The 260,987-nt window shown below is 43.7% G+C and overlaps 1 protein-coding gene across 12 annotated transcripts; it reads left to right on the top strand.

Annotated features, from left to right (window-relative positions):
• Positions 1–6,173: 6,173 nt before the first annotated feature.
• Positions 6,174–227,244, top strand: NCAM1 (neural cell adhesion molecule 1). Of its 12 annotated transcripts, XM_053367495.1 has the most exons (21): positions 6,174–6,566; positions 148,103–148,177; positions 149,236–149,448; positions 150,815–150,958; positions 151,406–151,543; positions 153,003–153,120; positions 153,405–153,574; positions 156,589–156,731; positions 164,836–164,865; positions 169,202–169,352; positions 170,147–170,331; positions 171,436–171,532; positions 172,054–172,224; positions 174,018–174,149; positions 176,031–176,045; positions 200,622–200,746; positions 203,336–203,516; positions 219,218–219,425; positions 219,680–219,796; positions 220,937–221,710; positions 223,255–227,244. In XM_053367495.1, exons 1-21 carry the CDS (start codon positions 6,479–6,481, stop codon positions 223,376–223,378), a joined length of 3,399 nt encoding a protein of 1,132 aa, XP_053223470.1. In that variant the 5' UTR covers positions 6,174–6,478; the 3' UTR covers positions 223,379–227,244. The 12 variants fall into 12 exon arrangements, with proteins under 12 accessions (XP_053223470.1, XP_053223471.1, XP_053223472.1 ...); XM_053367496.1 differs by lacking the exon at positions 176,031–176,045 and having other exon boundaries at positions 6,175–6,566; XM_053367497.1 differs by lacking the exon at positions 164,836–164,865 and having other exon boundaries at positions 6,175–6,566.
• Positions 227,245–260,987: the final 33,743 nt, after the last annotated feature.

The following is a 260,987-nucleotide window of genomic DNA, read 5'->3' on the forward strand; positions in this document are numbered from 1 at the left end:
GTCCTCTGCCTCCGGAACGAATTAAGTACTTAACCCAAGGTACCACTGTACTTCTAGGATCAGAGCAGAATGCCTCTGTGTATAAGGTCCTGGGGGGACATAACAAGGTCATTGCTGTTGTGTTCAAGTCCTGCTTTTGGGTTCCCCAAGAGAGGCATCTGATGGGCTATTGGGTCTGATTCAACTGCTCTCTTCTTATGGTGTGATGTACCTATCAGCTCATGCATAAGTGCATCTTCCAAAAGGCACAGCCAGAAACCAGTGTTAGGCTCTCCTTTCACATGCAGCAGAAAGGAAAGAGCAGAGGATGTGCACCACTTAAAAAGTGCAGGGCATTTGCTGTCTGGGTGGCAAGACTGCCACTGCTAATGTATCTGCATCTTCTACGTTCCAGCCACTAAGCAAGCACCAGGCTTCAGCCCTTGTGACATGCATAACTAATAGGGAGGGGTATCATGCACAATTCTCCTGTGCCGCTGCTGGAATGCACATGTGTCAAAGCATTATAAGCCAATGTAGTAATAACAATTTGTGCCTCCTTCCCCCCCAAAAAGAAGTTTGTAGGAGAAGCTTGTAATCAGTAGTCCAAATATGGCCCAATCAGAGTGGACTTTTACGCTTCACTATAAAACGTATTTGCTTGCTTTTTGCTCTCTTGCCTGTGGATCTTACCCCATGAACTTTTCCAAATGTGTTTTAGAACAGAATGATCAGGATTCTGAAATTCAGAATTCACATCCACACCCTTTAAATCTTTCTGGAGAGGGAAAGAAGATAAGTGTTTATTCAAAATGCAAGAATATTATGCTGTGCCTAACTATGCAATTCCCTTTCCATTTTTTTAAAAAAAATATTTAATAAGATGTGTAAATTGGTTTACACTTGTTAGTTCCCTTTCTCACACATGCCATATTGCAGTTCCAGCGATTCCTTTGGCAGTCAGAGAGCAAACAATTACTTGCTTTTTAAGTCTCCTTTTAAACAGAAGGAAGAGTTAATCATCTCAGTCAAATTATGTTGCAAGTTGCAACAAAGAGTGTTTTTCATCTGAAGTACTTTCTAGTAATTTAAACAAAATGAGGTTAGAGTGAGGCATTTACCTGTGGAAAACAATTGCTTTTTTTCTTCCAATTAATTCAGCTTCAAATGCCTTTCCTTCCCTTCTTTATATAAAAAAAGTTTCCTATTATGAAGGAGCTTCCACAACAAATCTCACAGATCTTCTCTCTGGGTGGCTCTCCAAATAAGGAAAAGATTTTCAAGAACAGATGAGAAAGACTTTTTAGGACTAGGATTTCTGCAATGGTTCCTGCAGTATTTGTAAGTAAAATATTGTTGCTCTTGCAAATATACAGTATTTACTCGAGTCTAATGCGCCATCGCATCTAATGCGCACATCAATTTTCAGAACCTTGAAACCAAAAAAAGTATTTGCAGGGAAATGTAAATGTGCCATCGAATCTAATGCGCACCTTAATTTTCGCAATGTAATTTGGCCAAAAAAGCGTTAGATTTGAATAAATATGGTAGATCATTCAGACTCTCCTTTTGTCGTTACATATTCTCCACCCCAAAGGACACCTTTCCTGGGCCAATAGAATATGCCACCAAACAGAGCTGCATCATACATTACCAAACACCAGAAATTGCTTCTCTGGGTGCTGCTTCAGACAGAAGCTGTAGCATTTTGAAAAACATTTTCCATGTGATTAGTTGAACCATGTGGGAGTTGGCTTTCAAAGAACCGGATTATATGCCACAGGGAGTGAAGTGTAGAAGTGGGAACTAAGGTGTGCTGATTTCCCATTATTCTGTTGTTGGAGGACTGATGTCATAATGGAAATTACTGTTGGCTGCAACCAGGTACAGCCCAGTTCATGCTTTTGTTTCATGGGTACACACATGGTTGTGAATAGTCATTTTGCCTACTCATGTGAAAAAGGAAGTAACTTCCAATGGACCCTTTTTTAAAAAAATGAAGGGTGGATTTCCTAGTGTATTCCTAGTGTTCCTAGCACTGACCACTATTTAAAATATTTCAGTTCCATTTCCGTTTCTGGCATTTTGGAACACAAGCATCTTGCTATCTCATAATTTCCATGCCCTAGATACCGGGTTGGTTCTGTGCTGCCAGGCTAGCCATTGGCTTTCTTCAACAGGAAGTGGCTTCTTCTTCAGGCTGGAACTTTGTCATTGGTAACCTAGAATGGATGCAAAGTGGCAGAGTGGTTTTCCATGCGATGCATAGGTTTTAAGTAGAATTCTTGTTGCCTGCATGTGTGCGCACGCAGATATTTTATCTCACTGCTGCTTTTTTACATTGAATTACTTTTTTATTATGACATTTGCATTTTGTTTGTGTTTGTTTTATGATGTTGTATTTTATTTCTATATTGTATTTTATACTGTATGTTGCCTCTAGACTATTTTATAGCTAGGTGCCCCATAAATTGAGTGAATGAATAATACCCGCAATGACATCCAACGAAGCTGAATTTTGGAAGACATTCAGGAAAGATAAAAGAGAGTACCTCTTCATGCGGTGCATAGTTAAACTATGGAACTCTCTGCCACAGGAGGCAGTGATGGTCACCAACTTGGATGGCTTTAAAAGGGGATTAGACAAATTAATGGAGGAAAAGGGTATCAATGGCTTGTAGCCACAATGGCAATGAGGTGATCGTGGGTGGTCAGAGGAATCTGACCATGGTGGGAAGAGGATGCTGGACTAGATAGACCATTGGCCTGATCCAGCAGGCTCATTTTATGTTAATCTTTACCTTAAAATTCAGCATTATTGTTGGCCATCACAACCCTCCTGTGACTGTGAGTTCCAAATATCTATTTGTGCACTGTATATGGCGGGAAACCCCTGTTTTCTAAAGCACCATTACCAAAACAATTATTTTAATGTCATTGTATCCCTTCTAGTATATGCCAAATGGCAAACAAACACACTTCTATTAATCTCCCAACATACATTATTTCTACTAAATCAGCAAGGCTTAGTTCCTATCACTGAGTCATCTCTCTCTTAACTGGAAGTCTTTTGCTTTTATTCCCCATATTTTGTGTGGGAGACATTGCAGCTCGCTTAATTGTTTCCCTCCCATCGTTATGTTTTCCTAAAGACTGCAACAGGGGTTTCACACATTTGTCAGATAATGGGTTCAATGGGAGATAAAGAGCCCCTGTTTATTCATGGGCTATTTCTCTTGCATTTACCTCGTTCCTACCTTGAGGAATATACCTGAACAAATTAATGGGGTTGTGTTTTCTGCCTTGCTCAGACTTGGAACTTGGGATCTCCTTGGAAAAGTAGGAGGTTGCCAGGCTCCAGAATGTCCAGCAACCTCGGTATTTTGAGAAAAGTCACAGGGACTCACTTCTTTCTTCCCACGCTTGTAAAAGGGTAAAGGTAAAGGACCCCTGACAGTTAAGTCCAGTCGCAGACGACTCTGGGGTTGCGGTGCTCATCTCGCGTTTGTCCGCAGTTTTTCCAGGTCATGTGGCCAGCATGACTAAGCTGCTTCTGGCACAACGGAACACCGAAACAAAGCAGTGCATGGAAACACCGCTTACCTTCCCATCAGAGCGGTATCTATTTATCTACTTGCGCTTATGTGCTTTCAAACTGCTAGGTTGGCAGGAGCTGGGACCGAGTAATGGGAGCTCACCCCGTCATGGGGATTTGAACCGCCAACCTTCTGATCAGCAAGCCCAAGTGGCTCAGTGGTTTAGAGCACAGCGCCACCCTCTTGTACCTCCTAGCTAGACTCCCCACCTTAATAGGTAGCATGGCATTGGTGGACATGCTGTGGAGCAAATCTCAATACAGTTGGGCTGCCATCTTCATTTCTAGAGTCTCATATTGATTGATTGATTGATTGATTGATTGATTACAACTTTATCTCACCTTGTCCTCCAAGTAGGTCAAGGTGGCATATCTCCCTTCACAACAACTCTGTGAGGTATGTTAGGCTGAGAGACAGTGACTGGCCCAAGGTCACCCAGTGAGCTTCATGACTGAGTGGGGATTAAAACCCCCTGTCTTGCAGGTCTCTGTCCCACACTCCAGCTGTTAATACCATGTTGGTGTAGAAGCACAGCATTCTGGGAGGCAAAAGTGGTGGACGCAACTGTTGCCAATGGGTGGTGTTGTTTGGTGTCTCCTCAGACTGTGGGCCCCCAAAACTGTGCCCTGCCCAGCACTAACAACACCACTGCTTCCTAACCCAGGGGGAAACAGAGAGGCTCTTGTCTCAGGATGACTGAGGATTTGCACACAGAACTTGAAGAGCCTCATTTGGGCAGGAGAGTGCCCAAAACACAACACAGCGGCCTTCATTACATTTTGAAGTCATACACATTACCATCTAAAGAGGTGTTCCTCCCCCTAAGAACATTAAGCCTGGAGTCTAAAATCACTTAGCTGCACCACCGCACACACTCAAACCCGAGTGTGCAGTTTTTTCTCTGACACATGGAGGTGCTTTGAAATGTGCCTTAGTTCGTCAGGGTATTTCTTCTTCTGGGTGTTTAATGAATGCCAGAGATTGTAATAGATCAACAGTAAGTGGTTCCCAGGCCCAAGAATTAGGGGTTCTGCCAGTTCTAGATGGAGTTGCAGTTCCTCTGAAAGAAGAGGTTAGGAAGTTCAGGGGTGCTCTCTGAACCGTCTTTGTTCATGGAGGACCAGGTAGCCTGTGATGAAGAGTGCCTATCATCAGCTTCAGATGGTGTACCAACTGGATTGCTGGTGCACCTGGACAGTAATATCTTGGTCCCTGTGGCATAGGTAATCTCAGGTCTGGACTACCGTATGTGGGGATTCCTTTGCAGTTAGTCTGGAAGCTGCATCTAGTGCAGAACACCACCGCTTGGGTGATGAGTGGTGCTCCTCACTGGGCACATATCATGCCAGTGCTGGGGGGGGGCGGGTCTGCACTGGCCGCCTATTAGCCACTGAGCCACACTTATTACCCTAAATACCCTGGACCAGGTTGCCTGAAAATCTGTCTTCCCCTCCACTGTTAAGTTAGGGGCACTAAGGTCAGCTAATGGAACCCAGTTAGTTTTGCAACAGCCTGAAGATGATCGACTTGTGGTAACACGGAGACAGGCTTTTTAAATGGTGGCGCTGTTGCTTAGATATGAGAGACCCCATCAATACTGGCATTCCGCCGACTCTTGAAGACACACCTATTTAGGCAAGCCTTCCTCTGAGCAGAATTTTATTCTATTTATGAAAAAGCTCTTGTTATGCTTTTTAATTGCTTTTTTACACTGCATACTTTAATGTTTTCGTTTCCAATGGAATTGTTATTGAATATTTTACTTACGTATTGATTTCATAGTTGTAAACAGCTTAGAAAACATTTTGGCATATAATTGGCTTATTTATTTCATAACTTTTATATACCATCTGAGTATAAAAAAGTAAAAGTAAAAGCAGATCCAGTTTCACTTTCCATGTCATAACCATGTCATATTCAGGATTACAGTTCACCACAGAGTTCCTGGGAGACCTCCTGAGCAAGTTTAGTGATCAGATCAAACCTTTCCACTGCTGAGAGCTGAAAGCTGGATTCTGGTACAATTGTCCCTCCCTGTTGTTTAAAACATAGTAGCACTTTAAAATATAAACAGGATAAACACTTGATTCTCGAGACACAACGGAAGCTGTGCCTTGGTTTAGGTAGGAAAGCTTTTGTTTATTATTGTGTTTATTTATTATGTTAGTGGGCTGATTTATTTGATTTCTGCTTTGGCTTCATGGCTGTAATAAGTTTAAACAAATATAAAGGATCAATTTCATGGCTAGCCTCCAGGAGATATTGGAGACTAATCTGTCAGATCAGAAGAAAAACGCATCCCGAGTTTTTGCAAGAAGAACTCACTGAAAGTCTCCCCCTATTATTTAAAGAAATAATGCCAGTGTTGCCCTAAGCACTATAAAACCACACGTCTGAATTGCCGTCACGTTCTTCTGCAAATGAGAATTTTAGAGAGAGAAAAGAAGAGGCAAAAATGCCACTAGTCCTTCTTGGAAAGGAATCCAGATCCCCGAAGACCCAGTCCACCTTTTCTAGGCGGTTGCATCTGCTTCTCCTCTCCAGTACTCCTTGATGCTTATTGCACTGTACTATTTCGGTGGCCAGTCTGGGTGGAAGAACACGGTGAGGTGCCACGCCCCTCCTCCCTTCCCAACAATCCCACCAAAGCAAATCCAGGACGGCGCAGGGATCTCTTGTTGTGCCTGTGTGCTGAGGCTGGGACTGTCACTCATTCTCTGATCAGCTCATGAAAGCAGCTAGATAGCAGCTGGACAAAAATAATAGATATATATATATATATTAAAATATTACACCGTTCCGGGGGGATTTTTTTCCCACGTCTCCCCCCACCCTTCTTCGCTTTGCACCTGAATCTCTCGTCTTAACCGGCCCAGGTTCCTATTTGAAAGAGGAAAATATATATGCAAGAAAACTTCGTCTCCATTCGGCAGATGACAATGCTTCAAAGCAAGGATCTCATCTGGACTTTGCTATTCATCGGGACTGCAGGTACACCTTTTGGCATTTTTTAAAAAAGCAAACCTTAAAGTGATGGTTATTTGCATGTAATTTCCCCTGGATTGGATGCTGGTGTCTTACACTCCCCACCCCGCGTCCCCGGCTTCAGTTTGCAGCAAGGGATGGAATCCGGTTTGTTTGCTCGGATGGCAGACCGGGGGGCTTTGCAATTTGCCTTCTCGGCTGGCTTCTTCCTCCAAATGTTTGTCGCGTGGAATTTGTACGCGTGAGGTTTTTCTTATTTTTTTGTGACCGTTGCTTTTGCTCTCCCCCCGTCCCAAATCCTCCATCCTTGTTGCATGCCTACATTTTTTCTGAAGGAAACATTTTTTGGTGACTCTTGATGGTGCTAGGAGACATTTGGTTTATATGGGAGGTGCTGCTCCAACAATCCGGAATGCTAAACATGAGCCCCCCCTCCTATTCCCCACCCCAAGATCCAACTCGAGCATCTTCAGAATAAACCAGGAGGAGGGGGGATGTCCTCTCAATTTTTATTTGTCTTTAAAAAATAAAATAAAATAAAAATGGCAGGGACCACCTTCTGCTTCGGAGGATTGTCAGACCCTGCACTATTCTGTTAACGGTTTGCAAATTTGAGATCTAGAGGGGGGCACGAAGGAAAGAAAATCCGGGAGTGGAATTGGTCCGGGGGTTGCGGCGGCGGCGGGGGGGAGAGAGGGAGTTTAGGAACCCTGTGGAGCTGGGGGGGGGCAGAGAGAGCGTCTCGTTTTTTGGAATTTGTTCGGAGTCCTTGCTCGCACCCCCCCCCCCCAGGGCTGAGTGCATGGTGTCTTTGCTTCTCGAGCAACATTGTTCTCATTCAAAAGAGCATACAGAATTGAGGGATTGGCTGGAACCGGGGGCGGGCGAGGCGGAGGGTTGGGGGGGTTGGCAAGAGAAGGGAAGATCCAGGGACCGAGCGGTTTGACAGCAGAAAGTGGAAAAGCAAAATAGAAACGGGGGGGGGGGGGTTTGGATGGAGAGGGCGTGAACCAAGGGCATGCGGGGGGGGGAGGGAGGGCTCGGATGCGTTTGATGACTCTATTTTTTTGGGGGGAGGATTGGGAGGAGATGCAAATAGTGGCGAGATCAGCCCTCCTGTCTCTCTCCCCCCCCTGTGTGATCCTCAGGCTTGTGTCTATTGCCAATTGCAGACAATGGAGGGAGGAGAGAAGGGGGGGGGGGTTGAGGATGCTGCGTGCGATGTGTTAATGGTGCCGCCGTGTGAGCAGCTGAAGCGCGTGGGGGGGGGAGCGAGGCGGCGATTGGGGCTGTTTATTTCTTCAGCGCACCAGCGAAAGGCTGCTGCAAATTCCCCACAGGCAATTTCTTCTTATCATTATTATTTGCAGCCGGGAGTGGTGGTGGTGGAGGAGGGAAATCGACGCTTTGCATTTTTGCAAATAAAATCCCTGCTTTGGGCCGGGAGTGGGGGGGGGGGAGAAGAGAGAAAGGGGGGGGGGAGAGACAGGATCGCTCGCTAGCTAAATAAATAAATAGATAAACAAACGGATCAGGGAGGCGACGTCGTCGTTGCAAAGGGGCCAGGTGGGGCTGCGTGTGAATTTATGGCGGCGCAAATGGGGAAATTGCTTTTTTAATTTTTTAAAAAATCAAATCAAATCTGGGTACGGAGTGGGGGGGGGAGGAAGCTCCCGAAAGTGCAAACGCGTCCCCCCCCCCCCGCTTTCCATCCCCAGCGGCTTGTACGCGCCGTGTGTGTGTCTGTGCGCGCGCATTGCAATAGATGGAGAGCGCGCGCGCGCTGCTGCTTCTGCTTCTGCTTGCGATGGAGCGACGGGCGAGCGCGAGCCACCCTGCCCGGGCTGAGGTGTGTGCGCGTGAGTGGGGGTTGTTGATTGAGGCCTCGGCCAATCAGAACCTAGCAGAGGCCGAGCGGGAAATGCCGTTAGGGTCTCTCTCTTTTTTGGATAGCCCAACGTTCGGAGCAACCCCGCCCCTCGGGAGCGCCCCCTCCCCTCCAGTTCCTAACGGGCATCATTACCTCAGAGGGGCAGCCCGCCAATGTCGCCAAATGTCTCTTCTTCTCCTCTCCTCCCCGCAAAAAATAAAATAAAAATCCTCGACGCTTCACAGCTTCCGACTGTTAGGCGTATTATAAAGCAGATTCTTACTCCACCTCCTCACCAATTATTTTATTACACTGAAAAGCTCTTCCACACGTACCAAGAATGCCACATTTGTGGGCTTCACACAGTGGTAGTTGTTTCTCAAAGGCTTACTCCTCCTCTCAGTACAGTTTTTCCCCTCCCAAAGACCCCACATGGAGATACAGCCGAAGAGGAGGCAGACTAGAATCCCACAGCCCCACCTGGCACCGCGCTTGCCTGGTGCCAGGCGTCTCTCGCTTGTTGTTGTCGGAAATCCCCACAGAACTGCGACAAATGTTAAAAATACCTCAGCCGTGCCACCCCCGTGGAAACGCAGCCTCACCTGAAGAAGCTTCCCACTTTCATGGCTGCTAGTAGAGCTTGTGTTATTGTCATGGGGCCAGCCGGATCCCTCACAAATGCCACCCTCACATTCTGGGCTTGATGCTGTGGAACGGGGGTCGTTGGGGAGGAGCTGTTGGCAACAGGATATTTTTAACTTATCAGTTCTGCTTCTCCACCAGTAAATATTAAATGGGTGGGAATGCAGGCTGGCATTTTGCTTACAGTGACGTTATTTGGTTGGTGCGAAAAAAATCTTGCGTGCATGAAGAGCACCGATTCCAAGTAAGCATCCGATGCCTAGAAGAAGCACCTTCTGTCACTGCTCTCCATCATTACAAAAGCCTCACAAAAGCCCTTGTCCCATCAAGGCAAAGGGTCAGCCTTCCTCATGGAAAATGGGAGTTCCTAAGACTGTTATCAAGTACTGTAGTACTGCAGCCACTGTCATGGTAAGCACCCCTTGTTGGGCTTAAGGTTGGAGACTTTGGTATGATTCCCTCCTCTGATAACGGTGCTCTGTGCTATTGAAACTCTGCACCAGGATAGGGAATGTCAGGGGCCAGATGTTGCCCTCCAGCTTCTCTGTCTGTCCCTTGGGATTTTCCCCAGGCCACACCCTTCACTGGCCTTTATTCACACCCTCCATGAATGCTTTTGCCTGGCTGGAATGTGTCCTTGAATTCTGATAATGCTTATTGCTTGCCTGGATGGAGGCAATGTGTGTGTGTATGTAGAAACTTGCTTGCTGTACAAAGGTAAAAAATTGCATTTGTTGCTCCAGCCCCTTTTGTCTCTGACCCCACCCACCACTGATATATGGCCCTTGGAAGGTTGTCTAGAAGGGAATGTGGCCCTCGGACTGAAAAGGTTCCTCACACAGCTCTAAAAAGATAGTATTGCCTCACCAGATTTCAGAAAGAGGCCTCCCAGGTTTGTACCCATTGTTGCGATAGCTCATCCTGCGTTAGAATCCTATGCCGTGTACACCAAATTATATACTCTTTATGCTCTGCGTGAATAGGGCTGGCATAAGCTACCATCTCTAGTTCTGTATGCATTTAAGTGGGTTAAAAATACCCACTTCACCCATAAGTATGTAGTGACCGTGTGAAGCTCCAGGAAAGGTGAGTCTATAGTTTGTGTGGACAATCTACTATTTATTTATTTATTTATTTATTTATTAAATTAATATACTGCTTGATTGTAAAACAAAAACAAAAACCCAAAACGTTTTACAAAAGGAATACTGTAAACAATAAACACTACTGCTTGCAAGTTGAATCTGTTGCTTCTTGTCCAACCTGCAACAGCTCTTTGCTGAGGTTTACCTTGCCCAGTATTGCTGAGATACCACATCCGGTCAGTGCAAATAACAGTTGCTGTCACATCAGAGGTGGATTTAGGAAAGTGCAACTGGTTCTCTCACATTGGGCACCAAGCCAAGAGAGGACGCTGCAGGGGGTGCTGCAACAATGACAGGCAATGGAAGATGGGGGGGGGATTTTGGCTTTGCACAATTTTCTTGTGAAAGCTCGAAATCTGCCACTGGTCACATAGTCTGCAAACAACCACTGTTGAGATTCCAATAAATGAACTAATCATGTAAAATTGTACCTCTATATTTTGTATTTGAGTGAAAGAAAGATGTAGAAGTTACAGTCTTTGTTACAGATCATAGAAACTAGAGAAACCTGTTGTCCTCCAAATGTTCCATTCCCATCAGCCCCAGCCAACGTGCCCAGTGATCAGGAATGTTGGGAGTTGTAGTCCAGTGCCGCAGGTTGCCCCTCCCTGATCTATTGCAAGAGAGTATTTTGCATACATATTCTTCCTACCTATTTAGTTCCATCTTTTCTCACTGTTAATAGTCTATGCCACTAATTCTAATAGAACTGATCCAGAATTGGCCTCCACAGTCACTTACGGACCCTCTGTTAAGACGGTGTTCATAGAAGACAATCTTACTTGGCTACGAGTGATCACCAATGAAAAGATAGAAGTCTATGCCACTTCTCTGAGCAGAGTAATAAGGATCTGGTTTGGTTTCCTTTGGAATGAGGCAAATGAAAGCTTATTGGTATTTTGTGTAATATTTGTCTTTATTTACAAACATATGGGTGGTGGCACAGGTTAAAGACTCCACAGGACAAAGTGAGCTGCTGGCATATCAGCTCTCTGGGAGAAGCCCAGCACCCTAAGATGCATACAGAGCCAAACCCCAGCTCTCTGTGTCTCTCTCAATTCAGACTGCAGCCTGTTGTTATTTTTGACACACAACCTTGCTTGCCCCCTCTTCCTGACTAGAGGTGGTGCTGGAGAATTCAGATGAGTCTTGGCAAACTACACCACTTGGTTTGTTGTTTAGTCGTGTCTGACTCTTTGTTATCCCATGGCCCAGAGCACGCCTGTCTTCCACCGCCTCCCGCAGCTTGGTCAAACTCATGTTCGTAGCTTCGAGAACACTGTCCAACCATCTCGTCTTCTGTCGTCCCCTTCTTGTGCCCTCAATTTTTCCCAACATCAGGGTCTGTTACAGGGAGTCTTCTCATCTCATGAGGTGGCCAAAGTATTGGAGTCTCAGCTTCAGGATCTGATGCTGTTAAGGTGCTGCACTCAATATGCCAGCAAGTTTGGAAAACTCAGCAGTGGCCAGAGGATTGGAGAAGATCAGTCTACATCCCAACCCCAAAGAAGGGCAGTGCCAAAGAATGCTCCAACTACCACACACCACTTGGTATTCTCACAGAAATCTGATGGGAAACCCACAACACCTCATATAGAATTAGTTCTTCTACATCCACTGTAGCTTCAAATATATTTGTTTTTTAAAATGTATACAACACACAGCTTTTCACATGTGTTTCAAAATGGCTTACAAAGAAAAAAACCATATAATATACAAAATTTAAATCTAGATTAAAGCATCAGAAAACAAGAGTATTGGAGCAGCATTCATAGTACATTGGTCATTGATCTTGGAGAAACTAACGCATCCAGTAGATTGTCACCTGCCACCATTAGCATAATTACTGTTTGGTCCTCATCTGTGCTGGACAGAACATTTAAAACTCTGGTGCTAATGTTGTTAGGGATTGTTTTCCAAGTAAAATCACATCCCAACCAACTTTATTTCTGTCGGTTGGCACATTCTGAGGGGATGTGTCTTGTCCTAGAACATACATTCCAACCACACAACACCTGTTGTGTAGGAATGATGGATACAACCTCCTTTTAACTGCTCCTTGTTCTTAAGATTTCTCTCAACAAACCGCAATAGGGTGTTATTGCCTCTTACATAACTGTGGTTAGCAATTGTCTTATGGAAACTGCTAAACTAGCCTTCCATGTCAGATGTGTGGTTTTCACCTATTCTTGCTCTGTCCTTGCCCTTTCTGCTCAACCTTCAGTTAATCAACTGCTTATGCATTTCATCTTATACATTTCCCAGCTGTCATATACAGTACATACTAACATATTGTCCTACCACAATACACTGCTATCACCAAATACCGGCCTTGTTTTTGGATACATGGTATGAATTGTACTTCAGATGACAAGGAAACAGTGTAGGGTTGTGAAACCATTTTCAGCTTGAGGACTGCATTCCCTTCTAGACAAGCTTCTGGGGGCAAATTGCTAATGGTGGGCTGGTCCAGAGGCAAAAGTGCGCAGAGCAACAAATATGAATTTTACCTTTGTGTGGTAGGCTAGATTATTTACCACTCCACCCAGGCAAGCAAGAAGCATTAGCAGAGTTCAAGGACATTTTCTAGATAGGCAAAAAGACTTTAAAATGGCATGAAGAACAGCTACTGAGGAGCATCGCCAGTCTTGAGGGCCACATAGAAACCTGGAGACTGCATTTAGCCCATAGGCTTGAGGCTCTCTATCCCTGAAATGGGGGAGGCAATTTATTTTCCCCAGAAGTGAGCACCCAAATGTTCATTTGTCACTTGTTTTAAAGGATGTTTTATGCAGTAGTGTTACAAAAGATTACAATAACGGTCCAGGGTTCTTGAGGAGCTGCATGAGCTGCATGCAGGAATCGTTTCAACATACATAAAATGGAGAAGCCAATTACAAATCGGAAAAAGAGAAATCCATATTTTGGTGTCACAAGCAACATTTTCCTTTCATAGAACAACGGAGCTGTTTTAATGTGCTAAGCCTTTCCTCTTGGGGGAAACATGGCTGCAAACAAAAGACATACAAAATGGTGGCTAGAGGGTTCCATCAACCATATTATACCAATTAAAAACAAAACTGTCTCCTATTTACAGTAGCTTAAATGAAAGCAGAAAAAGGAGATAGCTGCAGGGGTGTAGTGAAGAAGCCTTCAATAAACCCTCAGCTGTGATCACCCGGTGGGGTAGGAATAAAGGCTTATTTTCTGCCCACCCCAACAAATCTTTCAAAATCACCTTTCCTTTTGTTTACATTTTCTGTGACCAGGGATAGCGACACCCTAATTTACTTTTCAGATTAAAACAATATTCCTTTTATAATGCAGGCCTTCATTTATAGATACAGCAGATGGCTCCTCTTCTTGTGTGCTCATGCTGAGTACTATACGATTTCTTAAATAATAGAGAGTTTTCTATATATAATCCTTCCACATATTGACATGCAGACTTGAAGATCTTGGTCTTGACCAGTTGATTTTTTTAAAGGGACAGTTAATTTTAATTTAATGAATTTCAATAATTTAATTCTTTCAAGGATTATGGCTGTGTTCCAGGTTGCAAAGTGCCTTGATGTTTTCCTGGCTGAGCTCCAGATATATATATTACAGATACTGTATCATGTATTTTGCTATAAGGAGAAAATAAAAATTGGCACTTTACTCTTAAAAGAAGATATAGACTACAATGGGTCGGGTGGCACGAGACCAGAAACAATTGATGTGGGGGGAGGAGGAGAAAATGCACCTGCTACCATCAAGTCTGGAGGGAACAACAAACAGCAGCCAAATGAGACAAAAAGCACACTTTATGTTTCTTGATGTAAAAAGAACACCACCCCTCATTTTATTGATCCCTGAAGGAGTTTGAGGTATATGCAGGTTTCCTGCCCCCTGGTTTTATTAGTGTGTGTGCAGTTTTTGAAGTATTATAACATTTTTATAGGGAGTTCAAATGTGAGCAGCAAATTTCTGGTCTACCTTGTGCTCCTTTGGGGCAGATGTTACAGGATGACTGGGATGTATACATACATGAAGTCAGAGCCCAAGGAACCCCAGGAGTCTGTTCACCTCAACACTTTTTGTTTTTACATTAAAAAAAAATGTTCTTGCCTAAAAATTCAGTACTGGCTCCTAAGAATTCAAAATACTTTCCCAATCTTGAACAGCACGTTTTTGGGAAAGCAGATTTTGGTATGTATACTACACATACAATCTATTACCTGGGAGAATTAATGGGGCCATATAGCTTTGCATGCAATACCAGGAGTTGTCAAAGTTTGCCACAATGAGGGGTCTCTTCTGAGTGCAATGATACTGGCATTTTTTTTGGCAGCGCTTATTGTTTATTGCAGGAGAGAATAAAGTGGGTATCTGGAATCATTCCTTCCCCTCCAAGGAAAAGTGATCATTGTTGATCAAGAACAATGGAAGCAGCCTCAGATGTGGCTTTGGTAGGCATGAACTGCTAGGGTCAGAAGGATGATCTGTATAGAATCTTTTTTACATGTGTGAATCACCCCTGATGGATTATGTTTAAATGAGTAGATTATAGAATTTAGGTTTGGTTCATATTCTATAGTAGATATGGATTTTCTGAGTGGCCTCAGCTAAAATGTATATTCTCTTTCTTGATTTCCAACTGGGAAATCAAAGGTCTGTCAGAATAAATGAGGTAATGAATATAAAGCACTTTTTATATCTATACTTTTCTGTATACATTTATTGTTACAGTATTATCATGACTTGTATTGGCCTCCTGCAGTTTGATGTTTGCACTTTTACAAAGCAGACAATAAGACTGGAGCTACCTCCCTCCAAATTGAGATTGATGCCTAGGCATTTGAAATGTATTTTGATCATTGCTTATTAATAAAAATAATATATGAAGACCAGTATAGTTGAGAGAGGTGCATTTTCACAGTGTATTGATTTGAACATGGTGGACACAAGTGAACACAGATTAGTACTTTTGATTAGGCCACTTGCAAGGTGTTCTTCTGTTAAACATGTCATTTTCTCTTTATTAGTGTCAGGAAAAGATGGAAACTGAGGGAAAAGTAAAATAATAATGCTTTGAAGATTAGTGCTTTGTATGTGTGTGGCGGAAGAGAAGTAACACAAAATATTGAATGTGTTTGGATCATCCTGGATGTGGTTTAGAAAGTAACCACATCTCCCAGGCATCTCTTCAATCTCCCTTGAGACTTTTTTTCAATGTGTGGAGCAGCATCTTCATTTTTGGGAGTGAGGTTTGTTGTCCAGAAGTTTCCATTGGATTGTACCTGATATCTTGGAAAGAGGGAAATCCTTGCTCAGATAGGCATGATGGTATAGGTGGGTGGGTGGGGCAAGACCTCCCAAACCCATAGAGTCAGTAAGGGGTTAGAATCTGAGCAAACTAATAAAATCCTGAAAGGGAATGTTGGCCTCGTCTGTCTTGAAAAACAATGGAGTAGATCTTGAGGGGTGAAGTCAAAAAGCTGCATTAGCAGCACCGAAGTGACTTCCTTGGGGTGCAGGTCTGGACAGTGTGTATGGAGGTCCTACACTCCGCAGACAAGACTCCTCTCTCAGCCTTGCTGATGTGGTCCAAAGGAAAACCGGGCAATACAATTTGCATCAGGAGTTACCGGAAGGAGGCATACAAAGTGCCATTCAACCATCCTAGGGATTCCACTTTGGATTTCTGTAGGGTTTACTTAGCCTTTTCTTCTCCTGAAGAAATCCCATAAAGCAGTGGAGGTTTAGGATCAGACTATTCCTTCTCCTAGATGGGCTATCTTCCCAGGTTGATGAGTCCCATCTGTGCCTCACTTCTGTCTACAGCACATGCAGAAACTGCCTTCTTGACTGTTGGACCTACTATTAGTTTTGTCCGCTCAATCTGCCAGAGCTCGTCTTTGCATGCAGGGCAAATCCCTAACTCACGGAGGATTTGAGACCCATCAGCTACCCTCTCCTGGTTTAGTTGCCAGTCAAAGCCATTTCCCAGGGTGTGGCTGCTGTCGCATGGTGACAGCTTCTAGGCACCACAGGTGAGAGCTGAGTGCAGGGTAGTGACTAAAGTTGGATAAATTACCCCAAAAGAGGCACATGTCCCCTACAAGAGGTACCACCCCTCCCCTAACCCCCTTACACCCAAGGGCTGGAAATAACACCAGTTAATTTCCTCATGAGGCCAACCTGGTGATGGCTCATTGTGGGTGGGTTGTTGAAGAAACAATGGTGCTGATGGCCAATCATTAGCCCCTCAGTGGAAGCCATCAACCAGGCAGGAGTCTCTGCCAGGCACAGAGGGAAAAGTTGCCAGGGTTATGGTGGGTGTTGATGTAACAGGAAGGGGGAGTTGTGTTTTGTAAGGCTTTGGGGGAAGAAGGGAGGGCCAGAACTCCATGCAGGGCTGGCTGGGATAGGCTTTACACAAAGATTGGTTTCTGCTCTGGACCCAAGCTTGCTCAAGCTATGATGAGAGCAACAAGAGACAGCCTTGGGGTGTAATGTTCTGCATTCCCTCCATCAACACTCAAGTGTAAATATGTGTAAATAAACCATATTTCTTAAAGACACTGCTGACTCTGCCATGCCTCATTCCAAAGAAAACAAACCCTGGTGCCAAGACCCCTGGAATCTCTTGCACCACTTGGCAGAGATTGGGGTGGCTGGTAACAATATCTTTTGTTAGGCGTTAAATTCATAGCAGTAAATTTTGAAGGTCAGATTTGCACTGTTTGTGGTCCCTTTGTTTGGAAAAGCACAGTGCCAAACCTTAAAGCTATTGCTGATGCAAAGTGATGTAAATGAGTTGGGGTTGGTGGTGCTGCTATTATGCCCTTTCCTGTTTGTAGTGTTGAAACACTGCTTCTCTCTTGCAGCTGCTCATTAGTAGCTTTGCCTTTTGATGTTACCCTGAATGCCAAATGGCAGGTTTTCAAACGCTTTTAATACACTGTATTTATAACTGTCTTACAGAACCACTGCTAAGTGCGGGAATATCTATCTGTTACTGCCTTCCTCAGCTTGGTGTATTCCAGGTGTTCTGGACTATAACATCAACTATGTTAGCTGGTAGAAGTTGTAGTTCAAAACATCTGGAGGGCATCCCTTTGGGGAAAGCTGATCTATAAGTATTTGTTTTTCAGTTTACAGTACAGCGACCAGATTGTGCACCCAAATAAAGAATATATAAGAAATCAGAGGATGATATTTCAGACTGAAATAATGCTCTTGGTTTTATGGCTCAGACTGTGAGTGTAGCAATTCAAAGATTAGAAGGGAGAGATTAAGGTTGGGGTCAAAGCTAATGATTCTTGTGTTATGGTTGCAGTCAGACAGCAGTTGTCTCTCCCCCACTCCCCCAAATAACTTAGGAAGTAGTAGAAAATTGAAAAGATAGAGCCAAGAGCCAAGAGTTGGCAGGATCGTACCTGCTTCCCATACACCACATATTTTTGTCAGCATGCTCTGCTGTTCCATGGTGTATTTACATGAATTTACATTTTGCAACAGTACTGGAAGAATTATAATGGGTGCACCATGACACAGATTAAGCTGTAGACTAGCCTTTCCCAACCTGGTTCCCTCTAGAAGTTTTGGATTAGGAATCCCATCAGCCCCAGTTAGCAGGGCCAATGGTTGGAATGATGGAAGTTGTCATCTAAAACATTTGGAGGGTTAGAGAAACCTGCTGTATACTTTCCTACACCCTTAATGTACCCTTAAACCCCTGATTCTACTTGCAGAAGGGAAAGGTCTCCTCAACAAGAGAAGCCTCTGCTTTTGGGTTTTTAATTTTAAATGCTACCTGTGCAATGCCTCTGGGCTAGAGTTGATTAAAAGAAAAAAAATGCAGATTACTGTACTAAAGGATTAGCTATGAAAGTATTCCCTTTTAACTTACCTACTAGCATTGCAGCCAGCACATGGCTGATAAGCTACTCACATATAAACCTAACTCTCACTCTGTGTTGGATTTGTCATACTTTTTATTCCTGAATATATTATAGAGACAGAGAAGGGATCAGGTTTCCCATGAGGAATTTTGGAGATCTACTGCTACATCTATAGATAAATTTTAAAGACTTGTTGATGGTCTTTCTTGCATCTTTCTCCATGGTGCTAGATTTATTCTGTGAAATAGGAGGTGATGTCTGTGGAGAGTTATCAAGATAATAGTGGCTTGAGAAGGTTCGACTCACACAGAATACTATTGAGAATGACTCAGCTTTACCTCGGTGGTTTTCAGTGCCATTCCTGTCTGCTGAATTCCATTTCCCCTCTTAACCAGCAACTGAAAAAACTGCTTGCTTTTCTTGAGTGAGTTTTGCTAGTGGTTGTTTGAGTGCTGAGACCAAAAAGGAAAAGGCAGGGATACATCCAGCCAGCCCAGCCCTTGTTGCTAGCCCATCTCATATTCCCATCTACACTGGCACATGTCAGTGAAATTAATAATAAGTGAGTGAAAGTGCAGCAAACATGCATTATGAATTTGTGGTGGGGGGCAGACTCCCCATAATCTCTACGTTCAGTGAAGGGTTAGAACAGGGGTCAGCAAACTTACTGCGCCTCTGGCTGGTGTCTCCAGCGCTGATTGCGTGCCGTGCCGGAGGGCAGGGGAGCACGTGCCCACATGCTATTTCTGGTGCACTTCTGGGTTGGAGGAGCACCAGAAAAAGCTTGTGCGCATGTGCACAGGGCTCCTCCAACCCGGATGTGCAAGGGAAATAATGCTTGTGCATTCGCAAATAACGCTTGTGCATGAACACAAGCTATTTCTAGTGCTCCTCCAACCTGGAAGTGGGCAGTCGCACAGTGCAGCGCCGGTAAGAGTGGGCAGCGGGGGTTGCTGTGGGCCGGATAAACGAGTCCCTCGGGCCTTATGCGGCCCACGGGCCTTAGTTTGGGGACCCCTGGGTTACAACAAAGGTTTCCAAACTTATTTGGCCTACTTCCCCCTTTTCAGAAAAAACAACAACTCAGTGCCCCCTTGAAATCTACCTTCTTTAAGTGAAGGGACAGAGCTGGCACAGCCAGCCTGCCCTTGGCGAAATAGGCAGGCAAGCTGTGATCCTCTTCCCAGGCTTTGGTGAAGCCTGGAAAAATCCCTCGCCTCCAGCACAACCACCAGATGCAGGAGAGGGGTTGTCAAGATCCTGCAGCAGTGCCCGACCTGGCGGTAAGCAACATTACACAACAGATGAAACATGTACGAATGTCCCCCCCCAATTTTCTTCTTTCTTTATGTTTCCACCACCCCCTTATTGTTATTCAATGCCCCCAAACTTCACCTGAGGCTACTACTGCCCCCTGGATCGTTCCAGCGCCCCCAGGGGTGTTATTGCCCACTTTGGGAAACCCTGGGTTAGAATTTGAGAAAATTCATAAACTCATAAATTTAGCAAGAGTTGGAAATACCAGGGAAGATAGCAACTTGGAGAAGGATGGAAATGGTAGGCACGCTATGGAAAAGGGAGTTAGAGGTTCATGTGATTGTAGGACGGGAGCACCTGTGGACTACCGAATCAGTGCCGTAGGAAAAGGCAGCAGTTCCTTGTGTGCTTGCTGAATGTACTGAGCTTGCTGAATTGGTGCCTGCAGAGGTACCAGAAAAATGGGTGGAGCAGAAGGAAAAGCACAAGGCTTGTGTGCCTGTTGAATTTGGTGACGTCAAAATGTCACTGATTTTATTCCTGGGAAGTGGACCCAACAGCCAGGATCACCCAGAGTTCCATAGGTTTGGGGGGACAAAAATCGCTGTGGAGGTTGCATGCTTTTGTTTAGCTCCATGAACCACTCCAGAGGTGCTGGGAGCAAGCAAAGAGGATGATTTTTGGCTACCGATGTGAGGGTGTGGACCAGGGGATTTTTCAGAAAGTTCCCCAAGATAAAGCCTGGTGGCAAGATTTTGGTTTGGCGTATGGGGTAGTGGATGACACAGATTTGCTGAGGGGTAGTACAAGGAAGAGAAGTGGAGGATATTCCCCATGTGCCAGAGAGAAAGCAGCTGGAATCCTGAAATTGTGTCCTGGAATGGCTGCAGAAGCTGTTTTGGAGCTGGGGGGTTGGTTTGGTGGTTCACAACCAGAGGGAAGACCAAGATGGAATAGGAGAGCCCCAGAAACACTGAGCCTTTGGTTTTGAGCCTCAGAGTGATTGTTTGAGGTACTGGAAGTGAGAACTGTGCAAAAGGCAAAATCCCAGTAGCTAAACCTCTGAAGTTGCTGTGAACCAGGAATCTTGTGTAGCTGTGTAAGCTACTGGAACTCTGTGATGACCCCAGGAGCTCTGTGATTACCCTGGTGGACTACTGCAAGGGGTGGAAGCTTTTGCTCTTGGGATTGTGAACTGATTTGGCCTTGAGAAACAGAGGTTGCCAGGGTGACCTGGGTGCAGTGGGGGAAGCTGGAAGCAGAAGTAGAGAAATGATTTTCTGCAAGTGCTGCTAGGAAGGAGGAGGAGGAAGTGGGCAGAATTCTATGCAGAGACTCAAGGGCAGCAGCCATGCTGGCTGGCTGGTTGAGGCTGTTACAGAGAGACATGGGGATGGTGCTTAGGATGCCTCTGAATCCAATGCTGTGGTGCTGGGAAGGACAAGCCCCTCTTGAGATGGAAAACTGTCTCTCCATAAAACTCAAGTGTACAGTATGTGTGATTAAGCCATGTTTCATAAAGACACTAGTCTCTGCCGTGCCTCATTCCAAAGGAACACAAACCTTGGTTAAGTGCCAAGACTCCTGGAATCTTGCTACTGCTTTCCAGAGATTGGGGTGGCCTGTAACACATGTATGGCCCTTTCATGTGAACCCCAAACAATGAACAACATATTAAAATATATGCAGTAAAAGTTCAACAAATACAAGGGAAACAATATAAAATAGCAAGTTCATTAAACAAATTTTATAATAGGAACACCAGTTAACCCTGAAACAAAGAAATATACCAAAACATAACAAACCATTCTGCAAGTCTTTCACAGTTCCAACTTGAAAGGTGACTGTGCATTTATTGAGTAAATGAAAGAAAGAAAGAAAGAAAGAGAGAGAGGGAGAGAGGGAGAGAGGGAGAGAGAGAGAAAGTATGGGCATGACAACATGGCAGAGTGGATGGGGATTATATCCATGATGGCACTATGCCATATTCTGCCTGACTCCACCCCCCCCCCGTAAAAAACAAACAAACCCTCTCTTCTATTTTAAGCGACTTAAGCTATTCATGATGGCCTTTTCTAGGAGTTGCTATGCTTGTGTGTTTCTTAAACCTGCCTTAGGGAACTAAAAACTTTACAGGTACAAGTGTATTCTGCTTTCAGATTGCTCATATTAACAGGAAACTGCAAACTAGAAACCATTTAATTCATCAGCTTCCTTCTTTTAGATATTGTGCGAAAGTTTTTTACTTCACTGCTGGTGAAGTAGAGCTCATAGAGCTATGTCTACTCTGCAGTTAAATTTGTTAATTAATTACTGCTTCAGCCTTTATCTGTTTACTGTCTTGCATAACAGTGCTAACGATTAGGGCTGTGCATCAGATTTGGCCAATACCCAAGCCAAATTGGGCATATTTGAAGGGTCTTGGATGAGTCAGGTACATATGCAACCACAGATCACAGCAAGTTAAACTGGATTGGCACAGAGTAGGGCATTAGGCAGGAAGGGTGGGAAAACTGAAAAGGTTGAGACCTACCTGACTGGTGGTTGCATCTTCCCAGGAGAAGGTAGGCCCCATGCCACAGTTCTCTTTCCTGCCTGACAATCTACAGGATCAGTACTGTTGAACGGAGGCATCAGTCCTTTGGGATATGGGGAATTGGATCCTCCTGCTTAACAGCTGTTAAATGGGAGGATCTGATCCTGCACAGTGCAATCAATGCTCCTTTGAGAATTGCTTGCTTCTCTTGGGTGCAGGGAAACTGCTCACAAAGGAGCAGCAACCAGCATTATGTAGGATCAGATTTTCTAGATCCTGCACTTTGCTGGCATACCCCTCAAACTTTAAAAACCCTGTTTAAACTGTATTTTAACATGGAGTTTGAAAACCATAGGCCAACCTCCTAATGGTTTTGGGGGTAGATCTGGGGCAGTGTGACTGGCTTCCATGGCGGAGCAGGGTAAATCCAGGAGTCAGGGCCCCACGGCAGATCAGGGGTGTGTGTCAGTGCACAGCCCTGCTAACAATAAGAAGAGCCTACTGGACCAGGCAAATGGCCCATCTAGTTCAGCATCCTATTATCACAGTGGCCAACCAGATGCCTGTGGGAAACCCGCAAGCAGGACCTGAGCACAAGATCACTCTCCCTTTGGTTTCCAGCAACTCCTAATAGATCTTGTGCCAGAAGATAGTGGTAGCTACTCCTCTTCAAAAGAAAACAACATGTCCCACACTTCTTTACCATGATGCTACGATGATTAAGCTTGGATGAAGCTTTGTATAGTTACTAGTAGGCTTGTGTTCTGTTAGCACCTCAGGCTGTAGTCTTAGAACAGTAATTATTTAAGAAAGAGGTGGATCTTCCTTGGGAGAGTGATGAAGGCACATACTTTTTCTTGGCTCTGCCCAGTTTTTTGTTTTGCTTCAGTGGTAACTTGCCACTCTCCATCCAGTGATTAAAAGAATGAGTGTCCCATTGCAATAAATGCGGAGTATATCATGGAGAGGATTGATCAAATTATTTCTTCACATAGTTAGGCCCAGCTGTGACACTTAACAACTTCTGGTTTAAAATAACCTCTGATCTTGGATTTAGAGCAAGAATTCCAGCCTAGCCAGAAGCCTAAAAAGAAAGAAAGTGCTAGCTTGAAAGAGCAATCCAGCTGGCTTTTATTTTTCAGCCCCAGTCAGAGGTTTAGCTGTTGTGTTTTGCCCATGCTCTGGGCTTTCAGTAACAGAGTATCAAGGATATATAATAAACTCATTCCAAACTAATGGGAATAAATTCAGATTTTAAATATTAAAACTTCAGTAGAAGATAGTTCCAGTTTATCCTCTTCCACCACATAAATTGATCCATTAAAATTTGATCCATCCCATTGTTTACACCTGCGGTGGAGATCTGGAGGATGGTGTAATAATCTGATACAAAAAGAGACTTGAAAATATCAGGGGCTGTTTGTAATGGAGCACCTGGCAGAGCTTGGATTTCCTGCTGGTTCCACTCTGGACCTCATGAAGAAATGAAGCAGCTGGAGGAATCTGTAAAAATGTAATGTGAGAAGAAATGTATGGGGGTGGTGTCCTGGCTCTGTTAGTCACCAGCTTGAGCAGTCTGAGCAGCAGTCCATAGGCGTAGCCCCTCCCCAAATTCTGCATGTAGTTTTTTTCATAGATCATTGAATGAACTATGTGAAAGGCCAATTGCTCCTCTGCTACTCATTCCACAGGGCTGTTTGATTTTTAAAGGCCTTTGGGATGAGAGCCAGTTTGCTGACACATGAGCCTTCAAAACACAATTGAAATAAAATCTTTGGAAGACAGAGCAACTGGCAAGCAGTGATTCTCTTATTAAGTGGTGGTTTGAAAATAGTGTCTTCTGTAGTGGTGTTCTATTGAAAAGGATTGGATAAGAATATTTTTACACAGTGCTTAAGAAAAAGGAGAAAAAAGAATTACATCTTGCAGTTGTGGGTTTTAATTCTTCATAAAAGAATGAGCCAAGAAAAGTCTCATTGGGATTTCACTGCTATTAATCTGGGTGAATACAATGTGTTTGTTTTATATTGTTGTGCTAAAATGTGCTGATGTTAAAGGTTTTGTGTATATTTTTGCATTTTTATTTTGCTGGCATGGGGAAAAATGAAAATTGACAGTGCAGCGAGTTTTATTAGCACATGAGCAATTTACATCCCCTTGGATAAGATAAACAGAACAAAAGCATTACATATATGTAGAAAATGGTGCTCTCAAACTGTGGTGAGGGTCCTTGACAGTTGCCAAGAGAGACTGAAGAACATCCCTTGATATCTTCCTAGAATGTATCTTCATTGGCCAGGAGGCAGAGAGCCAAATCTTTTAATGTTGATTTTCAGTGCAAGTGATCAGTGGAGTCACCCCCCTCCGTGAAGCCTTTTGATCTGGTACATTAAAGCATTTGAACCTACTTGTATATTCCCTGGGCAGAGAGGTTAGACTGGTGGGCAAGAGATATAGAGCCAGCCATTTCTGTGGTTGCACCATGGTTGGGTGAATCACTTTACCGATAAATACAATCAACCCCCATCTTGCTGTTATTTAGGTGTGATCTAAAAATGTTTTTATTCATGATTGCTTTTAGTGAGGGTGTAGAAGAGCTAAAGGGATTTTATTTTTATTGAGATAAGTGGCTGATAGAACTGGAGTAGAAGATGTGAAATGTTCTACTTCTGCTATTATTGCTTGACATTTTATATGGTTTTGAATTGTTTTATATACTGTAAGCAGCCATGGGAAGATAGTCTATTTTGAACAGTGACATACAGTATAAATTCATACATGTGGTATCTATCTATCTATCTATCTATCTATATCACACACACACACACACACACACACACACACACACACCCATTCCCACAACAGGCATGAGAATCATTGTTGCAAGCTGAACCTCTTGTTTACTTCTGTCTTGAATTTAAAGAGACGTGAACAATTGCTTCCTTGACCCGGAGAGGCTTTCCATGGCTAGTGGATGTTCATACTTCTTTTTGATATCCCTTTGCTAATTTCACAGACAACAGGTTTCTTTGCAATTTTTAGTGATAATGGTGAGGCTAAAAACCTCCGCTAAGAGATGATCAAAGTTTTTCATGGCAAGGAACAAATCGACTCTCGAACGTCGCAAACCTGGAAGTGAGTGTTCGGTTTGTGAACATTTTTCGGAAGCTGAACGTCCGACGTGGCTTTCACGGCTTCTGATTGAGTGCAGGAAGCTCCTGCAGCCAATTGGAAGCCATGCCTTCGTTTTCAAACTGTTTTGGGAGTCGAATGGACCCCTGGAACGGACTAAGTTTGAGAACCAAGATACCACTGTAGTGTGAACCAGTGCAGCACAGGCCAGATACATGACTAGGTGAAGTATCCCCCCTATCCAAATGGACTGGCATAAGGTAATCAAACCCCTGCTTTTTCAAGACCATAAACTCTTGTAAAATGTATCTTCAGGTTCCTTAACAGTTTTTCAGGGCTTCTGATCTTCATGGGTCTTGGGTTGATCTGGGATTATAGTTCTCATATGTTTACTATGCCACTGGAAGACTGTTTGCTTTTTGTAGATGGCGCACAACCAGTTTCATATTTACTGGCTTTTGCTTTTCAGGTAAAGATAAAATTCTGACACATACAGGTACCTGGATTCCCCCCCCCTTCAGAGTTTGAGCAATTTAAGTAGTTATTATTTACCTGAAACGTAAGTTGCTTCTCAAATTGTCAGGAATGTTGGATGTTGTATTGTCCATCCTTAAAATGCCACTGAAAATTTCACACGAATCCTTTGACATCTGGGATTAGATGATTGACATACAGCTTTGAGTTCTCACCTCTAAAAGTGGTACATTTTAGAAAATGGGTACAAATTTTCAGAAGGGTTTACAATCGGCAGGCAACAAACAGATTCACACTCCAATATAGGGTTGCCCAAGGGCAAAGTTTGAGTTCCTGAAATACAAAGTTAATGACATTAAGAAGCTGGGCCTGTATGCCAAGACGATACTATCGTGAGAAGGTGACAAGAGAAAAAACCAAGAAGACAGAAATGGAAATTTATTCATGAAATAATAAAAAAGCCCTTGATTCTGAATAGGTTTTCTCATCTTTCACATCTGTTGTTGAAAGCCTGCGCTATCATTCTAAACAATCATTTTCTGAAATTCCATCACTTGTGTGGTGTGTGGTATTAAAATCACTCCTATTGTCCTGCTTTTTGCAACCATAAAACACTTTGAGGAAAACATCAGACTTTTTAATGAACAACCCCCATTAACATTTTGTTTTTTAAATGTGTTTTCTTCCAGTTCGCAAATATTACGGATTGCATTTGGGTGGATTATTTATGACACCATTTCTGTTGTAGGATGGAGAAAAAAGACTAAATTTAAACATAATAAGCTAATTTGGATTTGTTTACAAATATTGGCAAATTGTCTCAGATGTTTGGCATTATTGAATGGTCTTCTGCTTGAAAAGAAAGAGTGGGAATAATTGATGAAACCTTTGATTTTTTTTTAAAAAAGAAATGCTTGTTGATGGTTCTTCACATGCTACTAAAAAGCAGTCTGTCTTTGCATATTAATCATCCCTTGAAAGGCTTTTGCATGCATGGAGAAATCCCATGGTGTGCCGAAAGAGGGTGTGGGGAACAGGGAGGGGGGCGGATTGTAATTGTTTTCTGAAAAGGGTTTTTATTTCATTCAAGTGAAAAAAGCTGAAAGCGAGAGAATTACTTCAGTGTTTTGTGGATGGAAGAGCCCTCAATTGGTCACTGTGTTTTTTACGTGGAGCTTGTATGCACCCTGAATGCTGGGGGTGTAGGGTTAAGAGGGGAGTGGCAATGATGTAATGTAGAGCACTAAGGATACTCTTCTAGCAGGCATGTGGAGGCCTCTACCTTAGCATTTCTTCTCTGGCACAGAAATGTTAAAAGACCTGCAGCAAGATGTAAATTGAAGGACGTTGACAATACAAATCTTTAGATATAAAATGGATAATCAGTTGGATAATTATGGTTGTGAAATTCTCTTGATTTTTTAAATAATTTTGTAAGGCTTTAAAAGTGTTTTTTTTTTAACAATCAAGAGGTGTATAAATTTTATTAAATAAATAAACAATCTCCCTACATTACATGTTAAGCATATTGTGGTGGTTCCCAACACCAGCTTTCAGTCACTGTTTCATTTATTTGTAAGATGTGTACCTTGAATTTTTATCAGATGATCCTCAAGTAGCTTATGACACATTAAAATGGAGGAGGGGAACACACAAGTCTTTGGCCCTGCGTTTGTGGTTGGACTACCATCAGCGTCAACCAGCATGGCCACTGGTCAGTGGTGATGGGTGTTCTTGTCCAACAACATCTAGAGATCCAAAGGTTCTCCACTCCTCCATTAAGACAACCATAAAACTAACCAGTGTCCTCTTTCCTCTCATGTCTGCTGTCCCAGGGCCAGTGGAGCATGCATATATACACACACACATATACCATATTTTCCCGTCTATAGGACACACCCGTGTATAAGACCCCCCCCATTTCAGGGGACTCAATTTTAGGAAAATGAGGGGAGATGGCCCACTTCCTAGATTGTTTCCCGTGCGGAGCGGCATCGGGGGAATTTGCGCCCCTGCCATCCATTGCGCTCTGATGCTGCTGCGCTTGGGAAGCAATCCAGGGAGCTCCTGCTGCACGCAGCGGCATTGGGGGGAAGTTGCGCTCCTGCCAACGAGCTGGCTGACGGTGTGCTGCTTCTCCCCCCCCCCCCCCATGCCACTATCCGTGTATTGGACGACCCCAGTTTTTTGACGTGATTTTTGAGTCAAAAAACCTCATCCAATACACGGAAAAATACGGTATATATTTTGGTCACAATATGTAAGCCTCCTGTAGCTGCTTGGGGCCAGTACTGATCTGCCTCTTAACATGGTAGTGTGATTGGTAGGGAGAAGTTGCAACCTACTGTCAGTGATCCTTGTTCCAGTGGCCTCACTTGGACTTAGTATTGATTTATATGGTCGCCTGGAGGCTGCTAACATAGATTTTTTTGAATGTTCAAAAGGTTGATCAGGTTCAGTAGAATGTTTTCAGTCCAGCCCCTACCCCATTTTCACTAGCACTGATGAGTGCGTTGCTGCCCTTTGGTGAGTGTGACAGGCTCCAACCTCTCCCTCTCAACATTAGAGCTGCAGAGAAATAGGAGAGGATCATCATAGCAGTTGCAAAAAATGGCTCCAAAATGGGAAGGTTAGGGGTTTTTTTGAGAGCTGAGATGCCTGCAGCACCTTTGCTCTCCAGGGCCAAAGTGGCAAGCTGCTTGCTACCCTTTCCTGTTTTGGGGGGTCTCTGGCTACTGTGTGGCTGAGGTGCCTGGAGTACATTGGCTGTGCAGTGGCCAAACCAGTGATGCCCACACCTCCCTTTTTTGTAGAAAAGGGTAGCAGCGGGTAAGGTTCTTTGGTTGCTTTGCAGCCATGTAACAAGGGGAAGAGATAGGGTTCTGGAGATCAGAATTTTTGGCTTGGCTACCAAGGCCACCCCAAATTTATGGATCACCTTCCCCCTTCCACCTCCCAGCAAACTATTTCTGAGAGTTCCCTCTGTTTCAAAAGCAGTGCACCATGGATTTCAATGCCCTGTACACATTTTAACATTTTTCCTTTTAGTAAAACTTAATTGGTTTGGCCAAGCTCCAAGTTATTAAACAGCTCTGACTTGTGTGGATTTTGCAAGGTTGCAGATGAAATAATGTAAAGATGTTAGAGTTTTTTAAAAAGTAATTATCTGTTTTTGAATAATTATAGACTGCAGAGAGGAAAAAAGAAAGAGCTTTGATATTCTGATTTTGGGTGAAGCTGCTTGAACTCTTGAAAAATCTTTGCAGAAATTAGTCAAAGGAACTGAACCACTGATGCTTTTGTTGTCTTTGATTATGAGGCTGGTACATTTGGCTTGTTTTTCAGCTATGCTGTTACTATGAGTGCTGGGGATCTCATTTTAACGTTGCTGTTGGTCTCTAAGAAAAGGAAAGAAAAAAACAACACTTACTTTATTGACTTTCTATTTCTGTGCTTGATACTGTGCAGTGTTACGCTATTCTTGTGGCATCTTGAATGAACTAATGTATCTTCCCAAGGTGGGCTTGTTCTCAGTTTGGATTTGTCTGATGAAATATATTTTGAAGTATGCTGCAAGTGAAGTTTACTTAATACACTTTGTATAAAAGCAATTATTATTTTGGGGGCAAAGATTTATAATTCGTTGCGGCATAGCACTGGTGAACTAGGGTTCAGTTATGAGAGTGAGCAAAATGATTGGGGGGAATCTACTATCCCCACCCCTACCATTATAGTTTTAAAAGCTACTGGCTTTGCAGTGGCTTCAGCAGCCTAGGAATAGCAGTAGAGCTTTGCTGCAAGTTTTCCTTCCCAGGGCACCTCAGGAAGGACACTGTCAGTGGTGGACTTCGGACTTTCAAATTCCAGCGGCACCCTGTGCAACACCAAAATTTGTCACACACATACCTGCCTCTCATCTTCCATTCTAAGTCACTGTTGTGCCGCCCCCTGCGGTGTCCTCTTGGTTTGGCACCCAGTATGATCAAACTGGTCGCACTCCCCTAAATCCGCTTCTCAAAGTGTAGTCCTTTCCAGAGGTGATTTGGAAAGGAAGAATGACAATGTCAATGAGCTGAACTCTGTTGTGCTCCTGAGATTTCTTTGTTGATGATAATAAAAATGGGGTTGGAGAGAAACAATAAATTAACACCCTCAAACCCAGAAATAGTTGCCCCCAATTCTGCAAATAGGATGATGAATTAGTGGCGGCTGTTTTCAGAGCATTGTATGTGCAAAGGGAAGGAAAGAGAAAGCCAGTTTGCAAAATTCGGTTGCATTATACAGTGACCCAAAGCAACCCACAAAATAGGTATGCAGAGGAAGGTTGCTATGCAAATAGGAACAATCTTGATTTTCACTGTCTGCTATTTAGTTCAGTGGAAGAAATTCAACTGATTGCAGTCTGGGACACTGCTGAGAGAGCTAAATTTGCCTCTTACCTCAGATCCTGAGGTCATAGTGGTGGATCCTGGTGTCTCAAATTTCAGTGGTGCCCTGTGCAATGCCAAAATCCATCCCCCTCCCCCTGTTGTCTTCCATTAGATGTCATAGTTGTGGCACCTGCTGGGGTGGCCTAGAAACTGGTCGCGTTCACCTAGATCCACTTTTTATAGAATAATAGAATTGTAGAGTTGGAAGAGACCCCGGAGGTTATCTCGTTCAACCTCCTGCAACACAGGAATCTTAGCTAGGTTATACAAGACACGTGACCATCCATCCTCTGCTTAAAAACCTCCAAGGAAGGAGAGTCCACCACCTTGTGGGAGACTGTTTCACTGTTGAACAGCTCTTACTGTCAGAGAGTTCTTGCTGATGTTTAGTTGGAATCTCCTTTCTTGAAACTAGAATCTATTGGTTCATGTTCTAACCTCCAAAGCGTGAGAAAACAAGCTTGCTCCTTCCTCCATGTGACAGCTCTTTTGATATTTGAAGATGGCTATCACATCCCCTCTTTACCAGGCTTTACATACCCAATTCCCTCAACCGTTCCTCATAATCCTTGGTTTCCAGACCTCTGCACACATTCCAGCCTGTCAATATCCTTCTTAAATTGTGGTGCACAGAATTGGACACAATATTCCAAGTGTGGTTTGACCCAGGCAGAATAGAGTGGTACTATTACCTCCTTTGATTGGGAAACTATACTTCTGTTGATGCAGCCTAGAATAGCATTAGCTTTTTTTTTTTGCTGCTGCATCACACTGTCGACTCATGTTAAGCTTGTGGCTTCTCCATTTTATATTTGTTGAGATGACTCCTGCATGCAGCTCCTGTAGCTCCTCAAGAACCCTGGACCATCATAATCTTTTGTGATTCTGCTGCATAAAACATCATTAAAACAAGGAAGTGACAAATGGACATTTGGGTGCTTAATGCAGCCTCCAGGTTTATCACCAGGAACTGGTTGCCATTCACTCCTTTGGAAGAAGTTATTTTATTTATTAAATTTGTATACCGCTCTTCATCCATAGCTAAAGGAAGATACGTAGGAACAAGAAAGGGTTTTAGGCTTAGATGGGAGAGATATATTGAATATGTTCAAGAAACAATCTTTCCAATCCTATGCTGGAGTTGTGTTTAAAAATCTTTTGTTGCATCCTTAAATGTGAATTTGGATCCTGGGAATTTGAAAGAATGGTTTTTATTGTCATTCAATATACTTTTAGGATGTGGGAGTCTGAAATGGGGAAGATACAGTAGGTATATGATAATGATGGTACTTTTAAACTTCTACATAGCTAAAAGCTTTTAAGCTTGGCAATAGAACCCACCATTATTTAGTCCATTTGAGGTGATTCTGTGTTACTTTGCTTTGATTCTTCTGTTAAGGTCCCTGGTACATCTGCTTAAGTGAACCCTTCAGTGCTTTGGGGCACCATTCACCCATGTGCTTGAACCACTGGGATGGAGTTGTGGCAGTGAATCATCAGTGTTTTTTTTTTTGGCAATGTCTAATTGTTTGTGCAGTTTGTAAGTTAAATATGGTGGACAAGACAGATATATCAGTAGCCATGGCAAGCTGCAGAAAAAAAGAGTTAAATGGATGAATTGGAGAGGAGGGGATAAAGCAGAAGCTTTATGGACTAGGTATGTCCTGTGGGCATTTAAGGAAATGCTCATACCTTTGTTCGAACCATGGTTCAGCATTCCAAGAATGATCTGCAGTGAACTTCACCCTCAGACTCTAGCTCTTCTTTCCGCTATGCACATAGTGGGAGGAGATTAGCAGCTTTCATTGCTACTTAGCAGCTAGCCATCCTCTGCTGTTTCACCTTAAAGCAGGGGACATTGTTTGTTTCATTTGAAAAAAATGGCAAATGATGGTTTGCTACAAATTAGATCTGAAAATGTTTAATCTCCTCTCCTCACAGAGCGGGAGGAGGGAATGCACGAGTCTGAGACGTACTGCTGTTTATTGTTAAAATGACAATCTGTCAGTTCACCCTTCTACTTCTTTCTTGCACTATGTCTTTCGTCAGTCGTTAATGTTGGCTTTTGTAGTGCAGGGAAAGCACATTTCCAAACAAAGATCCTGACCCGTTCCTTGTTGTTATTGTGGGATGCTTCCCTTTTTTCATTCTCAGAGTCACACCCTCCTGTTCTCCTTGTCAACCAATTTACTATGATATGTGAAGAATATCTGTAAAGGAGAGCAAAGGGGCACATAAATCTGCACATAGTTCACAGGCTTTGTTGCTCATATGGATAACCATACTTGTGAATTGTAACTAGATCTCGCCTCCCAAAGGAAGATTTCAGGAAATAGTGCTAGCAATAGGATGGGGGCAAATGGGGGATGGGTGGGAAGCCTGCTTTCTGATAGTTGACAGTGCTTTTTCACTTTACTGTTAGCGTTCATTAAAATGATTATCATGCCCATTATATTGTTGTTCTTATAATTTGGAATGGAGCTATAACAAGAATTACTTAGAGCTGTCCACATTGCAAAAGGATTTCCGTCATTAACTGCATTGTACTGAGTAGATGCATCAATTAATTAGCAAATGAAAGAAAACATTCATTTCTCAATGCAGCTGGTACTTTGAAGATATTTAATCCAGATAATAGTTCAGATTACCAAACAAATAAGAAATGTGGTGTTCTATAAAGCTATCTTAAATAGCAGGCTTGAACCATGATCATGTGACTGGAGAGTGAGTCTCCATCTGGATAGTCTTTATCCTGAGGTGCCCTCATGGTGTAATAGGGGAGTAAGTCTACTTTGAGCAAATGCTTATGTTGGTAGTAAAGGACACCTGCTTTTTAGTTGGGCTGTTTGAAGAGGCACATATACCATAGACTGCTCTGTTGCTAAACATAACTCGTTATCAGGCTGGCAGTTAGTACTCTTTCATGAAGCTTTTGCACATGGCACTGTTGACACGGCATCATGATTCCGGATGGGGGTGGTCATTCTTCGCTATCTGTGGTTGGTCAGATACCATCCAGCAGGTGCCAGTTTGGCCTTCCCCTTTGCCATCGGATAGGTCTCTCTTTGGGCCTGCTCTCAGGACTTTCCACTCCCTGCTTGCCAGCTCTGACATCCATGTAGATGAGCAGAATCAATCTGTAAGCTGTGCAAGTTCACTGCATCCCTGCATCACTATGGATACGTGTTGTAGTGCTGTTATTGTGGGTGATGCACCTCTCACAGTAGCAAAGGCTTCAGTGGGGTCTGGCAGTGCAGCAGGTGACATTGCAGCCAATGGGCACGGGGCTGCTGGAATTTTTCTAGCTTGGATAGGTCTTTGCAGAGGAGTAAGTGCATTTTGGAAATCCAGCTGAATGCACCTTTCTATGTAAATGTGCATAGAATACTATTCATCAATTTGTCTCTAAGGATGGAAATCTTTGTTTTCTTCCAGAAATGAGTAGCCTGCCATTTTGTCCATTATCGGACATGGAAGATAAAAGAAAATTGCCTTGCTTTCTGTCTGCTTGTATCCTGCTTTTTGACAGGAGTCTCCAAACTGGCTCATGACATTCATAGAATACAACAGTTCCATTTAAAAATCCTACACTTGAAAAAAATTAATACCATGAATACCATGGAAGAAATAGATTCACTAGGAAAGGCATTTTGAAAGTGGGTGGTGGTGGAGGTAAGAGGCCATCAGGTTGAAAAAAGCGATTTTTAATACACTGAGGTCAAAAGCAAAATGCTGTGCCACAAATTCACCAAAAAATGAGTTCCTTTGAACGTGGGCAAGGGAAGTAGCAGAAGAAATTACTCTGAACTGATTCAGGAGCAGGTGTAAAGGGTGTCTTCACCTTCTTCTTTTAGTTCTCTCAAAGGGAAGTTGATCTTTAATGGTTGCCTAAGTGTGGTGGGGCAGACCACCTGACCTAGGACAAAGTCCATGATTGTGTCTTTACCTGCCATCATTTTTCTCCTCTGTTGGAAATGCCAGTTCATTACTAGTTGGTACAAGCATCTGTCTTGATTAGATAGGAACATGTCAGTATACTTAGAGCCACCCTTGAAAATCATCAATAGTGCTTCTGAGAGGTTTAAACCATCTTCTATACTCTTTCGTCCACAAATGGTATGGTATTTGTTAGTTCTACCCGAGCCATGCTGTGACATCACATTACCCCATGTGAGCAGAGCTTGTGGCTGAATTTAGACTGATCAATGGCAGAAATTATATACACGAAGTTCTTCTTGAGCTTGTTGTGCAGTGATAATGGCCTCAAATGTTGTAGAGAGCAGACTACATGCAGTCTGCTATAGCCTCCAGATCCAGTGTGAGTAGCAAAAGTCATTTTTTGAGTTTGGCAGGAATGCCCTGATTATTGTAGTGTACTTAACACATTAAAATGATAATGTCAAAGCCTGTCATTTGACCTGCAAGCATTGTAAGATTCCCAGTGGAAGTTACCTTTGTATTACTTAGAATTACTTGTGGTTCAAATGAATTATGCATGGTATGAATAAAGTGGATAGAAGTAAGTTTTTCTACCTTTCTCGTAAAACTAGAACAGAATGGGGCTATTGAATCAAGAATGAAGACAGGCAAATGGAAATACTTCTTCGCATAACACGTAGTGACATTGTGGAATTTGCTACAGCAAATAGAGGGAAAACATGGAAGAGAGAATAGGAACTTTTATGAAAGGTTGATAGCACTCATTTATGTGGAAAGTACTGTAGGAGTAAAGTTAGGAACACAATTGCCTGAGTGAAGTTGATCAACTAGACTGAACTGTAAGCCAGTTGGTTGGGAAACTGGTATTATAGGAAAGTTCATTTGTAAGTGGCCATTTCTAAGTGGCCAGTGACAACAAGAGCTTCAGAGCCATTACTTGATCAGACACACAGTATGATTAATGTCTCCCATAGCAGCCTATGTGGATGCATGACAGTTGCTTCCAGGGGCCATAATCAAATTAGTAAATGGAAACAAGTCTTGAGATTAAAGTGGCATATCTCATCGCAAGCAGACATGTTGTGTGTTTGCATAATGCAGTACTGTATTTGTTTATCTTTGTGATGCCCACACTATGCACATGTTGTGATTTATTGTGTATATAAGGAGAAACAATTGGGGTGGTGGGATATGGGAAGAGTAAACATACTGGAACAAGAAAGCTTCCTTATATGAAAAAAAAGTTTTATCTTATCCTCTGACTGTTCAAGCTTGGAGCTGAGCGCAGGGGCCATACGGATACTGCTGGAGTGATGAGTGAAGCATCACAGTTGATTCCCTGGGAATTTAGCACTTTAAATGGATTAGGACTAAAAATACCTCTTGCCTGGCATTGCCCGACATCAGTGAACATTTGAAATTGCTGGTGTTGTTTTGTGTGTGCATATAATAGCAATATATTAACAGTACGATTGAATTTTTTAAAGGTATAAAATAGCATAATAGATTTTTAAAAAAGGTATACTTGCTTTTAACTTCTGATTTGTATTGACAAATTTTATTTTTTATTTTATGTAAATTAATTAGAGGTATTTGCAGTTAAGGGGTACACAAATTCTGTGAAATAAAAATAAAATAGAGCTCTTATTTGAGCTTGTCATAGGAATTTACATAACTGAGAATTTTGAAGGGGTTCAAGTGGGGAAGGAGGACTGAAAAAAATCTCAGGTGTCTAAAGTATTGGTGCTTGCTCTAGGAATTCAAATCTGCTCAAGACGAGTTCCATATCTGGTTTTTGGCTGCTATAAATATGCCAGCAGCCATTTAGGACCTAGTCTGCATAGGTATTGACTAAATAAAGGGTACAAACCAGCCATGATTAAGCATTTTTAATTCCTGTTGATTTAAGTATAATAGCTAATACAAGGAGGATAACAGGTTATTTTAATACAGTGGTACCTCGGGTTACATATGCTTCAGGTTACATACGCTTCAGGTTACAGACTCCGCTAACCCAGAAATAGCACCTCGGGTTAAGAACTTTGCTTCAGGATGAGAACAGAAATTGTGCTCCGGCGGCGTGGCAGCAGCGGGAGGCCCCATTAGCTAAAGTGGTGCTTCAGGTTAAGAACAGTTTCAGGTTAAGAACGGACCTCCGGAACGAATTAAGTACTTAACCTGAGGTACCACTGTACTGCTTTGGCATTTTAAAACTTAAAGTGGAAGTGTCAGAGCCCTGGTGTAAAGCTTGATGGAGTGAAAGGATAGGATCCTATTAATTTCGGTTCTTTTATTGGTCTGGTTATGGTGGATTGTTCTTATATATTGCATTTTAAAATGTTTGTTAAATTTGCGGGCCTGACCTGTTTCCTCCTTTTGGAGTATTGGAATTTGATAAAGATCTGGAGCCCTTTTTTATTACTATGGAGGGGACCCTTAAGGTCACCAAACTGAGGGCTCATCTACACTACTGCTTTCCCCACTGCTTTCCCCTGGGAAAACCCACTGCTTATAGCTGAATTGAAACAAGTGTCAATCGGTTTTTCTGTGCATTAACATTTGTTCCGCTTTAGAAGTAAACAGAGGGGTTTCCTGGAGAAAGTGGGAGAAAGCAACAAAAAACGGCTTGGACTCGTGTTTAAAAAGTACATGACAAGTGGCAAACCTCTCAGACTCATCCTTTCTAGGCTTGGGACAAACAGAAGTGTGAACGAGCCCTCAGTTGAAAATTGTAATAGTGTTTGGGCCGTACATTGTGGAAATATGTGCTTGAAAGATTACTTGGATCTTCTGGCATTTTTAAACATGCAGAGATGTCAGGCTCCCTGTGCAAAACACAACAGAGACCCTTGAAAATAAGGAAGAGATCTTTACTCAGGCTTATAGTGGCACAGGCTCAGCAGCAACCACAATGCCCAGAAGTCCAGATGCCAAGGTACACGAGCAAGGCAAGAGGTTCATAAATCAGTGGAAGCTGTGAAGATATTCCAACAATTGACACACCTCTCCCACCAAGCTTTAAAAGATGAGGCAGAGTAAGCTTACAAGACTTTCTCTCCCAATAGTTCTGCTGTGTGTGCGCATGCAAGTTCCTTCTGGGCGGGAGCATCTGATCACATCTATGAAGCTGGTACCTGGTTCTCTGTGACGAGACTGTGTACTGCCTCTCTTCTGCCACCTCCTCTTGTTCAACCTATCCATCTGGCTGGTTAAAGTCCTCCCTGAACCAGCTCTGTTGGGAGAGAGAGCTGGCAGATTTGCTTCCTCCTCTGTGACATCTAGGATCACCCTCAATCCCAGGGTGCCCTCCTTTAATTCCAATCTCCTCTTCCTCGGGGCTGCCAAGCCATGCCAGATTCTAATGAAGCTCATGCTCCCATGACAAAAGGAATACATGACTAGTTAGTTAGTTACTTTTTACCTTTACAACTTGGGTTTGTAACAGCCTTCATCCATTATTTTCAGGTAGCTTCTCTAATGTTTTGCCTTAATCAGAGCTAGATATTAGATTTCAGAAACATCAGACAGTCTTCAAAGCCTTGTTGGAAAGAACTCAGTGATTTTCTCCCCCTTCTGTCCAGTGATTGATATATTGCATTGGAACTCTTTACAGAGACATTTCCTTACATCCAATTACTTTTCTGCCGGCCTCATCATTCTCTTGCATTACCTTTCCTCGTTAAGGATCACTAGTCTTCAGAGACCACAATGGGTCTGTTCAGCTGCCTGTTTCACAAGTTGCAGTTAATACTATGAAGTTTTTTTGCCCTTGTAGTTGAAAAGATATTGTCTCCATTTCTTGTCGGAATTGGCTCACTGCCATTTCAAATGGTGGAATGGAAATAAAATAGGGTCAAAAACCTGTCTTTTTTACCGTGTAACCTGTAGTTATCAAAGTCAAATATTTATTTTTTATTAGAACAAAAGGTTCTGAATTTCATATATTGATTCTAAGAATGGTGTCCAAACTAAATATATGTATCTATAGAAGGAATTCAGAGTTTACCTTTATATCCTGCTGCGCACTGAGATGAACCACAGGTTGATATCTAAACTTCCAGTTCCCCAAATACTGGAAGACTCTTGTATTTTTAAAGACCTCCTCTGAATGCAGGAGAATTTGCCCCATGTAGTGATATTTCCTTCTTGAATCTTCAAGCGTAGGATATTAACCAGCACCTCAGGCCCTGTGAAAATATGGTTTGCTTTTATAAGACATGGGAAAAGACCATCTCTTTCTATATCATGTCTTTTATAGTCAGAAACAGATCCAAAACCTCACTTCTTACAAAGAGCAAATATTTAGTTTAGTTCTTATTGCAGTTGAGTCTTTCTTAGCAAATAACTTTGAAGTGCTAAGAGACTATACTTGTAGCCCATTGGATTCTGTAATAAGTGCTACATGTTGACCAATAGGGATTTCTTGGATATGGTTTCTGTGGGGAAATCGTTTGAAAGGATTTTCCTCTGTGTTTCCCTCTCATAACATTTAAGATGCTATATCATAAATATAAATATATACATAAATATTCATGGATTGTTAGGGAGGTGAAAATGCATCTGATAATAGCAGCAGTGCAAGAATGTTGCTGTCTTCAAGAACTGGGAGATAGGTCACCAGTCACTGAATCAGAAACTGGAAATCATGAACCGGGGGAGATAAGTTAAAGCCAGTTTCCCAGCCTGAACAGGAAGCCTTCATAGTTATACCTGGTGCATGGAGTCACTTAGAAACTTATGAACCCTTAGCTGCCAGAGAATGTTCTTGTGTGTGTGTTTGATGGCAGATTATGGCTGTGGGTTCTTAGTTCTAGCCCATCTGATGCTTCTGTTAATAAGGTGGGATCATGTTAACCCACTAGGGTAAGAGGCAGAGGCAGTCTTTACTACTTCCTGGATTCTTAAGTGTTTCTCATCAGAGAATAGGTATTGTCTGCATTGTGACCTTGAGACACAAACCTTTCATGGAAGGTCACTATCTAGTGAGGGTGTTTTTTGTTTTGCAAGCACATTGAACTAAGCTATGCTGTCATGTCTATTCTGGGTTGTGGATGGTCATATTTGAATCTAGGCTGGGAGGGTATGTTCCTGAACACAGGCTCTGTGAATTCAACTGCTGAACTTAGGAGCTAGAAAAGCAAAATAGCTTTTGATTTCCTTGTGCTTTAAAGGAATGTGAAATTTTCTAAGTTTTTAGAAGGGGGGTGGATTTTGGAAATGACGCATCTTTTTTGTGACAGTTCTGTTGTTTCTGACACCCACAATTCTTGGGCATTTCCGAAGTCTTCTACAGGAACACTTCCTCTGATTTCGGTTTATTTTTAAACTGAAACTCCCCCGTTGTTATATTTGCTGCTTGCTATCCTCCACTGTCTTCTCGCCTCCACGGGAAAGATGTGAAGTTTTCCTTTTCTGAACTTCTTGAAAATGGGTTTTAGTCTTATGCAGTCCTTTTCTTTCCAGAGCTGGGAGACTGGAAGTACCTTAATGATGGAAATTCCAAACTCATCAACCAAACCCATTCTTAGGCATAGTTGTCACAAGCAGTAGCTTATCAACATATCAGAAATTTGATGGTAGCAGGCAATGTGTTTTGTCTGTGGGCATGAGGGCTCCTACTAACATGGAGCTTTCATGCTTGCAACAGCTTATACTGTATTCTACATCTGGGGTACCCATGAGTACTGAAAAACTCACAGACAAATTTCTTGGTGCCTGCCAAGCCTCCTCCTAATGCTATTTAGATGTCAGCATTTTGGAAGGCTTTTTTTGGTAAAGGTTTGCCTGGTTTTGGAACGGGGGACGGGGTTTGCTTGCTGTTTAGTCTGTCTTATTTGTTTTCAGACATGTTTTGGTGTTTTACCGTTGCAGGGGACACCACCAGTTTTTCTTATGTGAAATTGGTATTTTGTGGCACCCATGACAGTTACTTGGATTTTCAGATGTGCACCCAGGGCTATACCAGTAGAGGGTAGCTTCTTCTGCACCTGTAAGGAGATCTTGCATTGGCGAGACTGATCACAATTCAGAATTCTCCTGTACTTGCATGTGTGGTCTTCCTTTACCTTTACGAGTCTTGAGTGGCTTGCAATGAGTAGGGAGAAGCATCTAAGTTGCTGCGGCTGCTGCTTTGAGCACATCTGGGACACTTGTAACTCCGAGGAGTGGTTCCCTGTTTGGAGAAGTCTGGGTGGGGCTTGCCTCTAAGGAGCCAGGAGAGGAAAGGGGCATTTCTTGAATTTCTGGGTAGGCTGTGCTGGGAACTCTGTCATAGAAGTCACATACATTGCACTAGCATATTCAGTAATGAGATTAACGTGTTACCCAGAATTCCTTTATGAAAAGGGGTATCATTACCCTTCTCATTTCCACACAAATAGTGAACAGTCAATCCGTGTTCTTGAAGCTTTTTGCTTATTTTCATGTCTTTATGCTTTTCAGTTACATCCATTAGGACTAGAAACATGTTTTGATTTATTAAAACCAAGGACTGTGGGAATCAGATGGCATAAACAGAATGCTTGAAGACAGGTCCCAAAGCAGTGCCTGGTTACTCTTGGAGCCATGGCTGACAACAAGCATTTGCTTCATTCATATGGCAGTTCTCCTTTAAGTGTATCAATTGATACTTTTTTGTTGTTTTAGGGGTCTTGAAACAGCACATTTACATCAGGTTCACAATAGTTCCTCTGCCTCTGTGTGCAAATGCAATTTCTCCTCTAGCTACCTGGACAACATGAAGTCAGTCCAGGAAGCACAGCCAAGTCTATTGTCTCTCTTTTGTTTTGATCTTTAATGCTGTTAATCTTTTTATATAAGTGCTTGAAGAATGTGATTATTTAAAGGACTGACAATTGCCAGCATTATTGCTTTGAATTATCACGGTTGCTAGAAAAAGGCTACAGGAATTGCCTGCAGTGTGCATGTTGTTTTCTTCCTCTTAAAAGTAACAGTCACAAACCCAATGTTGTTCTACAGCGGTGTAATAAGTGAGAAATAGGAAGAGGTTTGGTGAACAGAAAACTTCTGCGTTAGTGAAGTAATCTGCATCTCCTGAACCTGGCTGAACTGTGTGCTCCCAAGAAACAGATTCTAAGGGATGTGTAAATATTCCAGTATTTATCTGGAGAAAGCCTCATGTTTCCTAAGGCTTGCATTCCTATTAAGTTTGCACAATCCTTTTTGTTTGGCGGCTCTTTTTCTTGGTGATACACTCTTTAAAAAAAAGTCCAGTGCCTCAATACATTTGGGCTAAATGTTTGGCCGATCTTCAATTGCGACTGTGGTTTCAGAATAGCATAATACTCTGGGGATGTTTGGAGACCAAATGACTACTGCTTTAAATTTCTGGGCCTCTCACACACCCAAATGTATATGGGTCTCAAGAGGAAAAATTTAGTGGAGCGTATCTGGGTCTATTTGGTTTGTTGTATTGAGATCATCAATCAGGATTGATGGCTCCAGTAGGCGGAGACATGCTGGGGGCAAATGGATGGCTTGTTTTCTAGAAGGTAGGTGGGGGGGGGGAGGATGGGTGAATGAACCAGATGGAAATCCCTTTCTTCTTGAATACTTTTATCTATAACCTGAACGTTCTTTCTCTCTCCCTCTCCATCCCCCCTCCCTTCCCTGCCCCACATTTCTAATTTAAAAACAAAACAAAAATGTTCTGTTCTTAAAACTTGTTACAAGCCTGGCTTTAAAAACATTTTAGTGGCATCTGAAACAGCTGCATGTGCCGAATTGAAGACAAAAACAGAGCGAGAGTACAGAATGCATGGGTTAAAAAAAAAATCCCCATCATTGCCAACTGAAATGAACATTTGAGTTAATGGCGTCTGACTCAGTAGGAACCACCATTAATTGTTTAATGCATGCAGCCATTTACAATAAAGAGAGATTTGTGCACAGCATTCCAACTTGATGTGTTATGTCTTCAGAGGGAGGGGGTTGTTGGGTGTGATTGTTGTTTTTTTAAAGAAGTTTAGTTATGAATTAAAAGATTTATATGTGGAGATTTGTATGGTCCTTGTGCTTGTATTTCCAGGGTGCCATATTCAACTTGACTAAACTATGCTCGGTTGGGGTAATCTCTTGTTTACGTATTCCATTAATGTATTTTATTTATTAAGTACTGCATAATAGACCTTGAGGCTAAATGCCTCTAAGCCCCCCTTCACACCACCTTGGAAGTCTAACGGTGCTTCACAGTGAGTTGTAGAATAATATTTATACATAGTTTACTAAAAGTAACGGAGAGGCTACGGAGAAGTGTGTGAATGATCGATGCCATTGGTTTTTATTCCATGGGTTATTCAACCGTCTGTGTTTCTTGGGTAGAATAAAAAGTGCTCTGATTTCCTTTATGCTGTGCATATTACAACTGGCCTCCTAATCCTGTTTCAATTCTTTTAAAGTTGGCACAGGGGCTCCAGTTTTCTAGGAGTGGTTATCCTATTGTGTGGGTTAGGGCTCCATGCTCCCTAAAAATGTGTTCAACCAGCAACTGGAAACTCAAATAAGGACCAGATTCAGAGTTGTTGCTTGCCTTCCATTACAAGGGACTGTTCATATTTGGGTATTACAAAAATATTTTGTTTAGAGTCCCATCACCAGCTTGTCATTCATTCCTGGTCTCTTGAATTGGTCCTTGTCCTCCAGTTGAGGAAGTTGTGCTCCACATTTCCAAGTCTGAAAGATGAGGGTCATAGCCGAATATTTCCAGGGCTTCCCCAATTGAAGCCTTTCCCCAGGAAACTGAGGATGGTGATGAAATGAGAGGCAAGTTACAGGTTTGGAGCTTATCAGCATTTGTTGGATGTTAAGAGGATAACAGTACATTATATCTATGCTATTTCCTTTAGGCTTCCTACCTTTTGCTGAATTCATGACTAGTAAGGTTCGTTGATACTGTTGTTAGCTAAAGTTAGAATTTGATCATTGAGAATTGCTGCACAAACTTTCTGCAGAAGCTCTCATTTAAAAAATTGAGTACACAGATTAGAAGAGGAAGTAGAGTGGGGGACAAGGGATTTGACCAAGGTCAGCCAACAAATGTGTGACAAAGTCAGGCATAATATCCAAATAGTATATACTTTTCTGTCTGTATCCTCCCTTTCACTTCACCAGTGGAGGAAGATCAAAGTGCAGAGATTGTAGTCTTCAATTTTCAGTTCTTTTGGCATTGGTGCTTTTGGTGTTATTCTGATTTGCATGAAAAGTGCAGAATCTACATGTTAACAATGGACTAAAGGGAAATATTCCTGTCCTCTCCTGTTTATAATAAATACCTGCTGTGCGTGCACACACATACATATTGTGTGAAGGAGTTGGCTAAGCCACTTATTCTTCATCGTTCTTTATTACATATTTTTCCTTGTCTGATAGCTATTAATTTTTAATTTCCACCATTATGATTTACTTTTCTCATTTTACTGTGGGATGGAGAAATCACATTCTTCTTCACCCCCCTCCCTTTCTCCTGTCTTCCTTTTGTTTTCTTGTTTTCGTTCAACAAAAAATTGAAGAGGAGTAAAGGGGGGGGGGGTGAAGACCCAACAAGATAATGCAGTTATTTCCAGTTCAAAGCTAAGCAGGTCCTGTATGAGCCTTGTCTAATTCATTATAGATTACTGCTTTAGAATTAGAAAACTGTGTTATAAATCATGATGTCATTTCCAGCTAATCAAATTCAGGCAAAGAGCTTTCAAATTCCCGTGAGAGCTGATCCATCGCAAGCAGCTGTGTCTTCTGCATCCAAGCCTGGAAGGGAGGTGCAGTTAGCCTTGTAACCTGAAGAAAGGTCTCCCTTGCAGCCTGCCTTATTTTTCACACAAGGGCAACAGAAAAATAAGAGGAACTAATAACAATAATGTTAAAAACCTTGTAACTTGAGAGGAAGCAGAAGGCACAATACCTTGAAGGTATAAATCCCTTAAAATTGGTTCTCGCTTGTCAGTGATTCACTGCAGGGGGTACCATGTCTCTTGCAATGGAATATTAACCCCACCAACCCACCCCCAAAAGATAAAGGGAATTAAGGAAAATAACAAAGTGTTTTCCTCTTAAAGAAAGAATGGCCGGTTCAACCTGATAGGAGATGGTGTTTTAAAGGGGGTATTTTGTTATGTGCTAGAACAGTCCCCCCCCCCCGACAGAAAAAAGGGGGAAACTCTAACAATATAATTCAGAATGTACCAGTAGGGTGGTGTAGAATTTGTTGGAGCGCTGAATCACATCTCTGATGTACAATTAAAGAAAAAGAGGAAACAGAATAGAAAATGGGTCTGTTGAGATGGCCAATTGTAAGATGTCCTTTGCAATAAACATGCAGATTATAAAAGATCTCTCTTTCTTTGTGGAGTATTTGTTACCTTGAAAACATGAAAAATATTTTACAAAGTATTCTCTTTCTCTGGACGACAATTATCTATTTGTTCCTTTTGTACAGCATGCTTCCGCTCGTGTGTTTCACAAATTGTATGATTAAAAAATAAAATAAGATAAAATGGATGTCTCCAAGGAATTTATTATTTAAATTAAGGTGATGCAATGTAGAGGAAACAAGATGGCAGGTTTAAGCTTGGTGGAGAGAAGATGGCAAACAGCATGAATAATAATGCTGAGCTCTCCCTGTAGAATTAGAGCGTTGCTGGTTGATGTAATAAAAACATTGGGTTGTCTGATTTAAAGTGGCTCTGTATGTCTAATTCCCTGAAAAAAACGTTGGAATGGCTGACTTGGTTTTCAGCACTGAAAGGGTTGGCTTATTGTGTTTCCAAAAGGCAGAAAATAGAAGATAATTTTTTAAACTGGCTACCTTATCTTTTAAAACGGTTTGCATGGACAGTTGTCCTTTTTCTGTGCTGTTGCATGGCTTATTTTCCTCCCCATCCCTTGCTAATTAAGGGGAGGAGAGACAACGTTATTAAACATCACTGCTATTGTTGCGCTGTTTCCACAGCTGAGTATTGCGACTCCTGCCAGTATAAGCTTGTTTGCTCTCTCTCGCTCTTTCTGCCCCCACCCTTACAGCCTGTGTTGCTCTATGCTTCTTTAGCAGAGCAAATTCAGCACAGCTCTATGGCAGATGTTGGTTGTGTTTTCAGAGTGCTGCAGTGGCTAGTGTTGTTTCCAACAGTCAATGACCTGAGCCCGTTGAGCATTCTCTTTCATCATTGAGTTGTCTTGGGATCTCACATCCCCCTTTGAGTTTTTTTGGGGGAGGGGGACTAGCGCCACCTCGGACTAGCGTCACTCAGCCTAACCTTCCTCACAGGGTTGTGAGGCTAAAGTGGAGAGGACAGACATATACACTTTGATCTCTTGGGTGGTAAAACAGTATACAAATACAATTAATTAGCAAAAAAACAAAACAAAAACCTATTTATTTGATGCTATAACTTTGCCAGTTATTTTGGATGCTTGGCCCTTTCTAAGATGATTGTCTAAGTGAGTATCAGGAGGATGTGAAGCCACTTCTAAAATACAATGTGTGTGAGGACTATTCCAGCCTACACTTCTTGAAATCTGAGAGAAAGAAAACCTTGTGTACTAGACAGTGTTTTTTCTTGTCAAGGCAGGGCAAAATCCCAAGTATTCCCAAGTCCACTCTTCCAAGAATTTCAGTGTGTACTTTTAAAAAGTCTTATTCAGGCAAGGCTCCTAAAAATGTTAACCTGTCACTTCAGTATTTGAAAAATTTTCTGGCTCCATGTAGGAATTTGATACTCCCTCCTGCAAACTCTTTTGTGGAGCTGCTGTTTAAGTAAAATATTTGCACCTTTAGTTCCCCTCCCTCCAGGACATTAAGCAATCTCATGGTCCTGATTTATTGCCTTCCATGGCTCCAAATGCTGAATGGACCTCAGTGACCAAATCACCTCTCTGTCTTTTGGCCTTAGTTTTGTCTTACAAGGCTCAAATTACAGTTCATTTCCTTTGCCCCCTTCTTTTTCTTGGCCTTTGACTGCCTCTGACATTTAGACCCAGGAAACATTAGGGCAGAAGTTTTCAACCTTTTTGAGTCCACGGCTCCCTTGACCAACTGCATTCTTTGTACAGCACCCGTGTGGGGCTCAGGAGCCCAGTTATGTCACCCCTTGCCTGCAGAGCAGGCAGCCTCTCACCCTTTTTTGAACACCCTCCCTTGTGGAATGTTCCCTCAGCCTCCTCTCCCCTCTCCTTGGAAGTCCCTTGGGCAGCCGGTGCTGCCGCCCCTGGTCTCTGAGCTGCCCCCACTACCCCAAAGAGAGGTGCTTTCCCACACTGTCCCACAAGCACCTGGGAAGAGGATGCCCCCAGCCTTAGTGGTCCAACTGAGACTGACGAAAAGTGAACATGAGAGCAGCACCTTACCTTGGGAGACAGCAGTGGCAGCAGCCGGCGCTACTGGGCCAGCATGGCGGAAAGGCTCCCCTTCAGCATCAGGCACTCTGCTCCCAAGCAGGCCTTGCACACAGCAAGCACAAGAAAGGCCAGTGCAGTACCTGCCTGCCTGCCTGGCCTCCCACTTGTTTGTCCATTCCCAACAACAAGTGCTGGCTGGGCTCCCTCACCCACTTGCTTGCTTACTCCGAGGCCACCTCAGCTCCTGGCAACCAGCACCCCCTGGCCAACTCCAGAGGCACCATTCGCCTACAGAGCTTGTAGCCAGGGCTGCTGCAACTAACACCTGTGCAAGCCTTTGGGAGGCAGAGAAGTAAGAGAGCATCAGAGGCGGGAGGGAAGGAAAGAGGAACAGGCCGCTGTTGCCTACGGCAGCAGCCCTGACCATCCTTCAAGGCACCCCAGGGCGACATGTCACCCTGGTTGAAAACCACTGCATTAGGGCCTATCTTCTCTCATATTAGCCACGCAGCACCCTAAGATCTGGGGAAGAGGCCTTTCTTTGTGTCCCACATATGGAGGCAGCTTGGCTTATGAACTCTACGGAAAGGACCTTCTATGTGGCTTTGACTAAATTATGCTTGGTCTCTTCCCTTACGGTGTGTTACTGTATGACTTTTGTCTTCAATCCACTGCACGCTTTTTATTTTTATTGTTGGTTACCCTCAGTGATGAATCCGCAACAGAAGGGCACACTATAATTTTTTTAATACTTCTAAAGCTGAGCTGAGTATTCTTACTTGGAGTTCTCAGAGAGTTGGGGAAGTGGCTGCAGGGAGAGAAGGGGAAAGGTTCCCCAAAATTAGCTCCCCAGCTTACATTTGTTTGTTGCAGCCACTTGTTTTTTTAACCCTGGCGGTGATTGCAACAATTGGGGTCTCTACAGTGAATATTCACCATGCTTCCCCTTTCCTAGGATTCCTTAATGTGAGGTAGGAAGCCTCACCTTTTACTCAGATTGACTTCATGAAGATTCAGGTGCCATTGCGCTGGCAGTAAGTTTGCCCCTGCCTTCACTTCTTTTTGCAGCCTCTTCCCAATTTTGCTGAAATTCTACCCCCAAATATTTGCACTATGATACAGGGGCAGCAAAAACGAAGAAGGTGTTTTGGCTCTGCTTGATGATAATATTCCTCTAAAGGCCTGCTCCATTTCACTAACTGCCAGGAAGCATTTACTCCACAATGAGCCTCCTCACATCTTAAAACAGGGATGAGGAACCTGTAGACCTCCAGATATTGTTGGACCACAGCTCCCATCATCCCCTGCATGCTGGTTGGGGAATGTGCATGCTGCATGAGAATTAGATTCCAATAACAGCTGGAGGGCAACAAGTTCCCCATCTATGCCCTGATATGAGCGAAGAAGACCCTGCTGCAGATATCATGGTGTTCAGGAGTCAGGTTGGTCTCTGCAAGAAGCAGAGTATTCTTGAGACCTGTGGATCTTTATCCATGAGCTGTACATTTGGCTATATTTCTGCTGTGATCTGTAAGTATCATTTGGTTGCCCATCATCTCTATGTTAGGAATGCTACTGCTATTTGGTGGGTGTGTGTGTGTGATTATTTTTTTTGTTCTCTGTGGATTTATACTTCCCTATTTTTGAAATGTGTTGTTTTATTATCAATCTGATTTTTATTTTAGTACATATCCCTTTTTTGCTGTGGAAAGTGGTATGTAAGTTAGTAAATAAACACAATGTCTTTCCTTCAACAACCATCCTTATTTGAGACCTCCCTGACTTGTACTCTTTTCTCCACTGGGCTCCTCTCTCCCAATCACCATCCTCTCCATCTCCTTAAGCATGACAGGCACCTGGCCTTTGTTAGTCTCTTGCCTGCAGCCAAGGTTCATTTCTAGGATATTCTAACAGTTCTGTTGTCATTTGTTTATTCAGTTATCTGATGATTAAACAAATAGACTTAATATACAAAGCCCACTGATAGTATATTATTGAGTGTTATTCTGTCATTAGTGAGAACTTATTTTTTTTTTTGTAGGGAAAAAAGATTTATTGTCCTAATTGCAGTTCATTATCTCCATGCTGATGAGGTAAAGGTTTAAGATTGTCCCAGGAGATGGTGGCTGATAACAAAAATCACCCGCATGTTATTTTGAAGTCTGTGGCTTCTCTCCTGGGTCTATCCTATTTAATGAACTTACGTAAGCCATACTCACTCACTCTCTCTCTCTCTCTCTCTCTCTCTCTCTCTTTCTCTTTCTCCGTTCTGTCTGTCTGTCTGTCTATCTATCTATCTATCTATCTATCTCTGTATCTCTCTGGGTGAACAAACTACTGTTCTTAAAGCAACATAATTACTGGGTTGTATCATCTTCGAGAAGTTACCCCTTTTTTCATCTTGGAAAAATCTTCATTTTCAGTTTCTTTTGTCCTTTGGCTGTTTTTATTTTTAATGTAGAGAAGGAAGAGTGAAAAATGGGGGAAGGGCACTAGCTAAATTATTCAAATTTTAATGATGCTCACTTGGGACTGAAGATGAAAGGTACAGTTATGTATGCCCTCAATTTGCTGCCTGAGACCAACTAAGAGACCAGCTTTTGCATCTTGCAGTACATTGAACTTAAAGCTAATGTATAAATAAATAGTGCTGTTGGGAATGAAATTAAATCAAAATGAAGTAGAAAACATATCCCCTCCAGGAGTAAAAAAGCAAATTGAAGTTATTGCTGGTTCTTAATATGTTGAGGGTACATCTTAAATCTCAATAAAATTGTATAGTAGATTGAAGAAGGTGTGTGGATGGGTCATTACAGATATACCACAGTAGCACATCACCTCATGCACAGTGCATTTCAGTTTGTACTATAAAAGATGGTTCAAGGCATGTGTGCAAGGTGGATCTACATGAGGATGCCAATTGCTAACTATGGCCCTGGTTGGGGTTAAGCTATCTGGCAATTTCTTTTCATCCTTTTAGTAGTTTTGATGCTTTTGAATTATGGTGTTGGAGGAGACTCTTGAGAGTCCCATGGACTGCAGGAAGATCAAACGTATCCATTCTTAAGGAAATCAGCCCTGAGTGCTCATTGGAAGGACAGATTGTGAAGCTGAGGCTCCAGTACTTTGGCCACCTCATGAGAAGAGAAGAGTCCCTGGAAAAGACCCTGATGTTGGGAAAGATGGAGGGCACAAGGAGAAGGGGACAACAGAGGATGAGATGGTTGGACAGTGTTCTCAAAGCTACAAACATGAGTCTGACCAAACTGCAGGAGGCAGTGGAAGACAGGAGTGCCTGGCGTGCTCTGGTCCATGGGGTCACGAAGAGTCGGACACGACTAAACGACTAAACAACAAAAAATGGCTACTTGAAGTGCTTTTTTTCCCCTGGGGGGGGGGACGCAGTGGTACGCATACCCCTAAACATTTTGTGAATCTAAGTTTCGCCTCATTGAGGAGCAGTGTTTCAATATGAGTAGAAAAATGAGAGTACCCCTAAACATTTTTTTAAAGAAAAAAAGCACTGGCTTTTTGTGTGTGTATGTGCTACCTCCAGATAAAGACACCATGCCTCTCACTACCAGTTGCTGGGAATAAATCTAGACATTTTGCCTCCCACACAGAATGGATTGCATTGGTGAAACCAGTTTGTGTAACATCTGAGGATAAGTAATGTAATACAGTATACTTGAGCAGTTGACAGACAGGATGGCGAGATAAACTTGTCCCTCTGCAGCACATTGAATATTGCTTTTGCATAGGGACTGCAAGCCACTGTATATTTACATATGAATTTATTTTATCCCATGCCTTTCTTGCATTAATTCAAGGTGGTGTCTATTGAGTTCCCAGATGATGTGCCATCCATGTACTGCTTAAATCCTGTAAAGGTGTTGCATCAGGTGAAAAGATGTGCATCTTTTATCATATCAAGGTGTAACAACTTTCTTGGGGTGGCTACCTTTTAGAATCTTCCCACAGTCTCAGCCACGTTAAGAGCCGCTGGAGGTGATCCTGGTTTGTATGCGTCTGGAGTGGAACAGCAAGTCACTGGGGAGAGGGAGTTGATTGGCTAGGGCCGGGGCCATTCAGGCGAGAGAGAATAATCTACTGCCATGAGAATTGGCTCATGTTTCATATTGTGCCTTGTGGGAACAAGGGATTTAGTTTTGAGGGCAGAGCTGGAGTCGAAAGGCAGCTCTGCCAGACGGCATCCATGCCTTCATTCAGGGGCTTGCTTCTGCGACAAGTAGGCTGGCAGAACTAGGATCCTTGTATATGAAGAGTCATAAATTCAAGAGCTCTGTAATATCTGAAATGCAGCTCTCCCTCTGTCTCTGAAACATGTTCATTCTGTTTCCATGGTTATACTCCTCGCCATCTTGTTTTTGCAAATCTATTTGAGCTGTAATTTTTGGAATTGCAAGACATACATATGAAACACAGAAATCTTCTCTTTGTGTCTTGGGGCTCTTTCCACTAGACATTCAGTACAAGTTGTATGGTTAAATGCGTGATCTGCAAGGAGCGAGGGGGGGGAGTCTTGCATATAGAGAATAAACATAGAAGCTACATTAGAATCTCCATTATGTCTAGCTTTCTATGCAGAGGAAGAAATGATGCCTCCAAGGGGAAGTGGGTGCTCCCCAATAACATTTCCTATCAATTTTTGGGTTACAGTATGCTTTTATTTAATGTGTGTGGCAAAATCACTGTTTCCATAATAGTCTTTCCCTCCCTTTGCTTCCTCACTCTGTTTTTCTGGAGTCGCTCCTGGCAAGGAGAGGGTTGGGTTTTTTTGTAGGTAAGAACATTTAAACAAATGATCACACCTGGCCTGAAATGTACTTCCTGGTACTGTCCATGAAGAGTCACACGCAGACTGTTTGGACTCCCTGGTCACAATTGGGCCTTGTTTCCCATGTTAAAGCAGTGCCCAACTTTCTTCAGTGTCTGACCCCATTTTCATAATGCATTTGCATGGGAAGCATTTCTTTTGACCAAGCCAATATGACAAGACCTGATATTTATCATGGGGTGTAAAAGAAGACTACATTTGAATTGAAGTTTTTTTGCATTCATTGGTGACTAGCTTTCCCCTCTCCTGTTTATGCAGGGTTGGGATTCATTATATTGTTCTGCTGTTTTTAAAGTTGCCATAAAAAGCACATCTGCTTTTGTCTATAAAGCTCTCAAAGGTTTCATATCATAGATGATAAACAACTCCAACCACCCGTTGCTTTTAAGGTAAAATATCTCCAAACGATTTTAAAGGCACTTGGAAATTGCACCTGATTTACTACTCAATGGGAAAAAAGGGGGAGGGAAGCTCCTAACACCAATTCCCAAAGTTTCAGTGCTTTTTATTGACTGAGCTGTTGTAAAATGAGATGTATCTTTCTTAAATTATTCTGTCTTAAGATAGTCTACAATGATAGATGTGGCTTCATAGCAAACTGAAAGTTTGATGAACAAATCTGAGTTCTGGTTGCATCGTGAATATATCAGGAAGTTAAACTGAATAGAGAATCCAACCAATTGGTGTTCAGTTTTCATTCTGCATCCCGGTAGACTATTCCTGCAAAGCAGAATCCTAATATTCTGTCATTCTGCATAGGACAAACAGGTAGTCTCTTGTGCAAAAGAATAAGTGGACATAAATATGATGCTGAAAATGGATATATATATATAGAGGGAGAGGGAGAGGGAGAGAGAAAGAAACATTTCAACCTCACAGGACACTCCGTAGCCCAATGTAAGGTGGCCATCTTCAGATAAAGGAAGTTCAAAGGGAGACTGCAATGTGAAACCTCTGAATGACAATTCATCAAGGGGTTTAATGCTATCACTTACGGATTGAAACCACACAATGAATTTTTATCATGCTATGTGTATTAATTGTCTTACCAGTGTCAGAATGTCTGTGTTATCAGCACAACTTTTCTGTATTTTCTTTTCTTCTGATCTCACTCTTTACAATGTCCCCCTTCCTCTTGTGTGTGTCTCAGGATAACACTTATTGCATCAGATAAAGTGGACTGTTGTGCATGAAAACCTATGCCACAATAAACATATTAGTCTTTAAGGTGCCATGGGATTCATTGTTTTTGCTACCAGACACTAGCATGGCTACCCCTCAGGAAAAATAGATAAGAGTTTTTTAATTCCCAGCTGGATATAAGATTGTCCGTTTGAGTAGAAATCCCACCACAGGTAAATTTCTTAATCTCAGCCCCACTTGCATGAACGGAGCCCTACATTTGATCCTAAAATGCATGAGCCAACTCACTTCGCACCTCTCTTTTTTGAAGCTATAGCAAAACAAATGTGGCTTGCTTTATAAAATGCTGGTGCAATGTGCTGAAGGATTCAAGGCTGTTCATCCTGCTCCCTGGAACTTGCAGTTCTGGTCTGCTGCCAATCTTTTGGTGATTGTCTTCCCTGGCTGAGAGGATGTCTACCCTACATTGGGGGGCAAAAAGAGCTTAGCTGATGAATTGTGAGCTGTGAAGAGAATAGCATGAGCTAGAAGAATACAGACAAGGGTGAATCCAGGACAGCGTTGTGTTTCTAGGCCTGAAGCTTCTTGCCTTTGGTGTCATTACTCGAAACCTTTCAGAGTACATTTATTCCTCAGAATATTTGTGTGTGTGTGCCTTCGCTGACACAGTTTTGAAAGACAAGGAAGCATCACTTTGAGCTGAGAGAATATACAGAAATAAATCATCTTGCTCCTACTGGAGCTGTAGCTCAGCCTGCAAAAGATAAACCGGGCTTCACTGCCACCCTCATTGGAGAAGAGGGGACGTGACCTAGCTGAGTCTCGGAAGCACACATCTATTATCTTAAGCACTTCATGCACTAACTAGCCCTATGTTTGCAAGCTGTATTTGACTGCAATCTGCAACAGAGATGTTGTGTGTTCCCCACAACCGGGGCTGACAGTGATGAAAGGAGGGAAAGAGGACATAACAGATGATGGGTCCTTCACCAGCAACAGGGGTACAACGGGTACTCATCATCTTGGAATGCTGAGGTGCGATGTGTGGACTAGAATAGTACAGTGGTACCTCAGGTTACATACGCTTCAGGTTACAGACTCCACTAACCCAGAAATAGTACCTCAGGTTAAGAACTTTGCTTCAGGATGAGAACAGAAATCGTGCTCTGGTGGCACGGCGGCAGCAGGAGGCCCCATTAGCTAAAGTGGTGCTTCAGGTTAAGAACAGTTTCAGGTTAAGAACGGACCTCCGGAACGAATTAAGTACTTAACCCGAGGTACCACCGTAATAAAAAAAATCAATACCTAGCCTGCCTTTCCACCAATATATTCAAGACAACTCACTACAGAAATTAAAAAGAACAAAATACAAATATACTATTGCTTGTTTCACATATTATACTATAGCCCATTTCACATCAAGTAGATGTCACCCACTGAGGTGCGAAGCAATTCATTCAGACTAAGTTTAAGGTCTGACTCTGAGGAACACTTGAACCTGGGAATAGTTGTGATTGTGCATTCTGTCTCCCTCTGCTCAGGTGCTTTGGTGAGGAAACAGTTCAGTGCAGACTTAAAGCACAATCTTGTACAGTGGTACCTCGGTTCTGAAACAGCTTCTGAAATGTTCGAAAACCAAGGCGTGGCTTCCCATTGGTTGCAGGAGCTTCTTGCACTCAGCAGAAGCCGCGTCGCACATTTGGGTTCCGAAAAACATTCGAAAACGGAAGCATTTACTTCCTGGTTTTCGGCGTTCGAGAACCGAAACGTATGACAACGGAGGCGTTTGGGAACCAAGGTACCACTGTACTTGTTTCCTGAGACTCATTGCAACCCACCAACAGCCATGTGTGATAACTTTCCAAGAGCTTGGGAAACTTCCTAGTTTTGCTCTCTGCCTGCATAGGGAAGAACACAGCACATCAAGCAAATGTGAGGCCACAATTTGTAGCCACTGAACTCAATGGATTGAACATGGATTGGTGATGGTTTCCTTTCAGTGCTGTGTTTAGTTGCACAGTATAATAATTCATCCCTTGCTTGGAATCTAATGGCTAACTTCAGTTACATCTTGTAGCAATACATTCCATAGCCTCCAGAGTGGGGTGGTTAGAAAACCTTCCCTAAACTGGTGCCTTCCAAATGCCTTTGATTCCCAACTCACACCAGCCCCAGCCACTATGGCCCAATGGGGAGGGATGATGGGAGTTGTAGTTCAAAACAGAAAAGAAAAAGAGAGAGAGAAAATAATATAAAGTCAGAGAATCAAAACAAAGTCAATGAGACAGTAACGAAAACAGCAGCAATATCTCAAATCCAAAATGCACAGCAGGAAGATGCTGATAGTATACCATATAAAACCCCATAACAGCATTAGGTTCAGATCCACTCCAAAGGCTTCCATCCACATGTTCTCTCATTGGTCAAACTTATGGGGTTTCCTGTCCCCCCCCCATTTCTGGAAGCCTAACTAGAGTTGAAGGAGTCTTTTTGTCTGCTCAAAGGGTCTAGTTGAATGGTGGACCATCCACTGGTTGTGTTTTGCTAAAGACTTAATCAGCTACCCGTGTGTTAGTGGAATGATGCCCGTAACTCCTAAATCAACTGCCACTTCAAAAATGCATCCCTGAGGGATGGAGCCAGAAACATATTTCAGCTTTGCCTGGGCTTCTTCATAGCTGGAAGTCAACCATGTTAAGATAGAACTGTCAGAGGTATGGCTAAGAAGAACTGTGAGAAAGTCCTGAAAAGTTGGTATCTGGTTGGGAAAATTTCCTGAGGAAATTGCAAAGAATGTTGATGAAGAGGGTAGTTGAGTTCAGAGCCCACTATTGTTTTGGTCTCAGTTATTCCCTTGAGTTGGCTATCTTAGCCTCCTGATTGATTTAAAAATGTGGTGGGCCGAAGTTGCATCTCTGAAAGAAGCTCCAGTTAATGCTTTTGCTCAGATAAAAGCTATTGCCTCTCTATCTCACAAATCTCACCTTCTTCAGATGATAAATTCTTTGTGCCTGTGACCTTAAAAACCAAGAAACCCTCTAAATCGCTAAGTACTTGTCTGAGCCTCAAGTCGTGTGTCTGACCAAGGTTGGGGAGATGAATTATTGTCACCTTTATTCTTTTGCTTTCAGATTACACTTCACCCGCTAGATCATTCAGTGTAAGCAAAAGAACATCCCACAGTCAGTTCTTCAGATTTTTGACAGAAGATGGCAGTTTCTTTTTGTACAAACTGGAATTATTGTGGTACAAGCTTAAAACCACCAGTGACATTGGAGTCATGTCTACTAGGACTGGGCTGTTGTGTTCTGTAACCAGTTTCCCTGTAAAGCCTGTTAGCTGGTTCTGCATATACTAGACCATTCCTGCTGTTCTTAGACATTCTTGACAAATGAGGGTCTCATCCTTTTCTGAGTCATCTTTGCACCATTTCCAAGTTTTCCTGGTCTTGTCAGCCAAACAGATAAGACTGATCCATGTTGGCAAGACAATGTTTGTAACCTCTGTAATGGTGTAGAAAAACTATAGTTTCTGTCATCACTAAGGTGAACTGGAATTTGATCAGCAGGGTTTGAAAAGCCTTTTGTATGTAGCCAAAAGCTCAATGGAAGCGCTTTGGGAAATGGGTGAGCCACTTTGGACTTAATGGCCAAACCAAAGTATGGCTGTTAAGTTGGAACTTCTTTTTCTAGCAATCTCTTCCTCCAATTTCTTATTCCTTCCTTAAATTTCTGGTTTGTAGACTAAGTATATATTGAAAGGCGAATCTACCAAATTTGCACTTTACCAAATAATATGCAAACTGAAACACAGGCGTCTTTCAAAATTTGCATTCTCTAAATTTTGTAGTGTGGTTTTCCAGCAAAGTAATATGTACAAAAATGTGAATACTAGGATGAAATACGTATAGAAATGCATATATATATATATATATATATATATATATATATATACACACACACACACACACACACACACACATACATTTTTTTATTCAATCTTTATTATTTTTAAAAATGTACATTTATACAACATTTATACAACACTCTGTTTTTGTTTGTAACAAAAAAGAAAATGATGGCAACTGAAGCAAAGATACTTTGTATACCTCACAATACACATGGCACTACAATTTATGAAAAAATAATAAATAAATAAATAAAATAAAATAAAGAAGAAGAAAAAGTAGTTGAGGATTTAAAAAAGACTTCCAAACATTCTCATTGTATGTTATCTGTTAAGTACACTTTTACCACACAGAAATGCATATATTAGTGAAAAATAGCATACAAAAATGTAGTCTGCTTGTAATTCTGTTTTCTTCAGAAATTTTTGCATTTACTACTTGGGACAGACTTGGAAACACATCCTGGTTTGGCGTGGCACAAAGCTATTTTCAGTCCTTATTTCCCCAAGCTCTTGCAAGATGACCTTGGGTGTTTTGTCCAGCAGGGAACCTTTCTTGCCATCTTCCATTTTTTACATCTCTCCCCCCCCCCCAAACAAGTTTGGATGTTTTATGAAATGGAGAGTCATAGATACACGTTTAAGGGGATGAGATAAAAGAATAAAAGCCAAACTGTTCCTTTTATTGAACTTTTTTTGGTGTGTGCCAGGAGAACTGTAACACACAGCCAAAGAATAGAAGGGAAGGAGGGAAAAAAATCCGGAAATAATTAAATGCCAGGGCTGCTGGTTGTATAGTGCTCTATTCAGCTGTCTGCCCACAAAGTGCTTCCAGAGAAATTTGGAGCCAGTTCCTTACTTGGCAAACATTGTTTGCCTTTTTTACATTTTTCTTTAAAATCATTTTCAGTGACCATCTCCAGCTGAAAATACCCTCTTCAGACAAGGAAGTCTATTTAAGGCCCTGTCAATCATAGAACGATGACTTGTGATAATAACCTACATTGTTAAGTCACATTAAAAAGAAAAGCTGTGAAATAAGCAGCACATCTTTTGTACTTGGGATTGTGGAGGTGGGCCAGTGTCCCGAGTGCACAGCTCCTCCTGGAAGAAAGGAAGAGTTTTTGGCCTTTGGGTGTGAGTGTAAACCACACTACTTGCTCACACAGTGGCTGCGCTACGTACAGTGGTGCCCCACAAGACGAATGCCTCGCAAGACGGAAAACTCGCTAGACGAAAGGGTTTTCCGTTTTTTGAGCTGCTTCGCAAGACGAATTTCCCTATGGGCTTGCTTCGCAAGACGAAAACGTCTTCCAAGTTTGTTTCCTTTTTCTTAACACCGTTAATACAGTTGCGACTTGACTTCGAGGAGCAACTCATAGAACGCAGTGTACATAGTAGCCTTTTTTGAGGTTTTTAAAGACTTTGGTGATTTTTGAAGCTTTTCCAAAACTTCTTTTGCAGCCATTTGGTAAGTTAAGCTTTTAAAACTTTTTTGGGGGGTTTTGGATTTTGGGTTGGGGTGTTTGCAATTCAAGGACTTGGTGTTGGGGAGGGGTTTGCAAGAATCTGGAAGCTTGTGTGGTTTTTTTCTGCATTTTTATGATTTTTTGTGACCATTGGGCCACTCTGCTGTTTAAAAAAAAATTTCTGGGTTTGAATTTTGAAATGCTCTTTACAGTATGTGTGACTTTAAAGAGCACTGAATAAACTCTTGTTGTACCAAATTTGGCTTTGTTTGGACTTTTTTTAACCATAGGAACGCATTAATTGATTTTCAGTGCATTCCTATGGGATTTCGTGCTTCGCAAGACGAAAAATTCGCTAGACGAAAAAATTCGCGGAACGAATTAATTTCATCTTGCGAGGCACCACTGTATTGTCTATGAGTTTGGGAGTGAAATAGCTGGAGAAGCAACTTACCTGTTCGTTAACACAGTCAGATTCTTACAGAGTTGCCTGTCATTGGTAGCATTAATGCAGGCTCAATGCACATTCTTATGCTTCCGCTTTATGTCGCTGTAATTAGTTCCATCCCTTTCTCTAGTATCCATTTTGGGACAAAAGGTGGGGTTTGAGAATGGGGGCAATTCTGAGTGATTCTGAGATGTTTACATCTGAATGACAAGCATGTCTCTATGAGCTAGGAGCCTCAGTTGTTGTTGTTGATGATTTATTTTAAAGGAACTCTTTACTTCTATATACATTTTCCCCCCACTGTGAGGCTTTTTGAACCATGTGGTATTTCTATTCTGTCAATTCCATGTTTTTGTGGAGGAAGGGAAACTACTTTTTGTATTTTGGTTGGCATATGGCGAAGGTGAAGTTGACTGCTTTTAACAGGCTGGATGGTGCTTTTCAGTTCAGTGACTGGGACTTACTTTCTTTTAAAGATGCCATAAGATAGGGATACTTAGGGAAATTGGATTTTTGCAAATCCTGAGTCCCCTGGGAACATTTCCCCCAATTTATCTAACACCCCCACCCCCATTGTGCAGCTTGGAACTTAGTGATCCACTGGGTTTTACACTTCCCAAATATTTTGATGTAAGTCTCAGCTCAAAAATGTATTAAAATGTGTGTATGTGTATTTACTTATTTATATGTGTATTCAGATGCACATTTTTTGTGGATTAAAAGAATGATTGGTGGAGTAATGTGGAAATGAGACAGAAAAGAATTTTGAATTGAGAAATATGAAATTACATCAAATCAAATCAGCACACTAATTTGTGAATTTCTACCCTCATGTTTACTAGAAATGGACTGATTTGTTAATCCTTACCATGAAGGCAAGAACCACGAACTAACTACATAAAGCTAGAGCCACATCATCTGTTATTTTGTGTGATGTGTCTTTTTCTCATATTACCCAAAGGTAGTTAGGGTGAGAGAGAGGACTTGCCCAAGTCTACCTATTGAGTTTCTTGTCTTGGGTGGAAATTGAAGCCAAGTTCTACTGATAAAGCCCAACATTTGGCAGCATATTACACTGTTTCCAATAACTGTAACTCTAAACCAAAATGGAAAGGAAAATGCCTTACTTTTGGCAGCGGTGGTTTTGTTAAAACCAGCCTCTTACCACCTACCCACCTTATTGTTTCCAAAGGGGAAAAGACTTATTCATAATTAATTAATAGAGTTTGTTGCCACACGAAGCAGTGAAGGCCACTAGGTTAGAATATTTTAAAAGTGGACTGGAGAAATCCATGGAAGAGGAATATCAATATCTATTAGCAATTGTAGATACTAAGGGCTCTTCCACATTTCCACTTCTCCCATGCCTAGAAAACATGGGTCTGAGGTGTTCTGGACTTGTCCCGTGCTTCCTAGGTACAGGTCTGAGTGCTTTTGCCCTTGCCCCACTGCTTTCCCCAGAAAACCTGGTCTTTAGCACTAAATCGGAACAAACAACAATCCACTTCATTGCCATTTGTTTCAATTCAGCACTAGGGGTTTTCCTAGGGGAAAGCAGAGGGGCAAATGGAAGTGTGGATGAGCCCATGTTCAAAAGCTGTATGCTAGAGGGTCTAGATGCAGTGAAACCCAGGGTGGAAGAGGGCAGAATACATATGGTAATGATAAGGGCTTATCCATACCTACCTTCACATTTCTGGGTACAGGTCTGGGCTTTCCAGGTCTGTGTCTGAGAGGTTTCCAACCCCCTCCACCGACACTTTCTGCTCAAAAACTCACATTTTAACTCTGAATCAAAGCAAACAGCAATTCATGGAAAACCTGAATTGCCGTTTGCTCCAGTTCAGTGGTAAAGATTGGGTGTTCCTGGGAAAGTGGCGTGGCAAAACAAAAAGCGCAGATACATGGACTGCAAAAGCGTGGACCTGTGTCTAGAAAGGGCGGGACAAAATGTAAGTATGGATGAGCCCTAAGTTGTAGTAGTATGGGATTACAGTCCACAATTTTATTGATTACAGATGTCAGTGGTTATGGTGTAGGCACTGGGCATATATAATGTAACCAAGCAGCCTGCCTGCTTGTTGATGATTGGCAGGATTGACCACGGTTAAGGATCACCCTATGATGTGCATCAGTTCTGGGCAACCCCCATGATCACCATTCAGGAAGGCTATGGTCTGTCAACCCCAAGCTCCTCCCCCAGGCTCCCTTTAAGGGGATAGCTTGCTACTGCAGTGTGTCCCACCCCCACCCCCACTTAGAACTAAGGAGCCACCACAATGCCTTATCCACCATTAAGTTGTGACTTTTGTTATGGGGCAGGCAAAAGCCTCCAGGCTGGCCAAATGGCCTGAAAGGAAAATTCCTCACTGACCCCTAAAACTGTGACTTAAGCACTTTGATAGCAAGGCACACAGAAGCTAACCCTCTTGCACCTGGGCAGCTGCCAGACATCAAATAAAGGGGAGAACTGAGGCTATGGCTCGCATCCAGCTGGTTTTTATCTATAGGGAGCAGATGAGAGAGAAGACCATGAGACCAAAGTCTCCTCTCTAGCCCACTCCCCAAGTCACGCCCTGGATTCCACCACAGTTGGCTGCTCCACATGTGGGAGAGTCCCAGCAATCAGTATAACCAGTGGCGGAGGAAGGGAATCTCCTCCCTGCCCTGCTACTGGCGCATATTGCAGGAGGGAGGCCTATCTGCCATGGCTGAGCTGCAACCGCTGCTTCCCCAAATTCAGGTAAGTGGGCTTTCTGGATACTATGCACTAGGGAACAACAGCTAGTGAAGGCAGTTGTCTTCATGTCCTACCTGTGGGCCTTTACATTCTTACACATTTGACTTCTTAGTCCTCAAGTTCCCACATCTACATCCCATGTTGGTCCCTTGTGATGCTTGTCTAATGAAGCCTGTGCAACTCACTATATTGTGTATTGCTACAATAAAATTTGGCCCACTGAATCATCTGGAAACACTTGATACTGTTGAATTTTTACAACTAACCAGATATGGACTTTGTGACTAGAGGGAAGATTTCTGGGAGTCCCACATCAACCACCCTGGATTTTCTCGGAACAAATACAACACAATAAATGGACACAGATAAAACCAGGTCTGAAATAAGGGATCAGTCCCCCCCTTTCTATCCCTTTCTGAGAAAAGACATTTAGATACTCCTGTCGTATGTTGTGCAATCTGAAATCCTGCCTGGTTTTTGCGTATCTGTTTTTGGCCAGCAAAATGGCTGCTGGTTTTCTTTGTTTTAAAAATGTGCCCTTACACAGTCTGGCGTGTCTCAGCAGGCTGCGTCGTTCTGTGTAGGAGTGGAGATTGCAGTACAGTATACACTTTAGACAACAGTCACCACTTGGACAGCTCCAATAACATCCTATGAAACTTTGTAACAAGCAGCAGTGCGAGGCTGGTGTATAGAGGGACTTGTTTCTCCACCCTCCTCCCGTCAACATTTTTTGCCTGAACTCTCTCCTTTGCATATCGACCCTGAACAGAAGGAATCCTTGATTTTTCTTTTGATGGAGTTCATAAACTTGCAATTAAGGACAGTGCTGTTAAATGCTGATTGTGGCAGAGGGGGCTATGGAGCACAAAGGCAGGCCTTGTTTGGGCCATTGTTTCTGTCCTCAATGTCAGTTTCCTTAGCTTTGTGGAGGACTTGGCTTACAGCTTGTGCTTCGTGATGTACCGAACACACAAGAGGCCCATTCTTTCCACCCAAACATTAATTACGGAGGCAAAATATGGAGGAGAGAGACATACTGATATCACGGCCTTGGAACATTGCAGGCTCAATTTTGTTCCACCCCCTTTTTCTTCTGGTGACACAGAAAGCAAATTTCCAAATTTTCTGGGTCATGTTCTGGGATGCATATAGATTCAGTGTGATGTAAAATCATGATATACACATTGGTAACAAGCAGAGGTCTACATCCCTAGCATAGTTGAGGCCCTTGTTTGACCTAACCAGGTTTCTGTGGGAAGTTGTGCTTCCTGTAGAGGAATTTGCTATGGAACAGATAATGAGACACTCAATATAGATATAGGAATTGAGCTACAAAGACACTTGGGGGTTGCACTGGTTATGAGGCATAGTGAAGCTCCATGGCTCAGTGTTAGGAATTACTGGAAAAAGAAAGCAGCATGTTATATTTTGGTATCATTCATAAGTGTATCATACATGCTAAAATATAATATGCAGGACTTAAATATATATGAATTGCTGATTGCTCTAGCTCCACCTCCTCTCCTACTACCTCAGAGCTGTATTCTTTTGAGCATTCCAGAAGTACAGTCTAGTGATACAAGCAGCTCATTCCCAGCTGTTGCATTTCTGCACATGTGAACATGTGCAATTGAGTAATGATATGTAGCATGTTTGAAGCGTTCAGAACACATTTACATTATCTCAGTTATCTTTATAACAGAAGGCATGACAGTGTTATTATCACTACCACATTGTAGACTGAAAGAGAACTGGTGTGGAGGAGGGCTGAGAAAACTTACTTATGACTACTTACGACAACATAATGCCAGATGTTTTGGACTGAATCTCCCATCAGCCCTTGTCAGCATGGCCAATGAACAGAGATGATGGAAGTTCAAGTCTAGAGAGAACCCTATTGGCTGCTCAAACCTGAAAAAGTATATAGTTCTGTTATCTATCTAGCCCAATATAGCTTGTTTTGACTGGCAACAGCTCTCCAGGAGCTCAGAAGTCTTTGTGACCATGGTAAAATTTGAACTAGGGATTCCCTAGCTAGCCCATTCTCCTAGCTAGTATTCTGCCATACCAGCAAACCAGCGCAAGAAGGGAACATGGAGGTTAGGGTGTCATTGACCACCCAAAACAGCAGATAACGTGTATGTATGTGTCAGTGGTGGGGGAAGGTGAAAGAGCAGTGCAGTTGTCGATAGTTTTAGGCCCATTCAGTGGTAAGACCTTCTCAAGAAGTTGCATCCATGGAGAGGGAGCCATAGCTGTTAGAATCCTGCAGCAAAAGGTTCCAAGTTCTATCTCCAGGGTTTCAGGCAGTACGGCAGAGAAAGGCTCTAGGATGCCACCACCAGCCAAAAAAGCCACATGAGACCATGTGTACCAGTGGTCTGAATTGACATAAGAAAATGTTACATTTACTTATTTACTTTTTAAAAAAACACACCCCACTGTTCACTACATCCTTGTATTTAGGCTCCAACCTAGTCATTGGTGAGAGGGACGTACATGTAGGTGTATGAGTGGGCTGGCAGAAGAGGGACAGTAGTAACTTTGGTGGCCTTATTTACATGGCTGCATCTGTATTCTGTTCTCTGTGGAAGCCACTCAAGCCTTCCTGCCTCATCTAGGGATGAGGCACCACAGCTGAAAAGGCCTTCAAGGGTCATGATCTGCCTCTTCAGAGGTGGGAAGCTTGGAGAAGAGCCTCTGACAATGACTTGAGGACACAGGCAGGTTAGTATCTGTGTTCAGAGAAGAATATGTTTATGCCTTACATGGTGTGGAAGTTGTCATCCAAGACCTCTGTCCTCAACCATAAAACACCAGGAGTCTCAAGCGAGCACCTTGCTTGTTTTACCTACTGGGAATTTTCTCACAGCGCCAAGCCCTGCATCTCACAGCGTCCATGCCCTGCAGACCTACTGGGGCTGTCACTCCTGCCACAAAAAACAACAAAACAACAAAAACAACACATTGTGGCTAGTGGGTGCCATGGGTTGGTGAATAGCAGCCTTGTACTGCAGGGGAAACAAGCCCTTTGTCTGGCATTGTTGAGATCATTCAGGCCTCTGCGGCTTGATTTGTGTGTTTTATATTCAGCATAAGTGACAGGGAGCTTGTGACAGTTGCACGGTGTCTAGGGCTGTCTGTTGAATATCAAATTGCTTGACATCAGCTGGAGCACCGCTGTGAAAATTGTCTGGCAGATATAGGCCCTTTTGACCATGAAGGGTTTGGAGAGGGGTCATAGGTTAGAGGCATAAAGCAGTAAGAGACCTCCATTAAGGAATATGTCTGACCCGACATTAGGAAATCAGCCAGTGTTTGCTAATTATATCACTTCTTTAATAGAAGAAGGGATGAAAATCAGAGCATCTTCTTTGCCCTTTTTAAATTTTAAAATGTTCATCATGCTAAACTGAAAATCTGCTTTCCATGGTTTGGCTTCCAGGATGCATCCAGACTGAACACCAAATCCTGTTTTGGTGTTACGAGAATGATCCTGAGATGTACCTAGGAAGCTGTCTTATACAGAGTCAAACCATTGATTCATCTGTCTTGGCATTTTCATCACCAGACTGGATTTGTCTCTCCAGGATTTCAGACCAGAGTCTTTTTCAGCTTTTCCTGGGGATGCTGAAGGTTAAATCCGGGAGCTTCAGTATGCAAAGCATCAACTCTGGCTGTGTCTTGAGGGTTGTTTTTCCTTCTTTGGGGGCCTCTTTAGTTTGCAAGACAGTGCTGTACTGGTATAGTACACATCAATTTCCACTCACAGAGCACACTGTACCTACATATCCCTTGCTTATAACACCATTCCATGCTACATGCCACTGGAATAGAATAAAAACCTTAAGTAATTGTTTCTCTTTTTTCATACAATTCTGCAGTTAATGAAAGTGAATTGAAACTACCAGTTCTCATTAACTTGCACAGGGGGGAAGTAGAGTTGGGATCCAGAAATGAGGAATATTTGAAAGGTGTATTTCAACAAAGAAAATGTGCATTTAAAATACGTACAGCAAGCTTCATATCTCTTTATGTGCTGGGTCTGCTTGGGTTGCCCAGCTTGTAGAGACCTTTTAAGCTCTCTGTCTTGCTCTGGCTCTCCTTGCTTTTTGCTCTTTTTTAAAGAACAGCTGATGCCCTATCACTTTTCTTTGTTGTTTCTCCTGGTACCCAAGTAGTTTGTTTGCTTTTGTTTTGTTTTTCATAGAAATTGAATCTAATGTATTCAGTTAATAAAAACCGCAGTCTATAGTTTTTAAAAATAGCAATAATAACCTACATCAAAGATTCGCCTGGTGTTTCTTGAACTTTGGGGAATAAGACAGTAACTTTCTGCTTTTCAAAAATAAATATGTATGTCTCATTCCATATATTGTCAAAACAGAATCCTCTTTTCTCTCTGATTGAAAATTACAGGAATGATAGCAGCCTGTGTTTGATTTCGTAGATCTTTGCTTCTGCTACTATATGTTATGTAAAACAGCAGTGTGCTAAGGTGCAAATAAAATTAGTCAGATCCTTCAGCGAATACAACATGAAATAAGAGTTACCATTGTCCAGTGCAAAGCAAATGCACTTTTCTTCCAACCCAGCATCCCTGGTCAAATGTAGCAGCAAGTAGACTTCTTCATGCTCTCAGATTTGGAGAGCTGCTAGTAGGCAGAGTAGGTAACATTGGCCTAGATGGAGCAATGGTCTGATTTGTTATGGTAGCATTATGTGCATAAAAGGAAAAGTAGAAAGTATGGAAAGGGTGTCTTGAATGGATTATAAATGTGGAAGGGAGCCAAGTCCTCACCAGTCATTGTTGTGCATCATTTATGTGTGTCCCACAATCAGTTCCTAGAGACTGTCTTGTGTTAAGGGACTATCAAAGCAAATACAGTGGTACCTCGGGTTAAGTACTTAATTCGTTCTGGAGGTCCGTTCTTAACCTGAAACTGTTCTTAACCTGAAGCACCACTTTAGCTAATGGGGCCTCCCGCTGCCGCTGCGCTGCTGGAGCACAATTTCTGTTCTCATCCTGAAGCAAAATTCTTAACCTGAAGCACTATTTCTGGGTTAGCGGAGTCTGTAACCTGAAGTGTATGTAACCTGAAGCATATGTAACCCGAGGTACCACTGTAAATAATGATGAGTTCTGGAGAACACGGAAGTATGTTGCCCTTTTGTGACATTTTGGTTGGTCCCAATCAGGGTATTGCCTAGTTGTGGATTTTGAAGGTCCCCCCCCCTTTAACAGTAAAGTGGCGTTGAGAGGGCTCACCTTGAGAGTAGTGGAATGGTATGATTAAAAACAAGTGACTTGTGCTTCTTCCATTGTAACCATAACCATAACCATAACCATAACCATAACCATAACCATAACAATATTTATACCCCACCCATCTGGCTGGGTTTCCCCAGCCACTTTACATAGCTATTTAATAATAATGTGTCTGTTAATGGTAAGAAATTGGAATAATTGCCTCAAAAAGTATTGGGCTGTGTATTTCACCTGTGAACATACCATGCCCTTACTCAAAGTAACTTTAGGTTCTCCTTCTGGTGATATTCTAGAAAGAGGTTGCTGCATTTTGAGAACCCTCATGGGAAATTTTTCTTCTGCTTCCAACAAGTGCCTCTGGTGGATTAGTTGCTGAAACAATTTAAAGAGCTAAAAATGGAATGCTGCTTAAGATAACCCATTTTCTTTTGCATCTTTATTGCAAGTAGCAGAGGATGTTTATTTTGAAGTAGCAAAATTTAACTGACGATGAATGGCAAACTTTGTTCAATGCTTCCATTCTGTGGAAATGTGTATCATGTTGGATGTGCTGATATGGTTGAATTATTGTGACCGTTTATTCCATTTACAGTATCTTTGCATCAACACCAGCTTATATCTTCTCTCCCTCACCCCCCCCCCCGGTAATACTTAGTCAGATGGAAAAAATATTACTTGGTGTGATGCCATGTTCCTATCCCCAGAGCGAATTTTTAACACTAAGAATTTCCATTTGTTCAAATTCTAATGCACAGTTTGTTTGACCTTCATTGGTTAAATAAAAATGGCTGTTTCAGTTGTTGCCAATGCTCAGACATATATCTGTCCTGTCCTATTTTGTGCAGAGTTTTTGAAAAAAAGTGAAAATTCTGCATTTAAATTTTGCAGATTTTGTACAGTTTTCATATGAATTACACAAATTTTTAATGCAGCTTTTTACATGAAATAAATATTTTTGTGTGAAAGTTTTGTGCTCTAAAACATGGATTACAAAATCTAGAGAAGTGTGTGATCTGACTATGAGTTGCATTCTGGTCCACAAACAATTTTGGGAGCAGTGGGTTGGGTTGGTTTGCTGCAAAAAGTGGACTGAATCAATTACTTTTTGAACCCTTCCTTGAGTAGTGTCACTACTTTCACCAAAGCTTCTCTTTGTATTCCGCTGATGCATCATTGTGTATTTTTTTATTTACGTTTTGCCCAAGCCCAAAGCTTTGGATTTCTGTTGAAAATTCATTGCAGGCATTATTCAGTTTCCATACTAGGTGCGCCTGATGTGCTGCATAAGCCTTTCTGTTGAGGATCCAAGCTAAGAAATTTGCCTTGGACTTCCTACTGCTCAGAGAAATAAAGCAACATAATTCCCTGCTTGCTGCTGTATGGTTAAACCCGCAAGGAAGCTGATAATGTGCTTGAAGGAAGGCTGCAACCAGTCTCTGCCATCAGAAACTGCTTATGAATAAGGAGAAAGAGAGCCTCATTGTTTGAGGGGAGTCCCCCTGTTTCATTACAATATCATTACTGATCTTGCAAACTACATAGACCAGTCTTTAATTGGCCATTGTTGGTAATTGTTTAGGAAGTTTCAATGGTAGCCCAACTCGAGGCAAACTTGGGGCAGCCCCCACCTGCCTCCAGTAATTTCAAGGCTGGGCTCCTTCAGTGCATTCTGCATGGGTTGCTCTTGAAGACCATTTGCACATTTCAGAATGGTTCAAAATGAGTACTGAAACAGCTGCACCAGCTGCCACATTGTTTGTAGACTCTACTCAAGGTACTGGTGTTGACGATGAATGTCTTAGGTTGCTTTTGATCAGATTTCTTAGGTAAAGTCTTGTTCCAAATGAACCAAACCTCCTTGCGCATTGAATAGGGCACCACAGGGCTCTGTAGATGCCCCTCTTGCCTCAGCACATGGGCAAAGCCTTTTCGGCATTGGCACCTCACTAGTAAATGCTTTTTTTTCTTTTGAGAATTGCACTGTTGACACCCTTCTAAGATTCAGAAAACACATGGAAAAGTTCTTTTAAGCCTTCAATATAGAGTTGTGAGGGTGGTTTTTTAAAAATAATAATTACACACACACACACACACAAATCCTAAAGAGCCTGCTGTGTTTTAGAGTGTCATATTACTTTAAGTGTCTGGTGATTTTAATGTGATTGTTTATTATATTTCATGGCTGTTAGCTGCCTTGCAGGTGTAGAAGTGGGTGGAAAAGCTGGTTGTGAAAGTATTAAATAAATCAAAATAATATCTAGCTCATGATGGAATGCTTGAGGAATTTGATCATGACAAATTCTGTTATGAACTGACTTGACCCTGTATCTCCCATGCTTATGTGTGGATTCACTTTCATAGTTTCTGAATGTTCCAGCACAAGTTCTCAGCTCAAAAAACCTTATCAAAACATGTTTATAAATTTAAATACTTAGGTTAGTGTGAATTTTTGAACAGATTAAAAATATTTAGAATCACAGATGAATGTGGAAATGGGATGGAATGGATTTGTGAACAAACAGAAAGTGACATGGACAGCAAATTGACTGGTTTATTCGTCCCTAAATTCATGCAGGTCTCCTGCTCTGCTGATACTTACAGGAAAATTGGTAGTGATTACCAGAGCCTCTTATACATCAACCTTAGCCCTGCAGGTCGAACTATGGAATATCTTGTCTCATTCAAAGACCAGAGTCCTCTGAAGGCTGACAGGACCTTCTCAGGTTCTCCCCTCCCTCCCAGTTGCTGTCCACAGTCCTGAAAGGGTTCCTTAGATGATCCCACAGTTGCATGTTAAGCAGGAAAGCATACAGGGGAATAATCCCCCAAGTCTGGCTGATCAGAGGGCGATGTCCTCAGCTGTAATGGTAAAGAACAGGGTACTAAAGACTCCCACCACACTGAGTGAGGTGATCTGTGAGTCTACCTAATCTGAGTCTTTGGAATGGCATGGGAACCCTGGTGTAAGGGATATGACAGCGAAGCTGATAAACCCATTAATTGTCTGTGTTCCTTGTGTTATGGAGAGGAGAGGTGCCTTATGTAATGTTGTTCTGTTAGTTTCAGAATAAAGAATTCTGGGGAGCCTTGACCTTCACCTGAGGAAGGGTTTTGACTCTGTGGTGGAGCATCTGCCATACACCCCTGGTTCCATCTCCTGGCATCTCTAGATAGGGCTGCAAATGACTCCTGCCTGAAACCCTGGAGAGCTGTGGCCACTCCATGTAGTTAATACTGAGCTAGATGGACCATTTAGCTCAGTATAAGGAGTTCGAAAGCATGTCAAAGTGCAAGTAGATAAATACTCCGGTGGGAAGGTAAACGGCGTTTCCGTGCGCTGCTCTGGTTCGCCAGAAGCGGCTTAGTCATGCTGCCCACATGACCCGGAAGCTGTACGCCGGCTCCCTCAGCCAATAAAGCGAGATGAGTGCCGCAACCCCAGAGTCGGTCACGACTGGTCCTAATGGTCAGGTGTCCCTTTACCTTTACCTAAGGCAGCTTCTTATGTTCCATCTTGGATATGTTCCTGAACATTGTAGGAAGTCCAGAACAAATCTGAGGCATCAAAATTGGGATGGATTTAAATGTGCAAATACTTTCTTTTTGAAGGTTCTGCAGAGCTCTCAATCTTTCCTTCCATTCAAGATTATTGCATCTTACTTTCCTTGTTTCTGTGCCATGCAGATGCTTATTATGGCAGCTTGTTGTTGTTCGCTGTTGTAAATGAATACAAAATTAGGAAGCATATGGCACACTGTTACATTCCCTTAAAAAAAGAAAAAGAAAACCCAATGCAGCAATATTTTTCCAAAATTATTTATGAAGTGCCTGTGGGCATTTCTGTAAAATGGTAAGTAAATACCACTGAATTCGCTGGTTTGACAGTTGTTGTGATGCTCCATACCTTTGACAGTAAAATGAACAATATGGCAGAGTTAACAAAAGACTAATCAGATTTCTGTTTTCTCTTCCCTCCCTGCCCTTACTTTTCCTGCTGCAATCTTTGGTGGACAAAACAATGTATCTTGGGATGGTTTCCACAATGACATTTCGTTGTACGATTTTTCTGTTTCATCAGGTAAAGTGCCTTATTTCTTCTTCTTTTTCCTTGTAAATTCACTTTTTTGAATAATGCTGGTGTACTTGTGAACATAAAACATCTGGCCCGGCTGGCTGTTACCTTAAAATGATAGAAGCTTTGCTACATCATGCTTGTTTGTATGTGAGTGTGCAAATGCACATACTCATTTTCAGCACCCTATAAGCTAGTGTTAAAATGCGTATTATATTTTGGCTGCTGATAAGAAAGGCAATATACATTGGGCGTAAGAGTAATGAATAAGAAAAATAAATTGTAAGGGGGAAAACAGAACAGTAATCTATCATTCTGTTGCATAGAGTCATTAATTCTTTATGCACATTGTGTGTATGTGTGTAAAACAACAAACAGTGGGTCTAAACCCAGTGCACTGATTTTAGTAGGCTTAAGCGTGTTTTAAAACTCTTGGATTGTGGCCAGAGAATGCATTCAAGGCAGACTACATTTGCTTTTGGAGAAAATGGAATCACCTTATATAGTAATAGTGAAGCCATTTTGCTTGTGTAGAACTTTATGTAGCAAAATGGGGGTTTATTAGGAATGTCAGAGGTTTGCAGAAGTACAAAAAATATTTTGGGGGGAATAGCCCAATGAGGTCTTAGAGTCCTCCATGGCTGGCATAAATGCTGGCTCACTTGGGGTACTCTTGATTTAGTAAAGCTATTCTTGAGATGTTATGGGGTATTTTGTGTGTATGTGTTCATGTGCACCCAAACATATGTGTTTAAGTGAATATGTTTGTAGGACAGCTTTTTTGGATGAAGAGCCAGCATTCCAAAAGCCACTCTCTTTCCAGAAACCACTGCAAATGAGATGCAGCCCTACAGTGCATTCTGTAAGCAGGGAATCCATGGCTATTGTGCACTGCTTGAAATGAAAATAATTGTGTGTCTTTGGAAGCAACATAAATCTACGTAAACGGGCTTAATTGCCTTCCTAGACCTCCTAATCAAAGAGACTAGATGAATGTGAACTGACATCTAAAAATCCATAAATTTATTATTTGTTCTTCTTGCTGTGTCCAGGTTTAAATGTCTTGAAATGTATCACTTTCTCTGCCACAGGTAACTTTTTTCACTAACCCCTGCTATACAGTGGAACGTCAGTTGTCGAATGCTTCGGAAGTCAAATGTTTTGGCTTCCGAACGCCGACAACCTGGAAGTGAATGCTTTCGTTTTTGAATGCGCCTCGGAAGTCAAATGGATTTTGCCGACTGGCAATTGCACCGCGGTTGTCGAACATCTCAGAAGTTGAACAGTCTTCCAGATTACGTTCGACAACCGAGGTTCCGCTGTACTTCTTCCCCATCCCAGTTAGCTGCCCCTGTTACCGCTCTTCAGATTAAATTCAGTTTCCTCTTCATGACTGGGATCACTCTTCCCCAGACAGGTTTTCCTGGCACCTACTGGACATGGATGCCTTTTAGGTGCCAAGTGAATACTCTCTTCCCTTCTCTCAACCATTTCTGGATTTCTTTTTGTATCTTGCGTTACAGTTGCTTCTTTGGGCTTTGTGCTGGTGGAAATAGCTTAGCTGCTGTTCCATAGCTGGTTTAAGTGTTGCGTATTATTAGGATTTTATTGATTCACATTGGGCTTTTTGGGTGGGATTCTGTGATTTTTGTTGTTGTGGCGGTGGGGTTAACATGCTGTGAAATGCAAAGTTGGATAAGTGGTATAACACAAACAAACAAACAAACAAACAAATATTCCCACCCCCCACCCTGCCAGAGCTACAGCTCTGTGTCACATAGGGTCTGGATTATAAAAGCTCCAATTTCAAAGTAGATATGGAGTGAACGTTGGAAGGAAGGAGCTTGCTCAAATAGGCCAACTCCATTTAGAATCTCAATCTGACCACTAACCCCTCTGGCTTGTGGGTTTATCTCATGCAAATGTTCTCTCATATTTGGGAAGAGTGACCAGAGGTCAGTCATATGAGTACAAGCTCAGCATGCCAAATGTCCCAGGATCAATCCCCAGCATGTCAAGTGATGTTAAAGTATCTTCTTGTCTTGTAGAGCAAGAAAGAACACAAATCAGAGGCTGCTCTCAGACAGAGTCAATATTGTTTGATTTTATAGATGGTTGAGGTATCTTAGGCTGTTGTTACTATTTTTTCCCAGTGTGGAGCTCCCATTATGAGTGCATTTCTCCCTGCCCCTGCATTCAGGCAAATCTTGAAATTTTTTTTTGGGGGGGGGGTTGTGAGGAGCGAATAATTGTTTTTGCCAGAACTCTGGTTCTCTAAAAGCTTCAGATGAAGAGATATTATAGCAGAAGGCAAGAGGGAGTTGGCCAGCTAGCATTGTTCTCACCAGCTCTGCCTCATCTGCCATTCTGAAACAGCCGTTCTTTGAATAAAGGTCTGCCCAGGGACAATCAGTTTAATTCTTTGCTTTTGGCTGGCAATGTTAGTTTTGAGGTGATGCTCTGAGCAAGATACGTTGCTTGTCTGCATATGGGAGTTTGCTGTTGGCTTTAATGCCTGCAAGCTGCATTGCTTGTCGTTCTGACTCTTGGGAATGAAGTTTTTGCTACATGGAAGACTTTGTATGCTGTATTATTTGTCTCCACCTGGTGGGAGAGAAACAACATTTGGATTTTCCAGTTTGCACAAATTTCAGATAATCATTTCTGCAGGTAAGGAATTCATTGGGATAACGTAACACACATTTCAGTGCAAAGTATCATTTCTAGAAATCTTTAACACATTCATTAGCAGTTTTGAAAACTCTGGCTTGCATTATTTATAGCACTCAATTAATTTTCTTTCTTTTAAATCAATCTATTTCTGAGGAATGGAAATGTCAGAGAAAAATATTCTCTCTCTCCCCCTCCTCTGGTGGCAGAAGCTAGTTGCTGGCTTGTTCCTCCCCTCCCCTCTGGGCTTTCTTTTTGATACTTGCATTTAAGTTTTGTGAAACACATTTCTTTTTGCTGTAGCTTGGGGCTTATCCACACTTAACTTTCCAACATTCTTTCCAGGCACAGTCCGATCACTATTTTTTTTTTTTTGAGCTTTCCCTCCCTGCAACAACCTGTTCTTTACTGCTGATTTGGAGCAAATGGCAATCCACAGGAAACTTGAATTGCTGTTTGTTGCATTTCGGCTTTAAAGAGCAATTTTTCATGGGGAAAGCTCTGGAGTGAAAGAAGAGTGCTGAGGCTCAGAGCTTTAAAGCATGGACCTATGTCTGGAAAGCGGGGCAGAAGGTAAATGTGAATAAGCCCTTGGTGCCAAGGTGACCTGTTTAAAGAGAACCTGTTGCCTAGTGAAAGAAACTTAAGTCAATTAATCATATGAGGTTTATCAGTTAATAATAAATAGTAAAGAGCATACACCTTTTATCTTTAGATGATGCTCCAACAGGTGCCATTTTAGAAGAGGCTTTCCTTATGTGAGAGAAGGGAGGGGAATGCCTCTTCCAAGAGGGTTCACTCTTAATTAACTATTCTGATTAATCAGTGAAATACTGCAGCACTAGAAACTAGACAAAGGAGGGTTAGGAGAGTCTCAATGGGCTTTCTCAGCATATCTGCCAATCTGGCCTTCCAAATAACTGAACAAAGATCACTAGTCCTCTCACAGAAGGAACATGAACATTTCATATGTGGCATATTGATTGTGCGATTGAAGCCAAGTCCAGCATTACCGCTTTGCAAAAGCAAAAGCAAAAATTTGTTCCTGGTCACTTGGAGGCAGTTTTTACTTTTCACCAACAAGAATGACCCGATGGTGTATTCTACTCTATAAGCTCATTCTGCTACATGTAGAGACCTGGCCCAAATATTGCATAATTGGGGCCTTTTTTGCTGGTTGCCCCTTAATTTTAGCAAAAGATTTTTAACAAAGGATATATTTTCAGCTGAACATCATACCTTCTCACTGGTCCAGCTCTCAGACAAGCCCCAAAATGAACTACACTGATTCCCTTCCATAAATGATTGCTACCTGAGAAGGCCCTTTATGGCAAAGAGCTCACAGTGATGGGGCAGAGCACCCATGTCACAGCCTAGGAAAAGGTGGCTGAGTTGGATAGTGGGGCAGAGACTATTACTGTAGTTATGCATTTTACTTAACACTGTGAGAGAGAAGGCATTTGCCTGTGTCTCAGCTAAGGTTGTGGTAATAACGTATATATGTGTGGGTGGCTTTCTTTAGGATCGGGCTATTTGGGGCAGCAGATGGGAAGCCTTTGGGATTGGATAGCCCCCTAGATCCTAGCTGCTTTTCATTACCTTACTGTCTTTCCCTAGAGGTGGGGTTTTTTTTGGGGTGGTGGTGGTGGTGTCTCAGCTTGCAAGATGAAATGAGGTTTTGTCATCTGGCAGCTAGACCTGCTCCCCTTCAGTGTATTGTGTGTCCTTGTCGGAATAATAGAAAATCAAGTCTTATTTTGGTTCGAATTTGATGCAGTATTGATTTCCCCTTGTTAGGCAAGCTGTAAATCAGGACATTGAATTCCTTAATCTCTTTTCACAGAATGAATCTCCAGTCAAAAGGTTATTCTCTTTTTTTGACATTTATTATCATTAACATGGTTAAGGTGCTGGTGATTCGGTTCTTGCAATGCTGCCTTCTCCTTGTTATTTTGTGGTTTTAAAAATTCAACTCCTAAACCAAGAAGCCATGAAATGCAACCTTATTAGCACAGAAAGCTGCCTTTCACTGAGTCATACCATTGGCGCATCTAGCTTAGTATCAGCTACACCAGGATGGGGAAACTGCTCTGGGACATTGATTCTTGGGGTCCCCTTCCACTCCTTGATTGTTCAGCAGGAAGCAGTTAAGAGGAACAAATGCTTTGATGTAGTGCAAAGTTTGCAATTACAGCACCTTCCTGTGCACAGAGATCTGCTCTAAGACAATCAAAGCAGAATGTAAAATGTCCCAGCAAAGAGGTGGACTTGCATTCTTTGCAAATATTCAGAAAGCGTCCATTTTGCAATTGTATGCATGCATTTTTCAGGATGCAATTGCATGTTGAAGTTTGAGGCTTTGAATAACATAAGGCAGGGCTTACATAGTTTAGCTGTACATTGACCTTACTTGCAATCTTCTGGGATTACTGAGTTCTTTATTTGCTTTTTTTTGCAGTCAGAACACATAAAAGGAGGTGAAGAACTTCTTTTTACAATTTTGTAAAAAAAATGTATGGATAAAATGGAAGGTACGCGGGTGGCGCTGTGGGTTAAACCACAGAGACTAGGACTTGCCGATCAGAAGGTCGGCAGTTCGAATCCCTGCGACGGGGTGAGCTCCTGTTGCTCGGTCCCTGCTCCAGCCAACCTAGCAGTTTGAAAGCACCTCAAAAGTGCAAGTAGATAAATAGGTACCGCTCTGGCGGGAAGGTAAACGGTGTTTCTGTGTGCTGCTTTGGTTCGCCAGAAGCGGCTTAGTCATGCTGGCCACATGACCTGGAAGCTGTACGCCGGCTCCCTCAGCCAATAAAGCGAGATGAGCGCCGCAACCCCAGAGTCGGCCACGACTGGACCTAATGGTCAGGGGTCTCTTTACCTTTACCTTAAAAATTATACTAAGAATTAGATATATGTCTCTGTTTCCATAAGAAGTAGCATGATGTGGGTCTGACTCTGCCCACTGGAATGTAGTCCCCGACAGCTTTCTACTTGAGTAATGTGGCCCTCACTGCAGTGGACCTTTAGTATTTCAGACATCAGACATTTCCAGCCCTGCCTGAAGACAACAGGGATTGAACTCTGGATGTTTGAAGCAAAGCATGTGTGTTATCATTATGCCCTTGACATTTAAAGAATTATGGTCTGGAATTCCATTAAATGTTGGTCAAATTGCTTTGCACTATATATGCTGATTTTTAGTTACTGCCGTACTTGGAGACCAGTTTACCTCCATTTTGAAAATAAATATGCTTGAGTTCCAATCCTTGAAAGCCAAAAGCCAAAGCAAGCCATGTTTATTTTCAAAAAGCATCAGAAAAAGAAGTCATGCTGGATTGGACTAAAAGTTCCTCTGGTTTGGCATTTTGCTGTGAATTCTGAATAGATTTTAATGTGGGGGGTAAGCAATAGCTAGGAAGGGGCTGCTGCCTTCATGCTCTCTTCATAGGCTTTCCAGAGGCATCTTTTTGGCCACTATAGGAAGCCTGTTGATGGAATAGTAGGTGCTATGGACATTACGGTGTGCTAGAACCTCCAATCCTGGCAGCAGTAGAGAATAATCGTCCTTTGAGTTGGCCAAAGTGTGACATATTTTTCAAGGACCTGCTTCCCATGCACTTCTGATTTTAGGATTACAATGTAAATATTGTGTTGGTAGTTTTCTTTTGAACTGACAATTTGGAATATTCATAGATGTTCCGCAGTGCTTCAATGACTATTCCAATGATTATCATACATCTCATTTAGGTTATACTGAAGTTAGAGATCTGGTAGACAGTAGCTTTGGATGTTACAAAGTGCATTCAACTCAGTTGTCAAATTCAACTTATTTTAGGGTAAAGTTGGTGAAACCATTATTTATCTACAAATCTACATGGTCTGTCCTATAATGTTATATTATCGTTTGCCTCTGACATAGTAAGACTCAGAAAAACATTCAGTATTGGATTTCACATTGCAAATAGATTGACAGTTACAGCAAATGAGAAGAATCTAAAGAAAACAGCTCCTTTTATTTTGGCTGATGCCATAATTTCCATAGATGTCCCAGATAATAGAAGAAATACATTTTCAAGGAATACTGCTAATAAGAATGAAGATTTGTCAAGCCCAAAATTTACCAGTATGGTGCTCTCTGGATCATTTGGACCACAACTCATAGTCCAAAACATCTGGAGGGCACCAGGTTGGTGAAGGCTGATTGAATGGATTGAAAGTCAATTCTTACTTCCACAGAAAACCCAACCCAACTCTTTGGGACATCATTGCTTCTTCCTCTTAGTGTGTAGTGTGGTACTTTTAAAACTGAAATGCCACACGCTCCCAGCATTTGTAAGGTGAATTGTGCATATGTAACCTGGCAGACATCTGGATTGTATTACCTCATGTGTCCTATCTCTGCCTGCACAGGCGATTGTAGCCTTAATCCCTTCTGGTGCTTCAACATTACAGTGCATTTTCAAAACATCAAATAGTGTGGAATCCATAATCTACTTCCCCTTATCTCAATTTGTAAACCTTTAAAGTACTTGGAATTTAAACTGTGCAATGATTTTTGATTTTCAGTAGTTCAAACGCCAACTAAACCCAAAGCGAATATCAAAATAAATCCTGCACAGGATTTCAGCTGACAGAAATGGAAAGCTGAAGAAGAGAGGATGGACCTTGGTCTGACCAGCAAGACTATTCCTTTATTCTTAAACCCCACGGCAGACAAATATATCCCAGGGCAGTGGTTCCCAATTAGCTAAGTACTGCGGACCCCCCATTTTTCATAAGTCAAGCCATGGGCCCCCTACTTTTGAAAATGTTGCTCTCTCTGTGGTACTTTCTGTTTTGGGAATGGTGCCACCATACCCTCCAACATGTTCCAGCACAAAAACAGGATGCATGTTTTCTGGGCTGTGCTCCTACACATGGTACCAAAAAACGGGGCGTCCTGGACAGTTGACAGGTATGTTCTGCGGACCACCTGGGTTTCATGGACCACCAACTGGGAACCACTGCTCTAGGGTAAACCACATGTTTCTCTTATGCATTGGAGGATTGTATGAAGGAGGGAGGGCAGGGCTATGCTGACCAACCCCATCCTGGTGCCACATGCCACAGCTAGTCCCTCCCCATGGTGTGCATGGATACGGGGGTTCCAGGGTGCACACAAGCCTTCATTCATATAGTTGTAAGTTTTAAGTCTGCCCTCCTACAGCTGCTTTGCCTGATAGATGCTACAATCTCTTTTTTTCTGCTGTAGTGCAGAAATCTGAGTGCAACAGATGAGGAGATCAATGTGTTCTGGTCCTTCTTAACGTATCCAGGGCGACTACATTCACTTCATTATTCATACACATGCATAACAGTTTGACAGCACAGAAGGTTCCAGGTTCAATCCCTTCCATTCTCAGTTTAAAAACATACAGTTCAGGTGGAAAGGATGAGAGCTTGGAGCTGGTGTCCGTGTTAGTAGGCAGCACTGCCATAAATGGCCCAGTGTTCTGACTCTGTATAAGACAGTTTCATAAAGCTTCTTATACTTTTTCTAGTAGATCTGAAGATATGTGAAGCAGCAACCATCAGTTGCTTCATATGACTTTTAAAGACACATCTTTCTGCCCAGGCCTTACCTGACTCATATAAATCAAACCTTGTTTTCAGTTTGTTTTAATTTACTGAATTTCTATTTTTATCTGCTTTTATAATATTGTTTTACTGGTTTTATATTGCATTTTTGTTTTAATCGTATTGTTAGTTTTTTCTATGTTGCAGGTTTAAAAATACTAAGCCATTTATAAATGCTTTAAAACCAACCTACCAACCATCAAGGGTGATTGCTGTTCCTTTTGTTATTCCCTGGAGGTACAGTATACTGCCCCTGAACAGGGAGGTTCCATTTTTCTCTCATTCTAACAGTTGTCCTGTAGAACTTGCTGCCTCACTGTCTGTCGCCCCCAGCCCTCTCTGCTTTCTAAGTTGCGGCGCTCTCAATTTCTTTATTATGTAATGTGCATTCCCATGCCTTTTAATTGGTAGCCATCTGCAAGCACTGTGTAGCAAAATCTATTTTTGCATCTGGGTGAATTTCTCTTCCCTGCCAGAATGCAGCTCACTGAGCAGCTGGTTCCACATGTTCATAAATGCCGTGTGACTTTAATACAGGCACATTTGATTTTTATTGACAGCCCGTCAGGCTCGCGCCAGTGCACTGAGGCTCTTTGCTGACACGAGGCAAGCAGCAGCCAGCCAGAGAGGGGCCCTATTAGCGTGGCGAGTGCAGAAATCTCCAGGCAGGCTGCGTTCCTTCAGAGGCCGGCTGTTCTCATCCTCCTCTCTGCCATTGCCCCAAAGAATTTTGCTGTCTTCCTAAACCAGTATCAAATGACATAGCAAAGACTTTCTAAAGCTAAGGATTAAAACAGTTGCATCCTCCTTGTAACCTTTCCTTCTGCTGGCTCTCTTCTTCCAGTCATTGTGGAATTATGATGCCAAATATTGTATTTCTTTGCCATTGCTGTAGTCACTTCCCTGTTGAAGTCTCTGTGTTAGATATCTGGCATTAAGTTCTGTCCTTTAAAGTTTAGAGAATGCGTTGTTCCACCTCTGATATGGGTCTGTTTGCTTGGCCATTTCTGCTGGTCCATTTGTCCCACCCCCTAAATATAAAACACAGCTTCTTCCATGTAGCTTTATATAAAGGTAAAGGGACTCCTGACCATTAGGTCCAGTCGTGGCCGACTCTGGGGTTGCGGCACTCATCTTGCTTCATTGGCCGAGGGAGCCAGCGTACAGCTACCGGGTCATGTGCAAGCATGACTAAGCGGCTTCTGGCGAACCAGAGCATCGCATGGATACGCCGTTTACCTTCCCACCGGAGCGGTATCTATTTATCTACTTGCACTGATGTGCTTTCGAACTGCTAGGTTGGCAGGAGCAGGGATCGAGCAACGGGAGCTCACCCCGTCACGAGGATTCGAACCGCCGACCTTCTGATCGGCAAGTCCTAGGCTCTGTGGTTTAACCCACAGCGCCACCCACGTCCCTGTAGCTGTATGTAGAATGTTGTAATTTCAGTCCTCATTATCTCCAGGTAGGGTTAGGAAAATCCCTTTACTGAGATCCTGGGAAGCCACTGCTAGTCAGTGCAGGCAGTGTTATGATTACGACTTTTTAATTTATATACCACTTCATATATTAAAAATATATATCCAAGCAGCGTACACAAAACTGAAGCAACAACAGACAACTTAAACAAAAATATTGCAAAAATACACAATTAGGTACATATAAAAATGGTACATTAATACAAAGTTACCAGTATATATAAATGATAAATCAATATCATTTCATTTTCCTTCTGACATGCCCTCCCTCTCAGCCTCCGGGTTCTCACTTAGAGTCCAAGCAAAATCTCAGCTCCCCCATGAAAGTCTCACAGCAAGAAGAGATCCTGGAAACAGTGGACATCAATCACCCTAGACTCTCACTCTAGACTTGCTTTTCATGGGCCGCCCCAAGGTGGATGGGACGTCCTTAGGCTGCCCACAGCTGTGTCCCATTCAGCCACACTCTTTATACTCTGTTCCAGGTGCAGCAGTTTTTTTGAGTTTCCCAGGGGGGTCAATAGGAGGGGAAAGCTCCCCCCCTCCACTCACAGCTCTTTCTTCACCCTCTGTCCTCTCCTCCTCCAGTTGAATTAGTCAACAAATAGTCTGACTTGTTATCCAGCTGTGTGTGCCAGGCATATGTTCTGTTCTTTGGCATCCTACCCATTAAAGTGTGCAATGAAGTGCATGCTTGCCCATCAGAATAATCTCTGCCTTTGTTCATGGAATATATTGCTCTGTTGCTGTGCTCACCGCCACTCTCCCTCCACATCGTCCTCTCTCCATCTGTACTGATTCCCTTGACATATCCTCCTGACTCCTTTTCTCTGTTGGTGAATAAAAAATGTGTGTGTAAGGGGATGGGCGGGCACTGGTGTGTGTTACTAGCAGGGATGGAAGAGAATTTGATTTGTCCATATTTTTACACGAGCTGCCCTAATTTGCAGCTCCTGGGTTAATTATACGGATTGGAACATAATTAACCTTCAGATCTGGCAATGCTCCACATGTTTTTGGCTCAAGAAACGTACCAAAATGTGCAGAACAGTGTATTTTAGAATGAAGTACATTCAGAAATGTGCACGCTGGGATAAAATAAATAATTAACTTTGTATTTAAATAAGAATTTTAGTACAATATTTTTTAGACAATAACCTACAGATTAATGTGGAAGGACAGAAATGATTTATAAATAAACATATGTGATAGTGACACGGGCCCAAAATAGATTGAACTGTTCATCCTTAGTTGCTGGTTCTCTTTCGTTAATGTATTCCATTGTTACAAAGGCAAGCTTTCATTGGAAGTATCTCTCTCAAGAGCGCCTGTGCTTGCCTCACTATTTATGCACTTAAAGTCACTTAGCAGCAACAACTTTCCTTGCCTGAGGCACTAATAGTATTACATTGTCAACTGTTGCCAGTTACCCAGGAAAATGAATGAGTAATAAAGAGAGCTGGGTGAGTGCGGTTTGGGTAGGACTGATAATGTGTGAATTGTAAGTTGCAGTATTTCCAAAAGTAAAAAACCAGGACACCCTGGGTTGTTTTTTTTTGGGCTGGGGGGCGGGGACTACTGAAATTGTTGAGCTGGAAAATCAGGACACATGGCAGCCTTTCTCTCCTCACTTTCTGGTTTGTTTCTGTATTCTGTATTAATAAAAAATTGATATCCCACATCAGGCCAGCATATTGAAACTCTTATCAGAAATCTATGAACAGTGGAAAAAAGCCAGACTGAAACAGAGCAGCAACAGCATTAAGAAATCAACCAAACATCAAGCTAGAAAAGAGCTACAGTGCATCACTAAACAGTATGTTGTTACCTGACACCTAATATTACAAAGAGAAGAGGAAGTCAGGCAAATCTTCTAGGTCATAGCTGGGAGCCACTACCAAGAAGGTAATAAACGAGGGGTGAGCAGTGAGGTTGCCAAGTTGATTGATGGTTCTGACTTCTTTGGGGTGATTAAAATGAAAAATAAAAGGATTGTGAAGATCTCCAAAAGTACACCTCCAAACTTAGGGAATATGTGGGCAAGTGGAAAATGAAATTCAATGTACATAAGTATAAATATATGCATGTCAGTGTATACATTCATCTGCAAGTTCTGTTTTGGCTTGTGAGAAAATGTATGTGAAAATTAACCTAAATTATATATGTCATATAGGGACTTGGGTGGCACTGTGGGTTAAACCACAGAGCCTAGGACTTGCTGATGAGAAGGTCGGCGGTTCGAATCCCTGCAGCGGGGTGAGCTCCCGGTTCTTGGGCCCTGCTCCTGCCAACCTAGCAGTTCAAAAGCACGTCAAAGTGCAAGTAGATAAATAGGTACTGCTCTGGCGGGAAGGTAAACGGCATTTGCGTGCGCTGCTCTGGCTCGCCAGAAGCGGCTTAGTCATGCAGGCCACATGACCTGGAAGCTGTACACCAGCTCCCTCGGCCAATAAAGTGAGATGAGCGCTGCAACCCTAGAGTCGGCCACGACTGGACCTAATGATCAGGGGTCCTTTATATATGTCATATAAATGCCAAAAATTACATAAGTTGATGGTCATGACATTCCCACCCCCCAAGTGTGCTCTTCCTTCTCATATCTGTTTATTGTAGGCCTGCAGACTTCTGCCTATAAATGCATAACTGCACATAAATAAGATTAGTGACAGGTGCTAATGGGTTTCCTGGAGTTTGTGATTCATGTCCGTTTGGGAAATTGCGTTGTGCTCTTCTTGTGGAGGGTGGCAGGATATCTTGGATGGGCAATTTACTGCCCCAATACTGGAATATCTCCTGCTGCTGATGTGACATTCTATTGATGTCCCCGAATTAATTTCCCCCTCTACCAACACGATGACTCTTTGATTCTGCTCTGCATGGCTAATCCAATAATGAAGCTCTTATTTGCAGTTCTACTGCAAAATTCACCTGTTCTTAATTCCACACCTATCTCATGATTCATACTATTTATTGCACTTTATGCTCCCTTGCTTTGATTAATTTGGTACTTAGCTTATCATAAGAAAGCTAAAGAATGAAATGCTGATCGTTACTCAGGGATGAAAAGGACATCACAGTATGCTTTAGACTTTCATCAGTGAAATACGCTCTCCTAACACATCAAAAATTGGGACAATGAAAGATATGAAATTACTGAGCTTGTATGTTTGTTAACAACATGTATAAATTAAAGAGCCCAGAAAGAACGAGATGGTGCATGGTGTCCTTTTTCACATCCGGAGGACAACCACCTAATTATGGAGATAAGAGCGCTGAATGCGGATGCTGCTGATGGATTCTGCAATGGGGGCATCTCACTTTAGCTCACTGGCTTATCTGATGAAAAGGGAGACTCAAGACAGATTGAAAGACACCCGTAATTAATTTATTTCTCTCTGTCAGGGGTGTTTTATCTTGCAAACAGAATTAGCATATTGATTTTGATTCATTGCTCTACACGAATCCTTTTGTAAATAAACAAAATATTGTGCATCACTTTCATCTGCAGTAGGGCTGGGCAATATCAGCTTTTCAACACTGTGGTATACCACCAGCCAAATATCACGGTCTGGCGATATACTGCGATGTTGAAAAAACAAGCTGCGATGGCCTCAGCCTGCGAGGCGCTGCGTGAAATTGCCTCAGTTCTCAGAGCTGGAGCTGAGGCGGTTTCACCCCAGCACCTAGCGGGCTGGGTCAAGGCAGCTTGTTGGTAAGGACGAGCGAGGAGGCCAGGGTGAATCCTTGATGCGGCTCTGCCAGGGATGGGGAGGGCTCCCGATCCCCTGCAATCACTGCCACCATATGTAGTGAGGCCCACTAGCGTTGGCTGCCAGGGAATTAGACAGATTCATGAGATGTGATGGCTAATGGAACCTACATACAGTGGTACCTCGGGTTACATACACTTCAGGTTACAGATGCTTCAGGTTACAGACTCCGCTAACCCAGAAATATTACCTTGGGTTAAGAACTTTGTTTCAGGATGAGAACAGAAATCATGCTCCGGCGGCGTGGCAGCAGCGGGAGGCCCCATTAGCTAAAGTGGTGCTTCAGGTTAAGAACAGTTTCAGGTTAAGAACTGACCTCCAGAACGAATTAAGTTCTTAACCCGAGGTACCACTGTATTCAGAGTCTGTTACAATGCTGTTTTTGGATGAAACAGTTGAAGAGGACTGGTGTCTTCATGCTCAGCTTGTGGGCTTCCTGGAAATAGGATGCCAAGGTAGATGGACCTTTGACCTGAAACGAGAGCTGTTCTTTTGTTCTTAGGGCAAAGAGGGATTCTCCAACTCAGCTAGGTTTTTTCCACATGGACTAGTGCTTTTTTCAATACAGACTGAAAACTACCAGTTGCCTACTTGTATATATGAGCCTTCGTATACCCATGGACTGATACTCTTATGTTGTGAAATGTCCATCAGTATTCTAACTGTTCAGTGGGCAGCTGCAGTCAACAGTGCTGCTTCTGTTAGGGAAATGAGTGATCACTTTGATCAAAGCCTCATACTAGGACAGGAGGGTGATTGTGCTGCTGTCAGGGAAACAGGGCAGAACTATTTTAGGAGTTAGGGAGTTGTTGGCTAAGGAGTCTATGAGATAGCCTGATACACAAGGTCTTGGTAGCAGTGGATGCCCTGAATGTCCAATGTTTATTATTTATTAAATTTGTAAGCTGCCCTTTGTGCGGTTCACAGCATAAAAATGCAAAATAAGAAGACAAAACACATAATAAAACAAAAGCCAGAACAAACCATTTTAAACCCCCCCCCCCATTTAAAAGGCTGTAGAATGTAAATCAGCCAAAGGCCTGGTTATAAAGAAATGTTTTTGCCTGGTGCCTAAAGATATGTAATGAAGGCCCACCTGGGGAGAACATTTCACAAACAGAGAGTCATCTTAGCCTCACCTTGTAATTCAAATTACACAGCCAGATGTTTGCCTAAAGAAGTTTGGTTATAATTTTGAATCTTCAGGCTCCAGGAAGAATGCTTGGGGCTCTGAAAGAACCTCTGACAATAGCACAGAACATGACAGGAGGTTAGAAAAACTTTCCACTCTTCCAGATTCTCATCCCGGCAACTGATTTTCTGGTCAGCTGTCTGACCAAAATAATTCGTTTTATGCTAATGCAATGCCGTTGGAAGAGGTGCTCACAATCATCCCTGCAGTTTGCTTATTGGGGCGGGGTGGGGGTAGGGGGAGAGAACTACCACACAACCCATCAAATCATGCAGTAGATTAGATTCAGCAGTGGAAGGATTCCCTACTTGAGTAAATCTAACATGAGAAATTATTCCATTGTGGTTTTTTGCCATTTGGCTAGGCAATTTCTTTCATTTCTGCACAATTTTTTAGGGTCTGCAAGACCTTTCTTGTTTTTATCCTAGAACAAATTTACATTTGGGTTAATGTAACACAGTGGTTTTAGGATGACTGCTTCACTGGGGGAAATTGGTACTTACTTCTTCTTTTTAGGGGGTGTCAGTTGTGTCCTTTGGATTTTAGCCATAAGAAACTATTGGTGAAGTGTGCCACAAGTTTTAGTAGCTGAATGGGAAGACATCAAGATATGGATTGTAAAAGAAGTTTTTTGTTTTTTTAAAATCTTCTAAACTAAGCACCGTTTATTTTTAGCTTCTGCCACTTTGTGCCTTCCTCAGCAGGATCAGAAAGCAATTTAATCACAGTTATTAACCCTAATAAATGCTTTGCAGAGCAATTGGAGAGAGGAACTATTCTCATCATCAACTTTTCCTCCTCCCTCTTTGAAAAATGAGGCCATTAACTTGCTGTTGTATATATTGGGAGCAGCATCAGAACAGTATCCTTTCCCGGCCATTCACGACTAGATAGTTGTTGAAATTCATTGAGTTTCTGAAATCTACCTGTAGATTTCAATCACCCTGGTGATTGGCATGGGAATGTGTGTGGCTGAGACCTTGGAACCCTCTTCAGATAGAGAAGGGAAAAGGGTGGGGTGTGTGATATTGGCTCCCATGATTGTCAGAATGTAGAGACCCTAGGCTTGATATAGAGATGCTAAGGATGCCCGGCCTTCTGGCCTTCCTTGGTTAACACAGCAGAGTCTCCTGGATTGGCTGGGGAAACCCAGCCAGATGGGCGGAGTATAAATAATAATTATTATTATTATCCTGGATTCCAACCTCTGCCGCAAGCCTGGTTTTCCTGCTTCAATTTCAGCATTGGGCAGTTAGGGAGTTAGAGACTTGCAGTCCATCTTGCTGAAACCCTTAAGGGGCGCAGTGGATATTTGTAATGAACAGGAATAATTTTGTGTTGCTGTTCCCCACACGAGGAAGTAGTACATACTTTCCAACCACTTAAGAATGCGGCCCTCCAGAGGGACTACAATTCCCACCCATCAACTCTGACCATTGGCCACTATTGCAGACGCTGGTGCAAACAGCAGTCTAGCAGCATCTTGGTGGCCACCTCTGAGTTAGATCTTTGCAGCCAGACCATTCTGAAGTCTAAACAATAGAACAATCACATTCTTAAGTGCTTGATTTCTTCCAGCTGGAAGTTGGCAGGTGCTAGTGTGGAAAATGACATCATTCAGGAGAACTGAGCTATAGCCCCATTCAGACTTTCTCCATGTTTACACTGAATGCGTGGAGAAGTTGGGACAGGCAGTGTTCGTGCTGGCTTTGCCCCAATCTCAATGCATGGAGCCAAATTTATGAAAAGGAGCTGCATGCAATTGGAAAGTTTTAGTCCTGCTTCCTCCTCTAAATGTTGGCTTTTCTGAGTACCCTTTATTGCTGTGCATGGTTATAGACACTTACACCTTCACGGAGAATAAATCTCTGATAGTCAGAGACAGAGTGGCACAATTACAGATGTTGGGATGGGTGGAGGTTAAAATAGGCTGTTGCCTACATGTCTTGCTTTGCGGCTTCCTGGAAACATATGTCTGGACACTGGGAACTGGGATACTGCATTAGATGAACCTTTGATCTGATCCAGCAGGATTCCTCCTACGTTTCTGAGGTAGCATAAGCACAAGTCATTCTGAACTTAGGCACAGGTGCGCCCATAGCTTCAGCTTGGCCCTGGCAGAATCCTGACTAGCCTCTGCTATTCTCTCTACAGCTGTGATTGTGCTATATTGAGATGAACTGGTCTGTGATGCAAGGTAATGAAAGAAAGAAAAACAGGCAGGTGGGGTTTGAGATAACTCATCTTCGGTGTCAGGCACAGAACACAGTGATTACTTTGTGCCTTGTACACCTGCATGGGTGTTCCTGGCAAGTAACCTGAGGAGGTGGATTGCATTCTGCGTATGGAATATATAATAGACCACCATATAAGCCAGGGAAGGGGGCAAATTCCAGGCCTCTATCCACATGCCCTCCCCAAACTATAGCCTGCACCGCCACTTTGGCACTATCCTCAAATTCTTCTGTCTGGATACAGTGCAGCCTTGAACTGGGATAATATCTCCTGCATGCCTGGATGGAGGTATGTAAATATAAAAACCACTCACTTTTCCGTGGCTGGAATGCAGTTTTCTGTACAAAGATAAGAGTCACATCTGTTGCTGTACTCACTTTTTCCTCTGGTCCCACACACCAGCAGCCCCCAGAAAGCTTTTTAGGAGGTAATGCAGCTGCCAGGCTGGAAAAAAAAATCTCCACCTATCATACAAACAACCTGTTTGATGTCTGAAAGTTCTTGGACAATTACATTATAATTTTTTTTGGGGGGGTGGTCAAGGACAATAAATTATTTCATCAACAGTTACTATTTCAATTGTGATGTTTTGAGCAATTAAGGCTCAGAAGAAAATACTTTGAAAAATGAAAAACGCTTTATATAACAGAATTTCAGTCCAAAGGATAGGGCTTATGTTGATGATAAGCCAAAACCTACAAAATGCATAATGAATGAATATTGATGATTATGAGATCCAGTTAATTTAAGCAGACCAATAAGATTTCCTGTCACATTGTAGACTTTCTTGGAATTGTTTGTGCCTGAGGTTTATTGGTGTGATGCCAGCTTAAGTATTTCTTGATTTCACTCCAACTAAAGACAGTGAAACTGTCCTAAGTCATATTTTTTTAGTTGGAAGGGTGGGAAGTGGCCTTCATTGCAACTTGTGGTGAATGCCAGATCAGGAAATCTACACAGGTGGTTACCTGCGTGGGAGGGCATTGGGCTGAAAATGGTGGAGCCTTAAGGGGGCTGGTACCCCTTTTCCTGGTTTAGAGCTTGGGAGGGAGGGAGGGTTGGAGTCTCAAACTTGTTGGCTGTTCTCCACCCCCACATCAACTCCACCGAAGAATAATAATCAGTTGAAGTAAAATTCATCTGTCATCTTTTATGGATGGGCTCCTCGTAACCTGCTATCAGCTTGGTATTTTTCATCAGCGGGCGGCAAGGTTGCTGATTGATCTGGTTGCGAGCCAGAGAATGCTTTGAAAGAGAACATTTTTATATAAAAGCATTTAAATAAACCATTTTGGGGGAGTGAAGTAGTGATATTACGTGAGGGTGTCATGGGTGGAAAATAGCACATTGTTGAAATAAACATTGAACAAAGTGAGATCATGTTCTCTGGAATGTACATTGCCAAGGTCAAGTAAAAATAGTTTCAACGTATTCTGCTGTTCGGCAAGCTGCTGTTCTGCTCAGCGGTCCTGTAGAAAGCAACCCTGTCTCCTGTACGCATCTTGCAAGACTCAAAATGGGGCAAGGCTTGAAACACCATTGTCCTTCCTGTTTCTAGATGGTCTCCAGCCCACTGAGGCATCAGCCGACTTGGGGGCTAGATTGCAGGAGATCCTTTACTGGACAGTTCATACTTAAAGTACTCAGTACTTCTATGCTCTTTCACTTTCTGTGTTGGAGTGAAGTCAGTGCTAGCTGCTGACAGAGTAAATAGGCCTTACCTGTGCTGAGGCTGAAGTTATTAAAGTTGCAAGCTTCATCAACATGTTTGGTGAAACCACAAAGAGCTGAAGAGATGTTTGCAAGGTCATCATACAAGTGCAGCTGTGAGAAGAGAAGACATGTTCTCTCTGTTTGAGATTAATCCCTACTGGATTCCTGGCAATCCACCTTCTCTTCTGCCACAGGGCCATATGGCTGATGCAAGCCAGGTAGATTGATGAAGATGAAGATGAAGATGCAGTGCGAGTTTGAATTTTTGCACAGATGTTGCTAGGCCCCAGTAGGATTGTGGGTATTGCAGTTGGTAAGACTTACAGAGTCCTCTATGGCCAAACCTGCTCCACCACAGTTAAGTGAAATTCCAAGAGGGAGTCTAAGTAGCTTTTTCAGGGTTCCACCAGAAAGATAAGGCAGAGCCATTTTTCTTCATTCATGCATATGCCACACTCGCCCATTAAGCAGGTCTTTCCCTCTAATTTTTGCAACATGATCAGATTATCTGAAACATAACCCCCTCCTCCAGCATATCTCTATTCTGCATCTCCCCAGTATGGCTTATTTCCAATATCTCAGAGTGTGGGTCATGAGTAGGAATGGACAGATTAGACTGTTTCCATTTCTTGTTACTTTTACGTATGCTCAATCATAAGTCCCTTCTGTCCCATTTTCTGCAGATTTTTTTTTTAAGTTTGGAGGAGTGAAAATCACGTTTAAACGGTACTCATTTATAGACATTGTCCCCACAAAATTTGCATTTTTGTGTAAAATTCTCATTTTTGTATGCATTTTTGAATCAAAAGTGCATCACAAAATCCACAGAAGTGGGAAGTTCAATTTGTAAAATACGTTTACAGCTGTGTATAAATCTGGAAACTGCAAATTAAAATGCTTTGCTTTAAAACATAGTCCAATGAAATTTTATTTCATCCCTAGTCATGATAGTACTTGAGATCTCTTCAGCTGGAAGGAGAGGCTGGGGATTTAATTTCTGCATTCAGAACATATGCTTTATCCAGTGAGCTGTTGGCCCTCACTGAAGTCTTTGCTTTCTGACTCAGGGGATAGAAGCAGCAGCAGACTGCTTCTAAACAGAGCCGGTTGTTGCCCCTTAGGAAAAAAAAAAGTTTTCCAATTCTCATCTTCCCATGCTTTTATCATGCTTTTACCATAAAAATGGTGTGGTCTTGAGATTCTGGTACCTTTTCAATGTCTGTTTAAAATTCTGGGCCAAGCAATTTCCTCAAACCACTCTTCATTTTGTAGCCTCTCTGCTGAAAGAGCAGTTCCCTCTTGATTTTAATAATCCATAAGTGGGCTCTTCCTTTGGTAGCTTTTGAGATACAGAAAAGCTTAAACATTTTCTTCCCCTGTCTCTCTCTTTTCCTTTCCTTTGGTACTTGATTCTTAAGCTTTGAATTTTGGATAAACAGCTCATGTAGTGATAGCGAGAAGAATTTCTTCCACCTGTCTCCACTGCAGCCCCTTGTGTTATTACGCCATTTCCCTTGCAATACTGTAATAATATCAATTTGCTATTGTAATTAATAGATTTTTTTCTTTTTTTAAAAAAGGGTTTAAATGCCCTTTCTTGCCTAGTTGAAGAATTAGGCTAATTCTGCTTTGATACCATTCGGTGCTCCAGTAAGGGCATTAAGATCTCAGAAGTACATCAACATTTTGCATCCATATCTAAGATATTTTGGTGAAATGGATGAAGGAGATGTATTGATTCAGGACTGAGGTGAACTGGTGGGAATGTGTGTCATTACCTTTAAATTAAGCAGGACTAACAGCTAAGCTTAGGACTTGTAGCTTGTGAGTGAGGCTCTTTATATCAGAGTGAATCAAGAGAGCTCTACATTGATTGTTGTATTGTACTATTCTTGAGGATCCTCGGAAGTGTGAAAGCACTGCATTTGGGCTATGGAATGTGAATTTACAGGCACGTTACACACATCTATACGTAATAACTTAGCCAGTAGAGCTTGAGATTCTTAATCTCAGGGTTGAGGGTTCGAGCCCCATGTTGGACAAGAATATTCCTGCATTGCAGGGGGTTGGACTAAATGACCCTTGTGGAGCTTTCCAACTCTACAATTCTGTAATTCTAATAAGTCAATGCATCACATTTGTTGCATGCATTTTTCTTCTTTGATGCAGCCTTGTAGTCTTTAAGCGCACTGAAATCATCAGCACTTGCCACTTTTCCAAAAAATTGTGTCCAGAGTTGCTCACAAAGTATAAAACGTGGGGCTGCCCTTGAAGACAGCTCAGAAACTTCAACTGGTTCAAAATAATGAGGCCTGATTCCTAGGTGAAGTGTCATTTGCAACTGAAACAAACCCTGTTCTTTAATAGCTGCACTGATTGCCACGTTTTATTTTTACATCATTTAAACAACTTAGGTCCCAAATATGTGAGAGACCGCTTCCTTTCCTATAGACGTTCATGAGTGTTAAGATCAGCAGAGGAGACCCTCTTGCTAATTTCACCACCCTCAGAGGTGTGGGGAATTAAAAAAAAACCTTTCTGATTTTTTTCTAATAGGTTTTAGTTGTTTTTATATTTGTTTTTATAATTGTATCATATTGCCATAATCTGTTTATGGTAAAGGGTGCATAAGAAAACTTCTAACTCAATTAAGTGAATAATAAGTATAACAATTCAATTACCAAATCATGGACATTTGCCTGATATCACTCTTGCACTTGATGTGAGAAAATATAAGGCTAAGAAGAAGATGTTAGAGTTCTTAAGAGTCCCGCAAGACTAGAGACATTTTTCATTGACTGAATTGGAATCTGGTTTTTTATCAGTCCTTGTAGGTCACTTAATCATCAATTTCTTTATTTTTTTAAAAAATCCAACCCATAATTATTCTATCAAAATAATGTTGAACCTCTTTCTCTGACCCATTAACATTATAGATTGCATACGGACTATTACTTTATGAAACTGAGTGCCCGGGAATTGAAGATATATGATGTTAGTTATTGGCAGTAAGTTAGAGTTAGCATTCACAGTGACTTTGCAGTGCATAGATTATTACTTATGCTATTACTGACCCATAATAATGGGATGGGGAGCAATACATCTTCTCCAGAGGAGCAGCTATGCATTCTGGGCCAATAATGTAAGGCAATGTGGTCTGGCAGGAGAAACATTTTATTGGTTTACTATCGTCTGGTGCAAGGATCCTCTACTGTCTCATTGGTATACTATAGAATTTTCACAGCTGGATCAAAGCAACATTTGTGAAGAAATGAAGCCCAGAAATGAGAGAGGGTTCTGCCTGTTGGACTTTCTTTAGAATCAGATTCTGGGTTTTATTTTTGCCTGACTCCCTGCCACTATGTAATCTTCCCCAAATTTAATTGGGTGTGATGGAGGAAGGAAGGGTTCATAGCAGGTGTATCGGGGCCACAGTTAGGCCCCTGATGCTGTTGTGAGTGTGTGTACCAACATCTAGGTCACCGGGAACAATGGGAAATGTAGTACCCTTGTCTCCCAGTGCCCCACTTCAACATTGTGGTGTGTTCTTATAGTAGTGTCTAGGAGCCAATGGAAGCATTGCCATGAATATCCCGTGCTGCCATATCTAGGTAAGCTAGGGAAAGTGTAAAGGGGGTGCGAAGGGTGTGGAGGACTCTTGAGGGAGGAGGCCCCCCAATCTGCATTGAGTCCAATTTGGGATTTGGATTATGTTGCTGCTGAACATCTAAGGGTTATACAAAAAAGCTGTCGACAACCCAAATTATTTTTGGTGCAGACCACAGAGGTCCGGCCATCTTACGCAACGTTCCTTTGGAAGATTCTATCTGTGACAGTGTTTATAAAACTGCAACATAAGTAGCATAAGATTCTTAACAGTGATAGAGATCCCAGCATGTAACTGCTGTGAAAAAGCAGTGTTGTCTGTTTTTTATGAAGTTGGTGACAAAGACTAACTTGGGGACCTTTTCATGGTGGGCTTGTTCTGATGCAGTTGTAGTTTGTGACCCTAGATGTATTGGGGCTCTTATCTCACAGCCCACAGTCATAGGTGCTGGAAGTTGTATTCCCCCACCATTGGGGGGGCCAGGTTTCCCCTTCTTTTCTTTAAGGGAGGGTGAGACTCTGTTGCTGGGGCTGCTTTGTATGTGGTACAGAATCTGCCTCTTTTATGGGGTTCAGAGGGCAGTGAGACTGCCTTAGCTTCCGGGGTGCGTGTGTGCATTTTCAGAGGGGAGGAATACACAGGAAGGGAGGGAGGGAGGATATTGACTTCTGTAAGCTTATTTACTTGGTATTGTAACATTAACAACAACAACAACGTTTCACTAAACTTTAAACTTTAAAAAAAGGGATGTTAGTCATGTAGAATTCTCCATTATTGTGCTGTGCTGTAGCATCCTAAACAATGTACCTAAACCAGCCTCAAGAACATTAGAGGAACCTGCTGGATTAGACTAACAAGACCAGAATCCTGTTTCTCAAAGCTGCCAGGCAGGAAATTATGGAAATATTCCTCTCAGGTTGTTTATCCTCAGCATCTGGTCAAAATACCTCTGAAAATGGAGTTCCCATCCAGCTGTTAGTTCCTCTGTTTCTCACTCAAGCTGTGAGTGCTGTTGCTTGTGTAGTCAAAATGTCATTGCCCACGGACAAGAGGGTGGCTTTGGCAGGCTGCTGTGCAGAAGTACAAGGTGTTTTTTTTGGGGGGGGATCTTCAAAGGGGGAACCACACAAAACAGCCCACCAAGGACTGAGTGTACACAGTGAACATTAAAAGATGACCTTCTCTGGGTAGGAGGAGAAACTGAAGACTGGATGGAGGAGGGGGACTGTAGTAGAGTGGCTGATTTTCTGAGCAGGGAGCACCCTCCAAACATGGCCAGCATCTTGTTTCCAGCCCTGCTTGTCCCGGCCAAATGGCATTAATGGACCCATGCGCTGTGAATTTGTCTGATCCTCTTTTAAAGCCATCTAAGCCTGTACCCATCAGCACATTTGCGGCAGTGAATTTCATCCGTTAATTTCACTCCGTGTCGTTCTTGTTTTGAGAATAGCTCCTTGCAATGATCAGCGGCTTCCTTGCTTACCCAAGTGGCGTGAATGCGCCAGGGATTTTTACAGTCTCCAGTGTCTTTTCACGGTTCCTTTCCAACTTATTTATGTGCTGGCCTCTCTCCCCACCCCCACCCCGGCAACAACAACAAAAAACCCTTTGAGGCCTGCCCTGCTTTGGCAGGCTCTCCTTTCAGAAGAAACCGAAGACTGTGATTTACTGCCATGGCCCTGGTTGGCGCTGCCTTCGCCTCGCCCCTTATCAGGGTGTTCTCTCCTTTCTGCTAACATGCCACTGTGTCTACATGACTGATGGGGAGAGAAGTTCAGTTGGGTCAGCAAGGTGGCCGATGGAGTGCATGAGAGGAGGGAGTCAGGAAGGGGATTTCTTTGTCAGTAATTGAAGTGTTTCAGTTTTCAGTGTGAGGAGGCACCTCTCTTTGGGCGGGGGGGGGGCAGCTCAGAGACCAGGGGTGGCAACAGCAGCTGCTCGGAGGACTCCCAAGGAGAGAGGAGGGTGTTCGAAAAAGGGTGAGAGGCTGCCAGCTCTGCAAGCAAGGGGTGATATAACTGGGCTCCTGAGCCCCAGAGGAGTGCTGCAGAAAGAACTCAGTTGGTCAAAGGAGCCGTGGACTCAAAAAGGTTGAAAACCTCTGAATTACTAAATTGGCTTCTCTTGACTTTCGCTGTTTAAAAATCAGCGTAGTTCTGATTCTAGCTGACAGTCTTGCAGGGGAAAGTTTTTCAAACTTATTTGTAAAATGAAAATTGCTAAAACAAGAAAAGGCCATTAAAATGTCTTTCAAATGAGAAAGTACTGCAGGAATTCAGAAGAGAGGCAGATTTTGCAAATCTCTCCAGGGAAGGTGGTATGGCAAGATTTCCGCCATAGCAATTTACATGTGGGATGGAGAGAAAGGGATTCATGTCCCTTCCCCCACACTTCTTTTTTTCACTACTGCCATCTGTTTTGTTGCTTAAGTGCTCCTCCCTTGAATCCACCATGGAACAACACTGTGTGATGGTGTTCCAAGTGGGTTTCTATATGTGTATGGGGGGAAGCTGCCAGTTGATGGCTGCTAAGAAGATCGGTATTCTTTTTACTACCACCCCCCCCCCGAAATGGCCCTTCCCAGTTTCACTACTTGCAAATATGTATGTGCATGTGGTGGACTTCAGATCAGCCTTAATTTTTTACAGTCTTGCGAGTAGTGTAACATGCATTCTGAGCAAATAATAATAATAATTTTATAATTTATACCCCGCCCATCTGACTGGGTTTCCCCAGCCACTCTGGGCGGCTCCCAACAGAACACTAAAACAGAATAAAACTTCAAACATAATAATAATAATTTTATCATTTATAAATAATAAATAATTTCAGGATGCTTCCAGACAGATGCTTATTTTGGAATTGGGATTCCTCACATACGCAGCTTTTTTTTTTTGCAGCATTAGCACAATGTCCTTCGCTCCTTTCAATCTGGGTTTTCCTTTCTCGGTAAAATCTGCTACATATAAAAACCACTGCCCTGTTTGTGATACCTCAATAACCTGCTTGCAAATTAAGCCCCATTAGGAAGCTTCCCAGGTTGGGACTGGGGTTGACACAGCCTTCACTGTATGCTAAAAGAAAAACAAATAATTCGCTTTAAAACTAAAAGCAACTTCAGCTTGAAAACTTTTTTCTTTCCCATATATATTTTGGGAATTGTTCTCATTTCTGCCACTCAGAAAGGCAACTCCTTCAGTCATAAAAATGCTTTATGTTAATTGCACACATACGAAATAGAGAATTGATTTGTTTTTTGTTGTTGTTCTGCAGGGCATGGCTATGAATCAAAATGCACCACTGCAAGGCAGAAGGGGCTGTTTGAATGTCTGTTTCTTGGCTTTTTTTAAAAAAAAGTAATCAGTGGTAATGAGTTATCTTGCCATTGTGTGCACGGATTGCTATGGTGTTGCTGCTGCTATGGAGTTAAAACTTTATTTGGCATGAACACTGTGACCTTTGAATCACTATTGTGGCAGCCCAACACCACAGGTGTTTGTGGTATGTAAGGACCCATTAGGTGACTCTTATTATCAACGTGTTTTCACAGGTGTTGCATAGATACACCTGTGCATATTTGAAGTGATGTGATGTTTGCCAGCATTTCTGTTTTGAGTTCGGTCTGTTAACTGGGCGGCAATGGAAGCGCAGAGAAGGAGAAGGTACTCTGGCTGGGCTCTTGCCTTTGTTTTCGCTTTTACAAAGTGGGAGAAGTGGAAACTTGCAAGAGTTATAGGTTATGCTTTAACATAGCCTTTTGTTCCATTCCTCCCTTTCTTTGCTTCCGCTCGGATTTCTTTCTTAGCACATCTGCCTTGTGTAACTCAGCTTCCAGATGGTAACTTACCCTCAACTGTCATAGTGGCATGGTGGGTGATTGACAGCATATTGCCCTGATCTGCTCCTGAGATGGAACCCGTGGGGCTCAGAGAGCTCCTAGTCAGCAACACGCTCTGACAACTTCTGGGACCAGACTGAAGCCTTTCACGCCTTGACGTCCAGTACCCCCTCTCATGCTTTGCCCTCTCCTTGCAAACTGGAAAGCCAGCAGGATATAACTTGGAAAAGGAATACAGGGAAGTGAAATGTACCGAAAAATGGTGGTGTTTTCGTGCAGTAACACCTGCAAAAATCTGCAGTGTGGTGGCTGGGAAATTGAAGAAGCTGCTGACCTTCTTGTCTCGAATCATTATGTTAAGCATCTCTGGCTTGGTTCAACTATGCTGATAGTCTGCTTAATTCACAGCTGGCAATTTAGTGTTAATGGTGCTATATCAATCAGCATCCTCAAATCATTAGGGACTAATGGAACCTGTATTTTTTTTTTTTCATGCCTTTCCTCCTGCTACGACTCATCTGGTTACCAATTTCCAAAATGTGGCTGCCTTCCATAATTGGCTCTCCCCTTATCTCTTGATGGTTATACTGTCTTTGCTTTGCATCTTAAAGGTAAGACCCTTTCCCAGAAATGTTTTAAATAATTTAGTTTTGCAACACAATAATGAGAGCTGCACTTGACTTGCTGATTTAATCAGCTGATTAGTCAACTATATAGCTTCACTTGATAAATTGACCAGGACACCATTTTAATCTGCAAGAACAAAATCTGAGGCCTTTCTTTTTCTCACTTAGTGCCATAATAAGGAATGTTTTAAAGAGTATAGTAAAGATGGCTTCTAGTATAATGGCCCCCCTGTTAACATGAGAAACATCTATCTCAAAAAAGCCTTGTCCACCTTTCCTCTGGGGGAAAACTCTCTTTAGTGCTCCATCAGCGCAAACAGCAATTTGGGTTGACTTTCGCTCCGATTTAGCGCTAAAGAGCAAGCTTTCTTTGGGAAAGGAGCTGCACAAGTGAAAAACTGCCTAGACCTGTGCTTTCTAGGCACAGGACAAGTAGAAAAGTGCATGAGCCTTAAGCAACCTAGGTTTCTACCCCCACTATTGTTCCCTTTGTGATAAGCTAGGAGCTGACTATGCGTGGCAGACAGTGCTCTGATGCATTGTGGTTTGTCAAGTTGTGTTAATGAAGAGGATGTATTGGGACACGAGGATCTTCTCTGTAATTCATCAGCAGTGGTGGTAGCCTTGTAAATTCAAATGAAGTAGGGTATACAGGGAATAAGCTGTTGGGCAAGTGGGTCTATTGGGATCTCTGATTTGCCTGTGTGTTCCACCAAGGGAGATGAGATGAGCCTCCTTGATTGCCAGTATTGCCATCTAGGTTGACAGCAACTTGCAAATGCAGCCTGCATAGCAGCTCTTGAAACTGTTTAATGTGTAATAAATCTATCTTCAAAGACAGTAACTATTCACATGTAAAGGTCTCATTTAACCAGAGGGTACAATAAGGAACTGAGGTCTCCAAGCCATAGACAAGATTGTCTGAGATTGTCCAGAAACATTTTCCTATTCTCCCATGCAATGAGGAATTGTATGTGAAAAGGAAGTGGTGCTTCATTAATGCAGAGGCACAAAGGAAGCAGATGGATAATTTGCTGAGGAAATTCTCTCTTCTAGTTTGCTTTATGCCTCTCTGCTCTCCTTAAGCTATCTGTAGTGGGCAACGTTTTTGCCCCTGTGGACCAAATGCTGACAGTGGGAGAACCTATGCTCATTCTCTTCCTGTCCTCTCTCCTCTGACACACACAGCCTTCTCCCCCCATTCTCTCTCACACATAGCCACCTTCTCCACTTTCACTCTCACCCTAAGCACTTCCCGGTCTCAGGATGTAGGGGACCCCATGTTGGGACCCCATCACGCCTCCCCACCTCATGTTGTCTACACTTCTGTGGTGTAGTGTTCACATTTCTTCATTTTTGACTGCTTCCAGTGGCAGAGACTTAATGGATAGTTGGAATTTTTTGGTGCTGCTGGAGTTTCCTTTTTTTACCCCAATATTTTTTTCTGAATTCCTGTCGCATTCAATTGTCTCCAGGTAAAACTGATTACGTTAATCTTTTTCACACTTTCCCTTCACCAGAGGCAGAGCTAACTGCTCCGGCATTAGGAGCGGCGCACATGCCGTGCACCTGGGAGTAGCGAGTGTCCCAGGGGGGCAGCGCAGCGATGTCACCCCCCCCCATGAATGACACCTGGGGCAGGCCACACCTACCACACCCCTTTCCTCTGCCAGTGTCCTTCACACATTCAGTGAAAGCATGAGATTGCACACACTGCCTCCAGTCCCTCAGCTTCAGTGTGTTCAGCAAGGCATCTGAAAGAGACTGCTCTGTACATAGAAGCCCCTTTCAGACCTTTGGTTGGTGGAGACAGTATATGTGCAGAGGTCAAGGTTCAGGGTGCCACCCTGCTCTCCCACTTCATGTAGTCACAGTGGAAGATGGAATGAGCAAAAGGCTTTGCTGAGTTTGCTGGCGAGAAATGTTTCTTTGCAGGTAGATATGGTAAAAGGAGACACAGATTTCCCCCTGATATCTTTGATGGGTCATGTGACATCTGGCTGGTCATTTAGGATAGTTGCCCACTGCCTAATCCTATTGATGCATTCATAGATCTGCTACAATATCCTATTGCTAGGCCAGCAACCTGTCATCTGTTTGGCACATATGACGAGCTGATAATTGGTGCTTCATGTTTTTTGGTTTTGTGCTTGCAACATTGTCATTGTACATCCTTGCTGAGGTGCAGAGGGTGGCACTTGGAACTGACCTACCATGCCCTCACCCCCAACTTCTATCTACATCCAAGCAGTGCAAAGCCTTGTACAGTGTGACTTCAATGCGGCTTTCTTCAGCACTTTTCAGAGCTCATAAATCAGCACCACAACTTGTTTGCCTGACTTGAGGGCTTTGCACTTAACCATTTTCTCCTTTCTACCTCAGAAGGGAAAGCATAAAATTGGGGCCCAAGACTCCTCTCGCTCTGTCTGTTTATATGCATCTTGAGATATAAGGGGCAGAGAGCGCTGGGAGAAAAACGATCTGCTAGCAGTAATCACAGTGAACCCTGGAAGCCAACAAAGGGTCCAGAGAGTTCTCCTTGAATCATCTGGAAATGATATTCTGCCCAGTGCATCTCCCAGCAGGCTGCCAGGAGTCACCTCTGTCTAGCTGATACTTGTAAGATGGTCGTGTTACATCTGTATGTAGAATTCTACCCATTTAGGAAATGAAATAGACTTTCAGCTTATTTCCTTGGCCAAGAATGCTGAGGACTGAACCATCATTAGCTAAATTAAACATGGTGAAGAAGCTTGAATCTCAGGCAGCCCAACATACTCTCAAAAGTTGCTTTAGGAATAAAAAGTGCAAGGAGAGAGGAATTTCTTCCAGCTACGCTTGAAGAATATACTTGCAATGAGAGTGAGAGAAAGAGATTAGAAAAAAGTTTATTCTGCATCCATTATGTCCAGGATTCACTCTGGCACTTCTTCCCAATATTGCACAGGGTCAGGGCTTGTGATCTGGAGATGCTGCCAAAATGAAATTGGGCAAGGAGAAGGCTAATCAGACTAGATGAAGCATGGCAAGGATGTTCAAGCTACCAGAAGCTTCATCTGCTCCCTAGAGACAAGTCTCTGTGACTACAGTAGAAAGTCAAGCCAGAGTCTGTTTGAGGCTTTATAGGGCAGGTAAAATCCCATTGGCCATTTGTATCACCTGACAGCTGATGAGTAAGGACCTTTTTCCTGCCAGCTGCACTGACAACACACAACTACATAATATGCCAGGAGAACAACTCCCTCTTCTGGAAAGTGCAGTGGCTAAAGGTGTTAAGAATCTCAGTTCAAGACATCTGGGCACTATTCATACAACTTTTCTAAATTGTCTTTTTAAAAAAAATACATATGGGTATGTATTAACTTTTATGAGCCACCATAGGGGCCTTTTTTTGCTGAAAGTTAGCACCGTAGTGAACATAATCCCCTTCTCTCCCTGCCCCCCTTTGTAGTGACAGTTCTATCCTTGAGAAGTCAGGATTGTAAGTCCTTGCTCTGTGGATTATTTCCATCTCTGCGCCATTGAACAGTAGAAGGTTGATGCTTGTTTCTTGTAGCTAAGTTGAGCAGTGGTGATGAACAGATTAGATGCCCAAGATTGCAGAATGGAGATCAAAGCACAGCATGCAGTTAATAAGCCTACATCACTCACAAATATGAGCGTTAGCATATATGATTACATGTTATGAGTGTTTTGCTGCCCATTTTCATTCCCCCTGCAAAAAAACCCCAAGATAGCTAATTGTTGCAGTTATCGTATTATATTCTCAAAGTGCCCTGCCAAACAGATTGCAATTCCATCTGATGGGACTTGTGCTGTCGCTTCTGTAACACTTTAAAATGCTCCATCACAGGCTTGTTCTGTACACTCCTGTACACACCGTATGTGCATGGCATCTTTTACCAGAACACAATCCAGGGAAGTCTTGTCCAACTCCTATTAGCTGGGAGAACACAGCAAATGATTGCATGCAACAGATGGATCCTCTGTAGGAAAATGGCCACGCTGAATCTGAAAATAAGCAAGCAGTGGTACTCAGTGGCACTAAGTCACATTGTGATTCACTCACCTGCCCTTGAGGAATATCTGTCCAAGGTTATCCTCACAGGTATTTAGGAGGCAAGTGAAACATTTGCTGTTTATGCCATCTCTTTCCTTTGCTGTGTGAATTGAAACTGAACCCCTTAGGGTTTTGTGTGTTGCTCTTTGTGTTTTATCCCTTGCCATGTTTTCCTGGAGCCAGAGTTTGATCTGGAAAGGTGGATGATGAATTTAACAATAATGATGATATGTCCACAAGGCACACGTATCAGCTGTTGTGTCTTGGTGCTGGGAGACAGCCTGCACATGGAGCAGGGCTATGCTGCTGCCTCGTTTGGTGTATTTGCAGGTGCCATTAAGGGCATTAGAGCAGGAGATGGCCAGATCTGTTTCATGCAATGCATCCACACTGAGAGAGCTCATCCAGACTTCATTTCCTACCACATTTCTAGAAACAGGTCTGTACTTTAAAGTGCCATGTCCGAGCCCCCCCCCCCTTTGCCCAGTTACTTTCCTTGCCATAACCTGCTCTTTACCGCTGAATCAGAGCAAACAGCAGTCTGCAGAAAACCTGAATTGCCATTTGTTCTGATACAGCGTTAAAGAGTGGGTTTTCTCAGGGAAAGTGTTGGGGCCTATACCTAGAAAGCATGGGGCAAAATGCACATGTGGATGAGCCATTACTTCTCCTGCACATGCCTCATTTAAATGAATAGGAGCTGTGCTAGAATAGAGAACCGTAGCGAAAAGCCTTATTCCAAAATGCACAATCTATGTAACACCATAGCCCCAACTAGCTCAGTGTTGTCTGCAAGAACTAGCAGTGGGTTCTCCAAGGTTTCAGATGGGACGGGGTTTTTCCAGCCCTACCTGGAAATGTTGGGGATTAAATTTGTGCCTTTCCACTTGTGTGCCTTGCCACTGAGCTACATGCTGCACCTCCTAAATGCCTGTTGAAATGAAACTTGCCCAGGAGGACTTCCTGATGGATTGTGCCCCATGCCAGTTAAGGGTATGAACCTTTTAGATTTTCTGTCTCATTTTCCAAAACGTTGGCCAACTCCAAACCTGACACCAGTTCTGTAAGCATTGGTTAAATGTTTGTGGCAGTAAATTGCGGGAAGAGTGGGTGAGGATTGACAGTTTATCCTGTTGTCTTGTTGCTTGCCACAAAAGAAGATCAGCTCCTCAGCAACTCTCACATTGATTTTCTTTCTAAAATAAAGGCAGAAGCAGATCTTTGAGGATGTGTGATGAGGTCCAGGAGCTTCAGAATAACTGTTCTTTTGGGAATGAGTTCTTGGAATCAGGTTGGGTTCTCTGAGTTATTGTCTGGTTGAAAAAAAAGCTTCTGAATTCCACAAAGGAATTGTGTCGGCGCCTCTCCATTTCACAGAATCTGATTGATGAATAGTTAAAAATCCCTGCAGAACAGAGACTAGTCAGTGGATTTAGTTTTGTTGCATCTACTAACCCTGCTGGGAAATGCTTTGCTGCTATCTCATGTGTCCGCTTTATTTCAGTGTTGCACCTTGCATTTCCCCTTATTTCTTATTTCCGAAGATGTACATTTTCAGTACTCAGCAGCTACCGTTCAGGGAGTATGAAATGTGTTTCCGTGTCAACGAAAACAACTTAGAAATTGCTCATGGAAATGTTGGGTTAAGCAGGGGCAGTCAGCTAAACTGATGAATGTATCATCACCACCAACACTTGATTATTTGCCCCTGGAAAGTTTCTTCATCCTTATCCCTGGCTGTCCAGTCCGAACCTGTGTATTTTCCCTTTACGCTACCACACATGCAGTTCCTGACAGTAAGTCCTTTGGTATTGGTGTTGCAGATCTAGGAGGTCTGCCTCTGATACCACTTCGGACAAACATATCTTTGAGACTGACCATTCAGATGCTGGCACTATTACTCTTGTGTCACTAGTCTCTCAGTCTAGTAGACTTAGTTTGGTGCTTTTAGCAACTGCAGTACCAGTTGGCCTGAACCCCATAGCCAGTTGAACCCCCAACAGCCAGCCTGGGCCAATTAGTCCCTATATAAAGCCCTAGTTCAAGAGCTTCTTCAGGCCAAGCGAGTTGTTTCTCGCAGGTGGATGCTGCCTGAACTTTTTCTCTTATTCCCTGAATGCCTTTGGTTGTGAATCTGCTTGTATTCATGTTTACTCCCATGGAACTCGGCCTCTGCCTGCTTTGGACCACCACCTTATTTCTGACAAAGCCGTGTGCAGTTGGCCTACTTACGTAGTTATGGATCTTTAACCAGTGCCATGTGCAGAATCTACAGGAAAAAATGGCTTCTGTGGCACTTCTGTAATGTATAAAGGAAGGACACTCTAGAAGCAGCTGCTACCCTCATGTTGCTGGAACAGGGACAATATTGACCCACCTGGACAAATTGGTTATCCATCATGTAGTTTTCTCACAGTATAACGAACACATTGCAGGCAGCAGTTTTGTGTCTCTCATTCCCCATCCCCACTGAGTGCTCTCTCTTTGTCTGTCTGTCTCTGTCTCTGCCCCTCAGCCTTCCTTCATCTGAAGAGAATGCAAATATTGGATTTAGTAAGATTGACTAGTGTCAACCTGTGATTAATCTCTGGATGAATTATTTGCATAGCTGTGGATCCAGGCAGCAAGGGGAGATGGTGTGCTAGAGAAGGAGCCCCTCCCCTAACCAAAAGAAGAAGCAAATATTGGTTCATTGGTGCTGGAGCTGAAAAGCAAGAAATTGTGGAAGAGGAATTTGAGCTTGTTGCATGTACTCATAGTAGCATCCCCCAGGGAGTGTTTAGAGTAAAGAGTGATTAATAACAATAACAGGGAATCTAAAAGGCTTTTTAGTGGTAAGTTATGTGCTGTGTTTTTCAATTGTGGTGGTAAAATAATACAGTGACTATCATATTAGGCATTGATTATCATGCCATATATATGTGCATTTTTCAGCTTGAATATTGCTTCGCTGTTCTTCCATTCTGAGAGGATATTTCTCTTCAAACTTTCATCATTCTTTCTTTTCTTTTATCATTAAAGTAAAATCCAATGTTTTCTTTTTTACAAATTGTTCTGTCTTATGACATGGAGGATTCTATAGTGCTTGTGAGTAACCCAGTCTTTCTTCCTACTAACAGGCCATAATGTAGGCCTGTAAGGGACAATGGTTTCTTCCAAACATAGGTTAGGGTGCATAACATGGCATAACCCAACTCATCTGAGCTCCCTTTATTGTGCACACATGCTGGGGTGAGGCAGGACAGGGGGCTATGGATATGGAAGGCTTTCACATAGACTTTCCCAGGACCTACTGCAGTGTATACATTTATTATTTGTACAGTGGTACCTCAGGTTACATACGCTTCAGGTTACATACGCTTCAGGTTACAGACTGCGTTAACCCAAAAATAGTACCTCAGGTTAAGAACTTTGTTTCAGGGTGAGAACAGAAATCATGCTCTGGTGGCGCAGCGGCAGCAGGAAGCCCCATTAGCTGATGTGGTGCTTCAGGTTAAGAACAGTTTCAGGTTAAGAACGGACCTCCGGAACGAATTAAGTACTTAACCCGAAGTACCACTGTATTTGTATTTCTCATGGCCCACCTTAGCAATTCAGATAGTGGTCATGGTCACATGTCTTGGTAACCCATTAACCATGGCCTGTGGTGCACAAACCAGTTCAGCCCTTTTCATTCATCTGCTCAACCCAGTTGTTTCACTACCAACATGCCACAGTCTGTAGCCAAGGTTTGTTTTTGGCTAACTGATTGTGCTGCAGTCAAGTGAAACAAACCATGACCTTGGTTCACATGTAACACTGGTGGAGAGGAAACCAATGACCCAGATAGGCATATTCATGGTAAAGCTTCAGCTGTGGCTTACTGTGGCATGTGAATTGCTTCTGTGTCATCAACGCATATGGATGATTTTTCTGCCTGAGCTGTATTCTGAAAATGAGTATGAAGCCATATTAGGACAAATACCAGGGAACCTGGGTTGGAGGTGAAATATTTAATATCATATAAATCAGAATAGATCCATTGCTGGAGACCCATCAGGCTTGGCATTTTCTTCACATTCTCCTTACCGAGCCAAGTTTCCATTCTATTAAAAAACTCTCCTTGCTAAAATGTCAATGGGTTCAACATAACATCTTCCTCACTCCGTGCCACATGGCAAGTTTCCTGTAAAATACTATCCTAATACATTAGACGGGGGAGAGATTTTTTTTTATTAATGTCACCTTCTAAGATTTATGGCTCCCCAGACCACATCTCCTCGTTTCAGCCTGTGAAATGTCTTTTGGAGCAGTTGTGTAATATTTAATATACTTTCACAATTTTGGTGATAAAATGTTTAGTGATGAGGCAGAAGGAAAGAAGCAGGGAAATGGTTTCCGTTGCTTCATAAAATTGGCAAAGGAAGAAGGACGGCATTAGCGCCCCCCCCCCCGGCAACCACTGCCTTGAAAATTTAATTTCAACATACTGGTTAGCTAGTAAATGGGGATACACTGGATAGAGGGAAGAAATAAACAGGGAACACTTATCACTTACTGATTCTGCAAGCTCTATACATTCAGGAAACAATGGGGTGGACTTTGAGGCACTCTCCCCCCCCCCTTTCATCCTAAGGTAGCCACTTATTACAGGGCTCAATGTAACACACACACAACACACACACAACACACAACTCCAGACTTGTGACCAAGGAGGATCCCATCATATCCAATAGCTAAGCAAAGTCTCAGCTTTTCTGTGAGGCTCCTCGTTCAAGGGTGTTTGAGTCTTCTGAATGGCTGTTATGGCTTTACCAGCTAAAAAAGGCTATTTTGAAAGCCTCTCATTCTTCCAGTCTGGTTACATTTTGGGGGTTGATGTAGCTTATAGCCTTGTACCATCTTATTCCTGTTTTGATTTCCAGCACCCTCTTTTATAGCATTTCAAGTAGAGGATTATTTTTGCCTATGAGCCATGCATAGATGTGGCATTAATTAAGCATGCCGTCTTCCTTTGTATGTCTTTTTGTGCTTGATTTTCAATAAAGAGGTTGGGTTTTTTCATGCTTGTGTAGTTTGGATTGTTGGTGGTATTGGAAAGGATCATTAGTAGTTGTCCTGGAAGTCCACTAAGTTGGGGCAGAAGGGGAACCAGTCTTCGTTTATTTTGCCGAAGGAAGACACAAAGCTTTAAAAGCTGGAATATGCGACTTCCGGAGGCGGCGCAAAACCGTGATGGCGGACCTCTTCGAGCTCTGAAGAGGGGCACCGCAGAAAAGGGTTGCTCGCGACGGCGCAGCGGCAACCCATTAAGATAAACCACGGGCAGAGTGAGTCCGTGGCCGTGGGACCCGGCGGGCACCTGGAGCGACCCCGAAATCACAAAAGGAACCCCGTAAGGGGCTCCGGAGTGAAGGAGGGGGAGCGGTGCTGTGGGTTCATCGCTCTTTCTGCGGAGGCGAAGCCGCGCGGCTGTCACGGATGAGCGCTGACCTTTCTTCCAAGAAACATCGGGCTGAAACATCAAACCCGTGAGTAAGGACCTAAGACTTTACAAATTAAATCGGAAAATTTGGCTAAAAACGGGAGACGAGAAAGAGGAAGTCCGTCTTCCGACACTGCTTTCAAGATCAAAGCAGACGGTCTAAAGAGCGGAAAGCGCTGTGAACAGGGAAGCTTTGAAGCTTTAAATTGGGACTTTCGTGCACATTTGAATTTTACTTTTAAAGAATAAATACAGCATAAAATTGACCTGGAGCGGACACCCCAAGGGCAAGGGAAGACTCTAACCCCAAATTCCCGGGTGGCCGGGTAAAGTTGTTTAAACTGCGGAACTGTTGCAAGCTTCCAGATACTTTTGTAACTTTTGAGCTCATCTAGCTGAAGTGGATACAATTGCAGGCACCTTGCTGGAACTTTGTTATATGTTGAAAAGGGCTCTGCAGGACTTTTTTTTTTAGCGTGCTGGAACTAATTTGTTTTTAAAATTGTTTTTAAAGTTGGAACAAAGAGACTTTAATTGTGGAAAGTTACCTTCTTCTTACTAAAACTTTGGTGGCACTCCCCCTAGAGGACATTGGGAATACAGAGGCCTGGGAAAGTTTTTTTTGTTTACCTTCTCTCAATAGACTGTTTTTAATTCTGGACTTGCCTTTCCCATGGGATTACAACACTTGACCTTGAACGTTGACTGATGAGTGGCACAGGAAAGACAAGAGCAGCCAAAGCTAAGGAAGCTAAGGAGAAAGAGAAAGCAAAAAAGCAAGCACAGCTTTTGCAAACAACTTTAACTCAGGGACGTAGATTATCAGTTCCAGCTGTGCTTGCGACACAAAAAGTAGAAACCGAAAAGCCTGAAAAATCTGAAGAGGAAGATATGGCAGCAGGAGGAGCTGAGGCAGTACTGAAACAAGTTTTGGAACAACTGTCAGCAATAAATCAAAAAATTGATAACCAATCAACAAAAATTGACCAAGCAACATCCTCGATTCAGAAATTGACAGACCAGGTTTCCCAACATACTCAAGCAATTGAAAAATTGCAAGGAGCAACAGAAGAGAATCGTAAACTGGCAGGGGAAGCCGTTCAAATTGCAACATCAGCTAAAAAAGAAGTCGAGGAAGTTAAAGCGGAAGTCAAGCCTCTTCATAAACAGATAGGGGACCAACAAACCTATCTCTCGTTGGTGGAATTGAAAAATCGCGAGACCAACCTTAGACTAAGGGCAGTCCCAGAAATTGAACAAGAAGATTTGAAAGGATTTTTGACAACAGAGTTTACAAAGTTCTGGGACTTAAAAGAAGAAATTGATTTTAAAATTGTATCGGCTTTTCGGTTGGGAAGATTAGTAAGAAAAGATAGATCCAGAGACTGCTTAATAGCTTTGAGATCAAGGGAGGAGAGAGACAAAATACTAGGCCTACACTTCAAAAACTCAATTGTGATACAAGAGAAAAGGGTGGAAATTTATCGAGATATTCCTAAACAGTTATTGGACTTGAGAGCCACCTACTCAGATTTGGCTAAGTTACTGAGACTCAACACAATTCCTTATAGGTGGGAGTTCCCACAAGGGCTATCATTCACTTACAAACAGAAGAAGGTTAAAATAAGATCACCAGAGGACTTACAAAAGTTCCAGCACGACCACGGAGAAGACCTCCAAAAAGAAGCAGCAGCTAATTGGCCTATACCCAACCCAGGTGGAGCAATACCTGCACCTTCGGAACCAGAGGAGAAAGAAGATACACCGCTCTAGGTGTAGCAGAATAGTTCAGGATGTCTTTGCGGCTACTCAGTTGGAATATAAATGGCGGAAATTCCCCGGAGAAAAGAAGGAGGTTATTTCACATATTGAAGAAAGAACAATTGGACATTATTTGCCTACAAGAAACCCATGTGACCAGGCTCCACAGGAAGGTTTTGGTAAATAAAAGATTAGGCCAAGAATTTATTTCGTCTGACAAAGTAAAGAAAAGAGGAGTGGTGATCTATGCTAAGGAGAGCCTGATACCCAAATTTCTATTTAAGGATGAACAAGGAAGAATTTTGGCAATTGAAATTCAAACCCAAGGAGAAAAAATATTGATATTAGGAATTTATGCCCCAAATGACGGGAAATCAGAATTTTTCAAGAAGCTGCATGAGACGTTGCTGGACTATCTGGACTATGCTAACATCATAATGATGGGAGATATGAATGGAGTGGTGTCTACACATATGGATAAGTCTTACAACCAAAACTTAATATCTGATGGCAGACTGCCCAAAACTTTTTTCGAACTGACTGACAATCTGGATTTGATCGACATATGGAGGACAAAGAACCCCCTAGGTAAAGAAGGAACTTTTTTCTCTGAGGCCCACCTGTCTTGGTCAAGGATCGACCAAATCTGGACCTCCAGGGGGCTGGCACCCAAGACTAAAAAGGTGGAAATCTGCCCAAAAACATGCTCCGACCACAACGCCTTGAAAATAGAACTTAGATTAACTCAACCCGGTTCCTTCAGATGGAGAATGAATGACACACTACTAAGAGATCAAGAGATTGTGAAAAAGGCCCAAAAAACATTAAAGGACTATTTTGAGATAAATCTGAATACTACAGTTGAAAAAAGAACGATCTGGGACGCAAGTAAAGCTGTTATGAGAGGGTTTCTGATACAACAGAATTCAATCAAGAAAAAACTCTGGAACGGAAAGAAGGACAAAATATTGGAGAAAATACACCAAGGAGAAAAAAAACTGAGAACCAAACCAAAGTCCAAGGAGGTGCTGAGAGAAATTAAATTCCACCAAGCAGAATACTCAAAATTGATCAATCAGGAGATTGAATGGAAAATAAAACAGATGAAGCAAAGATCTTTTGAATCAGCAAATAAATGTGGAAAGCTGCTAGCTTGGCAACTGAAAAAAAGACAAAAGCTAAATACGATAACAAATCTAGAGATTGATGGAAGGACCGTACAGAAACCAGAAGAAATTAGGAGGTGCTTCCACAGATACTTCAAAGAACTGTATGCACAGGGGCCCCAGAAAGAATCAGAGATAGATCAATTTTTAAAGATAAATGGACTATCAAAAATAACTCAAGATAAAAGATCAATCTTGAACTCTATAATAACCACACAGGAAATTGAAGGTGCCATTCAGAATATGCAACTAGGCAAATCTCCAGGCCCGGATGGACTTACCTCCAAATATTACAAGGTTTTGAAGGACTATTTGATACAACCTTTGTTGGAGGTATGTAACCAGATTATGGATGGGAAGAGGGCACCAGAAACGTGGAAAGAAGCCTTCATCACATTGATACCTAAGTCAGAATCTGAAAAGACTCAGCTTAAAAACTACCGTCCCATCTCACTCCTAAATGTGGATTACAAAATATTTGCAGACATTTTGGCAAATAGACTTAAAAAAGTCTTAAATGAAGTAATTCATAAAGACCAAGCTGGCTTTCTCCCTGGTAGACATTTATATGAGAACACTAGAAACATCATTGACATTTTAGAACTTTTGCAGACTAACAGGAACACAAGGGCGGTGTTAATCTTTATTGATGCGGAGAAAGCATTTGACAATATATCTTGGATGTTTATGAAGAAGAACCTGGAGGGGATGGGAGTGGGACGGGGGTTTGAGAATGGATTACATGCAATCTATTCAGAACAAAAAGCTAAATTAATAGTGAACAATGTGGTGACGGAGGAATTTAAAATTGAAAAAGGGACACGACAAGGGTGCCCTCTATCCCCTCTGTTATTTATTTCAGTCCTGGAGGTGCTATTGAATATGATCAGAGAGGACCGGTTGGTACAAGGGATAGAGGTCGGAGTGAAACAATATAAACTGAAAGCTTTTGCAGATGACCTAGTTTTGACACTGCAGGAGCCAGAATCCAGTACAAAAAGAGTTCTCGAACTTATATCTGAATTTGGTCGGGTGGCGGGATTTAGGTTGAATAAACAAAAAACTAAGGTTCTGACCAAAAATTTAACAATTACAGAAACAGAGGGGTTTCAGAGAGAAACAGAACTGAATGTGGTTAAAAAAGTGAAATACCTTGGGATCTATTTGTCCTCCAAGAATTTGAATTTATTTAAGGATAATTATGAGAAATGTTGGTTGGAAGTTAAAAAGGATTTAGAAATTTGGTCAAGATTGAAACTTTCCTTGTTGGGAAGAATTGCAGCTATAAAAATGAATGTGTTGCCGAAAATGTTATTTTTGTTTCAAACCTTACAGATCGTGGACAGAGTGGATTGTTTTGGAAAATGGCAGAAGGATATATCTAGATTTATCTGGCAGGGCAAAAAGCCCCGAATAAAGTTTAAAATATTAACAGATTCGAAAGAAAGAGGGGGGTTTGCCCTGCCGGACTTGAGGTTGTATTATGAAGCTGCAGCCTTCTGCTGGCTGAAAGATTGGTTTTTGTTGGAAAACACCGATGTCCTAGATCTGGAAGGTTTTAATAATGCTTTTGGATGGCACGCATACCTATGGTATGACAAGGTTAAAGCACATAAATTGTTTAAAAGCCACATTGTCAGAAAAGCAATCTTTGCAGTCTGGATGAAATATAAAGACTTATTAGAGAGTAAAACTCCGAGGTGGCTATCACCAGTGGAGGCCAAGGCCCGAAAAAGACCCAATATGGAGGCCTATTGGCCGAAATATTGGGAATTGACTGAAAAAATTGGAGACAATTGGAAGTTGCAGAGCCAGGACAAACTAAAAAATAAGGTGCGAGACTGGCTACATTATGCTCAAATTCAAGAGGTTTTCAAAATGGACAAAAAAGTTGGTTTCCAGGTGGAAAAGTCGAAACTAGAGACAGAATTGTTAGAACCAAAGACAAAGCTGTTATCTAGAATGTATAACTTGCTGCTTATGTGGAATTTACAGGATGAGACAGTTAAATCTGCTATGATTAAATGGGCACAGGATGTTGGACACAACATTATGTTTGAAGACTGGGAAAGGTTATGGAACACCGGAATGAAATTTACGGCCAGTACGGCCTTGAAGGAAAACATTATGAAAATGATATACCGGTGGTACATGACCCCAGTCAAGTTAGCTAAGATACATCACCTGTCTGACAATAAATGTTGGAAGTGTAAGGAAGCAGAGGGGACTTTCTTTCACCTCTGGTGGACATGCCCAAAGGTTAAGGCTTTCTGGGAAATGATTTACAATGAGTTGAAAAAGGTATTTAGGTATACCTTTCCCAAGAAACCAGAGGCCTTCCTGTTGGGCATGGTAGACCAGAAAGTGTTAAAGAAGGACAGAACTTTGTTTATGTATGCTAGTACAGCAGCAAGAATACTCATCGCAAAGAACTGGAAGACACAAGATTTACCCACGCTGGAGGAATGGCAGACGCAGTTGATGGGCTACATGGAGATAGCTGAACTGACCGGCAGAATCCGAGATTTGGATGTAGAAACAATTGAGGTGGACTGGAAAAAGTTTAAAGACTACTTGCAAAAGTATTACAAACTGTATGAATCTTAAGACGGTGCATGATTTGAAAACGATACGCTTTAGCAATTATGATTAAGTAAATAGTAAACTAAGTGATAAAAGAGAAAAGGAGATAATATGAAATTGAACATGTTACGTTTATTTTAAAGGTATAAAAATTCTGACATAATACATTGAATATAGATACATAACATGTAAAAGTTACAATAAGGTATGACATAAGGTAACAAATTGCTGACATTGTTAATATAAAGAACGCAGAATCGGAAGGGGTGGGGAAGTCCAATTTGGGATTTTTGTTAAAAAAAAACAAAAAAAAGGTTTCTTGTAAACCCCTTGTTTGTAATGTATAAAATTTGGAAAGAAACGTAATAAAAAATATTTAAAAAAAAAAATAAAAGCTGGAATATGATTATACATGTAGTAAAAGATTAGAATGTCCCAGCCTCCTTTAGGAGGAAGGGCGGTTTACAAATTAAATACATAAAAATATATAAGAAGACCTGAATGTGACAATGCTTGAAAACCCATCCAGCACATTTGAAATGATATACCTTCTTTATTTGGGTTAACGGTAAAAAGTAAATAGTTTTGACTTTAAAACAGAATAAAAATGTGAAGCAAATCATGCTGTAATCAAATATGCTAATTAAATATGTGACCTTTCAGGCTCCATTTAATGCCCCATTGGCACTGCTTGTGGGGGTAAGCTAGCTTTCGTTGTGTCATTGATGTCTGTAGACTTGTCCTCAGGTGGGTAGAGCTCTGTCTAGTGATGAAAAGCAAAACTTCTGCTCCAAATAAAACATTAGCAGGTTATCCAGTAGAACTCAGTTTTCAGTGATTTTCCTTCACCCAAATGATGTGCTTAATTGACTGAGGTTAGAGACTCATGGTTCACACTTCTTTGTTCCTTTCTTCTTTATTATAGTATCTTGTCTTGTGCTTTTCTTTTAAAAAATATTGTTTCATTTTTTCCCTATGTGTACTTGTGAATCAATATTTCAGTTGCCTTCCATTTTGTGTTAAGTCCAATTTTCCTGTATAATTTACCCCCCCTCCCTTTGCCTCCCCTCTCGCTTAACTAGGAATGGGTCCACAAAGTGGTGGCCCTAGCTGTTAGGGCTAGATATACAGTTTCAACTACTGCAAGAACTACCCTGCCATGTCTGGAAGGTCTCTTGGGTAATACTTCCCAGAAGCCAACTCTTCTTTGGAAGCCACTAATGAAGGTCTCCCATGCGGCTTCCTTTTTAGTTCATGCTTCCCTCGATATGGTTCCATTCTAGACTCATTCCTTGGTGACTAGTGTATTTGTATGATGGTCTCTGTGGTTAAAGCATCATGCTCTACAGGTTCAGTTTGGCAATGGAACCATTAGTTGGCAGCCAGCTTTTTGGAGATGCCACCTTGAAGGATGTCCTTGTAGAGTCTAATGACAAGAAGAAAGCTATGCTGAAGAAAGAAGAGAAGACATGCACTTGTAGGAGACCTTTCCACCCCCTATCACTCAGCTCAGTCTTTTCGTTCTTCCAAGAGTTCTTTCAGAGGCAGAGATTTTTCAGACCTCCAATCTCCCCTGGGCTTGCCAGTGCAGAGGAACAAGGCCCCAGTATCAATTAATTTTTATAGACTTTTACTATATCAAAGATATTGATGGATCTTAAACTGAGACTTATACAACAGCAAATAATATTTATAATCTATTGGACTCCACTATGTTTGTCATATCCACATTCAACTGACAGAAGAGGTTTGCCATTCGTTTCTTTACTGGGCAGAGAGTCACCTGGATTTGATTTCAGTGAAGTACATGTAGGTCCTGCAATTGTGAACTTAATCCATTTCTGAGAAACGGTTTGTAAAGTGAGTATTTGCATTGCAAGACAATGATTTCCATTGTTTCGCATGGGAAAATTGGGGAAAATTCCAAAGTGTTCTCAACCAAGAAGAAATTAACTGATTGCCTTTTTTCAACATCAGTCTTCTATGAATTAGTTTTGTTTGAAACAGTTGCTTCAAGGGCTTGGTCTTGCTCACAGATTCAGAGGCATCAGCATTATTAGTTCATTATTCTAAAAGTGTAGAGGATTGAACATGGCTAGAACAGACCCCTGCCCCTTCCATCTATGCACTTGCACCTTCATAATTTGACCTCCAATGCAGCAGCTCTTCAGCCAATCTGTATCCCCCAACCTTATATTTTTTGGTAAAGAATGTTAGAGTTCCAGGATGCTTCTGTAGACAGAAATAGATTTATTGCAGCTTCAACTGCGTTGATGGTTTTGCTCTCAGAAATATCCTGTCAACTGCAGCTGTGCCGAAGTCTCGTTTAGATGGTTTAAATGGAATTTGTCTTTTCGTTCTCTCTCACTCTCTCTTGGGGACCCATTTTGGAGCTGTTGAGACAGAAAGCAGCTTCTCAAAACGATTCATCTTGCACTGACCCTTCTTTTGAAATCTCTGTAGCCTGCATAGTCTGAGCTAGGAGAAAGCAGCCATTTATTGGCGTAGATTTAGCAATTCTCTGCCCTGCCCCCCAGTGACATCCTGCTGCAACAGGCAAGGATGGTGAGCAGGGAAGATGCACCCGGGTGAAGGAAGCGGTAAACAAACATTTTATTTCTGCCTTGGTTCTCTCTGCAGTCCCAGTGTTGTTAAGCAAAGAGGCCACCACATTAGCATATTATTTTATTCAGGCTAACGTCCCTCTCTTTCCATTATATCATTGCCTTGCCTTTTGTTCAAGCTAAGACTTGTGGTTTGTTGTTGTTATAGTGCTGAATTTTGGAGAATTAAAGCTGTGGCAATAAATAATGTTCCTCTAGATAATAAATGGCTGAATCGGAATCTTAGAGTTGGAGGGGTCTTTGTAGGCCATCTAATCCAATTTCTGTTTAATAAAGCTAATCCGGAGCTAGAACACCTCAAAAGGGATGTTACTTAAAATGGGAAGACCTCTCCCACTCTATGGGCCCAGTTCATGTCTGCATTGTGCTGTGAAGGGGCACCACTCTCCTAGTACAGACTTGACACTGATGCTTGAACAAGATTCATTTGAATACTTGGATAGCAATGCCATCGCCCTTGACAGGCTACTCTGTTATCCAAACAGACCTGCAAATGTTTGGACAATATAGATTTTTGTAACAGTAACATTATTGCTCTTCTGAACTGCAGGGATGGGAGTCAGTTTTGGCTTGGAAACAGTTGCACCGTCATCTCTCTCTCTCTCTCTCTCTCTCTCTCTCTCTCTTTCTTTCTTTCTTTCTTTCTTTCTTTTGTAGTATGCCTTTGCAAAACCATAGAGTGAAGTCAGGCCTAACATGTCCCAGAACCATCCCCCTTAATTATGCAAAGGATAGCTTCAGCCAAAACCCTTATAACTCTATGGTCTTCTTTCCATGTAATAAAACATTATGAATGATCTCTGGGTACATGTAGTCTAATATGAGTAATAATTAGATATTTGACCTGCTCACCTATGATGAGTAGGAACCACACCCTGTTGAGATGATTATGGCAAAATGTACTTACACTTCATTAACCCACTAGCTAATGAGCGCCACTGTGCTACCCAAGGAGCCTTCTCAAAACATATAGAGCCAGTACTGAGAATATGCATGCTTCTTCCTTCAAACACACCCCACCCCACTCCCATTTCCAAGCCCTAAATGAAGCACAAAGCTCATGCTGGCTTGCCTTCTTTCTTTAAATTAACGATTAAAAGCTGGATTATTTTTTTTTAAAAAAACTAACTTTATCAAATTCTTGTTTCTTCACAAAAGCAAAGTTGCGTGGCTTGTGTACTGTGATAGCAGCTGGCCCTGACATTTTGCTTGCGATAAGTGCCAGATACCAGAATTACAACTTGATGTTTTGAGGAGAGAGACAAGTGCCAAAATCTAGAACCAATGATTAAATGATCGGTTGAGAGGGTCATTGTTCATGCGACATGACATCGTCTTCGCTCTTCATGAACCACTCCAGTATACACATTTCATCCTCCGTAATGAGAACTTCAAAACTAATCACAGTAGGGAGATTAAATAACTATTTTTAAACAAAATAGAACAAAACGATTCCTTCATTTGAAAAGCTCTTCAGATGAAAGTTGGTTTTACACTTGAAAAATAAATATAATCAAATTAATGGACTAGAGCCAAGCTGTTTGTGAATTGTGCCATTCATGCATTCTGCAGATGTTATAAGAGAAAGTGAGGTGAAACAGCAGTAGAGGGTTCCCCACACCTATTGTACTCATTAGCTGAAAGAGTATATTTACATAGCCAATTATTTTTTTTGGGGGGGTGGAGAATAGAATAAGCCCAGAGCTTAAACAGCCCCAGTTATGCAGGGGCTCTGTTCCTTGCTGTTAGCTTGCTTGCTTCTACGCTTTATTCATGCTATCTCTCTTGTTGAGGCCCAGAGTTGAAGAAAGCCAAATAATTCATTCATGATTACTGATGGCATAAGCAAGCAAATCACTCTTTTTGCAGATGGCTTTTGATTTATGGATTTGCATCATGATTCAAACTAGAAGTGATGGAGGCAGCCCCATCTACATGTATTAAGTCAGACCACTTAACTGTCTTCTGAGCTTTCAGGGTTTCAGGCAGAGGTCTTCCAAATCTCAGCTCAGGTGGAGATGCCAGGGATTAAATCTGGGACCTTCTGCATGCAAAGCATGTTCTCTGTTACTGAGTTCTGGGTGTGTGAGTAGGAGGTGTTAAGCCCTCTGTCACCCACCTTATCCTCCTATCACACTCTAACTCATGTTCCCCTCCAACCTGGAATAGACTGGAAGAATGAGCTGAGCTTGTATAAGTGTCTGGAACAATAGTCCTTGAGAACGGACCACTAGGCACCGTTTGTAGTGAAAACTGGACCTTGCAAATTTCCTTGCTTTGTATACGAATGGAGCAGATTTGTGAATAGCAGAAATGGCTGCCCACGTCATTTCCCCATTTGCTTCATATAGATATTGATGTAAGGTAACCTTTTCCATCCTGGTGCTTTGGCCTACAACTCAACCCCAACCAGTATGGGGTGGGTGAGAATTTCTAAGGGGAAATTCTCTCCAAACGGCCAATGTATGTGTGAGCATGTGCCAGCTGAATAATAGGTAATGGAAAACCTGTGTGTGTGTGTGTGCAGACACATATTGCAAGATACTTCTTTAGCCTGTAACAGCTTATAGAATCCTGGGGGAGGTCATGACTGGATTACAGGAACCCTGAACAGGGACAGTTCTGTTAGAGGTGGTACATTGCAACATTTCATTGTAGGTCCTAACTCAAAGGCATCCCATCTGAATGAGATATTTTGAAATTCTTGCTGAAGTTTTTTCTTCTTAATGCACCTTGAGTTTTTCTCACTCCTGTTGCTGCTGCTGCTGCTGTCATATGAAGGCTTACATGCCACTAAATATGAAAGATTAATTTGAAACTTAAATAGAATATTGATTATTGGGCCCTTTTGCTGTTGGCAGGAAGCAGCCCTGGTTACAAAGTGAGTCTATTAAAAGCTATAAAACTCAGTGCAAATGAGTGCGCTGCAAATCTCAGCATGTGGGAGGTGTTGGAATATCCACAAAATACCTAAGTCCTCTTGACACCGGAGGTGCAGAAAATGCTTCTAAAGACCAACAATAAAGTGTTTGGGAAGAGCGCAGAAACTGAAGTGATATGAAATATGATCAATGATCTGGGAGGGCGGTTGCTGCTAAGTAAGTAATTGATTCCTGTGCATAGTTAAATGCAGCAGGCTGGGTTGTTCTGTCAGAGTCAGGCTTCCAATATGCTGCATTGGGGGGGGGGGTTAGGTTTCTTTTTCGCATGCCCCACCACACATCCTGTTAATTAAGGATACCTATAAAAAGGAGTTGCATATCATCCATAAAGAAAGAAACAAGTGAAGGAGGAAATGTTATTGGTGGGCATTTTAAAAAAAATGTTAATCGTGGCAGTTTAACGGAACAGCCCTTCCACAAGAAGTAACAAAGCCAGTTGCCAGGGACTTGGAATGTCAGTTTCAGATAGGACTGTTTTGGTTATCCGTTTCAGAGGATTGATTATTTGGTCTGGAGAAATGTATTTGCACCCAGTAGACTTCCTTGGATGAGGCTGATTTTCCTGAGTCCATTTCATTTGGGATGTAGGTCCATTTCTGGCACTGAAACCGCATTGGTTGCCCTGTGAAATAAGCTTTGGCAGGAGAATGGCAGAGCGCAGTTCTATCAACTCTCTTCTACCTCTCACTGGCTTTCAATATCAATAGCCAGTAGGGCTGGGCGATAACTATTTTCCAACATCATAACATACTGCCAGCTCAATACTGCGATATATCACAGTGTCGGAAAGGAGTCCATGTCAAAGCAGTGGCGGGTGAGGCAGGTGTGCCAACACTGTTTGTATGCTGCTTCACCCACTGCCTTGGCATGGGCCAGGTGGGGGAGTGAGCAGGCAGCCTCACCCTCCCTGGATGAAGAAGCAGACCGTTGGCACCTCCCGCCCACCTGTCCCAAGGCGTCGGAGACAGCTGAGGCAGCATTGGCAGCTTTCTCCACCACCTTGGGACGGGCAAGAGGCGTGGGTGGACTGCCTCTCCATCAGAGAGTGCTTCTTTTCACACACACACACACCCGGCTGAGCAAGCCCCATGTCCCTCCAGCGTGCTCAAGCCGGAGGGACACGGGGCTTGTTGAAACAGAGGGAGGAACAAGCTGTATTGCGCCTTGGTGGGCAAGATGTGCGGACAGGCTGTTTCTCCCTCTGCAGCAGTATGAGGGCATACCACAATGGCGACTTCACTCAGTGGTATATCGCTGGTGAAACTGCCACTGCTCCCGAGTCCCTTTGCCTCCAGTGCCCGGCTGCAGCTTGTTTCTCCATCAGCGTGCTGGGCGCTGGTATTAGAGGGACTCAGGAGGCGGTGGTTTCACCAGCGGTATACCGGTGAATGAAGCTGTCATCACAGTCCACCTCTAATACAGGTCCTGGGCGATACATGGGTATATTGCTCAGGCCTAATAGCCAGGGTATGCTTCTGGAGAGCATGTCTGAGTTGGGTATGGGTAGGCCTGTCTTGTAGTGGTTCTACTCTTAGCCGTAGGCTGTTTCCAGAAGGCAGTGATGAGAGATTTTTGCTTGACCCTGTGGTACATATCTCCTCTTTGTAGGCTCATAAGATTTCATTACCCTTCATCCAATGATAATTCAGTTTCATTGGATGACATAGCACATCTGCCCCCTGCTCAGAGGTTTAACTTCGAGAAGAAGGAGCTGAACTATGAAGAACAATAACTCCCACTCAAAGGAGATATATCTCTTTTGTCATGTGTGGACAGGTTGATAACTGAATGGTGAAGAATTACACAGAATTTACAGCATTTGTTCTAGGAAAAACCACTCTCCCCTGTAATCATTGTTGAGCTCTAAATAACCATGAAGGATAACAACAGGCTGATTATGGATCTGCGTTGCCATTTTGATACCCTTAAAGGGGCTGCTCCTCACACTGACAAAATTTCAAAATTTTCCAGTGTGAGTGATTTAACAGGGGCAGGGACCAGGAAAATAGGAACTAAATGGGCAAATAATGGGAGCAGAAGAGTGGTGGATGTCAAGGCTGAAGTTCTACTTGAGGAAGTGTCACTTCCAGAGGTACCTTCTGGTCCAAAGCAGCTGTGCAGGTTGTTGAGAGGAGGGAATTTTAGTAGCAAATAACATTAAAAACAACAACACCTTAGCAAACAGATGACCGATGATCAAAAGGAACTGAATGCAATCATGTCTGGTCAGCTCTGCAAGAAGGCCCGGTCCTTGCTTCTAAATTGAGGGCCAACAAGTCACACATGTTTTTGTCATGCAGAGGACCTCATTCTCTCAGAAGCTGATCAAATGTCAGAGCATATGGGGAAGGGCAGCTGTTTGGTTATTTTTTGTAGATGGAGTTAGTGAACAAGATAAGAATTGTCTTACTGGATCAGATGAAAAGTATATCAAGTTCAGCATTCTCTGTCCATTCATGGCTATCCAGATACCTTCAGCAGTGTTTGAAAGTACTTCCAGGAGAGGAGCAGTCTCAGTCACAGAGGATAACTGTAGTGATGGCTGCCGACGTACATGGCTATAAATGAGGAACAACAACAGCAGCAACAACAAATGTATTCTTCTCATCTGACTGGGTTGTCCCAGCCACTCTTGACGGTGATTAGACAAATTCATGGAAGAGGATCAGGTTATCAATGGCTACTATTCATGATGGCTGTGTACTACTGTACTTCCATTATCAGAAGGTATATGCCTCAGAATGTCAGTTGCTGAGAAACGCAAGTGAGAAGCTGCTGTTGCGCTCAAGTCCTGCTTATATATAGACATCTGCTTGGTCACCATGAAAACAAGATGCTGGACTAAATGGGTGACTGGGCTGATTTGGTTTGCTGCACCTGGCTCTTCTTACAGCCTTAATATAGGTGAATAAAGAATGAAAACTGAAAACTGGGACTTGAAAACTGGAACTTGAATAGGATATCTGTATCGATATAAAATCTGCCCAGAAATCTGGAGTTTCTTTTATCAGCAGGAGACTGTACTTGATGACACAAGTTCTCTTTCAACTCTGATTATGTAGCTATGCAGCTGTGAACTTTTGGTTTTCTTTTTATAAAAATAAATGCCACACTTTAAAAAAAAATCCCTTCATTAAAGGCAACTGGGATATTTATCATCATCATCATCATCATCATCATCATCATCATCAATAAAGATTTCTTCCCTTTTTAAAATGGCAAAAACTAAGAGTGTGTGTTAAAAACATCTCCCTGCAAGGAAGTACACTTGTGCCCTTATATAACAGACTTCAATATTTTTATAATTTTATTATCTCTCCCTACCCCACTCCCGGGAAACTAGAGATTTTTACTTTTTTTTAGTATTGTTGTTTTATATGTAAGAGGAGTACATGCAAAATCTTTGATTATGTATTGAAGGCAAATGAAATAGAATCCAAGGGGTATTTCAGTGGTGAACGAATCATGGAGCTGAACTAGGGCACCTCCCTCATTATAAGCTGTCACAAGCTTGACAGAATGGCATATGGATTGAAGAAAATGAACTAAAATCCATGTGCATGTGGGTGCATGTTGGCAGTTCCTAACTGTCTTGGAAGATTCTGACATTGTGGATGCTTGTGGTCAGTTGCAGAAAATGAAGAGTGATCTTTAGGTGAGTGTTTCAGAGTAGGCGTTTCATATTTCTTTAACAACATTTGCCTTTTCACCAGCTTCCACCAGCCACATGGACCTCCCCACCCATACATCTCTCCTCTTTGTCGGGAAATGTAGGTTTCTTAATATATTTTGTTAAAGTTTTTAATTAATTTTGCCTACGCTCTGATTTTAATGGCTTCATAAAGTGTCTTGGCTTAGTCCACTGTGGGTGAATGAAAATATTTGCTCTGAAAAATAGCAAGGCTATTAGTTTTATGATCCCCCACACTACACCCCCAAGCTTTAAAGAGCTTCTATCAAGAACATAATCAGGACAGCCATAAAACAGAGTCTCTTGCAAATTTATTGATACCTTTCCACAACATTTTAACTACAGTTGCTGCAATGATTCCGCTGGCCAGAATGTTTTCTAGCTACAATGAGACATCCTTCATTCTTATTAGTAGTGCAGGCCATGCTTATGAATGTTTATACTCCAGTGTAGCCCCATGGAATTCAGTGGGACCTAGTCACTGGTTACTTACAGATTATGGAATTGCATCTTTTTTATTAGTGGTGTTGTTATTTCAGCTCAACTAAGTATAAAAGTGAATTTGCAAAAATGTTTAGGAAGATACAGGGGAAAGTGGCAGCCCATGCCAACCATTCGCAATGTTCCTGTTTAGAAGATTGGACTTCATGCCTTCTCGCTGAGTTCTATTTTGGCCACCACAGTGACAGCATTAAGAAGAATGTTCTCTTGTTTCTTAATCCAGGCTATCAGGCCTATGCTCTTTCTTTTTAGCTCTCTTCTTTCTGCTTTTCATATGCTAGTCTCTCTATTTCTCATCTTCACCCCTTTTCTATTGTGATATTTGGTCCTGTGTTTGTTACTGAGCACAGTGGAGATTTGAACCCAGAACTCTCCAACACTCTTGCAACAGGCACTTGCTTGGGGTATCTGTTCCATCTCCATCCTATTAAGAATGCTCTCCGGGTCAGTCAGCAACTTCTGTTTCCAAATACTAAAATACCCAATTTTTGGACCCGGTGAGTGTGCCCCTTCTTAGTTTCCCCAGCCTCTTCCTTCTTTCAGAACTGACACCACATTTGCCTTCCTTGCATCTTCTTCCTCTGATATCTCCAGAGCCATCAAAGCACACTCCTCCTTTCCAATCCAATTCCTGGGGAATTACCGGATAGGTTGCCATGGCAACTGGCTCTGCAGACTAGCTGAGATCAATTCATTTTTCCTTTCCCCCAGAAACAGTCATCCCTTTAAAAAGAAAAGGAAAAGGGGTAAGGGGTAAGGGTGTGATCAGGCTTCTTCCTGTATGCTTGATCTCATTTGCAAATGTTTTTCAATATAACACAAGCTGATATGAGGAGCTGCTGCTTTAAGAGTATCTAAATGGCAATGCAAACCCATTATTGGCCTCTTGTTACATTTTAAAGCTGTTTAGATCTCGCACTGACTATGGGGGCAAGTTGTTTTTCTTAGAACAAATACTGTAAATTCTGTGTAATTCTCCACCGTTTCCTTATTAACATGTCCAGACACGATGAGAGTCATAACAGGTTTGGAATGGGATCACTACCATTGTAACTTTTTTTGGTGGTTGAATCTTTGCTTTACCACGTAGGTTACAGAAAGGGGTGTTTTTATAGGTGCAGGTATCAGTGCAGAATTAACATTGATATCTCACTTTGTGGTGACATTTTCCTGCACATTTGCTTGAAGCATTAAGATGGGCTGCCAGATCTGAAGTTAGCAGTGCCAAAATATGGTCCAAGCCAGTTTCTCCATGCTCAGGAAATCACCTGGGAGAAGAGCTATCATGGGTCACGGTCTTGTAAATGCTTTCACAAGCATTGCCATCATAATAAACATTACGGTGATTAGAGTTCTTGATCTATGACTGAATATATATGATACATAGCAGGACCAGTTCAGCATGCCCAGTTTGCCAGATGCTGCTAGAGGACATTCCTGATAGGGTTGATGCTTCCTACTAGAAGGACCAGGCAGGATCTTCTGAAGCCATGTTGGAGTCATTAGGAAAGGCATTGAAAATAATGCAGCTTATATCGTAACACCTTTATACAAATCTATGGTACAATCACACTTGGAAAACTGTGTGGAGTTCTGGTTACTTTACTCTATGCAGAAAGGCTGTAATATTTGGAGCTTTTCAGTTTAGAGGAAAGGTCTGTAATGGAGAAAAGGCAGAGCTGTTTGCAATTATGCAAGCTGTGGAGAAAGTGGTTAGAGCCCTCTCATAAAACTAGAGCCCAGAGTCATCCAGCAAACAGGCTGGTGGGAGATTCTGGGCGGACAAAAGGAAGTACTTATTTACATAGCACATAGTTAAACTATAGAATTCTCTACCACAAGATGTAGTGATGACCACCAACTTTAAAGGGGAATTAGACAAATTCATGGAGGTTAAGGCAATCAGAGGCTACTAGTCATCATGCCCGTATACTGTGTTCAGGATGAGGGGCCATATATGAGGCTAAGAAGAACTCACTGGATCAAGCCAATGAACCCTGTAGTGCAGCATACTGTTTTCAAGGAGGCTAACCAGATGCTTGGGGGAAAACTGACAAGCAGGGCCTAATCATAAGAGCACCCTCCCCTCCTTTATTCTTTATTATTCCAAGTTATTCTTGGCTGACAGCTCTATTTCCTGAGCAGGTGGAATGTTTGTGGACATTCCATGAACTGCTATTCAGAAGCATTTCTGCCTCCAACCCTGAAGACAGATCATAGATATCATGGCTAGGAGCCATTGGTAGACAATTGGTCTAATCCTCTTTTAAAGCCGTTCAAGTTGATCACAGTCCATGCTTCATTTAATGTCTGATGTTTTGTTGTGATATCTATTTTCTCTATGCCATGCAGAATATGTTTCTGAATGCTAAGCTGCTGATGATCACAAGTGCAAGGGAACGACTGAGCTCATACTGGTGGTCTTCATATAAGCATCTAGTCGACTATTGTGAGAACAGAATGCTGGACTAGACAAGTCCTTGGTGTGATACAGCAGCCAGGCTATTTTCTTGCATTTTCATGTAGATGTGTGCATTGTAAGGTTCACCTCCAGCTGTTATGTTTGAGTCTAAATGTGGTCTCGATAGAAGGATTAGGTAGGGTTAATAGGTTAACTCAAATCCAGCAAGTTTTGTTTTTTTTTAAAAGACTTTTAGACTCATGTTGCACGTTACATCACAAGCTGGTTGCAGGGAATCACTCTAGAGTGAAAAACAGCTGAGGACACTTCAGATATGTGCAGGCCTTTTTTTCAGCCAGAATTCACCAGAACTGAGTTCCAGCACCTCTTAGGTTGTCTTCCGGCAGTTCTTAGGTGTGTTTGGGCATCTCTTTAGGTTGGGGTTGTGTGCTGGTGAGCAGCAATCGCATTGGTGTGGCGATTGTTGCTGCACAATGGAGCTCAACAACTTTGTCCGCTCCCCCTAAAAAAAGCCCTGGGTGTCTGTATCTGAGAGTGAAGTTATGTACCAGCCACACTTATCATTTTCTTTTCTTTTTCTAAATCTCAAAGAAAATCAAGCTCAAGCTTTTGAGTCTTCTTCTTTTGCTCCCTTCTCATTAAACTTCTCCTTCCACAGGGCATTTGTAAGGTGTTAAGCTCAGCCCAACTGACAGTTATTCTTGGCTGACAGCTCTATTTCCTGAGCAGGTGGAATGTTTGTGGACATTCCATGCCATGGCGCCAGCTCAATCAACCAGCGTCAGAGGCTTCACTGTGACAAGAGCAAAACTTTGTAGATGTAATTAGACACTTCTACATGAATGAGCAGCCATCTTGCCTGGGATCTACCCACTGAAAGGCAAGGATAGTGTCTAAATCTGCCTGCTTTTTCGTGGGTGTCACATCTCTATATTTAGGTTACGATGGCAACCTTAGTAATCCTAAGAAACCGTGTCTTCTCCTAGCTCAGAGCTAATTTTGCAGCGTGGGGATTCTGTGAGACTAGGAGGAGAATTACAGTGTAGAGTGAATTTTTATTGCCGGGGCTGCAGAGGTGTAACATGAAAGTCGTCACCTGGCAGGCGGTTCTCTCTTTCAGGGAGAATGTGGCTAAGAAAGAGGCATCTCATGAATATTCACAAGCTTTCCCTTAGAGCTGTTCTTTGTCTTTCAAGAAAAGAGAAAGCCAAGAACAATGCAGAGAGAGAGAGCTGCAATCTGTACTCCTTGACTCTCTGAAGGAAACTGTAAAAATTCCAGGGCTCTGAGCAGCTCCTCAGGCAGTTATGCAGGCTACTTAACCTGCTTAGGGTGCTGTTGGGAATGTGTGCAGAGTTCTTTGGGGCTGGATCCAGTTCCCTTGCTAACTCATTTCCTTCTGGAGTAGAGGAATGATGGTTTGCCAAAGAAATGGAGGCTGGTGTCCCTCTTCTTTTTTACAAGCCTTAGATGCTCTCTATTGATTGAAGAGCGACGTGCCACTCTAAGAAATCCACTACTCATAGTAGAATACCCACCCCAAATAAAAACTATTTAGGGCTGATTCCCAGCCTAAAGCTACTTTGGTTGACTGCCTTGTTATGGCGGTGGCGGCGGCTTGCTGTGATGTATTGTTGTTTCTATAAAATGTGCTGCGTCTGCCTTGTTTGGAGAGCTGTGGCGAACACATTAAATGACAGACGAGGGAAATGATAGCTTTCTCTCTTCCTTACTCGCCCCAGGCTAGAAGAAGGAAAAACAGTGGGCAAGATTCACTGAGCACTTTCCCTTATTCAAATCCCATTTGAAATAGTTGTGTGTTGCACATGGAAACGTGCAGCTTGTGTTAATTGCAAATGAGCAAATTCAGTGCAAATTCCCGGTGGATCAGGCCTTGCATTGTGTCAGTGTGCTGTGAGGCTTCTGAAAACTAATCCCAGACTTCTGTACGTAGGATTAGCTGGTACTGTCAGTGGTAGACCACTGGAATTTTAATGGGTTGAAATGACCCGGCAGGGTGCTTTGCTGTCTTTCATTCTGCGCCTGGCTAAAAATGTATTTCTGGAGTCAGCAAACCTCGAAAAGAAAAGTTGATGCCACATTCTCTTGAGATAGGACTAAATTAGCTTTCTTATTAAAGAATCTGTTCTTAGAGGGCAGCGTGCCCAGGGGTAATTGGGCCGTTGTCATCAGCAGGATGTCGCTGTGGGATAAATGATGCTTCCATAGCAGAAATTTGCTATTTTTCTCTGAGGCCAGTTGCTCTTGTGCATCAGGAATGTACTGGAGCATTTCTTCCATATCATTCACATAAATAAATGGATTGTGCCAGCATACCCAGCACTTTGGGTGGAGTCGTGATGCTGATGTCATCTTGCACCAAGTACAGTGATACTTGAACAGCTTGAAAAAGAGAATAACCAATGTCTGTGTTTAATGCGTAGGAAAGGCATCTCCCTCATTAGACCTCACAGTAGCTTATGAGAACTGGAGTCAAACCCAAGAAACAGAGACTTCTGTATCTTTCGTATCCTGGGGTTTTCTTCTCTGAGAGGGCAGGCTAACTGGAGAGAAAACAGATTGAGGTTTTTGAGTGGCTGGCACTGCTTCCCCCTGTACTGAGTCATCATCATTAAGATGTCTTAGACCAGGTCATACTCTTTTGCCTTGTGCCACCCTGGCTAACCAATATTGTTTGACCACAGCTCCCATCATCCCTGGCAATTGGCTTTGTTAGCTGTGGTTGATGGGAGATAGAGGTCAACAACACCTGGAAGGATTAAAGATGGCTGGTTTGGTCAGAATGGCTTAACTGGCAGCAGCTCTCCAAGGTTCCAGGCATCCCTTTAAGTGGAGACACTGCCAGGGGTCAAACCTGGGGCTGTAGTTTTATTTAAGTCAGTTTTATGCACATCCACTGAGTTCAACACAGTGTACAAGGGCCTCATCCCATCTACTTTTCTCCTCGCAACAAGCCTGTGATGAGGAAAGGCTGAGAGGTAGTGGCTGGCCCCATGGTCAACAGCGAGGTTCATGGTTTAGTGGGGATCTGAAAAGGGACTCTACAGTTGCACTAACCTTAGTACATGAAGCATGCAAACTGCCACTGAGCTGTATGCATACCCAATGTACATTAAGCTTGGAGGACTGTAGTATGGCTTCTCCAGAAGGCATTAGCAAATGGCCCCTCAGCCATGTGGCACTACTTTTGCTATTCACTGGAGACCATCTGGCATAGCTCTCCAAAACCATTCTTTCTGGGCAGGCAGGTAGTGGTGTCATGGATACCAAGTGTAATATAAATGGGTAATAGTAGAAGTTGGCTTTTAGTGCTTTCTCCATTATGTTTTAGTTGCTTTTTATGGGGCCAGCAATAAAGGCTCCTCCCCACGTTTGCTCCATATTTAAAATGCCTTAAAGCACAGGGTTGAGGAACCTGATCTTCCAGGTGTTTTTAGACTTTAGATTCCATTATCTCCAGCCAGCAGGGCTCATGGCCAGAGATGATGGGAGTTGTAGTCTAGCAGCATTTGGAGGGCCATCTGCTCCCCAATTCAGCCATAAAGCAAACCTGTGTTATAGTAGTAAATCCTCAATTTTCAAGGCATCTGGAATGTAGGAGAAAATGTTCCTTCCTATGACAATATGTGAGACATTTGCCAATTTGAACTTTTAATTCCTAGCTGGCGAACTTGCATTCCCTTCTATCATGATGCCAGGCAGCATGAAATGATGCACAGGTGGGGAACATAAGCAGCTTAGACTGGTTTGGGAATTCAAAGTTTTGTTTCCTGTTGATCCAAAGACTTCAATGAGATCTGAACAGGAGTTGCAGAGAACCTGTTTATAAAGCCGTATCCTTGGTGCCTTTCTTGGTCATGCTGCATTGTGACAAAAAGATGGGGGGCCTGGGATCTTGCTTGTATTATATATGATGCTCTGAGGAGGCTGGAAGCCCCTCGAGAGGTTAGCAAAAAACTAAAAACATGCACTCTCTTTTTATTAAGGCTGCAAGAGTTCTATCCCCGCCCCTTGCCACCCCCCAATATTTACCTCAGCTTCCTTGTATAGCCCTTCCTCATTGCTGATCTTTAAACTTTTCACAGGCTACCACAACCTTGGAACTAGCACATTCCGCACCGCCAGCACAAGGAGGGGAGAAGCCTGCTGCTATCTGTACAGCCTGTTCTAGTGGTGACAGGGTCAGCTCTGATAGATAATAACACATCACATGTCTGCTTTTGGCCTTCCCTCTCACTTGAAATAAATAAAAGCAAGCAGTTGAGAGGAGCATCTTCTATTTGGGAAGGGTTGTGATGAGGGGGTAACAGCCTCATTCCATGTAATATATGGAAGAGAGAGAACATTTGTCCAGCCTAATTAGGACAAGAAGTAATTGGTTGATGCTGAATAGGAAAGTAGGTGAGTGAACCACAGATCCCAAGGAAGTATCAGCCTTTACAAGCCTAGAGGGGATAACATCTGAGAATCCTGCCCTTGAATTTCTGTTTGCATGCTTAGAAATCATGACTGAATCATTTGTTGAGCTGTTGCTTTGGTTGGTTTGTCCAAAGGGGCCCACTCATGCACCCACAGCCCTTTCAAGCCTCATGGGCAAACAATGCCATGCCTTGGTCTCTCTGTGCCCTCTAGTGTCTGACCCAGGATTGGCATAGCTCAGCCTTCATTCCAAATAATGGTGACACCCCTGCGATTTTTTTTGTGTCACCCCATTTTGGGTATTAGTGCTCACAGCCAAGGTTTCCCTCTTTCTCCATCACACTGCGTTTGCATTCAGTATTCCTATGTACCACATCTGTTATTCAGCCTGTTTTAAACATGCTTTTCTTCTGGTATGCTGTTGGCTGTTACTAACCAAGCATTGTAGAGCCTGTCTTAGCAGGGGAGGGAGAGTAAACATTCTCCAAATCACAGAGTAGCTTTAGTGGGTGAAGTGGTTGAGATGCTAACCTAAATATGTTTTAACCACTGGTCAGGAAAGGCTGGATTTGTCTTCTGAATTGGTGGGAATTGTCCAGGGAGAAGCTTTGGTTCAAAAGAAGAACATCACTTTAGAATAGCCCTGTTGGATCAGATCCAACAATCTGCTTCCAACAGAAGAACCAGCGCGTAAATTCAATAGCCTTTTCCTGTTGTTGCTTCCCAATGACTTTGAATCTGAACTTGGAGGGTGCATATAGCCATCATAACCAGGAGCAATTAATAGACAAATCCATGGAGTCGGAGGCCTAATCCCCCTTTAAAGTCTTCTAAGATAGAGACCATCTCTGGAACTCGTGGCAGAGAGTTCCGCCAGTTTATTGTTTGCTTTGTGAAGAGCCCTTCCTTTTGCCTTTTCTCAATATCCAGCCAACCAGGGATCCCTAGTAGGTTTCTAGTATTATGAGAAAGCAAGAAAACTCTCCCCATCTTCTCCACGCCACAGATAATTTTAGAAACCTCTATTGTGTCCTTCCTTAGGTAAGGGGGTACTAAAGTAGGAACATGCATAATGTTGTGTCCAATCTGTTGCATTCTCCCTCCTTAAGAAAAGAAACCACAACCCCACATAGAAATTAATGGGAGCTGTTCCAGGATACTCTTGTACAAATCCTGTTGGGCTTGCATTGGAAAGGAGCATTTGTGTCCATAGAAGAAATAGCTTTTCTAAGCTATTGTCATTTGTTGCTAAAAGGGGCTTTTGCATCATGTGGGCATGGCAGCTTTCCTCGCTGAAGCAAGAGAGAGGGCCTCTCTTGAAAAACATACAGATAGGAGAAAGGGAATTAATAATAATTAGCTGATGATTGAAATCCAAGGTAGGGGTGTTTTAATGAGAACTCTCATGCCAAACAGCATTTCAGCAGTGGGGGAAGATTGTTTATAGACCGCCAGGCGCCTCTCAGGCAAACCTGTTTACCCAGGACGCCGTACCGGTAGACCGTTTCAACCTGGCTTTATTGGTATAACAATTAAGGCTGAGCTCTCTCTGGTGGAAAATTGCTGGCGTAGGTTAGCATTAATAATTCAAGGTAAAGCGGCTGCCTTGCAAATGAATGGCTGACTTTCCCCACCCAGGTTTGGCTCACGTGCTGCAGAGGGGCTCAGCTTTTAGAGTGGGGGAGGTTGCAAGGGGGTTCTTTCAGGTGGAAGCTTACTGCAAATGAAAAATGACAGTATTGCGTGTGTGTGTGATGTGAACATCTAACAACACATGCTTTTTCAATGGGATGGTCATTTCTAGTGGATTGAGGGTTGAATGGGCCAGGAGTGGCTGTGGGCTGAATGTGTTCCCACCCTTATACATGCAGCAAAAATGAATAGTTGCAGAAATGTTTTCAAGTCGTAAGAGAGAGAATGAATCCACACTGAATTATTGCTTGAGTCTGTGGTGTTACATGATGGGAGTATATGTTTGTGCTCTAGAACTGTGGGATTCTGTGAAACTGCTGGATGTTGCTGACTTTCTGCATTGTGTGGCGAGTTCCCGCCTCCCCCAAGTAGAAATAAAGACACATTGTTTTAGGTTAATGGGCTAAAATTGGCCACAACTTTATTGGTTACAGGTAAAGAGCGGTATTGGCTTAGGCATTGGTCCTATCCGACTATCCGGCTTTAGCCTGTTTGCTTGAAGACCGGGAAGGGTTAACACCAGCAGGGGGAGCCCTGCTGATGCACATCAACTAGGGACTCCCCCTGGGTCATCACTTGGGGGCGCGCTTTAGGCCTTGACCTCCATAAGCTTTGGATGAGGCCACGCCCCCCGGAATTCTTTACTGGACTACCCTTCAATATTTGGGGGAGGTGATGGCGCTCCTCCCCCCCAACACATAACAATATCCCTCCCCCCTACATAGCAATACCCCTACCAATGCCTAACCGCCAAAACCAAAGGAGTTGTGACGACTTGCTACAAGGTAGGCGAAAATCCAAATGGCCGGTGCCAATTTGCCAAGTGGAAAAAATTCCTACCAGGCCCCTTAACGGTGATCAACCGAGGTCCATAGCAAGGTCAGAAGGGGAACCTTAAAGGGCAGGTGGGTGGGAAACAACAGCAGCTGTGCAGACCAAAGAGGGAGATCCTGGGGCCGCGCTTGCCTTAAATGAGGCAAGCCAAACACCCCGCGCCAGCCGATTGGCTGGCTCAGGGGATGACGCGGCCCGAGGATTCCCCTGATCGCGTGGGGGCTGGAATCCAGCCTCTGCACGTGTGTTGGGGGCGTGAAGCCCGCAACACCACCTCCTCCTGATGTCAGAATTGGCTTTACGACACTGACCACTCCTGGGTCTCCGCAGGACCAACATCAGACTTGTGGGGTGGGAATTGGCACTGTGCCAACAATGGGCCCCCAACACACACACACACCTCCCCCTGCCCCTGCTATTAACATCATACTGGTGGTGAAAGCAGCACCTCCTTGCCATGGTTTCAGGCATGGGGCGTTCCCAGCCCTGCCTGGAGATCCTGGGGATTGAACCTGGGACACAAGTAAAAGCCCCTATCATTTTTCTGTGTGGGTGGTATTGGTTACCAGTTGGGTTGGGTACTTGGAATGTGGAAAAGCCACCCCAGCTCATGAGTTGAAACCCTATGGAAGAAAAGCACACACTGCATATCAACATTTCACTCATTCAAAATGAACCAGTTTGTATTCTTTTTATGCCAAATGTAGCGTGGGCCATCCTCACATGTTTCTCTCCTACACTGACAAGCTTCAAATCAATCTATAGACTCTACTGACCCTTCCACATTATAAAAGCATAATGAGATACAGCTTGCTCAAAGGGTCACAACCGTGACCTAATACTATAGTACTAATCCATTCCTATTACTAACCTTTTATGGAGAAAGCAAAATTTTTCTAAGCAAAACAGCGAAGACCATGTCATGGAAATATATATTCCTCTCCAAAAAAAAAAAAAAGGAGAGGGAGACACACGTATGGGAAAGAAAATGTTCAGAGTGCTTTAATGTTAGACTTCATGGACCGCTGCACTATGCAATATAAAAGTGAGCACCTTGCTAGTGGAAGTATGAATCAAAAGAAGAAATAAATTATGACATTTGCTGTTTGGGAAAGGTTATTGTGTTGAAATGGTAGCAGGCTGCTTTTTCCGAGTAAGAATTATGTGACTTTTTGAAATGGACAGCAGGGTCTTCAAAGGACATTTCCACTTTACCCTTACTTTCCAACAGTTGTTTTATTTCTGGTCATCAGGTACAAGATATTGACCAGCTGATGTCAGTTGGTGTTTCATATTTGACTTCCAGCAGAGTGAAGGTTTCACTCTTAGGTAGATTTAGCAAAGCTGAGCAGGTATTATTTCTGGAGGAAGAAAAGATAACATGAAGCTCTTTCTTAGTAAGAAATGGGCTTACTGAGTTCACCCTTTTGATTTGTTGAGCCTGGTCCATTGTGAACAAAGGTTTGCTTAGGGATTTGTTTTTCAGTTGCATAGCTTGGCAGAACTTCAAACTTGAAAGAGGCTAGAAAAACCCCCATTCACGTATGCAGTGCAGGTTCTATCTGTCTTGGTTTCTATTGCCTACTCAGGTGGGTCATAGTTCATAGAAGTGATAACAGAATCGGTCTACTTCCAGTCAATATCACTTTTGCCTATGTTCACCCAAAAGGCTGTTCTGCTTCCTTTCTGCATAAACCTGCAATTTGAAAAAAATTCACAATTAAAGTAGCTTCTCTAAGCATGTTTTCTATTGAAATAAGCATTTCTAAATTTATTTTTCTGCTTTAAAATGCATCGAAACATTTGAGAAAAAGAGAAAACCTGTAGATGACTAAGTTTTGATCTATAATTTATTAGGTCCAGGATGGGTCAGTTTGTGTAAGAATTCACAAAGTTCAAATTCCTCAGTCATCTCTGTTTCCAGCCTAGCTTTCTGATACGCTTTTACCTGGATATGCTGGGAACTGAACTTGGGATCTTCCGTGAGTAAAATGGAAGTATAGATTTTACATTAGATCTTTCAGTCTGTTATATAACACCTTAAATGTACACTGTGTTTCGCTAAGTATAAGAGGATCAGTTGCTACCCCAAGGAGCTTGTAATGGATAAAGACAACAAAGGAAGAGGAGGGAGATGGAGGCAGGTGCAGACAGTAAAACAATATGCCTCTATTTGAGTTGGAAGTACTTGGGCTTTGGTAGGGTATGTTAAACAAGGGATGGGGAATAATGCTAGCTGCTGCCCCACTATGGTCCTCTCCACCCCTTTCCCTCCAAGGGTGTGCGGGCAAATGTCTGATAGTTGTTTCAATCCAGAGGGTCCAGCGATGGTTTCTTTGGGAGCGGTCTCACTACTGCCTGTTTCAATGTAGCAGGGACCACCTCCTCACACAGTGAAGGGTTAGCTACACTCTGGACCCAAACATTCAGCCCTCCTTTGTTAGATTTAATAACCAGGAGGGACGGGTTGGGGGTGCTGATTATATAAGGTAAATCAAAATCCCACAAAACATCTTAAATAATGATACTGAGTCCTTTAGCTTGAGCTGGAAAAAGAATGCAGAATCAAGATCACACCAAAGTCATGCAACTTCATTCTCACAGTGTGAAGCCAGTTGGTTGCAGCAGATATTCGAGTGCTCCAGAAGTTCCTTTCCCCACATTAGGAGTCAGAAACCTCTGGACTATCAGGAATAACTCTGCTGGCCAGCTATTAGAGGACACAATGTGAGCTGCAAAATGAGTCCTTTTGCAGTCCACACTGCCACACTTTGCCTGGCCTGTTTCATAGCCCAGAGCTCCTCAGAATACCAAATTGCTCCTTGGGCTCCAGAACGACAGAGAGGACTATCAAGAACGATTGTGTCAACCACCTGTTTCACCACTCCATACCTTTAGCACCCACCCCCCTCCCCCAAAAAACCCCCCCACAACCCTGCAGAATCACTGAGTAGGATATTATTAGAGATCTGCTTGCAGAATTCAATTTCATGCTTAAAAAATCACTGCAGCTCCACATTGAGCTTTAGAAATGGGTCTGAAAGTGCACCCCAGTAAATGCGGCTTGGTTCTCGCTGAGATCTGGTTTGCACTGCTACATGCATAGCTAAGTTTCCCTGCTCCAAGAAAGCTGGTATGTCAATGAGAGGGCTAAGGCAAAATCCTTTTCTTTGATATCTAGTTGTCTTGGTGTTCACCAGATGTCCCCCCCCCCCCCCCCGGTAGCCTGACATGGTAGAGCCCAGAAACAGGTTGACTCACCTTGGCAAGAACTAGGTTGAAGGCTATTGGGGGGGGGGCTCCTGTCTTTAGCTGGGTCACTGGGTCATTTGGCAGTATCTCCGGTGCCCTGTTGCATTTTGTCGAAGGATTACCTTTTGGAGTGATCATTTTTTAAATGGCTTGAGAGTTTAAGCCTCTTGTATGGAGACAGCCTGGCCCCGCTAAGCCCGGAGACCTGATGCTGTTAATGAGGAAATGGAAATGAACAAGGCTCCGTGGTTCCCTGGTTTAGCTCCGATTTTGTTTTGATACAAACCCATTAATTCGTCCTCCTTGCCCTTTCACGTCCGGGATGGGGGTGGGGATTAGATGGATTAGGAAGCTTGGGCAGAGGAGGTTATTTAATATGCAAAATGCTTTCTTCCGATTCTTGCGCGGGGGGAGATAGAAGTATTCTTTTATCCTTCTTTACATATCTGGGACACTGCATGATTAAATCGCTCTCTGGGACCCAAGATAAGGGATGCAGGAAGATCTGCATCACTTAACGATCTCCAGTTCTTAAATAAGGACACACACCCGTGCATTTGTCTAGACACTAGACTGCCGCAGCATACAGGGTCGGCTAAGGTAGCTGTCATACCGAGAGCCGAATTGTGTCTCTTTATGACAAAGGCAATTGTGTGTCCCTGGACAAGGAGAGCGCCTCTGCTTCGTTTGGCTTGCTGTTTTCCTAGGCGAGGAAAGGGCTGCTCTTGCTGCAATTGTGTCCACCAGCGGGGGATAAAATTTTGCCCACTGATTACTGTCTCTGGCTTTGTGCAGAAAACAGTCAAGCAGATGGTGAGTGCCCAGCCCAGTGTTCCGGTCTAATAATTGCCTAGAGATGATGAAGAGTTTTAGCCATGTCAAAACTGCCCGCCTGCCCCTCTCAACATAATGACTTTGACTTTTTTTGGATCTTGTTTTTGTGATGTGTGCAAGGGGCCACAGTAAAGGCTGAGCTGATGGCACAATGCTGGCTGTGGGTGATTTTCCTCCTGGTTTTGTTTGATTGAAAATTATGCTGTTTTTCAGTTGGCAAGCAACTTTCATGGCTTGTAGCTTGGAGGATATGTCTGCCCTAGAAATGTAAGATGGCTTATGCCTGCTTCTTTTTTCCTTCAGTTGATCATTTTCCCCTGACAAATTTTGGCGAGGGTTCCAGAAAATACCTGTGACTTTTACCTCTCTAAAGGGAAAATGAGTGGCTCTATAGCCACTTAATCTAGGCACCTTTCTATCTATGTTCAAGAGTTTGGTAAAACAAACACAGGGGGCTACCCCGATCCTCATCTCTATGACACATATCAGCCACATTCCCCATGTTTGGCTTAGTCTAAGGGCTTATCCACACTTTCTCCTGTCCTTAACCACCACACTGAGAGTGGCCCACAGCAGTTTAAATTTCACAATTGCATCGTATTAAAAGCAATTGTTTTTACAATTATTTTACAATGTTTATACATTCCCTCCCCCCAATGCAAGTAAAATAATAGGACAGAAACAATGACAACAATTAAACCTGAGCTAGTTGAAGCAGATAAAGATAATTTTAAAGTGGGCCTAACAATCTCCTGAGATGTAAGGAATTCTGCAAGATAGGCACAGCTATAGAAAAGGCCTTCCCTATGTCCTAGTTTCAAATATTTCCAGGACTGTTTACAATCTATTTATTAATGACTCTGCATATGAGTCACTGGAAGAGAGCAAACACTCCTTGCAAGCTCCTACAGTGGTACCTTGGTTCTTGAACTTAATCCGTTCCAGGAGTCTGTTTGACTCCCAAAACCATTTGAAAACCACGGCGTGGCTTCTGATTGGCTGCAGCAGCTTCCTGCACTTAAGCAGAAGCCATGCCAGATGTTCGGCTTCCGAAAAATGTTCGCAAACTAGAACACTTACTTCTGGGTTTGCAGCATTCGGGAGCCAATTTGTTCGGGAGCGAAGCCATTCAAGAACCAAGGTACCACTGTACAGGAATCTAGTTGGCCACTATGGGAAATTTGATGGTCTTTGTGTCTGATCCAGCAGGGCTCTTCTTATACAGTGGAAGCTCGGTTGTCGAACGTAATCCATTCCAGAAGACTGTTCAAGTTCCAAAACATTCAATAACTGAGGCGCAATTGCCGGTTGGCAATTGCAATGGAGAAACGCGCCTTGGAAGCTGTTTGACTTCCAAGGCACGTTCGAAAATGGAAGCATTCACTTCCAGGTTGTTGGCATTCGAAAGCCGAAACAATTGACTTCTGAAGTGTTCGACAACTGAGGTTTCACTGTACTCTTGTGCATGTTTAGTCAGAAGTATGCTCCAGTGTATTCTGTGGTTCTTGAACTGTGGGGCAAGTATGCAAGTATTGCAGCCTTAAGCTGCAGTGCAGATATAGCCATTCATGAGCAATGCATTACCCTCTACCTCACCTAGCTTCCCTTCTCTGCAACTTTTATAGGACTGCTATAGCACTTGTTTTAATAGGAACAAATATATGCCAATAACTCCTGGTGGCCCAGGTTGTATCAAAAATGGTTCAGCAGCTCCAGCAAGGTGCATAAATCTGGCTTGTCCTAAAAATAGTTTTGTTACTCGCTATAGAGACCAGTCCTTGTTGATTTACATGTATGTGATTGCCAGTCTGAAGTGTTGGAAGTATGTGATGATTGGGGGGGTGGGGATCCTGGTGGATCATTTCCAGAATATCTTTCTTCCCAGAACTTGTAAGACTATATCAAAATTGGATTAAAAATAGATTCCTCCCCTGCAAATTAAAGATCAGAAACATAACACAATTTGAAGGTTATCTGCAGAGAAGCTGAGAAAAGTAACAACAAAATTTCAGCCAAAACTATCCAGAAACACCTAGTAATATTTCCCTATGAAAAGCATGGTGGGTTTTTTGGTTTTTTTAGTTGTTACAGTTTAACTGGCAAATATAGTAAATGTGATTTCTAATGCAGGAGGCAGCCATTTTGAATTCCAACCAATGGTCCCTGGAAATGCAGTTATTCAACTGGAATGATCCAGTAGGTGTGCTTCTTTCCATACCGATGAACCAATGTCATCCGCGAGATTCACAGAATCTGCCACAAGCTTCCGCACTTTTGTTTCAAATGCAGTGCTTTGTTTCCTTATGCTTTGACTTCTGTGGGCGATCTTTTCTTCCCCATGTACGCGTGTGCTAAGAGGCTGCATTAGCAAATATTTAAAAGGAAACAGAAGAACTGCACTTAGCCGTTCTCCCCTGGGAAGAGGATGAGACACAGAATTAGCTTTGAGCAAGAGATTAATGGTTGCTATTTAAACAAGCGGGGATGGGAGCGGGTGGCATTCTGTAGAGAGCAGGGTTTCTGGAATTTCTGGTCCAGGACTCTGCATTGAGAGGAGTCTTCATTCTGCATGTTGGAACTTCTGCTGGAAATCAGACAGTTTTTGCAAATATTTACTTACATTTCCCATTTTCTGAAATGTTTTTGTTTGGGTTTGCCTTGACAGTAGTTAATTTTGTCACAGGCCAGCAGGTGCGGTAGACAACCATGGTTGGGATGCATGTTGTTGTTTGATGCAATGTGACTGCTTCTTCCATTTCCTTATAGAAGGAGCACTCAGTCTGCGTCCCATAGAGAACAACTCCATACCTTCCAAGTGCCATGGAAAAAATGGGACATCTTGTGTTTTTGGCGAGATCTCGGCAGCCATTTTGGGTGCTGCACTTTTGCGTGCTCTCATGCTGTGCTCTCGCCCTGAAAAGGTGCTTTTTTGGAGGGGGGGGGCCACGATCTTGCACGGCACCCAAAAAGCACATGGGGGGGCCACCAGGGGACGCGTTGGAAGATGGCCGACAATAACATCTCTCTGACCCACATGAGGTAGTTTAGGGGCTGCTATGGGAAGTAGGCAGCCTTCCCTCCCCACCAGGATGTGGTGGGGTGCTGCCTGGCCAGCGGTGTTCACAATGCACCCCCTGATCCGAGAGATGGGGGTGCAGAACACTTGGCACGAGCCCTCGGTGAGGTCAGCTCTTCCTGACGCCAATTCCGATTAGCGCGTGCTGGTTGCTTCAGCCCGGAATTATAATTGGAAACAGATGATTGGAAATGAAGCTGAAGCACATATACCAAGCAAAGCTCGACAGATAAGGCTGCTGAATAATGGATCTCTGCGACTGAAAGCGACGGATGGATAAGTAAATCTTTTGATATGTCATCACCAAGAGACTGTATGTTTGGAACGAAGGGGGGGTGGAGGGAAAACTCTTTTTTTTTCTTTATATGATGTGACAAAAATAACTCTCCACTCCAGAAAGAAACAAGATCGTTGTGTCTTTTTTAAGAAGCATAAGCAGAAGTTTAAGACTGTGTGGGAGGTGGAAAATAAGATCGGTGGACGCTGAGGAATTTTTAGGACGCAGTAAAAAAATGGCGTCTCGCCATGACAGGCTGCCGGAGAAAAGAAAAGAGAGATGGGGGAGGAGAATCAGGAATGCTGGAAAGAGAAGGAGTACGAAACTGAAGTTTGATCTGACAGAGCCCCTTGATCTATTTGATTTATTCGGCTAGCCTGGAAAAATAAAAGACAATGAAGATTAATTTTGTTTACGGAGGTGTTGAACAGGGCTGTCCTGGACTAATCCCATACAGAGAAACCAGTTTTCAGTCTGCTTATGAGAATCATCAGAGATCGCAAAGAAAGGAATGTACGACAACAACAAGATGAAGAAAATATATAAAGAACTATCTGGACTGAACTGGATAGGACTGATTAATTAATGCAGTAAAATAAGTGAAGTCTGGACTTAGCCGGAATTTTGGACTCGTGTGGAGCTTGATATATGGGTACCCCCCCCAAAATTTAAAATTTGGCTGTATAATTTGGAACTAATGTGATTTGAACAATATGATGTGATTGGCCTGTTAATAAAAATTATTTTTAAAAAAAAAGCACATTGGGGGGAGCAGGAGTGAGGCGCAAGTCTCATGACTCACCCAGGAGTGTGTCCCAGAAGACACACATCCCGGTTTAGGGCTTGAAAAAGTTGGACAGCATGCAGCTCCTGCCCTGCCACTTCTTCTGTGCAGCCAACTTGGCTTTCCATTCCTACTTACAAGGCAGTTGGATTCCTAGATTGCAGCCCGGGGTTCCTCTTTAGCTTTAAATTTGCTGCTGAGAGATGAGACAGCCCACAGTTTCATCTACTTGCTTTCCCCAACCACCTCTCTTTTGAGATCCTTTTAACTAAAGATGGCAAGGACTGAAACGTGAACCTTCTGCATGCAAAGCGTGTGCTTTGTCACTGAACTCAAGCGTCTGCAGAGGAGGAGCTCCAGAGAACTGATCCAACTACACACAAGAGGGTCCCCATTCTCATTAGCCAATCTCACCTGAAAAGGGACTGGGGAGGAATCTTCCTTTCTATCCGTCCGTGTGATGTAGTGACCATCATGAGAGTGAAATGTACCCACCAGGTTGTCGCAATGGGAGATGTTCCTGGATGCAGCACTGTTCAGTCAAACAGCAGGAGAAAACATTAAAAGAAGGGAAGAAGGCAGGTCATTTGGAAGTGAATAATGGTTTCACAGCTACTCAAACGGTGCTGGGAAATTCTGCTTAGTTTGTGACAGTGAATGCTTGGGGACTGCAAACATACTTGCTGACTCAAAGTATTTTGGCGCTTGAGGCAGAAAGTCCAGTTGACACAGGCTGATTAATGCAGGGTGCAATCCAGTGGGTAAATTCTCACGTGCAAGCCTTGTGGGAAAGAATGACTCCGTTTGTCTCCTCTGCCTGCCCCCCTCTGCCTCTCCAAGTTGGACTCCTAGTGTGCGACTCTGCAGATGGGAAAAGCAGCTGATTTGAAGGGCTATGGGGAACTCAAACAAGAGAAGTCCTGGGCACCTCCTCTACTAATTCAGATGCAGATTTTAAAAGTACCATATTGGCCTGAATATAAGCCTCACTTTCACCCAAATTCCAACCGTGAAAAGTTAAAGTGTGGCTTATATTCGTGACCTTACGGTATGCAGCCAGGTGCGCGGGGAAACAGCACCAGGAGCGTGGCAAAGCGACGCCTGCCCCGTGCCCTCTCACCCAAGGCTCGGAAGGGGAACGGCCACCAGCAACACAGCACGCCCCACCCCCAGTATGCAGCCAGGAGCAGTGAGGAATGGAGTGGCTTATATTCGGGTGTTAAAAAAAAAATTCTCCCCCCCATCAATTTTAAAGGTGCTGCTTATATTCATGTGCAGCTTATATTCAGGCCAATACGGTAAATGGGGGAGGGATGGAAGATTCCTGGTTTGAAGCCAGCAGCCTATGACCAGGTGATGTTACTTGCCACACCAGTAGCCTTGCACTAGTGCTGATGACTTTCCTTGTCCTTTGAATTGCCCTCTGCGATACTAGGCTGCTGCGAGAGTCCTTACCTCCGGTTCCCACCTGCCTTGTTTATTTATTTATTTATTGCCTCGCAATGTAGACTGTGAGATTGGGCCAGGCAATGAATTTGAGCAATGGATTGCCTTGGACTGCTGCTATGCTGTCAGGAGACGGCGCAAGGCCCTTTCCGTGGCACGCCACAGCTGAGTCACTTCAGATAGCAAAAGCCATCCATTTCCCCAGGAGACGCTTTCCAAATGTAAGGCTGATTTTATGAATTGGGAAATTGAATCTCTAATGAATTAATATGGGTAGCAAAGCTTGGACAAATGTGATTGGAAGAAGAATGGGGGAGGCCTGCCAAGTGGCCTTATGGGAGCTTAATGCCTTAAATGACAGGGAGTTTATCGCAAATGGATGGGTTCAGTGGACAGATCAGACGGGGCTTGCTTCCAGGCTGTTGTTTCTGATGTGCTGTGCATGCTGCTCCCAGTTGGAGAATGCTTCCTATCCTCATATATTACCCATTCCCCCCAGACCTGGAACTCAGGCTGAAGGATCATCTTTTGTATTCTGTAAGCCACCCATGCCTGACATAGTGCCCGCCAGCTGCTTTGGACTACAACTTGCATCAGCCCACCACCAGCCCCCATAAGGGGGCATTAGGTTAGGAAAGACTGCTATAAGCTTAGCATTTACAGTGTCTCCTGCATAACCGCTATTATGATAAAGAGCAGTGAGGAGGATTGTACAGTTTTATAGCCAGGGTTGGGGAGAAAACTAAATAACGTTTCCTGAGAGTGCTGGCTCTTTTGGTCAGGATTTAAATTCCTGACTCTCTAGGTTTCAAACTATCCTGGCATCAGCTTGCCACTGACACCTTCGAAATGGGTCCTGGCAAGTCTAGGAACAAGAAGTACCTGTCTGCCATAGAATTTGGTTGTTCGCTGCCCTATAACCCTAAATGGTGTGAGGGTTGGCATGCAAAGGTTCCAATTAAGGAAATAAAGTAAGTAGACTATACACACATATTCTCAATTTCAGTCTGCAGCATCTCCTGTTAAAAGGATTGTACAGCTAACCTTGGGAAAGACCCGTGTTTAGAACCCAGAATCGTTGGTGCCAGTCAGAATATACAGAATTGGACTACATAGACCAGTGGACTGACTTGGACCTCATCCATACTTCCGCTTGTCCTTGCCTAGAAAACACAAGGTCTGTGTGGTCTCCCCCTTGCTCTGCTCCTTTCCCAGGGAACACCCATTTAGCTTTAAACTGGAACAAACAACAACCCATGGAAAACCCCTTGCTGCTTGCTCTGATTGAGCACTAAAGACCGGTTTTCCCTTTGGGGTGGAGGGAAGCAGCAGGGCAAGGTGAAGTATGGATAAGCCTTTGGTATAAGCTGCTTTTATATTCTCACTCCTTAGGCCCATTTTGTTTAGACTTGCCTTCCTTCACCCCCTAAATGGCTTCATCACTGAAGATATTTAGCATGCCCTTTCCTTCTAACTGGAGATTATGATAAGCTCGTGGCTTCTGCCAAAAACAAGGTGTGTCTACCTCCTCCTTCCATAGTGCTTGACTTCCCTTACACCACAATATTCTGTATTCATTCCACTCGCTGCTGCCACCAGCCGATGCAGGGGAAAGCAGAACAAAACACAGGAATGTTCTAGCCAGTATTACCACACAAGGGGAAAACCGTATGTGTGGCAGCTGTTTGTGGCAATTTACATTTACCTCAATATTTATCCTGCGGGTGGTAGCTTTTGATTATGAAGCCATCTAGGGTGCCACACTTCAAAAAAGACTATCTCCTTTTGTTAGTAGTAGTAGTAGTAGTAGTAGTAGTAGTAGTAGTAGTTGTTATTATTATTATTAACCTATATTAAATCTGTTGACAGTTCTTGTAACAACTAAATTGCAGTATTTTGGAGGCCCCAAGATTTGAAAGCTCAGAATTTGCCCATCTGAACAGCTGATACCCAGCATTTTCCCATCCTGCTGGTATCCAAGTCTCGCTACTTCCTTTCTCTCCAGAAACATGGGCCAAAGCCCCACCAAATCATACCCCTTGTTTTCTCCCTCCCCTCAGTTGATCCAGCTGTGCAATCAGTCCCATTGTCAACCTGTTGTCCTTTAGCAGCATCTTTCAAACAAGACACTGAAATTTTTAAAGGCTGGCTCAGTGACTGTCAGCAGAGGCTTATTTATAGGAGCACACAATGTCCGTCTTGATGTGGGAGAAAGTAAATCAAGTGTAAAGGAAACAGGTTTCTTCTTGTCAGCACTTTGAAGAAAAACCATCTGAGTTTTAGGTGGCGCATCTCAACTCTGTCCCCCCCTCCCCCCTTTTTTTAAGCAGAAGGAACCTAAAAAGAACCAGGAAAGGCAAAAGAAAGTAGCTATAGTTACTTTATGGAACTCCTTGCCACAATAACTTGCATGGCTTTGGGAAAATATTAGACAAATTTGTGGAGGATAGCTGGGTTATCAACAGGTGAATAGAACCTCCAGATTCAGAGACTTGGGGTAAGGGACAGGTGCTGCTCTCATATCCTGCTTGGAAGCATCTGGTTGGCCTCTGGGAATGTAGGCTACAATCTATGACCAGTTGTCAGGGATATTTGGATTAGTAGTCCAACAACAACTTGCAGGTTCCAGTTTGGAGAAGGTTGATCTAGACTGGGACCATTGGGCTGATACGTACCTTTCAATATCAAGAGTGGCATAATGTAGACTCGTGCAATGAATACCAGCCCTGCAACAACATTAGATGTTGAAGCAGCAATTACATCTCTGAATGAGACAATCTTCTCATTCCCGTGCGCAATGTTGGTTTTGGAGAGAACCAAGCTACTGGAGACCTTCTTTAAGTAGAGATGTCAGGAATTGAACCTGGGACCTTTCAAAGTTATTTTAGCTTTTTTTTTTTGGAAGGGAAGCCATGGTGGCTTACAGCCTAAAAGCTTAGAAAACGTAAGCTGACAATCAATAAGACACATCAAAAATTCATCAGCCTAAAAAGAAAGCAGGAAGGCAAAGTCTTAAATTTTATGCATTAAAAAAAAAAAAAGCAGGCAAGGTATGGCCCTTTTGCAAGGGTAATGTTCCGGGATGCGGTTTGCACACCTTAACCTCTGTGTGACCTCTGTCAGCGGGGCTCTGGTTGTCTGCTGGTTTGGAATATTTATATATCTCACAGTTGCAAGTTTTCTGGACACAAATAAAAGAGACTTGAAGCTAACAAAAGTTACTAGTCTGCCTTCCCCCGCAGTAGCCTGCTGGGGCTAGAAGAAGCAGGGGGCAGAGAAGTCCTGTTTTTTCCTATAGCAGCCTGCTACATTCCTGCACTGGGTACAATGGAGTGTGGAAGGCACTCTGGCCTTTATCCACCAGCCCACTCCCTTGCCTGCACTCAGTTCCTTCTTGCCTGTGGCTACGAGACTGAAGTAAAAATTTAAAGCCATTAAGTTGTAAAAATCGGATGTAAAACATAAAATGTAGAACAAAATAAAAGCAATAGTGGAATAAAATGAAAACCAGTGACAGTACAAAAGATCACTGAAACACCAAAAAGAAAAACCTGAAAAGCCTGAGGAAAGGAAGAAGACGTCTTCACTTAGTGCTGAAAGAACCACCACATAGACAACAGGCAAAATTCAAGCAGGTTTCCATTTTTTAAATGCCAGTGTATGCATTTTTGCACACATTTGTTCTGATGACATATTTTTGTATGCAATTTTGCCTAATATAAACCATAAGCATTTTTGTACATTCCTTTTTTTTCTTTCAAATGTCCACATTTCGGTCCACACTTTTCCTTGATATGTGCACTTTTTGACTGGAGAAGTGCAGGGAAGAGTGAATTTCACATGGCAGCTGCATTTCAGCTCACATGTTCTCTGACCTGGGCTTGGGAAATGCAAATTAGTTGGGCTCACAATAAAATAAGAAGTAACTGAGGGTTCATCCACATTTCTGATTGTCCAGTGCCTGGAAAGCACAGGTCGGAGTGTTCTTTCTCTTGCCCTGCTCCTTTCCCAGGGGAAACCCACTCTTTAATGCTAAATCAGAGCAAATGTCAATCTTGAGAAAATCTAAATGGCTGTTTGCTCTGATTGAGCTCTGATTTCTTGGGTTTGGGTGGGGAGACAACAGTGGGACAACAGGAAGTGTGAACAAGTCCTGAGTTTCTCCACTGTCCTTGTGTGCTGCTAAGGAGGAATACTGCTGCTGCTATCTTAAGGAGACTGATTCCTTTCCGCAGGATCATTGTGGTTTTAAAATTCTCTATGTGGGGGCAGATAGGCACATGCATCAAACAGCTTTGTGGTCCAGCCACCCCTGAAAGGAAGCCAGTTTTGTTATGCTGGACCACTAAAGAGTTTTAACAAATTAAGCATTTGCAGGAGTAGAGGTATGGAGGAATGTTTTGGCTATGCTGGACTGAGCAGTTGTTCTATTATGGTGATTGTTTTCTCTCCAACTAATGGCTGCAATTTGGAAATTGCACACATTAGGTCAAACCTCTTGAAATCCTTCTCTGACCTGGACTTGTTAGGCCAGGAAGCTCCGGCAAGCTTGTCCGTGGAAGTGAGCCAGCATCCAATTATGCCTTCCCTAATGGCTCATTACTTATCACGAAAGACCACAATGCTCACAGATTCTGGAGTCCAAGAGAGAATGTGTAGTTGTGATGGAGAGGCATTTATAGTATGGAACAAAAAGATCCCCAGCTAGCAAGGCACAGAGGAAGGTGTGCTCTGATGAATCCCAGCATTGCAGGGCAGACGTCTGAGACAAATCCAAGGGCCAACTTGAGTTTGGCATAGAACCAGCTGATGTCTCCTCCAATTGTTTTGGGATCCTTCAGCTTTAAATTTCACTCACAAGTGGTTTGAGGGCCAGGGAACCCCCATACAATGGAAGGCAAGAATTGGGTCAGAAGATAAACCCCTGAAACAGCCTTTTCCATCCTGGTTGCACTCCAGATCACATCATCCCTGACCATTGGCCATGACAGCTGTTGTGGCTGATGAGAGTTGGAGCCACACAACATCTGGAGGGAAGCATGTTTGAGAAGGCTGGCCAAAAGCTCCGTCGATGTAAGCCTGAGTAGACCTTTCGAGGTTAATAGACATGACTTGGGCTTGTCCACACTTCTGCTTATCCTGTACCTAGGCACAGGTCTGAGTGGTTTTGCCTTTGCCCCACTGCTTCTCCCCTCCCCCCCAAAAGCCTGCCCTTTAGCGCTAAATCAGACCAATCGGCTGAAATCCAGATTGCTATTTGTTCCGATTCAGCACTAAACTGTGGGTTTTCTCAGGGGGAAGCAATGGGGCAAACAGAAGTGGGAATGAGCCCTAACTCAGTAGGTCCATTGTGGGTCCATTTCAGTGGTCCATTGTGATTATAACCTAGTTGGATACAGCAGAATCAAAAGCCCTACAGTGTAACAGAGACCTGTGAGCAAAACCTCTTGAAGTCGATTTTCCTTCTAGATATGTGTTTTGTTTTGGGATGACCACTTCTGAATCTCAGCTTCGAGACTACAGCTGTGTGCATTCAAATTGCTCATGTGTGCCTGGGTTCTTGTGCCCCATAGCTGAAACCCCACCCTTGGTGATGGGCACTGCCCAGTGTACAAGAGTGGATGACAGGGCAATAAATTGAAGGAAGACACCACATCTCTTTGGTCCTGGGCTATTTAGGTCTCACCACACTGAATCTAATAAACATTTCACATTCTATTACTGTGTGTGGCTCTTCCATTCTGTCTGGGAGTGAATTATGTTAAAGTAATATGGATGAGCAAAATTAGATTACATAGAAATAAAGTAGAGTAAAAGGGCAACCAGCATATTGGAAAAGAGAGATAGTCACCTCCAGTGCCGTCACAAGAGCGTACAAAGACTTTCAAGGGGGAAGTGTACTGGAGAGACGGGAGTTCAAAAGGCACTTTGCTCATGGACTAATATTAAGGGACTGACTGACCATGGACTAATTCTCCTTGCCTATGTAGAGCCAATTCAGAATAGTTGGCATGACTCTCAATTATTTTCTCATAGGCGCGCGCATACACACACATGCGGGGGGGGGGGGGAGAGACCGACCCCTACACTTGGAGCTGCTAACAAGCCCCAGATGCTATCAGACTGTTCCTGTTGCTCCAAACCAGGTTATAAGCTGGTGATACCGTATTTATTCAAGTTTAATGAACTATTGAATCTAATGTATACCTCAATTTCCAGAACCTTGAAACCAAAAAAAAAAGTATTTGCTGTCGAATGTAAATGTGCCATCAAATCTAGGTAAAAGTAAAAGTACCCCTGCCCGTACGGGCCAGTCGTGTCCGACTCTAGGGTTGTGCGCCCATCTCACTTAAGAGGCCGGGGGCCAGCGTTGTCCAGAGACATTTCCAGGTCACATGGCCAGCGTGACAAAGCTGCTCTGGCGAGCCAGCACCAGCGCAGCACACGGAAACGTCGTTTACCTTCCCGCTATAAAGCGCTACCTATTTATCTACTTGCACTTAAGAGTGCTTTCGAACTGCTAGGTGGGCAGGAGCTGGGACCGAAAGACAGGAGCTCACCCCACCGCGGGGATTCGAACCGCCGACCATGCGATCGGCAAGCCCTAGGCACTGAGGTTTTACCCACAGCGCCACCCGCGTCCCAGCCATCAAATCTAATGTGCACCTAAATTGTTGCACTGTAATTTGGCCAAAAAAGGTGAGCATTAGATTTGAGTAAATACAGTAACTAATTTTACAAAATAGTGGCATCCCTGCAGAAGGACAATTGCTCCTTAATTTCTGTGACAGGATGTATTCTAACCTTCCTCTCAACTATAGGTCTACTGGAGACAAAAATAGGTAAAGGTAAAGGGACCCCTGACCATTAGGTCCAGTCGTGGCCGACTCTAGGGTTGCGGCACTCATCTCGCTTTATTGGCCGAGGGAGCCGGCGTACAGCTTCTGGGTCATGTGGCCAGCATGACTAAGCCGCTTCTGGTGAACCAGAGCAGCGCATGGAAATGCCGTTTACCTTCCTGCAGGAGCGGTACCTATTTATCTACTTGCACTTTGACATGCTTTTGAACTGCTAGAGCTGGGACCGAGCAACGGGAGCTCACCCCGTCGTGGGGATTCGAACCGCCGACCTTCTGATCGGCAAGTCCTAGGCTCTGTGGTTTAACCCACAGCGCCACCCGCATCCCAAAATCCATATTAATGGCCCCTTAAAATACAGGTATAGGCATGAACAGCTAGCCTTCACCGTGGAGCAATTTTAGCATAACCAAACATCCTACAGTTTTACATGACAAAAGAGCAGATTTGTATTTTGCTAAGTACAAATGCTGTCACATCATAGCATTTCTCTCTGATCTGCTTCTTCTTGTTTTTTGCAGTCTCTCTCCAGGTGAACATTGCTCCAAATAAAGTGGAGGTGCCTGTTGGAGAGTCCAAATTCTTCTTGTGTCAAGGTGAGTAATGCCTTCCCACTTTGGCTGTTCATAGCTGCTTGGGGTGAAACATTATTGGTTAGTCAGCATATTGCTTGTGGAAAGGCAGAATCCCTTGTCTTAAGATCCCATTACGAGGTCCCTTTACAATGTTTGTCCCTTAACAAATTTGGAGACCATCTTGAGTGTGCTCTCATTCTCCCAGCTTTGCACAAAGATTACTGATCCAAAGATGTTGTAAGCATTTACAATAGAATGGTGGAATCACCCTTTCCTCTAACATAAGCCAGCAATTCCATGCATATCCAAGTCCCACTGAATACAGTGGGGGCTGTTTCCTTTAAACATGCATACAATTGTGACAGATGAAGGAGAATCTTCAGGAAGTTGTCTTGAGATGTGATTTTGGCCGCTGGGTGTAAAAGCGTACTGAGAGTACGCAGAGACTTCCGTTTTGGTGGGACATGTTCAGAAAGCTTCTGTTGCTTGTCTAGATTCTAGAGTTTCTTTTTTGTGTGTGCTTGGATTCCAATGTATTGTAATCTGTGTCTAGACCTTTGGTTATAAATTGAAACTAACTGTAAAGAGTCTGGCACCTTCTATATTGCGGATGACAGAGACCCAAAGGGTTTAGGAAACATCTTCGGTGTCCTCTTTTTAATATATTTCAAGCCCTTTCTTGGGGAATTCTAGAACTGCTGTGAGAAAGCTAACTCGCCCCACCACCACTTTAAGCCTTGTGAATGCTTTTCTAATTTTCCCTGGGACCTGAGCTGCAAGCGGTCAGTAATGAATGCATAGCAAATCCTTAGAATCACAGTGCCTATCATCTGCAGTGCAAGGGCTCCCATGAACAGCAGGATGTTAATACATCACAGATTTGAACCTTCACCCACCCATGACTTTATTCCTTGGTGTTCAGTAAAGCTTTATCACCTGTATGGTGGGCCCCAAGAGCAGTGATTCTAAGAGGCCGCCCCACACCTGCCCAGATTCTAGGGGGTTGTCTGAATGATTCCAAAGGAAGAGGGAACATCCAATGATTTTTATCCTTGAACATCTTACCCTTTTTGATTTAGTGACTGGAGATGCCAAATCCAAAGACATCTCCTGGTTTGCCCCCAACGGTGAGAAGCTGACGACAAACCAACAGCACATCTCAGTGGTGCGGACGGAGGATTCATCTACTCTCACCATCTACAATGTCAACATAGACGATGCTGGCATTTACAAATGTGTTGTCTCCAGTGAAGAAGGCGATGTGGAGGCCACACTCAACGTGAAGATTTTCCGTAAGATACCTGACCTATTTCCTTTCAAAGGGTGGGAGAGCTAGGTGGGAGGGCAATTTTACAATGTGTGTCAGGAACATTGTATGCTTACATTTATATGTCCCAGTGTCTTCCAGTTTTTGGAAGAATGTTGATGAGTTTCAGCCCTTCAGACTAGGTGTCATTCCAGCTACCAGGGCTTTCTACTGAGGACACCCCAGTAATGGTGCCCCACCCCAAAACCTTTATTGCCACCCCAATAAAGGTTTTGGGGTGGGGCACCATTACTGGGGTGTCCTCAGTAGAAAGCCCATCTCTCATAGTTTAAGAAGTGGGCCTCACTGAGTTTTATGTCAAAGGGACCCCAGATACTGTTCTTGTCTTAGGTTTCTTTGTGTTCTAAATATTTTTGGCTCATGTTTTATTGTTGTTCTGTTAAGCATTATGTATTTTCCTTGTGACTGGTCATTTTGTGGGTAAAGGGAGGATATAAATATTTTCAGCCAACCGATGAACTAATTAAAATCCTAGAGTCAGCATGGCTCACTGCAATCTGGTGATCAGAGCCTATTGAACCCTGCAAAACAAGCAAATGATCCCTGTGTGGTTTTGTTTTCCCTTGTCTCGCTTGAGTTTCCTAGAGCCACCTGCACTGTCAGAGCCTCTTGTAGTCAGAGGTGTACATAGGGGTTGGCGAAACCAGCCCCCTCCAGGGGTGCAGCCCCCTGCAAAAATCTATTGAGTGTATGATGTATATGTGTGAGGAGACACAGCACTGCTGTCGTGTTGAGAGCGAAGGAGAAGCTTCCCGTCCTTCTCACACCACAACACGAAAGCATGTGAACTTTTTTGTCCTTCCTCCTCGCCTCGCTCTCACTCCAGACACTGAATACTTGGGTCACATAAAGTGTAGTAATTTCTAATGTGGCTACTGCAGTACAGTGATTTTTTTTCAGGCAGGGGGTGCCAGTACTGCTCCTTGCTGTGGGTGCTGAAACAGCTCCTTGCCAAGGGCACAAGGGACCCTAGGTACGCCTCTGCTTGCAATGCTAGTGGCTTCAGCAAACTCAAAAGAGCCAAGATAGTGACATGAGCAGCAGCTTCTGCCTTTGCTTTGCTGTTCTTTACATTTCAACTTTTGCTGCTGACCTTATTTTTCTGGATTGCATAGGCTGATAAGTGCAGTGGGGTACTGAGCCTTTGTTGGGACTTCAGGCAGACTGTTGGGTGGTTACTCCAGCTTTGGCTTTCCTGCACGGAGAAGGGGCTGGACTGGATGGCCTTACAAGGACCCCTCCAACTCTATGCTTCTGTACTTAGTATGTGTCATGCTGCCTCTTGGGTGTATGAGGTCAGATGTGGTTAACTCTCTCTGCTTGCTTTCCAGAGAAGCTGACTTTCAGGAATGCTCCCAGTCCACAAGAGTTCAAAGAAGGAGAGGATGCAGTCATTGTGTGTGATGTTGTCTCCTCGCTGCCTCCCGCAGTCATATGGAAGCACACTGGCAGAGATGTTGTTCTTAAAAAAGATGGTAAGGTGGTGGTGAGGAAAGAACTTTGAAAATCTTTATTGCAGGGCCAGAACCTAGTTGTTGTGAAAGATGAAAGGGAGCACCAGGCATCAGCAAGCAGAATGAAGCACTGAGGCTGCCAAACAGACCCTGTGGGGCTTAGTGCAGGTGCATAAGAGGTGGGGAACTTGAGAGCCCAGGACTAGATTTAGGATACATTTTTATGTCACCTACTAAACCTCCTTGCTGCAGCAACTGGGCTTCTTGTGTTTATCAGCTCTTATTGCTGGTTTAATTGGACCCAACTTCTTCCAGGCCCTGGTAAGCTTGATTATGGAAACTAGGAGAGAGGGAGAGAAATGCTGTTCAGATTAAGCTTATTGTCCAAGATGAACATATCAGGGATAGCTGTACAAAAGAATCCTAGGTGGCCACTATCAAGCTTTCTGTTTCAATTTTTTCTTGCAGTGCGGTTTGTTGTGCTGCCCAACAACTACCTACAGATCAGAGGAATAAAGAAAACAGATGAGGGGATGTACCGGTGTGAAGGAAGGATCCTGGCTCGTGGAGAGGTTGATTTCAGAGACATTCATGTCATTGTCAATGGTGAGTTAGGAACGTAGGAAGCTGCCTGCCTTATACTGCGCCAAGCTACTTGCCCACCTTTCCCAGTATTCTCTACAACAGGAGAGGAGAGCCTCAGGGCCCCAATGGGAGTCTCCAAGCCTCTCTTTCTGACCCTCAGGGCTCTTCCCAGGCCACACTCTAAGGGTCGAGCACTTTCACCTGGCTACAATGTCTCATTGAACTATGATCGTGTCTCTTCCTTCCCAGCTTTGGGTGTGTAGAAATCTCTGACTTCTGTGTGGCTGCTGGAATGTAGCCCAATAGCAAGAGTTACTGTATATCAGTTGCTCTGCCCACTTTGCCTCTGGTCCCTTCCACCACTGGTACACGACCTCCACAAGGTCACCCATGAAGGAATAGGTTCTTGGACTGACAAAGGTTTTCACTCCAGATGCTATCATTGACTTGGCTGTGGCTTATGGGGGCCATATTAAAGTGTGTGTGTGTGTGTGTGTGTGTGTGTGTGTGTGTGTGTCTGTTGTGGGGTTGAGACAGAATAAGGTGGGGGATTGGATGTGGGACCTTTTGCATACAAAGCATTTACCATTGAGCTATAGCCCTTCCCAAAGATACTATCAATATTGGAAGCTGTCTTCCACTGAGTCAGACGTTTGATCCAATATTGCTTGTTCTGTAAGGTAATGACTCTACAAAGTCTCATGTAGAGAAGCTTCTTTCCCATCACCTGCTGCTTGATCCTTTTAATTAGAGTGAACCTGGGACCTTGTCCATTTTAAACATGTGCTCTGCTACTTAGCCATCTCCCTTGCTCCTCAAGAGCCTTAGAAGAGAGGTTTTGTTGGCATGGGGTGGGGGAAGGAAGAAGTGCAATAACCTTCTCCCAAGTTGACACTTCTCACAACCAAGGAATTCAGAGGCATTTCATGGCCAAAATTATCATGCAGAAATGACAAGTGATGGCACATGGAGGTTTTCCTTTAGACTGGGACTGCTAACACGAACAATTCAAACTAAACAGCCAACCTTTTCAGGAAGTATAAGTTGCATTAACTGAACGGAACAATATTTGAAGTGCCCCAAAGTCACAGGTTGGCTGCATTTGAGCAGTGAAATGGCTTGTAGGTACTAAATAAACAGTACCGATATGTCACTTTCTGGACACGTTTTCTGCATTTGTGTTTGTTTTTATTTGTCATATTGCAGAGTTTTGATCAGTTTAGAATTTGGCGTTTTGGAGACAATTAGAGTCCTTGCCCATAAACTCTGTTAGAATATTGTAAGAAGACTTCTTTTTAGTAATTATGCAACTAAATCAAACACCAAATAGTGGAGAGGCATAGAGTGCGGAGGACACCCAAGAACAGGACTCTTCTCTGGAGTCCATTTGGCAATGGTCTTGGCCTGTTTAGCGGCTCTGCCTCTCTATCTGCTGCTCATCAAAAGTGTATCTCTTGCTCTTTGTTTCTCTTTCTTTCAGTGCCTCCTACTGTTCGCTCCAAGCAGAGCACTGTGAATGCCACAGCAAATCTCAGCCAGTCAGTCAAACTCGTGTGTGATGCAGACGGCTTTCCAGAGCCAACCATCAGTTGGACCAAGTAAGATGTGCAGAATCTCTGGTCATGTTCATTAGCACTGTGCTAGCAGGTTTTAGTTGAGAGGGCACCGTTGCTATGGAACACCAGGGTGCCCCAAAAGGCTTAGTGTTGTTGTCTTGCTTTGACCCAAATTAATTCCCTCCAAGAGCATGGGTTGAGTAATAACATGATGCTTTCCTTTAACCTCCTTCAGTTCCAGTCACTTTACTTTTGAAAGCCAACCCCAACTTATAAACCCCGCAGTTGAAATAACCACATCTGTCCATGTGCTTTGCATCCTTCAGGGATGGGGAATCAATAGAAAGAGGTGAGGATGATGAAAAGTATGGCTTCAGTTATGACGGCTCAGAGCTGACTATTCGCAAGGTGGAGAAGAACGACGAGGCAGAGTATCTCTGCATTGCTGAGAATAAAGCTGGCGAGCATGATGCCACCATACACCTCAAAGTCTTCGGTAAGTTGGGCTTTTATTGCTTCTAGTTCATTCTTTCTCCTCTCTGACCCAAAAATAAACAGACAAAGGTTGGTCTTCGGTATCTGTTAGAAGATTTAGTTAAATTTCTTAAACACCTGTTTCTAAAAAAGGCTCAAGGGATCTTAAAGATTTAAAACATACGAAAACTAAAACAAGATAGTGATATAAAAATATAAGAAGAAGAGGAGTTTGGATTTGATATCCCTCTTTATCACTACCCTACGGAGTCTCCTTTCCCTTCCTCCCCCACAACAAACACTCTGTGAGGTGGGTGGGGCTGAGAGACTTCAGAGACGTGTGTCTAGCCCAAGGTCACCCAGCAGCTGCATGTGGAGGAGCAGAGACGTGAACCCGGTTCCCCAGATTACGAATCTATTGCTCCTAAGCACTACACCGCCCGATTTAAATAACCCGTTCCACTAGTGGAAGTCAGTGCAAGGACTCCGGCTACCTCAATGGAGCTTCACCTCCTCTTCCCCCTGCACGCACCCTGTGCCTCCTCCAAATCCACTCTGGAGATCATGAGAACTTCCACAGCCCTGTGCATGGAGAAGAAAGGGGAGATCATTCCGTCAGACAGGCAGAAATGGAAATGGAACCAGCTCCTTAGTGCTATGTCGAATTCCACCCATAATATCATTACCACACCACCCCAGTAGACAGAGCCTCAGGAATAATGAACTTAAAAAGTTGTAAAAGTAACCATCCCATCAAATGCTTGGAAGTTAATTATTTATTTTGTTTCATTTTGTTTCATTTGAATTGCTTCCCATGAGGCATCTTGAAGTTATTTTTAAATAAGAAGTTTAAATAGTTCCGTGTGTGTGTGTGTGTGTGTAGATAGATAGATGATAGATTGTTGTTGTTTGTTGTTTAGTCGTTTAGTCGTGTCCGACTCTTCATGACCCCATGGACCAGAGCATGCCAAGCACTCCTGTCTTCCACTGCCTCCCGCAGTTTGGTCAAACTCATGCTGGTAGCTTCGAGAACACTGTCCAACCATCTTGTCCTCTGTCGTCCCCTTCTCCTTGTGCCCTCAATCTTTCCCAACATCAGGGTCTTTTCCAGGGAGTCTTCTCTTCTCATGAGGTGGCCAAAGTATTGTAGTCTCAGCTTCACGATGTGTCCTTCCAGTGAGCACTCAGGGCCGATTTCCTTCAGAATGGAGAGGTTTGATCTTCTTGCAGTCCATGGGACTCTCAAGAGTCTCCTCCAGCACCATAATTCAAAAGCATCAATTCTTCGGCGATCAGCCTTCTTTATGGTCTAGCTTTCACTTCCATACATCACTACTGGGAAAACCATAGCTTTAACAAGATAGATATAGATACACACACACACAGTCTAAAACAACAGCAGCACATGAATAAATATGTCTATACCTGGTACATAGATAAAAACGAGTTTGCTAGTCCCCAGCTTAGCTTCCCAGATTTCATGTAATATTTGACAAGTTTCTAATTCTTGAGAGAGCAATCCAAAAGGGCCAGGAGAGAGAATCAAACTACCCTTGTCTTCTGGACTCAACAGCAGAGTAGAAGGTAGGTGTGTGGGATCAGGGCTAGGGGTGGTGAGATGGGCCCCTGCCAGGGGTGCAGGCGATGGGGAGGGCCACAAAATTGGCTTAAAAATATGTCCATAACTATAAATATTGATTATTGCCTCATAAGAAATGGTTTTAAATAGAGGGTGAATTGAATGGGGGGGAGGGTTGGAGGAGAAGCAGAAAGAAGAGCTAATTTGTCCATGGCTAGGGGGCGCAATCTAGGCGGTTCTGCTGGGGGTGCAAGATCACCTATCTATGGTTCTGTGTGAGATACACATTTTCTTCTTATTTTCTGGGTTTGTGCGGTGTCTACCATTGTTGTTATTATTATTGCTACTACTGCTGTTACTAGTACTTCTACTGCTACTAGTTGCTTTCCTCACAAAAGTGACCCAAAGTGACTTACAAACGTATGATAAACATTAAAACCAATCATAATAGCCACAACCACTAAAATACACATTTTTGAGAGAAAGTTTCCCGCCCATTGACTTTGGTTGTGGTTTTTCTCATGTTCCAGGAGGTTATCAGGGTGCCCTTCCCATCAGGATCCTGACCCACATGCACACACTTGGGGTCCTTTCTCTTGTGTGTGATGTCGGTGCCTTGATGTCTGAGGGCAACTAGCTGCAGACCTTCCCACAGCCTCCTGAAGGAGGCATCCTATGTTAAATGTCTCACGAGGTTGGACCTTTCCCTCTGCCATTAGATAGTGAGAACCAATCGACCCTACGGCCCCTGAGATGCCCTGGGTAAAAACAATGCATAGTGAATATTCAGCTGCTCCTTAAAATCTCTTTCTGCAGAGTGCAGGAGCAAAAATATGCAAAATGAACAAGATTATTATGCAAATTAACTTTCATTATGGGATTATAGTGTACTTTAATATGATCCATCAAAAGCTAATGTTACATTGTATATTTTTTTTCTGACTGTGTTTGATTTGTATTGTTTTGTTAAGTACCCTGGAATAAATGTTTATGAATGGCTGTACACAAATGCCTTAAAAATAAAGAAACAAAGAAGTCAATTACATTTCAATTGTATGGATTTTAGTGAGAGAATTTGAGCACAATCCTATGTATTCCTCCTCAGAAGAACACTTACGTTGGTCTTATTCCTAGGTTGTTATTAGAGTGCAGCCGATATTTGGTTGGATTGTAGCCTTATATTACTATCCAGCATTATTGTTCTTAAAAATAATAAATTGATTATTAAGATTCATGTATACAGTTGCAAAGCCCTGATAGGTTTTGGTTCCCTTACGCCTACAACTAGTAATGGTCAGACTCTTGGCAATTCCCAATGAAATAAATGGGAATGGAATTTATTTTGATGAGCCTTGCTCAGTTGTGACTCCTCGGAGGACGGTGGCCTGTGTTTTCAGACAACGTAAACCAACAACCAAATAAACATTCTTTGGTGTGTTTTTGTACCCTTTCTTTAGCAAAACCCAAAATCACCTATGTGGAGAACAAAACTGCTATGGAACTGGAAGACCAGATCACTCTGACCTGTGAAGCTTCTGGAGACCCCATCCCCTCCATCACGTGGAGGACCTCTACACGGAACATCAGTAATGAAGAGAAGGTATTGCTTCACCTTAGGTCCAGTCCTCCTGCCGCAGGGCAATAAAATCAGGGGAAGTAGAAGGCCCAGGAGCTTCCTCTACTCCCTCTCAACTGGCAATATAATGTTGCACACTGGAACTGCTGTTCCTCTAAGCTTGGTTCACATGCAGATAGTAGTAATTAATATTTACATTATTTCAGTATCCCATGAAACAACTCTCTAGGGTTCACCAAGATTAGATTTCCCACACTAGGGACGGGAGTGGGAACATGGTTTGGATTTCATTTTAATAAGGACTTACCTAACTTTCCATTTTTGAGGCAATATGTGAACCAAAACGCACCTATCTTTTGAAATTCATATATTTTGCAATGCAGTTCCTCTGCCCCAAAAATGTGTACAGTGGTGCCTCGCAAGACGAATGCCTCGCAAAACGAAAAACTCGCAAGACGAAAGAGTTTTCCATTTTTGAGTCGTTCCGCAAGACGAATTTCCCTATGGGCTTGCTTCGCAAGAAGAAAGCCCATAGGGAAATCTCCGGGGACCTCTTTTAAATGCTGGCGGTGGGGAGCAAAGCCTTTCGCCCCCCCCTCCGGCCTTCAGAAGAGGTCCAGGAAGGCCGGCGGGGGCCGAAAGGCTTTGCTCCCCACCGCCAGCATTTTAAAAGCGGTCCGGGATAGCAGGGAAGCGCTTCCCGCTATCCCGGACCGCTTTTAAAATGCTGGCCATAGGGAGCAAAGACTTTCGCCCACCACCGGCCTTCAGAAGAGGTCCTGGACCTCTTCTGAAGGCCGGCGGGGGGCAAAAGTCTTTGCTCCCCCCCGCCTGCCTTCCCGGGACAGCGGAGAAGTCTCCGATGTCCTGGGGGCTTTTAAAATGCTGGCGGGCGGGAGGAAAGCCCTCCTGTCCCCGGAGCTTGCGGGGTGGGAGGTGGGGAGAAGGGCTTTTCTTCCCACCGCTAGCCTTCAGAACAGCCTTCTGAAGGCTGGCGGTGGGAAGAAAAGCCCTTGTCCCCCCCCCCCCCCCAGCCTTCAGAAGAGGTCGGGGAACAGACTGTCCCCGGACCTGGTCTGAAGGCAGTTTCCATAGGAACGCATTGATTGATTCTCAATGCATTCCTATGGGAAACCGTGCTTCGCAAGACGAAAAACTCGCAAGAAGAAAAAACTTGCGGAACGAATTAATTTCGTCTTGCGAGGCACCACTGTATATTAGGAGAAAATGTGTCCTAAAATGCATTATACTAAAGACGATTGCTTGCAAAAATGTGTACATTAGGTAAAATTGGATCCTGAAAGGTATATATGTAGTAGGAAAAATTGGCAATAAAATTCAGTCATGAGACTTTTTTCAAACAGAATTGCACACTGATGCTGAAATGTCATGAACTGAACTTAAAACTGGAGAAATGGGAAACTAATGAAATTCAAAACTGACAGATTCCCCCTTCCCTTTCCCACACTGCTAATGGAGGATTCAAGATGAAGGAAAGCGTAACATAGCTATAGCTACCAAGAGAGTGAACAGATGAGGTGGAATTTGAATTGGGGACTCCCTGGCTTACAACTTTGGCTGCTATTCTACCAAGGCATGTTCCCAAAATGTCATGCACATCCTTTGGAGGATAAACGGCTGTTGACAACTAACCTGATTCCACTGTAGTAAGCCAATGGATCTCACTGTAGCCCTTATCTCTGGGTCCCCCATGTCCAATTAGCATAGTTCAGAATATCTGTCATTGACATGGAGACTCTTGATATGATTGTAAGAATCCAAATGATATGATACATTGCAAAAACCACATGATGGATAGTTGGAGCCTGGGTTCAGCAGTCTCCTGTGATGTGTGCAATACATATATTGGCCAGTTGAGAGGTAGCAGAACAGGGTGAAACTAGCCTCATACAATTTCATTGCCCTTGTTGTATGTTAAGGTAGGATTCATATTTATGTCAGCTTAGCAAAAAAACAAAAACAAAAAACCCTTGCCTTAGTAATTTGCAACCCTGCAATGGCTTCACATAAGAATGGAACTTGCCTGAGATAAGCCATCAAGAGAGGGCCAGGAGCCAAAGGGTATGTGCTGGGGACCAAGTCTAGAGCCAGGAAAGGCTTTTATTTCTGAGGCCAGGTCCTAGCACTAATAGGGAGGTTTTATAGCCCTTTCTGTCGACTACAACCAAAAACCAGCTTGGGTGGGTAGAGTCATTCTAGTATCTGGTGACCTTCCACTGTCAATGGTACACCATGTGGAGGAGCTACGTGTTATTGATTCTAGCCCCAGGTAACAGAACCAATTCTCCATCTACTTCTCCTTGCATGGTTGCCCAGAGGCGATTTCTTAACCACACACGAAGAAATGATTATTTATTTGCAGACCTAAATAATCAATTCCATTGCTTCCCAGGAGCTTGCTGGATCTGTAGCCTCTTGGGAGGTGCATGTTTTTGTTCCTTTCTGACTGCCAAACATGCAAGGAAAGTTGTACCCATCCTTTTGCTCTTAGATGATGGGCCGGGTATTGGTGCTGCGATTCCAGTGTGCAACAGCCATTACAGCAACTACCAAAAGCAGAAGTTGCTTGGGAGAAATTGGGGGGTGAGGGAAGAGAGAGATGCATATGTAGCCTAAAAACATTCTGTGGATCCAAATGAGCCTGTTCATTCTTTTTTCTCTTGATATCCTGCACTTTTACTCTTTCACGCTGCACGTAACTCCAGGCACAAAAGCCCTGGCTGCCTTTGTGCTCGCTTGTTAACTGTCGTCGACCACATATCGAAACCATTTTTTTGTTCTTGATGGCAAAAATAATTAGCAGTTTTGAAATAAAGATGATGTCTTCGGATTGGATGCGGCCAGAAGCCGCACAGGGCTGGCCGCTCGTCATAATAGTCCCATATGAACAGCAAGTGAATAAAGAAAGAAAAGGAGAACATTGCTCAGTTCTTATGCAGCTACAAATTCAAGCAGTGCTTATTAGTTAATTGCATTTAAGGTCAAAGAAAAGTGTTGAACCTTTTTCATTAGTTATGACAGTGTAGAAAAGTAGGGAATTCAGATCCAAACACATACTGTACATAGAGAGCAGAATGGCTTGGAGGCATTGGACTGCTTTGTATGTCATGATAAGCTACAGTTTGTCTTGAGCCGTGTTTTCATTGTGAACAGGCTTCTCTCCTGCCACGCAAGTTCCTATCTGACTCCTCGGTTTATTTTTGGCTTGCTGTTTAAGGTTTGGTTAAGGCAAACAAATCACAGTCCATGTTCAAATGACGCAAGAAGCCATACTATAGATTGTTTGAGCCACGTGGGAAGGCATGTTTATTTAGAAAAATGGACAGACCAAATCCAAATCAAGTACAACAGTATATTTTTAAAGCATATTTTAGGATTAAATATGTTCAGAAGTGTGCATATTGAGCTAAAATGCTGATCTAAATATATGTTTTATGGTAAAAATACATATTAAAATACGAATACATCCTTAAATGTGAATTATCATCTGGATTAGTTAAAAAAATGGGAAAGTAGATTAATGTGGAAATGAGACAGAATAAACTTATGAATGAACACATGGAAAACAGGCACAAACCAGAAATAGACCAATCCACTATCTATAGTTCCCTATGTTCAGCTACTAATGGCAGCATTTTCTGTGTTCAAATACAGCATGAGAATTCATTGTAAATCAGCCAAACAATGCACAAAGCTGGGAGAGGTGGCTGAGTTATTTTTCCCTGAGGAATTTCCCCTTCAAGAAGCTCAGAGTAAAACTGCTAAATATTTTTGAAACGTTCACTTCTGCCGTTGAACACTCTATGCTAAGGAAATATAAAGGTTCATCCTCCTTCGGATAGTTTCTAATGGAGACTGGAATGGGCAGGGGGAGGGGAAACGTGAAGAATTTAGACCTGCTGCTGCTGCTGCTGTTGTTGTTGCTACTGCTGCTGCTGTTTTGTCTGGTGTGTGGGCTGGATGCCTTGCTGATGAGTTTCCTTGTTCTTTGTATATTGCCATTACATTCCAGTTAATTTTCAGGCATTTATGCTTTGGTTTTGTCATTAGTTCAAACAAGAGATCTGTGCTATGGGAGCAAACTAAGCAAGTGTTGGGGTGAAGCAAAATGGCAACAAATAGGCCTCCTAAACCATCAGTGCTTAATATTGTTAGCACACCATAATATATGGAGGAGTGGAGTTGATTTAGCAGATCCTTCCCCAACTGGGTACCCTCCAGATGCTTGCAATTACAAAATTTATCTTCATTTTTGAGCATTCATAATTCTGGCTGGAGTTGATGAGAGTTGGAGTCCAACAACATCTGAAGGGCACCAGTTGGGGAAGTCTAGTTTAGTTCAGCAGCCAAAATTGTAATCCCCATCTTCCAGCAGTGCTACATTTCTGACTAACAGATGATGGGGACTGAACAGTAAGGATGAATTATCACTTCCTTTCCTGGCTCATGAATTTCCATGAAACATCTCTCGGTTCCTGTTGACCACTGGAAGCTGGGTTAAATGGGTCTTTTGATCTGATTCCACATGGCAGCTTAGTTCTTATCACAGTAACTCTCAAATGTCCCAGCTAAATACCAGTGCATGGTATGCATTTGTATTAATCAGCAGATGGAAGGACATAGTTCCAGTTGTCCAAACCAGTGAAGCCTGGGGTTAGTCCAGTTTCTCTTGCATGAGAATTAAACTGGACTAGATCCTTGTGAGGTTTACCAGGTTGTCAAATGGATGATCAGGTGTTTGTTATTCAAAACTGTTGATTATGCATTAGGATGCGCCTCCTGAGAATAGGCTAACTGATGAGATGACTTTGTGGGTTTTTTAATCTAGAACTTGCTGTGTTTTCAAGAAGCATCATTCTCCATGAAAGTTTCTTGAACAAGTCCCATTGTGAATGAATGGGATTTGTGCAAAAGCTTGACTGTGCAAATGGTATAATCTAGTTGCAGTCAAGTCAAGGCGTTCTCTAGATACAGAAACAGTACTGTCTATGGATCAATTTTGCTGCCAGGAATGGTGCCTTGTGTGGTGGGGGGAATCTTCATGTGCAACACCATGTCTGCTATCAGTTATGCAGCTTCTCTTGGTGAAACAGAAGAAATACACACAACCTTAGGGCTGGTTTCTTGCCAACGTTCTTAGGCCCACTGTCCCCAGCAGCCAAAGCTGATAGAGCTTAGTATGCATTGTGCAAAGTCTTCAGCTCGGTGCACAGTGGTAATGTTAGAGTTACACCTGGTAGACAGTTTAAGGCAGTGGAGGTAGCCAAGTAACCTTCTCCCTGATTCCCACAAAGTAGACTGCCACCCAGTGCAGTCCCCCTCCCATCTACTTTCCCCTCATGCACATAAACTTATTTGCCTCTGTTTTGGAAACTTAGACCGAGGACCTGGAACTCCTCAAGAAGGTTTGGCCCAGCAGCCTTTAAAAAATAAAAATAAAATGAGTATTTCAACAAGTTGTAAGCAGTGTTGCCCCAACCTCTTGCCCTAAGTTGTCAGACCAAACTATATATGTATGATTAATAAAGATAAGGTACACCTTTAGGCACCAGGCAAAAACGTTCAATTTTAACCAGGCCTTTGACTGATAGACATCCAATGCCCTTTTAAAATGCGTTGTGGAAGGGTGGGCGGTTATTGGGTTGTCTTTGTTTTTGTTTTTATTATGTATTTTCTGTTTTTTGTATGTTGTGAACCACCCTGAGATCTACAGGTATAGGGCGGTGTACAAATTTAATAAATAAATAAAATAAAATAAAAACTAAATAGATGGAAAAGACACATTGATCCCATTTTTCATATTAGCTGCCTTGCCAACACACTTGGCAAAGGGTTTATAGGGGTTCTGCTTATTGGAGAATTAGTTAAATTAACTAAATTATATGCCTCTGGCCCCTCCCTACCATTGTGATAAATTTTACCTTTGTGAGTTGGTATCATAGTAAAATGAGAACCCATACACTTAGGAGTGGCTAACCTGTGAGCCTCTAGCTGCTCTTAGACTCTTAAGACCCATCAGCCCCAGCCAGCATGGCCAATAGCTAGAGAAATTGAGTTAGAGCCCAATCAGGTTGGTCATCCGTGCCATAAAGTCAGGACGGGAATTGGAGTACAGGGGATAATCTTTTTCTTCTCCAGAAAACCTCCAGTCAGTTTCCCCCACCTGACTGCCTCTTAGCTCATGATTTATAATTCAAGTTTGTCAAGGTTAGTTGTAATACTATATAAATCATTGTCAAGGCAATCAGTCAATCGTCCCTTTTTGTGCCAAATTCCCTAGCTTCAATTAGTAGTGCCTCCACCAAAATAAATGGCTTGTACATACTTTTGAATATGATCTTCAAAAGGATTGATTTTGTTAGAAATGCCTGGAGTTTTGCCCACTTCAATGCAGCTTTAATGATGATAATGACAAATAATAATTAGCATTTATATGTTGTTTTAAATAACTAAAAGTACTTCTTATCTATTATTTTAGTATTCCTTAACATGCCTTGTAAGTTGGGGTCAGTACTATTCTCCCCATGTTGCAGATGGGGTAAATTGAGACTGAGAGTTGACTTAACTAAATCCTTATAGGGAGTTTATTGAACTTGGGGCTTATGGATTTGTAGTGCATATGTTTGTTGCAAGAAGGAAATGTCCTTACTCCTGCTGTTTTGGTTCTCCCGGTTGTGTTTGGGAAGAACATCCAGTGGGGCTCAGCACAAGGCCAAAGTTCCTTTAGATTAACGTCAGCAGTGTCAATGATTTCAGGTTGCTGCTTAGGAGGAGTCAGGGCAATATTGCTAACGTATGATGGGTAACTAGGCTTGTTTGTAATGTAGTCTTACACATGTACAAGCAGTCGTATTTGCATGCAAGTCTCTTAATGTGAGTAGCTGTCACCTGAAGCTGCAGATTGGGTCCCCCCACTGTATTGAATGGGGACGTTTCTACAGAGGGAAGAATCCTCAGGGCAGCTGTGGGATCTCTATGCCAATTGTGGTGGCTGGAGCTGATGTGAGTTGTTGTCCAGAACATCTGGAGGGCACCAGGTTGGTGAAGGCTCTAAGCACTTCCTGAGTCAGAGCAGAGACAGAAATTGTTGAGGCAGGGTTTGTGTGCACGCAGTATGTCGGAAACTGTGGTCATTGTCAGAGCTGGTGGCGCTGACCTTGCTGGGAATGATTTGGGAAACAGGTGCCTCATTGCTCATCCTCACTCCCTGAACATGCCATTTGTGTTTGGTGTCCATTGGCCTTTGTGTCTGTTGCTGCCATCCAAACATCCGCAGTGTTCACTGCACCCAAAGTCTTGCATCTTCCTGGTCGTGTGATTCTATTACCAGGTGATTATGGACTCCTTTTACTGCAGCAGATTAAACCAGGAAAATTGGCATAGGTGGAAAACGTCCTTGGGTTTCAGGTAGTAGAGAAATTAACCCCGAGGTTTAAATTGGATTCTATTTTTCTTGTTTTCAATAGATTTCAAATTGTGCTTCTTTTTTCTGATATGAGCATTCTTGCCTCTTTAACAGCATGCATCATAATAATATGATATAACATAAAAAGAAAATATGCTTGTATGCATGCATGAGAAAGCATTTAAAATGTGTCGCTTTAATAGCTGTTCTCTGCTTGTGGACACAGAGTAATATGCTTATGCCGTGCCAGGAAAATATTTCTGTCCATATCTTTGCATTGCAAAGCTGCTGCAGTGGGGCAGGGGTGGGGGTGTCGCTGGGATTGCTGCCATTGGGGGCTGCTTGCGGCAAAATGGTGTGACAGAGCCAAATGTGCAGATTAAGTTGCCTTGCTGCTGAGCAGAAGCCGAGTCTGCAAATGATAATTTAGCCCTCGATCAATCAAACTTGGGGTTGTTGTTGTTGTTGCTTTAATTACTGATTTGGAACAAATACCAGGGAATGGAGGTCCCACCGTAATCCCCCTCGCCCTTCATTGTCCCACCCACCTCACCTCCCTTCTTAAATTTGGTTTTCGCATGTGCACGGAATGCAGTGTGATGCATACAACGTATTAACTGAAGCGGGGGAAGCAACAACATTTGTAAACATTTACTGCTCTTTTTTTGTGTGTGTTGTGTTTTATCTATCTGTTCTCTCCAGGCTTCATGGACCCGGCCCGAGAAACAAGAGGTATAAGATTACCAGACAAATAGCCAATCTTCTCTAGCTTTGTGTATATATGTGTATAAATATGTATTTAAATGTTGTGGATTAACAAATTTCTTGTAGCAGTAAGCAACCCAACTAAATCTAGTATTAATAATGTAACTGCATTGGTGTTGATTATCTATATATCTACTATAATAAGTTCAAGCTATCTGCTGGTAGCTCTAGAAACCTCTTTCTGTCCTACTGCATCTTTGGATGAGCAAGCACAGTGTCTTTGGAATGGGACAAACATCACCAAGGACCTCCACCATGGGGCTTTGGTGGGATTAAAGTGGACCTGTGATGTTCAATAACAATGAACAATATTCTCCGTTTTGGACCTAGAAGGCTGAAAGCTCTTTTAGGCACAAATTCCCAAAGCAAAGTTCTTAAAAGCATTGCTCATCCATGACATCCATGGGCTCATGGAGTAAGGTGAGGGTGAGTTGGTAATGCCCCTCATCTCAGGATTTGTGCTCACAGCCCACTTAGCCCAGCTCAAATTCACTTGTTTGCTTATTCTCCTTCAGTTAGGCACGTTCTGCTCTACTTTAAAATGTTTGCATCACATTCCATCTCAGAAGCAGTGCAATTACCTATCTCAAAGTCTATGTGTTCTCCAGAAGATGATCCTATAGACTACATTTAGAGATGGGTAATTGGCTGACCTAGATGTCGAACTGGAGCTCCTATCTGTATTGTATGGATCACCAACTTCAGCCACAATGCAACAGAGAGGGATTGATCGCGTGCATTCATCCCACATCCATCAAGTTTGGACTTCATGCTCAATTTTGTGATTGGGAAATTGGGAGCAAGAAGGGAAGGGGATAATTTAAATCGTAACCCTACTTTAGCAAAAATGATTTTGACCAACAGCTTCCATTAAACTGGGATTGTGTACCGAGCAAATGAAACGTGTATTGCATAAATTGGATGGGGTAGACTTCTTGAAATGCGTCAGAACCGTGTACTACTAAACATGACCCGGCTTATAGCAAAATCAGTCTGAGAAGTCTGGTGCAAGAAACTGTGGGCTCTGCTGTGGTTCTCATAATTTCTTTAGCTGCTGCTTAGAGTTCCAAACTCTTAAGAGCCAAAACACAACAACATGCTGGAGATCCTATCTGAATCATCCTCTCTTCCATTATGTATGCATCTATGGCAGGAGATGAGAAGGGTTATTCTTACTCTGATGGGAACTCTGTAGGATGAGCTTCTGTCATTTCTTGGTCATTTCTGTGATCTGCTTCTGAACCCAGGCAGAAGGTAGATCTTCCTTTGCTGCTGGACCAATTTCTAGATGAACCACCTTCACTTGCCAGGTGCTGGGTCTGTTGGAAAGAATACTGAATTAGGTGGAATCTCAGCCTGATAAGAACCTCTTTTAAGTAAGAATGCATTAAGATGATCACAGATCGTCAAGGGCTTGAGCTAGGTGTGATGCTGGAAATGCAGGAGGGCATAGTCAATGTCTTTCTGTTTTGCCAGAAGAAGTCTTAGGGGAGCCTGATATGAATTTGAGCTGAACAGAGAGGCTTTAACCATTTCCCCAGTGCATGGTTAGCCATAGACTGATGGTTAGCCATAGGAAGAAGAAATTTGCATGACGGCAAAGCACCATAGCCCCATGCAGTGACTTCCTTTTGGAAAATAAGATGCATTCATGCCCAGTTTGGCCATAATCCTTAAGCCTTATTAGAAACTGAGTCTAGACAGTTTTGCTTTTATCAAATGTGAAACATGTTGGTGGATTGCAGGGTTCCTAGTAAACAGAAAAAGATGGTAAGAACTCAAGACAGCCCACCATCTTTCTACATCCATTTGTATATAATTTAATATCCTCCGTGCTGCATGTGCTGTTTTACTACTGAGAGGTGGTGCTCATAAACTCCAGTTCTCTAAGAATGTATTCATTTGCTTATTCCGCAAGGTGAATCCAGCTTGTTTTTCCTCGGAGTATTTTGTGGGGGGAAATTGAGCTGGTAAAACTGCCATTGTGTATTTGTATGGGGGGTGCTATTGCTTGTAACCTTTTAAAATCTTATAGCCCCATACTTCCTAGCATAATTCTATCTATGTGTTAGGATACAATATTTATTTGTTTATCAAAATAATTGAAGATACAGAAAAATCACTTTTTCGGGAGAGAGATGAAATACCTTGAAAATGCATTCCTTTCCCCAACCCAAGACCTGTTTTGTGTTTTGGGGTGTTTGGATCCAATCCAGAATTTGTTTTCAAGGGAAGAGAAGCAGTATGTCAGAAGCAAAGAGGGTGGCAATTGGGAGTGGGTAAAACACTGAAGTGGGGGAGGAGGTGTTTGCTAAATGCAAGAATTTCTTCTTTGCCATGTATGCATATGGAAAACTATTGTCAAATGAAGAATTCCAGTACATGTGCATTGGACAGAAATGTGCAGATTTTCTATAGATAAGTGATAAATTGTCATGTGTGAATTAATCCTGTTAGATCTGGACACTAATATGCTTTGTTAACCAAAGTGGTTCTTTGATGTGGCACCTTTAGCAATGTTGGATGATTTTCGTGGGATGTAAAGTTGTTCACTGCTGCAAGGGCATAGGAACATATACCCAAATAGGACTTCCTGGATCATCTTCCTTGTGCCTCTGTTGTCATGACAACTGATGATAAAACTGGGCATTCAGTTGAGTGTTCAGTTCCCTTTGTAGCCGGCTGGAGCCTAATCAGGCCACAAGTGCCACTTTTGATGTGCATATTATGGAATGTTGATTCGACTGCAGATGAAAGAACAGGGACCAGCTGACAGCCTCTTGATGCATTTTCACCCTGAATGGAGTATATTAATAATCTCACTGCCCCAATTTGGAAGAATCGCTTTTTCATTGATAGGCAGCTTAATAGTAGACACCACCTTTGTTTTCCTTTTGTAGAAACATCTTGCTATTCCTTTGTTAATCTACAGGAATTTTTCTCTTGGGAGTATTTGGTTAGGTGGGGATGTTTTTGGGGTGTGGGTTGTGTGCTTGTTTTATTTCTTTTTGTGCATTTGCATTAAGGGGAATGGGTGGGGAGGGGTGGGAAAAACCCCTCTCTTTATCCAAGCTTCACCAGCCACGATGCAATAGCCGCCTTTCCTACATGTGAAAAAGAAAAGAGCAACTGCATCAAAACAGTTTTGAGGACAAATATTATCAATTGCCATTATCTATGATATTTATATTTAGCCTCCACGTTCAGGGCGGTCTACCTCTGTGAACCGATTGCAAGGTCAAACCACAGTCTTCGCCTGTTTCTTTCATGTCCTCCCCAGGGACCTCTAGCAGGCTGATACCAGAAACAAGATTCTAGCCTAGAGAATTGGATCCAGGAAGGAGCTCCTTCAAAATGGCATCAGCCTCATTGGGAGAGGGATCTGACATGTCACCACTGGAATTTCAAGACCTGTCTGCAGCTGCAGTTAAGCCAGGCTCAGCTGCAGCAACCAGGACAGTGTGAAAGTCTAGAAGCCAGATACTATGTTGCTGGCTGCATAGCACAGAGTCCAGTCCAATTGCTCTCCAAAATGACCTCATTCCCCTTCATTGTTAATATTTTTGTCATTGCTAAGACTGAACCAAAGCATCATGACATTTGTAGGGTTGTCTGAAAGCCAAGTTTACAGCTATTTTTCTTCGTGGAGCGTGAGTCTGCTGGTTGCAGCTATGATGAGTGCTGCCATATTCCGGACATTTGCTTGGGCAACACAGGAGCATTTCCCTGTCTTCCTGCACTCTACTTCAGCTCAGTGCTGGAAAGACAAGACAGTGGTATCCATCGTGCCTGTGAACAGCCGTTGAAGATATTAATTAGAAATTAAATTGGACCAGGATGTCAGCACAGTGGGTCTGTTTTGCTCCTACCTTCACATGGCAGGAGCGCAACTTTGCACCCTGAAAACAAAGCAGTGTTGTTAAGCAGGTTTTTGTTGGCTCAGTTCAACTTCATAGGTCAGACAGCAAGGAAAGCATCATGACCTCCAGAGAGCAGAATGCAGGTGGCAGCCTCTTAGTGTCTCAGCCAGAAGTGAGGAGCATGTGGTCCTCAAGATATTTGAGGGCTACATCTCCCATAAGCCCAAGCCAGAATGACCAGTGGTCAATGATAATGTGAGTTGGAGTCCATCAACTTTTGGAGGGCCACTGCTTCCCCCATTCCATGTCTGAATGATGGACATAGGGTAAATGATGCCCAGCAAAGCCCAGCCTGATTTCCAAGCATTCCCTGCTCTCTGAATGCACCGTCATCTGCTCATATCTTCCATATCTTCTGAACTCTTCTCTCCTTTTCCTGCCAGACCCTGGATGGGCGCATTGTGGTGCGCAGCCATGCGCGGGTATCTTCTCTGACGCTGAAAGACATTCAGTACACGGATGCTGGGGAGTACATCTGCATAGCCAGCAACACCATAGGGCAAGATTCCCAAGCCATGCACCTGGAAGTCCAGTGTAAGTGGGCACATTTCACCATCACTCCCACTCCCGTTGTACAGGTTCTGCCTTTTCCCACTGCCCCCACTTCTCCCCAGGGGTCCAAACCCACAGAATGTTTATGTGTGGAGGAGGGAAGAATTTTAGGGAGGTAGTGGTGGGCATGGCTTTCTGGGTGTAGCAAGCAGGGGTCATAATGATGGAAGAGGGTCATAGTGGTGGAGTGAGAAGTTACTGTAGCTGCATGAGAATGTCACATTCAGATGCAGTATAGCTCTGAATAACACGACTGGTCACAAACAGTAAAGGGGAGCTGTTGCCTTCATTAACCCCTCTGAGCTTTAAGAAGCTTCTAGCTGGCTACCATTGGACACAGAATTCTAGGCCAGAAGGGCCTCTGCTCTTATGTTCTCAGTCTTTAGCAGCAAAGGACTTCTGGCTTCTTAGATCCCTTTAGAATTTCTAAACCCATATGATTACCCTCAACAGCCAGCCTCAGAAAGCAACACTTGTTGGACAAAGACTCAGTTGTCTGCAGCCACCCATAGGGCCACAAAGTTTATATTATCTGCCATGCCTGCAGACCCTTTCCAAGGAGAAGTGGCTGCACCAAATCTGTCCCAAGGCATCACAAGGAGCAGACTATTGAAACTAGAATTGTAAACTGGTTATCTTTCCAGGGTGTTGAGCAGAAGGGTAGCTATTAGCACTTGGGAAGGTATGAGAAGGAAATGTTGCAGCACCTCTAGAGAGGGGCTCTTTACTCTCTCTTGCTAATGACTTTTCCAAATACTGCTTTCTCCTTTTTTCAGATGCCCCGAAGCTACAGGGCCCTGTTGCTGTTTACACTTGGGAAGGCAACCAGGTGAACATCACCTGTGAGGTGTTTGCGTACCCAAGCGCTGTCATCTCCTGGTTCCGAGATGGGCAGCTGCTGCCAAGCTCCAACTATAGCAACATTAGGATCTACAACACTCCAACTGCCAGTTACCTAGAGGTGAGACATACAGTTCCCTGCTAAGGAGGAACCTGGGGCACATACATATTCATGGGGATGTAGAATCTCCTCTTCATCACAGAGGGTGGGTGTTTGGTTTGACCATATCTGTTTCTCCTTAAGGGTGAAAGGAGTTGAGCATACAGCCAGTGGGTGACGGCCTGTGGCTGCAGCTCCTATCCCATCCAGCATGGCCAGTGGTCAGGTTATTTCTAATACACTTTTTAATCTTCTATATTTTCCAAATTCCATTATACTTGTCCATGCAAAGTCTACGTCTATAAGCAATCCACTCATAAGTGGCAAGTGTAGTCAGGTCTTCAATCCTGGTCTTCAAGCCATACATTTGTCTTTCCAGTGCAGCAATATCAGTCTTTTGGCAATACATAGTAAGGGCACAGTGAATTGATTTATGTTGCCCTTTTGTCAAATTCCATATAGTAGGTATGTAGTTCAAAACACTATTATCCTCTGAAAAAATTAGCTTTCCCTCCCGCACATATTTATTATAATTCACTACTTTCTCCCAAAACTTAGTAAGTTTAGGCTGTTATAAAACCATGTGCTTTAAAGTAGTATTCCCCTTATTACATTTCCAACAAAATGCTGTCTTAGTCCTTTTCTGTGCAAACATAGTGGAGTCCAATAAATTCTAAATATTATTTTCCATTGTATGTCATAATTTAAGGTCCATTGACACCTTTGTTATAGAGGTTATAACACTCTCCCATTGTCTCAGCAATACAGGATCCTCCAATTCTATATTCTCTTCATTTCTTAACATCTGCATATCAAACTGATTTATTGAGAAATATCTATAAAAAGTCATCACTTTTTTTTTGTCTTAAAAGATTTAACCAATTGTTCTAATACCAGAAAATTATCAGAAAATTAACACAATTGTTGGCTTCCAGTATTTAATGCTTGACAATAAGTAAGCATGATAATAGCTCTGGATTCTGAATACCAAATCCTCCCTCATTAATTTGTAATTGTAATTTGTAATAGTTGATTTTTTTTATTAGAAATAAAAAACTCCAAATTATTTATTCTTTCCGAGTAGGGAAGGTGCTCTAACCCTCCTGATCAATTTCCCCTTTGCAGGTGACACCAGACTCGGAAAATGATTTTGGAAACTACAACTGCACAGCAGTCAACCGGATTGGTCAGGAGTCCTCAGAGTTCATCCTTGTACAAGCAGGTGAGTCATCCAAGTGCCGCTCACAGGTACATATGAGGTCTAGAAACTTTCCTCTCCCCCATTTTTTCTGAATGAAACTGTGCTGCCTTATGAGCTTGCTCACTGGTTTCCTATTGACCACAAACAAATTTCTTGGTAGAGCATCCACAACTCTCAAAGATGCTATCCTGAACAGTTTGAAAGACCTTAGCCCCTAAGCTATGGCTACTACAGTGATTCCCATGTAGAGTTTCTTCTAGGACTGCACAAAACCTTTGGCAGTTCAGCCCAAACTTTGGGGTAAAAGGTGTCAGAGATGAGTAAGGTGCAAACATTGTTCAAGGGGTGAAAGTTGCTACTATTTTCTTTTCCCAATAACGCTCAGTTCAAAGATGCATTTTGAGGGGAGAGGGAGGAATGGGGTCACCACCACACAAAATATACTGTGCATATACTGCAAAGTTTTTTTTATGTGTACAAGTTTGCCCTGAGCCTGCCCTATCTGGCCTCATTAGTCTGTTCCACCTTCCTCCTTGTCTCAGATACACCATCTGCACCTTCCATTGAGAGAGTGGAACCCTACTCAAGCACAGCCCAAGTGGAATTTGATGAACCTGAGGCTACCGGCGGAGTTCCCATCCTCCGGTACAAGGCAGAGTGGCGAGCGCGGGGAGAGGAAGACTGGCACTCCAGGATGTACGATGCTAAGGAAGGTAGGGTGTTGAGTACTGCCAACCAGCAGAGACTGTGATGTCTTTGCGATATATGGTTTATTTACACATATGTATAACCTGAGTTTAGATGGAGAGCATTCACATTCCAAGAGGGTCTTTTGCTTTCTCCCATGGATGCAGCAGGTGTGGGTTTAAAAACAGAAAACAACAGCCATGTTCTCTTTCTCTTTGTTAAAGCCTGTTCCAGTCAGCCCACATAGTGTTCTTCACCTTCCTTCTTCCTTATCACCGCTAACCTGGTGAAACTAGTCCCTTCTGGCCTACAGCAGCCAAACTAAAACCCTAAACCCATCTTTTGTCTTTGCCCACTGACTCACAGCTGGAGGAGTGGCACAGTCTTTGCCTTCCTGGTGGCTTTCTTGATTGGGTCATCACTGGTCTTTGTCCCCCTAACAACCCACATTCAGCTAGCAGTCACCAGGCTGACTTGTTAACACAATCCAGGGGTTCAGTGTTTGTCACAGCCTAACTCACAAACATGGATTAAGTCCAACTTTTATTGGACCCAGGAATTTAGGGTGTCTTGCACCCCACAAATTCATAGCAATACCTTTGCTTGATCCATATTTTAATCGACTTGTGCACAGATTGATTTCCCCATACCCAAGAACTTTTAATGCTGCTCCACAGCTGTGCCATAGGTTTCTTGCAAAAATCTTATCTTAACTGATGCGCGGAAATTCTGAAGGGAGATTTGGCCCACTTGAAAAACTGATTTTGCAAGGGCTCGTGAATAAGTTTCTTCGAAATTTCCACAAATTTGCAGGCAGAGGCAGCCTTCTTTCACCTCCTCCCTTTCTTTCCATGCCCCCTCCCTCAATCTGGTCAGTTTTTCTTTAGGAGTTTTTCCACTGTTGAACTGCATGCTTCTGGTTATTGCCTGACTGCGACCCAGGATTTCCCCCTCATTTTCCAAATGACCCTGTTATGCAAAAAACAAACAAAAACCACTCATATTTCTGTTCTGATCGTATAAAAGATGTCTGCATAGAAGGGAGGGGGACAAAGAAGGACCAATGAGTCCGGAACCACAGAGCGCCCTTAGCAACCCCTCTTAACAACAGGGAAGGAGGAAGGAGCATTGAGTCCCAAAAGCCTAGAGTGTCCTGCTGCTCTGAGTTGTGATAAGCACAGTGGGCAGAGCAAGGCGGATAAACTCAGAAAAATCTGACTAAGTGCAACCCAAAAGTGGACAAATAAACATGGGGTTTTGGGAAAGAGTTCCAGAGCAAAAATAGGAAGAGCACAGTGGACCCACTGAGCATGAAAGTCAGGATTTTGCCATCAGGTGTGGATTGGCCCTTTATCTATTGACTGACCATGAAGAAACCATTAGTTTTGGACTCTGTGGATGACATGGAGAAAGAGCAGGGCCACAAGAGGATCTATCTTTGATAGAGTAGAATTTCATCTCTGTGTGTTTTTGTATAGAGGAAGCTTAACATCGGGTAACAACTCTTGAGTTTTCCAACTTCTGAATTGTAAATTTATTAAGAAGCCCTATTTAGGGGTGAAAAATTAGCAACCCTTCCATGGGTGATCAGAGAGATCTTTGTTAGTCTAAAGCTTGCATATTAATTGTATCATCAAAAAAGCAATGGATGCTCTACTTTGTTGAGGTGAGGATGGCAGGTCCCCTCTCCGCCCACCATTCCTCCCATGCTCTTCTCTCTCCAGGTCCTGCACACCCAAGGTTGTTGATTGTGAAATGAACAGTTTTCTGTTATAGATTAAAACGTTCCTCCGGTTGTTTCCTCTCTTTTCCGGAATAGCCAACATGGAGGGTGTGTTCACTGTGATGGGCTTGAAGCCAGAGACAAGGTATGCCATCCGACTGACTGCCATCAATGGCAAAGGCGCAGGCGAAATCAGTTCTCCCTCCGAGTTCAAGACACAGCCAGTTCGTAAGTAACTCCCTGCTTTTCTGTTCTTCCTTGCTTTTTGCAAATGTCCTTCATTTTCTCTCCCTGCCTCTTTGCAGCCTCCCTTCCATGCATGGATGGCTCCTGTTCCTCTTGCAGGTCTCATTCTGATCTTTCCAAAACATCTGTCCAGATTTCTCTGATTTCACCAGGTTGTTACATCGACCCACTTCTGTTATTTTCTGTCTTCCAATGGTCTTTTCTGTTTTTGTTCTTCCTCCCACCAGGCTGCGCTCCCAGCGACTGGTTATGGAAATAAGGGGTTTGATTGTTTAGGGGGATAGTGTGGCTTCTCTTTTTTTAACTAGCCCTCACTCCTTTATTGTAGCTTGGCACATGTCATAACAATCTTGTGGGTAAGGGACAGAGAAATGAACCAGCTTTTTTCTGGCACAGCTGGTAGAAGGGTGGAGAAAGGGTAGAAGGTTTTTTTTGTTTGTTTTTTATCTGAACTTCCTCTGTTACGAAGCATTGGTTGAGTTTTGAGCCAAACTGACAATCCTTTTACTTTGCCTGGGCCAACACTTTGTTGTCATCACCCACCCACACATGCCTCAATCCATTTCAGTGGACAAACAAATGCCCCAATGAGAAACCAGCAAACAGGGCTAGAAGGATAGCAGTGGCCTGCTTCTGTTGTCCATTGGCAACTGCTACCGAGAGACACACTGTTTCCAACCCTGGTGTTAGTATCATGGCTAGTAACCATTAAAACACTTATCAACTTTCTTGGATTTGTCTTAATTCCATTTTGAAGCCAACCAATAGAGCAGGCATCACTGCTGCTTATAGCAGCATGATCTGTAAATTAACCCTGTGCTCTATGAACCACTATATCTTTTGGCCAGTCTTGACTCTTATTATATACTCCGCCTCACTGATTGTGAGAGACAGAAAAATATTGTTGGAGCACACCTTAAAACTTCCATCTAACTGGCAGAAGAGTTAAACTCAAGAATCAGGTTGCCACAGAGCTGTGTACATGCTTTTGAGCATGCATGTTCCACTGTGGCTCCTATTTTACAGTTCCACATCATTTGTGCACCATATGCTTTGCGGGATGTGGGCAGGATTCAGAGTGAACAAGCGAAAGCTGACTGCAAGTTATTGCTCTGGATTTTGCCACTCCTCTGAGTGAGGATGGACCTGTATGTCTGTCCTACTGAGTTTTCCCATTTTCCAGTTCCTTCCTTTGGAGGGGCAAGTGGAGGAAGCTGAGCTGTTTTCAGACTTGTAATAAAAATTAAACTGAGATTAAATGTAACATGATATGGAACAAAATGGGCTTTATATACATGTGGTTGCCCCAGATCTAAGCACTTTTCCGTTCCCAGTTTCACCCAAGCCTCTACGTAGCCAGCTTGCTCATGTTTGGATGGGCTTCATTATATCCCTTTCCCTATTTTCTCCAACCAATGTTCTTCGCGTGTGCCTGGAAATGATCAGCAACAAACCCACACCTCCTTTCCTATGCCTGTTCAGCTCAGTGTTCCTCCTGCTACGTCCAGGGCCTTGCAGCAAAGACCAGAGGTTACAGCGACTCTCCCACTCCGCCAGTTCCTCCCTCTCTACCTTGGAAGCTAGTTGTGCTCCTTGTCCCCTCAAACTATCCAGTGCACAGATAAATGAACACGATTCCCCTCTTGTGCTTCTGTAGCTGCCCAGTTTTTACTCTTCTCTGATAATCTTAACCTGCCTACCTGGAAAATGTGACCCTAATGCAAGGAACGCTCGCTTGTTTTAAATTTCCAGTGCCTTGTTCTATCGCCTCCTTTATTTTCATCTCTGTTACATCTTTTCTTTTTTTGGGGTCTGTGTCTGTCTTTTCTTTTCATCTGTGTTCCAACCATGGGGAAACCGCAGGCACTCCACCGCCACGTAAGTGCTTCTGAATTCCTTCTCCTGGAGTGCTCTTACCCTAACATTGGATGTAGAACTAGCCCTTTTTAACTTAGCACTTCTCTCTTCTTTTCTTTTCTAGTTTTTTTTAACCTTCCTTCTTGTGCTTAGAAACAAAGTAGCTGATAAAACTCTTGCATCTCCTAATAACACTGATGCTAGAGTAGCTGTTGTATTTTTCCAGTTAACACTGCCGTTTGTAGAAGTTGGTCAAGAGGTTGATGCCTCCTTCTTTCCCATCTCCAAAGCATGCAGTGTTGTTCGTATCTGCATGTGTGCCTATTTCACTTGCGATGTTGTTGTTTCACACACACACACCTGGGGTAGGCAATGTTGAAGTTTCCAGGCTCTCCAATGGTTTGCTTGCTTTGATACCAGGTGTCAAACTCACTTGTAGGAGGTCGATATTCCAAAAAAAAAGCTTTTTAAAAATCCTTAGCATACAGGTGAAACTCGGAAAATTAGAATATCGTGGAAAAGTTCATTTATTTCAGTAATTCAACTTAAAAGGTGAAACTAATATATGAGATAGACTCATGACATGCAAAGTGAGATATGTCAAGCCTTAATTTGTTATAATTGTGATGATCATGGCGTGCAGCTGATGAAAACCCCAAATTAACAATCTCAGAAAATTAGAATATTAAATGAAATCAGCAAAACAAGGACTGCAAATAGAGCAATATTGGACCTCTGAGAAGTAGAAGCATGTATATGTACTCAGTACTTGGTTTGGGCCCCTTTTGCATCAATTACTGCCTCAATGTGGCGTGGCATGGATGCTATCAGTCTGTGGCACTGCTGAGGTGTTATGGAAGACCAGGATGCTTCAGTAGCAGCCTTCAGCTCTTCTGCATTGCTCGGTCTCATGTCTCTCATCTTTCTCTTGGCAATCAAGCACAGTAATCCCATGGGCACTGAACCAGGTTTTGGTACCTTTGGCAGTGTGGGCAGGTGCCAAAGTCCTACTGGAAAATGAAGTCAGCATTCCCATAAAGCTCATCTGCAGAAGGAAGCATGAAGTGCTCCAAAATCTCCTGGTAGACGGCTACATTGACCCTGAACATAATGAAGCACAAATAAAGGCTTGACATATCTCGCTTTGCATGTCATGAGTCTATCTCATATATTAGTTTCACCTTTTAAGTTAAATTACTGAAATAAATGAACTTTTCCACAATATTCTAATTTTCCGAGTTTCACCTGTACACAGTACAGTTAAGGAGTGAGGGATCTTGCACTTTACCAGCCTCTGTTTTATAATTAAAGGGGCTTTAGAGTCCAGCAGAAGGAGAATGAAGAGCAGAAGTAGCTCATGGGTAAACAGGGAAGGTTAGCAGAGCCAGACTCTCCTTAATTGTCTCTTTCATGTTAGTTTAGATTTGTGGATAAATGTTGGAAATGAAAATTGGAAAAGAGCAAACAGCCCTGGCCTGGACTCTGATGAGTCTAAAATATCTAGAGGGCACCAAGTTGCGCCAAGCTGCCCTAAAATGAAATTGTACTGTTGCTGTCACTCCACTGTTAAGTTTAGTCCCAAAAGAATTCACCCTCTGCCCCTTCAAAATCCGAAGAAACATGGACACCCATACATTGGGGTCAGTTCCCTTTCCCAAACGGACCAGCCAGATGCTTACAAATCAGGCAACGTCCTTTTTCCATTGTGTGTTCAGTACATTGCCCTTATATATATGGAAGTTCCATTTAGCTTTCATGGATAATAGCCACATATTGTACCTCTGGTGGTAGCCAATCTTACGTGGCTGGTTTATGGACATCCAGTTCTTGTGGGGTTCAAGCTGTATCCCTCCCAAAGGGTGATCAGATAAATAACTGAGGGTTAAAGGGGGGAGTGTTAAAGGCACTTTGCTCTCAGGCTGGTGGTGAGCATTAAAGTTGCTGTCCAGTGCAGCCATGTCTGAAAATAATGGATCAATAGCAACTCCCTTGCAGCTGACTGAGCATTGCGAAGAAGTTACAGCCAATAATTGGAAGTCAGCATTAGCACAAGAGCTGGGACTGGAGGGCAGTATTTCATGGAGGCTCCGGGGCATTTGTGCAAGTTGTGATGTCAAGGGGTGCGGTTGTGAGAAAACGAGAGTGTTTTGTAGCTGGCTCACAGAATCACAAGGCTGCAATTGCAACAATTTTGGCTTCAATATTAATCACACACACACACACACACACACTCCCCTACCTGGGCTTAAAAGGGGAAGGGGGGGGAAGCTTGCTGTCAAAACAATTCCAGATGGAAACTGTGAAGCAGTCTGCTTCATTACAGAGCCGCTGATTGCGGTTGAGAAAGAGCATAAGGAATGGTGGAGAGATGATGGCATGGATATTTCTTTACTAAATTGTGATTGAGCTGATAACCTTTTGAATTTAATTGCAGGAATGTTGTTTCTTAAATGTTGCTGAGGATTTTATTAAGATAGAGTGAGAAAGAAAATATGTTCCGTCACTGCAAGGTCCCCAGATAGCAACACACTACATCAGTGTGAATGATGAACTGTTCTGCTCCATGACTGGTGAACCCTTTTGTCTGCTTGGGCCATACCCATAGAAGTTGTGTCTCACAGGCTAGATTTGACAGGAGGAGGGGCTGCCCCACCTGCCAAAATCACTTGCGCTTTGCAAGTCTCCACACACTTTTAAGCCTCTGAGATTGGGGACTTAAAGGGAGAAGGAGGAGTTTGCTAAAGGCTTTGTGAGTTTCCTCCTTCCCTCTTTAAGTCCCCTATCTTGGAGGCTTAAATGGAGAATGGAGAGGATGCTCACAAAGTCTTTTACAAGTCTGTCTGTCCCTCTTAAGCCTTCAGGATTGGAGACTTAAAGGGGGAGGGGTACACTTGCAAAAGGCTTTAAGACAGACCTTTATTCCCATTTGAGCATCCAGAGGCTCAAACGGGTGCAGCAGCTATCTTAAATCCCTTGCGAAAGCCTTTTTGAAGTAGCCCACATGCAGAAGCTGCTTCAAAGGGTGCTTCTGCACAGGGCTTTAATCTCTGTTTAGCTGATGAATGGCGATTAAATCATTCTGCCTGGGAACTGGATCACACAACCAATTAAACCCTGTCCTACTACACATCAGCTGACGTAATCAGTAACTTCAGTTGATGGGCAGGTGAGTGGGGTTTGTAGGAAAAAGCCTTGTGGCCCAAATTGGATCCCTTGGTGGGCTAATATTGGCCTGTGAACCATGCCCACTTCTTCAAAAATTACCGTATTTTTTGCTCTATAAGACTCACTTTTTCCCTCCTAAAACGTAAGGGGAAATGTGTGTGCGTCTTATGGAGCGAATGCAGGCTGCGCAGCTATCCCAGAAGCCAGAATAGCAAGAGGGATTGCTGCTTTCACTGCACAGCGATCCCTCTTGCTGTTCTGGCTTCTGAGATTCAGAATATTTTTTTTCTTGTTTTCCTCCTCCAAAAACTAGGTGCGTCTTATGGTCTGGTGCGTCTTATAGAGCGAAAAATACGATGGATGGGGGGTGGGACGTGTTAGGTTTAGGAGCACCTTGAGTTGCACTCCATTTGCATATATTAGCACTCCTTACACCCACCCTGTGAAGTAGACTGGCATTGCCATTGCGTACTACCGGCAGGCAGTGAGCATTTGCCAATGACATCTTTGCTGAGTCAGATGAGCCTTGCATCAGGAGCCTTCCAACTCAGTCTCGTAACGACTCTGCTCACCCATTTCTCCCCTGTCAACAAGTCCAGCTGTAACAAAAACCCACAGTTCTTGCTCTTGAGCTTGCCTGGTACTCTTCTGATTGTCAGAGGACAGAGCAACCCTGGGATGGGACAGACAAAGCTCTGCAATGGGAACATCTACACAATCAGGTAGTTCTGATATTATAGAGGTGACTGATTTCCGTGGAATGAGAGCCTCTTTTTTTTTTTGCCATCCCACAGCTCTCTTCAGCGCTATAAATGTTCTCAATAAGTGAGGCATTAAAAAGTACTTTATGGGTTTCTTAACCTGCAGTAATGTTATGCAGTGATGGCCATAAATGAGCAGGTGTTGTGTTTGGAAGAGAGTATTGGGCAACGGCCAAAATGGACACCACCACAACACACACACACACACACACGTAAAAAAGAATATTGAGGGGGGAACCCTCAGGAACCCACCCACTCTGTACAAAACACAGAGACAACTGAGTATACTTTGTGGGCACAAAATACTGACCTGACTGTTAGAGTGGGGCAGCAGGGAGATGAAATGGAGTTACTGGAAGTCCAAACTGGAGCTTTCATCTCTACACCACAGTATTCTGTTGCAGACACACACACACACCAAATTTCTGTAGACTTGCAACAGTCTTTGCATGTTTGTTTTCTGAAGGCTTCATACTACAGCCAAATTTGGGTTGGCCTAAGGAGTTCCCTCCAACCTCTGGAATGGAGCTGATGTGACTCCTGCTATTCCAAAGAGGCAGATGAGGAATTCCCACCTCTGAAGAGTGCAAAGCTATTGGAGTATTCAATCAACATTTTCTCAATATTGTTTATTTATTACATTCCTCCCCCTTCCATGGAGTTCAGGACCTTGTTCGCTTCTCCCCCAACTTTCCTTTCTGTTTTATCCTCACAGCTATCCTCTGAGGGAACTCTAGACATACTTCTGAACTATGAAATTAAAGTAATGTCTAGTTTGACCCTGAGATAGGTTCGTCTGAAGGAGAGGAACTGCCCCAAGATCACCCAGGGAACTTCCGGGATCTCCTCAGCCCAATGGCTCTCCTTATTTTATAAATCCTTGGCGTAAATGTTCTTCAGCCCTTGCCTTTTTGTCCTCAGGCTCTCTTTCCCCCCTTCCCCGCCTTTTTATTTTCCTTCATAATTTATCTTCACACCAGGCTTCACCTTTACATGTCCGATCTATCCTTCGTGTTTCCATAGCAACCCAGCATCCTACTGAATCTGAAAACACAGAGCCAGCCCGTGAGTAGCAGAAAGGCTTTCCTCCCCTCTTTCCCTTCTCTCGCCCACACCCCTCAGACACGTTTACAAAACAGTATGGTGTGCGATAGAGTGCACGGCCAGGAGCCATTAATATGCCCTGCCCTACTATGTGATGGGCACACTCCAGCATGAATGGATGTGAGTAAGAAAAGACCTGGCACCCTCATCCCTGCACAGTCCCCTTCCCCCAGATTGTGTTGCAGAGTGGAGATACGCTGGTGTTATGCCATCTATGTGTTTAACGTTGTCGGGAATTAACACCTATTTTATCTGAATATTTAGACGGGCTTCCCCTTTAACTCCCTCTTTCTTAACATCCTGTTGGTCTTGCTCCCTCATTCTAGAGGTGAAAAACTATATTAGGCTTAATTAAAACAGAGCAGGGTAAATTTGAGAAGCCTTCAAAAAGGAAATAAAATGCCCAACAAGATCTGATGCTTCTCCGAGCCCCTGAAGCCTACAGCTGTGACCTTGTGTGTGATTATCCAAAATTTCTCTCTATTTGATGACATGGAAACCTCAATTAAAAACTGCCCCAGTCTACTGGCAGGTCCCAGTGGAAGAACATTCAGTATTGACATTGGATATAGCCTGGCTATTATCTATTCTTTATTAACGCAGGATAACTTCTTAACAGTTGCTTGGAAACAGCAAGTTCTTTTCTTGGATTTTGCCCTTCTCATATCCTACTAAGCCTCAAAACGCATCATGACCAATATATGAAAATGGCCACTGAAGGAGATTCAAATACAATTCCAGTTTCTTGCTGGAAGTTGCATTCCGTGGTTTGTAAATTAGCATTCCTCAGAGGGAGTTGCGGGAAAACAGGACGTGGCATGGAATGTGGTTCCTCTAAATTATTTAAACATCTACAGCAAATACATCCTTTGGACTCAAAGGGATGAAGTGGTTGCATTTGATAAAACGTACACCTGTTAAAAACCTCTGCCTTGTGACATCTTTGAGGTGAGCATGACTAACTGCATAATAATTCTGAGCTTGATTTCGGTTCCAGTTAACACACAATTTGCCGCTGGGTGTCTTTGCAGACACAGTGGGTTTGCTTACAGTTTATCCACGTGTCCCAAAATTAGACTGTTTAACATCTGCACAGTTTTTTTTTTCATGGCTTGAAGAGGGGGTGGGGCATATTCATCTCACCAGAGTTTTATGTCATGGTGCCATATTACTGTGTGGAATACCTTGTCATCTCCCACAGAACAGATTTAGTAAGAGCCTACTCTTCCAGGGAACTGCACAGAACCCCAGTTGCCCCACTGCCTTCAGAGCAGGTGGGGCTTCATATTGTAAAGAAGCCATGGCCTTCTATAGAGTTTTTTTGCTTTGTATTTTCCCCAGAATAGCTTAAACACTTGAGTCTTGTGAATATAGGTTTCTCCTTCCCAGTGGGAAGCAGGGAAAGTTCCAGTTCTGCAGCTGTAAGGAGGTGGTCTTTACATGTTAGGAAAGAAGAGGCGAGAGGGAGGCCGCTTGACATGCCACACCAGTCTTTAAAATGCATTGATTTGGGGTTTAGATCAGGACAAGTGTGCCTATCCACAAATGAGCACCATCTTAAAGCTTTACTGAACAAAAATCAACATACCTTTTTTAACACAGGGATACAGAACTCGTTGCTCAGACATCATTGAACTCCAGGTTCCAACATTCTTGACCAGTGGCCATTCTCATTTTTCTAGTCTTAAGTACAACTTTCCACATTAGTTGGTTGGTTATAAATCCCAATGAAAATTCATCAGCATTTTAGTGCATATTTCTACCAATATACATATTTTTGCAAGCAATTTCTTCTCATATGCATTTCCGCGCATTATTTTCACCAACATATGTATTTTTATGTGCACTTTCCCCTTGCATACACATTTTGGGATTGGTAACTGCATCCCAAAAATCAGAGAAGGGCAAATTTTGCAGGATAGCTACGTTTCTGTTTGCATATAGTTTGGGGATGTGTGAATTGAGTACAGGTATCCATTAAAATGTACATGAAACTGAATTACTCCCCCATTACTACTATGATATATTTCATTAGGCACGCACTGGACAAACATGTATTCACAAGACTTCATTTTCTTACTGCCCTCATTTCAAAAGGGACTTAGGACAATTTTCAACATCAGTAATTTATTTTAAGATGCTAAAAAACTAACTTTTTGCCATTCCTGTCCAAACAAAATGGTGTTGGACTAAAGACAATGATGGTCTTCTTCCAGGAATGATTTCTTTATTTGGAGTGGAGTGGAGAGGGGTAATAAGTCTTCAAACTCAAGGCTTGTCCACAGTTCTGCTTGACCCGCTAATGTTTACTGCTGAATCAGAACAAACGTAAATCAGTTTTTCTGCCCAATGACTTTTGTTCCAATTCAGTTATAAACAGCAGGTTTTCCTGGTGAAAGTGGTGGGACAAACAAAAAACTGCTTGGACTCATGCCTGGAAAGCACAGGGCAAGCAGAATACCTCTCAGACCCAAGCTTTCTAGAGACAAGAGGAAGTGCGGAAAAGCCCTAAATCTTTGTTCAGTCAGTGATCTTATATCTTCACATTTACCACTGTGTGAGCCCAAAGGTATGAAAAAGGGTATTTAGATCCACAATTAAACTTTTTTTTGTAAAAAAAGTTAATTTGGAACCTATTAGTAACTGCTTGCATGCTTGTTGAACAAATTTATGGGTGAAAGTCACCACCAACAGTGAAAGAATAGTTAACAAAAACGTGGAAAAGTAACAACAATGTATAGACTTCTGGAATTGATTAGAGTGAAAGAAGTCAGAAAAGAAAGAAAAGAACTTTAAGATAAATTGAACCTGCTTATTGAATTTCTGTAGTATAAATTTAACTTACTTATGGAGTAATACAATAGTTTTTCTATGTGGTAAAATATTAAATGTCATATATATTTATTATATGTAGGTATCTGCAAAGTCATTATTGTGAATATAAAGAAATATGAGATTTAACAAAGTTTGGGCAGGAAGGCAAGAATGCAGATCCCTAAAAGGAAAAGGGGGGGGGGGGAGAAAAGGAAATTGATTCATTTATTTCTGGGGCATTGTAATGAATGAATGAATGAAGTGCTTGTATTTACAGTATAAAGCCTTTGACTGGACTTAACCGTCATGGGGTCCTTTACCTTTTTACCTTATAAAGTCACTGCAGAGCTTCTGTGCTTGAGTGGCTCAAGCATAAAGAATTAAAAAATAAAACAATAGTTTAGTAAACTTCTTTTTTTAAAGGGTATTTCATCTCAACTGTCACCCCACATGAGATGCTGGTCGGTTGAAACTTGAGAACTATGTCAGCAAGCTCCCTACTGGCTCCCCAGATTGCCTGATCTGCCTGGGTTAACAATCTCAACATTCTTGACATTATCAGGCCCGGATTTTGGAATGGTCTTTCCATACTGGTGTCATGTGTTGATGGTAGTTCATCCCTATCACCAGTCTAGCCACGGCATTCTGTGAGAGCTTAGCCTTCCTGTCTAGACCCAGGGACAGCCCCAAATAGAGGGCATTTCAGTAATCCAGTCCTGACATTACCAGTTCATGGACTACTATGGTCAGGTTGTCCTTATCTAGGAAAAGCTGCAGTTGGCATACCAGTTGAAACTGATAAAAAGCACTCAAGGCCATCCAGACCGCCTCAAGTTGAAGAGGGTTCCAGGAGTCCTTCCAAATGACGTACCTGCTTATTCAAAGAAAGTTAATTAGTGATCAGGGCAAGCAGCTTATTCATCTTCCAGATCAATAAATGATCAACCCACAAAGCCTTTGTCTTCCTAGGATTCAGGTGAGGTTCATTGGCCCACATCCAGACATTGGATCGCTGAAGGTAGCTTGCCCCAGAACTTCCAATGAACATTCAAGATGGCTTGTTATAGATGATGAGTAGCACTAATAGCGCCCTGCAGGATCTCATAACATACTTGCCATGAGCCTGAAGAGGACTCTCCTAACGATCCCTGGTTGTGATCCTGCAAGTAGGAATGGAATTGCTGTAGCACAGTGTCCCTGGTGCCCTTCCCACAGAGCCAGATACTATGGTCAATGATATTGAAAGTCACAGAGAAGTCTCTGTCCTGGTAAAGGTCATCCACCAGAGAGGCCTGAACCCATATAGAAATTCCCATTTGACCTCCGTCTGTGATGTAATCAAAGCACATTGGATACTCACCATTCTGCCAAGTGCCATTTTCAATACTAGCCCAAGATATTTTGGCACCTCAGATTTAAAACTCGGATGTCTAAAGCCTGAGGAGTTGAAGCCCCTTGAAATATAAGGAACCCATGAGCTGCCGGCTGAAGGGGCCACCCCCTTGCAGTAGAAACAGCCTTGACCAGTTCAAAAAGTATTGCTAGGCGAAAGAGAGAGAGAAAGGAAAGAGTGAGGGCCTTTTTCAAGGTAATCCTTGTGGACCTTCTATAGCTTGCTTGAATTTGTGTCATTCTTTCTTTTCTTTAGCGGTTCATTGCTCTGTCCCAGCTTCTGCCAACCAAGCAGTTTGAAAGCATACCAGTGCAAGTAGATAAATAGGTACTGCTGTGGCGGGAAGGTAAACAGCGTTTCCATGCACTCTGGCACTCGTCACGGTCCTCCATGCGCCAGAAGCGGTTTAGTCATGCTGGCCACATGACCTGGAGAGCTGTCTGCAGACTAACACTGGCTCCCTCGGCCTGCAAGTGAGATGAGCGCCACAACACCAGAGTTGTCTTTGACTGGACTTAACCATCCAGGGGTCCTTTACCTTTACCTTTTTACCTTTACTATTTCACAGAGAATGAAATGCAAAGAGGTGATGGATTATAGATAATACCAAATCTCTATGAAGGCACATGGCTTCTCATCTTGAGTAGCAATGTCTAATGTCCTGTTGAGTGAGAAGACATTAAACAGCTTCTCTGTTTTCTACATTTCCATTTCCACCAAACCTGTTCAAACACGGTGCTTGTGTTACAAAAGCTCAAGTTGGATTGGTGTTTGTTTTTAAACATCTGCCCTATGAACATCACTTTTTTGAATGCCTGCAGAATGTGACAGCCCTTTAGATATTTGAAGATGTCTATCATATCTCCTCTCATTTTCCCCTTATCCAGGCTAAACATACTAATTCCCTCATCCATTCTTCATAATGCTTGGTTTCCAGATCCCTGATCATCTTGGTTGTCCTTCTTTTGCACATGTTCCAGCTTCTCAATATCCTTCTTAAATTGTGTCCGGAACTGGACACAGTACTCCAGGTGTGGTCTGATCAAGGCAGAATAGAGCAGTACTATTATTTCCTTTGACCTGCACACTATACTTCTGTTGATGCAGCTTAGAATAGCATTAACTTTTTTGCTGCTGCACCACATTGTTGACTCATGTTAAGCTTGTGGTCTACTAAGACCCCTAGATCCTTTTCACATGTACTACTGGTAAGCCAGGTGTCCTCCACCTTATATTTATGCAGCTGGTCACTGCTGCCTAAGTGTCGAACCTTACATTTGTCCCAATTGAAATTCATTTTGTTAGTTTGGGCCCAGTTCTCCAATCAGTTAAGGTCATATTGAATCCCAATTCTGTCTTCTGTGGAATCAGCTACCCCTCCCAGTTTGGTGTCATCTACGATTTGAATGAGAATCCCTCAATTTCTTCATCCAAGTTGTTTATAAAGAAGTTGAACTATAACAGGCCCAGGACAGAACCCCATAGCTCCCCACACGTCACAAGGAACCATTAGTTGAGTACCTTGGAGAGCTTCTGCTAGTCAGTGTAGAGTGACAGTACTGACCTAGATGGACCTATGATCTCACAGCTTTAATTCAGTGTATTACTTTCTGTTGCCTGCCCCAATTCTTCAGAAAGAGGCGTGCTATACATCTGAATCAATAAGCATTAACATGATAGAGAGAGAGGAATGGGCGTAGCCAGGATTTTTGTTCGGGGAGCAGGACATTTGTTAGGGGGATAAGAACCAACATGATAGGTCAGTTAGTTAAGTATTTCTGTTTTTTTACTTGATGGGGCAGCTGCCCCCCCCCCCCGGCTACGCCCATGGAGAGAGGGAATATAAGCCAAATTCATCACAGTGCCCAAGAACTCAGGCAGCTGTTTCACTACGCAGCTGGCTTGCAAATCAGCCAGGATGTTCAGCTTGCACAACAAATGCATTCCAGATCTTTTGGTTGCCATATGATCTGAACTGACCAGTGAGCTTGCTCATGTGGTGAAATGGTTATGTGACACACACACACACGCCCTTCAGGATTTTGTTCAACCCCCTCAGACTCTTCCTGTGTTAATTTGGCTGTTTCAGCTGGTCCTCAGCCAGCCTGTGCTGCAGACATGGACCTCATCTGAGCGTGTGGTGTTCCTAAGCAACCTGTATTTATCTTACTCTCCTTACCTGGCTGTATCCACAGCAGTGCTCCTCAGACAAAGACTAATTTAATTGTGTTTTCTCTCTCTCCTTACCAAGAGATGTGTAGGTGGGTTTGTTTGTTTGCTTGTTTTGCTTTTCTGTCCCTACAGGGAGGAGATTTCATCAATAGGAGACAGCAAGTTCCATTTGCAATAAATCCAAGAAGCTAACTTTTCTTTCCACAGTCTTCCTTCATGTGGGCGAGCTGTTTCTAAATAACACTGCTTTCCCCTCCTTTCTATTTTGTGTTCCTCCTTAGTGGTGTTATGGATGCCAGTTTGATTTCTATGAGAAAGGTTTCTCTTGTCTCAATATATATATATTGTTTCTCTTCTTGACTTTAGTATTAATTAATATGCAACCCCCAGTGTTGCCTAACCAACCAGATCTCTTGCTGTAGTAACTCAGTGTTTTCTCCTGTTTGATAATAATCTTGTGTTTGCAGGTTGGTGGGTGTTTTTTTTTGTTTTTTGTTTTACTGTCTCCCCCAGTGTTTCAGTGGAGTGGCTAATTTAATTTTGTTTAGACTTTAATTTAATCTATGAATGTTGTTGATTCTTTTTGCCCATTGTTTACATCAGTTTTTAAATTTTTTTTGTATTTTTCATGTGACCTCCTCCACTTTCCTTTCAACCAAATCATGTGCGTGCGTATCATGTGACTTTGTCATGTGGCTTGCATGGTGCTGCTGATGTCGTCCACGCTGGTGAACAGAAGGTAAAAATTAAAACAACAACAAAACACAGCTTTGTTCTGATTGGTTGACAAGTTCTGCACAGGACAATATATATACATATATATATATTTATATATATCCAAAAATACACTTTCCGCTCAGGAACTTCTAAATTTCCATTACTCAGAAATTTTCTTCTATAACCTTTTATTATTTTTACAGCTTTGTTCAACACCTTCTCTCTGCATGCAAAACCAACTAAAGTCCATCATGCCGTCCTTTTACTGAGCTGGCAAGATAGCACAGCAGTCAGAAAGCTGGGCTGCATCATATGCTTCCATTGATGGAAAGAGCCTATTTTGCATGTGACCTTTTTAGTGCACTTCTAAGCTTATTTTTATTTTATTAATTCATTTTATATACTGACCTTTACTCTAAGATCCCAGAGTAGTGCACAACATTAAGAACATAATTTGCACAGCAAAATAATAAAAACAGAATACACAAAATACAGCGTAAGAATAGAATAGAATAGAATAGAATAGAATAATCATAATAGTCCACCCACCACCCATTTAACAGGTCATATTTAATGGCCATTATTTAATGGCAGAAGGCCTGAGTAAAGAGGAATGTTTTGCCTGGTGCCTCTACTGGGAGACCAAGGAACATAGATTTGATGTAGATAGATTGTACTTAATGCTGCCACTTTGCTAAATTGCCCCTGCCACATAAATCTCCCGCTCTGTCACAAGAGACTAGGGCCCTGGCCCTGCGGGACTTGACATCTTTCCGCAGGGCCTGCAAGACAGAGCTGTTCCACCAGGCCTTTGGTCAGGGCACAGCCTGACTCCCTCCTTTGGCAATCCTCACAGAACTTCTAGCCCAATGGTTGCCATTAATTTGATTGGAATTAATTTTATAATGAAATGATTTTAGAATGTTTTATCGTTTTACTGTTGTTAGCCGCTCTGAGCCCGGCTTCGGCTGGGGAGGGCAGGATATAAATAAAATTTATTATTATTATTATTATTATTGTGTGGGAGACCTTGGACACACAGTCACACTCCCCTGAGTTGCTGCATTGATTCAAAGCCTCCAGTCAGTTCCACAGAGTAGATATAGGCACTGTGCTTCAAAACTGCAACCCAGGGTCATTTTTACCTCCTTCCCCCATTATGCTTAAGCAGAGCGTGACATAATATGGAGAGAAGGGAGACTGCAGACCGACATGTCTGACAGTGCAATCAGCTTCCCTGTGTTGAGTAAGCATCATCTCTAGTGCTGGCCAGGCATCCAAGGGGTCTTGGATGTGACCATAGGATTCAGTTGTTCATAATTTCCCCCCTAAGAGCACCTTAATCAATTAGCATAAATAAGAAGACGGAGGGGAAAAACTGCTTAGAAATTCATTCCCATTGTGGAAAGAATTCAGAGGATGATTTTCTACGCGTATGTATTGTTTATCTGTGTGCACATACACACACACACAGACGCATATAGGCAAAACCAAGCAACAAGCTTTTTGCCTGGCACATAATAATCCATGCAGTAGAAATAACGCCCTGGCATCTTGTGGGCTCCGCTTGCTTCTCTACTAGTTGAGCATATTTTGCAAGCCAGGAAGGGACTTTCACACCAGTACTAAAGCCATATTGAAGATACACCTAGTGGTTTTCTCCATAATCTGGAAGCAAATGATTTGGCCCTTGTGACATAAGGAAATATGTTTACTTTCCTTCCACTGTAAGAGCCGATGGCAGCAACAAAGGAATGGATTTCCTAGAGCGATTCTTGCAATCTCACTTTTAACATTCCATGTGCACCATTCAAGGAGAGAGGAACAACCCCTGCATTTGTGCTTCCCAGGAGATAGATCATTTGGAAAACCCACCAAAGAGTTGAGCATTTCACCTTGTTTGACTCTCACGTCTTGGATTTTTCCTCCCCTTTACTGTGGGAAGCATTTAGGCAGGGGTAAGCCAGGAAAACTAACCCCAGTAACCCATCAGATGTTGCATGCATGGAGACAAGCCACTGGCCCTTTCTCCCTCTCCTTCCACAGATGTTTGGGCGACATCCACATGGAACTAACATCTAGCCATCTTGATTTTGCACAACCTTTCACCCCCCCTACACACCTGTGTCATTTATTTGTGAATTAACTTTAACCCACTCCCCCTTTCTTTTTCTTTTCCCACCTCATGTATCTCTCCACTTGTGATGGGCACCAGTAATGGTTAGAAACTGTGGCAAACATTTTTGTCACAATTTTTCACCCATTTTACACAGTGGCCAAGGCTGGAATTGGTGAAGTTGGGTGGCAAGAGATGAGAAGGGGAAAGGATGTTCACGTTCAGTGGAGATGGCCAAGGCTGGAGATGGAGATGGCCAAGTATGAACTATGTACCAGGTTGCAGAAGGCTGATTTTGTGGAGGAGTCCTTCCACTTTTACTTAACTGAAGTAAGGAGGCAATTGATTTTACTGCCAAAAACTCACCACCACCCTTTTTGGGGTATGTTTTGTCTGAAGAAGAGAAGGTCAAGGAAGACATGGAAATTGGAGCAAACTTATTTTCTGTTGCTCCAAAAGACATGACTAGAATCAGTGTGTGGAGATTGCAAGGAGGCAGATTTCAGCTATATGTTAGAAGGAAGTTCCTACTTGACAATGACAAACTGCCTCTGGAGGTTTGTTGGAGATACTCAGTTAAACACATGCTGGATGACTGCTTCTCATGAGCACTTTTAAGTTGCACCCTGTCTTGCAGATCCTGCTTTGAGCTTTGAGGTTGGACTCACCAAGGTTCAAAGTCCCAAATGTAATGATTCTGATTATCTGTTTTTACCACTCTCCCTCCAAAGATCTCAGGTTGGAGTGCAGAGTCTATTCTCCCCTTTTTATTCTCATAGCAACCCTGTGAATTAGATTGGACTTAGAAATAGTGACTGGCCGAAAGAGGGCACTGGAACCCAGATCTCCCTGATTTGAGTCCAACACTCTAATCACTACACCACTTAAAGTCCTTACTCTAAAAATGGTTTGTCTTTTCCTGCAGTCTTTTAGGATTTCTTTTGAAGTCTAAAGCCAGTATCCACCTCTGCCAGTTTTGACAAGGCAGCCATGTAGGCAGAGGGAATCTGCATCAGCTGCGCCACATTTTATGCAGCTGCTGCTGTATTCATTGAGGTCACAGCTACAAATGTATTTGTTGAGGTCACAGCTACAAATGGTCTCCTATCCAGTTTCAGATAAAAGCAAATGATTAATCTCCTGTCCTAATGTACCTAGCTGACTGCATGCCATTGCAACAAAAGGAAGCCTTTTGACTTCAACCCTGAATATTCACTTAATTTTATTATCCTAAAGCATAAAATACCCACAGCAATTTGTTTATTTATAAGATTGTCTATATACCACTTTTTGGTTCCCAGAAGAGGGTCCCCAAAGCAATTTACAATGAAAAACTGAAATATAATACTACCAGTTTTAAAAATATTAAATCCAAGAGCAGTGTAGAACAACCACAGTTTGATTCATAGGGGGACAAAAGCTTCAAACCTAAAAGCTAGGTGGGAAAAATAACTTTAAAAATCTTGACAGCTCACCTGAAGTTGGAGGAAGAGGCCAACCACATCTCTTCGGGGTAGAGTGCCCCAGCCTGTCTGGAACTATGAACAGAAGTACCTCACACCTCAAGAGTCTACTGCAGGATCCATTTGTGTTCCTAGAAGTTAACAGCCAGCAGAATAAACTCTGAAGGCACTGTGTAAATGGGCTTCCCTTTACTCTCCCAGCTGTCATCTTGGCTTCCCAGCTCCTTTCTCTTTTCAGTTTCATGCGCATGTTCTGAGCATGATCTTTTGTATGAACTTTTTAATAACCAGACTTCTTTTTCTCTTCAGCTAGTGGCACTTGAGAGTTATGCTAAGATTATCGGTTGGTTTGGACAGAATATTCTTACTAAGGCTCAGCCAAACTTTTGAACTATTTAAAGCTTGACCTAAATTGTGTGGGGGTGGGGCAGCCTTTTTGGCCAAGCCCCTGTACTAATGTACTAAACATGTGAACTGTTATTTGTTTTTGCTGAAGCATCATAGTACTAATCTACATGAGTGTTTATGCCTGGATAATTATCATTTTTTCCCCTTTTTACAGCTTGGTGATGTGATTAAGCCAAAAATTCTGGCCAAATTGTGTGCTTTGGGTTAAAAACACCAAACACAATATGGACGTGCTATATTGATGCCTAAACATTTCCTGCCATGAATCCACCCTCACTCACATTTCTTCCTACTCTGAAATGAGTGCAGCTTAGTTGTGTACACTATTCACTTATAAGTGCTAGCTATATTGAGAGCATGTTCCAGCTGGGGACCGTATGGTCCCTTCAGGGTAACAAATGGGCATGCATATATGACTAACAAAAAACATGTTCTTATTCACAATGTAAAATGGAATTATCCAAACTCATTTCATGCATTTATGCAGAAGTAAGTTCCGCTGAGCTCTAGGACATGGATGGGGAACCTATCCACACACACCCCATGTTGTTGGACTTCCATTCTCATCATCCCTAGCCAACATGCCCAGTAGTAAGGGATGATGGGAGTTGCAGTCTACAACACCTGAACTATAACTTCCGGGAGGCTGCAGCCAGAGGGTTGTGCCAGTGCATTAGGTGTGACTGAAGAATGTGAGGTGTCCAAGCCAGCAAGCACTACCCACTACCCCCCAACAGAACCACCTATAGCCTATAGAGAACTGTTGAGTCAGGAGCGCTAGAGACCTCTGTGTCTTAAGACAGAGACAAGGAGAGCCATGAAGCCTAGGGTGCCCTCAGTCAGCGTGAGAGAGGATCTCTGCTGCTCTATATTGATGTCATTTATTCATTTTAGTATTTTAAAATTGTGAACCACTTTGGGTTCCATGGCAGAAAGGCGGTATTTTAAGGCAGTAAATAAAAACAAATAAGCCAGAATGGCCCACAGGTTCCCCATCCCTGCTGTAGATTGTAGCTGTGTCTGCATCCCTTGTTCACAGCATGGGTATTGTGCCGGTGTTTGGGGTGCAACTAGCTGATGCAACCCTGCTCACACGTTTACTGAATGCTTGAGTGCTCTTGTTTGAAGAAGATGGTTGATACACACCTGTTCCAGATTTGAATGGGTCTACTCCAAGCATGGGGATGTGGGTGGCGCTGTGGGTTAAACCAAAGAGCCTAGGACTTGCTGATCAGAAGATTGGCAGTTTGAAACCCTGCGACGGGGTGAGCTCCTGTTGCTCGGTCCCAGCTCCTGCCAACCTAGCAGTTCGAAAGCCCATCAAAGTGCAAGTAGATAAATAGCTACCACTCAGGCGGGAAGGTAAATGGCATTTCTGTGCGCTGCTCTGGTTCGCCAGAAGCGGCTTAGCCCTGCTGGCCACATGACCCGGAAGCTGTACACCGGCTCCCTCGGCCAATAAAGCGAGATGAGCGCTGCAACCCCAGAGTCGGTCACGACTGGACCTAATGGTCAGGGGACCCTTTACCTTTACCTTTACTCCAAGCATAGCCAAGGCCGGGTTAAAGTTCGTGTTTCTAACCCCAAATGCACAATTTTAGGCCTTTAACAGCCCACTGTGGTTTGTGAAACACAATTCCATAGAGCATGGGAGAGACCTACATTGTGTCTCTTTTGCATTATGATGATTCTGAGTTCGAGTGATGCTAATTTCAGTTCATTACAGTTTCTTTAAAATGCCTTTGGAGGCACTAGGTCTGTCTGGGGGAAGGGCCCATATGCTTTGCATGCAGAGAAGGGTCCAGGTTCCGTCCCTGGAATGGATGGACTAATGTTCTAACTCATTCTAAGGCAGCTTCATCTGCTACTAAGCTTTGAGCAGTTTTCTAGGAGGAAGGGGCTTGCGATACATTGTACAGAGCCCTTGTGGAATTAAAACAGCAGCAAAGAACCTACGATCTTAGAAGATAATTTCATAGCCAAAATCACTGAGAGTGTATCCAGGCTTTTGAGAGCTCTCTCGTAGAATTTCTCAGAAAACCCTTTTTGCAATAAATAGGCTACAGGGAAATGACACCACAAGGTGGGTTACATTCTGGCAAATGTGCTGTGTGGTGGCATAAAGAGGAAACTGGGTTGAGGGAGAAGCAGCAGACATGCTTGAGCTCTTCTTTTGTAGTAGAAACCTCACAAAGATGTGCTGCTGCTGTTGCTGCTGGCGGCGTTGGAGATATAGAGCAAAGAGCTCTGAATCCCAGAACTCATGAGCATCTCTTGGAGACGACAGAAGCACATGACAAGTGATGCAAGTTTGGCCTCACTTCCAAGTGGTGAGCAAGCAATGCTACTACTGAGCTTGCATCAGTGCCCAGATGGTTTCACATCAGCTGCCACAGGTCAGCTGTGTACAAAACCAGTTTGGCACTAGCCTGTGCCACATTCATAATATGGGCAAGTATTTACCCAGCTCCGCAACAGGAAATCCCTCCTCGTTTATGGCCTTTAGGGGACAGGAGAGTCATAATCTGCAAGGGCTGTGGGGGAAAGGTAATTATTTCACTATCATCTCAATGCTTTTACGACACCCGGGAGAGGTAACCTGGTACACTGCCTCCCCCCAGCCTGTCAGAACTCATTTGTCCCCATTTAATTTGCGCTGCAATGTAACTTCGTCTTCAAGCACTGCTGAATTGCTTTGTGCTGTAATGGGATTTGCAAAACCTACAGCCTTCATTAGCAGCAGCAGCAGCAGCAGCAGCAGCAGTCAGAATAGTGTCTGGCCTAATTGACTATGGGGTTGGTGGCCAGCAAGGTAGTCAACACACTTTGTTCCTTTCAGTTAGAAAATAATTTTTTGAGGCAGAAATCTAAGGACACTTCAAGGGCCAGAAAACCCCAGTTCTTGATTGACAGATTTCAGAATATTAGCTAGAATATTAGCCATACACTGTGTATTAGGAAACCTCCGTGAAGTACAATTAGCATTCACAACTTGAGCAAGCTAGGCGTGTCATCAGGCCACTGCTAGAAACAAGATTAAATCTAGGTGAAATCTTTCAATGAAGTCTACCATAGCTCTTCTTAATGTTCCTATGCAACAAGAGGTTTCTAGATGATGCACTAATGTATTGTGAGCTCTATTTTAATTTTATGGATGTATTTTTGTACCACCCACCCACATGAAATATCAATGCCTCGTGGCCATGGATTCTGCCCTCTTCCACACATTTAATGTAATTTGTGAAAGAGCCTTGAGTGGTCTCTTTGTGTCAGTAGATCCTGCAGGGCAAAAAGACAAGCTGGCAGATAATGCTCTGCCCACATGTAACATGTAAAGTCCTTAAGCTAGTGGCTACCAGTGCATCTTGTGGCAGTGAGTTCAAAAAGTGTGCTGGATATTTTGGCAAGCTGCCTGTAGGCGTGGCCTCTGTAAAAAAGCCAAAGGGAACCTCGAAGCCTTCCTGCACAGCCTCCTTTGAAGAGAAGGGCTCTCCAGTCAGATTGTTCCCAAAGACTGGCATGGCATCATCTGTGCCGAGAAAGCCCAAACTATGAGTTTGGACGTGACCCAGTACAGATTACACTTGGGGCCATGAATAATAAGAGGAACTAGGGGGAATGCATCACATAGTAATTTTTTTTGTTCATTTATTTTGACAGCGGTAATTTATTTCCCATTATTCCTGATAAGGCACCCTAATGGAATTGGAAATATATACAAGGCACACTTCACTAAAAGCACCAGAGCTTTAATCATACAAGACCTCACTGCTGCTTCTGCTCGCCAATCATTATCAGAATGAGGGGTGGGGAGAGCAGGGTGTTTTGTTTTTTTACCTTTCTTGTTTTTTTGAAGAATGCACACATGCACCCTGAGGGATGAATTAGGACACTTCCTAATCAAACCATTTTTGCTAGGTTATGCTCCAGAATGCATTAATGCTGGAGGAAATTCTCTCTCTCTCTCTCTCTCTCTCTCTCTCTCTCTCTCTCTCTCTCTCTCGACTTCAGCTGTCTCTACAGAGTTAGGACTGATTTGGTGTTTGGCTAGTGAGAAATTAAACACGGCAAAAGTTATTTAAAATAATAATAATAATAATAATAATAATAATAATAATAATGGTGCAGTTCTAACCAGCAAAAGTGTTCCACCTCTCTGCTATAGATAGTCCTAAGGCATTTTGCATTTATTAAAAAAGAAAGAAAAAGTCTCCACACTTGCCCTAAACAAACAGCATCAGGGCTGCTGTGAAACTGATTTGTCAAATTTCTTTGTCAGGTGAAAGCCCATTAATTGACCCGCTGGATCAGACCAAACTTCAGTCTTCTCCAGTACTCACCAGTCAGATCTTGGTTCCTAGTATCTACCCCTAAATATGTTGCTAGGCCCTCACCTTGTGAATTTTTCTTAATCCTTTTTAAAGATCCTGCACTATTGGCCACCACAGCATTCTGTCTCAATGAGTTTCATAGGTAGATTATAGTTTTATAGATTAAGTTCCTCCACATACTGACTGCTTCGTTGGCTGAGTGCTAGTATGCTGTTAAGAGGGGCAGGTAGAGAGAAACATTTATTGGGCCACTTTTCCTTTCTTTATTTCTTTTGGTTCTGCAGTGTAGTAGAAATGAAGTACTTCTTATTGTCAGTGGTTCCCCAGAATTTCCTGAGTGTCCTTGTTTACTTTTTCCGCCATCAGCAAACCTGCATCTGAAGATGAAGCAGTCTCTTTATCCAAGGAGCCCTATGCTTTCTGCACTTGAGCAAAAACTCAGCAACATCTTTGTTATAACTACATCAGTTGATCCCCTTCTTGCTCAGCCAGTAGAATTTTCTTCAGATTGAGAATGAGGGAAGTTCTGTTCCCACATTCTGAATAGAATCAAAATGCTTCTTTCCCCTGAAAATACCATGGAGAGTAGAAAAGGAAGTTCTGGGAAGTTTTGGTCTTCAGAGGTATTCTGCCTTTGAATATGGAGGCTGTATTCATCATCATCAAACCTTTTATTGGCATCACATACAAACATCCATAGCAAATCAATACAGAATTCCCGCCTTCCCAGTGAATACTATGCCAAACTGGTCTCAATAGGATTATCCTTCATGAATTTGTCTTAAGCTTTCAAAGAAGGACTATACAAATTAGTGGAAGATATATCTGTTCTCAGCAGTTGGACCTTATTGTGGCATTGACTTAAATACGAGACTCTTGGAACTAACAGTAGGGTATTGGCCATTGGGGTCAGATGCTTGGCAAGATGTCCTGCAGTTGACGAAAGGCAAAAGACATGATCCACCTGAAAGGTTTTTGTGTGCAAGCCATGTCAAAAGTAACTTCAAACCGGCCTGGATTTACATCCTAGTCCTGTACCAGTTTGTTAACTAGTCTCTGGACCCTAATCTATAAAGAGTCTCTGGGTGGATTCTGAGATCCCAAGAAAGGTTATTGAGGGCAAAGGCTTTGATCCTGTTAAGCAGGTAAAGGATTAATTGTTCATCACCTCCTGGGAAACAGATCAATAACCACTACCCAAAGAAAGCAGCCTATTCACTCACCCTTCTGTTACTGTCATTTGCTCCCTCAGTGGCTGTCAAAGGACCAAAATCCATGTCAGAGCAAGTTGCCTTCCAAAGAAGGGGGAGCACAAATCAGTTCCCACAGAAAAGATGGATTGCGGGAGCCTCTCAGTCAATTATGGATTTCACCTTCCTCCCCCTCCTCCCCCGTGGCACAGTCAGCATGACAGGTGGCAAGAATGGCACTAAGGGGAAATGAGGGAGAAAGGGCACTGGAAGTAACCAAGGGACGGTGCCTGTCATTTGCTCAGGCCGTTTGCCTCTTAATGGAAGCATGATTGATTTGTTGCTGCTGTAGTGCCCGTGCTCCCCAGAACATGGATATTTAAGTTAGGAAGGAAGGAAGGAAGGACAAGGACATTTTAAAGGCAAAAGATGATATAAGGCAATACATGCTTTGTTATTGGCTTCCTTCTGTGCAAAACCTGCAAATATTGGCATCACGTTTGTTTGGTACCAGGAGAGAAATGACCACCTTCTACTTTGCACCTTTAGGTACATGGTACTTTGAGGGCCCAAGCCATCTGCTTATTTGTTTTCAGAGGCAGTGAATGTTAGGGATGTGCTGAGCCCCCAGGAAATTCCCAGGCTTTAATCAAAACCCTGTTGCCTTGACAATCTTCCGACATCCAAATCCCCTAATACACCTTAAGCTGGGGAAGGCATTTAGTAGCAACTCTAGAATAGAGAGCTCCATAGTCTCCTTCATTCTTTGACTTGGCCACACCCATGATGTAAGGGAAATGTTTTTGGATCATGGAGACCTTTCTCTTAATTCTTAATCAAAATGACCCTCCATAACTATAACCAGACTGAAGCTACCTTTTGATAATTTACTGTGTTTTGCCTTTTTAACCTGAGAACAACTCTGCTGAATCAGGCCAAAGATCCATGTAGCCCAGCATCTTGCTTCCCACGGTGCCAGTCCAACTGCCCTAGTGGGAAGTCGCAAGCCGGAAGATGACAGCAATAGCTTTTTGTCTGCCCTGAGTCTGTTTTTCATTGGCTTCATTGAAAGATTCTGAATTCTAGTGTGATGTGAGAGGGAGAAAACAGCAGCAGCAACAGAGGGCAGGATGGAACACTTGGCCCTTCTTTCTGACATTCTTCTAAATATTTGGAGTTGTCAGAATCTCATTGCCTGTGTGCTCACTTTTGTAGCCTTCATATAATCAAACTTATGGGACGTATCCTTTCCCCCACATGTTATAATCAAGTCTAGTTTTATTATTTGTTGGTTGTGTAGATGAGCCCATATTGTAAAGCCAAAAGAAGACAACAGGCTGAAGGGTGTTGTGTGTGTGTGTGTGTGTGTGTGTGTGTGTGTGTGTTTGTAAAGGCTCATCCACAGTTCCATGGCTTCTAGGCATGGATCCAAGAGGTTGTTGTTGTTGTTGTTTTGTCCCATCACTTTCCCTGGGAAAGCAGGCTGTTCACAGCTGAATTGGAGCAAACATCAACCAGCTTTTCTGTGGATTGGTGTTTGCTCTGATTTAGGAGTAAATAGTAAGTTTTCCTGGGGAAAGTGGCAGGTCAAAAAACCCCAGCCCTCTTGAACCTGTGCCTAGAAGTCACAGACCAAATAGAAGAAATTCTGGGATGAAAGGAGTTCAGGTAGGTAGCCGTGTTGGTCTGACTCAGTAGAAATAAATTAAAAAATTGTCCAGTGGCATCTTGGAAACCAACTAAGTTTGTTCTGGGTATAAACTTTGGTGTGCGTGCACACTTCTTCAGATACAACACTTCTTCAGATGAGAGGGGGAGAGAGAGCACGACTGTTAAGAACATGGCAGATAACAAGTCCTGGTTGGGTCAGGTAGCTCTGTTCCTTTTTGTTAGTTCTAATGAGTAAGCAGCTTTGGGCAAGAAGCAATCCAGGAGAGTCAGTCTAGGAGAGAGAATTTGCAGTAGGAATGGGGAGACTTTGGTTCATTCTCATTTAAAAGCAAACCTACCTAATATGACCTTCCCAAAACAACATGAAAAGCAATGCACAGGCATCCTTCAAAATTTTCACATCTTCAGATTTTGCAATGCACTTCTCTGGCTAAGTAATGTGTACAAAATGTATATACTAGGGTAAAGGGTGCGTAATAATGCATATATTAGTGAAAATAGCATTTATAATGCATTATATTAGGGGGAACTGTTGTAAAATGTATATTCAGCAAAATTGCATACAGAAATGTGTATATTAGAAATTTGCACTAAAATGCTGATGAACTTGCACGAGGTCTTTGTTGTTTTTTTAAAAAGTTACAAACTTATGTGGCAAACTGAACGGAAGACTAGAAAAATGAGAAATAAGGAAACTGAAATTAACAGCTAGGACCTTCTCTATTTTGCAGAGTACAATGTTATCCTAGCAAAGGATGGCTACAATCTAGGGTACAAGATAGGATTTTCATACATCACTTCTTGTGCTTATAGAAGCTGGGAAAGTGATTCATAAATTGTGTAAATAAATAAACAGCAATAGAAGACAAGGCTGTTTAAATGATGAGGTAGCTAAGCTGGAAAAAAATCCAGGATGGTTAAGTAGGCCAATTGGAGTGCTAAATGATCTGCCCATCATGGTGACTAGGTAAGAAGGACAGTTCTGTAGCTACCTAACTGCTTGTGACTGCCTTCCAAAAGAGTCAAAGAATCTAGGATAAGTTCCCCATAGGTTCCAAATCTATATAGAATCCTCGTTGAAAGCATTTAAGCATGTTAGTACTTAGACGTTTGGCATTCTGCACTCTGAATCTGCAAGTCCTCCCAGAAGGAACACAAGAAATGTGTGCTGTACAGCTGCAACCATTTTGAATTTAATGCTTGTGGGATTTCATTTATGCTTTCAGTAGTTAGTTGAGCCAATCATTTATCCTTGACAGGATGTTAAATGTGAAATGTACCATTTTTTGCAGGTGAGCCCAGCGCACCCAAGCTGGAAGGCCAGATGGGAGAAGATGGAAACTCCTTTAAAGTGAATCTCATCAAGCAAGATGATGGAGGCTCCCCCATTCGGCACTATCTCATCAAATACAGAGTTGTAAGTAAGACACTGGCATCTGGGCAAGCTCTGTGTAGTGTTTTATGAATTGTTTCCTGGGCTGTCAAGTGATTAAAAACATTTTTCATTCACTATGACTTCAGTCAATCTAAATTTGTATAAGTTTGCATATCGTTTTGAAGCAGCCTTTTGCTTTTAGATGACACACACATGTGTCTTAGGAGGCACTTGCTACCTGCAGTCTTTAGAAATACTTGTGTTAAAAACAGCATTGTTTTAGAACAAAAATCTTGCTTCTAAGCTAATCCAGGACACATCTTTATTCAATTAAAAGTCATTTCCTTGGTTCTTCTGACCCAAGGCCTAGCCAACATGGTGCCTTCCAGATGTTGTGGACTACAAATCCCATCAGACCCAGCAAATGTGGCCAATCTTCTGGGATGATGGGAGCTGTAGCTCTCTCCATTTTGGGGGCCCAGGCACCAATTTGGCTACCTCTAACAGCTTGGGACCATGCTATTTGAAGGGTTGCCCCATATGTGCCTAATCGGCTGCTTTGATCTGGGGAACTACTTGCACTTCTACGAGGACCATATAATGTCTATTCGGATTCTTTGGAGAATTGACCTTTCAGTGTAGCAGCACCTTTGCTTTGGAATTCCCTGCCTGTTAACTTTAGGCAGGCACCCTCACTATACTATTGCATATGCCTGCTAAAAACTGTTTCATTTCAGCATGCCTGCCAGGCATATAATTCAATTACATGCACCTGTTTTTAACATTTTGATAATGGTATCTGTATGTTATTCATAATTTTATGTTATTTTATATTTTAAAGGGTTTTTTATTAGGTGTTTTGTAAGAGGAAGTAGCCAAAGCTTTCTGTTGCTGTTATGGCATCACAGGAGTGACAGTAATCACACAGCTCAAAGCTGGGGTTAACTTTTTATTAGCAGAAACACGATCTCTGAAGACTTGGTTGAGTGTCAGGCCCAATGAGCACAGCAGCTCATTCCCGGTGGTCTTACTCTGAGAAACTCTGTTGCTGAGACTGAACGTCCCCACCTCCTCACAGCTGTCTGTCCCCTCCTCTCCAGGGCTTTTCCCAAGCACTCAGAGACTGCACCTGCGTGCAGCCAACCTCTCCTTTGCCCTTTTCCATGCCTCTTCTGGTTCTGGGAGACAAGCAGGGAAGGGAGCTTGTTGCAGCAGCAGGAGGAAACACCCATGGCTCTGCACCAGCCCTGACTCGTCTCTGTCTCTTAGCCCAGGCATAGGCTAAGAGACCTCCAGATGTTTTGGAACTACAAATCCCATCATCCCTAGCTAACAGGACCAGCGGTCAGGAATGATGGGAACTGTAGTCTCAAAACATCTGGAGGGCTCAGTTTGCCTATGCCTGTCTTAGCCTCTCTCCTACCACCCTCCTGCTTCAGTTTCTGCCTCTGATTCTGGACTTCTCTCTGCCACCAGCTCTCAGCTCACTAAGCCTTGTTACCTCTTCCCAGTCTTCTCCCTCTGACCACCCATTGTTGTCTCACCCCAGGCTCTGAGCCTTCTTCCCTTGGTGGTTCCCCAGCTGGTTCCTCCCATTATACCTCTATGTCCAACCAGCCCATGACATAAGCGGGTTGTTGGTATGTGTTGTACAACTCTGTTTACTGTCCAATGTATTTATGTTTATATTTTTCTGTGTGGTGGGGGAGAGGCAGGATGACCAGGCCTGATCCCTGCACCAGCTGCAATATGACACAGCAATCAGGTCCAGGTCAAGCCTGATAGAGTCACCTGCCAGCAGTGAGACTGGCTTTGGATCCAGCCGAACCTCAGTCAGGCTCAACCCCACCTCCTCCCCAGCTTTGGATCATTTTGGATCTTCCTGCTGGCAAGCATCCCACCATTGCACCTCCGTGAGTGCAGCGGGCTTTCAGTGAGTGCAGGGTTGAGCTTACCTTGTCTTTTCAAAGTGGCTTAAGGTGGTGTTTTTTCTTCTTCTTCCAATTAAACATTTCTCCAGTGTTCTGTAGCCTCCTTGACTGCCAGTGGTTCATGATACATGGGATGGGGAGATGTCTCCCCATTTTCCTGTGCTTACAGGAGAACCCCGCCAAGAACGTTGTGGGTTTTCAGAAAGTATAGATACCTGAGGGGTGCCTGAGGGGGTACCCGGGGGGGGCAGACCCTCAGAGCAGTGACTGAAAGAAAGGGGACCCACAAAACTCCTCTGCCACCTCAAAAGGGAGGTAAGCACAAGACAAACCCAGCACACCACCTGTGAAAATTTCAGCACAATTTTATTTCCCCTTTTGTGACTTTTAGACATATTTTCTTTTCTCGTTATTTGATGGAAAGTGGTAAAAAGACCCTCTCCCCGCTAAAAAAGACAGAATTGTTTTTCGGCCAGTCAGAAGCTATAAGGCATCTTCCTAGGCTCCTTTAATTCCTACCACTTTTGTGCCAAAGGCATTACTTTAGGGCAGAGAGGAGAGGAGGAGAGAAACCATTTGTCTGGATCTAGATGTTCTTGCGTGTTCAGAAATCATAGCCTTGTCTAAACAGCAGCTCACTGCTAAATTGCCCTCCCTGCCTTTTCTATCCATTCCCGCAACCCACGCTGCATTTCCGCAGAAGCATTCCGCTGAATGGAAACCTGAGATGCGTCTTCCTTCAAGCAGTGACCATGTCATACTCAAGGCTCTGGACTGGAATGCTGAATACGAGGTCTATGTGATTGCGGAGAACCAGCAAGGGAAATCCAAGCCTGCGCATTATGCCTTCAGGACTTCAGCGCAGCCAACCATCATCCCAGGTATGGCAGCAACCAGCTTCCCGCCATTGTTTTCTGCTTGGAATTAATGCAACAGCGCCACATCCTTTAATGTGCTTGAGTTTTTTAAAAACCAAAAAACACCAAAATCCTCAGCAACTTGCTTGCTTACAGCCATTCTCATAACCGGTTACCCATCTAAAGCTTTATTACTCAGCCTTGGACATACCAAACACGATAGGTCGATCCATAGTACAGTCCAACTGGTTTAACCATTTCCCCTGTCCACCAAGTCCATGAAGTGGTTGTTCTTTGTAACTCATGGCACTCAGGTGAGAATCTTCAAACCCATCATCAAGGCAAAGGGCAAAATCCAGGCCCCGTGCCATTGTTTCTGGCGATGTACTTCTCCTTTCCTCCAATGGCCAGTGCTGTGAAGCAGGCCTGGGGGACTTGTAAACCTTCAGATGTTGCTGGGCTACAACACCCATGATCCATGCCCACTGGCCATGCTGGCTAAGTCTGATGGAAGCTGGAGTTGCAGCAACATGGGGAGGACCAACATCAGCAGGGACTGCCGTTCAAATGTACCTGTGGATTTTTCACCCCTTCATACTACAGGAGCATCTCTGGCATTGAGGCTTAAGCAGATGTGATGCTCAAGAAGTGTGAGCTTTTCTCCTTCTTACTTTTCACATGCGATTTTTTGCTTTCTTTCATATCGGCTATTCCCCAAGATATAGCCAAAGGAGATGCAACCTTAATATTCAAAGAAAGCGTTCTAGCTTGATTTTTACCACACAGAGGTGTATTTACACAAATGAAAAACCACAGAAGTAAATAAGGCACTTTATGGTATTATTAAAAATCAAAAGCATAACTCAATTTTTCTAATGAGTACCATATATCAAGGCAGTAATGCCTGGAGGAAAAGTTAGCAGCTTTGGAGCAGCTGAAGAAGGCCTTGGCAGGAGTGGTTAACCTGTGCCCCCCCCCCATCCTTTCCTATTGGCCACACTAGCTAGGGCTGATGGAATCTTAACATTTCTAGAGTCACAGGTTAACCACCCCTTCTTAAAATGTCAACCACAGGCAAAACCAAGCTTAGGGATTAGCAAAAACTCTGGTGACACTTGATATTAAGTACCATTGTGACCATGAAATTGTTCACCTCTACAGAACTCTTGCTATTTTAGACCTTGAACAAATAGCGTCTCAAAAATAACTGTTTTGGCACATTGAGATATTGATTGCACAGCAAATGCAGAACACCGAGTCCACGGGCAGAGCAGCTGCCTGAATGTTGGGCTATGAAATCACGTTGCAACATGCTGCTGTTATTTGGAAAGTAATGTAGTGAGCCGTGGACTCAGAGCAGAAGGAGGAAAATCACTCATTCACTTGCCACACACCTCTTAGCCTAAGCTTTCTATACTTGGTAATAAGAAAAAAATTAAAATTCAACATTTCTTGCCAAGGCAGCTTAATCACACATTGTGCCAAGAAGAACTGAACCTCATGACGCAAATTAAGACCATGTTTATATTTGGCTTCGTTTGCTTAATCCATTTTGTGTTGGCTCATGAAGGTAACGGGCAAAAGAGGAAAACATTTTAGGAGCTAGAAATAGATTTATACTAGGCCTGACATTTTTGGGGGCACAGAATCCTTCTGGAGGGGCACATGTCTGCAGCAGGCAAGTGCAAGGGATACTAGAATCACTGCAGTATCCCTTGAATTTAACAACTGCTGCTAGAAGCATGTCCCCAAGGAGGGTTCCCCGCCCACAAATAAATCCCATTGTGCCTGGAATACATCTATATTTACTCTTTTTTGCCTATCAGTGATGTTTCCCCCATTTTTGTGGTGTATTTTACTCATCAACTTGATGAGCAACAAACTAGAGAGAAGGCTAAAGACTTAACTCCCTGTTCATGGCAAGCACTGTGCCTCCATGCATATAGCTCCATTTTTGGGTAAGGGTGATGGAGACACCTTGGAGAAGAAGGCTTTACTTGGGCTTTGTGGTAATCTTTGCATTTTGCCTTTTCTCCTCTTACTTTCAGAAGGGTTGAGGTGGACACAATGTCATTTGCCACCTAAAGATTACGCCTAACTAAGCAGAGACACTCAGTAACATACTAAACAGACTGATGTTCTCGTTTGCCACACCAGCATCTCTAACTAATGTTTCACACCATCAACTCTTTGAAGGACAAATTTCATGGCCAGAGCTGTAACAAATTCTGGGGTAGGGCAGTGGTGGTGTTTGGTTCTCAAGCGCGTTTTCCAATTCAAATTTGTTTCCAAGAATTTGAATTTATATCTTCCTGGTTTGACTTCCCCTTCCCCACCCTGGCCCCCAAACATTCCAAATTATTGTTGGATCCAGATTACTAAAAGAAAAAGAAAAAAGGTATTTAAAACGGAATTGAATTGGCTGGTTGAGATTTGGCATTAATGCCATAAAACTGAGTCGCAGAACTGGCAGCCAAATTTCAAAGTTCAAGTCTGAAATTTAAGCATTTGGCTTTCTGGCTGGAAAATTCTTTCAAAATTTTGCAAAAAATAAAAAATCCATTTCAGCTCCATTTTATAACCTGTTTTAAGTTCAAATGGAAAGTGTGACAGTTTGCAAAACAGGGGTGAAAAGCAGTTGGTAGCCCCTAGGGTTAGCAGAGGTGCACAAGAAATTATCAGCTGGGAGGGACCAGAGAAGGTTGGCCTCTTCTTCCCTTTAATGGAGTGTGAGGCACTGCTGCCGTTGTGTGGTTTATTTAGCTCTGGTGTGGTGTAGAAGGTGCTATACAGAATGTGGCAAGACCATTCTCTGCCCAGAGGATTTGTAGTCAGCATTATGCTGCCACAATTGGCACAAGGGAAAGGAAGTCCGGGGCTGGCAGTGAGGTGAGGGGTGGGGGAAAGCATGGCAATTCTGGCTGGGACTAATGGGAGTTATACCCTAAAGCTCCTGGAGGGCACTAAAGGCTGCTTTGATTCAGCTCCATCCTTGTTCAGTGGTGCCCATCCTCCAGCTTGGTAACCTCTAAGTCCCAATCTCTATGCCAACAGCACGTACTGTCGGCCACATTCTGTATTCTTAAATGGGAGCAGCTGACTTGTTAGAAGTTTGTAGTCCAGGTAAGGTTTGAGACGTGCCTCTCTTGGGAGACCCAAGTGGTTATTAGGAGACAAGCTGCAATCTCTTCCCCAGTATTTCTGGATGTTGTGGGTGTTTTTATTGCCAGCAAGGATTCCCTGGGGCAGCTGCTTATGGAGTTCTACCCAAGGACGATTAGAAAGGCAGAGGCAATTCCCAAAGTTGAGGCGAGTTTCTTGGGCAGGCTGAGCATTAGGTAGAAGTGGGCTTGTTTATTCTTGCATTGAAAATCCCCATTGGAAAGTGTTCCTTTGCCAAATACTGCCAGCTCATTCCCTTGTCCTCCAAGCATCCTCTGTCACAGTGTTGATTTCCGTCTCATTTGCTCGCTAACCCTCCATCCTCTCCAAATTCCTCTTCTCGCTGCCAGCTTCCATATAAACCTTTACCATTACCATTGCTGCTGCCGCTGCTGCTCTGTTTTTCTAACCTTTTGGACATTTTTTTTAAAATTATACTAAGTTAAATAAGCCTTTTAAATTCTTATTGTTTTTTCTATATTTATGATGTTTTTTTTTCTTTTACCTATTTTTCTCTCTTTCTCTCTTTCTTTTCCCCCTGTATCCCTTCCCCACCCTTGTTCCTTTCCTGTGTCTGTCATCATACATGTCACTTTGGACCCCAATGGAAACATCCACTTCACATACACCCAATCTTTTGTTTTAATAATGATGATGATGATGATTTAAAAAAACAACAACGCCCAACCATTTTCTGACCCCATCTTGGGAATCATTTGTGGCGGCTGCAGCAACCCTGGGATGTCCAGCGGCCTCGTCCCCCTTTGTCTTGTGGCTCATCTCTGCAGCAGCTCTGCTTCTGCTCTGTTAGAAACTTTTGCAAACAACAACAGCATCAAACAGATATTTGCTTTTGAAGACCCTGGTTTTCTCGCTGAGGCCTGAAAGCAAGATTAAATTCCTTATTTCCAAGGATTGCTTCTGAGGGTCGGGAAATAAAACGCAGAACACAAGAGATCCATTATTTTTGGGGAGAGATGTGCTATTTTGTAATGAGGGAGGGAGATAAACGGTTCAAATTGGGCATTTTTACTGTTTTGTGTGTGCATCCTATACCATGATTCCCTCCCTCTCCCGTTTTCAACCACTGGATGTAAAAACAACTTTTCAAATTACAAGGGGGGAAAGAATGAAGAGTGTTTCTGATACTGGTCTTTGTTGCCATTTTCACACATCACTGTTTGTTCATCCTTGCCAATAGTTCAACAGAATCTTTTTTAACAAACTAAGAAGAATAAGAATAAAATAATGAGAAGCAACATCCAAAATTTATGGTTGCACACTTCTCATCTTGATGTGACTGGAGTTACTTGGGGTAGATTATCCATGAGGCTTTTGTCATGTGTTAAAAGGGCTCCTAGGAACTAGTTTTGCCTGAACATGTCCAACTCAGGATGGTACATTGCAGCTTACATTCATTAGAAAACCTGAGAAAATCTAGTTGGTTCAGTAAGCTGTTGCCTGTGGGTTCGTGGAGCATTTTGGCTGAGCCCTGCAAACTCTGTCCATAGCATTCTGAGTATATTGCAGTGGCAGTAACAAATCTACCTATGCAGCCATGTGAGTTGATAAGAGTTCTGAGCTTGTTTTTAACTTGCAGAACAGTTTTTTTAAAAATGAGGAGGGGGCATTCAAAACATGGCTTCTCTATCTTGCAATCTGAAGTGGCACAGGCCACTCTGCTACTATCAAGGCTCTACCACACTTATTCACACACACATGATTTCAGAAAAGTTCATGGTGCCATACAGAATGACAGCCTCAGGTAAGGTATTCAGACAACCAGTTTGCCCTGGGTGCCATTCAGTACAGAAGGAATACATCTCTGTATTAGGCCCTTAGGATGATCACTGTGATGCCACAGCCATTTGTTCAGAACTGTTAGGAGTTTTACATGTTTCCATTCTTTTTTTTAAATGAATATCTGGCTGTGTGGTGGCTATTTCAAACGGTTAGCTCATGCCCACCCCCAGTGCTTGCCAACATGCTCACCATGAGTTGGGTCCCTTAGCATCAAATGGCAGGCAGACAAAGCCATTTGAGTTCCAGCTGGTTCAACTTTCTACAGTGCAAGTTTGTATGACCATTTTGGTCTAGGTTTCCATTGCTGTGCTGAGAAGTTCATAAGAAGCTGCTCTCTGCCCTTTCAACAGTCAAAGGTTAGCTGGGAATACATAACCTGCCAAACTGATACTATTTTTCCTTTGCAACCACATTCTTCATCATATGAGTGCTAGCTAATAGGAGATAATATAGCATATCTAGCACATCTCCCATTTAGAGTTCAGCTCATTGCTATTTGTGCTTTATTATAACCTTTTAGAAGCTTCTCTCATATGTCAGTACAAAACAAAATGGATGCATGCCCACCAGATTTTTTCCACACAGCATTACATGGAAATTCCATCACCCCTAGAAAGTGGAATTAATTAACAGAAGGTTAGGAAGGCTCACCTTTGGGGAAAAGAGAGAGAAAAACCCCGTCGTTCCACTTTGGTTTGTTTTAGAAGTTTGCCAAAAGGTCTGGATTGGAATTGGAAATAATTTAGCACAGCCTTGGGGATTGTTCAAGATGTGGAGAGAGGCCTACTGCAGCCTGGGGGCATCTCTTCCCTCCAGATTTGATCTAGAAATTGGTCCGTTCCAATGAGGACCCAATAATCCAGCTCAAATTCTGATAAAGGTGGAATTTCTTACCATTCCTATTCAGGAATGCTTTTGGTATGAGATAATTCTGTCTGAGAGCAAGGGTTAAATTTAGATGATACACAAGATTGTTCTGATACCCATGACTTTGCAAAGCTATACATGAAACACACATTTTATTTGCACCTGCTGTGCTTGGTGATTGCAAAATGCTGCTTGAAAAGTTCAAGTGCAAAGACGAACTATGAATGTTCAGTGCCCAGCTAAGAGTTGGGGTACTGATAGAGTGAGGTCTGTGTCATATTTTGAGCAAAATTATAGAGTGGAAAATTCAGAGATTCAGAATCCATAGTGAGTCAGTTGAGATGGAGTTTGCAGTTGAATTTGTGCAATGAAAATCAACATTGGGAATTAGCTTTTCCTTAAACATTTTGTGAAAAGCACTCCCTCACAAGTCTGAATAAATCACAGTTACAGATAGTGGAGTGTTGATTCTGGATTCACAGGCAATACAGTCTCAGCTTGCTAATGAAGAGGAGAACTTTCAAGTTGCCAGCACAGTAGAATGTTGTGAAGTCATCTCAGTCAACGTTGCTCAATACAGGTTCTAGGCTGATCCCTTCTGAATGACCCCTGGCAAAGTATGCCAGGACATCCCTGGCACTGCATTGAGCTGATGAGCTTTCCTGACAGCACAGTACCCTGGCTTGCATTTCTGAGCAAAGGTTGCATGTGTGAACAACCCTGAGTCCTAATAGAAGCCACTTTTCCATAGTGGGGCTTGGCAGGCTACTCCATTCCATATACTCAGAGCTGTCAACATATGTATCCACTCTTAAGACAGCAATGATTCTTAAGCATAGGAAATGTTTTAAATGTTTACACATTTTATTTTGTTCTCTGCATACATGTGTGTCTGTCAGCATTTTAGTGGACATTTCAAGCCCCTCAAGGCAAATGGAAGAAAAAGAGCTGCTGGATTTATTCAGGAAGGTTTTTTTTTGCAAAGGGGTTTCTTTTTCTGCACTCTACTTCCATCCCCAAGAAAACAAACTACAGTGGTACCTCGGGTTACATATGATTCAGGTTACATACGCTTCAGGTTACACACTCTGCTAACCCAGAAATAGTGCTTCAGGTTAAGAACTTTGCTTCAGGATAAGAACAGAAATGGGGCTCCAGCGGCGCGGTGGCAGCAGGAGGCCCTATTAGCTAAAGTGGTGCTTCAGGTTAAGAACAGTTTCAGGTTAAGAACAGACCTCCAGGACGAATTAAGTACTTAACCCAAGTTACTACTGTATGTTGTTGTCTTCACTGCAACAATTTGCGTGACTTCTCTTCTCGTACCTATGTTTTTTTGAGAAGTGAGGGGATGAGACGCCCAGGAGGAAAGGTTCGTTATCACTTTCTGAATTTCTGCATGCACAGATGTGCAGCTACAAAGTGCATGTGACCTGCAGTGTCCTTGCTATTTTACACACACTACACCTCCCCGCCCCCTGCACACAATCTTTTTGAGGACAGGTGTGGTACGACAGCATATTATTCTATCTTGGGTGCTGCGGAAGCCGTAGTGTTGTCACAACAACATTACCTCCCTCTGCATCACCACCATGGCACTCCAGGGATTGTGAACTCACAGCGATTACCTGTCTCACCCAGTTTTGACACACTCTTAGGGACGTGGGATACATTGTTCATTCATTTTGCATTTTAAGGCAAATACCTAGTCCATATTTCTCAGTCCAATGAATGAACTGAAACACAAATACACTTCTCCAAATGTTGCGATGCAGTTTTCTAACCAAAAGGTGTGCACAAACATGGAAATATTAATGAAAATAACATACAGAGCTACATCCTGTTAGGGGAAATTACTTGCAAAAATCTGTACATTAGGGGAAATTGTGTACAAAAATGCGTATGTTAGAAGAAATCCTCACAAAAAATGCATCTGAATTTTCATGTGACGGTCCTGTAGGAAAAAAATCCAAATTGATGTGGACATTTGGTAAATTGAGAATGCTGGGAAAATGAGAAACTGGGAGAAAGCTAAATTGGAATATTTCCCCATTCCTACAGCCTCGGCTCCACATTACAGCTGTGGTTGAATTGCCTTCAGCTCACTATGACTGATGGGTCCAAAAAGGCTTGTGGAGGTGGGGAACCCTCCTGTACCCACAGATTTGCCACACATCAATCTTTGGAGGGCAGACCATAGACCACTTGCCACATAAGGGAAGTAGTGAGATTTCTGTGTCTCATTTCATATTGATGGATATGAAGTCAAAGAGAAGTGTTGGATAAATACTTCAGCCTTCCTTTTGCAGATTCAGGCATGGGCAGAATGGGCCTTTAAAAAAGTATCACATAGACATTTTCAAGAGCTGTTCAACAGTGGAACGGACTCCCTTGATACGTGGGGAACTCTCCTTAACTGGAGATTTTTAAGCAGAGGTTGGATGGCCATCTGTCACGAATGCTTTAGTTGAGATTCCTGCATTGCAGGAAGTTGAACTAGATGACCCACAGAGTCCCTTTCAACTCTACAATTCGACAATAAGTAAATCTTCTCACCTCCCAACAGTCCGGCGACATGATTGGCCACAGCTACACTGAACAGGAAAATGAATGGCAGTTGGGCCCCGCCAGAAATATTTGTGCTGGATTGTGCCCTGTGATCTATTAGACCCACATGCCAGTGGGGGGTGGGTTAGAGCAATGGATATGGCTCTTTGTCTAGTAGAATACATTCCAGCCATGCAGAAGTCAATGGTTTCTACACACCCACAAACACCCTACACACTTCTCCATCTGCCATCCAGGCAAACAACAGGTATTTTAACATTTCAAGAGCACAGTTCTGCCAGGCATAAGCAGTCAAAGAGGGTGCAGGGCAGGGCCTGTGGAGGAGGCACAGCCTAAACAGAGTCTTGAAGGCTGGTTATAGAGGTGTTTGGAGGGCTGCATTTGGCACCCGGGCGAGAGGTTCCCCACTTCTGTAGAATTACTGCATGGCATATACAGGCATATTTAAAAAGGAGATGGGCCATCTATTTTTGCCCCCACCCATTGCTCATGGAGCAAGCCCAGCTTCTCCTGACTTTGCAATGACAGACATACTTAATGATGATTCAAAGGCTAATTATGTATATGTAATTTGTCCCTCTATCACCATGATTCAGGCAAGCTTTCTGACTATTTTTTAACGCAGCAGTCATTTATCTGGATTCTGCCTTATGTCAAGTCACATCATTGGTCTGTCCAGCTCAGTGTTACTCTTGGCAGCAGATCTTTTGGGTTCAGGACTTTCCAGTCCACCCCTGGAGATGTCAGAGACCAAACCTGGAGGTTTCACTGTGGCCCATCATGTGATTTTAAAATCAATTGCTTAAAAAGATGAGAAGATGCCCCTGCAATATGAGGAGTGGGCAGTGACCTTGTGGCATCTCACAAGCACACCAGTTAGTGCTGTCTAGAGCTGGCTCCTCCTCCTAAAGGGACAAACACAATTTCCCTTGAGCTGAAGTGAAGATAGTATATATGTGCAAAATGCAACTAGTGTGCTTCTGTGGTGGGTTCACTGCTCATTATGTGCATCTATACACTCCTGATATTGGCCATTCGATGGTGAAATGTGTTCGTTTCAAACTATGCATACATAATCCAATCTCAAATTTCAACCTTCTGCATTTCGTTGCGGTTGTTTTGCTGATCTTAAAAAGTAACAGTTTGGACATTTGGAAGTTGTGTGGCATTGTGTTACAGCACTCAAAGTTACTTGCAAAGGAATCATAAGGAAGTGGCTATCCTTGGAAATGATATCCCAGTAACCTGTTAAAGGACTGGGTACTTGCAGAACTGCTTGCAATGGTTGTGATTTGAAAGAAACCACTTCAGGTTGAGGTGCAGATCATTCTGGAAACATTTAGATAGCTGCCTTATGCTGAGTAAGAAGATTGGCCCATCTAGCTCTGTGTTGTCTACATTGACTGAGCATGGCTCTCTATAGTTTCAGAAAACGGGTCTTTCCCAGCCCTGTCAGACACTTTCTGCTGGAACCCTTGGTGGTCTCCTGGCAGAGCTTCTGCTGTTGGCAGATCAGTATTTCAGTCTTTTGCACTACAGAGGAGAAAGACACTTAACATTGAAGGTCTCTATAATCTTGCACAGGAGAGTACATTCAACATTTTGCCTTGAACATGGTTTTGTGTGGCCCATAATTTGTCCAGTGTTTACTACACCCTTGTAGGAACAGGGCCTGTATTCAGAAATCTCACCCAACTAAGAAGGTTTAAGAAATTGTACATATTCCCCTATTTCTTTGGGGGATATCGAGGTCCCAATTGGCTCCTAGCCCTCCAATTGGTTAGAAGCCAATCTAAATCTAGCGTGGTGGGGTCCACTCTAATCCAAGACACGTGCTAGCAGCCTACTGATACTGCCTCCTGTCCTCTTCTCCCCTGCTTGCTCCTTCCACCCTGTTGCAGATTTCTTTATTTGCTCCAGCTGCTGGTTAAAACGCCCTACATATTTGAGGTGGAGAGAGCTGCACAATTGTCTCATCTCAAAGGTGGATGCTGAACCAGTGATGCCCCTGTCCAGCTTTCACCTTCATATCCAACTCCAGATGTGCTTCTGTGGTTCCTCAACCACCTAACACCCAAGGGAGCCGGAAAGGAACATGAGGCACAAAGTGGGACAGGGAGAGGGACCCTACCAAAATACAGAATGACAATAGGTCAAACATTCTCTGAAGCTCTGAATTAATGCCCCGCACCAGTTAGTCACAGCACAGAATAACTATTTGCTGGATCTGGCTCACAGACTGGGATTGTGTTGGCAGGATAGAGTCTGACCAACAGAGTATGATAGTGCTTAGTCAATACCTGCTGTTTCACCCCCACCACCATAAGTACAGCCTGAGTGCTGGAAGAAGCCAAAGCCCCATATACTCCAGTATCCTTTTCTCCCAGTGGCCATCCAGATGCCCCACTATGTGAAGTCTGCAATCTTGATCCTGTTTCCCAGGGCCTAGCATTATTCAGCAGCATAACATCCCCAACAGTGGAGGCAGAACATGGCCATTGTGGCTGGTAGCTATTGATAGCGTTATCCTCCACGAGTCTGTCTAAACCTCTTTTAAATTCGCCCAAGTTGGAGGCCATCACTACAGCTTGTGGGTGCAAATCCCATAGTTTGTGGTGTGAAAATACTTCCTTTTGTCTGCTTTCAATCTCCCAATGTTCAGCTTCGTTGGATGACTGAAGAATACAAGAAGAATTGGGTATGCAAAAGGTATATATACTACTGGACATTGAGGTTTAGTTTAGCATTCATGGTTAATAGCCTTTCCTAAATGTAGTCTTCACGGTTCCAGCTAGCAGGATGTTACTTGTTTCAGAGATCTTCCCCCAAGGCAGGGACCCCTCTGGCATTCACTAAATGCCTCTTCTGTCCCCGTCCCTAGGCCAGAATTAAAGTGCCATATAAGAGTGAATGTGTACCACAGGCATTCAGAATTGCTTCTTTTGGATTTCCCAGATGGGAATTTGAGACGAGGAGAAGGAAAGATTTGACGTCTCTGCTAAAGTTTCTCTTCCAATAGCTGGCAAGAGAGAGAAGACTGTTAACAGCTGAATAATCCATGCGTGAATTTAGAATACATTACAAGAGGGAATGCGTATGGCGCCCCCTCCCTCTCCTTGCAAGAACCAAGGGTGATGAATTTGTTTAATTATGTATCTTGGCAGAGAGCTGATCTGGCTGGCGCAGGCATTCTGCAAAGCGCTTAATGGGCTTCTGATGCAAACGTCAGACTTCACCAGCCAAAGCAAAAAAGAGAAGCACGGTGCTTTGACTTTGCTGGGGAGAGATTGTGGTTAATATGGGACTTCTTAATGGAACTTCATATTGACAGGGCAGCAGAGGCTCGGGCTGAGGTGGGGTGGGGTGATCAGAGCTCTGTACAATGTACATATGCACTGGGTTTTTTTTAAAAAAGCACAGTGTGTTTGTGCATATGATTCTAGCAAAATTCTTACTGTGAGAGAGAACTGAGATGCAGTCAGACAATCACATCCAATTTGGCTTTTTTGCACTGCTCCATCAGTGCATGTGTATACCTTGATAACATAGAAGGCCAGAGAGAGAAAGAGAGAGAGAGATGAGTGGGATATTGCTGCAAACTGCACATGTTTCAGGCCCAAAATTAATTTTAGAATCTCCAAGCTGTGAGATGCATTTCAGAATAAAAACAGGAAAAAGAACAGAACCATGGGGTTAGGATAGTGGATAGATTTGTAGGACTTTGGTTGTCTCCTCTTGAACCTCATCTGTAAAACATGATAATAACTGCAAGTCACATTAATAAGGGCTGACAAAGGCCAATAAAAGCAAGAGCAATCTTACCGCAAAGAGACTCTGTCCTGGTTGGCTGATGTGCAGTGAAAGATGTTATCACCTGTGAAAACTTTGCCTCCATCAGAGCTTTCCAAGGTGATATGTTGAGCCCTGGACAAAGGGATAGAGTTTGCACTTCACCATTCCCTAGGCCTTCATTCAGGTCTTGGGTCATAAAAATGTATGTGCTGGTAAGGTGCTGGTTTTAACCTTTAAAGCCCTATACGGCCTAGGACCCTTGTACCTATGGGACCGCCTCTCCTGGTATGCCCCACGGAGGACCTTATGGTCTTCAAACAAAAACATCTTGGAGGTCCTGGGCCACAGGGAGGTTAGGCTGGCCTCAACCAGAGCAGGGCTTTTTCGGCTGTGGCCCCGATCTGGTGGAACGCTCTGTCACAAGAGACTAGGGCCCTGCGGGACTTGACATCTTTCCGCAGGGCCTTTGGCCAGGGCGCAGCCTGACTCCCTCCTTTGGCAATCTTCACAGAACTCTAGCCCAATGGTTGCCATTAATTTGATTTGAATTAATTTTATAATGAAATTATTTTTGTTGTATTATTTTATTGTTGAGCCTGGCTTTGGCTGGGGAGGGCGGGATATAAATACAACTTTTTATTTATTTATTTATTTATTTATTTATTTATTTATTTATTTATTTTTATTGTTGTTGTTGTTGTTGTTGTTGTTGTTGTTGTTGTTGTATTGCTATGGTGGGTTAGACCAACAGTCTATCTTAGCTTGATACCGTGTTCCCCAGTAATGGTCCCCTGAGTGCCACAAGCAAGGAATGATGGCTTCTCTCCCAATCACCTCCCTTCCTTGATAGATCCCAGCATTTGGTAGTGTACGATTTTGGAGAGACATGTGATGTCCCTCACCAAGGGGCAGACTGCTAAGGTGACTTGCTGCACATCTACCAAAATGGTCACTTGCCTGTCAACTGTCTCCATTCTGGAGACAGCATGGAACAAAGAAACAAAAAGAGATTCCAAATATAATCGTACCTTGGTTTTCGAACAGCTTAGTTCTTGAACATTTTGACTCCCGAACGCCACAAACCCAGAAGTGACTGTTCCAGTTTGCGAACTATTTTTGGAAGCTGAACGTCTGATGGGGCTTCTGCAGTTTCCAATTGGCTGCAGGAGCTTCCTGCAGCCAATCAGAAGCCGAACTTTGGTTTCTGAACATTTTGGAAGTCAAATGGAATTCTGGAACGGATTCCGTTCGACTTCCAAGGTACGACTGTATAGTTTCCTTTGCAGATTAGGAGCCAATCTGCATGAACAGATTCAGACCCATTGAGGTTAATGGACACGACTAACTTAGGTTCATTAATTTCAGTGTGTCTACCCTGAGCAGAACTTAGTTGACTACAATCCTCCACTTGGATCATTATGTTAGTATAGATTGCATATGTTAGCATTAGTTACTATTCAGTTGCATATTTAACTGATAGCTTAATTAAATAATTCAGAGGGCTAGTTCTGTGCCAGTTTGTTCAACACTTCTGTTACATGTTTGTCTGGGGGCTCATGGTGTTTGTGTACTACACACGACTCTTAAAAGCTTACCCCTCCCTGGTCAGTTACAAGTTTTGGGGTTAAGACTACTAAAATTATGCCTTGTGCATGGTGCTTTTGCATGCTTAGGCCTGGTTTCCCAGGATTAGGGTGTTTCTGGAAAATGAAGGTATTCTTATTTTCTCAAGGAGGGGCTTGATTGCATTGTAGGTAATTCCATCTTTGGCAAGAGGAAATCCCACTTTCTGAGGGGTTAACTGGATTTACCTGCTGAGAAATTTGACCAGGTCAACCTCTAGTTTAGCCTTTTTTAATTTTTTTTTTCTTCTGGTCAATTCCTGCCCTGTTGCAACATATCAAAGTTAAGAGAAAAGCCGTCTGGCATTAAAACTATTACCAATACGTAGGTGGTCTCCTTTTTTGCTCAGTTAACAAACGCAACAAAACGTGGCTGGCACTGGGTGCCACACCACAGGGGCCGGCACTTACCATGGGGCCTGCAGCATGCCCAAGCCATGTGTCTCTCCTGGGAGTGACATGGTGGCTTGAGCGCCTGCAGGCTCTGCGCTGCCTGAAACAGTAGCGTGGAGCTTGCATCTGCCCACCGCCTCTCCCTCAGCCGTCCCCATGGACGGCTCACCCCTCCCCTCTGCTATGAGATGCATACTGCACCGGGCACCCAAGCAACTAGCTATGCCACTGGTCAAAAGGCAGCTAGTTGAAATAAAAATGTTTCCAACAGCCAGCTAAGTTCTCTTGAGCAGTATTATCTGCAATCTTGGAACATGTAAAATTGTTCTTAGCAAGGGATGATAAACTTAGGAGCTGCTAGACATGGTTGGACTCCAGCTCCCAGCATTTCTGAACTTGAGCATACTAACGGAGCTGATGGGAGTTAGAGTCCAACAATTTTGGGAGGGTCCTCACAGGCTCTGCAACCCTGTTCTTTGTTATAGGGCCCTTCTTGCATCCTTCTTGTATACACACAAGGTAAAGGATGCCTGGGCTAAGTAAGGACACCACTTTGCAGATTGACAACTATATGCCCAGGATAGGTTATTTCTAGAAAGTGTTTGGTTGCATTATATGTCAAGAATAGCAGTGAGGAACCTGTGGTCTTCCAGATGATGTTGAACTACAACTCCCATGTTCCTTGTCCATTGGTCATGCTCGCTGGTGCTGATGGGACTTGTAGGTCAGCAACATTTGGAAGGCCAAAGGTTCCCCACACCCAGTCAAGAGAAAACCTTATATTGAGAACCAAAGTCCAGCTTAACTCCTATAATTCACTCCACTTGTGAAATGCATGATAGGAGTAAGTTGCCAGCTTCCAACATTGCATTTGAAAATGGAGGGTGGGTTTCAGACTGCGTTGGCTAATAGCCACTAGGTGGCCACTTAATTGTTCTGAATGCAACTTGATAAGAGTATTACAGGATTCTTAGCATCTGCGTTGCTGGTGCATGTTTTAGGCTATGTCCAAAGAGTAAAATTGAGTGAAGTGCCATTTCTTTTGAATAAATAAAGGTAAAGGTACCCCTGCCCGTACGGGCCAGTCGTGTCCGACTCTAGGGTTGTGCGCCCATCTCACTTAAGAGGCCGGGGGCCAGCGCTGTCCGGAGACACTTCCGGGTCACGTGGCCAGCGTGACGAAGCTGCTCTGGCGAGCCAGCACCAGTGCCGCACACTGGTGGGGGGTGGGGTTGCAAAAAAATATATAATAATTCTACAATCAGCATCTTTCTCACACACAAACACACGTTGGATTTATTAATAGAGGTGAGGAGGGCAACTGTTTTGCTTTCTAGTGACAACAGTTCTCTGTTGGTGAAAAGGGGTGTTCTGGAAGGAGATGAAGTATTCCTCACACCGGCGATGCTTCACCTGCTCAAACAGGAAATTAGATAGAAGCATGTCTGTGCTAAAAGAAAAATGTTCATCCCGACTTGCAAACTTCTATGTTTTTTCCCTTTTCTCTCTTGGCCTCTAAAGCTAGCACAAGCCCTACTGCAGGACTGGGCACTGCTGCCATTGTGGGCATCCTCATTGTGGTCTTTGTCCTCCTGCTGGTGGCTGTGGATGTCACCTGCTACTTCTTGAACAAGTGTGGCCTCCTGATGTGCATCGCAGTCAACCTGTGTGGCAAATCCGGTCCTGGGGCAAAAGGCAAGGACATGGAAGAGGGCAAGGCTGCCTTCTCGTGAGTAATTTTGTTTTCATTATACATACATAAATATAGTTGTATTTACATTGCACATTGCTCCAAGAAAGAAATGGAATGGAAAATTGTCTGCACTTCCCATGTTGAGAAAGACCATCCTTTCTCCCATCTACCCCTCCCATAGTAAGACGGTAAAAGCTGCAGGGGATCTTTCGCAGTCCTGCTAGCTGATATTTTTTAAACTGGGAGGTGCTGGGGATTGAACTAACCCTGCTTCCTTTCCTCCCTTACAGGAAAGATGAATCAAAAGAGCCCATTGTGGAAGTGCGGACAGAGGAGGAACGGACCCCGAACCACGACGGAGGGAAACACACAGAACCTAATGAAACCACGCCGCTAACGGAGCCAGAGTATGTTGTGAATGTAGAAGCCCCCCGGGTGTGTCCTTGAAGAGGAGAGGGGAGCAGAGCCCCTCTTTAGGCTCCATTGTGTGAAAGACAACTCTGTGTGTTTACGAGAGAGAGAGAGAGAGAGAGAGAGAGAGAGAGAGAGAGAGAGAGAGAGAGAGAACAGCTCATTCACATGGAGTGAGAACTAGGGGGAAGGAAGGCTGAGCAATCCTGAGGAAGTGGTGGATAGGAGTAATAATAATATGTTTCCAAAGAGAAGAAAAGTTCTCACCTTAAAAACTCGCACCTTAAAAACTTAATTCTGGCAAAGCTTTTGTGGACTAGAGTCCACTCCATTGAATATCTGAAGCATTATTCTCAGTTGGCAGTTTTATATTGGGCTGTGGTGGTGGAGGAGGAATGGAATGTGAAAGTTGGGATTAAATGGCAATGAAATGCATGAAGTACAGCTGCTGACCATTCCCAAAGGAGGAGTCAAAAAGTTTGTTCAGGCAGATTTGCATCTTTGGAGGATGTGCTGCAAATCTCATTGTGAGCCAGAAAGGGTCAAGCAGGGCTTTTTTCAGCCGGAAGTCGTCGGAACTGAGTTCCAGTACCTCTTAGGTACATTCTGGCACCTCTTTAGGTTGGGACTGTTTGCCAGCAGGTGGCATGGCACCTGGGGCTGTGTGTCGTGACTATCGGCTTGCTGCAGCGATTATGTTGGCGCAGTGATTGTGGCTGTGCACCGGAGGTGGAGGTCGGCAGCAGTGTCGCCAAAAGTGGGAGTTGGGGTGAAGAAGAGAAGGTGGGTGCTCCCCATACTTGCTCAGCAAGTTCCACCACCTCTTTTTCTAGGGAAAAAAAGCCCTGGGGTCAAGGCAGGTACTCTCTTCAAACAGCCTCCTCTGATACCAAGGATGTGTCCCCTTATTCTTCAGGGTCTCCCTCATATGGTCAGCCTCACGTCCAAAGCCTTGGTGCTCTTCTTGCCTCCATGTCTTCCTTCTTCCTTCTCTGTCTTTGTTAAATAACCGCATGTTGTTTCTGCAGTCGCATTGACTCACCCAGCCGCCTGCTGCTTTCATGGCTTTCATTGTCTTGTTTCTCTCTTTTCTTTCCCCTCCTCCCCCCGCCTTTTACTTCCTTTCATCCCCACAGGCACCCTGCCGACACCACGGCAGCCACTGAGGATATGATGCCGTCTGTCACCACAGTCACCACTAACTCTGACACTATCACTGAAACCTTTGCCACCGCTCAGAATAGCCCCACCAGTGAGACTACCACCCTCACCTCCAGCATCACTCTGCCGGCCACGCCCATGCCCGACTCCAATTCCGTGGCTCCCAATCAGGGGACGCCTTCGAAAGCGGCCTCGGCATCTTCGCCCCCACCCACCTCCACGCCTAAAGTGGCTCCCCTGGTTGACCTCAGCGACACTCCTACTTCAGCCCCGGCCACTGGCAACTTGTCGTCCGGCGTCCTGACCAACCAAGGGGCAGTGCTGAGCCCTAGCTCCACCACAAAAGCACCCGAGGCTCCCAAGGGCCCTGCTGCTGCTGCCAGCAAATCCCCTGCCCCACAGCCCCCAAACCCCGCTAGCTCTCCAGCCTCTTCAGAGCCAAAGCAGGAGGCCTCCAGCGCCAAAAGTCCAGAAAAGGAAGCCACGCAGCCCAGCGCGGCGAAGACTCCGACAGAGGCGGCCAAGAATGCCGTGAACCAGAAAGGCGAGGCTGCCACGGGGGGCACCACAAATGCTACTCAGAATGAGGACTTTAAAATGGACGAAGGGACCTTCAAGACCCCAGACATTGATCTTGCCAAGGATGTTTTTGCTGCCTTGGGCACGGCGGCTCCTGCCACTGCACCTGCAGGCCAAGCAGCTTCCTCCGGCCCGGAGAGTTCTGCATCGGCAGCGCCTGCAAAGACAGAGTATGCCTCCCCGCTTTAAACCCTGCTTGTTCGTGTGCTGTGTCTCTTGTCCGTGCTGTGCCGTGCTTTTTGCTCCACTTCTGTGTGTGTGTTCCGAATTAACCTGGCTCTTTCTCTAAGCAAGCTAACCTGTCTATTTAACCAACCAACCATAACAGAAAGTTTAGAATCCGGGTGTCTTTGGGCCTGTGATCAAGCAGTAGTCTCCAGATTCTGTTGTTATAAGCTCCCTTCCTCATCTCCTAAGTTATCTCAACAGCTCCATCAGATTCCAGCTTAGGGGATTCAGTTGGAAGGCACCCAGGATGGAGTCACCTTTAGCTTCTAAGAAGCAAATTGTTTGCTACAACTTGTCACGGGATAATAATTTTGCTGCCAAAATGGCATCTACAAATAAGGGATGTGTGTGAGGGTAGTCCTTTTTTTTGCAAGGTTACAGCTGGAAGGCCTTAACATTTGGATATTTAGAAGAGATTTAGAAGACTTTCCTCTAAGTGGGAGATTCTGTCACAGGGGTGGGTAACCTGTGGCCCTCCAGATGTTGCTGGACTCTTTAACTCCCATCAGGTGCACCTAGTATAGCCAATGGAGCTGTACCCTAACAAAATCTGGAGAGCCATGGGTTCCCACATCTCTGTCAACTGGGTATGTGTTAAGCTTTCTTCCGCCTTTTCCCTGGAGCAAAGTAGCCAGCATAATTGAACCAGGCAACGCTAGAGGACAATACCGATAATGGAGAGGATTGCTTGGGCCCCGGTTTTAAGGTGGAGAAGTTCCTGTACAACATGCCAATGTGGCTGAATTCCTCACTTGGTTCTAGTTGCAGCAGAGGGTTAAAACACGTTTCACATGGAGGAGTGAAAAAGGACCAGTGGTGGGTAGGGATGAACTGGGCTTCAGAACCCTTCCAGTTTCATTTTGAGGCCTTAGGAAACCTTAAATCACATATTCAATAACCATGAGAAGCACAGTTCCCAAAATTTCAGAAACTGAAATGGCAGCCTTATTTTTATCGAGAAACCATTTTTAGGACAAAACGCAGGCCATGAGTAGGAGTCGCCCAAGGGCTTGCCATGTGCCTCTGAAGGTATCTCTGCTGTTGGGGATTGTGTTGAAAACATTCTAATTCTATTGCTAATAGTATTTTACTATTGTTGGACATTTATACATTTCATAAATGGTTGAGAATATTCTTTTTGTCAGCACACAAATAGTAAAGGGGGTAAGAAGTTTAAAACTTCCAAATGAAGCAATTTGTGACATTTCAATCCATATATTAGTATATATAGTTAGCTTAAAAATGCAAACCAAGGGATGTTTCTCCTTCATCCCAAGACTTACTAGGTGGTTGTGTTTTGCAGTCAACTGGCTGAGGCAAAGAAATTGGGGGGGGGGAGAGCGCTTGCATCCTGCTTTTTTGTCGCAGTCTTGAGAAGCATAAACTCTAGCATGGAGGGCTTCTCCTTTCTCAGGCACCAAGTTTTGTTGAAAGGGCAGCTACCAGCCTTCGTTTAATCCACAATATTTGGTGACTTTCCCAACAGGAAAACCCCCGTAGATGAAAAGTCTGCAATTCAAGCCACAGAAGCCAAGACAGCCCCCGCAGCAGAAGTCAAGACGGTACCCAATGAAGCCACACAAACAAATGAAAACGAGAGCAAAGCATGATGGGCAACTGAGCCGAAACAAAACAAAACAAAAAAATTTAAAAAATTGACAGAACAAACAACTTCACCTGAGCATTTAAAACACACAACACACATCTCATCCCTCTAATGTCTTTGCCTTTTTTAAAAAGAAAACAGACAAAAAAAATGCATACAATGGGGGAATTGTGGTGGGTTTTTTTTTTTTTTTTAGGTTTGTAGGAAGAATTTTATTTTATGTGCACTTGCTTTTAAGAAACGAAATGTTTTACTTCTTCGTCTTCTACAAGGATAAGCCCATAACCCCACTAGGATACCAGGGCCCTTGCGAAATATCCATGCAGAGTTAACAAAACAAAAAACCCAACTGCAGCATGTTTAGGAGATTCAGAACAGAATTAGGAAGCCAGACTTGGCTCTGCCAGGCTGAGCAGACTGGGGTGGCCAGTCGCAGATCGTTTATTTTTATACTTTTCAGCCGAGTTGAGAAAAACCTGTAAACTCTTTGAAGTAAGTTATCTCCTCCCCATTTTATTTTTTATTTGGTTCACTTTGAATTCGTCCTGTACGCAAAGTGTGTTTGCCCTTCCTGACTGAATTCTGTTCTCCTTTCTAAAGGGGCAATCCCCCATCAGCGCCTGTTGCGCAGAGCCCTCTGGAACAAACGGGAAGTGTGCAGGGTACCCGTGGATGTTCATTTAAATGGGGCTTGCGTGGAAGACGTTTTTGGCCGATTGCGCCCCCTTTTGGTACAGGTGATAATTCCAATATGTTTCATTTTAGGAAGAATGTCTTTGGGCAGTTTTGGAGTTTATCTTTCAAAGTGCAGTATTCCTTGTTTTGTTTTTTGTTTAATTTGGTTTTGCCAACTTTATTTTCTTCCAGTGTTTACAGTCGACAAAACGTTTTTTAAAACTTTTGTTGTGTTTAAATGTCTATGTAAAATAGCTGCCTTTTTTTAAAGAGAGATTGCGAGAGAGAGAGAGAGAGACTGAGAGAGAGAGAAAGTAAAAACAGGCTATATAGATAGTAGGTTGATCAGCATGCTTGCTTTGCAAAGGGAGACATTTTGAAATAATGGATGTTTACAGTAGGTGTTTCCCCTTTTGTCTTTTCTTTCTTTTTTAATTATTATCATTTTTTTATTTCTTACCGGAGTAAGAAAAATAAGCAAACCCTTACCCTTTTCCTCCGTTTTATACAAATGGGCCACGTAAAGTCCAATCAGTGTCCTGCTTCAGGGTACCCTACTGATGAGCATGAGTTTAACTTTAAGTGTGTGAATAGAGGAGTGAAGTTCTGAAAAGCATCAGCACAATATCTGCAATTTAGGACACTGGGAAAGGTGGCTTTGTTGGTGCACGGTCCAAGTATAGCTGGTTAGGGTGTAAGAAGTGTAAGTCATTCCATCTTCAAGAATGAATATCTTGTGCTGCAAACCTGAGTCTCAAAAATGCTTCCTCTCAAATGAATAGGTTAGAATTTGCTTTTGATGGAAATCATATTTCCAGGGTGTTTTTAGGACCAGGCTGCTGGGCCACGATGGTTCAGCTCCAGGCAGCTCCAAATCTCTCACTAGGATCAAATCTCAAGGTCAGAATGGTTCCCCATTTGCTTTGATTGGCTGAAGATTTGATAGGTTCATGGCTCCTCCTCTGCTTTGATTGGCTTAGTCCAATTTGACAGGGTCCACCCCAGTTCCTGTCCATGGAATATGAGACCTTAAATGTCCAAAGCTTCATTGCATTACACATGTGTCCAAAGGCTTAAATGTGTAGTGCAAGATTGGAGGATCTATTATGTGCAAAGCTGTTCGCTTTTGAACACGTTACCCCTTTGAGAGAAAAGTCACTGGCTTGAACTTAAGCAGTTGCTCAGTGGTGGTGCGGAGTCAGGGTCAAAACTGAATACAGGAAGTAAGTTATTTTTCTTATTCTAAGGCATTATCTCCCCTTTCCTCTCCAGGAATCCCCCCCTAAGGTTAGTTAAGCCAAAGGGGAGGTTGTATAGTTAAGGGCGGGTCTCAGAAGGTAAGTTTTAACAATTACCCACTCTCCCTCCTTATTTAAGATATATTGCTGCAGATATGGCTTTCTTTCAGCCTACACAATGTTTAAAATGTAGTGAAGCTCACCACTTATGGGAGTTTGGCATAATTTTGGAGAGGAGGCAAGGTGGAGGTAATCTACTAAGTACCATGGCTGTGCAATCCTGATTCAAAAAGCCCATTGAAAGGAATTCAGTTTCCATAATCACCCCCTGATCCAAAGCTTCATATGGCTCTGACGCACTCAAAAAACTCCATAAAAGCGGAGGGTATCCCATTCAGTTCAGCTGAATGCAACAGAGGGTGTACCCTCAAGAGCTTTCAAAGATAATGAAATGATCAGGATCCTGGTCTCTGCACATGCAACAAAATATATGGATGGAGGCAGTCTATTATCCATTTCAGGCAAAAGTCACCAATGGTCTGCTGGAAAAGTAGGACCGCACCCCCCCCCATCCTCCAGTTGCTGATTCTACAAAGTTGTTAGGAAATATCCAAGGGTTTTTGTTGTTGTTTTTAAGAGAGAGAGAGAAAATGCATCAAATAATCTGATCTGGGAGGTTTGATCTGATATTTAAGTTGATTTCTGAAGCACTTAATGATCTTCTTAACTTTTCTTGCCTGAATATTCGTGTTCAGCATTATTGCTGAAACTTGGGTCCCCCCTGTTCTATTCAGGATCACACCCAGAATTTACAGAGTTCATGCAGTGGTCTTGTGCTTAAAGTTGTGACTTCGCTGCTTTTTAAAATAAATAAATGTACAAACAGGGATGTGGGTAAAAAGGATGTAGAGGTGAAGGAGACCAGCCCTTTGTATAGAACCATCTTTTTTCCATTTTTTAAAAAAGAATTTCATTAGATCTGCAAGCTTGTGCACTGTGGGTGCGTGAATATCTTAGTGTGAAATGTGTTTTTTGTCATAGTATCAAAAAATTTAAAATCGGAAAGAAAGAAAACCTTCCACATCGTTTGGGTGTGGAAGGTGTAGCGGGAATAGTTCGGGGAGATCAAGAAAAAATCCAAATGATGAAACCCCAATTTCAGGATACATAAAACGAAGAGAATACAACTGTTCTGGACTGAAGAAAAGTAGCCTTGAAATCAAGATTTCCACGACCTAGTTCCCTCCAGATATTTTTGGGCTACAACTCCCATCATCCTTGTCTGGGGCTGATGGGAATAAAGAGCCCAAACCTTTCGGAGGCCACCAGGCTGGGAAAGGTTGCTTTAAATATATATATATATAAAACCTGCAAAATTGAATGTGATCTATAGCATTCCTTTGCGCTAAGGTCAATGGGGGGGCAAAGGAAGGGAGGGAGGAGGTGGCAGTGGGGGGAGACTGCAGTCCGGCCTAAGCAAAATGAAGCCACGCCTTTTGATATAATAATCTCATGTGCGCAGTCCGTCAATGTGGCATCTCTCAGTTATCATTCCCAACTGTGAAAAACCAAGAGTCTTTGTCATTTTGCTAAATGTGGGGGCAGGGTGGGGGCTGCTTTCTTGTTGTTTTTGTTTTTTCTCTTCAGCTCATGGGGGTGGAAATGGAGGCTGCCTTTATATTGATGCGCGCGCACCCAGCGCCTGTGGCGTCCGAGCCTCTGCTGTGTGCCTGGGTGGGGGACTTGTTTATGAAGGTATAAAGTGGGGAGGGGAACTCTAGCCCTTCGAGGAATTTATTTTGTTAAAGGGTGTAAATATACCCCCCCCCCCCGGTAATGTTCTCACATGGACTTTTTTCCTCCCCAGAGGGAAATGAATGGGCAGGGATTTATTGTTCGGAAGATAGCAAGAATGGCGTTCCTTGGTCTCTGAAGGTTGGCTGTTGTGAGGGCCTGCCATTGTGTCGCCAACCATTTTGTCAACTCTTGCCTCATACCTCATATGTTATATTTCTCACTAAGCGACGAGTAGCTAACGGGAGGCTTATGCTACCATAATCTGCCAATAGCCTCTCCCAGTGGGGCCCACACAGGCAAAGTGTGTCGTGAGTCTCCTGTGGGAACGTAAATCTTTCAAAGCTTGGCTAGGGTAGCCTTGCTGTGGGCGAGCATTTTTCAAGCCTGGCTGCCATCTTGAGGCCTGAGCTGAAGCCCAGTCGACATCCCTGGAAAGATTCCTGTGGCTTTCAAAGGGCTTTGATGTCAGCTGAGCCTTCCTGAGCAAGAGCAAAGCCTCACAAATTCCCTCACGAACCGACCAAGATGGCCGCCATTTTTGCCCTCTTTCCCCTCACCAGGCAGGCATTTCTCAGCATGGTTACCATGGCGGCAGGAGGTCGTGGCTGCTTCATTAAGAGCTCTTTGGCAAGGGAGAGTTTCCACTTTGCATCGGCAGCCCTCCTTCCTGTCCCAGAGCTCTTGGTGAAGCAGACTTATATGTCTTGGTAAGGGGAATGGCGTTCAGTATCTCTCTGCCTATTCACTCTTGCCAATATGTTGTTCGTTCCTCCTTTGGCAGCGAAAGGCTTTTGTTTTAAATTTAGAAGCAACATTCTCTCTTATGAATTTTTAAAGGTGTCTTCACATTAATTTTATTTTTATACCTGTTTATTTTATTTTTCGAGCAGACACAGACCTTTGAATAGGGACCAACAATACACTGTTTACGATGTGCATATTTATATATGTATGCGTCATACATATATATCTATATAACCACCCAGCTTCTCGTAGTACGGTAAACATGTATTTCATGCAATGTATTAGGAAAAAATAGCACATTTTCTTGCTTGAGTTTTACCATGGAGTCTTTTTTTTAAAAACAACAACAACGACAACTGTGTGGGTTTTATTTTATTTCTCCCCCTTTTTCTGTGGATGTCTTCAGACCCCTGGGGGTTCACTTAGGCAATGGTGATAGTGGTTCTCAGTCCTCCATTCACATCCCTACCCAGCATTCCCTGTTTTAGGGGCCTTCTCTCTTGTTATAAAAAACAAAACAAAAGACAAAAAACTTTTTACCGAGTGAAACATGGAATACCACCTTTATTTCCATTCTCACCAATGTAAATACTGATACTAACGGAGAATTTTGACTTTGCATTCTGTCAGAATACTTGTGTTCAAATAAAAATTACCAAAAAAAAAAAAGTTTTTACATTGTCTAGCTCTATGTTGTGTTTATATCGGCGGCAGCTTTGTGAAGCTCGTAAGCAGGATTTTTGCATTTTACCGGCAAATGATAGCTGGAAATATTGTAGGTATTCAGATAGTCTCAGGTTCGATCCCTAGCAATCTCTCCACCTGCCTCCCATAGCCAGAATAGAGTTAAGATATTGCTGGATTACATCTCCAGTCCTTCCACATCTCTAGTATAGGTTCCACGGCACTTTGATGCTTTCCAAAGTATGTTTTCCAACTGATGGCCCAGGTGGCACGGAAGCAGGATTTCTTTTCTGACAGGCTCCTTTTCCTTATTAAGAGAGTCATCTTGACTTTCTTGACAGTGGTTTTTGATGGTCTAGACACATAGGCTGAGATGGGAAGGAAAAGCACCAGTGATTCACACATCCATCTTCCTCACATCACTTAATAATTACAGCTGAATGTTGGAAACCAACAATGTGGGGGGGGATTATGTTTGGACTGGGATAAGGAAGTCCTGTTGGTGATTGCTTGCTAACATGGACAGTCTGTGAGGGAAATCATCACTTAGATTGTGCAAGCTATAGGAAGAAGAATCCTCATGAAGTTGCCTTATAGAATCAGCCCATTGAGAGTAGTAAGAACCCTCCTTTTCTCCAACAAATTTCTGTTGCCCATTAGTTTTAAGGCAAAACCGAACAATGGTTTAATCGTGTGTTTGCAGGATCACTTCCAGCTACATGTCAGCACTCATGGGATGTTTAGTTAGATAGAAATCATTGGGGAGGGGCAGTGTCAAACTTTCCTGAAGCAAAACATTCACATCAAGTGGCTCCTCTGAATTCCTTGCATTTAAGCTTAACCTGAGTTGAATTAGATCATGGGTCTGTAGCATTGCAAGGCTTGTTTGTTTTTAATCAGAACTTAACATCCTCACATGGAAAGACACACACTCTCTGGGGATATTAAGTTTCTAATCTAAGTTGGCTTCATCGAGCACATTAATCAAAGCCCTTTTTGACAAGCTCAATTATGGTGCACTTTTCATAAGCAAATCCTGGAGGTGAGAGACTCCCCCAGCTGCTGTTCATTTTCAGCTCTTCAGAGGGGAGGTGAAGACGACCCACCAGAAAGCAAACTGAATGCTTAAAAATTGACAAAAGGATGCCTTTGGTTCATCAGGTGTCATCATCGACAGCTGTACTTACACCAGCCCTTGATAGTCCATTACTGAGGTGTAACCTGGCAACTCTGAAAAAAACATTTACAGCAGTATGTATGGGCCTGCAGAAATGGCATGTGTCCTATGCTACCAACTCTTCAGAACTGCAATAATACCCATGGTGAGTCAGACTTAAGGTCATTCTGACCTGGCTTCTGCTTTGGAGATGAATCTTGTAAACATGGCCTATTTATTTGTCCCTTGGATTCAGACCTATGAATCTGGCAGTTCTGTCTTGGAACTAATAGACTCATGGATTGGAGCCAGTCTAAATTGCAGAGGTCATTGGTAAGCACTGGCAACCAAATTATGAACAGAGGAGAGTGGTCTCACCAACTTTTCACTGAAGAACTAACTTTTGGGCTGTCCCAGATTATACATGCATACGTCTAGAAGGCTTCTTATAAACTGCTAGTCTAATTAAGCAATAAGCCATCATGACTGATGAATTCTAAAACCTGGCCCATGGACCACTGCCTCCTCCTCCAGCCTAGATAACCTTTTAACTATAGCTCTGTGGTTTTTCTGTTATGTTCTACTCCATAAATAACATGCTCTCCCTTTTCAGTCCAGGCATAGCAAAATATGTCAAGAGTGGGCAAAACTTCAGGCTCTCTTAAGTTGACTATTAACTACATTTGAGGCAAACCAATTGATATATAGAAGTTGCTGCCTCTCGGGACTTCCAAGCTCCACCCAGATGTGGCAAGATATGATTACTGGGTGTTTATATTTGCAAGATTTCACACAGTCTCCTGGGCTGTGTACATGTGTAGCCTCTGAAATGTCTTTCCAGTGTCCTTTTGTACATAGTGGTTTGCAGTTGTACACATCTTTATGCAAGAGCATCTAAAGTAGCAACTCTCTATATGTCCTTCACCCACTGGTGGGCATGTTTTCAAACAGGTATGCAACAGTGCTCTATATTCCCCCCATCCCCAGTTAGTACATCCTCAGACTTTTTTTAAAAGGCAGTCTCAAAAAGAGAGGTTTTTGTTCTGGGTTGGCCCTTATCTCGCAGGTGGCTCCTTTGCACTTCTCAAGAGTTGTGTGGTTTTTGCTGTCCTCCAGTAGGAAGGCTGCAGAAGCTCTCCAGAGAACTGTCAAATTTCTTTACAGAAGCCAGTACAGAAATAATTTTAACAAAGCCACACAAGCACCATAAATAATAATCTTTCCTATGCACTCCTCTAACACCCTGTGTTGTTCTAGGCAACTGCACCCGACCTGCTGCTCTTCAGTGAGCATCAAAATGAACTGTGAGAGTGACTCCCGCTGCCTCCTAAAGATTAATGCAAGCGCCTGGAAGATGTTGACCTAAATTTATGGTGGTGTAGATCAAATTCCAGTGTACCGACATAGGTTTGGCATCTCTAGAGCTGGGCTGATCTCTGTGACAAAACAGGCTGAAAAACACCATATTGGATTTGAGTGTTTTTCTTTAGATACTCATCAATCTCCAGTTCCCTTTTCGGATGTTCAGGCTTCTAAAGCCATCACTCAGTGCCAAGAAATTCTCTTTATGCTGCAGAATTGCTTGGAGAGTATGTAGGTAGACAACTGGTATGTTGCTGGAATCGACTCACATGCTCTGCTCAGTGTTTTCCACCAAAGACACATTCTGCAAACAAGCAAACAAACTTCTGTAGGTGAAAGCAGCAGGGTATGGCATGGTGGCAAGCTCCTGAAAGCGGTGGGATGTGAGGACCCTAGAAATTCAGTATCTGCTCATAGATCGTGAGAACCCTACTGCTGTGGCCCTTGACAATTTGCTGTTTTTAAATGTGTGCTAAGACTTCTGTACACAAGCGAAAGCTCTGGATTAGTTTCCCTGACTGCTTCTCCCATGTTTAATCGGCTCTTTCCCTGGCGATTCTGCATGGGAGCCTGCTCCGCGATTAGAAATGGAGATGAGATCAGTTGCTCAGCGCTACCCTGGGCTCCACAGCTCATCCAGCAACCTGTCAGACGCTTATCTTCCACAGCTGGATGAGCTCTTAATAAGTTTCAGAGGTGATTGGCAGCCCTAATTAAAAACAAAAAGTTGTGATTGTAGCCAGGAACTGGGAAGCCTGTTGAAATGGCAGGTGATGGGCTGGATAGATGAGAAAGAGGCGCTCTCTGTTTTTAAGGACTCCAGAGAAGAATGATAATTTTGAGGTTCTGCCATCTCCTTAAACCATCTTTGATAGAGAGGGTTGCAAGGCAGCCCAGGAAGCCTACGGCTGCCCTGTTCCAGTTGCAAGTCTGCAGTGGCAATCAAAACTTGGAGGGAGCTGACTTCCAGCAGGAGCTGGCCAGCAAAGAAGTGGGTACAGGTGGCAGCATCAGAGTCTGCAGGATCAGGGAGAGGCCCCAAGGTGGCTGCTTCAGCAAGGATCAGAGACCAGTTTGAATTCTTAAGTGGCAGCACTCACCCTCTCAATGTCCAAAGCCTGTCACTCAACAGAGAACTGAAAGAAAGTTAAATAGGCAGTGCTGCGCTGGCTAAGAGATGTGCATTTGAGCATCATTGGGTAGCATCAAAGTGCAGCTTTTGACTTGGGGAGAACTCATGCTTGCCCACACCTACAGAAAGCCCCCTCTGCCTTGCAGCTGCTCTCCATAAAGTACCCAGGCATCCCTTCCTGTGCCCTTACCTATGGGTGCCCATGTCCCTATCCAGCCGAGACAAGAATTTTCAGCTCAGAGCTGCAGCACACCTCCGGGAGAATTAAACACATATAAGACACTTGGCAATCAGGCAACAGCCCAGAGCTTGGAATCCTAAGATTTTTGCGAAAAATAGAGACACTTTTATTTATTAAGCAGGTTGTTACAAAATAAAAAGATTTACAATATAGGCATTGGCCTTCTATGCCCCTTCTGGCAACTACTGCAGCCAAGCTGGTGCCAAACATATTGCTCTGCTTTCCTTTGGACCACATCAGCGAGACCAAGAGGGGGTATTGACGTCTGGCCACCCCAGGACCTCCATACACGCTGCCTGGGACTGTGCCCCAGGGAGGTCACTTTGGTGTTGGCAAAACAGTGGTTTGACTTTACTCCTGGAGGTGCACTCCATTGTCTCTTGAGACATTACGGATAACAACAACAATAACAACAAAATGTAACCTTGGAGTTAAATATAAGAGGTGGAGAAGCAGGAAAATCCTCATGAGAGCCAGTGTGGTGGAGTGGTTAAGAGTGGTTAAGAGCGGTAGATTCGTAATCTGGGGAACCGGGTTCGCGTCTCTGCTCTTCCACATGCAGCTGCTGGGAGACCTTGGGCCAGTCACACTTCTCTGAAGTCTCTCAGCCTCACTCACCTCACAGAGTGTTTGTTGTGGGGGAGGAAGGGAAAGGAGAATGTTAGCCGCTTTGAGACTCCTTTGGGTAGTAATAAAGTGGGATATCAAATCCAAACTCTTCTCTTCTTCTCTTCATTCCAAATATGGCAGGGGGAAATGGTAGGTGCTAGACAGACACGTATGAGGCTACGTCAGATGAGAGAGGAATGTTGAAAAAAATAAGCAATACAAGCAAGGAGCAGTGTAGCTAAGTTGCTTGAGGTCTAGAGACAGAAGGATAGAAACAGTAAAAAGAAAAACCTGGGTTGAGATATTACTTCTATTGTAAAGTAGTGGGAGAGAGACACTTTTTCACAGGGAAATGTTTGTGAATTGTGCTTTGGCAGTTTGTGATGGGAAGTGGAGAGGACCATGCAGCTCCTTGAAACCTCTGTTGATTGGAGGCTTCCTAAGACAGAGGCTCTGGAGGAGAAACACAAGGCTGTGTGTTCCCTTAGCTCTCCAGTGGGTGAACAACAACAGGGGCAATGAGGGTTAGGAAGGGGAACCAAGCTGACTACAATTGGAGGCAACTGGAGAGGAAGCACAAGGACTGAATCCTGAGGCTTAGAGGCTATATGGACACCCAAGGGGAGGCAGTTGCCTTGAGCACAGTGACAGAAAGATCTAGAGTACTGGTGGGAGGTCTAAGCTGCTGAGCCTTGGATCTAAATTTCCAACCCCCAGTGATGAATACAAAGGAATCTGCAAACAGTTCCACATGCACATATACCTGCTAGAGCAGGCTTCTTCAACCTCGGCTCTCCAGATGTTTTTGGCCTACAACTCCCATGATCCCTAGCTAGCAGGACCAGTGGTCAGGAATACTGGGAATTGTAGTCTCAAAACATCTGGAGGGCCGAGGTTGAGGAAGCCTGTGCTAGAGAGATCTAACCTCAAGTGATGCTAATGAGTGCTAATGAGTCTATCTAGCTGTGGTGGCACAGTCGTGCATTTTGCTTTCTGTCGGGGCTCTAACTGGATCAAATCAGGATGTGCTGTGGATGACTTAATTAGGTTAGAGGCCAGGTAGAGAGAGACAGAGGCATTTGCATGGGCTGGAGATCTCGCATTGGAATGCATAGCCAAAGTTTGCCTCCATGATCATTCCAGACTCAGGTCAGCAAATGCAAAGCACAGCTTGCTCTGCACATCTAAGGTTTTCCTTTGCACACTTTCCCAAGCAATGTGGAGCTTTCTGGAGTCCTGGTGCTAGGAGGCATTTGTGAAATCTTGAGACTAAGCCAAGGACTAGGACCTGATCCCCTACTGATGTCTTCTTTTTGGGTGACTGGAATGTGCTTTTCCCCCAAAAGGGGCTGAGCAACATGTTTACATCACTGATATATAGGAGTACAGTGGTACCTCGGCTTACATACGCTTCAGGTTACAGACACTTCAGGTTACAGACTCTGCTAACCCAGAAATAGTACCTTGGGTTAAGAAATTTGCTTCAGGATGAGAACAGAAATCATGCTCCAGTGGCACGGCGGCAGCAGGAGGCCCCATTAGCTAAAGTGGTGCTTCAGGTTAAGAACAGTTTCAGGTTCAGAACGGACCTCCGGAACGAATTAAGTACTTAACCCCAGGTACCACTGTACACTATCTGTCTAAAATAAAATGTCCACAAAGTGCAAAAACCTGTAACGTTACTTCATCTACTAAACACTTAGAAAATTATACAAAATCATTGTCCAACCTGATCGGACTGTTAATTATGAGATAATGAAGCAGAAATATGCATTAATTTCCACATTATAATTTGTCCTTCAATAATCAATAAAAGCACCCCGCTCTTACAAATTTAGGATTCTGTGACTGTCTTTTAATTTTAATGTCTCACTGATTTTTAACAATCATGCTAATTGCCAAACCTTATTTATTCATTTTCTACACATATTTTTGGCATCCCCACCACCGCCCTCAATTCTTTGCAATGATCAGCTTTGCTGTTGTTACTAAGTTAAAGATGTGGCAGAAGTCAGAGCGCAGGGAAATGCTGTTTACCTTCTGGTCGCAGCGGTGCCTATTTATCTACTTGCATTGGCATGCTTTCGAACTCCTAGATTGGCAGGAGCTGGGACTGAGCAATGGGAGCTCACCCCATCACACAGATTCGAACTGCCAACCTTATGATCAGCAAGCTCAAGAGGCTTGGTGGTTTAGACCACAGCACCACCCATGTTCCTTTCCTTCTCATATACTCCCACCCATGAAGGAACTAGTGTTTCATTCAATGCTATAAGGTTTGGGCCACCAAAAGTGAAATATTTTATATAAGTGTACAGTGGTACCTCGGGTTAAGACCTTAATTTGTTCTGGAGGTCTGTTCTTAACCTGAAACTGTTCTTAACCTGAAGCACCACTTTAGCTAATGGGGCCTCCCGCTGCTGCCGCGCGATTTCTGTTCTCATCCTGAAGCAAAGTTCTTAACCCGAGGTACTATTTCTGGGTTAGCGGAGTCTGTAACCTGAAGCGTTTGTAACCTGAAGCATCTGTAACCCGAGGTACCACCGTGTTGAGATATCGTGGGAAGCGAATGAACCTCTTTCAGCAGAGCACAGCAAAATAATAGCAGGGGGTTGTGAAGTAAGAGCTTCCGAAGGGACTCTCTTCAGATTGTGTTTTTAAAAAAAGAAAAACGGGAGGAGTTGGCCACCAGGAACCAATCTGAGATTCATATGAATTCTAGACTCTAAACCCAATCACAGTTATTGTTGCTGATCCAGTTGTGAACTTCTAGTGATGGCCAGACTCTGGTGGGAGAGGTAGAAGCTCACCAGCACATTCCAGCAAGCAAGAACATCTGAGCAAGCTTCAGAAAACAGGGTCCCATGATAATCAAGTCTGGGGGGGTGGAGGTAGAGAAGATGAACTGGAAGGATGCTATGTTTTGCAGGTGGAGTTGTTGAGGAGCCATACCTTGGCCATGGCTGCCATCTAGTGGACAGTCCTCCATTTGATCTCGCTTTTGCTCCACAACTACCGTATTTTTCGCTCGATAACACGCACCTGACCATAACACGCACATAGTTTTTAGAGGAGGAAAACAAGAAAAAAAAATTCTGAATGAAACAGTGGATGTATCATTTTTGTGCTTCATGCTGCGGCCACAGACATGTGATTTGATGGTGAGTTTGGGGTAGCCCAATGCAAAGATCCTGAGGATCCATGTGGATCCATGCTTTGTAACCACGTTTTTGCACCATTGCAGCCCCAGGCAACAGTGGGTGCGTGATTTTTTTGGTGCAGGCTGTAGCCATGGACATGCTATGTGATCTGATGGTGAATTTGGGGTGACCCAATGCAAAGATCCTGAGGATCCATGTGGATCCATGCTTTGTAACCACGTTTTTGCACCATTGCAGCCCCAGGCAACAGTGGGTGCGTGATTTTTTTGGTGCAGGCTGTAGCCATGGACATGCTATGTGATCTGATGGTGAATTTGGGGTGACCCAATGCAAAGATCCTGAGGATCCATGTGGATCCATGCTTTGTAACCACGTTTTTGCACCATTGCAGCCCCAGGCAACAGTGGGTGCGTGATTTTTTTGGTGCAGGCTGTAGCCATGGACATGCTATGTGATCTGATGGTGAATTTGGGGTGACCCAATGCAAAGATCCTGAGGATCCATGTGGATCCGTGCTTTGTAACCATGTTTTTGCACCATTGCAGCCCTGTTTTTGCATCAGATCATTGCTATGTGATCTGATGGTGAATTTGGGGTGACTCAATGCAAAGATCCTGAGGATCCATGTGGATCCGTGATTGGAACCACGTTTTAAGTAGGGAGGGAAGGAAAAACATAGAAGCGACAAGGAGAGGGGTGTGCAGAGAAGCAGCTGGCTAAGAATGCAGGAGAGGGGTTTTACCGGAGGGAGGAAAGGAAGGCAAAAGTCCCCCCCACACACAAGCCAACCAGCTCTCTCTCTCTCCCCCCCCCCAACCTGCATGTTGCCTTCGAGTCCCAGACGCACGGAGAGGAATTAGAAGGACGCTCTGCTGCTTTCCACTCTGCTTGCCTGGAGGGGAGGGGTTTTCTCTGCTCTTTGTTCCGTTTGAGCAAACACAGTAAGGAAACAGAAGCGGGTGGGCAGTAAGACCCTGAGGCAGAGCTTCCTCCTTTCAAGGCTTCCCTTCTCCGGACGATTTGATATTTGCCTGATTTTTGCCTTCACTCGCGCTTGTCAGCTCCAGGGACCACACATTCGCTCAATAACACGCACAGACATTTCCCCTTACTTTTTAGGAGAAAAAATCTGCGTGTAATAGAGGGAAAAATACGGTACTCTCTTTCAGTCATAAAATACTTTCCTGACTCAGTTGTGGCATACCTCAGGTGCTAATATGCTTGGTTAACCTACATCCCAGCCATTGTAAATCAAGCCTGGTGACTGAAGAGGACTGGGTCAGAGGCTCAGAAGAAGCAACGGTGCTTTCTTTTGTCTCCGTTGGATTCGATCTGGGATCGGGGCACAATTCCTCTGGTTTTGTCTTATCAGTCTAACAAGATTCCAGGAAGAAGGGCAACGCTTGGATTTAATCTGCACTGTACAATGACATTCCTGGGGCAGGAGACGGGACTCCATTGCATGCCTGCTCCCCTGCACTGCAAATCGGTGTGCAGGAAGTTTCTGTGACTTGGATAACATTTGGAAGTTGATCAGCAGCCAAGGCTGGCCCAAGACAGTTTGTCACCTGAGGTGAACCATAAAATGGTGGCTCCCTCAGATCTACAGCAGGGTCAAGGGGAGAACAGAGATCTACATTGGGTTCTGCTGCTCCCATGAATCCTGCCGCCTGAGGTTACCTCACCTTGCCTCATGGGTGAACTAACCCTGCACATTGCTGACTTGGATGGAGAAGGGGAGGTGGAGGGTATATATGGATAAAATGGTGTGTGAGAGAGAGGCTGAATGATCTTTGGACATTTCCATATTTTGAACTTCAAACAGAATGCAGTATTTAGGAGGGAAGATCATATTTAGATGTGTGCTCAGTGCTCAGCAAGCCTGGGTGTGGGGAGGAGATTGAAGAACGGTGTGTGTTGTGGACACGTATATATAGCCAGTATGTACTTAGTAGTAGGGATGGGAGAGAGATGTGCTTTGTATTTCAATGCAAACTTACTAGTTCACACTGCCCAAAACAAGACATGAACAGAAACACACTACCCTTTGAAATGCACACGTCTCTGAATTTTCACAATGCAGCTCTCCGACCAAAGAGTGGGTACCAAAATTCACACATTAGGAGAAAGAGTGTGTGTAAATGGGCATGTGTCGGGGGGGGGGTGAATATAGCATATAGAAATGGCTTGCCTCAAAGATTGCAAATATGTGTACATTAGACCAAGCTGCATGCAAAATTGAGTTTATCAAAAGGAACACCCATGAAAATGCCGGGGAATTTTCATGAGGACTTGTAAAAATAAATGATCCTGAACTGATTTATTCCTGCATTTCAGAGGGTTGGACTAGATGGCCCCTGGGTACCTTCTAATTCTATGATGTTGAGAACAGGAGAGGTGGGCAGGATAGAGAGAGGAACTGAAATTAACAGATTTGCCCTTCCTTGCCTCCAAGGTTGGGGTCCTAAAAGGAGCACAAAGCGCTTAAGTTCTTTGTGATGCTTGAATAGAGAACTGGAAGCAGCGAGTGTTTAGTGCCTGGTGATCCAGCCAGCTTTCTTGATTCTTTGGTCTCTAGCAGACCTTCCCAGGTTAGAGGATACTGGCCTGCCATTGGGTGTTCATAATTCTCATTATCCCCTCACCTTCCATTAATATTTATTTGCTAGGAAGAACATGGTAGACTCTGCAATCTCAACTAATGACTTGCTTGGCATTCTGGCTTTGAAGGCATCCATTTAGCGGTACATAGAAGTGAAGGTGTGAAGGGGGAGAAGAATGATTTACCGCAGGAAAGGCAGTTAAAATAAATGTCTGCAAGGCCAGGCACGATCCTGCTAATGGACGAGAGCTGTAAAGAAATCACTTTGGCAAATTTCTCTCCCTGGCTCCTTTGCACTAATAATGTTGTGGAGAAACGGAAAAGCCAAGGATTTGGGGCCTGCAGGGATGGTGATGGAAGAGGAGGAAGAAGCGCCCAGCGTGATCCATACAGAGAATTAATGGTGCCGCATATTCTGGAAGGAGATGGCGAGAAGTGGAGGAGAGTGAGAGGCAGGAAAGTGCCCTGGTGTTTGGTGGGCGGCCTCGGGGAAGCCAGCAAAGTGTAACATACCCTCCAACATTTCTCCAGTGAAAATAGGGACATCCTAAGGAAAAGCGGGACATTCTGAGATCAAATCAGAAACTGGGATGGCTTCTGTAAATTCGGGGCTGTCCCTGGAAAATAGGGACACTTGGAGGGTCTGGTGTGATGCTGTGGTTTGACCAATGGCGGCTCATGTGTTGCCTGTTAGGATATAGTTCTGTTCCACCTTAAAAGGGAACATGCATGACTATTGTATGTCACATGCTTGTTTACTTCCAGCATAGTCTGCTGGGAACTTCCGTTTGTATATAGCTTTTGTGTTACTGCTGTTTTGCTGGAGACGAAGGGAAGCAGACATGTTTTCCTCTGTTCCTGAGCTATGCTGAATAAAATGCAGTACATTATGCTTACACATTTCTCTGTCCGCCTCTTCTGCTGTGAGAAGATTTACGCACTCTGCTGATAGAGCGTACACGGGTCTCTAAACGTATCTGAGGCTCGTGTCGCTAATTGATGCTGCTCCAAGGGAGACCGGCTGCCGGCCAGTGGCTGGAGCCAGCTGGGGGCCTGCCCAATGCCTGCCTGATGTCCCCGTCTTCCTGGCAGTATCCCAACATTGCCTTCCAGATGTTGGAGCCCCAACCAGCGAGACTGATGCTCAGGGAGGATGGCAGTTCTATTCAAAACAATTTCCAGGATAAGCTGCTCTGCCTACGTGAAAAGAGCAAGCAAGTGGGAGCCCAGCTCACAGGGGACCCCCCCCCCTTCAATAAGAAGGACCACCAGTGGCTTAGCACAGACTTTGTCTACAGGAGGGCTGAACCTAGACACATCAAAGAAGCGATTCACTTTTGTAAACTCATACAGGGAAATCCGATAGGGAAAGACGGGACTCCACAGCGCCCTCTGGTGTCACAGTGTTATATTGCATATACAACGCATATATGTAAAACACTGGTGTCCCCAAGGAAAAGCTTGCCAGGCCTTGTCCACTGCGAGCCAAAGACTTCTGGGCATCGTTCACGTGACATTGTCCTCAACTGGAGCCAATCCCTCAATCCTGGGAAAACCTGAAAAACAACATGCAAAACCAGCCTGCTTCAACCTGGCTGGGAGAGATACCCTCCTGGCTGAAACGCTCCTACAGCTGCTGCCAATCCGTGTAGACAATACTGAGCTAGATGGTCCCAAGGATCTGAGTTGGTTTAAGGCTGGTCCAGTTTTTCTATGTATTATTTTACTGTTAGTTCTAGATTTTATTATATTGTTAGTTTTTTATTTCAAAAAAGTTATATACCACTTGATTGTAAAAAACCCCAAAAAAACCTCAAAGCTGTTTAGTTTTTAATTTTATGCACTGGTAGTGCACATGCCTTCTTAAACTAACTAGTTCTGATTGATCCCAATCAGGAGAAATAAGTAGCCATTCCACGTGGAAAATGCTAATAGTTTGGGGTGTTGTTGTTTTTTAAGAGATACGTAGCTAATGCCTGGTGTTTGGTTAGTGCTTAAAAACGATCAGATGCTGCCATCTAGCGGCACACCTCTCAAATTGCAGATGTCCCTTTCCTTTGAAGACCCTGCGTGCTGAGTTCTTCCCATGGCCTTAGAGCAGTATGCAATGTGTGGAGAGTGGGAAGAGACCTCCGAGTGCAAGTGTGCTTGCGCCACAAATTTATATAAAGGCATGACCAGTGCATGGGCAGCTTTACATTCAATTCCTTTCCTTATTGCACCCCCTCAGAGTAGATACGGGTAACATAACTAAACCAGAATGCACGGCCATCGTAACCCTGTCCATATAACTTAAGGGGGGGAAACAAGGCAGAATGAGGGCTCCACCACCAGTTCCTTTCCTTTTAGCTTTCTTCCTTTCCTCACGGTTATTATAGGAGCCAACTCCTAGGGCAGGCATAGGCAAACTCGGCCCTCCAGATGTTTTGGGACTACAACTCCCATCATACCTGACCACTAGTCCTGTTAGCTAGGGATGATGGGAGTTGTAGTCCCAAAACATCTGGAGGGTCGAGTTTGCCTATGCCTGTCTTAGGGGCTGTGGAGGCTTCGGTCCTCACAATATTTTTTTTGAGAGGGCTGGGCCCCCACAACGTTGATGGGCATTCCCATTCAAATGGTGTGTGTGCACTACATCCTGTGATTAGTTAATGTGGGGTGGGGCTTACCTGGGCCCCCACACTATTTTATTCAAGTTGGCACGCTTGGCTGTTGTTCCTTATCATAAATTGCATGTGCTAAGCCGACTCGGAGAAAATGAAACCCTTTCCTACTTGCTGCTTTGGCTGCAGTGCGGCTTCCTGCTACAAACTGTGGAGGGTGTTCAACCAAGTTTCAGCCAAGATTAGACCTAATGAAATCAATGGGCCTGCCTTAGTCATGTCCGTTAATTTCCTTGAGCCTATCCTGAGTAATATGGGGACGCGGGTGGCGCTGTGGTTTAAACCAAGGAGCCTAGGACTTGCTGATCAGAAGGTCGCGGTTCGAATCCCCACGACGGTGTGAGCTCCCGTTGCTCGGTCCCTGCTCCTGCCAACCTAGCAGTTCGAAAGCACGTCAAAGTGCAAGTAGATAAATAGGTGCCGCTCCGGCGGGAAGGTAAACTGCATTTCCATGAGCTGCTCTGGTTCGCCAGAAGCGGCTTAGTCATGCTGGCCACATGACCCGGAAGCTGAACGCCGGCTCCCTTGGCCAATAAAGTGAGATGAGCTCCACAACCCCAGAGTTGGTCATGACTGGACCTAATGGTCAGGGGTCCTTTTACCTTTACCTTTTATCCTGAGTAATACTTAGGCCTTGTCACACTGGGTGCCATCCCACTATATGTTGAACATCCAGTGGAGCTATGCAGCCGGTGCTATTTTTCTAGAAAAAGAGGTGTTGGGATTTATTGTGAACGCCTCCCTTGTTCTCTTAGAATGGCACTGGCGCCCACCTGAGAGGTGCCAGAACTTGAGTTACAATGAGTTGTAGCTGGAAAAAAGCTGTCACTCGCTGTTCCTAGTGTGAGCTCTAGGTGGCAATAGCACATTGTTATTGCCTTTTGCATCACATCGAAAAGAGAAGAGCTTACCTTTGCTTTTTAAAATAAACATGCTTATTTGCTTTCTTCGGTGGCTACCTGTTGCAGGTGACTTCCAAGGCCCCTCCTGCTCCCCCTTCTTAGGGTTTCTTATTCTTAAACCAGATTTGGACTGGGTACCTCTTCAAAAGGGACACGGGTGGCGCTGTGGGTTAAACCACAGAGCCTAGGACTTGCCGATCAGAAGGTCGGCGGTTTGAATCCCGACGACGGGGTGAGCTCCCGTTGCTCAGTCCCTGCTCCTGCCAACCTAGCAGTTCGAAAGCACATCAGAGTGCAAGTAGATAAATAGGTACTGCTCCGGTGGGAAGGTAAATGGCATTTCCGTGTGCTGCTCTGGTTCACCAGAAGCGGCTTAGTCATGCTGGCCACATGACCCGGAAGCTGTACGCCGGCTCCCTCGTCCAATAAAGCAAGATGAGCGCCGCAACCCCAGAGTCGGTCACGACTGGACCTGATAGCCAGGGGTCCCTTTACCTTTACTTACCTCTTCAAAAAAGTTAAGGTGTTATTAATGCTCATAAATGTGTCTCATTGCTTTTAAATGTTATAGATAGATAATATTGATTTTTATCACTTTGGTGTTTGCCTCCTTGAACTACTTTGGGAGGAAGGATAGGATAGAAAATTTAATCATCATCATATTAATAGAGGCCTATCCTGTTGTCAGAGGCTCAGGAGCAGAAGAGCAGGGGAGAGAGCAAATAGAGAGCGGAGGAGAGGAATCAGAGGGGAGCGTAGGGGAATATGACAGTGGCCCGAGAGATTCCATGAGCTTCTCCAGCGAATCAGAAGATTCCCAGGAGGGGGCGCCTATGGTAAGGGCGAGGCGAGTCACAGGGGGGACGATCCATAAACAAGGAACCAGAGGGGAGTCCCAAAGGAGTAGCGGAGGATTAGGACCAGTTCCCCCACCAGAGCACAGTGGGGGGGAAGAGTCACATGAGTCAGGACCAGCTTCTCCTCCATCGGGGAGTGGGGAAACGGAGGGAAGGCCAGGTCCAGCTAGCCTCCCCGAAAGAGGGAGCAGTGACACAAGTGTAACGGTCAGAAGGAAAGTGGGAGGCTGCACGCGCGCGCCAAGTTCAAATGTGGAGGAGCGCGGGACAGCAGAAAACCTGGATTGGGAGCCAGGTCCTAAGGCCCGAAGGAGGGGGGGGAGAAGAGTCGGCGGACTCAGCGTCAGAAGAATCGAGGAGGGCTGAGACTCCGACTAGCAGGAGGACCCAGAGAAAGAAGGAACAGAGGAAGAGGTGGAGTAAGGCTAGAATCTTAAGCTGGTGTCAGGGGGGAGGAGATTCAGATGGGACTTCTACGGTCTGAGGCATAGACGTAGCGTTGCGCGCTGCGCGTCTGCAAATGAAACTGAACTTCAATAAAGACTTTTTAACTTGAGGAAGAAGCAGCGTTGGTCTTGTGTGAGCTGGGACCTTGGGCAGCGCTGACAGTAAGTCCCATCTCAACAAAAAAAACTCTGCAAGCTCACGAAGATAGGCAAAGATGACTACAGAGGAGAAAGTCAAGCAACTGCAGGAGGCTGTCTCAACGCTCTACGCAGAATTGGCTGCGTCTAAGAAAAAGGAAGGAGAAACAGCTGCGCTCTGCCAGGATCTGCAAGCCAGGTGGGACAGATGGGGAAAGGAGGGGCAGCTGGGAGCCAAGCCGGAGGGAGTTGGCCTTGGGAAAAGGGGGGCGAGTATTGTGACCCATTTTGACGGGAACCTGCAGCAGTACCCTAACTTCAGAGCAGAAGTAGTTTTCGCGCTCAAATTGCTTCGGAAAGACTTTAGGGATGAGGAGGAGAAAGTGGGTTTCATAATCACTCATCTGCATGGGGAAGCTAAGTCGTGGCTGCGAACCTTGTTACGCGAAAATGACCCCGCCCTCAAAGATTCAAGCACCTTTATTGAAGCCATGGACGCTTGCTTTAAATCAACGGTGGATGTGGATGTCGCTAGAAGGGAAATGCATGGATTGCGGCAAGAAAAGCGACGGTGCGCCAGTATCATTCCCGCTTTTTTGGGTTAGTAAATGTGCTGGGCTGGCAGAAGGACTCAGCTGCCGTCAGGGATCTGTTCTGGGAGGGGCTGAATGGAGCCGTGAAAGATGAGCTGGCGAGGGGGGAGAGACCCCAAAATACCACAGAAGTAGTCCAAAGGGCGCTCGCAATTGGGGTGCGCCTGGAAGAACGCCCGTGGAGCAGGGAGGAGGGACGAAGAGCACACACGTCAGTTAGAACAACTCCCTTCCTACCCAGAGAGACAGAGCGCGCTCAATCAACGCTTCCGCTGGGGAGGGGAGAGGAGCCAATGGAGATTGGAGGTGCAAGGGCTCAGACAGCAAGCAGAGCCCAAACACCAGGAGCAGTCAAGGCGAAGGCTCCTAGAGGGAGCAGGAAGTGTTACATCTGCGACAGTGCACTGCACATGGCCAAAGAGTGTCCCCAGAGGCTCCAGAAGCACACTGCAGCCTCAGCAACTGTAAAAGGAGCAATTCAGCAGGGGGAACAGCAGCAGGGAAACGACGAAGCCTGGTTGGAGACGGAGGCACTGGGGCTCAACCAGGCGAGTCAGTGAAGCAGTCCCCAGAGATTTTGCAGCCCACAGACCCCCTCCCACCCAAACCAGTGGTGCAACTCACTGCATCGCTCCAGCTGCCCGATGGGCTCACCCTGGAGGTCCCTATTACCATTGACTCTGGTAGCAACGCAGACTTTGTAGGGTTGGACTTCGTCAAGCAGCATCGCATAGCACTCCTGCCAGCCACGACGCCCCTAAATGTTGTCACGGTAGATGGCAGGAAGATACTGGGAGGAGAGGTGGTACAGCAGACACCGCCTCTGGTGATGCAAATTGGGAACCACCGTGAAGTCATCAGTTTCAACATCACCCACCTGTCGGACACGCCCATAGTGTTGGGCATGAGTTGGCTGGATAGGCACAGCCCGGCATTAGCGTGGTACCAGCGGCAATTGACCTTCTGCTCTTCCTACTGCGCAGCGCACTGCATCCAGACCTGCCAGGAAGAAGAGGGGCAAGAGGATGCACCGCAGCTACACCTAGGCATGGTGCAAGCGGTGCCCAACAAGTACAAGGCCTTTTTGGAAGTCTTCTGCGAGAAGGAAGCAGACAAGCTGCCTCCCCACAGACCCTACGACTGCAAGATTGACCTCCTGCCGGGGGCGACGCTGCCGACTGGGAGACTGTACTCCATGTCTGAAGACGAAATGCAAGAACTCAGGGAGTTCATAGATCACAATTTGAAGCGGGGATTCATCCGGGAATCCAAAGCAGTGGGGGGCAGTCCCGTGTTTTTCGTGAAGAAGAGAGACACGCCCGAACGGAGGGTCATAGTGGATTATAGAATCATCAATTCCAGGACAAAGCCCACAGGGTTCCCCATGCCCAAAATTGACGACCTGCTCGCGACGGTGAGGAAGGGACGGATCTTCACCAAGTTGGATCTACGAGGGGCCTACAACCTTATACGCATGCGGGAGGGAGACGAGTGGAAGACAGCCATGTTTACGCCTTTAGGAACCTATGAATACAGAGTCATGCCGTTTGGTCTCCAAAATGGCTCCCATTGTTTCCAAGCTTTCATGCACCACGTGCTAGCGGGACTCCTCTACAAGAAGTGCGTCTGCTTCTTAGATGACATCCTGATCTTTTCGGAATCGCAGGAGGCGCACGAGGAGGACGTCAAGGAGGTCCTGCAGAGACTACGGGAGCACAGACTTTACGCCAAACTGGAGAAGTGCCAGTTCGACACGACAGAGGTGGATTTCCTGGGCTACAAGCTGTCCGACAAGGGACTTGCCATGGACAGCGCCAAGGTCCGCTCAGTGTTGGACTGGAAGAGCCCGCGCAACCGGAAGGAGGTCCAGAAGTTCGTTGGTTTCGCCAACTTTTATCGCAAGTTCATCAAGGGGTTCGTGAAGGAGACGGCGGCCATCACGGACACCCTCAGCTCCAAGAAGAAGAAGTTCACCTGGACGGACCAGGCGGAGCAGTCCTTTCGGAGGCTCAAGCGTCTCTTCGCGTCCGAAGAACAGCTGCTACACGTAAACCCCAGCAAACCGATGAGGGTTGAAACGGACGCCTCGGACAGAGCGGTGGGGGCGGTCCTGTTGCAGCAAGATCCGCAAGGGGACTGGAGACCGTGCGCATTCTACTCCAGGAAGCTCAGCACGTCGGAGCAGGACTACACCATCTGGGACAGGGAGTTGCTGGCCATTCATGCAGCCTTCAAGGCGTGGCGGCACTTCCTCGTCGGAGCCAGACACACAGTGCAGGTCCGCACGGACCATAAGAACCTGGAGTACTGGCGCACGGCGAAGTTCCTGAACCAGAGACACATCCGCTGGGCGGAGTTCTTTGCAGATTTTGATTTCCGGATAGAATACATCCCGGGAGACAACAACGTCATGGCGGATGCGCTATCCAGGAAGCCGCAGTATCTCGAGGAAGCGGCACCGGCAGCGGCCAAACACATTTTCGCACCAGAGGTGTGGGCGTGCGCTTCAGCCGCAGTGGACCTGGACGCAGTCCGTCGCGCGCTACAGGCGGATTCGTTTGCGCAATCCAAGATGGAGGAGGTGCGAAACGGCACAGCGAGGGACGACGAGTTCCAGATACACGACGGACTACTCCTCCGTAAAGGGGCTCTCTACGTACCGGGAGACGACCTTCGCGCGAGAGTCTTGCAGCAGCTGCACGACGCGCCCAGCGCTGGGCACTTCGGCAAGGACAAGACGGCGGAATTAGTCACCAGGGACTTTTGGTGGCCCAAGGTGCGGGGAGAAGTTGCGGATTACGTTTCCAGGTGTGACACCTGCCAAAGGGCCAAGCCAGTACACAGGAAGCCGGCGGGCCTGCTGGAACCGCTGCAGACGCCGCTCGAACCATGGGAGAAAGTGGCCCTGGACTTTGTTACAGATCTGCCCAGTTCGCGCGGCAAAACAGCGGTACTCGTGGTCGTAGACCTCTTCACCAAGATGGCGCATTTCATTCCGTGCGCGAAGGTGGCCACAGCGGAACAGACCGCCAAGCTGTTCATAGACCACGTGTTCAAAGCTCACGGCTTGCCGCGGTCCATCCTGTCCGACCGGGGCCGCCAATTCATCTCGAACTTCTGGCAGAAGCTGCTGGGCATCCTGAACGTCAAGATCAACTTAGCGTCGGCACGACACCCGCAGACCAACGGACAAGCGGAGAGGGTCAACGCCATCATGCAGCAGTACCTGCGATGCTACGCCAATCAACAGCCCTCGACCTAGGTGGACTACCTACCGCTAGCCGAGTTTGCCTACAACAACACGAAGCACGGGTCTACAGGGGTGACACCGTTCTTCGCCAACAATGGGCGCCACCCCAGAACCTTCCCGGGGTTGGAGACCGAGGGGGAGGGGGAGCCACGGGGGGCAGAGCACTTAGCCGCAGAGTTACAGGAGGTCCATGAGCAACTCCGAAGGCACTTGGAACTCGCGAAACACGCTTACAAGGTGCAGGCAGACAGGCACAGGAGGGTTGGGGAAGACATACAGGTAGGGGACTGGGTCTGGTTAGCAGCTCAGGCAGTGCCGGCCAGAACGCTAGCTAAGAAGAAGCTCGGGCACAAGCAGCTGGGACCTTACCAGGTCGCGGCACAAATCAATCCAGTGGCCTACCGGTTGACACTCCCGGAGGGCTCCAGAATGCACCCAGTCTTTCACAGGTCAGTGCTCACACCTTACAAGGCACCCCACAGGTTTCAGGCGCCAGGGACCGCACCAGCCCCACGTAGCCCATCGCCAACAGGGGAGGGACCACAGAGGGCGACCCCACTCAACGAGGTCATGGAGATTTTGGACTCCAGATGGGGGGAAGAGGGAGTTGAATATCTCCTCGCCAGGGAGGGTACTCCGGCCAGCGCCAACGAGTGGGTGCTGTGCTATGCCGTAGAGGAGCACTACCTCAAAGACGAGTTCCATTCGATCTTCCCACACAGACCCATGCCGGCGGAGTATTTCGACGACTGGCTTTTCACACCCACACTGTCAGCCAGCACGTTCCAGGGTTTCTCCTCAGATGAGGAGCCGACGCCTGGGATGAGCTCCCAGGAGGAGTCGCTCTCGGGGTTTGTCACGGACCGCTCCTATTGGTGGGACACTCAACCAGAAGTGGGGTGGAGCAGGGAACTGCTGAGGGGGCCCTTGCACACAGCCTCACCCGAGGGACCGGGTGGAGAGGAGGACATGGACGTGTGGGGGGAGGATCTTGGTTTTGAGCACGACAGCAGAGAAATGGAAGCAGAGGAAGTCGACGTCGACGAACCCATCGTGGGGGGGCCTGATCCCGCTGGCCGGTTGCACACCAGGGGGAGAGAACGGAAGCCAGCACTCACACCCCCAGCGCTGGAGCACCTGGAACCCACACCCGAAGAGGGGGAGGGGGGAAGGGGGGACTTCGAGGGGGGGATGGATGTCAGAGGCTCAGGAGCAGAAGAGCAGGGTAGAGAGCAAATAGAGAGCGGAGGAGAGGAATCAGAGGGGAGCGTAGGGGAATATGACAGTGGCCCGAGAGATTCCATGAGCTTCTCCAGCGAATCAGAAGATTCCCAGGAGGGGGCGCCTATGGTAAGGGCGAGGCGAGTCACAGGGGGGACGATCCATAAACAAGGAACCAGAGGGGAGTCCCAAAGGAGTAGCGGAGGATTAGGACCAGTTCCCCCACCAGAGCACAGTGGGGGGGAAGAGTCACATGAGTCAGGACCAGCTTCTCCTCCATCGGGGAGTGGGGAAACGGAGGGAAGGCCAGGTCCAGCTAGCCTCCCCGAAAGAGGGAGCAGTGACACAAGTGTAACGGTCAGAAGGAAAGTGGGAGGCTGCGCGCGCGCGCCAAGTTCAAATGTGGAGGAGCGCGGGACAGCAGAAAACCCGGATTGGGAGCCAGGTCCTAAGGCCCGAAGGAGGGGGGGAGAAGAGTCGGCGGACTCAGCGTCAGAAGAATCGAGGAGGGCTGAGACTCCGACTAGCAGGAGGACCCAGAGAAAGAAGGAACAGAGGAAGAGGTGGAGTAAGGCTAGAATCTTAAGCTGGTGTCAGGGGGGAGGAGATTCAGATGGGACTTCTACGGTCTGAGGCATAGACATAGCGTTGCGCGCTGCGCGTCTGCAAATGAAACTGAACTTCAATAAAGACTTTTTAACTTGAGGAAGAAGCAGCGTTGGTCTTGTGTGAGCTGGGACCTTGGGCAGCGCTGACACCTGTGCAAAGTAGGATGCGTTATAGTTGGGGGTTAACTTGTCCCCCCTGTGCCATTTTCCTTACAAAGAAAGGTACTGGTAAATGAATTGCTATTCACCTCCAGTGGATATTCAGAAGTGATCCTATTATCTCCAGCAGTTGCCTTCTGAACCTTTCTACAGGTATATGAAAGCCATATCCATCTCATCTCATGCCTAAGGTGATCTGCATCTTGTCAGTTAGATGTTGCAAAATGGGCAGGGTCTGGACATGTCTCATCCTGTCAGAGCATTGCAGATCAGAGAGAGCAAGACAGAGATGCCCCCAATTTTGCACTGATGAGCAACAGACTGCACAATATTCCCTTCATGTATCTGACAGTGGTTTCAAACAGCAGAGAGAAGTGGCTTGAGTTATTGACCCCGGTCAGTAATCCAGGTTCCCTTTGTGACTTTGAGCAATCCGCTGTGCCTCAGCTTTCATTTCCCCCTCTGCAGAATGGGGGGACTATTGCAATGACACCTCACAAATTAAAAGTACAACACTGTCCAAACAAACTGTAAGTGGTACAGGTGGCAGAGGAAATTAGGAGCTTCAAAAAGCATTTGGCCCATAGACTTTCCTGTCTTGGTCCTTAACAACTAATCCATAGCATGCAAGTGTGTTTAGTCATCTTTTTTTTGCAAAATCTCAGATCTATACATCTCTTTCCGTGCAATGATGACACCAGGCTGGCAACCCACCTTATGCTCTGGAAAATACATCTGCTGTGGCAGCAGCAGGGGCCTTTAGGAGGAGAGACAGGACTCCTGGGGAAATGCAAATGACTAAGACTTTGTTCCCCTTCATGGATCACTGCCTTGCCGTGGCGAAGGGGCTTGAAGAACTCAGAGAAGCTATGAACTACGCCGAGCAGGGCACACAAGATGAACAGGTCATAGTGGAGAGTTTTGACCAAACGTGATCCACCTGGAGGAGGAACCGGCAAGCCACTCCAGTATCCTTGCCAAGAAAACTCCATGGACAAAGACAACAGGCATATAAAAGTTATGACGCTGGAAGATGAGCCCCTCAGGTCGGAAGGCGTCCAACATGCTACTGGGGAAGAGCGGAGGGCAAGTACAAGTAGATCCAGAGCTGATGAAGCGGCTGGGCCAAAGCCGAAAGGACGCTCAGTTGCGGATATGCCTGGAAGCGAAAGGAAAGTCCAATGCTGTAAAGAAAAATATTGCATAGGAACCTGGAATGTAAGAACCATGAACCTGGGTAAGTTGGAGGTGGTCAAAAATGAGATGGCAAGAATAAATATTGACATCCTGGGCATCAGTGAACTAAAATGGACGGGAATGGGCGAATTCAGTTCGGATGACCATCACATCTACTACTGTGGGCAAGAAACCCGTAAAAGAAATGGAGTGGCCCTCATAGTCAACAAAAGAGTGGCTAAAGCTGTACTGGGATGCAATCTCAAAAATGATAGAATGATCTCGATACGAATCCAAGGCAGACCTTTTAACATCACAGTAATCCAAGTTTATGCACCAACCACTGGTGCTGAAGAAACTGAAATAGACCAATTCTATGAAGACTTACAAGACCTTATAGAAGTGACACCAAAGAAGGATGTTCTTCTCATTATAGGGGATTGGAATGCTAAAGTAGGGAATCAAGAGATAAAAGGAACAACTGGCAAGTTTGGCCTTGGAGATCAAAACGAAGCAGGGCAAAGGCTAATAGAGTTCTGTCAAGAGAACAAGCTGGTCATCACAAACACGCTTTTTCAACAACACAAGAGACGACTCTACACATGGACATCACCAGATGGGCAGTATCGAAATCAGATTGATTATATTCTCTGCAGCCAAAGATGGAGAAGCTCTATACAGTCAGCAAAAACAAGACCTGGAGCTGACTGTGGCTCAGATCATCAGCTTCTTATAGCAAAATTCAAGCTTAAACTGAAGAAAGTAGGAAAAACCACTGGGCCGGTAAGATACAATCTAAGTCAAATCCCTTATGAATACACAGTGGAAGTGACGAACAGGTTTAAGGATTTAGATTTGGTGGACAGAGTGCCTGAAGAACTATGGATGGAGGCTCGTAACATTGTACAGGAGGCAGCAACGAAAACCATCCCAATGAAAAGGAAATGCAAGAAAGCAAAGTGGCTGTCCAACGAGGCCTTACAAATAGCGGAGGAGAGAAGGCAAGCAAAATGCGAGGGAGATAGTGAAAGATACAGGAAATTGAATGCAGATTTCCAAAGAATAGCAAGGAGAGACAAGAAGGCCTTCTTAAACGAGCAATGCAAACAAATAGAGGAAAACAACAGAATAGGAAGAACCAGAGATCTGTTCAAGAAAATTGGAGATATGAAAGGAACATTTCGTACAAAGATTACCATAATAAAGGACAAAAGTGGTAAGGACCTAACAGAAGCAGAAGACATCAAGAAGAGGTGGCAAGAATACACAGAGGAATTATACCAGAAAGATATGGATGTCTCGTACACCCCAGGTAGTGTGGTTGCTGACCTTGAGCCAGACATCCTGGAAAGTGAAGTCAAATGGGCCTTAGAAAGCACTGCAAATAACAAGGCCAGTGAAAGTGATGGTATTCCAGCTGAACTATTTAAAATTTTAAAAGTTGATGCTGTTAAGGTGCTACACCCAATATGCCAGCAAATTTGGAAAACTCAGCAGTGGCCAGAAGATTGGAGAAGATCAGTCTACATCCCAATCCCAAAGAAGGGCAGTGCCAAAGAATGCTCCAACTACCGCACAATTGCACTCATTTCACACGCTAGCAAGGTTATGCTTAAAATTCTACAAGGAAGGCTCAAACAGTATGTGGATCGAGAACTCCCAGAAGTGCAAGCTGGATTTAGAAGAGGCAGAGGAACCAGAGACCAAATTGCAAACATGCGCTGGATTATGGAGAAAGCTAGAGAGTTCCAGAAAGACATCTACTTCTGCTTCATTGACTATGCAAAAGCCTTTGACTGTGTCGACCACAGCAAACTATGGCAAGTTCTTAAAGAAATGGGAGTGCCTGATCACCTCATCTGTCTCCTGAGAAATCTCTATGTGGGACAAGAAGCTACAGTTAGAACTGGATATGGAACAACTGATTGGTTCAAAATTGGGAAAGGCGTACGACAAGGCTGTATTTTGTCTCCCTGCTTATTTAATTTATACGCAGAATACATCATGCGAAAGGCTGGGCTGGATGAATCCCAAGCTGGAATTAAGATTGCCGGAAGAAATATCAACAACCTCAGATATGCAGATGACACAACCTTGATGGCAGAAAGTGAGGAGGAATTAAAGAACCTTTTAATGAGGGTGAAAGAGGAGAGCGCAAAATATGGTCTGAGGCTCAACATCAAAAAAACGAAGATCATGGCCACTGGTCCCATCACCTCCTGGCAAATAGAAGGGGAAGAAATGGAGGCAGTGAGAGATTTTACTTTCTTGGGCTCCATGATCACTGCAGATGGTGACAGCAGCCACGAAATTAAAAGACGCCTGCTTCTTGGGAGAAGGGCAATGACAGGCCTAGACAGCATCTTGAGAAGTAGAGACGTCACCTTGCCAACAAAGGTCCGTATAGTTAAAGCCATGGTTTTCCCAGTAGTGATGTATGGAAGTGAGAGCTGGACCATAAAGAAGGCTGATCGCCGAAGAATTGATGCTTTTGAATTATGGTGCTGGAGGAGACTCTTGAGAGTCCCATGGACTGCAAGAAGATCAAACGCATCCATTCTTAATGAAATCAGCCCTGAGTGCTCACTGGAAGGACAGATCGTGAAGCTGAGGCTCCAGTACTTTGGCCACCTCATGAGAAGAGAAGACTCCCTGGAGAAGACACTGATGCTGGGAAAGATGGAGGGCACAAGGAGAAGGGGGCGACAGAGGATGAGATGGTTGGATAGTGTTCTCGAAGCCACAAACATGAGTCTGACCAAACTGCGGGAGGTAGTGGAGGACAGAGGTGCCTGGCGTGCTCTGGTCCTTGGGGTCACGAAGAGTCGGACACGACTAAACGACTAAACAACAACAACAACAAAGACTTTGTTTATTTGAAGAGGCGAAATCATGTCTGTGTACCACTTCATTCAATTGTATTATATACCTTCCTGGGAATCATTGCAGAGTTTCAGAAAGGGTTCCTTCTATCTCCTTCCCCCCTTTATAACTGAGTGGAGGATCTTTTGTTTGTTTTCTGAGAAGGCAGAGCACTGTCAGTATTTCCACAAAGCCAAAGCTCCCTGAGTAAAGCTGCAGGAGCCAGGACTGATTTTCAAAACCTGCGGGTGGCGCTGTGGGTTAAACCACAGAGCCTAGGACTTGCTGATCAGAAGGTCAGTGGTTCGAATCCGCACCACGGGGTGAGCTCCCGTTTCACTTTCCCAGCTCCTGCCAACCTAGCAGTTCGAAAGCATGTCAAAGTGCAAGTAGATAAATAGGTACCGCTCTAGCAGGAAGGTAAACGGCGTTTCCGTGCGCTGCCCTGGTTCGCCAGAGGTGGCTTAGTCATGCTGGCCACATGACCTGGAAGCTGTACGCAGGCTCCCTCGGCCAATAAAGGGAGATGAGCGCCGCAACCCCAGAGTCGGTCACAACTGGACCTAATGGTCAAGGGTCCCTTTACCTAGTAAGATCCAGTATTGGTTCCAGGTTTCGGAGGAGCTTTGGACAAGACACCCTCCTTCAGTGAGTCTCTTTCCTCACTGCAGCAAGCCCAGGGCGCTCTTGTCAGTGGGGCCATTTCTTGGTGGACACCTCACCACGCCGACCCCTGGTGGTAGGGTCTTAAGGTGCAAAAACACCTTAAGCTGCAGGATTCCTGCTCTGATGTTATTGGCAAATGGCTACAGAGGATTTCATGTTGGACTGAGGGCTGGGTCTCCTGCACCAGTTATTGACTTTAGTGCAGGAAATGAGAGACTGTGCCCCACCTTCACAAGAGCGGGAGGTCGCTGGGCCTGGCAAAGGCAGCAAGTCTTCTGTCTGCCTGTTGCTGGATGACCCGTCTGCTTGCTGTAGCCTGGAATCTGACAATCTATACAGTGGTACCTCAGGTTACAAACACTTCAGGTTACAGGTGCTTCAGGTTACAGACTCCGCTAACCCAGAAATAGTACCTCGGGTTAAGAACTTTGCTTCAGGATGAGAACAGAAATTGTGCAGCTGTGGCATGGCGGCAGTTGGAGGCCCCATTAACTAAAGTGGTACCTCAAGTTAAGAACAGTTTCAGGTTAAGAAAGGACCTCCAGAATGAATTAAGTTCTTAACCCAAGGTACCATTGTACATAGAAATGGTCTCATCTGAGGGGCAGAGACTCTCCAGGGACTTGGACCAAGAGCGGCTCTTCCCATCACTTGCTACCTGAATTTTGGGGATAGAGATTCCAAAGATTAAACCTGGGACCTTCTGTTTTTTAAATACAGTGGTACCTTGATTCTCAAACTTAATCCGTTCTGGAAGTCCGTTCCAAAACCAAAGCGTTCCAAAACCAAGGCACGCTTTCCCATAGAAAGTAATGCAAAATGGATTAATCCGTTCCAGACTTTTAAAAACAACCCCTAAAACAGCAATTTAACATGAATTTTACTATCTAACGAGACCATTGATCCATAAAATGAAAGCAATAAACAATGTACTGCAGTCACACAATCAATCAGTCAGTAGCTGAACTGGCTTCCACACAGTCACAAAAACAAAAACAAAAGCCGCAGAAACAAAAATGCAAAATAAATAGCAAAAACAGACAGACCTCAGCATAACACTCAAAATGGAAGTGTGGCACTCAAATCGGAAGTGAAACACTCAAAACGGAGCATGTTTGGCTTCCGAAAAATGTTCACAAACCGGAACACTTACTTCCGGGTTTGCAGCGTTCTGGTTCCAAGTTGTTCAAGTACCAAGGCGTTTGAGAACCAAGGTACCACTGTAAAAACATTTGCAGTCGGTTGATCTAACCAATTAATTGGCTAATGCATCACTAGAGTAGCACTCCCACATAGTTTGATTTAAGTTACTTCCATTTAAGTTGACTGCCTCCCTGCTATGTACAGGACCTGAAGTAAGAAAGACAAAAGAACTCTCTGTTTCCTTTTCCCTCAAATCAAACGCTGTTTTTGTTCAGTATTCTTAGTAAAGTGCTATCAGAATTTCTCTCTCACTCTCTGAACTCTATCTGTGCTATTTATATGACTTTTCTAACCTATAGACACATGTGCAGGTGGCTCTTGGAGGACGACTGGCTAAAGAAAGGGCAGCTGCAATATCAGCACCGGACCAAGAGACAGCACCTCTCTTTTATCTAAGTCCAACCCAATCGCGAATGGCTCATCCCATTACAAATAGCAAGCATGAGAGCCTCACTGCCTGGTCATGACCATGGTAGGGTTTAAACCCCACCTTCCTTCCATTCCTCTGTAGCTTCCATCTATGCTGGTTATTTATTTTAATTTTAAAATATACCTTGCACCCCAAGACAACAAATGGTGCCTCTAGCCAAACAGAGCCTTAAACGCTTGTTGAGTGTCTAATTCAGAGGAGAGTGAGGAATGACAACCAAAGGAGTCAGAGGTTTAGTTGCCCTCGGTTCATTTGCCTGGAAGGAATCCAGGTGGCCACCCTGACAACCATATCCAGCCCACTGAGCTGGCCAAGATCGCATAGATTGGCATAGACCTCTGTCTAGTGAAACTAATCAATGGCTAGGAGGAACTCCAATGAAGGCAAAACTGAACAAAAGAAAAATGAAATGTAGAAGATAAAATCCAAAGTCAGAGGGGTAGGAACCGGGTTGTAAAACTTCAACTAAATTGTTAAAATCTGGGGTTGTTGGCAGGTCAAGCAAACTCAACGATTACTCTGCATTTTATGTGCTGCAGTGGTAGCCAATTTGGAAAGCCTCATGCCAGCACCACTCTTTCTAATACCAAACTCAGTGCTGTCGGGCATTGAGGATTGGAGCAAAAAAAGGGCCATTGGGAATGCCCACTAAGGGAAGGGGGGTCGTTTAACTTCGCAGCTGGTCTGCTTTAAGACCCTGGTAAGACCTCTCTGTTCTGCCAGAGATGCAGATGTTCTGCCAGACAACGGAGCTGGAAACATTTTTGCTGCTGAGTAGAGCAGTATGAAAACAAACCAAAGGACCATTTTTCTCCCTCCTTGTTAAAACCACGAGGAAAGCAGTGAATTTTGAGGGAAAGGGTTTCAATGCATGTTGGGTTTTTGCTTTCAGGACAGGGCTTTGGGTATTGACATGGGCCACCAAGTTTCAGAAAAGGCACATACTATAGAGCAGGCATAGGCAAACTCCAGCCCTCCAGATGTTTGAGACTACAACTCCCATCATCCCTAGCTAACAGGACCAGTGGTCAGGGATGATGGGAACTGTAGTCTCAAAACTTATTGAGGGCCGAGTTTGCCTATGCCTGCTATAGAGGCTTTCCTTGCTTTCTATTGATAAGAGGGAAGGTTTGTATTCTTGTGAAAGGGTATTTCACTGGGCAACTGCCTTGCAGATGTGTTTTCAGACTGGATACCAGTATCAGTGGTTATAGTTAGGAGCTTTGAAGGTAAACTCCTTCTTGGTCATGGAGCTCAGCAATTTAACTGAGATCCGGAAAATAAACTTTGTGAAACCTGAGGTCTTAAAGCCAAAGCAGAGCTCTATGCAAATTGCTGGCTGTTTTGTAAGTTGGTTTAATTTAAATGAGGGGGGATTGTGGACTTGAACACAGCCTCTATTCTGCACCCACCTCAGACCCAGACCTTCTGACCCAGCACCTTCCTCTGAAGTCTAATCTCATAAGGCTTTTCAACGAACAAATGAAACATTTTGCAGCTCATTAAAGCTCCAAATGAGATTCTAGTTGCAATCCATCTGGTGAAGGGGAAAGTCCAAGCAAAGGGCACTAGGGAGCGAGGAGAAGAGCTCTAATTTAGTTAGAATACAAAAAAAGAAGTGTGTGGGGGGGGAGAACCAAAAGAAAATTCAGCTTGTACCTTGGTGGTTGTCTTTGTCCATGGAGTTTTCTTGGCAGGGATAGAATAGAATAGAATAGACTTTATTTGCATAGCCAACAGGCCATAGCATCAAAGGACAGACAAAAACAAAAATACATTACGGAAATAGTTATCATAAAATAATCTCAGTACTTAAAACTTGGCAGAGGTAATGATAATAATAATAAGATCCTAGGCGAGGAATCCAGGTGACGACACTAATGTCATTCAGATAGCAGCTCTGTCTCATTGCTCTCTCGATAAATTTGGCAACCTTCTCTGTTGTCAAGCTGTTCTGGTCGGCTAGGAGTGAGAACAATTTGGCTTCACAAGAGCGGCCCGGGATGGCAGATAGGAGCGGCGTGATGGGATACTGGAATGGCTTGCTGGTTCCTGCTCCAGTTGATCACATTTGGTCAAAACTCTCTCCAATACTTTGGCCACCTCATGAGAAGAGAAGACTCCCTGGAAAAGACCCTGATGTTGGGAAAGATGGAGGGTACAAGGGGAAGGGGACGACAGAGGACGAGATGGTTGGACAGTGTTCTCGAAGCTACAAACATGAGTCTGACCAAACTGCGGGAGGCAGTGGAAGACAGGAGTGCCTGGTGTGCTCTGGTCCATGGGGTCACGAAGAGTCGGACATGACTAAATGACTAAACAACAACAACACCTTGGTGGTGATCTATATGGGCTTGCTAAGAAGAGCCCGTGCTTGGCTAAAAGACAGTGATGACAAATGCAGGACACCTTGTCCTCGAAGAAACTGTGGCTAAGTTTGTGGCACCTCAGGAGCCTATCTTTTTTACTATAATGCCGAGTAAATTTCAGATTATAGCCCTGGCTAGGGAAGCTTGTGGCACTGAAATATGCGCCTCTTCCAACAGAGGAAATTTCAATAGCTTTGGAAAGGAAGAAAGGGGGAATTTGTGAGCGGTGCGCATACTTAAGAAATGTTGTTACAGTTCTTTCCTTTCCTTGTTGCTTGTAACTAAAGGCCAAGTGAGATGACATATTAGCTGCATTCTTCTGCCCACAAGTAAAGGGTTTTTTAAAATTAAAAAAAAAACCCCACAAACTGTCAGCACGGCAGGGTGCCTGCTATAGGTTTGGACCCTAGTATTGGGGTGCAAGGTAGATTTTTAAGCCTTTGCCTCTCTGCTAGAGTATAGATTTGAAACCACCATCGCTGCCACCCGTTTGCACAGAAAAACAGCAGCTCCCATTCACTTCAGCGGGAACTTTCCACCTTATACAAATTGAATTCTTTTTTGGGGGGGGGGAATAGAATGGAATGGCTAACAGCTCTTGATACTGCAACATTCTGTTACAGAGCCCCAGAGAAGGTCACACATGACGTTTGGGGTTTATTGGAATCCGAGGCTGCAGTAACAGGACCATCCTGGGATGTGAATGATCTGAACTCCCTCCATCTAGATGCAGGTTGTATATGTCGTGATTCAAGCGAGCAGAGCCTCCAGCTTAGCTCTTAGTCCAGAGGAATTTGGCCACCCTCCAGGTGCCCGGCTTGAATCCTTATGACCTCCTGTCTGCGTCTCCCGGCAAGATCAAGGGAGGTCTCCAATCGGCGATTCTCCTCAACGTGAAGAAGAACACACCATTTCTCCTCCCCCTCCTCCACTCCCGGGGGGGGGGGAAAGAGACAGACAGAAATATATCTACATGTCTTTATTTCTGTCTTTCAGCAGTACAGAGAAACATGTCTGTACACTCTGATTCCCAGATGCAGAGAGAGAATAAACTCCACCCATGTACTTCCAGTACAGGGTCATGTGTCACTCTGAGCTAACATCCGGCGCTCAGAGCAGTGAATAGACTGTTCCTGGTTCCCACGGTACAATCCAATAACATCCACATCCTGTTTACCATTCCAGCCACCTGGTGCTTGCTTCTGCATTGCTCCTTTTTCGTAACATCCTCCCCCAAAAGAATCAATGCGTGTTGCAGCAAGCAAAGCATGATCCAGAGAAGAAAACAAACAGTTGTTATACACATAACACTCCCCTGTTGTTTCAGTTCCACTCTTGGAACTCCCCGCCACTGGTTTCCCCAGTGTACCTCTCTGGTTGTCTGGTTTCCAAGGAATGAGTGCATCTGCATTACCTTGGCCAGCAACTCTCTGTTGTGTCTTTGTCTCTGACTTAGACACAGCTCCAACCTGTCCTCGGTTGTTTACAACAGCAACACATGCAACAGCTAAGTTAGCAAACTCTTTTGAGTACCTCTTGGGTGGTTGACCCTTTGTAACTCTCTCAGACCTACGTATGAGGTGCTGATCCTCTCTGCTCACTGGTCCAGTCTCAGGACTCTTTGGAGAACTAGTTCCAATGGTAAACAGTGGTTCATCCTTCAGTTGTGAAGGCCTATCTATTGTGTGAGACTTCCTCTCAATGACTGTGACAACTGAGCTCTCCGAGCTATCAGTGTCATCGCTTTCATTACAGCTGAAATCAGTGAAATCATCATCATCTGAATCGTCCTCAGTGGGAAATGTGTGTACTATCACTCTCTCCTGTTCAGGAGCACTCTCTAGAAATTTTGTGAGAATCACCTGACCAGATTCAGACAAAATTACTCTGTAGAGACCCTTTTCATACCCCACAAAAATGCCTCTGGCATTCTTTACTCCACCTGGAGCTTCTGTTCTCACATGAGACCCAAAAACCTTGAAATGGGCAACAGAAGGTTTTCTGTGGAACAGTTTCTCAAAAGGAGAACTTCCCAACTCTTTTGAAACCTTTCTTATCTTCGTATAACAGAACGACATTAGAGACTCGGCCCAGTACTCATGTGGCAGATGTGAACTAAGCAATTGCGCTTCCATCCCCTTTTGCAATTCTCTGTTCACCCGTACACAGACACCCCTGTTCCACGCTTCCGCTGAAACAGCAATCTTGTGTCTGATCCCCTTCTTCTGCAGGAACCTTTGGAAATCCTGTAAAAGAAAAATCTGCTTCTCATCTGTGAATAGACAATCAATGTTAGCATCATGCATACTCTTAACTTTGTCACAAAACTCCTGAAACCTCTCCAAGGCTTCCTGTGGCTTTCTCAACACATAAACCCAGACATAGTTAGAGAAATGATCCACACACACAAGATAATATCTTGCATTGCCTCTAGATGGTTCTAGAGGACCAATCACATCAGCATACACCCGCTGAAATGCCCTGTTGACCCCGGTCTTCTTCTTGCTCACACCTGCAAGAGAAACTAGGTTAGACACAGATGAATTACATTCCATGTAATCACTTTGTGCAAAAGTCAACAAATATAGTCCATCCTTCTCTCTGGCCGAAAGAAATAACTCTCCATCTTTGTAGATCTCGCAGCTCTCAGCATCGTAGAACAATTTCAG

Source organism: Podarcis raffonei, chromosome 15 (assembly GCF_027172205.1).
Source record: "Podarcis raffonei isolate rPodRaf1 chromosome 15, rPodRaf1.pri, whole genome shotgun sequence".
Classification (NCBI taxonomy): domain Eukaryota; kingdom Metazoa; phylum Chordata; class Lepidosauria; order Squamata; family Lacertidae; genus Podarcis; species Podarcis raffonei.

Excerpts from the sequence above, each read along its gene's own strand:
- NCAM1 (XM_053367495.1), top strand. The coding sequence starts at position 6,479 with ATGCAAGAAAACTTCGTCTCCATTCGGCAGATGACAATGCTTCAAAGC. Across the intron at positions 153,575-156,588 it reads CATACACCTCAAAGTCTTCG|CAAAACCCAAAATCACCTAT; the intron begins GTAAGTTGGGCT and ends CCCTTTCTTTAG. Across the intron at positions 156,732-164,835 it reads ACATCAGTAATGAAGAGAAG|GCTTCATGGACCCGGCCCGA; the intron begins GTATTGCTTCAC and ends TGTTCTCTCCAG.